Source organism: Callionymus lyra, chromosome 5, assembly GCF_982586985.1.
Source record: "Callionymus lyra chromosome 5, fCalLyr1.hap1.1, whole genome shotgun sequence".
NCBI lineage: Eukaryota > Metazoa > Chordata > Actinopteri > Syngnathiformes > Callionymidae > Callionymus > Callionymus lyra.
In genome coordinates this window covers 24,450,631-24,736,215 of record NC_141822.1, presented here as the reverse complement: position 1 = coordinate 24,736,215, position 285,585 = coordinate 24,450,631, and the positions used below count along the sequence as shown (strand labels likewise).

The 285,585-nt window shown below is 39.1% G+C and overlaps 17 protein-coding genes and 1 non-coding gene across 37 annotated transcripts in view; 8 read left to right on the top strand and 10 right to left on the bottom strand.

The window, feature by feature from the left end:
- The window catches only part of nufip1 (nuclear FMR1 interacting protein 1), a 2,462-nt gene extending 1,611 nt beyond the window's left edge, over window positions 1-851 (bottom strand). The window contains exons 1-5 of the mRNA XM_087792576.1: window positions 582-851; window positions 402-487; window positions 228-332; window positions 97-159; window positions 1-25 (exon numbers count right to left, since the gene is read on the bottom strand). The exon at window positions 1-25 is cut by the window's left edge and continues 52 nt beyond it. Coding sequence (XP_087648702.1) covers window positions 1-25; window positions 97-159; window positions 228-332; window positions 402-487; window positions 582-771 — 469 coding nt within the window. The 5' untranslated portion in view covers window positions 772-851. The remainder of the gene's footprint in view (window positions 26-96; window positions 160-227; window positions 333-401; window positions 488-581) is intronic.
- Window positions 852-1,418: 567 nt separating this feature from the next.
- On the top strand, window positions 1,419-5,247 carry nop58 (NOP58 ribonucleoprotein homolog (yeast)). Of its 2 annotated transcripts, none has more exons than XM_087791568.1 (15): window positions 1,419-1,558; window positions 1,915-1,991; window positions 2,082-2,134; window positions 2,298-2,422; window positions 2,510-2,646; window positions 2,846-2,910; window positions 2,988-3,122; window positions 3,198-3,343; window positions 3,537-3,663; window positions 3,853-4,016; window positions 4,093-4,227; window positions 4,404-4,465; window positions 4,541-4,683; window positions 4,756-4,901; window positions 4,984-5,247. In XM_087791568.1, the coding sequence occupies exons 1-15, from the start codon at window positions 1,514-1,516 to the stop codon at window positions 5,035-5,037; spliced, it is 1,614 nt and encodes a 537-aa protein (XP_087647694.1). In that variant the 5' UTR covers window positions 1,419-1,513; the 3' UTR covers window positions 5,038-5,247. The 2 variants fall into 2 exon arrangements, with proteins under 2 accessions (XP_087647694.1, XP_087647693.1); XM_087791567.1 differs by having other exon boundaries at window positions 4,750-4,901.
- Window positions 3,378-3,463, top strand: LOC148079876 (small nucleolar RNA SNORD11B). Its single transcript, XR_015711400.1, has one exon. It is a non-coding gene; the product is annotated as a small nucleolar RNA SNORD11B (small nucleolar RNA).
- A 1,783-nt stretch (window positions 5,248-7,030) lies between the features above and the next one.
- Window positions 7,031-9,407, bottom strand: LOC148079874 (tubulin alpha chain-like). Its single transcript, XM_087791569.1, has 4 exons — window positions 9,310-9,407; window positions 8,340-8,562; window positions 8,119-8,267; window positions 7,031-8,051 (listed from the first exon to the last, which is right to left on the bottom strand). The coding sequence occupies exons 1-4, from the start codon at window positions 9,310-9,312 to the stop codon at window positions 7,071-7,073; spliced, it is 1,356 nt and encodes a 451-aa protein (XP_087647695.1). The 5' UTR covers window positions 9,313-9,407; the 3' UTR covers window positions 7,031-7,070.
- Window positions 9,408-11,108: 1,701 nt separating this feature from the next.
- Window positions 11,109-12,614, bottom strand: LOC148079873 (tubulin alpha-1A chain-like). The gene is made up of 3 exons (XM_087791566.1): window positions 12,397-12,614; window positions 12,163-12,311; window positions 11,109-12,096 (listed from the first exon to the last, which is right to left on the bottom strand). Exons 1-3 carry the CDS (start codon window positions 12,515-12,517, stop codon window positions 11,116-11,118), a joined length of 1,251 nt encoding a protein of 416 aa, XP_087647692.1. The 5' UTR covers window positions 12,518-12,614; the 3' UTR covers window positions 11,109-11,115.
- Window positions 12,615-16,497: 3,883 nt separating this feature from the next.
- Window positions 16,498-30,535, bottom strand: bin1b (bridging integrator 1b). 9 transcript variants are annotated; one of them, XM_087791585.1, is made up of 19 exons: window positions 30,133-30,535; window positions 25,364-25,444; window positions 25,222-25,276; window positions 24,967-25,061; window positions 24,728-24,763; window positions 24,443-24,538; window positions 22,987-23,094; window positions 22,618-22,710; window positions 21,381-21,466; window positions 21,232-21,307; window positions 21,075-21,130; window positions 20,881-20,925; window positions 20,321-20,363; window positions 19,937-20,071; window positions 18,997-19,017; window positions 18,586-18,780; window positions 18,414-18,458; window positions 18,244-18,351; window positions 16,498-17,445 (listed from the first exon to the last, which is right to left on the bottom strand). In XM_087791585.1, exons 1-19 carry the CDS (start codon window positions 30,211-30,213, stop codon window positions 17,347-17,349), a joined length of 1,554 nt encoding a protein of 517 aa, XP_087647711.1. In that variant the 5' UTR covers window positions 30,214-30,535; the 3' UTR covers window positions 16,498-17,346. The 9 variants fall into 9 exon arrangements, with proteins under 9 accessions (XP_087647711.1, XP_087647703.1, XP_087647705.1 ...); XM_087791577.1 differs by lacking the exon at window positions 18,586-18,780 and having other exon boundaries at window positions 30,133-30,533; XM_087791579.1 differs by lacking the exon at window positions 18,586-18,780 and having other exon boundaries at window positions 16,498-17,448; window positions 18,250-18,351; window positions 30,133-30,533.
- A 1,054-nt stretch (window positions 30,536-31,589) lies between these two features.
- wdr12 (WD repeat domain 12) lies at window positions 31,590-36,271 on the top strand. The gene is made up of 13 exons (XM_087792575.1): window positions 31,590-31,736; window positions 31,965-32,059; window positions 32,157-32,251; window positions 32,539-32,645; window positions 32,743-32,858; window positions 33,087-33,241; window positions 33,319-33,364; window positions 33,439-33,524; window positions 33,873-34,013; window positions 34,215-34,320; window positions 34,390-34,522; window positions 35,932-36,004; window positions 36,071-36,271. Exons 1-13 carry the CDS (start codon window positions 31,696-31,698, stop codon window positions 36,146-36,148), a joined length of 1,272 nt encoding a protein of 423 aa, XP_087648701.1. The 5' UTR covers window positions 31,590-31,695; the 3' UTR covers window positions 36,149-36,271.
- Window positions 36,272-36,926: 655 nt separating this feature from the next.
- ical1 (islet cell autoantigen 1-like) lies at window positions 36,927-45,627 on the top strand. 3 transcript variants are annotated; one of them, XM_087791560.1, is made up of 14 exons: window positions 36,927-37,180; window positions 38,446-38,475; window positions 38,555-38,708; window positions 40,343-40,415; window positions 40,510-40,633; window positions 40,701-40,899; window positions 40,963-41,088; window positions 42,189-42,287; window positions 42,350-42,456; window positions 42,602-42,651; window positions 43,636-43,812; window positions 44,025-44,294; window positions 44,361-44,441; window positions 44,510-45,627. In XM_087791560.1, exons 2-14 carry the CDS (start codon window positions 38,468-38,470, stop codon window positions 44,623-44,625), a joined length of 1,584 nt encoding a protein of 527 aa, XP_087647686.1. In that variant the 5' UTR covers window positions 36,927-37,180; window positions 38,446-38,467; the 3' UTR covers window positions 44,626-45,627. The 3 variants fall into 3 exon arrangements, with proteins under 3 accessions (XP_087647686.1, XP_087647688.1, XP_087647689.1); XM_087791562.1 differs by having other exon boundaries at window positions 36,929-37,180; window positions 42,368-42,456; XM_087791563.1 differs by lacking the exon at window positions 43,636-43,812 and having other exon boundaries at window positions 36,930-37,180.
- fam117ba (family with sequence similarity 117 member Ba) lies at window positions 45,530-53,047 on the bottom strand. 2 transcript variants are annotated; one of them, XM_087791564.1, is made up of 8 exons: window positions 52,778-53,047; window positions 50,976-51,210; window positions 49,960-50,043; window positions 49,707-49,844; window positions 49,078-49,221; window positions 48,800-49,010; window positions 48,591-48,711; window positions 45,530-47,585 (listed from the first exon to the last, which is right to left on the bottom strand). In XM_087791564.1, exons 2-8 carry the CDS (start codon window positions 50,994-50,996, stop codon window positions 47,360-47,362), a joined length of 945 nt encoding a protein of 314 aa, XP_087647690.1. In that variant the 5' UTR covers window positions 50,997-51,210; window positions 52,778-53,047; the 3' UTR covers window positions 45,530-47,359. The 2 variants fall into 2 exon arrangements, with proteins under 2 accessions (XP_087647690.1, XP_087647691.1); XM_087791565.1 differs by having other exon boundaries at window positions 49,707-49,817.
- A 675-nt stretch (window positions 53,048-53,722) lies between these two features.
- LOC148079868 (bone morphogenetic protein receptor type-2-like) lies at window positions 53,723-81,058 on the bottom strand. The gene is made up of 13 exons (XM_087791576.1): window positions 80,196-81,058; window positions 69,077-69,262; window positions 67,927-68,106; window positions 65,391-65,498; window positions 65,146-65,237; window positions 63,642-63,872; window positions 61,836-61,950; window positions 59,138-59,298; window positions 58,216-58,363; window positions 57,984-58,120; window positions 57,677-57,849; window positions 55,695-56,980; window positions 53,723-55,346 (listed from the first exon to the last, which is right to left on the bottom strand). Exons 1-13 carry the CDS (start codon window positions 80,272-80,274, stop codon window positions 55,093-55,095), a joined length of 3,150 nt encoding a protein of 1,049 aa, XP_087647702.1. The 5' UTR covers window positions 80,275-81,058; the 3' UTR covers window positions 53,723-55,092.
- A 2,328-nt stretch (window positions 81,059-83,386) lies between these two features.
- Window positions 83,387-138,525, top strand: dock9b (dedicator of cytokinesis 9b). Of its 3 annotated transcripts, none has more exons than XM_087791558.1 (52): window positions 83,387-83,600; window positions 101,087-101,203; window positions 105,471-105,560; window positions 107,656-107,738; window positions 109,223-109,292; window positions 109,680-109,775; window positions 111,059-111,193; window positions 111,360-111,534; window positions 111,659-111,714; window positions 111,865-111,939; window positions 112,019-112,159; window positions 113,693-114,034; window positions 114,096-114,178; window positions 116,032-116,154; window positions 116,236-116,315; window positions 116,387-116,574; window positions 117,271-117,336; window positions 117,409-117,501; window positions 117,578-117,689; window positions 117,759-117,877; window positions 119,550-119,636; window positions 119,925-120,014; window positions 120,120-120,235; window positions 120,505-120,574; window positions 120,664-120,789; window positions 121,668-121,739; window positions 121,807-121,953; window positions 122,032-122,115; window positions 122,181-122,292; window positions 122,373-122,551; window positions 122,690-122,797; window positions 122,862-122,973; window positions 123,675-123,805; window positions 124,562-124,676; window positions 124,740-124,806; window positions 124,887-124,934; window positions 125,220-125,347; window positions 126,568-126,683; window positions 126,756-126,893; window positions 127,893-128,075; window positions 128,140-128,253; window positions 128,329-128,544; window positions 128,619-128,676; window positions 130,493-130,599; window positions 131,602-131,724; window positions 131,917-132,030; window positions 132,709-132,855; window positions 133,465-133,675; window positions 134,922-135,112; window positions 135,181-135,281; window positions 135,371-135,509; window positions 136,442-138,525. In XM_087791558.1, the coding sequence occupies exons 1-52, from the start codon at window positions 83,487-83,489 to the stop codon at window positions 136,550-136,552; spliced, it is 6,219 nt and encodes a 2,072-aa protein (XP_087647684.1). In that variant the 5' UTR covers window positions 83,387-83,486; the 3' UTR covers window positions 136,553-138,525. The 3 variants fall into 3 exon arrangements, with proteins under 3 accessions (XP_087647684.1, XP_087647683.1, XP_087647685.1); XM_087791557.1 differs by lacking the exon at window positions 83,387-83,600 and adding an exon at window positions 91,007-91,420; XM_087791559.1 differs by lacking the exon at window positions 83,387-83,600 and adding an exon at window positions 97,330-97,522.
- Window positions 138,526-140,029: 1,504 nt separating this feature from the next.
- On the top strand, window positions 140,030-148,257 carry slc15a1b (solute carrier family 15 member 1b). The gene is made up of 23 exons (XM_087792379.1): window positions 140,030-140,036; window positions 140,109-140,140; window positions 140,229-140,313; window positions 140,837-140,978; window positions 141,079-141,198; window positions 141,263-141,362; window positions 142,203-142,312; window positions 142,394-142,446; window positions 143,444-143,526; window positions 143,600-143,686; window positions 143,750-143,839; window positions 143,909-143,953; window positions 144,101-144,133; window positions 144,208-144,296; window positions 144,410-144,491; window positions 144,571-144,687; window positions 144,854-144,994; window positions 145,060-145,106; window positions 145,639-145,746; window positions 145,807-145,921; window positions 145,989-146,126; window positions 146,809-146,916; window positions 147,694-148,257. Exons 1-23 carry the CDS (start codon window positions 140,030-140,032, stop codon window positions 147,931-147,933), a joined length of 2,172 nt encoding a protein of 723 aa, XP_087648505.1. The 3' UTR covers window positions 147,934-148,257.
- Window positions 148,258-150,749: 2,492 nt separating this feature from the next.
- stk24b (serine/threonine kinase 24b (STE20 homolog, yeast)) lies at window positions 150,750-160,550 on the bottom strand. Its single transcript, XM_087791587.1, has 11 exons — window positions 159,855-160,550; window positions 158,140-158,370; window positions 157,212-157,268; window positions 155,567-155,675; window positions 155,205-155,362; window positions 154,340-154,525; window positions 154,109-154,257; window positions 153,897-154,020; window positions 153,762-153,830; window positions 152,572-152,708; window positions 150,750-152,500 (listed from the first exon to the last, which is right to left on the bottom strand). The coding sequence occupies exons 1-11, from the start codon at window positions 159,894-159,896 to the stop codon at window positions 152,464-152,466; spliced, it is 1,299 nt and encodes a 432-aa protein (XP_087647713.1). The 5' UTR covers window positions 159,897-160,550; the 3' UTR covers window positions 150,750-152,463.
- A 1,278-nt stretch (window positions 160,551-161,828) lies between these two features.
- Window positions 161,829-192,731, top strand: LOC148079864 (sodium-driven chloride bicarbonate exchanger-like). Its single transcript, XM_087791575.1, has 27 exons — window positions 161,829-161,910; window positions 162,329-162,470; window positions 163,393-163,422; window positions 173,635-173,716; window positions 176,253-176,396; window positions 176,626-176,767; window positions 176,846-177,006; window positions 177,080-177,268; window positions 179,329-179,417; window positions 179,668-179,825; window positions 179,954-180,041; window positions 181,007-181,153; window positions 181,538-181,638; window positions 182,501-182,675; window positions 183,387-183,520; window positions 183,610-183,855; window positions 185,006-185,111; window positions 185,581-185,742; window positions 186,127-186,240; window positions 186,386-186,547; window positions 187,591-187,842; window positions 187,907-187,975; window positions 188,055-188,228; window positions 189,375-189,497; window positions 189,579-189,643; window positions 189,724-189,837; window positions 191,365-192,731. The coding sequence occupies exons 2-27, from the start codon at window positions 162,423-162,425 to the stop codon at window positions 191,438-191,440; spliced, it is 3,351 nt and encodes a 1,116-aa protein (XP_087647701.1). The 5' UTR covers window positions 161,829-161,910; window positions 162,329-162,422; the 3' UTR covers window positions 191,441-192,731.
- Window positions 192,732-194,567: 1,836 nt separating this feature from the next.
- On the bottom strand, window positions 194,568-196,123 carry LOC148079863 (glucagon-1-like). 2 transcript variants are annotated; one of them, XM_087791588.1, is made up of 4 exons: window positions 196,048-196,123; window positions 195,862-195,968; window positions 195,628-195,780; window positions 194,568-194,744 (listed from the first exon to the last, which is right to left on the bottom strand). In XM_087791588.1, the coding sequence occupies exons 2-4, from the start codon at window positions 195,957-195,959 to the stop codon at window positions 194,627-194,629; spliced, it is 369 nt and encodes a 122-aa protein (XP_087647714.1). In that variant the 5' UTR covers window positions 195,960-195,968; window positions 196,048-196,123; the 3' UTR covers window positions 194,568-194,626. The 2 variants fall into 2 exon arrangements, with proteins under 2 accessions (XP_087647714.1, XP_087647715.1); XM_087791589.1 differs by having other exon boundaries at window positions 195,628-195,777.
- A 2,327-nt stretch (window positions 196,124-198,450) lies between these two features.
- Window positions 198,451-210,853, bottom strand: LOC148079862 (dipeptidyl peptidase 4-like). The gene is made up of 26 exons (XM_087791556.1): window positions 210,655-210,853; window positions 210,490-210,577; window positions 210,145-210,240; window positions 208,005-208,096; window positions 207,865-207,939; window positions 207,753-207,805; window positions 207,602-207,674; window positions 207,328-207,448; window positions 204,814-204,968; window positions 204,657-204,754; window positions 204,453-204,582; window positions 204,248-204,286; window positions 202,673-202,771; window positions 202,538-202,608; window positions 202,411-202,464; window positions 202,235-202,347; window positions 202,110-202,157; window positions 201,946-202,044; window positions 200,620-200,689; window positions 200,360-200,554; window positions 200,136-200,190; window positions 199,977-200,076; window positions 199,856-199,914; window positions 199,715-199,787; window positions 198,916-198,989; window positions 198,451-198,800 (listed from the first exon to the last, which is right to left on the bottom strand). Exons 1-26 carry the CDS (start codon window positions 210,655-210,657, stop codon window positions 198,708-198,710), a joined length of 2,226 nt encoding a protein of 741 aa, XP_087647682.1. The 5' UTR covers window positions 210,658-210,853; the 3' UTR covers window positions 198,451-198,707.
- A 2,523-nt stretch (window positions 210,854-213,376) lies between these two features.
- Window positions 213,377-219,101, top strand: gca (grancalcin). 2 transcript variants are annotated; one of them, XM_087791555.1, is made up of 8 exons: window positions 213,377-213,525; window positions 216,135-216,338; window positions 216,561-216,630; window positions 217,338-217,381; window positions 217,516-217,663; window positions 218,007-218,120; window positions 218,194-218,252; window positions 218,524-219,101. In XM_087791555.1, the coding sequence occupies exons 1-8, from the start codon at window positions 213,502-213,504 to the stop codon at window positions 218,548-218,550; spliced, it is 690 nt and encodes a 229-aa protein (XP_087647681.1). In that variant the 5' UTR covers window positions 213,377-213,501; the 3' UTR covers window positions 218,551-219,101. The 2 variants fall into 2 exon arrangements, with proteins under 2 accessions (XP_087647681.1, XP_087647680.1); XM_087791554.1 differs by having other exon boundaries at window positions 216,561-216,642.
- A 1,588-nt stretch (window positions 219,102-220,689) lies between these two features.
- LOC148079860 (voltage-gated inwardly rectifying potassium channel KCNH7-like) lies at window positions 220,690-284,754 on the bottom strand. Of its 4 annotated transcripts, none has more exons than XM_087791545.1 (18): window positions 284,280-284,754; window positions 283,572-283,802; window positions 264,759-264,914; window positions 257,345-257,824; window positions 255,622-255,642; window positions 254,246-254,269; window positions 253,307-253,521; window positions 247,372-247,797; window positions 240,938-241,169; window positions 240,699-240,866; window positions 239,626-239,825; window positions 236,653-236,905; window positions 233,894-234,099; window positions 232,295-232,373; window positions 230,424-230,696; window positions 226,686-226,848; window positions 223,999-224,188; window positions 220,690-222,723 (listed from the first exon to the last, which is right to left on the bottom strand). In XM_087791545.1, the coding sequence occupies exons 1-18, from the start codon at window positions 284,353-284,355 to the stop codon at window positions 222,463-222,465; spliced, it is 3,654 nt and encodes a 1,217-aa protein (XP_087647671.1). In that variant the 5' UTR covers window positions 284,356-284,754; the 3' UTR covers window positions 220,690-222,462. The 4 variants fall into 4 exon arrangements, with proteins under 4 accessions (XP_087647671.1, XP_087647672.1, XP_087647673.1 ...); XM_087791546.1 differs by having other exon boundaries at window positions 226,686-226,845; XM_087791547.1 differs by having other exon boundaries at window positions 236,653-236,896.
- Between the last annotated feature and the right edge of the window lie 831 nt (window positions 284,755-285,585).

The following is a 285,585-nucleotide window of genomic DNA, read 5'->3' as shown; positions in this document are numbered from 1 at the left end:
TTCTCTTCTTCCCAGGCGCGTGGTTCTACGGTGTGGACATTAAACAACAGAATAAGAAGGGAAAATAAACAGTTATATGTGCAAAAATATACTTACATTTTTCCAATGGATGCTCACTATTTTTTCGTGAGCTGTGAAACTGCAGTCAGGAACAGAACACTGAGGAAAAAAATATGTAAAAATGTCAAGGATTGCATTTTTAAAAGAATGCCGTGTTGAATGTTTACCTTGACGTGTTGAGCCATGTGTTCGTCATACTTGTCATGGGTTTTAAAACCACGGTCACAGGTGTCACAGAAGAAAGGACATTCAGATTCTTTCTTGTTCTGTGACTGAAATAAAAGTAGGATCTCAGAATTTAAAAAAATATATTATTTGTCATATGCGAGGTCATTACTTACACTTTTCCAATAGTTTCCTTGGGGGCTGGAGTTGTGCCACCCTCCTCTGGGTCCAGTCTGATGCCATCCACGACCAGAGTTCTGAGCTAAAGGAGGAAAAGATTCGATGTTAACATAAACAAATCACTTGTCATAACAAATAATGTCGTTTGTGCGACTGCTGTGCGTGATTCCCTTCACCTGCTTGAGATGCAACGGTACCCTGGTACCAGTTAGCGGAGGTTCTATTCGAACCCCAGCTGGTCTCGGTCGGTGAGTCGGTCCAACTCCACATGCTGGCGTGGAAGGTGCTTCGAGGAGGCAAACTGAACGAGTTCGCGGCGGGACAGTCGAAGTCCGGCGACGGATAATGCACCGGTTCACTCATCATGAACTTCTTTAGAGCAGTTGGAAAAAGAAAAGCAATATAAATCCAGGTAGAGCAGAAACATGGGATCCCACATGTGCTGGCTGCCTTGTTTTTCCTGTGCTGTGACGTCACTTCCGATACGTTTTAATAAGAGAAAGTAATTAACTAAATAAGTAATATTATGCAACAGGGATGTGACAACATTACCATTCCTGGTTTAAATATTTTAGAGAAATGCATACATAAAAAAAAGAAGAAAAGAAAAGAAAGAAAAAAGAAACGCATGGTGTGGGTTGCCAGATCGAGAAAATCAAACTCAGTTGAAAATGAAATTTTACTTTATAAAAAGAGATTTAAATTACTTAGATGCTGAATTTAAAATAACTATAGTGGCCTATATTCATTCAGTACGCATTTAAGCTACAGTATACCAAATTATGTATAGATACGATCGATTATAATTTAAAGTTTATGTATAAATGTTGAATTTATAAATGTTTTACATCAATCAAATTTTGTTTATTAGTATTAAATAAATTATTGGGGAGTAATAAAAGGGAATAACGGGCGAAAGAACAGTGCCGATTGAGTTCGTTTACGTTTTTCAGGATAGTATAACAGACCTGGCAACCAGGAAGCTCAGTCCTCCAGCAGAAGCCACATGGTCTTCATTTTAGTCAGACATCGTGGTGCAGCAGAGGAGCTGGTCTGCTGATGGTGGAGTTTTAGTCTCGAACTAAACCATCTTACAACAGCTGCCAAAATGCTAGTCCTGTTTGAAACCGCGGCCGGTTATGCAATATTCAAAGTAAGTCGTAATGTTTTTTTCTTGTGGTGGATTGTTTTAAAAGTGTGCTATTGCAGGTTAGCCACCGAGTTAGGTATTGCTATTACCTTTTTATGTGCATTCAAACTGAAGAAACGTCTTAAAGTAGTATCTGATCGTCCAAACAAAGAGTCGTTGATTTAATGTGATTCTTCTCCTGACCGTAAAACCTGATGCTAAGTTAGCATTGCCGCCTTTGGGCCTAGAAACCACGTGTGAGCACCATCCTCGTGTTTTGCTCTCACGTTTTCTGCCAGATTCTAAATAACTTTATCTTAGTCATAATAAATTGATTCACGTCTTACTTGCTATCATATTGAACATATCATTTTCTTTAGGTTCTAGATGAATCCAAACTGGAACAAGTGGATAGCCTTTTTAAGGAGTTTCAAACTCCCGAGAAGGCGAACAAAGTGTAAGTTTTTTAAAAGTTTTTTTTTTATTTGTGACTTCTTTTGGGCAACTGGCTCTAACGTTTAATCATTTCTTTCATTGTATTTGACAGTTTGAAGCTTAAGCACTTTGAAAAGTTTCAAGACACTACAGAGGCCTTGGCAGGTAAGATTTTAAATAATATATTCTTAATGTTTTCATCGGTCTGTGTCTGATCTGATGTCAAATGTGTGATTTGTTGGTGTCTATAATGCAAGAATCCCTGATCAAGTTACAACAAAATAAAACGCATTTCATACTAACAATGGTTATTATCTTCTGCCAACAGCTGCCACTGCTCTTGTTGAGGGCAAAGTTGGAAAGCGTTTAAGTTCTGTGCTGAAGAAGATTTTTGCAAAGGAAGCACACGAGCAGTTGGCTGTCAGCGATGCCAAACTTGGAGGCGCAATTAAAGTATGGACCCACAATAAATAAAACCTGTAAACCGTGTGGGTTTTATTTCATCTAACTAATGTTTTCCTTGTCATTATTGTTGTACAGGATAAGCTGGAGTTGACCTGTGTATACAGTCCAGCGGTTGCCGAGTTGATGCGATGCATCAGAGGTCAGATGGATAGTCTGATCACTGGACTTCCTCCTCGAGAGATGAGTGCCATGTCTCTGGGTCTGGCTCACAGGTCGGTCGCTTAAATGCATATTGAATTTATATTCCTGGAGGTGCTAATGATTAGACTTGCTGACTGAAATCATCTTGTAGATAAAACAACAAGCATTCGTCACTACCACTGAGGCTCATGTTCCCTTTTGTGCAATACTGCCTTATCCCCAGTAGGTGGTGTGAGACGCTAACATGGTTGCCTTTTATCTGTCCTTTAGTCTTTCAAGATACAAGCTGAAGTTCAGCCCTGACAAAGTGGACACGATGATTGTTCAGGCCATATGTAAGATATTAATTGATCATTACAATAAAAACCTTCTGTATACATTTTTAATAATAACATTTCTATGAACTCTACAGCTCTCTTGGATGACCTGGATAAAGAGCTGAACAATTACATCATGCGCTGCAGGGAGTGGTATGGCTGGCACTTTCCAGAACTGGGAAAAATTGTCACCGACAACCTGGCTTACTGCAAAACTGTAATGAAAATAGGTAAAGTGTGGGGTGGAGGGGAAGGTATCCCTCTTGACACGGTCGCCACAACTAATTTGACCTTGTACCCTGCAGGTGATCGGACAAATGTGGCTGGATCCGATCTGTCGGAGACTATTCCTGAGGAAATCGAAGCTGAGGTCAAACTTGCTGCGGAGATATCCATGGGCACCGAAGTGTCGGAGCAGGACATTTCCAACATCAAACACCTCTGCGATCAGGTTTGTCTTCCTCACCTGTACTTTACCTCCAGTTGCACTGTGTTGATGATACTGACTGGTTGTCATTAGCCTGAAGTTCTAAATGTGGGTTTTTCAGTCACTACCTCTTCTGAGCAGTTTACTATAAGCTGTACAATGACCAACTTTTCAAGGGTTTTTTCAGCAACTAAATTAAGATTTTCTTCTTTTTTAGGTGATTGAAATTTCCGAGTATCGCACTCAGCTGTACGACTACCTGAAAAACCGAATGATGGCCATTGCCCCCAATCTGACCGTGATGGTGGGCGAGCTGGTTGGCGCCCGTCTCATCTCCCATGCTGGTAAGTAAAGGGGGAGGGGTTGGGCTGATGAGTAAACAGGGAAGCGTTGATGATAACGGCAGTCTTGTCATTTAACTGAAAACATCTGATGAGTTCTAGTCACTACCTCTTCTGAGCTTTAGTAACTTGCATAAGTAATACTTGCCCAAGAGAAAATTGCTAACCTTCAGGTTTCTTTTTACACCCAAGGGTCCTTGTTGAATCTGGCTAAGCATCCAGCCTCAACCGTGCAGATCCTTGGAGCAGAAAAGGCTCTGTTCAGAGCCCTGAAGACCCGTAAAGACACGCCCAAGTACGGTCTGATCTACCATGCCTCTTTGGTCGGCCAGACCTCAGCCAAGAACAAGGGCAAGGTAAGTTTTGTGCTAGTGAGGCAGGTTGCCAGCACGTCCACGATGAACTTTCATGACCTGTTATTTACTTGTCTAGATCTCCAGAATGTTGGCAGCCAAAGCTGCATTGGCTATTCGCTATGATGCGCTGGGTGAGGACACAAACGCCGAAATGGGAGCAGAAAACCGTGCCAAGCTAGAAGCCAGACTTCGCCAGCTGGAAGAGAAAGGAGTAAGTGTTGATGTGAATGTTTGGGTGATTCACTTTGAAAAGTATCTTGAGGGAATCTTGCATCATTTATTTTCCCCACCCAACCTTATGATTTAGCAACTTTGTCTTACGCTAGCTTTTTTAAAAAAAAAAAACACTTTCATGCTCTAGGTCTAATTGCTGTCTTCCCTTTTCAGATTAGAAGAATCAGTGGTACAGGCAAATCGATGGCTAAAGCTGATGTTTACCAACACAAGAGGTCAGTGTGTCTGTCCAAACTTGGGTTCTCTGCTGCTGATGCTGCTGCATGCTAACATAAATGCACATCCAATAGTGAGGTGAAGGTCTATGATCCGTCTGGAGATTCAACCATTCCCTCCACGTCAAAAAAGAGGAAGTTTGAGGAGGTGGAGGAAGAGGATGTGCCTGTCACACCCAAGGTCAAGTCAAAGAAGGCCAAAAAAGCAGCAGTGGAAGGTAAGGGAAAGTTTCACAGATTTAATGTGCAGAACCCAAGGGACTTAACCTAGTTTTGTCATGCAGAACCAGCAGCAGAAGAGGAGGAAGAAGAAGCAGCGGCTGAAGTCGTAGAAGAGACTCCCAAGAAAAAGAAAAAGAAGAAGAAGGTTAAGGCAGTGGAGGAAGAGGAGCCGGAGGTTGAGATGAAGGAAGAAGAGGAGGAAGTTGTGACAAAGGTGAGTTTCTTGGTGCCTCTTGTGAGTTTACGTATAATGCAGATTAACAGTTAATCAATGTTTGTTTTTGTTTTTTTTCCAGTCTGCAAAAAAGAAAAAGAAGAAAAAGGTGAAAGAAGAGGCAGAAGATGACTGAAGTGTGGCGTCCAAATTTTTATTTTTGTCATTTTAGTTTGTATTGTATCAAAAAAGCGATTTATAACTGGGACTGAACGCATTATATAGTTCTGGAATGTTTTTCCATCTTAGTTTGTCATCTATGTTATAACAATCAGGAAACTGTCTGATTTACATGAGCTGGTCTGAGAAGTTCTGGGGAAAATAAACATTTTCTTTCTTTTTTTAACTTGTGGTTTTCTTCTTTGGTAAAACTTTTGTCTGTCATGTTTGAGAGGTTATTTTCTGTACTGCCAACAAAAAAATACTATTATGTTCAGGGACTGGAGGTTAGGGGAGGCATTCAATCTCCCTCGTATAAAAAAAAAAAGGAAAACGCTATTTAAAAACTACATTTTGGCTTTAAATAAAAAGTTCTTTGCATGTTTCCCATGCTTATTTTGACCCCTTTAATATTTATCTTTTCATGATGAACCCTTTTTGCGTAAACGACGAATCACAAGCCACCATGCAATATTAACCAATGAGAAGCAACAAAAGGTGGGTCTATCTTTCATTACAGGATCACTATTGTCAACATGCGATCCAGACACAAACTTCAACTGGAGAGTTCTTGCTAAACTTTCAGTAGGAGGAAATAACCATTCGGCTTTCAAATTAAGAGCGTTAAATCGGATGTGTCTTCCTTGTAATCCTCTATTATCACGGTCATACTCTATACTGTTTAAAATCCAAGTTTGCATATTCCATTTTACCAATTATTTACTAGTTGGCAGACCCACCAACTAGAGGGTGTTGTGGTTAAGGGTCAAAACGCCCAGTGAAGGTTGGGGACCACCTGATGACCTCTCTCCCAGGCCAAGGCTTCACCCATTAGAAATGGGTGTACTGTATACTAGCAACCCAGGTGTATTATGCAACTAGTTCATTTTTTCTTTTTCATGTTTAAAACGAATTTTCAGCCAATTGAAAGGTCTTAAATCATTAAATTTGGTACGTCTAAGATTTTGAATATAGAGTTTAAAATGAATTAAAACCTAATATTTCAGCTACTCATGTCAATGTCAACGGTTTAAGGCCAATATTATCAACAATCAATGACTGACATAGATTGAGAGGATGTAGACTAACACCCCACAAAATATCAGTTATTCAATATAGACTTTGTTAAATTATATATATATATTTTTAACGATCTTCATAAAACATTGTCAAAGATGACAGATCATTAACAAATTTCACCTAAGACCCTGCGTGTGTGTGAAGCATGCTGATGATATGAAATAACCGGTAGTCCGTTTAATAAGTTACCATTCTGGGTTTATATACTTGTATCTGACACTTAAGGAGTCAGTGCCTCACCAACCATGAACCTCACTGATTTTGTTTACACTGGCATGAGTTTTTGATTGACATCAGTATCATGCCTATTAAACTTGAAACCATGTTGTAGTTTAAAATAAGGTATATTGTAATGCATGAGTATACTAACTTTTTACAAGGGAGGCCATTATTTTATCTTAAGCACCAGTGTTTAAGTGGTTGGTCACATAACTAATGTTTTAATGGGTCATGTAAACAATGAAGCTTTTGGGGACACTTAGATTAAGGTCACAATGTCTACAAAAAGCTGTCTCGTAGACAAGTTTAATCCTCTACATATGTGGGGCTTTTTTGCAGGATCCCGAATACATTTTAAAAGGTGAAGTTCCCTGAAGCATGCGTTGCTGCAAGAACACTTCCAACTTTGGGTACAATCGTTTTGAATAGGCATGCATTTATCTGCAGCCAAATCTATGGTTTGTTACCAAAGTAGCCTTTGTGCCAATTAAAAATAAATCTAGTCATCTATTAAAGAACATGAACTAGAATTTATTATATATAAAGTATTTTTAATAGTGTAAAAAAAAAAAATCCCTGAAGGTCACAGTGTGCCCTTGGAGAAGCTAGCAGTTGAATAAAAGGTTGGTGAAGTCTGCAATGGATGAACAAATTCAAAGTGAAACAGGCAGTTCAATGCATTCTCTTTATTAACGGTTGGACATCCTTCATCTAATACTCCTCATTATCTTCCTCATCGTCGTCGCCAACGCTGTCAGTGCCGACCTCTTCATAATCCTTCTCCAGGGCGGCCATGTCCTCTCTGGCCTCGGAGAACTCTCCCTCCTCCATTCCCTCACCGACGTACCAGTGGACGAAGGCCCTCTTGGCGTACATGAGGTCGAACTTGTGGTCCAGTCGGGCCCAGGCCTCAGCGATGGCGGTGGTGTTGCTCAGCATGCACACTGCCCTCTGCACCTTGGCCAGGTCTCCTCCTGGGACCACAGTGGGGGGCTGGTAGTTGATGCCCACCTTGAACCCAGTAGGGCACCAGTCCACGAACTGGATGGAGCGCTTGGTTTTGATGGTTGCAATGGCAGAGTTGACATCTTTGGGCACCACGTCACCGCGGTACAGAAGGCAACAGGCCATGTACTTGCCGTGACGGGGGTCGCACTTCACCATCTGGTTGGCTGGCTCGAAGCAGGCATTGGTAATATCGGCAACCGACAGCTGCTCGTGATAGGCCTTCTCTGCTGAGATCACGGGGGCGTATGTGGCCAGAGGGAAGTGGATTCGTGGGTAGGGAACCAAGTTAGTCTGGAACTCTGTCAGGTCCACGTTTAAGGCACCGTCAAACCTTAGAGAGGCGGTGATGGATGACACGATCTGACCAATCAACCTGTTGAGGTTGGTGTATGACGGGCGTTCAATGTCCAGGTTTCTGCGGCAGATATCGTAGATGGCCTCGTTGTCGACCATGAAAGCACAGTCGGAGTGCTCCAGGGTGGTGTGGGTGGTCAGGATGGAGTTGTACGGCTCGACCACAGCTGTGGACACCTGAGGTGCGGGGTAAACCGCAAACTCAAGCTTGGACTTCTTGCCATAGTCGACGGAGAGACGCTCCATCAGCAGGGAAGTGAAACCGGAGCCGGTTCCACCTCCAAAGGAGTGGAAGATAAGGAATCCTTGAAGTCCAGTACATTGGTCCGCCTGAGGGTCACCAGTGTTAATGATCAAACTAAAAATCAGACATGATATTACAAGAAAATGAACGCACCAATTTACGAGTCCTGTCAAGAACCAGGTCAATGATCTCCTTTCCTACTGTGTAGTGACCACGGGCGTAGTTGTTGGCAGCATCCTCCTTACCGGTGATCAGTTGTTCAGGGTGGAAGAGCTGACGGTAGGTTCCTGTACGCACTTCATCTGTTGGAAGAGGAAAAAATGTTAGACACTCATAATTAAGACTTTAAAGTACCAAAAAAAGAGTGTATTTACCGATCACTGTTGGCTCCAGGTCGACAAACACAGCCCTGGGCACGTGCTTCCCTGCACCAGTCTCACTGAAGAAGGTGTTGAAGGAGTCATCTCCTCCGCCGATGGTCTTGTCACTGGGCATCTGACCGTCCGGCTGGATGCCATGTTCCAGACAGTAAAGCTCCCAGCAGGCATTTCCCATCTGGGCCCCGGCTTGGCCGACATGCATTGAAATACACTCACGCTGTAAAGAAATTGAAAAAAAAAAGATTAAAAATTATAAGTTACTTTAATACAATTCGTAATTAAATTAATCTGTACTTTATTAACAGTCTGTTCAAACCACAACGTGTAGTTTCCGTGTAAGTATTTAAAAAAAATGTAAATTTGTAAATACATTTTCATAAATTAAATTCTTATATAAAATGATAAATGTTAATCCGGGTCTTTCAACCGCAGTAACGGTTGGTTTAGCGCGGGAAGAATCCCGCTAAAGCCTAGAGCGCGTCATGGCCCCCACCCTCCTGTGCTACATTCACGGACAGGGCGTAGTCCGAGATCCCTCCCACTCGAAGACAAAGAACGGAAACGGTAAAATTAAAATTAAATGAAAAAAATCCGTTTAGGAGGTACAGACGCACTAGTATTTGATGAAGAGTTTGATACGATAACGATTCGACATTTTGTTCATTTTTTTCGACGACATATTTCCGCTGCGTTTTAACTGCGACATTCTTGTTGCGCATGTCGTATTGTCTCGGCCGTAAAACGCACCACGCGGTACTTTTCCACTGAAATCGAATAAAAAAAAACGTACAAAAACGTTTCACGATAATATTGAACGAGTAAAGATGAGGTCGATGGGTATAAAAAACGGCTCAGTTAAAAAAAAAAAGATTCAGTTACAGATTAATACAAAGACTAGATGTAGACATTTCGGTGTAGCTCGTTTTTTTTAAATATATATAACGGAAAAAATTGAATGACTCACCATTTTGAAAAGTCTTTTTCCTGCCTACCGATGCTCAAGAGTCGGATGAGGAGTGAAGAACAGAAGCTGCGGCTGTTCGTGGGTGTATTTATATCCGAGGAGGCGGAGCCAGTAGACGTTTCAAATCCGCACTTCTTCTGCGAATGTGTGGCGATGGGTGCTCACTACCGCCCCCATTCTTTTTAATGGTGTCACGGCACATATGACAAGGCATTTTCTTTTTAAAAAATGTGCATTTGGTTAAAAAATACATTCATTCTGATCTCAAACCATGCCTTTTTTTTGTTTGTTGCATACAGTCGTACTGAAAGTTGAGAGTGAAATCCATGTTTTGGTGCATATAGTATTACTTTGAGCGTATTCTAGGAATAGATAAATGCATGTAGAAGCAATGACTTTTCATTTTGTGGAGTTCAATCCTATTTTTATTATTTAAGTGTAAAGTAACAGTGCAAGTCGTGTTGAAAACATCATGTCAACTGTTGAATTGTGCGTTTGTAGTATTGTGAAATGGAATACACGTTTAATTTAGTTTCCATGTTAAATTCATGGAAGTAAATGTGTGCCATCTGACTTTGAATATAAAATTCTTACCCTGAATTTTTCACAGCATCAAAATCGGACTTTAAAATGTGAAAAACCATAAAATTTCAAGCACTGTTGGTGTTATTTTTTCTATCTATTTTTTCTTAACCCGTGTGTTATCCCAGGGTCAAGGAGACCCAGAAACAACATAAAGGATACCACAAACCCATTTGTTTTCAGGCCTCTTTGTCACCTTCACCCTCAGATACCACAAAGGTTAATGCATTAATACATTTAGTGTACAATGTAATGTGTACAATAGTTCAATGTAAAAAAAAAAAAATCTATGTTAAAATAAATTCGATGCAAAAAAAAATCTGTGTAATTAAAATGAAATGTGAATAAATTCAATGTAAGAAGTTTGATGTAAAAAAAAGTACAGTGTTAACATCTGGGCAACCAAGGAGAAGCAATCCATCCCAGCTGTTAGGCTGCGTCACACGAAGGTCACAGGAAGTAGGAGTGAGCCATTTATTTGTGTTCATAACATTGCATAATAGATATTACTCGACACATTGCACATCACGTAAAATCTTTAATGACATCTCATTCATCTTCACTGAATATATTTATAGATTCATCTTGACACTAAATTTATTCAAGCATTAAAAAAAGGAGACCACAAAAAACAACAACTATGCTTAAAATTAAAAAATCTGTATTAGAAATCCATAAAAAAATACCTTTAAAAAGATATTTTACATTACTCAAATGAAGATATTGAACGTGGAAAAAAGAAAAATATAAGCATATATTTCCTAAATAATTACATGATCGTTTTTGTGACATTTTTGTATTGAATTGTAAACATCTATGACACATATATTTGTCACACAGGATGCTGGGATTTATATTTAATTATGTATGTGAAAAATAAATATCAAGAAGAAGATAATGAGAAGAAAATAGGAAGAACAGAAACACACTTTTATTTCGGGGGAAATGGTTGACAAGAAATCATCCAAAAGTTCTTTCTTAGCCCTTAAAATGGCTTGATGTAGCCCACTGTGTTGATCTATTGAACACATAAAATGGTAGACCAAACATTCTTTTGATCTATTTAGCTTCTTGTAAGTTGATTAAGTGAGTTTAATATCATTTAGCTACTTGAATCAGCTAAAGGGTAAATACATAGCATGTAAGATTGTAGATATTTCAAACGAATAAAAGCAGTAACTGAACTAAAAGTACTAATAATCTCTACCATAATTCAATCAAATTCTAATACTCTTCTCCTTCTTCCTCTCCGTCATCGCCAACGCTGTCAGTGCCGACCTCTTCATAATCCTTCTCCAGGGCGGCCATGTCCTCTCTGGCCTCGGAGAACTCTCCCTCCTCCATTCCCTCACCGACGTACCAGTGGACGAAGGCCCTCTTGGCGTACATGAGGTCGAACTTGTGGTCCAGTCGGGCCCAGGCCTCAGCGATGGCGGTGGTGTTGCTCAGCATGCACACTGCCCTCTGCACCTTGGCCAGGTCTCCTCCTGGGACCACAGTGGGGGGCTGGTAGTTGATGCCCACCTTGAACCCAGTAGGGCACCAGTCCACGAACTGGATGGTGCGCTTGGTTTTGATGGTTGCAATGGCAGAGTTGACATCTTTGGGCACCACGTCACCGCGGTACAGAAGGCAACAGGCCATGTACTTGCCGTGACGGGGGTCACACTTCACCATCTGGTTGGCTGGCTCGAAGCAGGCATTGGTTATTTCAGCTACGGACAGCTGCTCGTGGTAGGCCTTCTCTGCTGAGATCACAGGGGCGTATGTGGCCAGAGGGAAGTGGATTCGTGGGTAGGGAACCAAGTTAGTCTGGAACTCTGTCAGGTCCACGTTTAAGGCACCGTCAAACCTTAGAGAGGCGGTGATGGACGACACGATCTGACCAATCAACCTGTTGAGGTTGGTGTATGTGGGACGTTCAATGTCCAGGTTTCTGCGGCAGATATCGTAGATGGCCTCGTTGTCCACCATGAAGGCACAGTCGGAGTGCTCCAGGGTGGTGTGGGTGGTCAGGATGGAGTTGTACGGCTCCACCACAGCTGTGGACACCTGAGGAGCCGGATAGATGGCAAACTCAAGTTTGGACTTCTTGCCATAGTCGACGGAGAGACGCTCCATCAGCAGGGAAGTGAAACCAGAGCCGGTACCACCTCCAAAGGAGTGGAAGATAAGGAATCCTTGAAGTCCAGTACATTGGTCCGCCTGGAATCAAGATCAATTGGTACCTTTTTTTTAAATGTACAAGTTTAATTCTCTGTCAAAGCTTACCAGTTTACGAATCCTGTCAAGAACCAGGTCGATTATCTCTTTGCCTATGGTGTAGTGACCACGGGCGTAGTTGTTGGCAGCATCCTCCTTACCGGTGATCAGTTGTTCAGGGTGGAAGAGCTGACGATAGGTTCCAGTTCGTACTTCATCTGTGGTGGCAAACAACAAGCAAATTGAACTGAAAATTCCAATTATTATAAATATAATTAAGGAGGAATGAAATAATTTTCTCACCGATCACTGTTGGCTCCAGGTCAACCATGACGGCTCTTGGGACATGTTTGCCAGCACCAGTCTCACTGAAGAAGGTGTTGAAGGAGTCATCTCCTCCACCAATGGTCTTGTCACTGGGCATCTGACCGTCCGGCTGGATGCCATGTTCCAGGCAGTAAAGCTCCCAGCATGCATTGCCGATCTGAGCACCAGCTTGGCCGACATGGATGGAGATACATTCACGCTGCAGGATCAAATGATCAGATTACTGAATGTCCTTTTTTTACCTGGAACTTAAAAACCTTTGTGATCAGTCGAACCTTTTTCTTCAGTTAAATTTGATTACTAGACACGTAAAACAATTAATTTGTACTAACAAAAGAAACACTGCTATAATTGCTAATATTCCGTCCAAGGCAACCAGAGGAAACTGTACTTTGACGATAAAAAGTGTCCCTTACCATGTTTCCGTCCTTTTTCAAAAGTCCTTTGTTCACCTGAGATGAGATGGTCTGGACTGTTTTGCCAGGCACAAGGGCAGGAAGCTGTTATATACTTCAATGTTGCCGGGCAACCGTCTGGCATGTTGTGGTAACTGGAGAAGCAAGAGAAGAAAACACAAGCTCCTCTTTGAAAGATGAGAGGGAAGATAAAGAGCAGTATATCCAACAGAACCTCTCCTGCATTGGCTCGCACGGGTGTTGTGAGATCTGAGCAGTAACCACTGACAAGCCGAGAAACATGATGCTCACCTGTGCTCATTGTTCTTCTGTTTCGGGTCGAACAAAGACATTTGCCTTCTGTTCAAGTTCTCACAAGCACTGTAATCGTTTTGTTGTCGTGACTCAGTGAGATAAGGTTTGAATAAAACGAACAACACAAGTTTACCTGTTTAGATTCATGGACATTTTAAGATGGCAATGAAAGAAAACCATTGTTTTATTTCAAATAGTCTCATACATTGTTTTCACTCGCCTGTCCTCAGACTGACAAAACCAACGACCTGATTTTCAACCCACTTCTCTTTTCCAGTGGTCAACGTCGTCTTTCAAAGCAAGTGTTTACACAGCGGTCAAACAAAATCCCAGAAGTCTTTGTTCTCTTCCTCTCGTGTCATAGTTTCACTGCACTAGGTTGGGTGAACACATCAAATGTCACATCAAAAGGCAATTCCTTTGTCCATGTATTCCCAATATCAACTCGGCTCAGGACATGGATTCTAACAACTCAGAAAAATGGTGTCTGAAGTGATACGGTCACCGCAAGAGTGTTTGAAGGTTTGTTTGATGTAAATGAAGAGGAATGAGGAATTGAAGTCTTCAGAACTATCCAGGAAGGGTTCTTCACTCTCCTAGAACTCATGGATGCAACTCGAAAACACACTGGTGCGTTCAAGAAGGCTTGTTAGAAAGAACAAAGTTGGCTATTTTGTGTCAAGGTCAGAGTCAGAGGTCAGGCTAGAGGTGTTCTCCATTAGCCTTGTGTTCGGGGTAACATGAAGCCAACCATCCCAGCGACCCCATATGCTGATCGGGCCCCAGTGCAGGAGAGAGATATCATATTGGATTCCATTTCAGCCGCCTCTATGAAGTGGAGATATGCTTACAGGTCTTTATAAAAGAAATGTAAACAGATATTTCCTACACTCACGTTGACAATCCTGAAGGACCTTGGGTATGGATGGGTATCATACGCTGGTGTCTGAAGAGGCACAACCGAAATTCCTTGGTGGTATCGAAACATGCTTCGTCTTCTGTTGCCAAATTTGAGTACCGACGTGTGACTTGAAATACTTAAGGATTTCCTCATAAAGTGAAGATCAGATTGATTTGTCACTTGTTAGCATGTCTTCTTCAACACTGGAAATTCTTATTTATTGTTTTCTGTAAGAAAACAGCTTGCAATGTGAATTTACCAAAACATTAAACCCAAGATTATGTATTATGTAATTTTATTTCTTATAGAAATGGTAATAAAATTGGGACTGAAAAAAGTATAATTTAGGAGCCAATATCAAAGCAAAATTGTACACTTCAGTATTATTATAGGTACATTTTTGGTCAATATTCAGCCCTAACCATTGGTAATCAAAATATACATTTCACCAACAGAGAGAGGACCATAGCACCGATAGCGTAGGTTGGTATTGTGTCCAAGCTAAAGTTGGCTGAAATGTAGTGTGGAAGTAAGTGAAGAAATCGTGAAACCTTGATGGTGTTACTTTTTTCACAGATTAACCATCAAAACGACTGCAGCTAGTAATGTTAACAACTGGCTAAACTAGCCAGTATATCCGGTTGAACCTTCCTACACTTTACATTATCGTTTTAAAAAAAAGAGCGCAATGCTTTACCAGGTGGTTTGATCAAGCTCAACCCTATATTCACACCCAAAAGAGAAAATAAATCAAGTCAAATAATGGGGTGGGACTGCTGTGACGTCATCTGCTGTCTGCTGAGTCATTTAAAGAAACAGTGTTGATGTTACTCCATGATAAGTAAAACTGCATGATCATTATTATTGCTTTCTAAAGCATAAATAAATAAGTATCCTTTCAATTGTTTGATCATGAAATAAACATTAATTTTGAATATTATAGGTATAAATGACTGAAATGTGAAATTGTATAATATTTAATCTGCAATGACATTGAAACATTATCTTTTGTCATTCATATCTCTTATAATCCCCAGTTTATTTCATTAAGAAAAGGTTTATGAGTTCTAGGTGTTTGTAGACCCTTGAGAGTGATTGACAGACGACCTTGAGTAGATGCAAAATAATGACTTAAGCTCAAGACAATGGTGCTTGTGTTTGTGTGGAGCTGGCTGCTCGTCACGCTAAAGCCAGAGCATTACAGAAGATTAGAGTCATATGAGCAACACCACCAGGAATTCACCGCTCCAGACTGGGTCGTTGAAATGCTCCAAAAGTTGCAACAGCCGAAAAACATTTAGACAAGCTATTTAAATGTTGAAAGAGAGAGGGGGATGGGAGGGGAGTATCAGCACATGAAACCCAAATACCTCTGTTTGGTTGCCTTGGAGATGCTCCACAAAGGTTGTTGTTTGGTCAGATGTCAGCTGCGAGTGAAGGGTTTGCTTAAAGATGCGTGAGACAACATTTAAGTAACTAATATAGAAGGGAGGTGCGTTTACAGTTACACCAGGATCCGTCTTTTAGCACCATCTGGATTTTAAAATAATTAAACAATTTTCACTTTCTTAAGTGAAGACAGAGCTGCAACTCGGGCTTTTTCAACTGTGTGTTGTTCAAGTGAGTTTGGGAAAAGTATAGCTAATTGATATCAATAATAAATATTCAATAATATTTAATTATATGTATACAATAAATGCAGGGGAACATTATTAGGTGAAAATTAAATAAATACAACTTGCTAAGCAAGAACTATTTTCCCAAATGTACTTTAAAAATAATCATTGTATGATTGATCAAAACATTAGGTGAGTTGTAGTCAACTAAATAGTGCATCTTTTCAAAATATATATTTTCAAATATATATATGTACATATATATTTTTAAATTGAAGTTAGCTTCAGTTTCTGTAAATACTAAAAGTACTTTTTTAATTATTTGCAGCTGTACATAGAAACTAGTCCAGCTTCAACTACAAACAAGTAATAACTGGTCAAATATTAACTCAAGTTATGGTAAATCAACAGTATGAAGTCATCATTGAAATCCGGTTATTTTCCAGAGCTGGCCGACTACAAATGCTTTCTATTATTAAAGCATTTATAAGGTTGTACATCGGTTACAGTTACAGCTGTGTTTTAGGTGATTGTCCTCCTAATTCTGGTTTCTATCTCCATGGTAACCATCTTGAAAGTTGCTGGGTCAGAACTTTCTGGAGACGTGCTCTCCTACACATTAATAAACTTCAGTCCTGCACTGAGATAATGTTCAACTGGTAAGTACGGTCATTTTGTCGGATGTGATCCATTGTTGAGCTGACTTTAGACACCATGTATTTGGTTACTAAAGTATTTTAAATTAATGATTTAAAAGGTATCAATAAAAACCGGCAATTCTTTTTTCAAACCACAAATAACCAAAGAAAATGTTCATGTATTTCATTCATCTTTAATGACACGGATGAGATCAAACAGACACAAAAACGTACAGTATTCAAAATTTAAATTCTAAATTTGAAATGTTTTTCCATTTTTTTTTCTCCAAAAAAACTGCTGCAGATACAAAAGTTTCCTCCAATGGTCTGATCGTATTTTATGGAGGAACAAAAATTCAATTTATAGAATAAAAATAAGTAGGTAAATTTCAATTGAACAAATCCAGTAAATGGTTCTTATATATATTCATGTGTCGTGACTCACTCAAATATCATTTTCACAACAGAGGCTTGAACTTAACCCTGATGTGACAGTCAATAACAAGTCCTAAAACATCATGCAGGAAACTCACAAACATCCGTTTAAAAACCAGAAGAACAACGTTTTGACATTCAGCCAGTTGTCTGCTCGATTGAGAAACATAAATAACAAAAGAAAGAAACATGTTTATGTGAATGAAATGTGTGAATTAACTCAAAGTTTATCACAAAAAAATCTGCAAAAAGAATGAATGAAAACCAACAATATTGATTGTGAAGAAGAAATTGTTATTTTCTGTTGAGCATTTAAAGAGAAAATACCTGATAAATATAAACGTTTCACTGCTCGCTTTTTTGAAAAAATACAGTTTCTGATCAGTAAAATCCATTCTTGCAGTCTTTAGTGAAATGAATGATCACGCTGAAGGCAAACGTTACTTCCACACATCTTATGTTTCTTGGGATCATACGTACTGGCACTGCTGTCACCTGCACAAAATACCAGCCCGGTGCCATCGACGGATGGATCTGACGGATCGTGTTATGGTCGAGACACGGACAGGAAGATTCCGGTGTGCAGGAGGGGAAGGAAGGAAGGGAACCTGTGTGGGCGTTTGACCTCAAATCTTCTGGGTAAAGTTTTCAGGGAAAACACCTTTGGCTGAATCTTTGTTCTGCATCCAGTTGGACTCCTTCACTCCCATCAGCCAGCCGTCGTCCTGCTGGCAAAGACAGCGTCCGCGAACATGAGATCATTTGGAATCTCTTCAATACACGACTTTCACTTTGCCATCCACCTTGTCACTCACATGATCACTAAATGCTCTGTGGCAGTGAGTTTGGAGGTGGCATTTGCATTCATTTTCATAACTTAGTGCTGAGAGGAATCTTAGAAGTTTCCATTTAGTTAATACCGGATACCTAACAATACCATTTTGTTGTCTGTTTTCACAAGATTTGAATAACAATAATAGTTCTAATCATGGGGGAGCCAGAAACTAAAATATGTTAAACTTTCGCTTTAAATGCTCAATACATAGACATTTAAAAAAATGTTTCTGTCTCCCTCTAGTGTCAGCATGGTGTACCTGCAATGATTTAAACTGTTTCAATGTTGCCAATTTCCCGCACGTACATTTGTTAACGAAACAAGATGAACATGTTTAAACATTAATTCTCTGAGTTCTTCATATGAAAACACTGTCTATGACCCACTGCTGTAAAGCAGTTTAGTGGTCACATGACAGTCAGAGACTCCCTGGTTCATCCAGAGCATTAGTTAAAATGATTAATCACTTCTGATGAAATTCAAAACAAACAAAATTACAGAAAATCTGAAAAAATAATCACAATGTTACATTTAAAACTATAATGTTTTTTTGGGTTGATCTGTAAATGAGTTCCATAATAACTAGATGCTTTTTACATGAATATATTTAATTACGTGACACAAGATACGAGTTGGAGATAAAACACTAAATGAATGAATGAAAAAGATATTTAAATAGAATAGAGACCCTCACTTGTTCATCCGGGTTGTCGAAAGCCACCACCAGAACCATGTCGCCGATCTTCAGCTCCAGTTCGTCTCCGTCAGTGGCAGTGTAGTCGTGTATCGCTTTTACCTGCAGAAAGCACGAGTCTAAGTCGAACAAGAAATTGTTTTTTCCGCGATAAATGACTTTACCTTGTACAGGAAACCTGGTGGCATGTCAGAGCTGGAGCCGTTGGTCTGTCAGAAAAAGAGATGTTCTGTAAAAAACTCCAACATAGATGTTGGTGCTGCTCAAAGAGGAATGTTCCCACTATTACTACGTCCCTTTCTTTTTCTCAATCTACTTCCTGTTCTACCATCCCACCTGCCCATCATCCCAAGAGGGTTGGCTGTATGACTCTGCAGTGTAACCTCCGTGGTCATCCCAGCTCTCCTGACCCTCAACCGCCCCAGAATCTTCCCAGCCAAGATCAGCATTTTCCTGGGAGTCCTGCTCATTATTCCACTCCGCTTCCTCGCCGTACGGTTGGCCGGGGTCTCGCTCTGTCGCTGGGTTTCGCTACATATACGAGGACGGGTGTTTGCAGAAATGTAGGAGGTGTCGGAGGAGAGGAGGGGCGAGTGTTTCATAAATCACGTTTATTTTGAATGTCAGGAAGGAGTTTAGGATGGAATAAGGTTGGGATTTTATCAAAAAAAGAAAGAAGATTCAGACTTAAATTCCATATCTCAGAGCTAATATCATGTCTTTTGACTACACGTGAAACATTCTTACCCAAGAATCCCACGTTGGGGTCTTCAAGCCGCATTAACAGACGAATAGAACAGTGAGCTCAATTATTTACGTTGACTAAAACCAGACAAAACATTATTTTATTTTGTGTTCTTTGGATCAGATTGACGAGGACGAGGTGCGTTCAATAAAGTCAGACAAACATACTCCACAGGACAGCAAAAAGTTTAAGAAATGAAAATCAACAGGAGAAAAACAGAGAGATTCTTCAGCTGGAATGGAAGTCAAATATTCTGTCATCTTTAAAATATAATAGAAACATTAGATCTTAAACATTAAAGTTTAAACACTTTATAAAATTACAAATAGATCCTTGATTTACAATTGAGATGTTTTTTTTAATTATAAACATGTAAGTTATGACAAACATAAGAAGAATATAAATACTGTATATTAATTCATTTTTAAAGTATACATGGAATGTGTGTGTGAAAACTAAGAACAAATTATTGTATAATATTAATATTAAGAATTAATATTTGTCAGTATCGTTTGTGATTAGAAACAAACCAACCCATGCACGAAGGAAAAGAAAAAGATATTTGTAAAAACACACAGCGAGCTTGAGTTGTGTTGACACACAGTTCTATTTTCTGCGGCTGCATCCCAGCAGTATTGATGAGCTCAGTGATACAAAAGCATCTTTTCGTTGAAAATCTCGGTCAAGTTGTTTTCATGACTCGTCACTGTGTGTGTGAACACAAATGCAACTCTTCAAGCCTCACTCAATGTTACAAAGCGTACCTGATGTTCTGTACATGTGACTGGCTGTAAAACCTCCAAGTCCCAGTCCAGCAGACTCACCCCTGAACTAAGCTCTCGCTACATCCAGCCATGTTAACACACACACACACACACACGGTCTCTAAATGTCTTTGCTCGGGGGGGAATAACAGTTGTTTATCGTGCCCTTCTATCTGACCTGTGACGTGGTGACCTCTACGTCACCTCCCGGCGTCGAGGCGTCGTCTTCCGTAGGGACGTCCTCGTCCTGCTCGAAGTCCGGAGACGGTGAGAGGATTGTGGGGGGTCTGCTGGGAGGAGGAGGTCCTGGCCTCTACCCGTCCAGATACACACACATGCAGGCGTGCACAAGCAACACACTCAGTTATTTAGTGAAGGGTTAGTTGTTGTTTTTTACTGGAGCAATATTTAAAGATACTATAGGATATTATTGATCACTTTAGCTAAGACCTCTTCATATCATCCTCTCCATGATTACACAAAAATACCCATACGATACTTTTCCAAAGATTCACAAAGGAGCATTTTAATGAGATAAAATTAAGTTTTTAAATAGTCGTACCTTTGGTGCACAGCTGGCAGACTCGCTATGGTTCACTTCCTCACTGCAATCAAGGAATAAATACGACTTAATAAAAGTTCCATTTCATTTCACATATTACGTAGAACATGCAGGATTTAAATAAGTACAACAATCAGGCAACAATGAGAGAGTTAATAGATGTAGTCATTCTTCAATGTTAACTTAAATATACAGTTTTTAGTTAAACATGCCATTAATATTAAAACAATAATAGACAGCAAACCTTCTTTTGTTTAAATAATAATAATTCATACTATATACATTTAAAATGTTAATTAAATCGGAGTCAAGCTCCATTTTTTAATGGATTCATTGACAAATACAATTTATCATGCAAAAAAAAAAACATACAAAGAGAAAACAAAGGAAAACATTTGTGAGTCCAACAAAACCCAACAATGCGTTTTGGCCGTAAAACACAACAGTTATAGTCGAGCAACAACAATTCATCTGTGGTTTTATTCAGGTATGATGTTAGACTAAAGGTATTAATGTCTGACCTCAAAAACTGTTATTTGCAATCATGCAACTCATGTTACCTCTTGGCACCTTCTCCTGCCTGTGCTGATCCAGTTGCACCTTTTCTGCAGTAGAGGGCAGTGTTACGCTCCTGACACCCGTTTAAAATGTTTTCTAACTCGGTCGAGTGACTTTGAACGTTTATATATTATATTATAAGTGGACTTTAAATCTCTTTGACGTGAACAATGTCTGTCTGTTGAACTTCACTTACTTGAGTTGTCTTTGCTCCTCCAGTTTGGTCATGATGTCATTGAGGTTCTGACTCAGCTGTGGGTGAAATGAACATGTCAGCCACACACACACACACACACACACACACACACACACACACACACACACACACACATCTGTGACGTGGTGTCACTCACCTTGCTCATTTCCCGGTGAAACTTTTCCTGATGATTGGCGAGACCCTGGAATGTGTTAACATAGACGCCAACACGACTAGGGAGAGAATTCAAAATCAGAACCCGGGATTTAAACATGACAGGAAGTGACTTTGACCAACTATCTGTACCTGTCAAACAATCCTGGAAGTTCATCCTGCAACTCCACGTTCAATTCCTCGAAGATCCTCTGAGCACGGCCGAGCTCCTCCTCCGCCTGACACGTACACAAACAGGCTTTAAATGCATGTGTGCGTTTATGTCTTGGTATTATGATTCAGTTTTATTCATGCAGTCAAGCAGTCATCAGGGTTTAATAACTAGTCAGTGATGGTTTAAGTTCACCCTTGTAGGGCCGGTTTTGTATGGAAGTATATGCATCACAATATTTAGTGGTTGAAATTAACACTTTAAATGTTGAATTTTGTTATTAAAATGTTTTTGTTTCAGCATTAAATACATATTTTTAATAATTTAATTCAATAACTTCTTTAAAATCGTTTAAACATTTTTTTTTTACATCAAATAATTTGCATATATTCATAATTATTTTCTGAGATCGATGTTCTTACAAAACTTATAACAATAATTAAAAAAAAGCGTCTTGAATTCAATATAAAAAGATATAATTGTGAAACCAGACATTACCAAAAGAGCACCGAGCTACATGATCGAACTTTCAGCCAATGCAAAGATGATCATACATTATTGTCATTCAAGTATCTACAAGTGCATACAGAACAACATTTCGTTGCATTTTGCTTAAGCTGAAGTGAGGTAAATATTGTCCAAATTTAAGGATATATGTGCATATATGTACATATTTGCATTGGAATAAATAAGGTACCAAAAGGTTTCAAAGGCAACGTATTAAATATATATATATATATATATATATATACATATATTTTTGAATTATTTCAATAAGAATATCATACTCAAGGTGTAAAAAAACAAACATCCACTTTAATTGAGACAAAAATAAATTATTAAAAAAATAATTTCTGAAATAAAAAAACCTACAGTGTTAAATTCCAACATTAAATATTCAGATGGCACTGATGCACTTCCACAGTTCCGTCGATAAGCAGATTAATTTGACATTAGAGAGCAAAAGACATTATTCGTGATTGGAGATCAAATTGATGTTGAGCTCTGAACACACAATCAACACATGTCAAATTGTAAAAGTAAGTATCATTTAAACTAAAAAAAGATTTTTAAAAAAGTATGTAGCGTCTATGAAAAAAAAAAGATTTTAGGATTAATTTAAAGACAATAGAAGTGCTGAGTCAGCATGGTTTGCATCTGAGCTCTGATTGGCTGTTGATGGTGCGTCACGAGAACAACAAGCGACAGACTCGTCACCTGGTTGAAGGAGAGGTTAGTCTGAGCGACCTGGTGGGCTGATATCAAACCCTGAGCCCAGCTGGGAGCCGCCTTCTCCAACAGAGCTGCTGGCTGACACGCACGCGCATGCAGCAGGAGAGAGGGAGAGAGAGAGAGAGAGAGATAGAGAGAGAGAGAGAGAGAGAGGGAGAGAGAGAGAGAGAGAGGGAGGAATCAAACAATTCAAAACAAATGCAAACATGTTAATAGTTAAAAATGGTTTCCATATTCATTGTTAATACAAACTCTTAAGGTGGAATGATCCTCACGTCAATCAAACCCGCCTTAGTTTGAGTGCACACACACACAGTGACGCACGCAGTGACGCGCACACGCATGCGCGGTTACCTTGGCGATCTTGGCCTCGTCTTTCTTCTTTCCCTTCTGCAGGGAGGAGAAGTGATGCCGCGCGCTGTCGAAGTCCACCATCTTCCTGTCGCGCTTCGCAATGCGAGCCTGAAGGGGGCGCCAGAGACGCGTGTTTATAGCAAAGCGTCGACGACGAAGATAACCAGAAATATTATGATATATATTATATCATCAGTGGCTTCTCCGCTGGCCTGAACATAATCAGAAAATAAATGTAATGTTTTAATTAAATAAAGAAAAACATTTTTTTAATTATTATTATCGTTTATTTTCATAAATATGTATTAAATGATTCCTCATAGTCTTCTATCTTTATTTCATTTTCTTTCCTCTTGCCTGTGCAATGCTTCCAGGATTGTAGTTCATGTGAGAGCTTTCATCCAATCATATTTCAGCTGTCACGTGTTGCCAGAAGAAATCTACCCGATGCAGAGTGTGTGTGTTGTGGCCATGGAAACCACACAGACTGTAGTGGGAGTGATATTTTGATATAATGCACTGATGCTGTGTTCGTCTGATGATGATCTTAACGTGTTATTGACCTATAACAGTTCACGCTCAGATCCCGGTGGTGTATAAAGAACCTTAAAGTAGTTATTGAGAGGTGGATTCACTCAAATGTGCGCTACAAGGGCTACGTGTGAAATGCGCGGCCCGCCACTGCATATCGTACATAGTATTATGAAAAGAAAAAGGCTACAAAATGTCTACTTTATTTTTCTAATAATTTAGGTTGAATTGTTTTCTCAAGCATGTGCGACCCACACGTTTTTATCACCGCAGACTTAAATTCTCAACAATATTATCTTTTTCATTAATAACATATTATTATTTTTACCACCCAGAATTAAACAAGATACAGTCAGTTATTGCTGTCATAAAATGAACTAGATTTTATGTTAGACATTATAGATTTGTTGTTTTATTGGAGATTAAAAGAATTAAGATTATATACAAATAGCCTAAAAAGGTAATCGTCAGATAGCGAGCATACCAGTATGATAAAAAATACATTTCGCTTACACGTTACACAGTGATAATGTTGACTTTAACAGACCTAACTTTACTATATAAAAGAGTTGTTTGTTTGGAACCTCGGCTCCTGCAAGTGTTTAAGTGATGTTCTTTACTGCAGTACTGGTTATTTAATTAATTAATATATGTGATATGATGTGGACTTCGATGTAGATTTTGGACATAGGAAAATTGTCTATGTCTATCATTTACAAAAGAATGAATTGTAGGATTTGTATTTTAGAAATATTGTGTAATACACTTTAATTACAGTCCTTTAAAGGACATTACAATTACAATTGGCAACAAAAACCTCAGTATTGCCTTGAAAATAGTAACAGAAAAAGCAACAAAAAAAAATGTTTTTGCTAAATTAATTGGATGAGGTACATTTTTATTTTCTTAAAAATGGGTTACTTACCTTAATGTCAGGGAATTGGGTCAGATACGTATCCATGGAAACCAGAGATTTATCATTAAGGTTTTGGTGGTAATCTAACCAGAGTGTGTCGGTGTCCTGCAACAAACAAATGAATGCATATAAAACTCTGTTGACGACCGGTTTACAACAACATTTTTGAAATCAAGATTTAGAAGTAAAACTGTCTCGACATTACAATTAAAATGTTAGAAACATATCATTTTTGTTACATCAATATAGAATATAGAACTTTGAATAATTTTGTTTTTCCTTTCATGGTTTTACCTCCAGATTATTATCCATCTCCTTCTCAATCATCTCCTTCAGAGCATGCAGTTACAGCACAAGAGTTATAGAAAAGAAGAATCAGAAACACACACCGAGGGTTAGTAAAATAAAGAAACATTTAAAGCGGGATGTTATTGGATAGAAAGTGAAAAATGGGAAAGAAAAAACTCTTAGGGTTTTGTTCAGGGAAGTGTTAATAGAAGCCTTTTTTGCTTGTCATGCAGTTTGTTGCTGACCTCTGCGAGTGCGTCCATCTCCTCTTTTCCAAACCACTCAGGTTCGTACATTTCAGCTAGACAGTCCTGCAGCCGCCGCGTTGATTCATGCATCGCTGCAAGATTTGCAGATTTAATAGGTAAAAAAAAAGTTTTAAAAAACCCAATACATGTTCCTTCGTTAAGCTAGTTTTCTCCTGACATAATATTTCTGCATAAACATTTGTCAACCACATTTAAACCATATTATTACAAATGTAACATGAAGCTACTCACTCTTGACGGACGTCAGATAGACCTTCAAGTCTTTCTGTAGTTTGGTTCCTTCAGTCTGAAAAACACAGCGATATTCCATTTTAGGATTCACTCATATAACGTCATTTATGTTAGAAATTAGATTAATTTAACATTCCCTGACCAATTGTTTGTTAAATCTCGCCACCATCTCTTCGAAGGCTTCATCTCGGGTCTCGTCGGCTTTTCCGAGTTTTTGCAAAACCTGAAATCAGAAAACAGATTAAATCATTCAACAAAATTGAATTTCAAAACCAGTTCATTTATGTGGAGTGTCCTATGTGTGTACTAATTATTTATCATTTTGGTTAAATAAATATTTACACATTGTTTTTTATGTTCTTAATTTGAACTCCTAAGTTTAAATTCTTTTGAAAAGCATTCTTCTTTATGTTGTATCGAGCCATTTAAGATATAATTTACAACAAAAATGCGCCAAGATTTTGGCCATCAGTCGGTCGTTTGTTCCACTTTGAACCCGCTTCATGACTTACATTCTTCTGCAGGGATAAATGTCGGGTTATTTGTATGATACACCTGCTGCAACAGGTCATAGTAACAGAAAATACATGTTTTGCCAAGAAGAAGGACTACATTGAAATATGAGAAAATATAATGTCGGTAACAGGTTTGTCGGTAAAGGTCAGTAGATAATCTGATCGGATGACGGGTGAGGAGCAGCTGCTGCCATAATCCCCTAACACATATATTCACGCACACACAGGAACCAGATCGACACTCTGGGACTCCCCCCTCTAAGACACACACTAACCTTATCAACATGTCGGGACTTCCCCTCATGATCACAAACAAACACGTACTCGAGTCCAAAATGTGTTTTAGTTACGACTCAGTAAGCAGATATATATTTTCCGTTTTGTCAGAGAGAGAAATACGATCGATGACCAGGTGTCTTTTCTAAATACTCTAGGAACAAACAACAGTTTTGAAGTCATTTAGGGACTGTTTACGAGTCACATTTTCAGGATCAATCATATGTTGACCTGTGAGGACAATACTTTGAAGAAAAGTCGGGAATTCTGTTTTAAAATCTCTTATTTTTATAGTATGAAAAATAGATTAATGCCTTACATAATGGTTCATAGAAAACTTAATTGAATTAATTTAGCCATGCCGAAGTTCTGAACCAGCGACCTGCTGACCTCCACACCTGTTGTTCACACATATCCCAGCATGCCTCACACCTGTGGGTGGGGCCAGCATGGGTGTATTTATAGGACGCCCTGAGCTTTTCCTCATCACCCTTAATACCCCCACAAAGTGTGTGTGTGTGCTGTAGGCTGCGACGGGTGTTCAGTTTCAACCCCTCAAAATACTCTTCAACTTGCACCTTTCCTTTATTCAGACATTTTTAACAAACTATATTTACATCTTCATTTACTCGAAGACACGTTACAAGATCTTCCTGGAAATAAAGGAATATTTGAGGAAACTCACTCTCCTCTTATGTCACACACTGTTCCCACTACAATCATCCACTTATTGATGTATAAAAGTGTATTAAACTAATAAATAAATCAATCTGCAGTGCTGCACTCGTGTCTTTCCTACAACCACACCACACAATAAAATGGAATTCTCCACCCATTTCCCCGATTTCCTCCGGCCCCGGTTCATTCTTTTATTTCCACATGACCTCCAAAACATAACCCTCTACTCAACTTCTTCATCTGCTCAAGACCACTGCCTGTTTTGAGCTTTTATTTTGGCGACCTACATCATGGCTCTGACTGAAGCCCCTGTTCTAAACAAAATAAGTATCCACTTATCTTTGACAAAAAATCACTGATATTCAACTGTGAAGAAAGCAGTAGAATATCAGCCAAAGAGAAGGTGGAGTCGAGGGGCATCATGCCAGCTCTTTAACAGCTGAGGCCGACAAGCCCCCCCCATTCCTACCAGACCGGTCATCAGAGGAAGATGATACTCTGACCTTCCTCTTTTCTTGGAGCATCGCAGCTGAAGTGCCTGTCATTTTCCACAGCGAGTTAAAGTTTATTGAGTTGAAAACTATAAATAAACTACAATGACTTGCGGTCTGGTTGCCACAATGCTCCAAAAATGTTAAATACTGGAATATTTTGTGAAAACCACCTTGGAAGATGTATTTTTTGACCAAATATCTCAAAATCAGTGATGCCCTAAATCTATAGAAAAAACCTGTGTAAATGATGCAGACAACTATGTGCTAGAGGGCTGAAGCATCAAATTTATCTTAATAGAATAAAGTTGTGTTGATTTAAATAAAGTATTCCCGAAAACCTACTTAAAAAAATACACTTTGGAGTTGTCTGATGTGGAATATGTTGTTTTTTCATTTTATTTTTTACATTTTATTTACTTAGTTCATTATTGCTAATGTTTGTCTATTGTCAATGTATTTGCAAAGTATGTTAAAAATCTCATAAAATACTCAAGAAAAAATTACTCAAAATGCAGCTGTTAGTTATTAACTCAACACTATTTTAAATGCATGTATGCTTTCATCGTGGCAATAAGTTTAAATAAATATTTTCACCTACTCGGCCCTGCGGTTGCTGTGTTACTGTATTAGTACTGTTGCTAAAAAAAAAGGCTTCACCAGTAGCAGAGATATTCGAGACATGGATCTTTGCCAGACCTCATTTGTACGAGGGAGTGACATACCACTCCAGCCAACCTCTAGTGGAAGATACTATCCAAACATAGTAGAGATAAATGATCCTGTGGCTTCACTGCAGCTACCAGATTTAAAGGTAGTTTTCTGGTCATGGTCCCTTGGTCTGACTTGAGCTCAACAGTCTCCAGTCTGGGTGGTGTCTTGTTCTCGGCTGAGGCGGTCTTGACTTCAGATCTAATGGCAAGGGTTTAAGTAAATAGCGCGCGAGTTAACAATATCCCCATTCCAATCTGATATAGCACCAAGAAGCCCAAAATTATCTAAGACCCCAGACCCCTAAACCACAAGCCCTTTTCCTCACAACTCCATTAAAACCACCTTTTCTCACCGGTGATGACAGTGGCATACCTTCTTAAAATGACCATTTGATCCCTCTCTTCAACCCCAGTGTGGTGTAGTTAGTTATTGGAGTAAAGCAAAGACCAGGAAGAAATATTCCATATTAGAACCAATCTCATGCTCAAGGGGGGTACAATCGAAACACGCCACTGTTATCAGAGCAGCTATCAAACCTGAGTTTCACTTTAAGGGGCCTATTGCGATTCAAGTCTCACTCCACTTATCCATGTGTTAAGGACCTCACGAGGGCCATTTCCTTTGTATAACAAGGTGGAAGAGTCAGCGATTCCTAACTGTTTTATCATTTGGTGATATATTGAGGAGATGCTTTCATGCAAATTCAAGTCATTTTCAATGGATCCTTTTAGATCCTCCTACTAGCTTTGCAACAACCATAGTGGATTGTTTAACTAGCTCTGGATTAACCCCGGTAAATTGCACCGAAAACGTTGTTTTCCCTGGACTTTCATGTCTTCCAGACTATCCTCTAACCAGCCGGATGTGACAACAACCTAGATAAGCAAATACCACACTTGAAACTCCGTGATTTGGAGTGAAAGCACCCACCAGATTCAAGTTGTAGCAACACAAGCTCAAACACTGCCTCCTGACCCCCCTCTGTGAGTTGACTTTCTACAAACCTCTTGCTAGCCTAACCATGAAAGATGTCATTCAGACTTCTGACAAAGTATAAAAGTATATATAACATCATATATACATAATAGAGATTGTATGGGGAAGTGATAGATAAAGCAGGGTATCATCTACAAAACACTCCGCTACAATGTCAGCAGCAACTACAGCTAAAGTGTTGAAAAGTAAATAGTGTAAATATCAAGAAAGTGTCCATTGTTAAGCACTGCTCGCCTGCACTATTGTCGTTTGGTTTTCCTATCATTTTTCCCACTGGCATCTGCCAAATGATAGGACACCTGTGGCAGGTTGCAACTACCAACCCGATGTTCAACGGAGGTAGAATAGTAAAACCAGCAAAATAAAAGTGCAGCACATTCATTGAGCAGGTTGTGTTTGTGAAAGTCGTGGCTAGTCAGGTGATTACCGAAGTGATTCTGTCAGATTAAGGAGTAACTGATTAGAAAGACGGTAATAACTTTGACAGAGATGGTTGATTCATGTCCAGTCTTACTCTTTTAATGCAACATTTGCAACAGTGGTTCACTTTGCTTCAGGGTAAGTTTTCAATTTTGAGCGAACTGTGAGGATAATTGAAAGGGTCTCTTAACAGTGACTTTTCGTGTGAAAGTGATTTTTTTGAAGCATCATCTATCTTTTTATACTTCTATATTACTCACGCTACTTCACTCATTGCCCTTTATGCCTCCTGGAATGTAGGGCAGCAAAAACTTCTAGATTTTACTTCCAAAAATTCTTTGTGAGTTTCGTTATATCCAAATTATATTACTTGAAAAAATGGTTAAACTGTATTAAGGAATATGAATCATAATCCTGTATTGAGACCAATAGTACCATTTTTACTTTGTCAACTTTTCTGTAGGCTTCATACTAGAAAGAAATGTGGTCGTTTCCTAGTTCTTTGCTAAAAGCAATGTGATATCATTATTTTGTTTACGACGTCGTGGTTTACTTTAAAACAGCGACGAAGGTGTCATTCATTAATTTACAATAGTTTTCCACTAACTTCAAGTAAATTGCTTTCTACCATTACACCTGAGAATTTGTCCCGCACGTGTTGTATTACAGACTGTCACTATAGGGCCAATAATAAAGAATTTCTCGTGTCATTTCTCTGGTTAAAAACTCGTAATAAATTGTATAATCGCAGGTGGTTGATGGGTATTTCAGTCTGGACGGAGCAGGTCTCTTTTTAGCCTCGACCAGGGGGGGTCTCCTACCTTCTCTTGGGCTCTGGTGAGTCTCTTCTGGACGTTTATAGCCAGTTTCCCAGCAGTGACTCCTTTCCCTATTTCGGCCATGATATCCGGACCTCAGAGACGATGTACAGGGACTCAGATCCGGATCCTCCAGAACAGACGCAAAAAAAAGGGCCAGACCAGGATCTACTTGCGCTTCTAATCCCACTGAGCGACTCTTAAAGCTGCACCGCGTAATTCAACCCCGGGTTGTGCTCGCTGGAAGAAGCAGGAATAAAAGTTGTGAGGAAGAGGAGGAGGGAGGGAGATGAAGATGAGCCGGGTCTTGATGAGACTCGATCTGGACCAGGTTCTGTTTCAGTGTGGCTCTTAAAGGCGCAGCGGTGGGAGCTGCAGGTAAATTTAGACGACAACTGTTGAAGTGAATGCAACTGCTGCTGGTTTATTTCTGCTCACTGAGTCACATGTGAAGGCCGAACCTTCCCAGCCAACCCGGAACATGTATTTTTATATTTCTGACACATGAAGCCACTGTCTGCACCCAGATCATTCATGATTCAGTGAGCGGGCAATATGCTCTTGGCCGACAGGGGGCGGCAAAGACATAGTAATTTACAGAACACAGGTAAGTAAGTAAGTAGGTAAGTATTTTTTATTTGTATAGCGCTTTTCCAGACAAGGGTCACAAAGCGCTTAAACAATCAAAACAATATTCAATAAAGTAAATACTTTAAAGGTCAAGATAAAACTGAGAACACAACAGGAGTTCCAGAAAATCAAGGAAAAGCCTGAACAAATAAAAACGTCTTAAGATGTTTCTTGAAGGAGTCAGTATGCATTAAATAGTATTATTTTACCTGTGGTTTAAGAATAGCACATTGTTGCTGGGTTAATAATATTTAAGTTATTGGGGTGGACTATTTTTTTTACATGCACATTTTCCCCTTAAATTTTTTTAATCCAAACAACTTCTTATTTATCCCGATCATTAACGTATCTAAGGTCTTTATTCTGTGTAAATTACCAAATAATGGTATCTTTGCTCAATGTTTTAATTCATTAATACATCAATAGAAACAATTCAATAATATTTATCGTGCTGTATTGTTTTTAGATGAAGTGTAATCGATAATTTGAGTAAGTGATGTATTTTAATTTATATATAATATAATTTATATATCTTTAATACATATATAATATTTTAAAAAAAATCCTAGTTTTTATATTAATTTCCTTTCGTACGGCTTTAATAAGTAATACGTTTTTTTTACGATTTTAAATCTCGTAATAACTGTATTCTAAACGACTTTCATCTCGTAATAATATCGATAAAAAACTATTTAAGAGGCCCTAATAGTGCGTCGTAATTTTAAAAGAAATATGATAAAGTTTCACCGCTCAGACATTACTAGTCGAGCGGTGATCGACGCGTCCTCTCACTCTGGTTCGAACCGTGATGCCTTGTCCTGTACCACATGGCGGAGCTGCTCACTAGTCGCAATTGCCAACTGCTGAAACTATACAACCATAACACAACAGACGTACAATAAATCTGTACCGTTTGGTTCAGAAAAGGTTTGAAATATGTCACAACTGCAAGCTAGATTCTTCACTGAGGACAAAAGGTACGTTTCCGAGGATTTAAAAGCTAGCTTTAGCATGCTAATAACATTCATTTAAAGTATACAGTTGAAAGCATTTTAAACATTGTACATTATCTTTCGTATCATTGTGCACTTTTTTAAGTATCGTACACGTCAGCGTGAGCTAAGATTGCTTTTATTTTATCTTGTATTTCATGCTAGACCGACCTGGTTTACCATTAAATCGCCTATAAATCCATGTCTTTCTAGATACGTCGTGGATGATGTTCCTTTCTCCATCCCAGCTTCATCTGAAGTGCTGGACCTCAGCAATGTCATCAACAAACTTTTGGAGGCTAAAAATGGTGAAATATTCGTGAATGCATGTTTGAATCCTGTCTTCTAAAATAACTTGTGTATTGCTTCAATACATTTACTTCATATATATATATTTTTTTACAGCATTGCACAGCAAAGTGGATTTTGATTTCCTGGTCAAGGGCCAGTTTCTGCGATTGCCACTGTCCACCCACATGGAAACAGAAGGCATCTCTACAGTAAGACAAACGCAGCGGTGACACTTTTTCCCCTTAAATAATATGAATTCAAGGTACTTTGGGCACACAATTTTGTATTAGCAACGTTTTTTTCTGCTTAATATTATTCATATTAACACCCTAAGACATCTAAAATACTAGATGGATATACACGTTTATCTCATCAATAAGTGGCTGATGAGCAATCATGATAGATAAACCAACACTATAATACATTTTCACTCAATCCTATATGATTCATGTATGTAACAACTGTTTTCTTATGAAGTCTTGTGTATGAATTGTAGGAAGAAGTCGTAGAGATCGAGTATTTAGAGCGGATAACGGCCCCAGAGCCAGAAGAATGCATGATGCACGATGACTGGATTAGCGCTATAGATGCTGATTCAGAATGGTAAGATACACATCGTTTGTCTCCATGGATTGACCTGTTTTTTTTAGGAAACAATCTGAAATTTCAAAATAAACCTGTGCATGTTGCCCTCTTACAGGATTTTGACTGGGTCCTATGATAAAACTGCAAAGATTTGGTCAGTGGAAGGAAAGCCAGTCATGACTGTTGCTGGACACACAGATGTGGTCAAAGACGCCACTTGGGTCAAGAGAGGTAAGAAAAAGCGTGATTTAGTCTCTGTATAATTGTAAAATGGTCAGTTCTACTATCATGGACACAGTGAGCTGTTACGATACACACCGTCGTCTTCTGATTGATCACTATATAAGTTTAATTGTATTTGACATTCCACAAGTGCCCTTCATTTCTAGTAAAATGTCAAATTTTGACTTTTAAATTGCCTTTGCTCTGTGAAAGAATGTGCATCGACTCTTTTTGCAGATGGTCTGAACTCCCTTCTTCTGACCGCATCACTGGACCAAACCGTGCTGCTGTGGGAGTGGAATTCAGAGAGAAACAAAGTAAAGGCCAGACATTGCTGCAGAGGACACACAGCGAGTGTCGACACCATCGCTGCAGACCCTACTGGCTCAAAGGTGGGTGGGAAACCTACAAGCTGTAAAATGAAAAATGGGAAGTTAAGAGTCTGACACCAGCCTTTGCTTTCCTTCAGTTCTGCAGTGGCTCCTGGGATAAAATGTTGAAAATCTGGTCAGCAGGTATTTGCTCGGAGTAAAATCAACCTCTGGTGTTCATAAAAGGAAAATAAATGTTTAATTTTTTAATCTTTCAGTTCCTACAGACGAGGCAGACCAGGTTGAGGAGGAATCAGACCGACCAAGAAAGAAACAGAAAACCCAACAACTGGGTTTGACTAGAGTAAGTGCAAAGACTCATTATTACCTTGTTCACATTTTGAGATCAACGCCATCATTTTCACCTTGGTGTTATGCAATTGTCACAAGTTTATTATGTCCAGAAATACAGATTATTACCTCCCTTGCCCCCTTTTCTGGAAATACTTCCTCCCAGACATCTTATGTTTGAAAATAACAATCGAAAATAATCTAAAATGGCTATTAAAGGACTTATTCAGACTCATGTTAGTGAGAAATTACACATGACTAGATATCCATTTACATTCTAAACTTTCCACTGTGCGTCCAAGATCGTTGTGTATAGTCTGTCTAGTAATCCACATAATAAAGCATTCCCTGGCTGTTGCAGACTCCTTTGATGACGTTATCTGGACACAATGAGGCGGTGTCATCTGTACTGTGGTGCGACAGCGAGGAGGTTTGCAGTGCATCTTGGGACCACACTATACGCGTATGGGATGCTGAGACCGGCATGATGAAGACTACGTTGGTGAGCTAGCATGTTGATATTTTAAAAAAGTACTTGTTTAGAACATATGTTTGTATCCTTCACATGTTTAAACTACCATTTATGTAATGAATGTTGAAACAATGAGCTTTAGCATTTCATTTACAGCCGGTAGTTAATAATGTTGATTTACTTTGGAGGTATTGAGTTTGTTAAAGCATTCACAGTCTTCTCTGTTTTCAGACGGGCAGTAAGGTTTTCAACTGTATATCATATTCACCGTTGTGTCGGCGGCTAGCATCGGGCAGCTCCGACAGACACGTCCGACTCTGGGACCCTCGCACCAAAGGTACTCATTAGAGTTTCTTCTTCCAAATGACGGGTGTCACCACGTTTGTTTGTCTTCTCTTTGTTCCAGACGGCTCACTTGTACTGTTGGCTCTGACCTCTCACACCGGCTGGGTCACTGCAGTGAAGTGGTCACCTACAAACGAACATCAGCTCATCTCCGGCTCCCTTGACAATCTTGTCAAACTGTGGGACACCAGAAGGTTTGTTCATTTCCCCTTTCACGTACAAAACAGACCTGAGAAAATGTTAAAATGTTATACTGTCTATAAAATATAAACCATATTTTCTACTGGGGCTGAACGATGATGGAAAAAATATAATTGCGATTATTTTCCGAAATATTGCGATTGTGATTTTTTTTCAATGTCCTTTTTATGCAATTTCTCAATCTAATACAATAAATGATTAACTTTACATTCAAATGTATTTCTAAAAGTAATTTTTACTATAAAGGCAAATTAAGCATACCTTAAAATAAAGGGAGACTCTTTATTTATTTACTCTAATTACACTTGTAAACAAACATAACATATTCCCTGCAAATGCTAAAAACTAGTGTAAAAACATGCTAAAAGTGTGATGTAAACATTTATATTTAAGAATCAATAAATCATACAAACTTCAGTGCAATGTAAAGAAAAGTGAAAACACTTGTCAGTCATTCTTTTTCTTACTGTGTTTAAGTGCATTTCCTCTCATACAGAATAATATATTATCATTACACAATTTGAATTGTGTAAGCATGTGATTAATCGTTCAGCCCTATTTTCTACACTATATACCGCACAGGATTATAAAAGGCTCTCTAAACGAAACAAAAAAGTCTATGTCAGTCAGTCAAACTTTATTTAGCGCATTCACAATTACGTTCAGTTATAACACAGACAAATAAACTCTGGTAGTAAGTAAGTAAGTCGGCAAGTCATTTTTATTTGTAAAGTACCTTTCACAGACCAGTGTCACAAAGCACTTAAACAACAAAACAATACACAGTTAAAAACACATAGAAATTAAAAAACTTTATAAGGTCAAAACAACACTGTGACAAACATGGCATTAAAATTTAAAAAAAAGCCTGCACCAATAAGAATGTCTTAAGATCTTTCTTGAAGGAGTCAGTAGATCCAACAAACACGCAGAGAGAGAGGAAGATCGTTCCAAAGATTAGGATAAACAGCCTGGAACCTTAGCGTAATCAAAATAACTTTTTTTAAAAAATTGTTTATTTATAACATGTAAAATACAACACAATACACTAAACTTTTTCAGTATATTCCTTGTCCACAAATCCCTTATCTTTAAAAGTTGCAAAGATTGTGCAGATTTTCTCTTACTCTTAATTATTTTCTGGCCATCATGAAAGTGCTATTAGGAAAATATCATAATATTAATGTGTCATTCTTTTGAGTAAAAGTTAGATCATTTGCCTGAAATTTAAAAAAGACTATATATTCCTCCCAGACACTTTAAGTCATTGTGAAGCCAGTAACAATATGTCTAACCAACTACAATACAGGACATCCTGTTCATTCCAAGCTTCTGGCTCAGGGTGAAGTTTCCTGAGATCGTTGATTTCACAAACTCATCGGCTCCTTCACTTTCATTGCAGCTGTAAAGCACCTCTGTATGATCTGGCAGCTCATGAGGACAAAGTGTTTTGTGTGGACTGGACGGAAAGTGGGGTAAGATTTTTGAGCTAAAGTTTGGCTCGTTATGCCGGTCTGATCAATTTCTCTTTCTACTTTCAGTTGATGTTGAGCGGAGGCGCAGATAACAAGCTGTACACTTACAAGTACTCCGCCTCTCACACGGACGTGGGCGCGTAACCTTCAGGAATCCTCCTTCGTCTTCAGCCAAGTGATGGAATATCAATGATCCTGCTTTTTACACCACAAAATATTGTTTCACGTCCATGAATGTCAAAATCACATATTAAAGTTTTAACAGAATTTTTGAATCTAGTTTTTTATATAAAGATCCCATCAATATAAACAATAAGACTTGTTTTTGTAAATGAGGAATACAATAAGATTTTTCTTTTAACTACTACTGAGAAGATGAGTGAAAAGGAGACCAGTCCCTTGATTTTTTTGGACCCATTTCTGCCTTTCTTGAAATACAAAAGCGGTAATTAATTTAATGACTCTGATTTATTATAGCCAGGATTTTGTGGTCCAGATGTCTCGAGACATGCGTAGTCCTTGAACACTAAAGACTATTAAAACATTAACTAGATTTTTTTTTAACAAAACCTTGACCGTACCCTAACCTATTTGTTCAGACTCCATCTGCCTTTTTCAGGGTCAGTCGTGGGGTCACCAGGGAGGCCCAGAATCCTCTCCCTAGCTACCCTATCCATTGCTCCAGGCCAAGAAACTTGGTGTCTCCAGTGTGTCCCGTCTTCCACCCAATCTTCTACTGCGTGAAATAAATATTTTAATCCAAGACCAAAAGAAATTGCATCTAAACACCATTAAAATATATTTTAGTAAGAAGTTAGACGTCATTATATATTTTAAACAACTAAAAAGAGAAGCAGGTGGAGCATCCTTACAACAGACGATCTTTGCCCAGCCTGAACCTGAGCGCCCCCTTTGTCCAAACAACGTCACAGCTACTTTGCATATCCTGTTACCGTGACCCGGACGGTGATGGATCTCTGCTGAGGAGACTCTTCGCTCTGCCTCGAATAAACGCTTCAAAAACCTCTCGATATACGAGGCGCGACATCGAAGGGAGGCTCGACGCTACTGACGCCGCGACGCTCGCCATGAGAAGCGTCTCCGTCGTGCGGATGTTCTGCTCCAGGCTGTAGAGACGCGACACCTGCTCGCAGCTCCACCATCTTCTCTCAGCAGGCGAGTCTTTGTGTGACACCTTTCGATATTTAATGGAGTTTTGACCTGGAGAAACACTCTTGAGGAGAACAGCTGTTATCAGAGCTCTCGCCTCATCTTCTTTCTTTTCTTTTCTTCCTTTCACTCTGTGTTTTTTCTTTATTTGTGTTGTGACTTGTAGCTCGACAGGTTGATCACTAACTAGTCTCGTGTTTGTTTTGGATCTAGTTAACTGTTCAATCAACCAACACCTGGCTCTTTTGACGAGGAACAAACCATTTATCTTACACACGCGTATGCTATTAAAATGATCATATTCTTAAGTGTTTTTTAAGTCATCGTCTGATATATTGAATAAGAGAATCATGGCAGTGCTGTGTTTTAATGTCAAAAGTAAATACTGATAAAAGAATGACACGCTGTACACATCCCTCCCCCCCCACGATGGGATCAAATGGTATCGTCGATGATGTCGCCACTACGCAAATGAAACTTTAAAATATATTTATTGACATGAAATTACTCTTTTTCAACCGGGTGATTATATCTCTATATTATTATTATTATTATTATTATATTATACTTTTTATATTCCATATATCAATTTTCATGATGGAGAAGCTAGTTTGCAAAAAACAAACTTTAATAATTATAATAATAATACATGTTATTAAAGGCGCTTCTCTGGACAGTACAGGTTACATTGAAAACATAAAAATACATAAATACATGATATCACATTTAAACACATTGAAACATAAGTCAATGCAGCAATGAAAAGTGAATAAAATGCAATAAAAGGTGGAAACAATTAAATTGAAGGAAGTTTTGAACATAGGAATTTTAAGCGTGATTCTGAAATATAGTTAAATACATCTCACTGACTTTATATTGATGTGCTAAATGAAAAAAAGGAGATAAAACAAGATATAAGGTTGCACTGTAACACTAGCTTAAATAATGTGTACCACGATGAAACGCTTACTTGGTTACAAATGATCTGCCTGTCGCCCTAACTAGCTGAGACAGGGTTGCCTCTGTCCCTTTTTATCCAGGGACCATATGGAGGAAAATGTATTCACAAGTGGGCTGGACTGGTAAAATCTTTAGCCTTAAAAACAAAAACTTTTGTCTCCGTTTATTGGAAAATTGCAGCTCATTTTTTAATAAATGTATCTGGCAGACCGGATTAAACCTGTTGGTACGTTTGACACGCTCGCTCTTACACTTATTTGAGCAGATTTATTCAATGAAGATTGACATGGTTGTCTCACTTTAATTTTCAGAACCACAATCTTGACTTCAAGTATGGAAGGGTGAGTCAAGTACCTCTTGTTTTCATGACGTTTTTGTCACGTATAGATGAAGACGTAAAACTGATGTAAAATCCAACAGGTTTGTAGGAGACATGCTCGGGGACGACAGCTCTGTCATGGCTCGCATGCAGAAGAAGTTCTGGAAGACCAAGCAGGTCCTGATCAAAGCCACAGGCAAGAAGGAGGACGAGTACGTGGTGGCCTCGGATGCAGACTTGGACGCCAAATTGGAGGTTTTTAATCTATATTTTCTTTGTCTTTAGAACTGCTTGGGCAGTACTATAAAGGAGAACAACTGACTCTTTTGTTTACTCACAAACAAGTCGGGAAACTCTAGAGAAAAGTAGACATTTGTTGCTGTTGCTGTTCAACCACCTCAGAGTAGCTTCAGGGGAGCTTAGTGGAAATTGAATTAGCTTTTTTATTGCCTTGTTATCTCCCTGCTGCCTGACTGTTCCATTCGTGACCAGTGTGACTTCTCCGTTTTCGATGTGGGAACGTGAATCAGTGTAACTAGAAGCCAAGGCAAACATCGAAGCCCTCAAGAAGGGCTGTTGCCTTGTGACTATCAGATTTAATACAGAAGTAGAATCGTTGTTGTTTATTCTGCTGTAAATCAGTAACCCATGGTCTCCTTCTGTCCACCTACACTTGGAACTCTACCTTTCTCATATATATTTCTCTGAAACACCAAATGTCCTTGTTGCTCCTGTAGGACGCCTAACTCAAGAATGAAGGACTCTGATATTTAAAAAATATCGTGATTTCGATAACATTGTTACCAGTAAAACAGTAAATATTCTAACTTTTTTACAATGTTTTTCCAAGTACCACAACAAAAACACCTTACCATGTTCTATATCTCGTATAGAAGACATTAAGAAGGAAATTGATCTCACTCGGAAGTGAGACCCGTAAAGGAAACATGTCTTAAACCTGTTTCATTTATGCAGAACCTTTCAGAATGTTTATCCCTAAAGTGCTTTTACAGGTAGAACAGAAACAACAGCACTTTAAATAAAGTGCATGAGCAGCCCTGGACAGGCTTAATAAAACAAAATTAAAGTATTAAAATATGTCAGATGTAAGGTTAGGACTAGATGCCTGGATATGGTTGGCTACAAAAATCCCAAGAACACATCTTTTATTTTGGATTAATAGACATTTAGAAGCTTTTTTCTTCCTGAAGTGGTTTTGCCGCATATTCAATTTCCTCAGTAGCTTCCATGGCACGTCCTGCCAGGAGGAGAGTCTATAAGATGAATTCACTTTCATTCGTCCCACAGTGGGAAAATTTGTGTAGTCACGACAAAAATATAATATAGATATTACAATATGATGATCTACAGTAGTAGTGCACAGATTGAACAATATACAACATACTCCAAACGAAGAAATATATGTTCACATACATTATAACATTGTTATTAGAGATTTCGAATGTTTTGTTGTGCAGTCATACAACAGTCGGAAGATGGAAGAATGTGATGTTAGTCTTTTCTTTCAACAATGTTGGTGACAGTGTGGAGATTTATGTGGAAATTAAATAGTTTATTTTCTTTTGTACTACAAAAAATCTTCACGTCTGTCGAGAGATCTTTAGTACTTGTTGCCCAAACACCAGCAGAGTAATTACATGTGAGTTAACCTTCACAATATTTATTTTTAAAGGAATGATTTTGGCCTTTTAAACAAGTTAAATGTAGGATATTTGTAAATGTTTTTGTTTGTTTAAACGTTGAATCAGTCTTTAAAAATACAAAGATTTAGTTAAGATTGTATTCACTTTTCCCACACTTTTCTTTCTATGAAGGCGTTTCTGTTGTTAGTAACAAGCCAAACATCGGTTTGGTTGTTTTCTTTGCAGTTCTTCCGTTCCATTCAGTCCACCTGCACTGAGCTGCTGAAGGTGATCGAGATGTACCAGCTGAGGATTACGCGTGAGTGACTCTTGAGCATTTATTTAAGAAAGCAAATATCCTCGGAGCCTGGAGACACAAGTTCCTGAGAAACGGTGTTTGTTTTTGCGACCAGGTCTGTCTCAGGAGGAGAACGAGCTGGGTCTGTTTCTGCGCTTCCAAGCGGAGCACGATCGCACCAAAGCAGGCAACATGATGGAGGCCACCAGCAAGGCCTTGTGCACCTCGGCCAAGCAAAGGTAAAGGTCTGTTCTAAAGTGTGACGCCTTCATTTTTCCGCTCACCGGCGTCGACCGTTGACCACAGGATGGCGCTCTGCACACCACTACACCGTCTGCACCAGGAGGTGGAGACGTTCCGGCGGCGCGCCATCGCCGACACATTCCTGACCGTCACTCGTATGGAGAAGTCTCGCACGGAGTACAGAGGAGCTCTTCTGTGGATGAAGGACGTTTCTCAAGAGCTGGACCCGGACACGTACAAGCAGCTGGAGAAGTTCAGAAAGGTAACGGGAAGTGTGACGACACGTTTCATATTTCAGTCTTTAAGCTTCGTCGTGCACCTGCAGGTCCAAGCTCAGGTCAGAGGGACAAAGGGTCAGTTCGAGAAGCTGAAGATGGACGTCTGTCAGAAGGTTGACATGCTGGGGGCGAGTCGGTGCAACATGTTGTCGCACTCTCTCTGCACCTACCAGGTAAACTCACGGCATGTGAACACTGACCAAAAATATGAATCAGATGCATGGAGGAAAAAAGATTATAGGCCTGAAGGGGACATTTTCAAGTCCTAGAAACCAGTGGTTCAAACCCTTGTAATGGTCCTTGAGGCATTGACAAGTCTTATTTCATATCTTTTGTTTAATGTTCTATGGATTTTTGTGTGATTTCACTGTATATTTGGGCCATATTAATATTATTTTCTTTAAAAATCTGCTCCATCTTAACCATATAATTAAAGCTATATAAAAGATGTAGTGAACTTGTGGGTTAATCATCTGAGTTTGAACAAAAATGGAGTCCCTTGCCAGTGAGTCCTGAACTCAAAAAAGTAAAAACATAGACAACAAATGGGGGGCCGTGGAATATCATGTCACGGGTCACACGTTTGAAACCCCTGGTCTGAGAGATGTTTTTAATTAAAAAAAGTTTTTTTTTCTCTGAAGTAGTCTGTGGTGTTGTTTTAGTCAAGTTTTCTCAAAAAATAAACCTGTAAACTACTGAAACTCAATAAAACAAACTAAATGATTAATATATGAGTTAAAACGGGAGAAAAAAAGGCTTTTCACATTCTGTTCTTAACCAATAGTAAAAAAGGCTAAAACAAAATGTTCTTAAGAAGTTTAGTCAAGCGTTAAATATCAGCATTAAAATATAAAAAGCATTTAGACTTATATTGTTAAATATCACTGCGCTTATTAGCTGATGCTAGTGGGTGCTAGCCTGTATCACTCTACGTTGATTTCCCCTTTTTAAACTAATTTAGTTTTCTAATGTTCAATTATAGTCAAAGCAAAGAGCAATGAGTCAACGAACCAACACCCTAAAGTTATTGTTAGAAACAAGTTGGATACCAGACAAGGTTCGGCAACAAACCGTCGCTAGCTAGCATGAGCGTGTAAACAAACACAGAGCTAGCTCTCGCACGTGCCCCATTTTACCTGCAAGTTGGAGTGAAATATCAAAAAACAAGTTGGCATGAGTTATATTATCTATTACAAGTTAAATTAAAGAACATTTTGTTGACATTGTGATTAAAAAAACAATATTCTTAACAACGTTTGTCCATCACTTGAAGACCACCCTGCTCCAGTTCTGGGAGAAGACGGCCCACGCCATGTCGAGGATCCACGAGGCCTTCAAAGGACACGTGCCCTACGAGTTCACCACGCTGAAGGTGAGTTGTATTTTGAAGAGACGCACAACCTGTTTGGCTCGTTTTTGATTTCTCTCTGAAAGTCGTCTCTGTCACTGCAGGACCTGAGAGACCCACTGGAGGAGCTCGGCGACGATGGACACCAGCAGGAGAGGAAGAAGAAAAAGCCTGCGGAGAAAAACATGGACAGGTACGACAACACACCTGAAGCTTCTCTCTTGGATACTGTGTTTGTGAGTGTGTGAGGCTGTGATGGTTGTGTATATCAGTGTTGCTAATAATAGCGACCAATCGGAGAAGATACAACTCTCATTCTTTCTCTTCCATCTCTTCAGTTTGCTCTGTTTGGATGATGACAAGCCACCAGGAAGCAGCTCAGATACAGGTATGTACTGCCCCCTGTCGACTGACCCATGCCATAGTAGCATGTTGTAAAGACAACATGCGATTATATTTTTTGTGGTGTCAGTACAGAATAAGATAATACACAAAATAAGAAATAGAAGATGTTATTGATAAATATATGTCAACATTGAGTTATTTACTAATCGACTGTTTTCATAAATCAAATTAGTCAAAGTTAATTCATTGAGCACACAAACCTATTAAATACAACAGTAAACATAAAAGAGTTAAACTGAACGACTTTGAAATGGAAGTGGATGAAAAACAATACAAAATTCGCTGTAAATAATAAATTACTTGAAGACTAAATTAAGTGCAGACAATGAACATATGAAAACCTGATTGTTTTTTTGGTTTTGCCAGACAATGCATGCAATTGTAGTGTTTTCGCCATGTTAATTTATTCTTGAAGAAATCGTTTATAAAATATCCTACGGTCCTGAATGCACCATAGCAATCCCGAGGTCATTTAATGCATGATTCACCTGCTTTTGTGTGTCTTCTCATCCACTCCTTTTTGTTGAGGGAATAATAACTAGAAAATGTAACTTTCTATTATTGTGTATCAATGTTAATGGCATCTTTAATTTTTTTGTAAACCACGTATATTTGTAATTTTAATAAATTCGAACAGGATTACGAGTTCCTAGGAATGTTGAGGTGAGAAGGTGGAGAGTGGTTATGAAGATGAAGTCTTTAAGCCCCTTTTAAACAGCAGCTATACTTGGGGGGAAAAGTAGGTCAAGCAGGTAATTTTGAGCGGTATAAAAGGTAAGCAGCGTTCAGGGAGGGGGTCGAAGCTTAAAAGCCCCCAAGAGAGTTGTACCGTAATAGAAGAGAGGTTTTAACTTGAGCCAGTGGAGTGATGATGTATGGTGTTGCAGATCTGCAAAGTTTGACATGTTCCAGTCATTTGTGTAAGAATCCTCCACTGGGGTCACTCACTGTGGACTTATGATCTCAGTGTCCCGAAACGCCACTGCGTCCTCCAACAACCTTAGCAGGAAGTCGGAGCACGCCGACGACCTCCTGCTCATGAGCTGCGGCACGACGCCGGACAGCCTTCCTCTGCAGCCGCAGGGCCCTGATGATGGAGGCCTGCTCCCCTTCTGGGCTGACTTCACTCAGATGCCCGTCATTGGTAAACCCGGGTTTCTCTACGCCTCTTGTCTTGGAGATGTGGTGAACGGCAGCGGAGATTCATGCCTTCTTGAATGGACTTCCTGGTGGAGGACTTCTCTCTTTTCTTCTTCGCTTAGGAAAGCTTCACCTTCATGTTCTTCTTTAACTCAGGGGTCTCATGGTACGATGGCATGCGCTTTGGTCGGATCACAACCTTCTCTTCTCCTCCAGGTGATGGGCTGAGGACTGAAGAGGACGATGCTGATCGTGGAGACATAGCGTTCCTCAAAGACCTCCTGAGTCCTGGGCCTGGAGCCACAGATGAATTCAGCAAGGAGTGGCAGGATGCGTTCGGGCTTTTTGAGCCACCTGTGGCGCCTCCTACTGGCATAGAGACGTTACCCAGTGGTCAAGACCCCACCGCCCTCCCGGCCTCGGGCCCCTCCAGCCCGACTGGTTTCCTTCCCTCCCAGTTACTGGACCACACGATGAGCGCTACAGGTTACCACACCGCTCTCTGCTGGAGAGAGTTGTTCCTACAATCAACTTTTTTTTTTCTTCTTCAAGGCTGGTCCACGCCGCCCATGTTCCAGGCTCCGCCCCTGCAGCCGCCAGCCAACCAGAGCCAATCAGCTCCTCCAGCTCCAGGTTCAGCATCTATTTAGGTTAATTATTATAATATATTTTAAATAACTAACACGTGTGTGTGTGTGTAGCTCCTGCAGGAGGATCCAAAGACATGTCGGCCTGGTTCGACCTTTTCGCTGACCTGGATCCTCTTTCCAACCCGGACGCCATCGGTCGCTCCGAGGACGAGCTGCTGAATGCCTGAGCGAGAACCTCTGCAGTCCGTCCAAAAGTGATGTCACTTCCTGAGACTTTCTGGGTTCGATGTGGCTTTTGGATTGTCAACGCTTTATGCTAAGTGTGTGTGTGTGTGTTTAGAGTGTAGTCACGGGACTTTGGGGATGTTAAAGAGAAACTTTTCTGTGAGGTTTTTGTTTGTGTGTCGAAGCCAGACTGGATACACATGACAAACATGGGAGTTTCCGAAAAATGGCTAAACAGAGAAAAATCAGGAACAGGAATAAATCTGCACTGGTCGTCATGGCAATCGACCTCATCTGCACAAATAATTGTGTGTTTTTAATGGGTGATAAACAGATCCCCTTCATGTTTATTTTATGCTTTCATCTCCGTCCAACCTTCAGCAGATTTGACAAATGAGTCAAGAAATGTCTCTAAATCAGTAGCCAGATCAATCTGAACTATAAAGAAGTCTGCATGAATTCCTGTTTCCACTGAAGTTGATTTAAGAATATATTGATGCGTGTTGAGGCAAAAACCAAATCCTACTCGATGTGTCTGAAGTGTTTCTGTTGTTGACACATGAAAGTTGTCGTGTATGACGGAGTGAATCGAAGCGTATTATTGGTCGATGCAGCTTCTATTTAATCTACTTTGTGCGGTGAGAGTTTGAATGTCAAACTTCCCATCAAAACGAGCTTCAGGAAGTCAGTTTTCAAGTTCATGTCGAACATGTGTGTCCGTCACTTTGCGTTGAAACTGTTTATGCTATCATGGTATATTTAACGCACCTCGTATATCTCCGTCTCTTGCAAAAGGGCCAGACGCTGGTGTGTCGAAGCGAGGACTCTGTGAAGCAGCGTCGTTTTCAAAACCGTGGCCTCTTGAAACCTGAGAAGAATGTATTGTTCCTGAATCATAACAGATGCTTTATCAATTCAATAATGCCTTTTTTATTTCACTCGAGGGAATTGAACGGAGACATTCTTGGCAGTTGTGTTTTCAATAAACCGGACGAGCCAACTAAGAGTCGTCGTCCTTCCTAACCTTCACTTCTGTTACAGGATATTTGTAAACAAATGTCTAAAACGGACAAAGAGGAAAACCTTTAAGTGTGTGTGTGAGAGACTGTGGTTGGAATCCCAGCAGGAGGCTACATACATGAGTCTGGATGTTCTCCACACCCCTGAGATGGACTATGTCGATTAGAGCTCTCTGTAGATCCATGACCCTCTTCCGTAACACGTCTGATAAATAAATACATTATTATTCACAAGAATGAGACATGAAAATTCACAGTACTCAGCGGAGGAGGAGGACTGGGAGGGTGTCGTGGTACAATAGTCGACTCAGTCGGATACATATCTTCATCAGCCGACACAAACACATTGTCTCTGTTATTTACAAACCCGGTACATTCTTGACCAGTGGAGGCAGGCACAGTTGAGTAGTGACCATGTTGTGAGGAGGACGAGCGGGAGCACGGAGGGTCCGAGGAAACCAGATAGTATTTAGTGGTGATGGTCTGATTGAGCTTCATGAAGCAGTGTCAGTATTTTCAGAGTCCACTAGATGGCGGCCTCTGCACTATTTTCCTTTGTTTTGAACGAGTGTTTTAATGAAACGTCACATCATTTTTAAACTGATGGCGCCACCTACTGATCTCTGAACAACATGACACTGCTTCATGAAGCTTCATCAGGGAGTCTTAAATACTGTCAGAATTAATAAGGAGGACGAAAACTTTAGTACAATGGAGAAAAAATAGTTTGATGGTCCTCTTTAACTCCCCGTTTGTTATTAAAATAGCTATATATATTATATATATATATATAATCCAGTTTGTTTACTATTTCGGGTTTGGACCCCCCGTGCTCAGAATACTGCAGGTCAGAGTGGTTGGTGGGTCCTGGGTGGACCTGCACCCCCTTTCTCTGGAGTTGAGATTTTTCACAAAAACACTAGACAGCGGGGGTTATAATAAGTGGGGGTAGGGGGGGTGGGAGAGAGGGAGGTGTCAGTTCGGGAGAGGAGCAGGCGGACACAGGAGTGGACCGGACACCAGAGCTATGGTCTGCATGTCCACAGATGCACAGCAGGGGGCGACAGAGCTTAAAACAAAAAGGCGTTGATTTCGTCGGTTGGTGATTTGATTTCACACTGTTGCACTCCACCTATCTTGCATCTGTGGTCACCATGGTGACGATCGTGTGTGTCCTCGAGGGAAGCTGAGTGGTCGAAAAAATATCAGGCACGTTTTTTTTTTTCACGACCTTTCAAGTTTTTGCTACGATATTTCTTGCAGCACCAGAAATGAACCTTAACCCCTTTTCGGTCGCCATGTTAACCAGTAACCTCTTTTTTTTTTTTTCATCATGGAAGGCATTTTTTTTATATCAAGAGAAATTACTACGAATAGAAAAAGAGATATGTCCGTGGAAAGGCGCCATGGTATAGTACGATGAAAAAAAAGTCTGTTCTTTCGTCCTATTCCTCCCGTATGAGCAACAAAACCAGCACTAAAGGGGATGATCAGCGATGAGATGCTAACACCGCCGCGGGTCGCCACCTGTGGGTCCAGTGGTCTCAGGAGGACAGGCAGTGGGAAGAGCTTTTCAACGAGAGAAGGACATCAGAGAGCGTAGCTGGCATGCTGAAGGCATTTTTCTGGAGCGTTGGAATATTTGAAATGTCTTCCGATCGGCAGGGGGGAGATGTTTGTCGGGGGGCTGGGGTTCATTGGAGTCGCCCAGTGTTGGTCAGAAGCTCTCGGGCTCCTCCAGGAGGCAGGGCTGGGTGGACAGAGGCACCAGGGCCGGGGACAGGCTCCGCAGGCCCACGCCGGGCCGGAAGGTGAGGTCCGGAGCAGGCAGTAAGGGCTTGAGGATGCTGACCAGGCAGAAGGCGGAGCCGCTGTTGGGGATGAAGTTGACCTTGTTGCGGTCCGGACACAGGAATGGTGGAACCTGCTGGAGAGGTTTGGGACTGCAAACACAAGAGAGAATTGAAACTGTTACTGGGATATCAAATCATAGCTGTTAAGAAAAATCAACAACTAGTTTACACGTCTTTTTTTTTCCATCTCGGTGTTTATTTTTCACCGATATATACATGCCTGTTGACCAATGAGGTGTGTGTGTATCAGTTATGTGATGTGGGAGACAGGAGCTGATCGTGTCAATAAAGGTTTTTGTCATGTTGGTTAAAAGGTAAAACAAGTAAAACAATTGTACAATATATTTATATAACGACTTTTAAATTAAAATGTATTTTTATTATTATATTATATATACTGTCAGTATTCTACTTGTACAGGGTTAAACTGTAAGTCAATTCCAAAATAAATATAGTGAGGCTTCGTAGTACTACTCCCCGAGAACCCCGGACTACTCGGAGTAATACTACGAAGCTTCGCGGTGTGGCTCTGTAGCTGTAAATCGTTTACAATAAGTACAACCAGAATTATTATTATACAAGGCGCACTGTTGATTTTTCATAAAAACCAAGGTTTTTAGGTAAGTAAGTAAGTAATTTGTATTTATATAGTGCTTTTCCAGACCAGGGTCACAAAGCGCTTAAACAATCAAAACAATACTCAATAAAATATATACTTTAAAGGTCAAGACACAACCGAGACCAACACAGTAGTCTTAGAAAATTAAGGAAAAGCCTGGAAAAATAAAAAAGTCTCAAGATGTTTCTTGAAAGAGTCAGTAGACTCCATCAAACACAGAGGGAGAGGAAGATCGTCTTATAATATATATATTAATAATCGTTATGTTGGCAATAATACCTATTTAATGTGGATCTACAAAAAATGGTTTGTCTGATAGCAACTGGAAGGGCTTTGCTGTAATGGGATAAGGAGGTGAATGAATGGAGACTGAACCCTCCAGTGGTCTTATAGTGCAACTGCAATGTAAAGACGTGAATAGCTTCAATAAGACGTGTAGAATAGAAGGTAAACGTTGACTCCTGATGATCACTTACAGCAACTCTTCGAAGACTTTGACCTTCTCGCAGCCTTCTGGTGGTTCCCTCTTGAACATGTAGCTGTTGTTGGGTCGGGGCGAAGCAGCATATTTGGGCAGGGGGGAGCAGGGTCCCAGCTCTGGAGGGACACAAACACAGGTCAGAGGTCAGCAGGAAGAGCGTCTGCTCCCTAATGTGTCGGGGTTGGGGGGGGGGGGGTCACTCACCTTTGTCCTCGTAGGGGCTTCCCCCGCTCGTGTCGTTGAGGACGGTGAGGTAGGAGGGAGAGATGGAGTCGGGCCGGCTACTGCAGTTGCTATGGCTACCACTCAGGCCGCCTCCGGATGGAGTCTGCGTGTCGATGCTGCGTGTGCTGCTGCTACGCCGCGGGGCGGCGATGGGCGGAGGAGCTCGGTGTCCGTCTGGGACATCCTGCGGCTGGGGAACAGGTCCTGGTGTTAAAAAAAACCGCCTCGCTGGTGTGACGGTGATGTGGGACTCTTACCACGATGGTTTCCTCCTTCTCAGGCGTGTCTCTGATGATGATGCGTTCGATCTCCTGGTTCAGACCCTCCACGCTGTTGCGGAAACGAGGCGCAGACGACTTGTTTATAGGGATGGGGATCAGGATGGTTTTGGGCATCGGCGACTGGAGGACAGAAATTAAAAAGTTAGTCAGAAACACGGAAGTGAGCGGAAGTTGGTTTCAAACCGGACGCATCGATAAATCAACACTAAAATAAATAATGCTGCTTCTAGCAGCCTCCATCTTTCTTTTCTTTAATGCATTTTATTTTGAAAAAACTTTTTTCTACAGAATCTGATTAGTTTAAAAAAGAAGCAAGAAAGCTTTTTAAATTGCAAAAAATAAAATCCAATTTAATTTTATTTAAGGTTTGCTTAATTCTTTTTGATTCAAATGTGATTCCATAGTTTCCCGTCTGCACGCGGGATGAAGCTGCATGACAAGTTTTCTTTGTCTTCTGGACCAGGACAGCTGCACCGGGGCGGGAGCGTGTGAGCAGCTGAGCTACACGACTAAAGCATGTGTGTGTGTAAAAGCGACTTCAATCCGGCGAAAAGTCGACAAAACAGAAAGGTCTCGAACACACACACAAGGACTCCATTGATCACCTGCGACTGAATGATGGTGTGGCTGCCATTGAACGGCGACTTGCGGTCTTTCTCCCGACGGTGGCGGCTGCTGCGTTTGCTGCGCTGAAGCTGCTGCCGCAACTTGGCAATCTGGAGAGTTTCACAGACAGACACACACTGTAATGCAGACACGAAGACGACAACTTCAATGTTCAGGCTCCTCAAACAGACAAACATGCTGATTTCCGGCTACAAGTTTTTTTGTTGTCGCCGAGGTGGAGAAGAAACTGACCTCCTTGAGCTGGTCGGTGCTGCCGCAGGAGGCCGAGCGCTTGTGAGAGCCCCTCCTCCTCTCATCTGCCCAGGCTCTGGGGGTCTGAACACACAGACAGACGGTGATTGATCCAATATTGTTGATGGACGATTGACCTACTTGTCGTGATTTATTACTGTGGATGTGACTCTGTGAAGAGCTGAAATTTGGACGGTGACGACCAAACTAATCGATGTGTGACAGTTCAATGTGGAAACATTTTTAAGACTGACTTTCAAATCTTCTCTTGTGAAGTAAACATTCAAAAATAATTAATATTTAACTTAAATTTCTATTTTTTACAAAACCGTCTCACTGTACATATGTGGATCTTCTTTTCAATTCCTTTTGAACTTTTAAAGACTGACTTACTGTATATGTGATGAATTTTAACTAATATCTGCATTTAATAATGTGCTTTTTACCGTGTTTTATAAATATGCTATTTTATTAACTAAATGGCGTATGTACGGTTTTTATTTTCTTTATTTTATTGTGACATTAGAGGTCTGAAAGAAATAGTTATTATTTTATTATTAATCCTCTGGACATGTTGCTGTTAAGTTTATGCTTTGGAAGCACGTATTTGTCTATAGTTTTTTCTTTTTCTTTTTTTTACCAGGAACTATATAACACACTGAGAGAGAAAAATGAAATTATAAACTAATCTGTCAAACCTCAATAAAACAAAATCTTGATTTAAAAAGAAGAAAAGATATATAATGAAACAACAATTAACTCATTTTAAAAATGTCTCAACCGTTGTTTTATCACTGGGTAAAGGTGACCCGAAGGCCTGAAAAAATATGTTTGTGGTATCCCTTGTGTTGTCTCAGGGTCAATACGGACGACGAATGTTGGGTCACCTTGACCCCGAGACAACACAAGAGTTAAATAGACTTTCTAATGTCTCTTACTATACATTTTTTTTCTACTTTGACATATATATAATTATACATGTCTCAATCACACAACACAACAACATGTGGGCTCACCTGTGTCGCCTTGTCCCTCATGAAGGGAACGTGTTGGTGCTGGCTGTCGTCCTGAGGCCCGGGACCGGTCAGGTGAGAGCCAGCGAGCGCGCCCTGCGAGGGCCACAGCTGGACGGATTGGCCGAGGAGCAGGAAGTAGAATCAGGAGCGGCGTTGGACGGGCGAGGGAGGGCGGCCACCACCGGGTGCGAGCCACCAAGAGAGAGGCTCCGGTTTAAGGCCCCACAGGTGCACTCTGAGGAGGACACGAGGAGTCAGATCTCGCTGAACACGTAAACAAGTTGAAGACAACAAATCACCAGGCACAGCTGGTCGCCAGGATAAGCCCCTGTGGGTGCTTTTATGCCCATCTGAGTGTGTGTTCGGCGAGGCCAGACTAATGTAAATCCGACCGGGGCTGGCAGAGAGGATGTGTCCCCCCTTGTAATAAGCAGCTTACAGCAGGGGGGGTAGGAGCGCTGCAGGATGGAGCCCCACTGACCCTGATTCAGGTCTGCAGCATTGTGTGGGTGCAGGGGTCCATACAAGGGATACACGTGTTCAAAACATTATTTCCTGGGGTAAGATCAGGCCGGGAAGTTGACGAGATGCAACACCCCAAAATATTCTGACTTAGAGTTGAATAAACTGACACTAGTTCAACTCAGTGTAGATAAAAAATGGATCTTCATTTGGTTGCTACAAAAACAAATGTCTTGGATTTTCCCAAGAGACCCGTGGAAGTAGACTCACAAGTGACCTTGACCCCTTGTCTGAGGTCAGCAGGGACAAACTCATGATAACAGAGACTTCGGTTGAATAAACAAGTGATTTTAACAAGTCAATAAATTGAATAGATACATGAGAAAAACTGTGAATTGTGAAGTTAGTAAAATCTACTAATAAAAAGTAAGTAAAGTAAGTAAATAAGTAATTTTTATTTGTTTTGCGCTTTTCCAGACCAGGGTTACAAAGCGCTTAAACAATCAAAACAATATTCAATAAAGTATATACTTTAAAGGTCAAGATAAAAATGATAATACAACAGGGGTTCCAGAAAAATCAAGGAAAGGCCTGAACAAATAGAAACGTCTTAAGATGTTTCTTAAAGGAGTCAGTATAAAACTGTTTGTTATGTTAACTTTTATATTAACTAAATGTTTCCGTTGATTCGTGATACATATGTCATAATACTAAGGGCATGAAATAACCACAAAACATTACAACATAAATGATTGCAGGTTGTTGTTTTTTGCAGTTTTGTGATGCATACTTCAACTTCTTGGACGTTAATTAATTAATTTAAAAACGTATATGTTGAGTCAACATTGTCAACATTTTAACATGTTCTGTCAAAAATATTGACTCCCGTTTTAAAACACGATGTAACGCTACTAACATTCCATTCATTTGTTTACCACTCTTCCAAGGATGGCTGCATGTTGTTTACGTATTTCAAACACGATGCTGGATTTTTTTTGTTGCGCGTGATGCGTTCACGGCTCAGAGGAAAGCGGCTCTTCTCAGTTATTACAAATCAAATGGAAATTTCATGCAAATACTATTTAGCTGCACGTTTACACAATACTATTTTAATTTTGAAGCCAAATAATCCACACATAAATATAACGTCCACGGTGGGTTTTGCGCGTGCATGTTGGCGTCTTCACCTGTCGTGTGTTGCTAACAGGCTCCTGGAGGCCCTCAGGACATCTGCAGGCGCGCGCAGGTGACTGAGCGCCGCGTAATAACACGACGGTGAGAACCCGTAAAAATGTGGCTCTTATCTAAATAAAAACAACAACATTTGCGTGTATATTTACGTTGAATTCCTTGGAGATGGGCGTCTCTGTGCTCCAGCCTCCTCCTCCTCCTCCTCCTCCCGAAAGATGTTTTTCTCTCCCGGCTGATGCGGCACGACGACCCGAAGCGGCGCTTGAAACCGCGAACCTGCTCTGCACGAGAACGCGAAACGGAAAAGGCGAAATGCGTTGAAAGCACCCCGCGGTACCCCCGGAGGGAAGAAGAAGTGCGAGATAAAAGAAGAAAAAGCCAGAAAACAAGGAGCTAGAAAGAGAGGAGGGCGGGTGATGCTGGGCTAGCCTTGCCTGACACGACGGGAGAGGGACCAGAGTCAAGCTGGCGGGGGCGGGGACGTCAACATCCGCCCGGGGTTTTTCAAAACAATAGTCGACGGTGCAACGTGGTAACGTTTGGAATTTTAAATTATTATCAAATATAACCTCACCTACTATTTAACAATTATTATCAAACACAAACGATAATAAAGGGGAATTAAAGTAGCTAAAAATAGCCGCAACTGAGAACTACGGCCTAGAATTAAAGGTTGCTTATCCTCTAACATACATCTGGATTTTTTTTTTTTTATATCATACTCGTATATTTTTAACGACACGGGGATGTGTCACTTCCGGGAGGGCTGCTGGTGATTTTCGCCGACTTTACGCAGCCAAGAGACGAGCTGTGACGTAGAGCACGAGCGCTCGCCCCTCGCGCTGATGCTGCAGTTGCTAGGGCGCGCGAGCAGACGGCGGAGAGAGTGGAGGTAAACAAGTGTCGCCCGGAAACATCGCCCCCTCGTGGCCAAACAAGGGAAACGCTACCTAATGTTTGATATAATAAAAGGTTTATTTTATTATCTCAGGTTCCGACACCTGAAGCTTGAATTGACCGATTTAATAACACTTTATAAACACTTTAATCTTATTATATTAATACTTCCTCCACGAAAAAAAATTCCAGCAATAAATATTTAATACATTTATTAAGATTTTTTTTAACTTCCATATTGACTCGAAAATGTTTACAGAAACTGTACCAAGCAGACGCACAGCAATGGAATCTTCAGCCACATCAACTGAATGCAAAAAAAACAACATAATTCCATAAACAAAAATGATAGATATCGATGCATTACACATAATTCTTTTTTCTTTTCATACAAATTACAGGTTACAAAATAAAAAGATAAATGAGATGTTTTCATACAGCAATGACGTAACAAATATCGGGATGAAAAAGCTCAAGCTGGAGCTGGTTTGTATGTGGGATTGTTAATGTAGTTCCTTATTTGCACGGTAGGTGACGCGGTGAGCAGGGAAAACTTGCATACACGAGTGAAATCTTAATGAATGTGTGAAGTTTCGGGAGCAGCAGCTTCTCTGTGGCATGTTTATAAGGTTTTGTCCAGTACAGTCTGGTCTCGACGGGATCATCACAGGAACCAACACGACCCCCCAATGATGAACTTGAACGTCCTTTAGTGTTTTCAAGAGGGTCGTGCGTCCATCTGGACACGTGTAGACGAGCGTGAGGGTCACGCCATTCAAACATATACGCTCATGATTCGTGTGATTGTTGGCGTTCGCGGCCCTCGTCGGATGATCCGCGGCAGGAGGAAGGATTGTCGTGGGGGTTCTCCTCGCGGCGTGATAGTGTCGCGATACAAAACGATTGTGACTACTAAGTGCAACAGAGAAATAACATGTTAAAATAACGATTAAAAAAATGGAAAAAAGGTTTACGAAAGCAATAAAAAAAAAAAAAACACATCAAAAGCATCTAAAAGCTAAATCCTATTGCACAATTAAAAATGATGATACAAAAAAAAGTATATGGACAGAAATAAAAAATTGCATACAAACGAGGAAATTAAAAGAAAAAGTGTCTTTTAAGACGGTTTTTTTAACGGAGCCTTCCTCTCCAGCACAGTGTGATGCAGCGGAGATCACTCAAAAAGTTGATTGTTTTCCATAGCTTCTTCTTCTTCTTCTTCTTCTAAAGTTTAGAGACCTTTCACAGCGCGGTCACAAGAGCCGGGACTTGCTTTTCTCTCTCTTTTTTTTTTTTTAAAACACTGATTTGAGTGGGTTCAAAGTGCACATCGAAAGGAAAAAGGCATTGGAAAGAGAGCGAAGGGGGGATTAAAAAGGCGACAAGCGGATGAAAACGCTGCATAGCTGAGGTCCATTGAAAGCGATGCCATCGTCAGAAGGACACACCGGAGCGGGACAGACTCGTCGACTGTACAAGTATCACACAGTTCAGCTTCTGCAGGCGGCGGCGGGGGGGGAAAAAGTCTGCTCAGATTTTCGCATTCTGGTCAGAGGTTTGGCGTTCACACGCGAGTGTCGTTGGGCTCGCTGGAAAAGTTCCCTCCTTGCAGGTAGATGGCAGAACTGGACTTGGGCCGGCTCTGGCCGCGCCCGGAGCCGCTGTTGTTGTTGTTGTTGTTGACCTCCGGCCCCCTGGTGTCCGTGGAGATGACCCATGTGGTCGGTCGCCATTTCTTCAGGGAGTACGGCGTCTTGACGCGCTTTTTGATCTTCTCCCCCGTGGCCAGAGCTCCATCTGTCTGTGCTAACCCCTCACCTGGAAAAACAGGGCGTAAATCAATGACTACCATTTTAAAAAGGCTTAAGGACTCTAAATAAAGCCCTGATTTTTAAACAGTCTGAGGGGATTTTCAGCCTCCAAATAGACAAGATTGAGCATTCAAGCTTCCATTAGTCATGCCACTGCTTTAGGTGAGAAAACTATTCCAACACTTTAAAAAAAAAAATGTAAAGGAATCACATAAATTGTCACATTCAGAAAAAAAAAAAATGAAACAATAATAATGTTAAATATTCAAAACAAAAACAAAAAAGCAAAAAAAAAAAAAAAGAATGAGTCTTTGTGGTGAAGATGAGAAGCTCCAAAATGATGATGGTTAGTCACCTAGTGAGGTGAGGTCCTGCGTGGTGAAGGACAGGTCCAGAGAGTTGGGTCTCTCGGGCCGGCGTGCTCTGGGCTGCCGCAGCAACGCTTCCCCTCTCATGATGACCGACGTGTTCGCCTGCAGGTCCACGCCCGCGGTTCCGGACCCGGAGCTTTCCGCGGCGTTCTCCTTGGTTCCTCCTTCCACCTCCTCCTCGCCCGGGTCGCTCTCCCCCCCGCTCTCCCCCTGCCCGGTGTTGCTGTTGTTGTTGTTGGTGTTGGGTCGAGCCGAGCGCAGCGCCGCCACGCCCAGGGTCCGGTCGGGCACCTCCCGGCTCAGCAGCGGCTCGTGCTCGTCGGGGCTGGCCGTGATGACGCCGAGGCTGAGGCGGCTGTCGTCGGAGCGAATGTTGGTGGAGCCGCTCTGAGGTGCGTTGGACCCGTCCGTGTTCAGGGACAACATGGCGGCGCCGGCGTGACCGTTGGCGGCGCCGTTAGCGCTGCCGTTGACCACCGCGTCTCGTAGGGCGGGGATGTTGTTGGTTCCGGGGTTCCGGTGGGCCTCGACCGCCGTGTTGGTGGCCGCCGCCGCAGCGCCAATGTTCGTCTTGGAGTTCTCCACCTGCCGCAGGTTGGACTTCCCGGAGCGTCCGAACTTGAACCTGAGCGAGGAGGACGACGACTCCTTCTTGGGGGGCTTGTTGCGCAAGGGCAGACTGGACGGCCTTTTGGGCAGGTTCTGTTGTTTGGGGAGGGGGAATATGGAGGTGGGAATGGCGGCGTTCGCCTCCGACGCCCCTGACGCTTCACTGGCCATCTTGATGAGGGGGTACAGGAGGCTGGAGCTTCCCGGGCTCAGGGGGTCCGGAGAGCAGAACTGTTTTTGCGAGTGCTCCATCAGATTCTCGTCCGAGCTCTCCTTCAGGTTCTTGTCCACCTCTTTAGGATCCAGCTTGGTGGTTTCCAGGTCCTCCTGGGTCAGGTGGAGACAGACGGGAACTGTGGGGACCCCCACGGGCCCCTCAGACTCGGAGATGATGGTAGTGGTGGTGGTGGAGGTGGAGGGGCTTCCTCTGAGTCCGGCCCCGCTGGTGCTGCTGCCATCTGGACTCGGCAGACGGGCGTTCGCCTGCTGCTGGCGGTCCTGATTGATGGAGTTCCGGTTTCTCTCGCCGGTGCCGAGACCGATCCTGCCGGTCCCAGAACCGGTGGTGTCGCCCTGAGCGTTCTTGGCTACGCCCTCGTTTTCTTCGATGTAGGAGGAGGGATGGTCGGAATAGGGACCAGATTTGGGCGTCATGCGATTTCTGGGAAAATAATAAGAAAAGTTTATTTGTTAATTTTATATTTTTTGGATAAAATACCAACAGATTCTATCTTCAAGTTTGAAGTTTGCAGGAAGAGACGACCAACAGATGAAAGAACCTCTTTTTGTTAAGTAATCAAATGCACATGTGGATGGTTGTGGTTTTAACGACAGTGCAATTACACTGTTCTAACAGTGGGGGGAGCCATAAACAAATACGTTCCAATACTGAGGCTTTTAAGGCAGAGGCGGGAAATTACATTTTCGCCACAAACCACATGACAAAGCATGTCAAGCCAAAAGAAAGATAGAATAATAATAGTAATCTGAAAAAAGGTGTATTTTGCCATGCCATTTTTAAACAAAGCCGAACAAGCTACATTTCAGTCGAATTTAAAATAAAACCGAAAATATTATAAGACGCATTTAACGATAAAAATGTGTTTAATTTACTTCCTAATAACTCACAACAAGGACAAATTAAAAACCGAACATCTTATGGTGTTATTTATTTTTACATGAAAATAAAATAAAATGGTAATAAATAAAAATGTGATCTATAAGAGTAATGTCTACATCACAAAAATGTTCCCAGGTCTGCTTTGAGGCATATTTTTAATATAAATAAACATACTTTTTCTCCACTATAATATATTCAATATGTAATTGAATTAAGAAGAAATAAAGCTAACTTTACCTCTCATTGTGCAGTGTAGTGGACATTGGGTTGAGAGTTGGGCTGACAGACTTGGAACGATCCCAAATGAGGAGCAGCTCGGCCAGTCTTTCCTCAGCACACTGGGCTGTGAGGCGGGCCTCTGCATCCTGGTCCCAGCAGTCCTCCATGGTCTCCTTCAGCGAGCGAACAGCCTGCGCACACAGAAAAGGAAACTCAATAAGGTGAAGACGATCATTGACTCTTGCAAGACAAAGAGGGGGGGGTTATTAAAAGGTTTCCTTAGACAAATCCGAACAGATTCAACTTTACGATATGACCAACGTACCAAACTGTTCTCTTTCCAGGCTTCTGGGAACTTAGGCCGTTGCTTCTCCCTCGACACCAGGACCTGCATGTCCTCGAATGTTGGGTGGTTTCCTGCTTCCGCCTGGAAGGCCACCTGGTAGTCTGGCACAGACTCTCCTGCAGCAAAGACAACAAGAGGGATTCAGTTTTCTAACGCAGAGACTCACTAATACGTGATGTGTGTTGACACTTCCTGAAGACTTTTGTCTTACCTGGGAACAGGTCTGTGCATCTCATGAATGTCTCCCAGTAGACCAGGCCCAGAGCGTACATGTCCACCTGCTTCAGTGCGGACTCGCAGTCCCGCAGGTTCACCGCCCCCTCCAGCACCTCAGGAGCCATGTAACGGATCGTCCCCACCTGAAAACACAACGATAAACAACATGTTAAATATTTATTTAATCTCATATCTCATGTCAAGTCAATCTAAATTTTAAGAGGACTATAATTTAAAACCCATTCATGGACACGGACAGGTTTTCTCAACCGACAAATGTAAATGAACATTACTCACTGCCTCAACAGCATAGATATTACCTTTTTATTCTTCTTTTCCCCAGTGACATTACTCTTGTAAAAAAAAGAATGAATTGCTTTCCTCAGGGTTTTATATTCTCATAAAGGACAATAAGAAAAATGAAAATCAAATGAATTAATTATTAATTCATCAAAAATGACCAAACGTGTTACTTCGAGTGCAAAACTCAACTGGCCAGGGGGTCACCAGATCTACATTATTGTGTGCATGAGCAAGTTGGTCTTTGATCCAAATTTGATTTGTATCCGTGTTTGGTTTCACTGTAAAAGATCGGCCATTTCTGCCTAAATTTACGTGATCATTAAAAAAAAGTGTTCCATCAACTCTATATTGAAAGCTATATAAAAAAAAATAGAAATAATGTATTTTCTTTAACAATCAGATGTGAGTTTGTTGCTCTATCCACACTCGACAAGGCATCAAATGTAGGGCCACAGAATATCATCTCATAGTCTGAGGCCAGAAGTCTGAGTCCCCTTAGTGACTTGCAATGGGTAAAAAGGATGTATTGCCAAGAACAAGCTCTAAGGGCAAACACAGCTTTCATAGGATTTAACCAGACACACTAGGTAGTCGCGTCATCAGCCAGCTCTTACCTCACTGATCGCCGCGTTCTCCTCCTCGCCGTGGCGTGCCGGCCTGTTCCCGGTGAGCTTCATGGAAAGTCCAAAATCGATGATGACACATGTGCCCTCGGCCTTGACCAGAATGTTGCGGCTGTTCAGGTCTCTGTGAGAAACTGCCGGCTTGTACAAATCTGACACACAGCCAAAAAAAAAAACGGGTCAGGATGTGACTCACTAAATCACAGATCATTTTCAGTTCCATTTCCTGATTACAATCTCAAATCCACACACATTACATGCACTAATCACCAATTGTTCAGCAGAAATGTAAACAGACAAATAGACAGACCTCTAATCTGATAACAACGGTATTAAAAGGACATCAGCAGCCTGTGCATGAAGTTGGGTCACTGTCCAGCAGGGGGAGCACTGAGTTTGTGACCGTCGCTGCCTCTTCTTTTATGTGGGGGAGGTTCAGGACTGGACCAAAAACCCCAAGAGATTACGAGCTGCCCTCACTAACAACACAAGTCTAGCTCATCACGAACACAACGAGCGTTCAAGCCCTTTAAAAAAAATCCACACGCAGCTCACTGCTTCTACACTCCTGACACGTTTGATGTGCGATGATGAGGGAGAAGGTTGAGGCTGGGTGGCGTGTGTGTCAGCGCTGCAAATTTAAATGATGTCTCAGAGGCTGGCAGATCTGGACGTCGCTCGAGTTCCTATCAAGCTTCCTTAACGCTGCCCTTTTTCCTCTGCGAGGCTCGCTGGAGGCCGGTTCTATAAATAAACGGCGTATTTGTCAAAATGCGGGGATACAGAGCGGCCTGAGCCGAGCAGATCCACGTGGAACTGCAGTGTGTGTTGGACTAATGACACAGGATGGGAAAACACACAAGAGGAAATAAACAGTCGCAAGTATGGGAGGTTATTGTAATTACAGAAGAGAATGAAGATAAAGGATGCTTGCTAAGATAAACCAATTTTATTTTGGGAAGCATCATGACACTGACAATGTAGAACTAATCTATATAACAGATACATGTTTAACTTATATATTCTACTGAACATGTATATGGACGAACTATCGCAGCAACTCTTAGGTAAGACAAAAGTACGCGGATGACTTGGTTGTTTTTTTTGGGTGACATAGCCCAGACTGTTGGCTTGTGGCCTAAGATGCTGTGGATTCAATCCCAGATAAGATTTTGTGTCCCTAAGCAAGACACTTAACCCTGATTGCTTCTGATGCCGAGCTGGCGCACTGCGTCACAGCCTACTCCCATCAATTTGTGATTGGTTGTGTAAAAATGGTTGCAAGTTGCCTCAGAAAAAAAAAGCATCTCCATAGATTTAAATGTTAATTAATGTAAATGTGATGCTTCTTCTCTTGAGCAGCTCTGGTCTGCAACAGTCTGCTGCTCTGTATATGGTAATGAACAGGATATAAAATGTATAATGTCAGCAAGAGTTATGTTCTGATCTGACGCTAGAGAAGACCACGGGAAAAAAAGGCTCTTCTTGCATTTAATCTCTCGAACAATAATGCTGCTTCCTCTGAAAAGGTCAAATGCCTCCATTTCCTTACAGAGAACATTAAGAATGATGATATTAGAAATGTATGTGAAAGCTCACATTCGTGTACAGATGACATTAGAATATCTCTGTTATGTACAGTGAAAGCATGCATGAAAGAAAGGTTGCATATAAGAAAGCTATAAGAATCTTACTTAAAAGAGCTCAATGGCTATGTGCAATGTTTGTCCACACACGTGTCAACACATTTAACGCCGTATTCAGAAATCGGATGTGTCGGCTTGATGCCTCAAACAATATAATCAACAGTTTGAACCACATCGACTGAGACACTGCTACAGCTTTTTAACCTTATGGTGATCTCAGTTTTTTTGTTAAATTATGTAAATCCATCGTTTTACGTTAAAGTTCTATTCTTTTTATTGTATGCGTTGTGGGTCTGTTGTTGTGTTTGTCTTATTATGGACTTATTATTTGTACTTCAGACTCAAGAGTGGTTCATCCAAAAATCAACAGTAAATATTCTTTGTTCCATTAACATCAACCACAACATAGAGGATATCTACAATTATAACACTAACATTTATAATGACATCATAACTACTCCGTAGCTACAAAATAAATACAGAAAGAAACCAAAAAACAATTGTTCATAAACAGCCTCAACGACTGCATTACCAAAAACAAAACATAAACTATAATAATAGGCTAAAATAATATAAACTGTTCTTCTCCCTACTCCTATAAACTCTGGAATGAAAATAGCATTAACATTTATGTTACCATAGATTTGTCTCAATTCAAGTGACTTCAGTAGATTAAACTATACAAAATAAATAAAATACGAGTTGGCAAGACATGTCCTGCGCTACGATATAAAGTAATAACAAAAAGAAAAGGCTATCTTGCTCTTTTAACTTAAAAAATGTAAAAAAAAGATAATATAATGGAAGGTTTAAGCTTATACAGCACAGTACTACCGTTTCTTTTTGCCCCTTACATGACATGTATTAGATGTCATTTTTTAATATTCCGTTGTAGTGAGGTTTAAAAAATAAATAATTTGCTTATAAATCATGTTATTTACGCCCAATAACTTGGCAAAACAGTTTGTTTTGATCAGTGCCGATCAAATGTCAGATCACATCAAATGTTACTCAGTCTCATTTGCAAGTCTGCTTCTGCTCACCTCCTTTGAACAGCTCAGTGTGCAGGTATGCCAGGCCGCGGGTGACGGAGTGAGCGAGTCGGCAACTACTGACCCAGTCGTTGGTCTGAATACCCAAGTAGCGGTTGAGAGAACCCTGTAGGAGAACAAGGAGAATAAAGGGATGAAAAATGTATCCACTAGCATCGTCATCGTCACCGTCAGGTTGTCAAGAAGAAAAAAAAAATGTGACTGTAAATCAAACTGAAGGTTATCTTTTGTTAAAAGACTGACAAACATCGCGTCGCCCGAGTTCCTCCTTCCCTTTGCCTTGCTCTTTAAAATTCCCAAACTCTGGCAGCAGCAATAAAGGGAAGAGAAGGTCAAGAATGACGGAAAAAAAGCGTACACATGAGGAGACTGCGTTTGATAGGACAATAAAGAAAGTTAAATACAACTGGTTTTATTTAAAGCTGTAAATAAACTATACCTTCAGACGTAATAGTGTCTCAGGGTACAAAATAAAATTGGAATCACAAGCTTATTATCGCATCTGCTGCTGAAGAGATTCACACCAGTTTACCTGAGGTCCTGCTGTATTACCAGGACTACATTTTTCGATGGTTGAAGTTGACTGAAGGTCATTTTAGCAGTAGTCACGACTTGTAACAAATATTCACCTAAAAATTGATTTTGAATGAATAATAAAGTGCTTTCAGGGTCAGTTATGTCATCGTCTGCTCGCACCGTGTTTAGTTACCTACAGGTCAATTATGTAGTCTTTTGAATTGATTTAACAATTCTTAACCTTCAGAAAATATGAAAAGTTGGATCATATTGGCAAGTCTGCGATGAAGAGGGTTTTAAGTTAGAGACTTGGCAGTGTTAGAGCTGCTTGCTTCTTAGCAATGTTTTTTTAATTCCCTGCTCTTGCGGAGCCTGCAGGTGCATCACTAATACGTTTGTTTTTAAATAAAGATTTTATATATTGTTTCATCGCAGCGTAATTATGCGCAATATTGTTTTGGACATGATTATGAGGGTTGATGAGAAGTGTATTCTAAGGTGCAACAAAATGGGTTTAATTACCCGACTGTTATCACAAATGTTTCTATCCCGAGAAAAGAATTCCTTAAAAATGGGACATGTTGGCATATTTAGAAATAAATGATCATATCACAAACAAATTATCCCTTTTATCTTAAACATTTTGACATAATTATCATTTCTTCACACAAGTAATGGGGTTCCATTGCAGTTGCACTGTTCTGACACCGGGAGAGCAAGAAATATATATTATTTCAATCTTCTTTATTGCTGCTTTAATGAAGTGATACATTTGATATATTAACTGTGGTACTCGTGTATGCACACTTGCTCAGGGAGTTTAAATGATCGAATTGCAAGACTGTTTGTATTCGTAACATTAATTTATCAATTTTAATGATGAAAAGGGAATCTTTAGTTGTGAATTATTAATCAAGAGGCTTGTGACCCAAATGTCTGAACAAATGATACAAAAGGCATTTGAATTATTTAAAATAAATGAATTAATAGATCTTTGGCAAAAGTGGGATGAGAAAAAATGTAACAAGGTTTGAAATGTATAACATTGATAAACGGCAGTCAAGCTGAGATGAAACCTTTAAAAATGAAAGAGATCCTGAAAAATGACATGTTAAATGTCTTCACTAATGTAGTAAAGCTGTAATCTGCTTTTCTTTAATGCCAAATAGACCTCCTCCTTGTTTTGATATTAAAGCAGAAGAAAAACAAACAGTCGCCACAAAAACAGGAAGCAACAAACCATTAAACACACTCGAGGTCAGCCTGGTCAACATTACTCACATGGGGATAGTAATCCATGACGAGCAGGTACTCTGTGCGTCCCTCTGGGCCCGTCCGCTCATCGGCGGCCACGAAGCGAACAATGTTGTCATGCTCCAGCAGAGGAAGGCGGTAGATGGAGCACTCGTTTAGGAAGTTCTGCCTGTTGGCTGCGGTGAACAACTTCACCGCTACAGGCCGCTCATCCAGGGAGCCACAGTACACAGTGCCGTATCGTCCACGCCCGATCAGCTGCAGGCAGGGGAGGAGATTGGTTGATGAGATCTAAATAAATCCCTTTTATACAAGACAGACCACTTGACAATCAGGGGATAGCGCCCCTTAGAATAAACCAGGAGGGTGGAAACTAGATTACTGTCCCTTGAAATGGGCAAAACAGCAAAGTTGGCCTCATTGAATCAGTTTATTTGATGGATTTTAGTGCTGCAGGTCATTAGAAACCGCTATAAAAGTCAACCCACTAAGACCGAGATGTACAAGATAAGACAAGATTCAATGAGAATAGTACAGAGGAACCTACAATGTTTAGTCTAAGAGTTGGGCAATCAGGTTCACCCTCATATCTGTGTGGAACAAGTAGATAAGGCCAAGGTCAGGCTTCTCAGACATCAGGAGAACAGGACAATAAAAAAAAACATGTGACTTTCTTCATTTTCCCCATTTCTGACAACTTGTGTTTTTAACAGATTTGCAGCACAAGCGTTCAGGTTTTGACCGTAAATATAAAGAAATTAAGAGAAAACATCTTTCACAAAAGAAAGTGTCCATTTTTGGCCTATTTTTTATTTGATAAATGTGGTTTATTCAGAGAACAACATATCCTGAAAAGGACTGATTCAGCTTATGCAGGTTATTCATATAAACCTATGTTTTATATGTAAACATGGTTCTTGTCCTTCAGGCTTTGCTAACAACAATGAGTTCAGTAAATCACAATTTCTTAGCCCAGATCTCATTTCCACTTCACCATCCCATCATTTAAAATGAATATCTTAAGATTTATTCTCACTTGTCAAGACCAGTAAAACTGTTAACTATGCTGTATCAGGTCGGCAGGATCTGGTTTCAGCAAATGTTAGTGTTTGAATGTGAACAAGGAACTTAATGCTGTCAGATGGTGTGTTAGGATTTTTGTAACCATTACTTATAGGTTAGGTTTGATTATAAACACGACGGAGGCCATTCAACTTGCATAAAAAGCAGAGAAATACCTGTATTTAATCATATTAATTATCATTAGTTAAGCCAGCATCTGATTTAATTGTTTTCCCAAGTATTTCTCCTGACTTCTAAATCAATTTTGCCCATCAACCAGTAGAATGTTGTGTTTGTGTCCCTGATTTCCATCAGAGAATGTCGTCACTGCTTTATCTGCACTTCCCATGAGGGTTGTGCGAAACAGGAGAAATGGCTGAAGGTGAAAGATTACACTGCAGCAGGGAAAGCTTTGAGAATTGACTGTCGAGGACAAATCTAAAAATACAGAGTTGATGCGAGCGCTGACCTCCAGCAGTTTCAGATTGTCCAAGTCCAGCGAGCTCTCGGAGCAGGCGGCCTCCATCATGTTCAGGTTGTGCAGACCCTGCTTCCCGTCTCCTGTGAAACACAAGCACAGACACGCACGCGGATCACAAGGTGAGGCCGGGAAAAACAAAAGATGTAATCAGAAGCAACGGGCTCAGTCTATTACTTTGATGATGATTCTACTGAGAAGAGTTTACAGCCCTGAGCGGTGCCATGACAACTTACCGCGCATTGTGCGGTAACCGAAGAAGGTGACTACAGCAACAACAGCCAACACAGACAGGGTTGCGAGGGCGATTATGATCGTCTTCTCGTAGCTCAGTCGGCGAGAGTCTTGAATGAAGACAGAAAACAAAAATCACAAATAAAAATGTGTTCTTTATGAAGGTCAGAAATAAAGCAAAACATTACTTGTATAACATAAGCATGGGCGAGAAATCTTTTTCTCCCCAACCCCTTTCGGTTAAGAAGACGAAAACGAAGACGACTATTTGTGATCCAATAGCTCCAATAGCTTATAATTAGTTAATAGAAAGAAATAAAGAAAGGCTATATTGTAACATTTTATTAAAAAGGTAACACTCAGGAAACAGGAATGTACATCTATTCATCCAAAATATTTTCTTTTATTATTGAATCAAAGAGCCAGATTCTTATTAATTAAAAAAAAAAACCCACATCTAATACGGTCTATAAACTTTGTAAAAGACAATCTTCTCTTTACTTTGTGAAATGTATTAAATAAATAATACCAGATGATTTATAGAGAGCAAGTAGGGTTCAAATGGGGGCATTCACAAGAATGGAGCGTTTTAATTTGTGAACATTACAAACGGTTGCATATAAAATTGTGAGATTAAATCTCTTTCTGCCACCAGCTACGTTAAAGTGTGAAAAATTGTCTGCGTTTCAATATAAACGCAATAGATTTATTTTACAGATTGGAACTTAAATTTCGCTGAAGGGAGAAAACCTTGTAGACATATTCTTAATAATTTAGGGGGGGAATAGTTAACCATATTCTACTGTTTACCTTTTTATAATAACTTTGGAAGGAGGATTTAAAAAAGAAAAACACCTTTTCAGGGATGGAATGTCGATTTAATTAAAAAGTTAATATCAAGGACGCACTTCACAGTTTTACTGCAAAGACAACATTCGTTCAAATGTTTCAAACACTTGAATTAAATAATGAATCTACCTTTCAATTCTCAGACACTGCAGATGAGTCATTGATGACAAACAACCACATTTGGAAAAGTTACGCATGTGTTTAAAAAAGATCAGGTGATCCGGCAGGTGCATCGTGGAGGGCCATAAAAAACAGTCAACAAACTGGAAACAAGTAGAAGAAACAGCACTGGCTCACAGAGGAGCAAACATGACGAAGGGGTCATGAAAAGCACAGACTTAAATTTGTCTTCGCCTTCAGGTGGGAGGGGGAGTCGAGGTTCTGACTATTTCTGTTGTCATGCACTCATGAGTAATGACACCCTGGCTGCGTGCTCGCTCTGATAATAGTGTCGCTGTATTCCATTAAGGAATGTAATGCATATGTACACACAGAAGACAGCCAGAGAGCGTCAATGGTTCATAGACTAGTGTACACAGACTGTGAAAAATATACGATTGGTGTTGTCATTTCAAAAATATTGGCTGATAAGGAAGAATAATGACCTTTGTAGAGGTGTGAAAGAATATTGTTGAGGCAATAAATATCGATAAACAATGAAAAACACCCACATAATTTAAAGCAGATGCTTGGAAGCATTTCGACTTCCAAGTTAAAAGATAGAGCCTAAAAAGTGTCCTTGCTGCCATTAAATATAGCCGGAACATCACAACCTTACAGTCTCACATAAGAAGACACCACTCTGATATTAACTATCAAAATATCCCAACATTCAATGAGATATGGTGAGAATATTGTATCGTTACTCGGGTATTGTGATGAATCATCGTGATGTTTTTGCCAACGCTTACCCAAGTCCTTTACTTTAACCTTCAAAAATAATCAAAGTTTCATTCCTGCAACTTGTTCTAAAACGAGAAAGATTTTTCACCAGAATAAAACACAAATAAGTGAAAACGCTTTCAATGTCACATTACCTTTTGTGTTAGTTCTGAATACCAGTTCTGTAGTAAGTGTCTGTTGTCTAGACTAATGATTTTTGGCACGAGAACAAAACAAACATTCCCTTCAAAAAACAGACTGAAAATTGCCCAGACATGTTCATGAGGAAATCAATTCAGGAAACTACACGACAAACACGTTTCACATGTGGCGCAGCGCTACTTTCAACTTCATACATCCGTCAGTCAGCGGCAAGAACAGACGTGCAGACGCCTTGTAATCCGTGGAATGCAGAGAGACGACATGGATGGTGGAGTCACCATGTGTGTGTTTATGTGCGTGTGCAAAGCACTGTGGGCTGCTGCCCACAACACGCTTTGTTCCATTCAGAGTAAACCTTGAGCGGCAGGAACATTTAACAAAGCACCTGTGTGATGCTTGAGACGTTTATAAGAAGGAGCGGCTAACTTCAAAGTATAGAATGTTCCACGGATAAATTGACGTAAACTGAGGCTTTTATATCCTCACAGTAATTTTTCTCTTATGGCAGACTGAATGAAAGAAGAAAATGTGAACACTCAACAACATTGTGGTGCTCTGCAGCATCAATAATAATAATATTAATAATAATAAATCAAGGAAATATGAGGTTGAATAAATAAAAATATTGGGGGCATTTTTGCTTACACATGGGGTGTGCGGTGGTGGGAGTAGGCGGTGGGAAGTCCTCGGTGAAGTTCACGTTGCACATGTCACTGCCACAGCAGCAGAAGCGGTACGTCGCATTCTGGACTTGTTGGGAGGAGTAGTTCACCACACAGCTGTCTTCTTTACAAACCTGGTTGTCACCTATGTAGGTCCAACACCCTGCACCACAAAAAAAAGCAATGGGATACACACACGACAATAAGAGCGTTAGAAAATATCATTATGACGATATTGTTTTCCACCATACTGTATCGATTTTATTCTTTACCAAATTTCTTTTATGGTTTGTATGTAGAAAATAAAGTAATTCTATTCTTTTTTAACAATTTAATTCAAATATTCACAGCCTTTGTTCATTTTTGTGTTGCAATTAAAATGTTGGCCACTAGGTAGGCAGTCATTAAGTCCTACTCAGTTAAAGGAACAATGACAACCAGTGAGATCCTGGTGATGAATGAGGACAAGAGGATACCATTTAAACATCAGCTTTAAAAACAGATTTTAGTCTGCATCAGTCAGCTTTTAAAGCTGATGTTTAGACATATTAAGGTATTAAAACAAATGAAAGCAGTTACGACTTTGTCAAGAGTCATGCGGTCTGTATACTGTACTCTGCAAAGCCAGAGTTAATTAAATAAGTAAGTAATGAGTATTTATAGAGCGCTTTTCTAGACCAGGGTCACAAAGCGCTTAAACAATGAAAAAAATACCCAATAAAATAAATACTTTAAAGGTCAAGACACCAGTACTTGGACAACACTACAAAAATATCCTATAACTGTTGCAATATAACTGTCAGAATGTATTGTTGTACACACCCCTACAATACCATCAATTTAGAGTTGAATCAATAATGATAATAACAGTGCCATAATTGGATAAACTCCTCTGGGTCATAGTTTTACTAACCAACATTTTTAAACATTTACTCACAATTTATGTCAGTTCATTTCTGTGAATTAGCTTCAGCTCTTTTCAAAACACTAGCTATAAAGCCAACTGAAAGTTGTGTGGATGTAATGTCAATTGTATATTTAGAATCTACCGACTTAAATCTGAAATGAGTCATGAAACCACAAGTCTTTTAAAAACTGTTGATGTACAAAGCCACTTTTTGGTTCCCTCCTACCTTGTTTGACTAGTCGCACTTCCCCAGGCAGACTCTTCTCCCACAGGCCAAAGCAGTGCTTGGCCGTGGCACATTTGATGGTGGTGTTTTCAGGCGAGACCCGCCCTTCACCCCCAGGGAGTCGCTCCATCTCCCATTTCTGCTCCTGGTCCGTGAAAGCGCACTCCCTCTCCTCTCCCTGCGCAGCTGTGGCGAGAGACAGGAAGTTGTGTTAAATCAATGCATCTTAAGACAGGAAAAGTGAGGTCGGACTTCAAGCATGTCCGGTTGCTGCTGGAGCTGTAAGATAGATGACATTTATCATTTCTATTATTAATTATAGTGACACTATAAGTCCAATGCCAGAACCTATAAAATAATACGTGACACATATCTCACAAACAAAAATGTTTGTAATTCAATCATCCATTTTGTATTGTTGGTGATGCTCGAATGTTAAAAAGAAGACTTTAAATCCATCCATGTCTGAGAGCCTCATGTAAGCCAGGAGATGCAGTGAGACAGACTGAAAGCAGCATTCTCATCTGCCACGAAATGAACATTGAGAATCTTACAGCAGTCATTTTCATTCGTAAACAAAAGTAATGCTCAACAACTGTACAGACTTGGAAATGGTGAATGGTCGGTGCATACAGCTGCAGATATTATAAACAATAAGGTCATAGGGCAAACTCATGGTCTTGAAGATAGATCTACAGCCTATACACAGATACAGGCAAGAACGAATGTTAGCGGTTCAAACGTCTCTATGGGTTACTATGGGTAATCCACGATAAGAGAAAAGACAGTGTGACAATTTGTTTCTCTAACTCCCAGCGCTCCCAAACCTCCAAGCGAGGGAGGGAGGGGAGGTCTGTTTTGGAGGAAAGTGTGGGGGTGGGGGTTTGCTTTGCCCTGCACAAGGTCAAGTCGGCCTGTGGGTGACGCGATAGAGTGGTAGCTCTGCTGGGAATGACGCCAACTTCCCTCGGCTGCCCCCGTCCACAGATAAAGCTGTGCGGCCTCAACTAGAGGACCTTTACTTTCTGCTGTTTGGCGGCTCTTGCTGGATGGGGCGACAGGAAAGTGTACACAGAGGAAAGTTCAAACTAAAAGGTTAAAAGTGTGAAGGAATTTCATTCGGGCAAGTCAGTTGGAATATAAGGGGGGGAAAGAAGAGGGTTTTTTGCTTAATTCTGAAACGCTAAATACAATGATATGACCTGGAGAGATGCCCATCAGGGCTATCTGTCAAACTGCCTATGAACTGCAGTAGAGCATAATTAAATAAATACTAAATACTGCATGTGAAAATAAACGGCTAAGTTGATCACAATATAGAAAAAATGTCTGTCTATGACACTTTTAAAAGATACAAAGAAAGATAAATACTAAGGAAAAGTTATCTGTAAACAGCCCTGATACAAATTAATATCCTTGAACAGAAGGTTTTGTTATTATGTTTTTTATTTCAAGTATCATAAGTAGATGATCTACCCTCATCTTTACTAATAATCTATAGTTCACTGCTGTGCTGTAATGTTGTGAATGCAGGCCTGATGGCTCTAACACAACTAGAGAAGACTAAATAAAAAAGGTCTAAAGGATCAAATGCTAAACAAGAAAACTGATGACTTGCTAGTTTAGCCACTCCAGACATGTCAAACATTGTCAAGATAACATAAAAATCTAGGTCTGCAGCAAGACTCGCATTGTTTATCCACGCCGACCTTGTGCTTGCAGATTCTAAATTCTGCCCTCGAGCACACAGCAAAAAGAATGACATTTCTGTTATTTAAGATTGCAAATACAAGAGAAACAACACAATAAGAATACTGAATCAGAAGCCAAGGGCAGCTGTGCCTACGTCTAAACTAGAGAAGACATTCAGCTTAATAAAATATAGAAAGTAATGTTTCAAAAGGAAAGCTAAACACCACCATCTCACCAACAATAGTCATTCATAGCTCAAATATGCAATATTTGTAATTCCTCCAACCATGCAATTGAGGGGAATGGGCGTTGGGAAGTGAGGACATTAGAAACAATAGATGGAAGTGCTTGGCTACGGACAACACCCAGCTCACAGACATAAGAAGTGACCTTTTCAAATTTAGTTTGAAGAACTAAAAACCATAAAGGGGAGAGTCTACCAGCTTTGTTTCACAATGCTAAGACGTAATACAAAGATATTAATTATTCATACAGAATACAATCCATGTGCTATGAAATAAAACACCACGTAATGATCTTTTGGGTCAATATACGGATTAGTTCCTGAGTGAAGCCTTGAAATAGATTTGAAATTGTATAAAGGTGCATTAGCTTCAGTTAATTTCAGTCTACAAATAATGATCATGTGCATTACAATTCCTTTACTCTCTGCTCCTAAGCTTTGGAACAATCTTCCTCTCTCTTTGCGCTTGATGGAGTCTACTGACTCCTTTAAGAAACATCTTAAGACGTTTCTATTTGTGCAGGCTTTTCCTTGAATTTCTCGAACTCCTGTGTTGTTCTCGGTGTTGTCTTGATCCTTGAAGTATGTACTGTTTTGAGTATTGTTTTGATTGTTAAAGCGCTTTGTGACCCTGGTCTCGAAAAGCGCTATATAAATATATATTACTTACTTACTTACTTACTTACTCTCCTGTCAAATTAAAAGTGGTGAAAACAAGATTCTTTAAACTTGAACAAAACAAATGAGTCCAAAGGAAACTATTTACGATCATAGTTCTGAGCCTATAATTCTTGAAAAGCAAAAACTTTTTTCAGGATAAGAAAATGACTATTTACTCTGCATCATTGACCAAATGTAATGTTTAAAACAAGGAATGAAATGCATTATATTTAGGGACTAAAATAAAAATACTGCCATGAGCCATATCAATGACAAAACAGCTCCTCTGCTTACATCATTTTTTATTCATCCTTCAAAAATCTTGAGGCAGTCGAATTGTGTCTTGAGATACACAAAAGAAAAAAACAGCAAGATATAACCACTGCTGATAATTTGGGATCAAATTTATGACTTTATAATCTGCCATCATAGTCAATTTCCAGTGTTCATTAACTGGCTGTTCAAAGGCTTATCTTTTTGATTTAAATCTATAATTTTCCCCTCTGGATTAGGCATTTACTTTTAAAAACAAAAATCTCTTTTTGGAATAAAAGCATTTTCCTTTTTTGAAAGCCCCTTGACTGAAAGACACTGTGTCTTCTTTTCTGCCCACTTCAAGGGCACGAGTAGCTTGAAGAGCTGGATGTAATTGCGTTCATTATCTGAAGAGTTCAATATTCAGTTGCAAACAAGCAATCAATTATTTAAAATAGATCATCTGGATGAATTGAGACCTAGTCGTCGAGGTCAAAATTCAGATAAATTGTTCCGTGTCAAATTGTGAGGACGTTCAAAGAAGATTCCAAACAGAGAGACTACACACAACTTTAGGACACTTAAAACTTTCATGCAAGAGAAAGACAACATGCGTGAACAGACAGGGACTGGTCTCACTTGACTTGAGCTAAGCAAACTAAATAAATACCGGGAAACTTTGCGAAGGCTGATAGCCATCAAAGTTGGACAGCAGAGCATGTGACGGAGCTCAGGCACGCAGTGTCACAAGCAGTTTTTTGCTCATTTGCAGTCTGATCCACAGGAGCACTCCCCAAGTCAGACTTCATTGGCGTTTCTGCAGCCCTGCCTGGCACTGGTGGGTTCTTTAACTAAATTCTGGCATTCTTTGAAGGATTTCTGTTTGGATACAAATCTCTTGTGTTTGTTGCTGATTTGCTATGGCAGGCACTGTTGCCAGTTCAGCTCAGTGCAGCACGCTGTGCAAGGTTGCAAGGGATTGTGGGTCAGAGAATGCAGCCAAGGTCAGTCAAGCGGGGCAGATGAGGGAGAGATAAAATAATGATAGAGCGCGAGAGACAGAATGTGTAAGGCTGGTCCTTATGAAAAGGCCTAGAAGTAGCCATCGACTCCAAGCTTACCCATTGGATGGTTTTGAGCAGTGAATGTTTGCTGCTGTGCACCCATGGCCTAGATATTTACCAGCCCCCCCTCACCTCCAAACCTTCCTCCCCTCTTTGGTCTTTGCTACCCCCTTGAACTGCCCCCTTTTCCCTTCAGCTTCGCTACTAAAAAACAACAGCGATCATATCTGACGCTTCGCTTCCTACTACCAAAGCCCAACAGATACACAGTGACTCCAGTCCTTTAGCTAGCTAGTGCAGTGACATTGATTTCCTCTGGAAAGTAGTGTGAATTTGAGGGTGAATAGACCGTAGGAACTTTATTTATCATTTAATAAATTGCGCAACAATAATAGGCTAATATTGAGATCTTATATTATGAGAGCTATTAGTTACATTACAAGTGTGTAGTATGTTATTGAACCGTTATATTACATGTAATAAACAAATTCCCTAAATGTTGGTAGAGTTTCTCTAATATTACAACTGTCATTACAAATGTATAATGACCGTTAGGAAGAAGAGGTGATTATTTACGTTGCAAAAGCGTTACTTTTTACATGTTTGCTAGGACAGCTTGAAGACGTCAGTGGCCAGACTGGTGAACAAATAACTCAGAGCACGCAAGCAAACAGGCTTTGAAGATTCAAGGAATTCAACTGGCAACCAAGACATCAAGGAAGATTTATACACTGAACAATTTCAAAACAGTAGATTGATTGTCTTTAGGGTAAAAGTACCTAAAATATATTGAAAAATCTACCACCACATAACTATTTAAGCAAGACATTGCAGTTTATCTGAACAGCTTGACTTGGCAGCTGGTCTTTCCTGCCTGCATTTAAAATACAGTTCTGTAAATGCTACTCCAAGAGAAATCTTTTGAATAAAGATTTTTTAACACAAATTAAATCGTTTTTTTACAAGGGCAGGAGGGCATCATACTCCTGTGAAGATGACCAACCCCGGATCAAGCCCTGTGAATGGGTATACTGCTGGTTCATCAGCAGTTTCGGAATGTTGACAGAAATGTTTAGTAGATATCTTATCATTTATGTTTGCTTTAGAAAGCAGGCAGAAAGATCGATAAAACAGATTTAGCTAAAGGTGTCACACTATATGTTATTTTGTGTCTGTTCTTATCTGATTAAACATCTAACAACACATCTTTTGCCGCGGTTTATAGTTTCACTTCTGTCAGATGAATGCAGGACACTTGGTTTGAAAAACAAACGAGGACCCTATGACGCCCCGAATACTTCCATTCAAAACATGAGCAATCCTAATCTGACCTGCTGCTACAGTTTGGGTGCCTGCGTGTTGCTGAGGCAGGATGGATGGGATTCAGGAGTATTTGCTGACACCCCCATATACAAGCCCCATGGATGGCTGAGTTTAAAGATGCAATAGAGAGGGTGGGGGTGAATGGGTATTTAATCTGGTCCATCTGTTGCCATAGGACGGCCACCCCCTTCGAAAAAAAACCCAACCAGCCCTCGTCTGAGTCTGTCTGGGTCTGGCAGAGTTATGCTAATCCTGGAGCTTACACCACACTCAAAGCCAACAGGCCACCATTACTGACTGTGATGCATCCACAGCAAATCCCGGTCGCCCCCCCCCCTCAGTACCTTAACTTTCCCAAATATGTGATGAAAACACAGATGACAGAGTGGACGAGGTGATGTTTGCTACTGCACCACAGGGGGGGATAATCTCATACAGATTATATTTAAACAAGCAACCCCTGGGTTTCAGGCCGCATATGAATTTGGATGCAGTGTACACAGCACTGTACGATTGTATTGATAGGTAAAATAACTACAGAGTTTGTCTGGTCACATCGTATGTTTCACTGTTCAATTCCAGCTATCTTGAGAAAAACCTTGAGTAGTTTGGCATGGCTCACCAGGGGCTTTCAGGTGTAAGGAGGTGTTGTAAGATCCAAGAAATTGCAACTTAAGAGCAAATAAGAAACAGTTGTCCTCAGCTCTCCTCGCTTCAGATCTGATTTTTCTAAATGCTTCTAAGAGGATTACTTAAGAGCGTACAATTGGTCTGAACCCTGTTCGCTTTTGCCCCTATTTGGTTGAGCTCTGTCTAAGGAATTACACACGATTCTGCCGTTCATTGATGCGTTTTATATTATCAATGTCAGTTTTATCAAATTACCATGGTTCCAACAATGCCTGGACAATGGATATGCCTGTATTGCATACCTCGTGTCTGGCTATATAACAGGCTTTTGCTTGTAAATAGAGAAAACAAAACAGGTTGTATCAGTTAGTATACTAGCCTTATGTTGTTGTGGTCAACTAATACTTCTATTGATCAGGCTGTCACTCTGTGTAACAAACTGTTCTCCGTTTTGGAAAACCAAATAAGCACTCTTACGATGAATAACAATTTGCATCTATCTTTAGAACTTAAAGTAAGGTAGCAGGAGAGACACTGATTTGTTTGAATCTAATTTAGTTCGAGAAAGGCTACAGCAGAGACAAAATGGGTTCCTCCCCCTCCATTTCAGCAATCATTGCCATTTCTATCTGTAGTCACTGCCATCGTTTCATCCAAAATAAAGATGTGGACTGAGTGCAAACTATTATGGAATCAAAGCACTCAGCGTGCTTTCATATCAGCCAGACGATAAATTGATTTGCTACTACTGCATGAATATTTCTGTCTGGGGGAAAAAAAGAAAAAGATCAATCTTAACAGCAGTTTTCCCCATTCAGGAAAACTGAAGGAAATACTGCAACTTTTCTTGTTTAACAGTTTAATTTCGATTGTTGAGCAACCTAGAACCTATACTTTCTTAATTATATCTGTATTTGATGGTTATTCTTTCATGATCTTATCAATCATGTGCAACTTGTATTAATATAGAAGTAACAGTTTGAAAAGTGACCATAACCTTGACGAGGTTCAATGTTACCAAGTTTGTTATCAACCACCACATACTCCCTTTAACATCCAAATGGAGGCGAACCCAACTTTCATACATTATTTATCTCACAACAGTGTTTTCGGCTCAGGTGGTGAAACAAATTGCTTTTGTTGCCACAGCTAGCCGCCATTTTCATGCAGACAGCATTTGTACAAAAAGAGAGGTTGTTTCATGTCCAAGCGTTTGAACCCAACTAACCTCCAAAGCACAGACATGGCTTTTATTTTTTTGGTATAATTTCCTCATCAACACATGCTTTGGGTTGAGAGTTTTTGTATGCTCTTCTGCCATTCTCTACTAAGAACTTCCTTGGGTATGTTGGGTATGAAGCATTTTACTGCATATACCTAATAGAACCCTTTTAAAAACTGGATTGAGTCATGTTTAAGGATAATAATGGGTACTTAGTTTTCAAAGAAATAAGGGATATTCATAACTCATTAAATTATTTTCTTTACACCAAGATATGAGCATCAGCCCTTTAGCAAGAAGCATCTTAAAGGGACAGGAAAGTGAATTTTTTGGCTTCACTAGTGTAATGAGCCCATTTTTATTTCACTATTGAAAAACTCCAACAGGTTTTGATTGACAGTGTCGTTGTTATGTTTAACCATTGAAGATGGATCAAGAAAAATGGCAATAGATTCTTCATACCAATTCACAGCCTATGATTTGTTTCCTCATGGCTAAGATAGGCAACTGTTATCTCTGAAACTTTAGTCAAACTATGGTTTAACAAGTCAGAAGGTACTCAGCAGGAAACTGATTAAACACGGGACAAAAATAAATCACTAAGATGATCAAAAAAGGTTGGGTAATTGGTTTTTATTAATAATAATTATTTTTTGCAAACATCTATTCTAATATGCTTGTCTTTAAGAAGATTATTCACCATTGGAAGAGGAAATGTGCTCAAACAGCTATCTGTCTTCAGCACAAAAAAATAAATAAACCATAGTTTAACGGTTTTCTCATCTCTTGCCCTTCAAGTGCAGGCACAACTGTGTAGCAGAGCCTCTTAAGCATGCTTCACTGCACTGCTTGTCTTGCTGTGTCTTCGTATTAAATACCTTAAGGCAAATTGGTTTGCTTATAAAATGCCAATTCATCCATTGGCCTAGATGATACGGCCATTATACACATTTTGTTTTGTCATAGTTCACTCTTCTTTGAAATTATCTTTCAATAGACCTCAGGTAGGCGACGAGTCCTGCAGCAAGAACCTCACTTCCATTTATTACTGTTGCTAACACACTGACTTCCTTTTATACCGTCTGCCCATAATGTTGAACCACTGGGCTTCACTTTCTGTTAATCTGTTGATATGACCATGAAGCAGACCGCTTCAACAGGCCCCGTGTTTCTGAAGGCCTCTATAAAGCCTTTTTGGTCAGAGAACAGTGAGCCTGTCAACACCTCCCTTTGAGGCCCACGAGACACAGCTTCTGGGTTTTTGACAAAAGAAGCAAATGCCTTTTCGGTTTTTAACCGCACACTTTTTGCTCTAATCCTATATAAAAAAAGAAGAAAAAAAAAGCAGCAGCCAAGAAATGTCTGCATCAAGTCAAAAGACCTGAAGAAATCCAGCATGTAGTGTCAGTATGCTTAGAACAGGCTCTGGAGCAGATTTACACAGCAGCAGGCTGACACCCACATAAAAATTAGTCACACTGGACCAGGGACAAAAGCTCAGCTATGGACAGGTTAAACAATCAGGAGATCGCTCTACGTCGTGTTAAAATATATTTTTCAATAAAGTAAAGCTTGAATATTTATAAGAAGTTGTTGGTTTTTTTTATTGCATTTTACCGTTTGCTTTAAATGAATAACTAAATGATATGCACATGTATATGTATAAACAAGTGTGGGTGAGATAAAAAATATTGCTATAACAAAACATTGTGAATTTTTTTTTAATGAAGTATAAAATACATTTTTTTTATTTTAGTTTCTTAATGGTTTAGTTTCAAGTATGTTTCCATCCATCCCTCAATTTCTACTGCTTATTCCTTTATGGGGGTTTGTTGCAAGGTACTTAAACAAACAACCAAAAAATATATATAATAATTGTTTTGTTTTTTTAATTTACAATCAACATGCAAATATTCACATGATTTGATAAGTTTTGTGTTCATTTAAACTTCAGTTTATTTATGTCATCAGCAGCTAAATGGACAATGAAATCCTGTGGTATCCAGGGGGATGACTGAGGACAAGAGGATACACCTTACTAAAACGGCTATTAAAGCTGATGTTTTTGCCTTATTTGGTTGAAAAAAAAGGAAAACAGTTAAGACTACATCAAGAGTCATGTGGTCTGTAAACGCCAGAGTCAAGTACTCAGACAAAACTGCAAATATATCCTGCAACGTTGACCTTGTATCTTGATACAAGCACGTAATGTTATTAAAAGGTAACAAGTACCCCAATCACCGCTCAGCACCTTTTTAATCGTTACAAAGATTACAGGAAAAAGCCAGATGTGGACAACAAGCATCCACTTACATCGTTGCCCTTTCAGATAATTTCTTCCCATCCGGGTTGATTTAGACGAATCATGATGATGACCTCGAGTTCTGTGCAGCTGATCCTTCACTATGACAGTTACCGTTTAAAAAAACTGTAATTAATTTCTTGCCTTGATGACAGTGCATCCATGCTGCTGAGTAATAGCTCATCTTCCCATCATTATCCACGACGTTTCACCTTCATGAGTCAACGTTGAAATTAGTATTCCCAGAGGACAGATTGATGCTGAAAATGTTTGGCACAGAATTGACTGTTCCGATCAACAAGCAAAACAAGGACAAACAACGGACGCTTGTATGCATGTAAGCTGACTATAAATTCAAATTGTTGTAAATTCACGAGGGTCACATTCAGATGTGACAGAGAATAATAATAAATCAGGGAAAATTACCTTTAAAAAAAAAAATCCACACAAATTAAAGTGATGCTAAGATACTACAGAGAAAGACTTAATAAAATGGATTAAGCATGCGAAGTAAGTAAGTAAGTAAGTAAGGGTTATTTCTAGACCATGGTCCCAAAGATGATCCTTAAAAGATAAAGACACATAAGACAGACACAGGAGTCCCAGAAAGTCAGGGAAAAAGCCTGTACAAATAAGAATGTCTTAAGATGTTTCTTGGGCTTCTAACTGTTTCAGTATAAGGGCTGTTACAGCCAATCACAAATCTAGTCACAGACATCAAACCGATCAAAGGTGGCCTAGGAATGTCTCAACGTAACAACAAGTGGAATTTAGGAATGACATAAGTTTAACTCTATTAAATGTCCCTTAAAATACTCTCGGTGCAAATAAGTATCAATTACACACACAAAAAAACCCTTTCAGACATTTTGATTGAACTGAAAATGTTGCCAAGTGCAATTAAAAGCTATTAGGATGGCTAAGATTGTTGGTCATGTGATAACAATCTACAAATCAAGGCAACCATATGCAAATGCTTGAGGTATTCCCACCCATGCTTGCTTCAAACGAAGAAAATTTGGGTCGTGTCTCTACGCTTGAAAACCTCAGTGATTAAATATGAATCTAAATTACCCTTCAATGTATTTTCTTCAAATCTGTACATCATTCTTCTGTCTGGACAGTCCAAAATGTTATTTTACCTATCAAGCTCCTGGGATGAACATTTAAAGCAATGTTGGGATTTTCTACTTTCCACAAAAAAACTCACAGGTTTTGTTTTTTTTTCTCCTCCATCTCTTTGCGAGCCATCTTATCATGGCCAAGGTCTCACAGAAGCCTGGCTTAAGTCCAAAGTCTTGAACAGGGGGGGCATGGCTTGGCAGACAAGGACTGCAGCAGTATATTTGGCAGTGTTTTTCCAGGCCTTTTGTACACAGAATGATTAAAAAACGGAGCCAGTGGTATGTTTGCTACTGTGCTTGGAAAGATATCCTTGAAGTCTCTTTGATTTAATAATACTAGATCGATCCCATGAAGTGATACCCCCACAGATTACAAACTCCTGATAAAACTGTTTGAAAATGTCAAAGTTATGATTAATTGATGTTTTTTTTTAACGATCAATAATTTAAAACACAGCGGATGACCCAGTCTAGTGCAGTCTAGACTTGACTCTAGAAGTCGAAACAATCGGGTAAACAAATCGTCAGGAATTACACACACATTCCAAGAGAGAGGGAAAAAAACAAAACACAACCAAACGACCTTAAAACGAAGACACTTACCGGCCACAGAGGTAGAGAGAATCGCCAGGCAGAAGCCGAATTTAGCAAGAGATTTCATGGTGATCGGGCCCACAGCCATGACAGTTCGTAGTTAAATCTCCAAATTTTTTTTTTACTTCTTTTTTTTTTCTCCTCACGTCACCTCGATAACTTGAAACGCTCTCCCGTGCAAAGCACAGCACATAGATGGACGAAAGAGTAGAATGTGTGCTGCTAACTTTCTGATGGTTATAAAAAAAAGGCGACACTAGTGGCACGTATATGATAAAATAGAGCTAACTTGTGTGGCTGCTCTGCCGTCTGTAACCAGCCAGCGTACAACGTCCATCTCTGCTAGCTGGCATGCTAGCTGCCCGGGGCGACTGTCTGACACTGAAGGAAAAAAAAACTTGTTCGAGGAGGTTAAATGCGGCTAATATATCCAACCGCTCGCACAGTCGTTGATCCACATACCGTCACCGCTAACGTTTCTCCATTAAAAAAAAACTAAAAAATGCACGGCTAATATCTTATCATATTCGGCTCCGCTGCTGGTTTCCGAGGCTAGCCGACGTTAGCAAAATAGCTAGCTTGTTTGAGTTGTCCGCCTTCGGTCTCGTTGCCGGAAAAAATAAATAAAAAAGAAGCGGCGAGTTTTCAGGATAGGAAAAAAAAAGGACGGGAAGAATAATTTAAGAAGGCGTCAGGCGGCGGAATGTGGATATCTGTTGGTCTGATCTCCCCCCCTCTCTGGGCGGTCGACTACACTGGTAATGACGCTCTGGAGCTCCACTCGGCAGGCAGGCAGACAGACAGACGGGGAGGCTGGGAACGCCTCGTTTGCAAGGCTTGTCTGGACCGCTCGTCTCCGGTATCAGGTTGCTGTTGGCTGCGATTTGTTGGGGGGGTGTTAGGGGTGGTGGAGGACAGACAGACCCTCAGGAAGGGCGTTACAGCAGCGCCATCGTGCCGCAGACAATATGCATGACCATAAATCTGTGCGCGTGTGTGTGCGCGCGTGTGGAGGTGTTTACCACTTCTAGTTAAAGAACAATTGTTTTCTTTTTTTCATTATTTCTAAAATTGTTTTTCTATTCAAATTTGAAGTTCAACTTTTTATGTCCAGATTGCAAAAATATATCTTATCCCGTCAATTATTAGATAGATAAGATATAACTTTATGGATCCCTAAATTACTTTGGGAGGTTAGGAATACTAGCTTGGTTTGTCAAGTGTTCCCCACTGGCCCCCCACTAAAGTAGGTACTTCAAAGTATTTTTCACATATACTTTCAGAAACATCTTAAAACGTTTTTATTTGTTCAGGCTTTTCCTTGATTTTCTGGAACTCCTGTTGTGTTATCAGTTTTATCTTGATCTTTAAAGTATATACTTCATTGAATATTGTTTTGATTGTTTAAGCGCTTTGTGACCCTGGTCTGGAAAAGCGCTATCCAAATAAAAATTACTTACTAACTTACATACTGTAAAAACAAAAAAAAAGGGTTTCCAAAATCCAACTAGATGTGAATTTTACTGTCAACTCATCATTCATTACATTTGTATGAGTTTTAATCTCATCAGGAAGTTGTTGCCTTTGGCCGTGTAAGGCTACTTAATGAGTTAGGATCCCTCAGCGACCATTAAACCTATCCCTAAACTTAGATGTCTGGAGAAGATAAGAATAGTCAACCTTATATGCACCATTCATGGGTGTAAAATGCAACACAAGTAGTTAAAAAAAGACAAAAATCAGGAAAAGGAGTGCATTAAACTAGGTAGAAAAAGGGACACACACACACACACAGACACACACACACTTAAGCTGTTATGGAATGGTCTGCACTTAGTGTGGGCGGACCCATGTGTGGAAACACCAGAGGAATAATAAAATATTTAAAAGTATCCGTAATAGTAGGATTTTAGCAACAGGACATGACATTATGAAATTTAAGAACAAATAAATGGATCGAAAATAAATGAGTAAGTAAGTAAGTAATTTGTATTTTTTACGCTTTTCCAGACCAGGGTCACTAAGCGCTTAAACAATCAAAACAATACTCAATAAAATGTATACCAAGATAATATTTATTCTCTCTCTAGGCCACAATAGAAAAAGTAAGAAAGATCTATACTTTAATACCTTAAAAGCAAATATTCTCAAGCAGGCCCGGGTCATTGTGGACATCTAAAGCTGGATGTTGTCCCTGTAAACTGTGGAAGTTTACTCTGTCTACTGAGCAAAAATATTTTAAAAGTGATTGATCCCAAATCAATTTCATGTTTAAGAGTACATCTTATGGTATTGTAATCCTAATCCCCTTTTATCCACTTCCTATTCACCTTTACCCAATCTATGGACCCCATTGCTTTTTTTCCTCATCTTGTTTTTACCTGGTTCCTCGATTTCTCACACTTTACTACCCAATGATTCTAATGTGTACGCAGTGAACAAGTAATGATGGATTAATTGCCAATACCAGGGTGATTTTATAAAACTTTCTTTTTTTTCCTGGTATGAGCGGGTTAGATCCTGGACAAACTACATCTCTCAGCTGGTCTGAAAATTGCCTTGGGGTCCCCCAGGATGTAGGTTGGGGTGAGAAAAAAGTCTGGGACTCCCTCCTGAAGCTGCTGCCCCCGCGACCCGAACCTTGGATAGGAGGAAGAATATGAGATGAGATGTTTTTTTTATTAGTTTCTGGTACATTTCATGAGCATTGGGAAAATATGTTAAAATTTGTCAAAAATGCTCAACAATCACAATAGAGAATTCAATGTCATTGTGAACAATAAATATCATTCTACCATGTCTGGATAGTCGCACACCTAAAATGTGAAGCTTCACAATATATAAATAATATAAAATTACCATACATTTTTTCCATCATGATCTATGGAAACTAGAAAAGAATAACATCGTTGCTTTGTAAACAAATTCCAGCAGGCGGCAATATAAGCCTTCACTTTGAAAGAGCACGTCCCGTTACGTAACCAAAACACATCCTCTGAAATAATGCATGCCACTCTATTACAACAGTTAAGGCACAAGTCTCGTGTGCATTTTCGCGTCCCCCCCCCCAAAAAAAAAAAAAAATGGGAAAGCGTTTAAACAAGATATCCAGATGCGTGAACGGGTTCCAGCCAAAATGAAAGGGGCGTGATTCTTCTTCTGTGAACTGGATATTCTCAGCGGCGAGGTTCGGTCCAGAAGGAGACGAGTCACATTCGATGAGACGCACGGGCAGGATAAAGGGGCAAGGAAGTACATCCACGGCGGGGCAAAAACGGATCGGTGTCTGGTGGGTCCACTATGGCTTCTGCTCCACCTGAGGCGAGGAAGTTCACCCGCGGGCTCAACAAACCGGGCACCGCGGCAGAGCTGAGGCAGAGCGTGTCTGAGGCGGTCCGGACCTCAGTGCTGGTGGTAAGAGCAGCGACACTTTTGTCTGTTCAGTACACGTGACATCAACAACACTTCTTTTTTTTTAAATGTCACCATTAGTTTTTTTGTGTGTGTGTTGTGTTTTAATATAGGTTTCTAGAAGAGGTTGCCCAGGTAACTGAAATACACACCTGCACCTCACAAGGATGCGACACCACAGGCTCCTGCACACTTCTATAGTTTGCCCTGACACATGACTCCACCAGTGCACGTTGTAACCAGAGAGGATAGAAACAACTGAGCAACGACAAAGAATATAAAATAAATCCAATGACATGTGTGTCTTTCGCCTAGTCAGCAAATCCAAACTCAAGAGGATGTTGAGCATCAGCAAAAATGTTGCTGTTATTGGTCCTGAACCAGAGCGTGTTCTATAAAACTGTTCTTGTCAAGTGTCAGTGACTTTTAATGCCAATGGCTGCTTATAACGTTTCTGCTATAACTAGTAGAGGTGTGGTTAGGCAAGAATCTGGTGATATGATACAATATATTGCGATTATACATTGCGATTATGTAGGAACTAGTACATATATTTGTAGTATTGCACGGGTACTTGAGTATGGCGTTGTAGTATTTACAGACCGCATGACTCTTAACGACGTCGTAACTACTTTCATTTGAAACCAGAAAAAGACCAAACATTAGCCTCAAAAAGCTGCTGGAGTCTGAATGTATCCTCTTGTCCTCAGTCATTGCTGGGATCTCACATGATTTCGTTATTCCTTTAGCTGCGGACAACTTAATGAATACTGCTGTCTCTCGAGAAGTTAAATTGTTAAAACGTTAGTGTAAACTAAAATAAAATGTTTATTTTATACTTACTTTAATCACATATAAACCATAAAAGAAAAAATAATATATATATAAAAATGAAACATTATTTTAACCCTCCCTAAAAAAGGAAAAAAGGGACCAAAACTTAAATATATCGATACAATGATTTTGGCTATCAATACAGTACCGTGAATTAAAAAAAAAACTGTAATATGAGTATCAATATTTTCCGAGACACCCAGTGGGTTATAATAAGGTTGAAGATACTAAGATTTTTCTGGGTTATGTTGGACAAACAAGATTAAGGACATGAGTATGTGTTGAATGTAGCCAGAATCTCAGGTATGGTAATATGACCACAATATAGCTGACTAGTATTTATGTAAAAAACAAGATATAATGAACATATTGAGTTGCATATCCTATATTAAAGCAGCACTCAAAACAACTAAAATTGGCTCTCATGATGAATTGCACAACGATTGCTAGAATTCAAACATATGAAACATTTTAAAGTATGTATTTTTACTGTATATTGTTTTTATTGTTTAATGCGCTTTACAAAAAAGAATCACTTACTTACTAACATGCTGGTGGTTAAATATGTATGTTTGACTTAATACCAGTACCTCATACTTCAGTTTACATGCATGTCTACATCGGGGAAAGTAATTTGGTTGCTGCATGGGTTCTGAAGAGCATCTGGGTCCTATTATGGTTCTGGATATGTTGAGTCCGTGCAATAGTTGCCTTTGAGTATTTCCTCTATTTTAGTCTCTGGGCTACGGTGCAGCTGTTCCCTGCATATAAGCACAGGATTGTAAAGACCAATATAGACGCATACGGTTGAGCAGCAGGAAAACAAAACGTATCACAACAAGTACTTCAGCATGGTCTGAAGGATCCAACTTGATGGGGGGGATAAATCTATTATTTACCTTCATCTTCAGATCACCTCTTCATTTTGACAGTCATCTTTGTGAGGTAATCGACGTGAGGGGAGATCTGTGTGGCGAGTTCAATAATGCATGAGATCGTGATGGGAGGTTTGGTTATTTTTAAACATGCCCCTTCCACCGCAATGTCACAGTAAGCTGCTGAGGGGATCATCAATAATAGATGGTCGAGTACCTTCTGTGATATATCGTCTACATTCAGGATGGCTTCCAACTTCATGGCCACACACTCGGGATGTTTATCGCCATAGTTGCTGTAACACCTCTGTAAACATTTGGGAGGCTGAGCAGGCAGAGCAGTTAAGCTGGACCCTGTGGATTTCATGATTGCGTTTCAAGTGTGGGAAATGTTCGCTCCTCCAATACATGTCACCGTAAGAATCGTTATTCGAAGGCATTATTTGAATCAGGCGCAGAAGATACAGTTATAACAGGTAATTTCATTAATTTCCATCGTGACTGAAGTACGTTTTGTAGCTTTCAGGGAGAGAAAACGGGAATACACGACTAGACATTAGTCTGGACCAGAGCCATATCCTAAGATGGTGAACAAATGCAGACTGTCACGAAAGTTTGCAATGACACTCTTCAGTGTACATGGTACATCATACTGCAAATATAAATGAATTGTAGCAGGATGTACTCAAAAATGGCAATACTCCATTGCTGTGTCTCAAATCGCATACTTGCTTACTCAAAGTTAGTATTTTTAGTGCGTTAGTGCGTCTCAATTCTTAGTATGCGAAATTTAGTGCGCCTTGCACACTAAATTGGCGTACTAACACGCCCACAAAACTGAGCATGGTTCGATGGACACTAACCACCCTAAACGGCCGCCATCTTAATGACGTTTTAAACGGAAGTTACGTCATATATATATATGCATATATATGCATATAGTTACAGGTGCATTTTCAGCAACAGTAGAAGGATGACACGTCTACGCTGCTGATACCAACTTAAATATCTCGCGAACACTTCGATTCTCATATTTTTTCTTTATTTCTTCTTCCAAACTTGCAAAACGTGCTGCCAGCAGGTGTCTGCTATAGCGTTCAAACAGCTGCTTGAAACATCGTTAAATAGTAGTAGAAGAAGAAGCTGTCACGGATTTCCGGTTAGTGTGTAGCAGCAGTGTTTGATTTGAGACATACTATCTGTGGAGAATTTGCGTACTAGTTAGTACGTACACTAAACTGATGCATTCTAACTTCTAGTATACTAAGTAGTATGCGATTTGAGACACAGCACATGTCATTGTTTACACCATCACAAACAGGTGAATTATTGGAGAAGCAGATAACGTTTAACACAATCACAGAACTTAGTGGGAGGCACTTATTACCTCAACCACCCTCAATGGGGTCACATCGGGGACAAGTGGTTAAGGAGGCCCTGGACAGGTCTTAAGAGATGGGCAGAATTCTGATTTAGTAATTAACCTCTTTGTGCTTTTGGACTCTTGAGTACACAAAAGAAACTAGCAGGAAAACGTTAAATGAATTGTCGGGGAGTTCTGCTATAGTAATGACTGTTAAAAATGTAATCCATAATTACAGAAAATAAAAAAATAAAAAAATGTCGAAATGTTACAGTGTTGCTATGTAAAATGGCATTTTTTCACTATATAAGAACATAACCTTTTATCCGTTGTCCTCCATTCTCCATCAAACAAAGCATCAATAGTTGTGGTCACCAGGTTCCATTTTTGTCATCATAACTAGAGCTCTATTGAAAAAATCTGTTCCAGAGAAAACTTGACACCTCAGATGTGTTGATATAATGCTTCAGTTTAGACAGTGAAACTCCACTTAAGAGTCAAGGGGATTTGGTCTGATTAGAATGAATAAACCTGGCAGATTATCTGCTGCGCTGCAGATGCTTTAGCACTGCTGACCTATATCTGGCTCGGGATATAGTGCTGTGTCGTCTGTTTGTGGTTCAGTCCCAAGTGGTTGTTTCTGATAGCTAAAGAAAGATTTTCCCGTGACCACGAACATTCCCTCTCTAGTTTTCTCTCATTCATATTCTGGTGAGTGGATGGGAGTGTCTCCTGAATGAATCTCTTACAGCATCACTACGACAAGTACATTCTTGCTCTGTGCTTCTGTCTTTCTCCATCAAATTCATAAAGGGTGCTGTCACCGTTTTTTCGTTTCCATCAGAATTAAACGGACTGTTCTTGTCGATGCATTCTTGAACGCCGCATCATCTTCATTCAATAAAGAAGTCTTGTTAGTAAAATGCGTCTCGGCTTGTTAGATGGTTTTTACTTGTAGTTCTGCCCTTAATACCACACAATAACAATCCAACATTTGTGTACAGTTTGTTAAGACTGACATAGCACAACATATTCTATTCATTATTATATTATTATTGTTTTTGTTTTTATTTTTTGTTTTAAACTGAGCACCGTGGGCATGGTCGTAGTGGTTACTGATTAAACCTGACAGCATAATATGATTTCAGCTTGAAGCTTGAGTGTTTTCCTCGTATCCGTTTCCTACCCCTGTCCAAAAACATATAGAGGCTGTAGTAAATGTACTGAGAAAATGTCAACAATAAAACAAGGCAAGTAAATTTTCAACCCTTAAATGATTTTAAATACACTAAAAATCTTTGACCATAGACAGCTATTGTTATTAATTCTAGTATTGACGGGATCTGAAGATTATTTCGTTTTTTTAGGTTGAATTTAATTTTCAAATAGAACAGCTGTTAAGAACATTAAAAAGGCATCTCACCATAACTCTGATTTACTGTGTTTCTGCAACAAGATATGCATCACATATATAGTTTATCTTTTACTCATTATTGCCTGTTTACAAGCTTATTTGATAAGTAAACGTGACTGAAACAAGCGTGTCAAGTATCACTGTTCCTTACAGAAAATATGGTCTTTATTTTCTTAAATAAAACAACTTTCAGACAGTAATGATCAATACAGCAGAAATTAAATAAAGCATGTTTATCTTCCTACATTGACTGGTAGCAAGCCTAGAGGAGCTTAGCCCGGTTGTTGTAGACCATTGAAATTGAAGGATTTAAAGCAGCCATTTCAGTGAGACCAGAAATCAATGTTACATGATTATACACTGAGTTGAGTTGGAATTATTAAAGTTTAGTGTAAATATAATAATAATAAGTATGTGTGTGAATCAGCGTAGTTTCCCTTCAAATCTCTTTTTTCCTGTTGTGCTCCGAATGTTTTCATCCACTAAAATATGACTTCACCCTGGCATGTCATGGTTTCCACTGAGCTGCCGAAGACTGTTCCATGAATTGTGTAATTGGTGTAAATGGAGAAGGTGATACTTGAACGACCATTTGCAGTAGTTGTGTCCATGATTTACAACGTATTCCATTCAGGAAGCAATGAGTGTTTTTGTTTTTTGGGGAGGGAAAAATGGGCAGTGACCATAAGGAATTCAATTCCGCTGACCCAGTTGACATAATTGCACTTCCAGTTCTATTCAGCACGTGTAAAAATAGCAAACGTCCCAGAGGCTGATCCAGAATCAGCCAGTCTTGTGTGTGAAGACGGAAGTGAACAATGATGGATGGGTTGTATTGTGGGTGCCTCTGTGTTTTTTTTTTTTTTTAAAGAAGATTGAGACGCTCAAAAGTCAATGAAAATCCCAGTGTTTTAAAGCAGATGAATCCTCTATATTTATGGTTTTATCAATAATTGTATGATTGATGCAAAGACCCTCCTTTTGACCTTAAATATATCTATCTTTAATAGATCTCCTGGTTGATGGGGAAGGATTCATCAAGTTTTCTGCCTCTTCCACACAGATTTTCTGTTTTTTTTCTTCCGGATTACATCATAGAATATTCATGGAAAAAGTTTCAAACACAGGATTCGGTTGGATCACAAGTTTAAATCTGTGTGGTTTTACGCTTAGTCTGGCTTTTTTTTCTCTCTCCCACTGAGTCGTCAGTTGATGCACTGGAAGAAACCGCCTGTGGGGGGCAGCAAAGATGCGTATCTCTGCTTTAGGTTTTTTATTATAATCTATCATAAATATATCTTTGTTAATATGTAAAGTTTCTATGGATTAATGACAGTCTTGCTTTGTATAAATATAAAGTATTTCTAATGGATTGTATTGCCATTGCCCAATACAACAACACATTAAACAACAAAAACATAAACACTAAAACAACGCTTGCTTTTCCTTCCAAAGGTAGTTTCTTCATCTATGGAGCAAGACTGCCATTATGAGTTAGTGCTAATACAGATCTGTTTTAGATGTATATAAAGAAAACTTGTCTTGAGGGGCGAATGTTAGTTTGCTTTAAAAGTGTGCTTTTTCTTTCGGTCATATCATTTTTTATGTTCTTTTTCCATTTCTGACAGTTTCTTTGCTCCTTTAAAAGTAATGTATGTATAATTTTTGTCACAAATGCCATTTGCAAAATAAAAAATTGAGTCAATGAGCATATCGTATAGTTGTTATATTATTGTTTGTTGGATTTTGTCCTGCTGGCTTCACCTCTCACTCGACTCACCAACTCTTTATTTAAAGCCATGGTTCTCAACAGCAAACATTTTAAATGTCCTCTTAAAATTGATTTTCTGATTGTCTTACTGATAAATACTTACTGATAATTACTGATAAATGATGGTCTGTCGTAATTATTTTATAATTACACCATAGTGATAAAAAGGGAGCAGGATGATGCGTTTGTTATCCATATCCTTATTTCTCTTATATCCTGTTATTTACTATGGGCTGTCAACAAAGACTTTCGTCCTAAAGGCTCAGAGCCAAAATTCCCCTCCAAGTCATTTTATGAGGCCGGTTAAATGGTTGGTTTAAAATCGAAGTATATTGATGTTTATGCGGCTGACCTTTAAAAATGCCAGTGTTTAAGATAAGATAAGTGACACAGCTTATGGATGTCAATGGATGCAGAAATGTCTAATAAGAGTAAAACTGAAAAGGAATTTGAAGTGTTCGATGAAGGACAACAAAAGAAAATGAGGATGGATTGAGCCTCCAGGAGTGAAAAGACAATATCACAATCATGTTTGGTAAATATTTACTGTCTGTTCAGCCCCTTGTGTCATTTAGTTTGACACCTCTGAGTCAACACAGGTTTTATATATCCCACAATTACATCAATATAAGTACACTAGCTTGAAATATGCATTTACTTAATCCACTGTAAGTGTTTCTCCTGCACCAACATGAAGCTGAAGAATAAATTTAAGTGGCTAGGATGTTAAAAAGATGATTATTTATGGAGGGTTGTCAGGTTTGTCCTGTGACGCATCAGGCTTAACTAGTCCCCGGAGAGGTTGTCAGCTGAGGCACATAGGTGACGAAATGTTTCATCTTTGGGTTTTGTGTCGTCGGGATGACATCACCAGGATGACTGCATTTGATGTAATATCGTGTCAGAAAGTGAAAGATTTCCGTGGCGGCTTTGGTCGTGTGTTATTGTGGACAAAGCTTGCAGAGTCAGTGAGATGACTAAGCCGAGAGAGTGAGGGAGGAGGGAGGAGGGAGGAGGGTAGCCTGCTGAGTGAAAGGGAGAGACCAAAAAGAAATGAAAGTGAAGAGTTGAGGCAAGAGATGCTGAAAAGGAAAGAGAGAGAGGATGCAGAGTCGAGCAGGAGTGTCTCAGCATCCTCATCCGTCTGAGAGTCGACGCCCTGCTCCCACTGACTAAGCAGCAGTTCGTCTCCTCTGTGTGTTCGTCCTTCCATCCCTGCTGGCACAGGAGTGCCACGACTCAGCAGCTCGGCGGCTCTGGCACATAAATTGGGCGGTCAGCGCAGCAGACAAGTGCCTCGCAAACACTTCCTCCAGGATGAGGAGTGTTTGCCCTCTGAAGCCCCTACTAAAGACTGATAACAGGCTGAAGAATTCCTAATTAAGACTGTGTCACTGCTGCATCATGGGATGCACCACCAGCGTGGTACTTCTGGAGGGGTTGCGGGCGATTCTTGAGAGGAACTGCAGCTATATCAAGGCGGCGGCGGACCTGACTGTTCTGGAGGATGATGGGGAATCACTGAGCCCAAGGGGATCTGAACTTTGGATGCCAACAACTGCTTTGGTAATCTCACCTCTGCAACATGCTGTCTGTTTTTACCTCGAGTGACTTTAGTGCCTCATGCAGTGGCTCCTGTATATACCGTGAAATGTTTACCTACCTATTTATTGCGCTTATCTATCTTAAATTTGAGATTTGTGGGTTTGAATGGGTTTCTTACGATGCAGTCTTGGTAGTGTTTTTAAAGGACTTGCTTTGGTATATCTCTATTTATTAATAAGGAGGTGTGTGTCTCCACGTGTGCGCCAGCCTGATCTTAATGTATTATTGACTTGCTTGAAAAAAGGTGTTGAAAATGACCATGTAGACGAACTGACTTCTCAATTAAGTTTTCAACTCAATCAGGTCAGAGGCAAAGGGGACGCATAGGGGGCACCAATGAAAAAACGAAATATGTCCAATTTTAATGAACTGTCGACCATATCTATTACATTATCTAAAGTTACATTTAATATTTATGTATGAGTAACCTTTACAAAAACCGTAAAGCAACTTGTCTGTTACTATTTTGACACTAAATGATGCAATATATGGATGGATTCTATTTATATTCTAAAAGAGAACAAAATCACTCAAATAAAGTTTTCACAATTAATCTAATGCACCACATTCAAAACCCTTCCATATTAATTGAACTTCTTCTATTGTACTACATAATTATTTAAGTTAAATAAAGATGATAAAATACATTCAATTGTTAAAATAATACATAAATAATATACTTATATTGGTTGTAAGTCCTTCCCTTACCCCTGATTTTATTTCTAAGCAGTGCAACATAGATCAATAATATGACTTACTAATAGGTTTCTTGACATTCTCAAACACCTTATCCAGTTAATATATATTATTCATGATAAGCTTCAACTAAAAACAATTGCATTTCTTGGTAAATAAATGCCACATTCATGTCCATGCTGATCCATCTGATTAGATTTAAACTCACCTAATACCTTTTCCACCTCCTGTCCAAGAGTTCTATTAGACGGTCGTTGACATAATAAATGTATTTAGTCTGTTGCACAAAAGCCAGTTAGGGTCGTCCACTATAAGCCATTACCGGTGTTTCCTTTACAGCCATTCATTAGAGGTTGCTTTCTCTTCCACTTCCCATCGCATCCCATTGTTGCATCAACGCAACATATTCATCCATTAATAGGCTATTTTTAGACCCTTGAGTCGTCCGAGCAGTTCTATACGTAGAGTGTAGAAATTCACAGACTTCTGGCTTGAATTCAAACTCCGTACTCTTAATTTTTTTTTTACAATATTTGATCAAATTATGTACGGATTGTTTTTATGTATGAAATGTGTATTATTTATTGGTGTTAAACAATTAAAATGTCAAATTGTGCAGAAATAACACTTAAATACACTATGATTTATGTGTTATTTATTACAACTGATATTGTAAAAAAAAAAGTACAATGAACCAGTTAATGTATCAAAGTATTAATACAACAACCTTTTGAAGGACAGTTATTTCTCGCCACTGCCTCACGGTGATTCACACGTTGATTCGCTGGAACTTGTTTTTCTGTGAGATTGAAAACATTGTTTTTGGCTCCCCCCAGTGCCAGAACAGTGTAGCTGCAATGTCAGTACATGCTGCATGTCCCTTTATTTACAAAAGGAAAGAAAGGGTCTCGTTGGGTTGGTTCCACCTTCCAGATGACAAAAAGTCTTCGTTGACTTATTGCTGTAAAGCATGTCACACTCAGAGACTCTCCAGCTCTGGTCACCCAGGTTCATGGGCGTCACAGCAAGGCACTTTTTACTGGATTGCTCCTGGTGGCAGAGTTGCGTCGCAGTCTACTCCCATCAGTGTGTGATTATGTGTGTGAATAGGGGAATGCGTGACTGTTAAAGCACTTTGTGACTCTGGTCTAGAAAGGCGCCTTACAAATAAACATTCTTCTTCTTCTAAAGAGTTCTACTCTGTGAATCATTACGGTAAAATCAAACCAATCATAAAAAAATAATAATAATGTAAAAATTAAAAATTAAATACAGAGTTTTAAAACTAAAGAAAAAAGGTTTTTACTATAAACCAATTGCATCATTACTTAATTTATTTACGTCATAACATTCAATAGGTGAGTCAAACTTGGTTCTCTCTTTAGTGACCTGAAGCAAGAGTTAATATGAAGCTATTTTCCTGCCAATTTTCCTGCCCAACCTAGTGGAAATCATTCATGTCAGCAATTAACAAAGCCAGTATTAATACCTGTAGTTTTTCCATTTGGGTTCCAAGGGTATATAAAAAAGTCCTGTAGGTAATAAAACTATGCCCTTAACAAAAAAAATGAAAAGCTTTTTTGCAACCATATAAAACAATCCCTGGATACATTTTTCCTGACCCATGAATTGTTGGTTATTCACTATTGTTGGTTATTCACTACTGCCAGTTAAACTATAATCTGTTGTAAAAATTAATGTATTTCCTATTATTAATTAATATATCCCAGTTTGCTGTTAAACACACGATAACTGCTGGTATATTTATTACATATAACTAAAATAAGACCAGGTTGACCCTTTAGTAACACTGGTCTGTCTTGGGAAACATCAAATGTGCTCTTAAATCTTTATTTTGCACCTTTTAGAGCTCTGACATCACGACGGCTGAGGGAACTCCCCTCTCCTTCTCTCAAATTTAAGCAATGCCAGATGTGTTTCCCTCCACAACCTGCGTGTTGTTGTCCACATAACCCTGCTATTGAAGCTTAAATCACACTTATTCTGCTCTATTGTTCAGATGACTCATGAATTAACTTCAGATATTCGTTTGTTCGGATGCATTTTGTTGCCGATCTATTGTTTGGGAAGTTTTACTCCTTGCTTGGCCAACACCCTCACACTTTCTCCCACCAGGATTCCTTCAGCAATCGTCGGCTCCAAATCATTACGTCAAGCAAGGCCTTATGCAATTCTCCACACACGTGCCCGACTCTCAACGTCTACATGTGCGTCTCTTGAGAAGGGTGTGGACGGCTAATGACTTAAAGCTGTGTGAAAACGCTGTGGGGACATCATCGTTCTCCTTCCTCTGCTTCTCCCTCCGATAACTTGGACGTCAAGCTCTCGCACAGATGGCCTCGCAATTCAATTTGCACTCCCCTTTTTTCTCGTCATGCACGGTGCCCAACATTGGCGTGAGCCGGGATGGCTCCAGGAAGTGTGATGGTGTAAGGGAGATGCGGGGGAATCAAGTGACGTGACCTCAGTGAAGCCAGGACTCGACAAGGGCTTGATTATAATGATGAGCTGGTGTCGCCGTCACTGCAGCCTCCACAGAACCAGGGAGGCGCCGTCCAGTCAGCAGAAGGGACTCGAATCTGAGACCGTGACGGTCAGATTTGTTATCACAGGATGGAAAAGAATGTTATTTAACAGAAGACATAAATTGTTAACATTAGCAGGAATGATAACTTTATGCTACATAAGGTAGCATAACATTTAAAGTGGTAATGAAATTCATATTAATGATGGTCTGATGAAGCTTCACGAAGCAGTGTCATTATTTTCAGAGTCCACCAGATGGCGGTCTCTGCACTATTTTCCTTTGAATAAGTCTGACTCAGATATTGTATTTTCATTCTTGGAGGTTCGATCTATCTGAACTATATTCCTGTTTGTCCTACTTTACCAAACACAGTTTTATCGGAAGTCTCTTTTTAGAAATGTTGACTTTTAAAACCTCTCTTCCTTATCTTATCATAATAACTTAATAGATCACTAAATCAACATGAAGAATGATCTGCAGTTTGTCAGTCAGTCATTTGGAGGACCACCTTAAATGACTTGGCAGACTAGATCTGGTTTACTGGAACATGTTTTTCTTTTCTCATCTAAGTCTTACGACCAAGTTGAAACAGGCCATAACAGTCATTTTAAAATACACAGCAGATGTATTATTTTGGAGTTGAACTTTAAAATCATGTCATCTAAGCCCCTTAAAATGTAATAAAAAATGTTCAATTAGAATGATTCATTCACTCAACATAAAAGGGATTATAAACCATGAAGACATAAGGACGTTTTCTCTTTAATTCGGGGAAACTCGAGCTCTATCTAAACTCTCTTAATCAAACAAAGACAACATTTGGTTCCTCTACACTGCTTACTCGGTTTTTAAAGGAATGCGTTTCCCCTTTGAAGCGTTGGAACCAGTTATGCTAATGCTAATGACGCCTCACACATCAGAGAACCCTCGGCTGTAAATGATGTTCCATTATATTAGCACGAGATGACAATGAAAACTTGCGTCACACAATAGACGGCCTTTGAAGTGGGCCCGATGCTCGGAATGTTATCCCCTCAGTACCGCTCATGGGAGAGCCCGAACTTCTCCTCGCCACAGTCGCAACCGTGTCGGGTGTTTATCAAACTGCTTTAGTCCGTAATATTCAGCGGCTTGTAAACTCCATCTTGCTGTGGCAGCTAGTGTATGAAGGAATTAGAATTTGAAACTTGAAATGTCATCATTCTGTAACACACTTTCCAATGAAAACCAGCTGAAGCAAGGCGCCTCTGATGCAGGGCCTCTGGATTGAAGCTTTTTTTTTTTGCTGACTCCATGATAAGAGACTTTTAACTTGAGTAGAGTGAGTGAGCAGGATAAAAGGCGTGTTTGGACGGTGCCTGCTGCGGCATCAGCTGGAGCGGATACAGGGAAAGCAGCTCAAAGCTCACCAAAGGGCATATATTTGCTTAATAATAGCTGTGAGATGGGACTGCTGTAATTTCTCTGACTGGTGATACAATATATTGCGATATTGTATACTGTGCACGGATATATTTGTAGTATTGTCGAATACTTGACTCTGGTGTTGCAGAATTTACAGACCACATTCCTTGTTACTTCTTTCATATGTTTTGAAAACAAAATATGTCCAAACAACATCTTAAAAAGCGATGGACGACAACACTGCATTGTAATTGTAGGAAAATCAATTATTTAACTTTTTACTACTAAATATTGCAATATTCATGAGTGTTTATACTTTCTTAGACCCTTCAAAAGACCTTTATAGCCCATTTATTAAGATTTATATAATTTGGGGAGACTGGATCATTTTATACAGTTTAACTTAAGCAACAAAGAATCATGTTTTTTGGCATAGAAATGCATGCACAAAAAAACTACTTTTATTAGTACAACAAGTATTAGTACAATAACTTTAGACTTTCTTTTATTGTCATTGCACAGAAAACACAGCAGTGAAACTGGCAACAAAATGTCATTGCTTGGCAACCTTTAAACAACACAGCAAAGAGATGTATATATAAAAAGTATAAATATAAATATAAATAAGTTAAAATAGTGCCATATAGCATAAACAGAATAAATAAATAACATTATAAATATTATATATAATAAATAATTTATATAAAGTATAAATACAAATAAGATAAAAATAGTGCTAATATGTTATAAATAGAATAAATACATAATATTTCAATTAATTACAGAACATAACCTTATATTACGTAGTAGTCAACAAATCTCATGATCATAACTAACGGAGAAATAATAACACTCTAGAGTTTTTCTGTCTTTAACTGTTTATGATAAGAAAAATAAGAAACTACTTAAAACTTTTTTTTTTTATGTATAAATATTGTGAATATTGTTCATTTTCACCCGTCATCCTTAGGTCAAGCCTTGGAAAGGGCAAGATTTTTCAGCCCTATTGGTTGTTCATTATAACACAGGCGTAGAAGACACATTATTTTATCCGGGGACTGTTTCTCTACACTGTCACTGAAGGCTTAAACTTGCAGATGTAATGCATGCAGCTGCACAGCTGTGAGGGTGGGCAGGGGTGGGAGGGACCCCTCAGATGAGCGAGAGAAAAGAGGGAGGCTGGGATCTGGTGATTGAGCTCAGGCAGAATCTTACAGGACGTTGTATACTGCAGGCAACTTTCTGCTATGGCAGCTAGACTGCTCTGAGAAGTCACACGGAGGCAGGGCTGGGGATCGATCGGTATGCAAGGCAGAGCTGGCAAAACCACCCGGAGGGAGATGGTGATAGAGTCACCACAGCAGTACAAGTGTCTGGCTGAGATTGAGGCAGAGGAAGAGTCACAGGTGCCCCTGGTAAGTCTGATCCTCCATAAACAATCTGTCGTCTCTTTAAACACCTTCTTATCTCTTCAAAAAGAGCTTTGAAGATGTGTCCTGATGATCGGGAAATGGAAAACGGTAGCTTCGGGCTGCAGCTCCCCGTGGGGTTTGGTCTTTTTTAGGAAATGGAGCACTTGTGGCTTCCTTTGTTTATTAACTATTTCTCTGCCTAAAACGATGGTGTAGTCGTAGGGCATCCTATAGGTGTGGAAAATATTGTTTTCTATACGATACTGTCACACACACGCTGTCATTAACATTAAATCAACAATATGGAACACTCTGAAATATTTTTGCCACTAAATACATTAGTTTTGCTACATTCTGGAATCTCTTTAACAACACTTTTCTCATTATAATCACATGTAGTTAGGTCAATTTTTTTTAATTTTAATTTAATGCTGTGTTTTGTTATGACATGCCACACAAGTGAATTAACTTTTTTATTTTATTTACTTTTTTAAATCTAGGTTAAACTATAGTACACTACCAAAAAGTAATTATCCAATTGTCCCCATATTATTTTCAGAACATTTCAGGTTAATTTGCTTACGGACTGACTGATGGACAAACAAAAAATCCAAAATTCTATGTTTTAATTGCCAAGAAAAGCGTCAAATTATTCCGCAGTACACAACCATGTCTATAGTTTTCATTATTTCATTTCAGAGTACTTCAGAGTCAGTACATATATATAATGGTTCGCCCCAATCTCGTTCACATCAGAAGAACAGTGACAGTAAAGCTTCACAGAAGATTTTTTGGAATGGCAAATAATCATGTTGAAAAGCAAGAGCAATGATTTCCCACTTATCTGTTAATCTCTACATACAAGAAGCTGTATGATATGATCAATATTTGTATTATATTTCTTCCTGCTTCTCCATCTGGATAATGGTTGGTCTGAATAAACATATGAATCTCTGGTATAATTGATTGGTCACCGTCGTTTGATTGAAATTTAGCCAATCCAAATCATTGTGTTTGTAACAAGTAAACAAGTGCAAGATAGATTTCTTAACTGAAGCAGATGAGACAAATGAGGTATATTTGGTATTATTATACCATCTCTACTATTCAGATCCTAACAGATATGGCTTTAATCTATCTAAGAAAGTACTTTCTACTTGTATTGTTCAGTTTTATGAAAAAAACTGATCTTACCATTTATAAGCTGGCGGAGGAGCCAATGGAGATGATGATGATTGACATGCTGACACCGATTGACGCCTTGAATAAGACAGAAATACCTTTAGTTCACGAAGTGTCTCCTTGGAAACTGTTCCAAAGGTACGGAAGATAAAGACGCGACAGCAATAGAACAGGACTTTATTGTCAAGAGGAAAGATCATTTTAATAAACTGGAGCCCACAGGGATGAACCTCTTAAGGATCATTAATCATCTTAATAGGGGCTGAATCATTTCTAACACCTTTTCCATGTCTGTGCCAAAATGGCAGTGAGCTGTCCTGGTGGTACCATCTTCAGTAATAGCTGTCTGCTTTAGAGGAAGTAGTGACAAATGTCACATACTGAGATCTAAGAAAAGATTCAATTTCTTGGAATCTTCAACCTTATAACTATAACCGAGTGCCTTGAAAATGTTGGATTTGAATAGTGTCACTGTGGATGTTGAGTGCACAGCCAACATGATATAGATAGATGGTTTGCCTGAGATAAAAATGATACTAGTCGTTGCATCTGTGTTTGTATTCCCAACTGAAGACTCCGAGATCAGGTCAGAACAGTTACTGTATGTGTGACAAATGGTATCAGAAGTAGGATGATGGCATAAGGCCAATGAAAACATAGCTGGGGTGTTTGATATGTTCAACAAAGTATGGATGAGGTAATGAATGACTGATCAAGTCTCAGCGTGTCCTGGAGGTGTGAAGAATTATGAAGTATCATTGTTACAGGGTGGAGGCAAGAATTAATGCTCAGCCGGGAGAGTTGTTCTCCAATGACGGACCTTCACCATCTTTAACGTGACAAGTCCTTAACTCAATTTAAGAAGATCTTATGTTAAGAAAATGTTTTTTTCATGAAAAAAGTTCATCCATCACAAGTTATAATCCAAACAATCTCAAATTAACTGAATTGGGAAAGTATAGTTGGAATAAAGAAAAAACTACAGTAACAAAGTTTTTGTTTTATTGACACAGTCGTCAACCAATAGGTAAAATATTTATTTCAATTTATAGTTTAGTTTGATGACTCATTGGAGGAGCAGGAGCAAATCAATCAAAACTTTAAAGAGGTTTAGATAAATCTGACAGATTTAACTTTTGTTTTGCTTTTTTTTAAATACTCAGTGAGGTTTGAGATAACAACTAGTTTGTAGAATAATTTATTTCCCTTCTTCTGCTTATGAATCTACTTATAAATACTTTTTAAAGGCTTGAAAGAATAAAGAATGAGTTCCTGTACAACTTCTGTAACTCCTGAAAGAATCAATCAAAACATTGTTTTTGTAAATTGTATAATTGTCGTGGATGACATTTAAATAAATAATCCATAAATGTGGATCAGGCCGCTTGATTGTGTCCATGGAGGAGTGAAATGTTATTTCTGCTGCTCCCTGAAGATTATATATTTAGCACGTTTGCTCAATAATAAGCAAACCAATCAACAGTGTGCTGATTTAAAAATAAGTATCACACAATTATGTTTTACAGTAGACCTGATGGGAGCCACGAGAGTTTGTTAGCCTGAAGAGAAAGCTATTTATGAAGTGATAACTGAACTTTTTTTGAGGATATAAAAAGCTCCCCACAGTTTGGGATTCAGTCTGACACGTGTTGGAAAGGTGACGTCAGGTCAGCTCATGTATAGTCAAACCTCTCTTGAGTCAAAAGTTACTTCACAGTATTCTCTTGCAAGAGTATGGTAGGAAAATGTCCACTTTGTCATCGAAGTGTCTCATAATAAGTTAGCCATGTACTTCAAATTGTTCCCAACAGCGGCTGATTCTTGTTGATGTGGGTGTTTGCTTGATATGTTCTGCTCTCCTGCATGTGAGTCCGAGCAACAGTGACTGGCACAATGTCACACGTAGGCTCTTGTGTTGACAGTGAAACGGTGAAAAAAAACAACAACAATAGGAACTTGTCTGGATTGTTGTTTGAGCAGACTCTCACCAGACCACTGTAGCTGACCCACTGCCCATTGATAAAAAAAATAGGTTTGCTCATATAGCCTGGCATTTAATGTCACTACTGTCAGGAGGATAGAAAAAAACATGAATACACACTGGTCTAGTGATCGTTATTTGATTTTAAGTAGTGCAAACATGATCAGCTAACACTTTTATAGATCATTTTTATTTCAAATAAAATTCCTACATAATGGAACGGCTTTGATACAAAACAGAAACTTTAGTAAAGCATTTGACATTGGTAAATAAAAAGTGTTGATTAAATATGAACTGAAATGTATATACATATAATTAAGAATATGTGTTCACATAAGAACAAAATTAGTTTTAGGTGTCCATTGTCTATGTCTCCATTGACTCTTATTTTTCTGCTTCTTCAGGTGAAACCAAAGATCATTGAACCCCTGGACTATGAGAATGTGCTCATCCAAAGGAAAACTCAGATCATCAGTGATGTTCTGCGGGATATGCTGCAGTTTCCACTGGATGACTTCCAGGTAAAGTGCATGCAGAGAGATATTCTGCTCCTGTGTTTACCTTAAAAGAACTGAAGCCTGACCCTGAATTTACTTCTCCATTGCGTTGTCTTTATTAGTTTGAGATCATGGCTAGTAAAAGCTTAATGTTTGGAAAGAGTGAGGTGTGTTTAACATTAAGGCAGTTAGTTTATGATCAAATAATGTAAAATAACTAAAATATTATCATTTAATAATTGTATTTACGTAGTAAGAGACAATGTATAGGTTTTATTTGTGTTGCTCGCAAAGAAATTGAAATAAATAAGAGTAACAAGTAAGAAACTGAGGACAACAATATGTTTAGCAATATAAATATGACAATAATAAGAATAAACATAGTATTTATTAATTTTGTGCTTTTAATCTTTAAGAAAAATGAGAAAAACGCAGTCGTTACATGTGTTGGGAAATTCCGGATCAATGTAAGAGCTTACCGTCACGAGGGACGAGTGGGTTTCGTTACCAGACTGTCTCCTGTGTGGGTCCATTAGCAACCCAGTGTTTTTGTATCTGCCCTGAAGTCTGCTCACCTGTAACCTGACATGTGTTTTCAATCGCCTTCTAGGAAAGGAAAGCAGGCCGTTTGACATATGGCCTTGCCATGTGCACATGCTTTACAGGCGCAACATGCTTGTGAAAACATCGTGCGAGTCGGATCAGGCCTACAGCGAAACGTACATTAATGTACGATGTCACACAGAAGCACATATGCTCTTGGTTGGATGGACCTATTGGTGTTCACATTCTTAAACACACCCAAGTGTGCTCGGTCAAACAAAGCTGCCCCATTTATGTTTCAGAAGCCATGTCCCCTGGCAGTGTTCGTCATTCTACTTATAATGAAATAAAAATAGCCTATTTGAGCCCCATTCATAATGAAGTATAGTTGTTGGTGAAACATTGAAACACGTCTTGAAAACCCAGAAACATTAGTATATGTAACACACTCAATTGATTATTTGAGAAGACAATTTATTATTTATTTATTTTGAAAGAAAAATACACATACACATTTGGAAAATATACGCAACCAAATGCTACACATCGGATAAACTTTACTTTCAAATGGAGGAAAATTGTGTTATGATTTCTCTGTGTAAAACTGTAGCTATATTTTATTTTATATTGTAGCTCAAAGTTTTTGTGGTTGTTTGTGTTGCAACAATCAAGGGACCAACATTTAAAATTAAAATAGCATAATGTTCTGGTCTCTATTTGAAGTAATTACTTCCTACACCTGTCCAGACCCTAAAATATTGTCCTCTGAGGGTTAAAGTTATTATGGTTCCTGAAATGAAAATACATCGAAGGTAATATCATTTCATGTTCGGCTTCAAACTAGGATAAGGCCTAAGTTTGACACATTGGTTGTACAAAAACCAAGTACCTTAAAAATCAAACAAAGGGCAAGTTTAGAACCCCAGTTCTATGGGTTGACATATTTAATGGAGGTACTACAAGAGCTTTGATTCCAGAGTAACAGTTCTCTTCCTCAAGTCACTCTGATCCGTTCAACTTCCAAGAAAATCTCTGGCCTTAGCAGACCAGACTGAACTTCAGCCATTGCCTCATCCTTCACGGCTATTTGAAGAGTGAACTGTGCAAGAGAGGGAAGGCAGAAAGTAGGAGAGCATAGTAGAATTATGACAAAACTGGGTCACTTTGTTTCCATCTTATATGGCTGAGTGAAAACGCAGAGCGGGAACTGGGAGCAATGGCTGCTAAATCATTTGCCAGTTCAACAGTCTTGATGCCCCGAGGCGACTTTCTCTGCTCTGGTATAGATCTCTGCGCTTCTCTGTCTGGCTTGATATGTCTAATAAGGCCAGCAGGGATGACGGAGGACCCAGATGAAAGAGGGAATCATTGCCGACCATTACACGAGAAATTGCAATACATCAGTAATATTCTAATCCAGAAACAAGGAAATCCAGTTGCCGACCAATTTTAAACGGTTTTATAAATGATTTGGCATAACAATGACAAAACTAATTTACCATGACTTGCACAGGATAATAAAAAGGAAAACACAGAATAACAGTGGCTCTGTTTCTGATTGTATTTCTGCAAAATAAATTGAAAGCATGTCATTGAGTATTTTGTTGTAGTCTACAACAAAAATTGAGTTTCTTTGAACATACTGTGGTCTTACAAATACGTTTAAGTATTATCTGATACAGGTCCCGAACCGGTACTTTTAAAATATTGCCCCGCCAACATAGTGTCCAAATGGTGCTTGAAGAGTGAATACAAAATAATTAAAATGATATATTTTTTACATTTCATATGATATTTTAAAACATAGATGGAAGCATGTGTGTCTGACGGTTTGCATGAGGATGCCTTGTCAGCCTCGTACCATTTCAGTGAGAGCTTGTCATGTATATTTTTAAATACACGTTAAATGTTTGTAAAATACCACCAAAACCGTAATGAGGAATCATTACAGTACCAGTGTCAGAACCGGTGCCAGTATGGTACCCATCCCTGAAACTACTGCTACTATATTGCAGACATGAAAATAGTTGCTAGACTAACAGTGAAGGATGTAGTCTTTTAGGTTATTTTAATATTAGTTATTATGTTTAAACAATTGTTTTCTGTTATAATAGGATACAAGATACTGTTAAAATATGAATCTCATAAAAATATTGTCATTGTTCCCATTCTTTGTTGTTTATAGAGCAGACTTCAAAGCAGGTGACCTTTGCAGAGCTTTTCTTATCTGTGTAAATCGGCACTGGTGAGGATTTTCAAGATCGCCAAGCAGTTGGTTACTTGTATTTTGTTAAGGACGACTCTGTTTTTAAGTAATCCCCCTATCGTGTTTAGCCTCATCTTCCCATCTGGCTTTCATTGATTAAGAACCGACTGCTGCCGTACATTCTTCACTAGATTATCTGGTTGCCATACTCTAAGTTTTCAAATATTCTATCCCGTCTGCATCTGTAACCTTTCGCCCGTCCTGTTTATCTTGAAACGGATTTTGAAAATTTTGCCGTCTCTTTCTTGGACGGACTTGCTGTTTCAAGCAGATGTCTCAACCTCCAAAGTCTTGTCTTTCACTTGAAGATCCCACAAAATAAGCTCAAACTTGCTTTCAGTGGAGGAAGTTCAAGAGTCTATTAGCGTTTGTCTGTTTTCCCTGGCACACCAGGGTAGGAAGAGACTCAAGGGCAGACCCTGGTCTAGGGCTGAAGCGATATATCTCACAATACGATTCGATACCATATATTCAGCCTATGATACCATTTATTTCGATACGCATGTCAATTTTTGATCCTTAGTCACATCGTTTTATTGTTTCACTCTTTTTAGGTGTTATTATTAGAAAGCCAAACGTGGTCAATCGTCAGCTTTATAAGCAGCTGGAGCCACTGTATCCTCTTGTCCTCAGTCATTGCCAGAATCTTGCGGGAATGTATTGCTGCAGAGGATGTAATGACTGCTACCATCTAGCGGCTGGTTTAAGTTTAATAGCAACAACAACATCAACAAATGTTGTGAATATTTGCATGTTAATTGTACATTTAAAAATCTAATTTTATTTTTTACACAATTTATTAAAATATGGACCATAATAGAACTATGATTATTTTTTTTTAAATATATTTTATACATTTTTTAAATAAAAATGGATACAGTAAAAAAAAACAACTATATGTTGGTGCATCAGGTCTAAGTCACATGTGTCGTATCCAAAGGCTCCGGAGCTAAATCTGCTGGTTCAAAATCATGTTTATATGGTGACTTATAATGATGTCAGAGTTTAGGGTCAGCTAAGGAAAATAGATGATGGATATCAATAATTATACAGAGACTTTCAGATAGTGTAAACTGATTGAAGTGAAGGAATTTAATGTGGGTGTTTGGTTAAGGAGGAGGGACTTTTGTGAAGGATTTAGTCAGATTTCATGACAACAAAAACAATCTATATTTTTTATGGAATTATGTGGTTAAAGATTCTTAACAGTCATTATTCCAAATCCTCTGGATGGCTAAATATTGACCACCGGTGTGTCTATCTACAGTACATGGAAGGACTGCGGAGTAGGTCTGGGTCGGCAGTCTTTGATACACCAGGGTGTTTTCATCAAAGCGAGAGGAAGGAACAACACACACAGCAGGGATCGGGGTCCACCGTTCGCCCTGATATCGCAATGATATTCAAAAACAGCAGTCGGATGTTGTGCCAATCTCTTAGATCAGCCTGTTTTTCATTTCATCTCTCCTTCTGTTCCCTCAGATCTCAACTCAGCGGCGCCAGGGCCGAACGCTCTTCTCTACGGTGCCAGAGAACGCGGAGAAAGAAGCGAACTCGCTGTTTGTCCAAGAGGTAAAACTCACACATACCTGCTCTGACTCCTCACGCCCGACATCTTGACCTACAGTAGGTCGTGAAGCAGGGGTTATACTTCTATACCGGTGGTAAATGTGTTTACAGATGGATAACAGCTGATGGGTCACGCTGGCGTAGCATAAACATCTTTAGGTTTACATCTATGTAGCCTTTGGGTGAACTTCCCCTCGTGGTCCCCGCCCGCTCGCTTCCTGAGTGTGGATTGGCCACAGATGCGGATTGCAGTTCACCGACGGCTCACGTCATGTTGTTCCAGAAGAACACTGGACTCTAGTTAGTTGGGGTGCGGCCTGATACGGCCTGATAGGGGGATAGTCCCCCGTGACTCCTGCCAGAAATGACGTCAAAGAAACATCTGTAGCAGCTGCGCACCTTTATGTGATTAGAACGTTCTCTACTCAGTTTTTTCCATTCTTAGAGGCATTTCTTTGCTCATTTTATTAATTCATAATCAAAGTTTTACGACATTATTTGAAATGCGACACAGAAGTAGTGTATCAAAAGTGCTAAGATACATTCAAAGTCAAGAAATTAATCAGATATAATGGAAACATTTATTTAAAAATGTAAAGCAGAGAGAGAAGAAGTCATCTTTATAAACTCTTAAAGCGACATATTCCAAAGACGTTATGCATGTTATTATTGAATCAAAAGTTAAGTTTAGTTTGAGAATGAAGGGAAGAAAAGAAATGTTATGTTAATTGAAAAAATAATAAAATAAGGTTACAAATAAAACTTATTTCTTACTTATTATTCAATTTTAACCCTTTGGTTATCTCTCGGGCCAAGGAGGTCGTTCACCTTGACTCAGAGGCAACACAAGGGATACCACAAACACATTCGTTTCTTTAGGCCTTTGGGTCAACTTGACCCAGAGATAACACAAGGGTTGAGTATTATGTAAAGAAAATAAGGTTAGGTTAATTAAATAAATAATTGACTTTATGTTTATTTTTGATACTGAGTTAACAATATTAAGTTTATTTTTTGTTTGACGAAAAGGAAATTATGTGCATGTTATTTAAAGAAATGCATCAAATAATGTTTACTTTCATTTACTAGTAAATAACATTAAGTGAATGTTTACTAAAAAGTAAAGACAGTTAAGTTTATTTGACGTAACAAGTAAAGTTTATTATTTAAAAAATACATTAAACTTGAAAAAAAAGGCAAATTAAAAGGAAACATTTATAATCTTAATTTAGGTCATTGATAACTCGGCCCACAGGATCGATGCAACCGCTGCAGAGGGCAGTACCACTCGGTGTCAGCTGACTGACCCACATTACTCTGGTGCATCAAATTAGACTCTACTTAGAGAGCATTAGAGAGAGTCACTTTTACTGATGGTACTAAACACTAAAAAACATTATATCTCCAAAACAATGAATTACTATGTTGCAATTTTTCCTAAATGAATGACTTGAGTTGGGTTTATTAATTGACCCAAAGAAACCTAGTAGAAAATATATACGTTAAAAGTGTAACATTGGCTGTCAATGATTTTGTGACAAGAAATCAATACATTTAATTCAAAACTAAAGGTTATGGTTGCACTTGTTTTTAATCATGTTCAATCAGATTACAGGAACCAAATGTAGTTTAAAAATTGTTTTTTATGTATTTCTATAATATCCTTGAAAGACTCCTTTCACAGTGTTGGTAAGCTAGTTCAAAAAAAGTAAGTAAATTATATTTGTAGAGCGTTTTTCCAGACCAGGGTAACAAAGCGCTAAAACAATCAAAACAAAACTCAATAAAATATATACTTAAAAGATCAAGACAACATAGAGACAAAAACAGGAGTCTCAGAAAATCAAGGAAAAGCCTGCACGAATAAAAATGTCTTGAGATGTTTCTTGAAGGACTCCAGAGGAATTCTGTTATTACTTTATGTTTTGCGGCCACGTTATCAAGTGATACAAATCTTGTTCAGGACCAGACTGGTTCTATCCTGCTGGTCAAAGCCACGTCTGTTTTCCTCGACTGAGCCGGACAAGACGCTTAAGTTGTTGTGTTTTAATTAGCTTCTGTTGAAATAACCTTTCACCTCCATCCGTTCTGTCTGCAGTGCATCAAAACCTACAAGTCAGACTGGCATGTGGTTAGCTACAAATACGAGGACTATTCCGGAGACTTCCGCCAGCTTCCAAAGTAAGTGTGTCTCGACTTCGGTCCAAAACGTTCCATTGGCTCCATTAGTCTGAGAGTCTAACACTAATTGGGAGGCAGAACTTATTTTATGTTTCCTATTTTCCACCCTCACATTGAGAAGGTCCAATACAGGCAGTTTTTAAAGTAGGTTATATTTTTTTTTTTTACTACAAACTACTTTACTACTACTGTATGTTGCAAAATATAACATAAACTTTGCGTTATCTCAGGGTCTAGGTGACTCAAAGGCCCTAAAACAAATGTTTTGGTGGTATCCCTTGTGTTGTCCCTGGGCCATGGTGACACAAGCGATACCTCAAACCATTTCGGGCCTCTGGGTCACCTTGACCCAGATATAACATAAGGGATAAATACAATAATTTTAAAAAACTGAATTATATTCAAAGTGCATTTTTCTCTAGACACTTTACAGTTTAAATAACACTATATAGGAGGAGAGAAAATCTCCTAGTCAATCACATTAGGGCAGAAACCTCAAGCAGAACCAGACTCGCTTCTGTTACTAATAAAAGTCGCTTTAGCTCTCATTTATGTCATTTTTCAGGTCTTGTTTATGAATCCAAGTTGTGTCCAGCTAGCTTATCTTTTTGTGGTCAGGGACACAAGTCTTTATTTATAGCTAAGTTGATGTTTAAAACAGAACCCTCGAAACAGGGAAACATCTAATATTACAACAATAGCACACTTCCTATGTTTCTCTTCAAAAGATAAACAAAGCTATTCTCATACCAACTTCTCTGCTATAAATAAAGCTCAAGGGAAATCTCTCCGTGTGTTGTTTGTCTCCTGCTTCTCGAGGACAGAGGTTCCCTCGACAGATGTTTGCCGTCAAGTCTAAAACATTGTTGAATGAGCAGCAGACAAACGCCCTGCGCGGCCTTCGCTCTGTTTATTCAAGGAGTTCCCCAGAGCAGGACGGGGTTTAGAAAGTCAAAGAGCAAACTGTGGTCTTTAAACCATTCCTAAGACGAGCAAGATGGGATTACGTTCCCGACACAGACTTGAATTTTAATGTGTATGTCTTCACTTTTAAAACTTTTAAAACGGCAGAAACCTAAATCTCCATTACATAACTGTTTGGGAAAACTGTATAAAATATATATGTACTGTATGTGTACTGTATATTTATAAATCTATACAATTTTTAATAGATTGGAGGTCATGACATCATTTGTTTTCTTGTTATATTTGTTATTTTCATCAACTTATTAGATACAATAAAATAATGGAAAGCAAAGAGACAAAACAACAACACAACATATTTTATGTTATCTGGTTAAACATTTCGTTGAACGGATTAAAACATTATTTTAACGCAAACATTTTTGCAAATTAATTGGTTTTATAGTCATGATACACAATTGGTCATAATGAAAAAGTTGCCTGTCCCTCTACAGTATATTACAATTTTTTTTTTGAAATGAATGAATCTAAATCTGTATTATGTTGTTTTATTTCTACAGTAAGGTGATCAGGCCTGAGAAACTGGCTGCTCACCTGTTTGAGGTGGACGAGGATGTGGAGAAAGACGAGGTAAGATGTCAACAGTATTTTTTTTTTATAGTGCAAAGTTGCTCTTTAACATCATCATGTTGTGTTCAACACAACAGATTAGATCTCAAACACATTTACAATACAGTTATGAGACACTAACAGCACAACCGACAGCCTCGCCCAATAAATTCCTCACTTTAAGCATCCATTACACCGCAGGATAGTGAGCTCTAATGCACATCATCACGGCTGGAACCATCCGTCATTTCAGGATCTTAATGAAGAACATTCTTCTCCGACAGCCTCTCCTCTTCACTGAGCATGTTTTAGTGTTTTAATGCTCAATGACCGGCTGTTGGTCTCTTGGTGGGTGCCTGTGTTTTGAGGTTGAATTGTGTTGATCATTGTTTCCAACTCCTCCCACAGGACACGGCCTCTCTTGGATCTCAGAAGGGAGGAGTGTCAAAACATGGCTGGCTGTACAAAGGCAACATGAACAGTGCTATCAGTGTTACTATGCGGGTGAAGTACATGTTTTACTATTGCACACTTCTGCTGGTCATTGTGACACGATCGTGAGGCCGTTTGGATGAACCAAAGATTGCCTCCTAGGATGTGTGTGTGAAGGTGCTGCATGTGGGTGTGTGTGTGTGTGTGTGTGCATCAGATCACATGTGTTACTGTTGTGAGGGGCCGTCAAGCCAGAAATAAGTAAGAAAATGGCTGTCTATGATAGTTATGATAGTTAACAAGTACACGATCAAAGAAAATAGCCTAAAAATACTTTTTCATAATACATTTTATTTAGATATTTTTCTTTTGGCAACCAAATGTGGCAAAACGAAATAAATAAATACTTAATTTAATACATGCATCATCAAATTATTATGCATTATTATACATACATTTTATATTTAGTAATTGTTATGCATAAACATATTTATTTCATGATCTCATAGTTGATCTCATCATTTATTTATCGATTTGATTTTAAATATTTATAAAGCAAATGAATTCTATAAAGAAACATTTCTATTTTATGATCCTAGGAATAAATTCAACAAATTGTAAAAAGTTAATATGTTTGTCATTAAATAGTCAAATACATAAATATGGTGTGAAATGATTGAAACACAAAAAAGTTCATAAAGACGCATAAATTGAATTGACAAAAATAAACAAATCATGAAACAATGAAATGTATGTGTCATTAAATGGTTTAATATATAAATAGTGTCTATTAAATGTACCTCATTTATTTTTTTTATTAAAGATGTGTTTGTCAATAAAGTAAGTAAGTAAGTAATTTTTATTTGTATAGCGCTTCTCCAGACCAGGGTCACAAAGCGCTCAAACAATCAAAACAATATTCAATAAAGTATATACTTTAAAGATCAAGATAAAACTGATAACACAACAGGAGTTCCAGAATATCAAGGAAAAGCCTGAACGAAAGGAATTACCGACAAAGAAAAAAGAAATTCAGCATCTTTCAATTGAATTTAAGTGTAAAAACTATTGAAGGAAAACAGGAAAAAATAATGGTACAGTTAAAGAAAAATACAAACTAAATGAAAAGATTAATTGCATGGATGTATATTTATTTTTACTAAATATTTCGTCATTATCAGTTAGTTGTAACCTGACCTTTGAAGGACAATGCAAATAAAAGCAAAGGGCCAAATTATTTGCCCTAAATTCATGCAAGTTCCGTTATGCTAACTGGGTTGATTCCTTTCCATTATTTAGAGCAACATAACGATTACTTGACATTTAAGTAATTTTCATTATTTTCTGTTTTAAAGTCCTTCAAGAGGCGGTATTTTCACCTGGCTCAGCTGGGCGATGGATCTTACAACCTCAACTTTTACAAGGACGAAAACACCTCCAAGGAGCCTAAAGGAACCATCTTCCTGGACTCGTGCATGGGTGTTGTTCAGGTAGCAGAATCATGTATACGGCATCTCTTGTCTGAAATCAAATATTGGATCTGTGAGTCCCATGAGTGTACTATACTGTATGATACTTCTTTAGACGTGAACGTCAAGTTAAAGAGAGTTTTAAGAAACTGCCTGACTTTGCTCTATTGTCTGTGTCTCCTTTTAGAACAGCAAACTTCGACGCTTTGCATTCGAGCTGAAGATGCAGGACAAAAGCACATTTCTGCTGGCGTCCGACAGCGAGGCAGAGATGGAAGAGTGGATCGGGATCCTCAACAAAATCCTCCACAGCAGCTTTGAACAAGCCATGCAAGAGAAAAGGAACGGGGAGCTGCATGACGGTGCAGATATAATTGTTCTTTGTAATGGTTGATTTAATTTCCAATAAATGAGAATGAGTTTTGTTTTGTTTGTACTTTATGAAACCAGTAAAATGGCTAACAGGTGTGTGTGTTTGTCTTAAAGAAGAGGAGCCCGGGAAAACAGACTTGTCCAATGGGAGTTTTCAAGACAGCTTTCAGGTAGCGTGTTGTGTCCCAAAATCAATGGAACTGTGTAACAAGCCAGATTTCACACCATTCCACACATTGTGGCCAGATGAAGCACAAAAACATTCGAACAGAAGTTTGGCCGGACGCTCTTATTGAGTTTTATTTTTATGTTTTCAACAGACCGCCAGAGACATCGAGTCCAAAATGAAGAGTGAAGCCCGACTGAAGCTGTTTACGTTGGATCCTGACACGCAGGTGAAGCCAGAAATGCTGAGAAAATACTATTATTGAAATATGTCCTGCTCCTCTGACTGATCCCTTTTTTTATCTCTAGAAGTTGGATTTCTCTGGGATTGAACCTGACGTGCGGCAGTTTGAAGAAAAGTTTGGAAAGAGGTTCTTGGTTAGCTGCCATGACCTGTCATTCAACCTGCAGGGCTGTGTTGCAGACAATGAAGAAGGTCCGACAACAAATGTAAGTTTAGCTTTTGATTATTTGTATTGCAGAGGAAAGATGTACGCTTAAGTATGTTGTGGTACGTGAAGATAACATACAAGGATGAGATTATAAGAATGCTGTCAGACAGTTTAAAACTACAAAACTACAAAACAGCTGAAGATAATGTCAGACAGTTTAAAACTACAAAACTAAGCCCATGACATAATAATTTAACTATCTTAGAGATTAATTTGATTTTCATCCAAGCATCCGGCTTGCCAAGTAAAATGACCAAACTTGGCAAGCCGACACCACAGCTGAAGATACTGGGTCTTACGATGGAAATTTTGGAAATACTCCTTTTTTTAATATATATAAAATATGGTAATAGATTTCACAAAAAAATGATCTCTCTAAACTTTCCTAGGGGTCTCCCCCCGCCCCCGCCCTCTTAGAATTATCTGAAATCCAGGAAATATTTCTTATTTGTTGTTATTGCCTTTCTGCCTCTTACAATGAACACAGAAGCTGATATTCTGGAAAATGTACTTTTGTATAATGTTTTACGTATACCATATATACCATATTGGACGTATTTTCACAGGGGTCTTCTGACTCTTTTTCGCCCCTTAAAATTTACAAAAGGATCTGGAATTTGGAAATTCTCCCTTATTTACTAAGTACTTAAAAGGTTTTAGATATGTTCAAAATGGTCATATTTGAATATAATGTAATTAAGTATGTAATTTATATTTTTAGGGTGCTTTTTTAGACCAGGGTCACAAAGCGCTTAAACAATCTAAACAATACCCAATAAAATATAACCTTAAAAGGTCAGGATAACACAGAAAACAACACAGGAGTCTCAGAAAACAGGGAAAAGCCTGCAGGAATAAAAATGTCTTGAGATGTTTCTTGAAGGAGTCAGTAGTCTCCATGTCTAAATGTATTTAGACATGGAATTATTGTATTATTTTGCATTATTTTGTATTATGTATTATTTTGTAATATGTAATAAATATCTGTCATCGAAATATGACATATTTGAATTTTCATACGGGTTTTCTACCACCCTTTCCCTTAAACCTAAGGTGTAAACCTCAACCAGAAGAGTGGCCAAAAGATTTTACTGAATTGTCTTGAACAGAGAGTATCAAATTCCCATCAATCTCAGTTATAGTGTTGTTGGACGTTTCTGTATCATTCTTGACATCCATAATCTGTTCCTTATCTTAGCTGCCCACTGGCGTCTTCATAGGTCACCGTTTCTAAATGAACATTAATATGCTTTGATTTTGATCCAAGCATCCGGCAGGCCACGTAAAATGACTTCGCCAACTTGGCAAGCCGACCCGACAGCTGAACATACTGGCTCAGTCAGTAGTCACCACCATGACAACCAGACGTCTGATGGTTTCCTGCTGTCAAGTTATAAGGCTACTCTTTTTCTAAGCGATACAACGAATAACAAAACTGTCTTGGAAAAATGTAAAATAAGTAGAGTCTTCTCATGACAAAAGCCTTTTTTTCTCTTAGTAACCAACTGACCTTTGCTTTCTTCTCCGCCAGGTGGAACCGTTCTACGTGGTTCTGTCCCTCTTCGATGTGCAGAACAGCAGAAAGATCTCGGCTGACTTCCATGTGGATCTCAACCATCCTTTGGTGCGACAACTGACGTCGCCATCGAGCTCCGGCCCCGACATCAACAGTGGCGACAACGACGTCCCCTTCAGTGCCCACCGGCCGGACCACAGGCTGCCAGAGGGGGCGCTGCTGCATCCCAGACAGGGCCTTTTTTCGGTGACCTGTCCTCATCCGGAAATCTTCTTGGTGGCCCGAATCGAAAAGGTCCTGCAGGGTGGGATCACACATTGCACCGAGCCTTACATGAAGAGTTCAGATTCAACAAAGGTAGGAGTTGTTTATTGGCGACAGATCATCTTGTTGTTACTGTTATTATCTCTTGGCCCAGATCGCTCAGAAGGTTCTGAAGAACGCGAAGGCGGCCTGCAGCAGACTGGGACGCTACAGAATGCCCTTCGCTTGGGCTGCTAGGTGAGACAATAGTGGACGCACAAAATATCATTCTGTAGATATCACGAAAAGAGCTATTGCTTTTATATCCTGCATAAGAATATCTTTTTTTTAAATATATTCTTATGTGTGGGAGCATATTGCATTTACCTCATTTTTTTCCACATTAAGTTTTTGGGGTAGCAGACAGGATTCACAATACACTGATAGTAGTCGTCTGCAGAATGGAGAAAATATATCACTACGGAAAACTGGGTAAAAAGGTGGTCAACTTCCCCCCCTTTTCCCGCAGTGAAAAACACCAAAACACATATAAATATTCCCCAGAAAACTAAAAATACTCTCAAAAAGAGAAATATTTACTGTAAACTACAGAAAAAGACACGAAAAACAGAAAAAGTACTTTGAAAACGGGTTAATACACTCAAAAAAACAACAGTTACCAAAGAAAAACAGTAAATATACTCTGAAAACACGGAAAATACTGTCAAAAAGGACAATTACCAAAGGAAATAATATATGTACTTGAAAACAGGAAAATTAGTCTGAAATACAGAAATAATTACCTAAAACACAGAAAAAATACCCTGGAAACAAGAAAATTACTCTCAAATGCAGAAATAATTTGCAAAAAATACTCTTGGAAAAAGAAACAATTGCCACAAAAAAACTAAATAAATACTCTGTACTTATCAAAATAAAACCAACAGTTAAAAAGAACTGGTCCTCTGTACATACTTTATATTGGAGAATCAATATGCAGTTTTATAATCCAGCAGACCGACAGAAACATTAACCTACTTGGCTGAGATATTTAATGAGCTTTAAAGGTGATGGTAAGAGGATTCTATTACCTTTGGCTGGAGCAGTGGTTGATATTCCCTCAAGTTAATCCTTTGTGTGCTCCACAGAGCTGAACCCTCGCATGCTCTAAACAGAATAAGAGACTCAGCAACCGCGTCCATCTGCTTATTCTCATCAAGTAAACAGATAAACAAGCGCCTCTATTGCAGAATAAAGCAGTTTATTTTTCCACTTAATACCAGGGATGGTTTTATGGGACACCGGTGCCAAACCAGTGTTTTTTAGGCGGTGCATGTAACAGAGCTTGAAGAATAAATTAAAAATATATTTTTCTTAAATTGGAAAATAATAACTTTGAATGTAATATACTTTCTATGAGTCTGTCAGTATTATTTTGAAGGAAAACTTTGTCAATTGTAACAGACTGTTAGTTACTGTTCTCTCAGTATTATTTTGGGGCTAAATTGTGTGTGTCATTTTTATATATGCATTTTAGACAAAAAAGACAATTACACCAAAACTGAAATGTGACCCGAAAATAGTTTTTGTCTGTTTATGTCAGGCTATTACGGTACATTATTATTCTTTTTTGGTATTATTAATATTATTTATTCAACATTAATACAATTATGTTTTTCGATATAAGTAGGAAATGAATTAACCCTTATATGCATATTTTTTAGTAGGAAATAATAACATTTCACTTGGGCTGCTGACAACCTGCAAAAAAGGTATCACATTTGTTCAATGTATTATCAGAAGGTCCTTAATATTAATTTATAGAGCAAAAGTCCTGGGAGGATGGTAAGCAACAGCTTTCTCTGAGATAAATTTCTATCCACTGGTTAATTTTGTTTTTACAAAATCAGGTCAAGCCAGCCTTATACGGCTGCTTTGCTCCCAAAACTAGGCTTTTTATACATTCATGAAGTCAGTTTAATTAGCCTTTTTATTGACTTGGGACACTTAGAACATGAATTATACACGTGAATAGGAGCTCATCTTGTTAGGCGGTTCGAGAACACTGGCAGGCTCACACCCCCCCATTAATTCAGTCACTCTCTCTGCAGGCCGGTCTTCAAAGATGCTTCAGGAACTTTGGACAAAGTTGCTCGCTTCTCCGCTCTCTACAGGCAAGACAGCAGCAAGCTGTCAGACGAGGACATGTTCAAACTTCTAACTGATTTTAGAAAGTAACTTATTTTCCTTCTTCTTCGCTTTTAAAAATCAATTCCCTTTTCACTGCAGCTGTTCTCCTTCTGCTCTCTCCACAGACCGGAGAAAATGGCAAAACTTCCCTTACTTTTAGGCAACCTGGATGTTACTGTTGACAGCGTTGCTCCAGATATATCAAGTACAAATCATAAACACATGTATTTATCAGTTATGAAAACTCATATTTGGATGTTTTTTTTCCATCTGTAGATAGTGTCACCTCCTCTTACATCCCAGTGAAGAACTTCGAAGTGAACAGTGAAGGCAGCGCTCTTCTGGAAGTGGAAGAGTTTGTGCCGTGTATCGCTAAATGTTCTCAACCTTTTACCATCTACAAAAACCACCTGTATGTTTACCCTAAACACCTCAAGTATGACGGACAGAAGTCCTTCGCCAAGGTATGTCCAGAGAACCCTTTGCTACTAATTGTCAGGTTAGAAATCTGACTTAATTATTTTACTTAAACAAAGAATAAAAATCAGATCTGTTTTAAGGTCATATATTTTACTTGTATACACGTGAGAAAGTAGATCAGAGTTTACATGTCTAAGAGTTTAACATTTCTCTTCATTACTGAACGTGGTACTAGGCACCTTGTGCAGGAGTTTTCCAGAGCTTTTCTGTTCAGTATAATAAAGTATTTTAAATTCTTGACTTTCGCTTGCCTTGAGCTTCAGGAACCTTGTATAAGCACTAGAACACGAATGAATAATCTACATATTTTACCCCCTTTTTGGTATAAAATATATGTTGCATGGTTGATAACGTTGAAAAATAAGTTTATCCATACCTTACAATTTATTATTGTATTATTATATAATTGTGGCAGTATCGTGGTAAAACTACAACCAATAAGCTTAAATAAATAAATAAAGCACTAAAATATATCCCATCAATCCACGATTATTATTTCTAAATATAACGTATAAAAAGCTTTTTTGGCCTATTTTGAACATCCTGACTACTGAGCCCAGCCAGGGTTTATCCTTCACTCGGCTTATGAATAATACATTTTTTTTAGGTAATCATTCTCTCTGCCCTCTTTTGTCCTGGAAAATATCTTAAAATTAAATCACATTCTCTCTCCTGCGCAGGCAAGGAATATAGCCGTCTGTGTTGAATTCAAAGACTGTGATGAGGAGGAAGCTAAGCCCTTGAAGGTACAGTCGAATCATTAATTTCTGCAGCAGCGCCGTAATTAAGATGAACTGTCTTCTTCTGTCTGACCTCAGTGCATCTACGCTCATCCAGGAGGTCCTCTGTTCACCAAGCAGGCGTTTGCAGCTGTCCTGCATCACCAGCAAAACCCAGAGTTTTACGATGAGGTGAGCTTTGTTGGTCCAATGAAGAAGGTTTACTCTGCATCTGGCAACAGCGTGAGACGTGATTTGTCACCTTTAGATCAAAATAGAACTGCCGACTCAGCTGCACGAGAAGCATCACCTTCTCTTCACCTTCTACCACGTCAGCTGCGACAGCAACAGCAAGAAGAAGGATGTGGTGGAGGCTCCAGGTAGACACATGGCTCCTGAAACATCATGATAAAGCAGCAAAGCTAAGTTCTTATGTTGATGTCCACCAGTGGGTTCGGCGTGGCTGCCTCTGCTCAGAGACGGACGAGTCATCATGAACGAGCAGCTGCTGCCTGTCGCTGCAAACCTGCCCTCTGGTTATCTGGGCTGCCATGATGTTGCCAACAAGGTATGGTTCATGATGTTGATGTTGATTAAAGAAAGTCCAACATATTTATAATGTCTTCTATTCTCTGAACATACACTCCTGAGGACTGACTACGATTTAAATCATCAAGAGTGATTTTAGAAACTTAATGTTTTAAATCATTTTTTATAGAGAAACTGATTTCAATAACATCTTCGTTGCCTCCAACACACACCAAACCATCCCTCTATTTAACCATCCATTTATTTATTCATTCATCCATCCACACATTCATCCATCCAACCATTCATCCATTTATACATCCACCCATCCAACCATCCATTTATACATCCATCCATTCATATATTCATCCATCCTACCATTCATCCATTTATACATCCATCCATCTATATATTCATCTATCCTACCATTCATACATTTATACATCCACTGATATATTCATCCATCCTACCATTTATGCATTAATACATCCATCCATCTATATATTCATCTATCTTACCATTTGGCTATTTATTCATTAATCTATCCATCCACACATTCGTCTACCCAACCATCCATTTATACATTCATCCATCCATATATTCCTCCATCCTACCGTTCATACATTTATACAGTCATCCATCCATCCATCCATCCATATATTCATCCATCCTACCATTCATTCATTTATAAATCCATCCATATATATTATATCCATCTATCCTACCATTTGTCCATTTATTCATCCATCCATCCATCCATCCACATATTCGTCTACCTAACCATCCATTTATACATCCATCCTACTATTCATCCATCCTACGACTACCATCCATCCTCCATCTATTAATCCATCAAGTCATCCACCAACCCCTTGAGCCTTACATTCATCCACCCAGCTATCCATTTTGTCATCCATCCATCAATCAAATAATTCCGTCCATCCATCCAATTTATGCATTAGTTTATCCATACATGTATCCATGTATTCATTTCTCTATTCACACAAGCATTTATCAATTCATATATCCATCCATTCATTCACATTTCTATTCATCCTTTTAAAAAAACAATCTTGTCCTATTGAATGAAATAATACATTTAAAAAATCCATTACAACCTTCTAAGTTAATCCTCTTCAACTTTCTTAAATTTTGACCTTTTGTATCTGCCAAGGAATTTAATTTTCTGTTGCCATTGAACTGTGTCTTTACTGTCCGTTCAAATTAACTGAATAAGCTTTCAACACATTTACACAAAAGCGAGTAAGGATTTGTCAGTGATCAAGGATCAGTAGGTTGGGTAGTGTTCTTGAAAACCATCTGGACTTTTTTGTGAGGGTTTTTCACCAAACGTCTTATACGAACATACCCAAAGTTCAACTAAAAATGACCCTTACACTGTAACTGAATTGAAAATCTCACAAGGTCTTTTGAACACGATCTCATCACTGAAAGTTGAGCTTTACTGTTTAAAACAATGCTTATCTATTTGAAATTAAATTGAATTTATACATGTGACAAATAGTTCCCCAACAGACATTTTCCTCCTTTAATTCTTACCCTCTTTGACAATGTTTTGACACAAACGGTCTAGTGGAGTTCACTGCTTTTTCTAAATGTGATTTTACAATTGCGAAAGAAGCTCATCGAAATGGGTTGTCTAAGTGCTTTTCAAGCATTAATTGGATAAAATATGACATTTACTTTTGCAGCATTCAGGCCCTGAACTCAAGTGGGTGGATGGAGGGAAAACGTTATTCAAAGTGTCGACACATCTCGTTTCCACGGTCTACACTCAGGTATGTGAAAAATATTCACTTCACACGTACACAAATTGATCACATTACCGATGCCACTTTTGTTGAGTGATACATTTTATTATACATTACAAACATATGAATTCCTTATTCATGTTACTCATCAGTATTTCAACGTTTTATGTCTATGTTATTATTCACTTAATACTATTAACTTAACTGTATTAATGTATATTAATTTGAGTGTCCAGCTATTGCCCTCTATTGATGGAGAACTGTAGTGCAACTTAAGAACAAAAATAAAAACAAATGTATCATCTGTTCCCTCAGGATCAGCACTTGCATAACTTCTTCCACCACTGTCAGAACATGGAGATGTCAGAACAGGCTCTGGAGGGCGGACTGGTGAAATTTCTGAAGGTATTTATTCGTCTATAATCGAGCCCTGAAAAGAAAACGCCCAACATTCCTGCCCGGACAGCACGTCTGCTTCAACTCAACCCTATTGGTTATTCCTGATTCCAGAGTCTTCATGCGATGGAAGGTCATGTGATGGTCAACTTCCTGCCCACCATCCTGAATCAGCTCTTCTGTGTTCTCACAAGAGCCACGAACGAGGACGTGGCTGTCAATGTGACGAGGCAAGGCACAACCAAGCAACTTTCAACATGTTTCTATTTCTCGCCAGTTTCTTTAATAGAAAAGAAAAATACATTATCTTCCGATCCCCACCTCCGCTGAATCTTCTCCTCATTATCTCCGACTCTCCTTCAACAACTGTGTCTGTCATGTCTCACTGTGTGTGCACCCACTCTTTGAAACTGTGTAGAAATAGCGCTTCTGAAGGCAAACATGTACCTTATTCTCTTTTATTTTTCTCTCTGCTATTCTATTTCATTTTCCTTCACAGGGTGATGGTACATGTAGTCGCACAGTGCCACGAAGAGGGGCTTGAACATTATCTAAGGTCTTACGTCAAGGTGCTGATATTCTCTTTCATCATGTCCATATATTTCATCTTTATTCATCTGCACACTTGAGGTGTTAATGATTACTCTTATGTGTTCAGTTTGTCTTGAAGCCAGAGCCTTACTCCTCCACTGATGTCAAAACAGTTCATGAGGAGTTGGCAAAAGCCATGACAGCGATTCTGAAGCCGTCCACTGACTTCCTAACCAGTAACAAGCTGCTGAAGGTAGGTTGTTAGATCCATGTCTTTAATTTAATTTTTTTTCAAGGATTTAAATTAAAATAACGACTTTATTTCACTGTTATTGAGAAACATAACTGTACTGTAAGATGTCATACAAAACAAGATTGCAGTTGATCATATATTAGCATGTTTTTTTAACTCAACATTAATCAATTAAAAAGGACATAAAGTTTGTAAAAAAAAAAAAAAGGCAAGTAACACAGTCAGTGAGCACAGACCGATCTGCTAATTTCCAACCAAATTAAGTACTTTCGGAGATTTGTTTATTTATTTTTATTTTTAAAAGTTGGTTCCATCAAAAGAAATATTTTCAATAAAAATAACTATAATTCTAAATTTTAAATAAGGTTGCTTCAATCAAAAACATATTTTAGATTTTTCGATTAATAGTAAAGAAATACTTTTACCTTCATAACTAGTTTGCGATTGAAATGTTATTAAAATCATCTAGATCAAATGCGCTCATTTAGACAGCAGGTGGCAGCAGTGTTCCGTACATCACTTAATCAACACGTTGAACGAAGAAGAAAATAAATCCTAAACTTGTGTTGCTTGTTTCAACAATATTATTTTTTAACATTGGTACATAGACGAAATCAAATACTAAAACTAGCTTTATATATTACTTTAATTTTATTAATATACAATAAAAACGTCTTTTTGATTTAATAAACATTTCGTTTAAATCCTTACAGTATCTTGATACTTATTTTAACTTCTCTGTAAAAAGAATAACGTCCGTAAGTATTTAAGTATTACCTGTGAGGCTGAGTATTTGCTTTTGACTCAATATCTTTCTATAAGTATATATTTTCAAAAGATATACATTTTGTTTTCCTAACATTTGATTTCTGTTTTAGCACTCGTGGTACTTCTTTGAAGCTTTGGTCAAATCGATGGCTCATTTTCTCATGGAAAGCGGGAAAGTGAAGGTAGACTCCTTAAGTAAATGAAGTATTTTATGAAAGTACGTCCTCATATTGTGTTCTCATCCACCAGTTCTCCAGGAGCCAACGTTTCTGTGCCTCCTTCTACCACGCCGTGGAAACTCTGGTCAACATGCTGATGCCTCACATCACCCAGAAGTACAAGGACAATCTGGATGCGGCTCGCAACGCCAACCACAGCCTGGCATTTTTCATTAAGGTTGGATCGCTGGACCGCAGCTCCTCATTTAATGAGGATTGATTGTTTTTAAATCACTTATCAATTTTTGACATGCAGCGCTGCTTCACCTTCATGGACAGAGGGTTCGTTTTTAAGCAGATCAACAACTACATGAACTGCTTCATGCCTGGAGACTCAAAGGTTTACCCAATTTTATACGATTTTTCAGTTTTCTTGCTGTCTTGACATTAATTTTCTCCTGTTAGACCTTGTACGAGTTTAAGTTTGAATTCCTGCGGGTGGTCTGCCATCATGAGCACTACATCCCTCTCAATCTTCCCATGCCCTTTGGCAAAGGCAGAATACAGAGATACCAAGGTGAGCAAAAGTACATTTTACTCCACGCATTTATCTTAAATCTTTAGTCTCACGGTAATGTCTGACAATGACCGCTGCAGATCTTCAACTGGACTATTCTCTGACTGATGACTTCTGCCGAAACCACTTCCTGGTTGGTCTTTTGCTGAGAGAAGTTGGGGGGGCCCTTCAGGAGTTCCAAGACGTCCGTCAAATTGCCGTCTACGTTCTGAAAGGGCTGATGATAAAACACACCTTTGATGACCGCTATGCTGCCAAGGCTAGTACTGTTCAAGCGAACTGAAACATGGAACTAAAAAACACTGATTTTGGTTAAATCTGATAATTACTATGATCTGGCAATAAATACTGTATCATCGAGACTAAGTATTTGTTCTTAACTTGCATGTAACTCCAGAGCCAACAAGCTCGACTGGCCACGCTCTACCTCCCTCTGTTCGGCCTGCTTCAAGAAAATGTCTACAGAGTGGACATCAAGGACTCCGTGCCTCTCATCAACAACAATGTAAATCAAAGTGCACCTAAAAATGCTTAATTTTGTTCCTGAACTTTGCTGATGATTTCCCCAGAATATGCGGGAGGAGATGCTCTTGCCCAACTCCATGATGACTCCTCAGAAGCCAGGAAGTTGCATTGAAAGTGCTCTGCACAAGGATGTGTTCGGAGTTATATCAGGAACAGGTAAATCTTACGTTCAACTTTGAAGACCACTTCATATGACTGAACTACACACGGGTCTTAGAAAATATAGATATGGTGATATATATCACATTATTCTTTCCCACAATACTGTATCGATATTAGATGCTATGGTTTATAGTTCAATATTGTGTGGGTAAAATTAAGATCATCACATTTTTTTTACAATTAACATGCCGTTATTCACCCTGATCATTTTTTTGTTGCAATTACACATCCTGCTGCTGGATGGCAGTTAATTGAACATTAAAATCCCACGAGATGACTGAGGACGAGAGGATACAGTTGACTCCAGCAGATTTTAAAGCTTTTTTTTCGACATAATTTGGATTCAAAACACATTAAAGAGTTGTGAGATCTATAAATTCTGCAACAACAACCAAGTACTTGGAGCACAGTATCACAATATATCGTATCATTGCCCCTGTATTGGGATGCGTATCGTGCCAGATTCTTGCTAATACAAAGCTCTTGAAATAAGAAAAGATTTGTCATTCTTTTACTGTTAAATATTTTCACATTGTGAAAATGTCTTACTCAAATAAGAGTTTGTTTTGCCCCAAATAAGTGAAAGATATTAGCTTGAGTTTTAAAGGTTTCTGGTTTCAACATCTGATAAGTTGCAGCTGACACATTAATAATAAAAGCAGAACATTTCAACAATTTTATTTTTGTTATCACAGCCTCCCCTCACAGCTCTACTCCCAATGTCAACGCCGTCCAGCATGCCGACTCCAGAGGTTCTCTGGTCTCTACTGACTCTGGAAACAGCCTTCTTGATAAGACCTGTGACAAGAGAAACTCTTTTGAGAAGGTAAAACAGAAAGTATATTGGATATGTGAAGTTTATCTTTGGAAGAAAATACTCCCTGTTAGAATATTAGAGTGATTTGTGGTATATGGTTTAGACTTATTTTTAAAACAGACACATGTAAGTCTTGATCTGATCTGTTTGCTTTTAAACGCACCCCCCCCTTAGAGGCCCCACACCTCCTCCACTCCCTCAATAAGCAGCCAAATTAAGGAGAGATTTACCAGGAGACACTCCGTCAATGTGCCTCCTCTGCCTCTCAACCCTGTGGAGCGAGCCACACCCCAGAACCGTGCAGCCAAACGGGTCACCATGGACTTCTCCCTCCTCTCTAAACCCTTGCCGAGCGTTCAGGACAGTGACCCCGACAAGGCCGATGAGGCCGGTCCACAGCGTCTCACTGAGGAGAACATACAAGTATTCTTGTTCTTCGTGTTCCCCTCTTTAAAAAAAAAAAAAAAAGATTGTACAGAATCCAGCAAACGGCTGCGTGACCTACTTTAAGCGTCAGTGTGCAGGTGTCTGTACAATACAACAGAAGAACTCTCCAGAGTGCTTCCACTGGTGTGATTTATTCAGCTGAGCGGGAGTTTCCTCTGAACTTTCCCTAAAACGTTTCCTTAAACATCAAAGTCTCACTATCTCAAAGCTGCCAGTATTCTCAACCTTTTCTATTTTCAAGTTTGGGGTTTCAGAGTGATTTTTTTTAAACCTCCTTAAAGCTTTTTTTTTTTTTACAAGCGTGTCTTTCTTGTTCAGAGCCAGTGTGCTTCAGCTCTGGGCAGCACTCTGCTGCGGTGTGACAAGCTGGATCGAGACGAGGTCAGGAATCTGCTCATGTGCTTCCTGCATATCCTTAAAAGCATGTCAGAGGGTAAGAGATACGCTTTACTGTGTAAATACTCAATCATATCCTAAAAAAAATGTTGTATTTCAGAGGCTTTATTTGCATACTGGAACAAAGCAGCTCCCTCTGAACTAATGGACTTCTTCACTTTAATAGAGTAAGACCACAGAAAACATTATTTACAAGCAGTTACAAAGTACAGAGACAAAGAACTGAGATTTTTCTTTCCTCCTGCAGAGTTTGCCTTCATCAGTTCAGATACATGGGGAAGAGATTTATCGCCAGGTATTTTTATTCTTTTCAATTATATTTTTAAAGCAAATAAAGTCTGGCTGAAAACAAAACGCAAAAAAAAACTCCTTTAACCCTTTGCTTTCACGTTGATCTCTCATTAATAACGCTGCTGACGTTTTATTGGCTAATTCTTCCTCTCCTGCATGGGTAAGTTTCCCACTACAGTGCATGATGCTTACAGAATTAACTTATATTTTCAATCTTAAACTGTCAGTTCTGGTAAGGATAGTTTCTCTGTTTCTCTAATAATGTGTTTTTTTTCTCCTCACCTTACAGGAGTCATGAGGGGCCCGTGGCTCCAGACAGGAAGTCTCTGACTCTGCCTGTGTCTCGTAACAGGGCTGGGATTCTTCATGCACGTTTACAGCTTGGAACTGTAGAGAACGCACATACATTCAACAATGGTAGGTCTGCGTGAAAGGCGTCACTATCTTTTCTTTTTTTTTCCTTAGAAGAAACGATTTATATTTTGGTTGTTTTTGCCGACATCTAGCGGTTATTGTTTGTCATTGCAATTAAATGTAAATCTCATGACTACAAGATGCGCTAAAGATAGTACAGCGTGAAAAGAACAAGCTTTTGATAAACATTTTTTACATCCCATTTTCGGATGGATGGATGGATACGGGTTTATATAAAGAAAACGTTGTTAACAGAGACAATCAGTGGCTTGTTTGAAACATCTTAAAGTGAAGTTTAACGAGAATAAAACTGTAAATCAGTAACTCTAGTGATGATGATCATCATCATCTCTGAGCTTCATCAGAGTTTGTTGCTCACCTGCAAACACACAAGCACATTATTATAACATTTATAAAATAGAAGGGTTTCCTGTTTACAAATAGTCATCGTGTGATGTTTTATTTAAACAAGTGTGATTTTAATGGAGATATCTCTGATCACGTGATCACACGAGGGAAACTGACTTATTCATGCAAGTCAGCCTTTTTTATGAAGGTGATTAAATCCACACATCCTTCCATCATGACTGATGATCCGTCCATTCAGTGCCACTCATCTGAGTTAAGTGCTTACTTATATTGAGCTTATTTGATGAAGGTACGTACTTTGGACTTTATCATTATAAAAGTAGCTTGTGCACTACAGTATCAGTATTTTAACGTTTCTAGGCAGTAATGTGCTGCATGATTTTTTTCAATGGAGAAAATTGGCTGCACACTGTAAACACTGCATTAGAAAGTTGAAGCCTCTAGTTTTTTTTTTTTATCTCAGGCCAGTGTGTTTTTTTTATTGGAATTGATTGTGAAAGTGAAATAATTTCCATCATAAATGTCTGCTTTGTATACAGATTATAAAAATGTAACTTAATTTATTTTTAACAATGTTCCAATGAGTACTTATCTCAAGTGAATATTGTCATAATGTTATCATGTGTAAATCATTTCACCAGCAATAAATACATTTCTAGATCGCTGTGTAATTATTAGTCATAAATCATGGCCCTGAGCTTCATTCTACCTGCCAGAGTGAGCAAACAAGGTGAACGTGGGCAGTAACTAGCATGTGTGTGCTTGATCGTTATCTCCCAAAGCTTAAATAAACCTGCAAAACATGTGCAGCCTTGCCTTACATCTCTAGATGACTGTTTTCCCTCCTGTTCCAGTGTACTCGCACACAGATGCAGATGTGAGCAGCCAGTGTCTGCTGGAGGCAAACGTGTCCACGGAAGTCTGCCTGACGGTGCTGGACACGCTCAGCATCTTCATCATGGGGTTCAAGGTACCAGCAGTCGTTTGAGGTCAAGGCCTGAAACCTCATTCAGCTGCATAAGTCCTCTTATCTGTCCTCCAGACTCAGTTGAACTCAGACCTTGGACACAACCCACTGATGAAGAAAGTCTTCCAGGTGCACCTGTGCTTCCTACAGATCCCTCAGTCTGAGGCCGCTCTCAAACAGGTCTTCACCTCGCTCAGGACCTTCATCTACAAGGTGCATTAGCTTCCCTTGGACATTCCACAAGTGCTTTTTATCCAAGAAAGATGAAAATAACGTTATAACAAAGGATAAATTATAAATGCCCCTAATAAGTTGGAGAAACATCTACACAATAGGGTAAAACAAGATGAATAATTATGTAATGATGTTATAAGGACATGAATAAAAATATTTCAAATGATTATTTAACTATATACTGGCTAAATTTACCAAAATTGTGAGATATGGAGGAGAAAGTAAGTGGTGGATTATGAGTCTTACAATTGTAGAAAGGAGCTAAAATAATTGAAATGATATTTTTAAAATATTTATTAAATGAAGTTAAAAATCTATTGTAATGTGACCTTTTTTAAATTACAGGGGGGTCTTCTACCTCCCTTTGCCCCCCTTACATTTGTCAAAAAGGAACAAAGGAATAAATCTCATGTATGCATTAGTATGTATGCAAAAAGTGGACGAAATTTGAATTGAAGCATATAATGTAAAATATATCTCCAATTTATTTGGTCGGATCAGAAATATTCACATACCGGTAAATTCAATATTCAAGACAAATAAAAAGAAAGAAAAGAAAATGACGCCCAAAATAAAGTACAATCTAGAATATAAATAGCACTTAATAAGAACTAAATAACATTTATAGTTTTCTACATTCTCAACTCAAAAAGAAAAGAAGCAAAGTAGTTAGAAGGTTAGAAGAGTCGAAGATGTTCATGTTATTAATGTGAGTGATAAAGAAGGACAAGATCAGAAAGGGGTAGAGAGAGACAGTTCATATGGAGAAGTTTGTAAACAAAGATGAAGAACGGATGAGATGATAAACACCAGGTATAAGTAGAAGAGGAAGACAGCCAATGAGGATTATGGATGTGTTGACACATGTGTTGTGATGGAGAATATAGAGGGAAAATGAAAATCATTAAACTAAGTCTCTTTATACACTGTTTTCCTTCACCCATATTTAAAATAATCCACTATTTGACTCTCCTCCAGTTTCCCTGCACCTTCTTTGACGGCCGTGCGGACATGTGTGCGTCTCTGTGCTACGAAATCCTCAAATGTTGCAACTCCAAGCTGAGCTCCATCCGCGGTGATGCCGCCCACCTTCTCTACTTCCTCATGAAGAGCAACTTTGACTACACTGGTCGGAAATCTTTTGTCAGAACACACCTTCAGGTACCATTTGATTGTCCTTCTCCTGATGCAAGTTGTAAAGTGTTGCCTCCGCATTCTTGCTCAGGTGGTCATCGCTGTGAGTCAGCTCATCGCCGATGTCATCGGCATCGGAGGAACCCGCTTCCAGCAGTCTCTGTCCATCATCAACAACTGTGCCAACAGTGACAAGAACATCAAGGTGATTTTTATGATCACATCACCAATAGTCATGTCCTTTTCAAAAATGTCTTATAGGACTATTTCTCCTTCTCAGCACACAGTGTTTTCTTCAGATGTGAAGGACTTGACCAAGCGCATCAGGACGGTGCTGATGGCCACGGAGCAGATGAAGGAGCACGAGAACGACCCGGAGATGTTGGTGGACCTCCAGTATAGTTTGGCAAAGTCCTACACCAGCACGCCGGAGCTTCGTAAGACCTGGCTGGACAGCATGGCCCGCATCCACAACAAGAACGGGGATCTGTCCGAGGTATTCCGTCAGACCAACACACTTTTATTTTCCTTTTTATATCCTTAAACTTTGCTTTTATGCTTCTCCTGCAGGCAGCCATGTGCTACGTTCATGTTGCAGCTCTGGTGTCTGAGTACCTGTGGAGGAAAGGTGAGTCTAAAACAGCAGTCTTAAAGCAGCCTTGAATTCGAAGCAGTAATTCCTGGATTCCTCTAATCTAAATAACTCAAAATCAAAGTAGATTATAGTTCATAATTTTGACCTTTAGAGATGTCAGATTTAAAAGATTAAATAAGGGATAGAGATTACAGTTGTCAACGAGCCAAGAAAAAATGGAGTTTGTTTGGTGAAGAAGAACAAACTTAGAGATGATTAAGATAAATGGAGCCTCAAAGAAGAACACAGTAGTGTTGGCTCCTCGTGTGATCCAGGGCCTAAAAATGTTATCTGTCTAAGTCACATGCTGAACAAAATGCATATTTACCAAACTGTCTCGAACAGGAAGTACTGGTCTGATTGGGATATTATTTTTATTTATTTTTTATTATTCATGGAGGCTCAATTAATATGAATTAACTCTGTTAGGGGAAGTCTCCGTATTATTGACCATAATTACAAATAAATCCTTTTCTCTGAATGATCTCTTCACAAGGTAAATTGGATTTATCGTGTCTGTCTGAGACTTGGCAGAGAGTGGAAGAGTTTATTCATCTAAACAAACTCTGCCCGCCAGGTGGCGCTGTGCTAGGGAAGCCTCGCCTCTCTGGTTGTGGGTGTGGTCTTGCTACAGTTTATAGCGAGAGTTGTTCTTGCAAAGGGATTCAGACACAGGAATTCAATTCTTTTGAGTCTCAGATGATCTTGGTTGGTTCTACAAGGACTTTCTATTGTGTTTCAGTCTATTGCCAGCTGGTCCTGCGCTGTTGATCTTGACAGACTTTAGTGACTTCTTAGCTTCCATTATTCAAATGGAATCTGTTCTTATTCTTGGAGACTTTAATCTTCATGTTGCTCACCATAAATAGCTCTGAAAGTAAGAACCAGAATTTAAAAAATTGATCCTGAAAGAATCTGGCAGCCAGGAAAGATTTTAAGGTTTAAAGATGTGAGTTATTCTACTAGAGCAGGTTAGAGTTTTGTATTAACTGCAGGCAAGACAGCTCCTACTTGTTTAGACAAGAAAATAAACTGTTACAATAGTCCAAATGCAAAAACGCATGGATTATAAGCATGTGACACCAGTTTAGAGCAAAACTGTCATATTCATTCATATGTCATTCACATGCATCTACTCTGATCTTAAACCTTTCAATCAGCCACATAATTTGACTTGGCTTAATACTTCTTATTTGACACCTTTTAAAAACAATCTGTCTCTTAAGGTCACGCTTGGTGAGGTCGTTCAGTCATAGATCTTCTGGAGAAGATGTTGTGATGCTCACTGAGCAGCTCTTTAATGGACGCACGTAGCCGGAGTGCACGTCTTTTGCTGTGATAAAACTGCAGTCAAAAGGTTTAGTGGATATTAATGTAGCGTCATCCCATGTTAAAGGACACCATAAAACAGCCAACCACAGAGGATTATATTCCATCTCCAGGAAATGTCCAAGGGTCGCTTGTTCCTTCCTGTAAAACGCCCTCCACCACTAAATTAGCCAGATAAGATCTCTCTTAAAAGGCACCATGGACCGGATATTCAGCTCACAGTCTGACAAAGATCTCTTATGTAACAAACCGGTCAAGAGTTTACTTGTTCAGTTCTTTTTTTCATGATGACCTTTCACACACATCACAAGAGCTTCATGTTCACCTAAATATAACCATTTCCGTTTATAAATGTTTAAAACTGTTGCTTATATACGTTGATTAACCCAGTTAAGGGTTAAAAATGCGACATCACATAAAAGCCAGTCTGTGTTCTTTTTTAAATCATTGGAATTCAGTTTGATCACATTTACACTTTTAGGAATGTTCAGACAAGGCTGCTCGGCTTTCCGTGTCATCACTCCAAACATCGACGAAGAAGCAGCCATGATGGAAGATGTAGGGATGCAGGACGTTCACTTCAATGAGGTAACATTGACAACTTGATCTTCGCTCTGATGAATATAACTTATTGTAAGTAAGTAAGTAAGTAAAGGTAATTTATAAAGCGCAAAAACAATACATAGTTAAAATACATACTTTTAAAGGCACGCATAAGAAAAACACAGGATTCCCAGAACATTTGGAAAAAGCCTGCACAAATAAAGATGTCTTAAGATGTTTCTTTAAGAAGTCAGTAGACTCCATTAAAAGCAGAGAGAGAGGAAGATCGTTCCAAAGCTTAGGAGCAACAGCCTGAAAGACTTTCTCTCCTCTGGTCCGGAATGCAGTTTGTGTGCTGTCACCTTTAATCTTGGCCTCCATCGTGTGATTAGCAGACAAGGAAGAAAAACGGTAAAAGGTTACTTGAATAAAGGTAAAAGTAAAGATATTAAATATCCCCTATAGTGGTTGGGTCATGGTTAATAAAACAACATCTAAAATGTAACAAAAGTAGTTTCTGTATTGCACATTTACAATAGTTAAATAAATATACATATAGTTTTTAAATAAACATTTTTTACATTATTCCTTAATATTATCGGGAGGGAAAACAATAGTAAATACTATGTGTAATCCAACTAACTCTCTGATGTGACATGACCTGTTTGACTAAAATAAAATGAATTTTAAAAACAAGATTTATCAATAGATATAACAATGAAGAAATAACGTAACGTTCAATGTTGTTCATTGAAAAAAATTGATTAATTAAATCATTTCTGTAACGTACAGATACAGTTGAAATGACATTGAGAAATTAAATATTTCTGTACAAAGTAATAGAAGTAAAAATGTAATATAACCAAAATTAAATACCAAACCTAAGAAAAAAAGTTGTTGCTGGGTCTTCACAAGATATTTTGGATTCAAAATATTCCAAATGATACAGAAACATCATCAGAACTATATTATTTACTTTTTTTCGGACTTGTTTTGCATCTTTAAACCACAATATTTCATCAAGAATGGAATGGTCTCTGTGTGCAGGAGGTGCTGATGGAGCTGCTGGAGGAGTGTGCTGATGGCCTGTGGAAGGCAGAGCGTTACGAGCTCATCGCCGACGTCTACAGACTCATCATTCCCATCTATGAGCAGCGGAGGGATTTCGAGGTAGTTACACATGTAGCTGGAGGCAGATCTGGCATGAACTTCATATGATCTGTGCTCATGCAGACTCACTCTGACACTCTGCTTTCCTCCCACTGTACAAAAATACCTAGAGTTTAATTGATGACCATTAATTGTTGGGTCGATTAACAAAACTGCTGCAGTGAGATTTAAATTCTTTCTGATCTTCTGTAGAAACTAACGCACCTGTACGACACGCTCCATCGTGCCTACACGAAAGTGATGGAGGTGATGCATTCTGGGAAAAGGCTGCTGGGCACTTTCTTCCGAGTGGCATTTTTTGGGCAGGTGAGTTAACCAGATGTAGCAGGAGACGCAGTAGCACATATGAATTGAATAATCAACGCATTAACATGATTAGACACCAGCATCTCAACATCTACGTTCTTTTAAAAATGTTTCTCTCTTTTTTTCTTGACATTGGAGGCTGCGGTGAGTGTTTTCAGGTTCTTGTTTGTTGATCTCTTTGTGCTTTTTTATCATCATGTGTAAATATTCTTGTTTTTTTAATTGTCGATATAAAATAATGTTATGCAACATACAAAACGAAATGACCTCCTATATTATAGGTAATTTTAAATTTACATTTTTACCTGCATTGAACACCTTTTGCATGATAATAATTCGATCTACATTTATTTTGAAAAACCGAGCCAGAGAATGTTTAAAACAAACTGCTTGACATGTTCTATGATGAGCCTTTTTCATAAAGTTAAAAAATAGTTACATTTATGTACAGTATGTATACAGTATTTCATGATTTAAAATGCTGTATAAAATGTAATTAATAAAACTTGACTCATTGTTGATTTAGATATTTTCACTATGCTATTCTGTAATCTATAAGTAACAGTATGTGGGTGAAAAGTCTGCACAATTCAATGCAGTGTTCCACGAGAATCTTTTCCTCTTGTCGATGAACCTGCCGCCGCCTTGAGTCAACTCTGACACCTGCTCAACTTACAGGGCTTCTTTGAAGACGAGGATGGGAAGGAATACATCTATAAGGAACCCAAGTTCACCCCACTGTCTGAGATCTCCCAGCGACTCCTCAAGCTTTATTCTGACAAGTTTGGCCAAGAAAATGTCAAGATCATTCAAGACTCTGGCAGGGTGAGCCAACAGTTGAATCATTCATGGGTGAAATCAAAGCTTTCTCACCCAAAACCATGGTTGTGTTGATCAAGGAGCTTCTTTACCAACTTAAATGGAGCTCAAAGTGAAAGACAGTGCTTTACATTTTTACAGATTTATTTATATATAACCAAAGTGTTACCAAAGTTACAGGTCAGAAATATGTATCAAAAACAACTACACATGAGGACTGAATTACGAAACAGTAGCTATAATGTATCATAAAAATGGCATATAGATGATAAACTACAGATTAAATATCACTTAACAATGTGATTTGTATTGTATGGTCCATGAAAAGGTTATAAAATACTGCTCTACTTGGACCCCGGTAGTTCTCAAAGGTGCAATCATTGGCTCGTAAACTGTCAATAATGGACTCATCAGATCAAACACTGTTTGCACTTTGACCTACACGTGTTAAGAATAAAGTACCTTGTCATGCATCATCTATTTATCACCAGTTTAATAACAGCACTTTAATCAGAATAATTAAAGCGAATAATTCATTGGAAGTGCTATTATACAGTAAATGTATATATCTCCTCATAATGGTGTTCTTTTACTTCTGGTGTCTCGTCTGCACAGGTGAACCCCAAGGATCTGGACTCCAAGTACGCCTACATCCAGGTGACCCATGTGACGCCGTACCTGGATGAAAAAGAGCTGGACGACAGGAAGACCGACTTCGAGAAGAGCCACAACATCCGGCGCTTTGTCTTCGAGACGCCGTTCACCGTGTCGGGCAAGAAACAAGGCGGAGTGGAAGAGCAGTGCAAGAGGCGAACCATTCTGACAAGTGGGTTGAGATGTGGATTTGAATCAGAACTAACAGAGTCGTAAACATGGTGCAGTACAAGATCATAAATTGTCTTATCAATTGGGTCTTATCGTAGCTGAGGTGTCAACAGAAAAACTATTTTGTCTGTTATTATTGAGTTGAGTTGCTGGCTTTTATCACCAGTCGAGGTTTATTATTCTTCATCCAAAGTTCGTTGTTATTTTGACTCATGCTGACACCATTGACTGTAGAATAATCTAATAGTGTTAATGATTGTTACCATGATATGGATATAAACTCAGGGTTGTTGCTACGGATGTGTGTTCCTCCAACAGAGCTGTCAGCTGACGACACTCGGAAAAAAGTTTCCAATCAGAAAGTTGAGAATATTAGCAGATTTTAACATTTCTCAAAACACACGACTTCATATTACATTTGTATAATGTTATAATAAGTGAAGTTGTACTTTAAACCTGTACTTGTAGCTTTTACACCTTGATAATTTAATTTTTTTAAGGTTTCAACAGATAGATAGATAGATAGATAGATGGATGGATGGATGGATGGATGGATGGATGGATGGATAGATAGATAGATATAAGCAACTTTCAAACTAAGCTAAATGTGTCATTTATATCTCTAAGAACTATGAACAAAACACATTCTTTTTTTTCTCTCTCAATGTATTTTGTGGTGTATGAATACTTTAATATAAAGTCCAACATTATTTAGTTTGTTAGCTTTCAGTGTCATATCTAAAATTGAATTTATATATTCGCTCTTACCTTCAGAAGATTGTTAACATACAGACTGAGGGCCTCTGATACTGATACTGATGAAACTAATTCAGTTTTATCCTTTTGTAGTTAAAAACCCAATCCGTAAAGTCTAACAGTGTTTCTGGCTCCTTATAGTGTCAAACTAGTGTAACTGCAAGGCCATGAATTATCTTTTTCACCATTGCCAGTTTTTTGTGTGTACATTTGTTTACGAAACGAGAGGCTGTTGTTGTGTCTCTATTTATCTTCCTGGAAAGTTGAAAAAGTCAATACTTGATATGATATGAAAACTCCGTCTCTAGCCCACTGTTGTACATCAGTTTGGGGGTCACATGACACTATCAGACTTTCCGAAACCAGCCCCCCATACAGAGTTACATAGTGAATAACATTGTTGAAATGTCTGTAATTACAACAATGATAATAATGATCTCAAAGGTCTACATGTTTAATTTTGGCCTTCTCTCTTCACGTATTCTCAACAGCCACCCACTGTTTTCCATACGTGAAGAAGCGCATCGCGGTCATGTACCAGCACCAGACGGACATGAGCCCCATCGAGGTGGCCATAGACGAGATGAGCGCCAAAGTGGCGGAGCTGCGGTTGCTGTGCTCTGCCTCTGAGGTGGACATGATCCGCCTCCAGCTGAAGCTCCAAGGCAGCATCAGTGTTCAGGTACGGACGTTGTTGCTTCGCTGAAGTTCTCATCCAGCCGGGCTCATGTCGTTGACTGACACCTGCAGGTGAACGCTGGTCCTCTTGCTTACGCCAGAGCGTTCCTGGACGACAGCAGTGCCAAGAAATATCCTGACAACAAGGTCAAACAGCTGAAAGAAGTCTTCAGGTAAAGTGGGATAAAGTCTTGATAAAAACTCATCAAGAAGTGGAAATTATGATGTAGCTCAATAACATACAATATCGTGTGTCTTGCAGGCAATTTGTGGACGCCTGTGGTCAGGGTCTGGGTGTCAATGAGCGGCTGATCAAAGAGGACCAGCAGGAGTATCACGATGAGATGAAGGCCAACTACAGGGATCTGACAAGAGAACTGTCCAGCATCATGCACGAGCAGGTAAGAAACACAAAGTCCACGTCACAGTTGCTAAGAACAAGAACAGACACAGGTTTTTGATCTATCGGAAAAAAAGACGGATCTTCCTGGTCAAAGTTTGTCTGTTATCTGGTCGTTAGAGTAAACTGTCTCATTTAGATTTGCACTGAACTAACACTGTCTCATGATCTGATAATCTTGTCTTTTATCTCCTCTTGTCTTCGTGCTCACCCGTCAGATCGGATGGTAAAGTCTTTTACATTTTTTTATGATATAGAAAAGTGTGCAATAAATGGACTTGATAAGCACTGAGGTAGTGCATACATCTGCCTAGGGCCAAAATCCTTTTAGAAAGAGCGCATATAATCTAATTTATAAAACAATCTTATGTATTGTTCACAGCAAAAATAAAGGGTCCTCAGTAGGATGTAAGCTTTTAAAACAATATTGATGAAAAATAAAATATGCCATTTTAAAAAGAAGAAATTCAGTTTCTGACCAACAGGGCTGCCGTAGTTCTCACTAGAAGCAGGAGCTGGATATATACAAGTCAATGGATCTTTAAAAAAGTCCAGATAAAAATAACCAAAATGTAAAAAATCTGTTGATTTTTTCATTATCAACATTTGCTGCAAATTACAATTGAATATGTTTATAACTTTTTGAGATATGGCTGATACACATTGACAAAAACTGAATGTATAAAAGTTAGGAAAATGTGAATGTGAAAAAAAGAATACAATTATTTTCATACAATAATAATAACGTATGAAACACTGAACTTAATACTTTCTAAATGTTAACAATTTTAGATATCAATAATGGTTTTAGATAGACATCACAGTACATGATAATAGTGAACCTGTCATATCAAGTCTCCTATGATCCCTGCATGTCAAAGAGAAACATTAATCCATCATGATGTTGGACCTAACCTGGTGATGTTCCTGTAGATAAACCCAGTGGAGGACGGCAACCGGAGCACGCTGTCGGACTCGTTGGGCATCTTCAACGCCATCAGTGGAACGAGCGCCAGTCCTCGCAGCTCCACCAGTCTCCTCTGATGGTCCAGGGATCGTCGCAAATCACCGGCTGAGTGGAACTGCTGGAGTGAAGCCAGTGATCCTGCAACAACTGTGAATAATCCAGACGCAAACTGCTGGGAATGCTGCTTGAATCACAACGGAAAAAATGGACTGGACGCCCCACTGGACTCTTTAGTACTGACCTGCATCCAAAATATGAAACATCAGGTAGAACTAGTGCCTGGATGGATTTTTCCCCAAATATGTCTTTATAGAAACTTTTATATTTATATATTTCTCTGAAAAAAGATGCTCATCAAGTGTTTTGATCACCTATGAAAACACTTCAAAAGACATTCAAGGTCCATAAAAGATCCTTCTTAAATATGGTTGAGCGGAAGTTTAAAGGTCGATAATAGATACTATAATTCATTTAATGAACCTCTACCACTTTTATTTGACTCTTTTAATATTTACTGTCATTTGAGCTTCAACTGTTTTTTTACTGGCACCCTTTTAGCATCAGATGGACCTGTAACGGTAAACATTCTCGACCACTCGCCTCTGTTGCCTTTTGTTCCCAGCTGTACCAGAGGGACCAAACTTTGACCCCGATATCCTCACAAGGCAGTCGAACTGCTGCTGCTGCTGAGGACGAGTGTCCTGGTTTACTTTAGGAATATGTGTTGCTCAATATGACTAACAAAAATAATGTTTCAACTAAAAACAGTCATGGCTCAAGTAGTAGAACTCTTTAACTAATGATGATCTTTAGTATAAAAATACTTTCCTTTGAGTTCAGACACAGTGTTTTCATATGAAAGGTTGAGAGATTTTTGAAGGTACCTGAAAGATAAAATCAGAAACGGACACAACAAGAAAATGTATTACCAAATATACATTATACAATAATGGATTTATACTTTGCAGTTACACTTTTCTGATCCCAGCTGGCGCCAGAAACAATATTTTCAATTGTTGTCTATTGTGGTGTAAGTAAGTTAGTAGGTAAGTAAAGGTTATTTGTAAAGCTCTTTCTCAGACCAGGGTCACAAAGCGCTTTAACAATCAGAAACAATACACAGTTAAAATACGTGTTTGCTTTTAACACTAGATTAAACCAAACCAAAATTTTGTGTATCGTTACAAGCCCAGCCATTTAAAAACAATGCGTTAATATGTCAGTTTGACAGATATTTATACAAGTGATTCCATAAAAAGAAAATGAATTCAAGAAAAACTCTGTAAATTAAAAGGAAGTAATCTTGAGAAAAATAATGCTATATTGGCAATAATAAGTAAGTAAGTCATTCTTATTTATATAGCGCTTTTCTAGACCAGGGTCACAAAGCGCTTAAACAATCAAAACAATATTCAATAAAGTACATACTTTAAAGATCAAAATAAAACTGATTACACAACAGGAGTTCCAGAAAATCAAGGAAAAGCCTGAACAAATAGAAACGTCTCAAGATGTTTCTTAAAGGAGTCAGTAGACTAAGGTGTTGATTTAATTCCAATGATTACCAGGAAAACTGACTATATTTCATGTTCAACTCTCCTCAGAGTGTCATCTTCAACGTCTTCGTCTGTTCTATTTCCGTCGCTCTTCCTCAAACGAGACGTTTCTGAGTGCATTCAAGTGCCACTTCCATTGAGGTTCTTCAATTGTGGTTCTCACTGTTTTTACACGACGCTGCACCCGCTCTCCAGCGACGATCTCTGTCGAAAATGCCATATTTTACTGGTCCATGTGTTTTAACGTGTTGCTTCTTGAAATATGTTTTGACTCCTTCTACTCTTCCGGTGCAATATAAACATATATATATTGACATGGTAATCCAATCACTCTTAGATCTATTTTTCGTGTGCAATATTTTGGATGATTTCAAAGTTCGGAGTGTAATCAGTTTTCTTACTCATCTTGTACAGCTTTTTTATCTGGAGACATTTTTACTTACTCTGTGCTAATGTACATATTTTGAAGACTTAATAAAGGCTGTCAGACTTTCTATCAGCAGATTTCTTTATTTAATTAATTTGTTATTTTATGTCATATGCCACCTTTTTCCATTATTTATTATTTTATTTGTCTGATTCATTTATATTTATTTAACTCCTTTTATAAGATAAGATTGAATTGATTGTCAGTGTCTATAATCTTCACCACCTGTTAACAGTAGTGATGGTGAAGCTTCATGAAGCAGTGTCATGTTAATTAGAGGTCAGTAGGTGGCGCCATCAGTTTAAAAATGATGTGATGTTTCATTAGAACAGTTGTTCAAAACAAAGGAAAATAGTGCAGAGACCGCCATCTAGTGGACTCTGGAATATCGACACTGTTTCATGAAGCTTCATCAGACCTTCAGGAGTTACCAGAGCCTCCAAAAATACACGTTAGTTTGTCATTCAGGCTTCCATCCTTGTGCAGGAGCTTGTTTTGTTCTGTGCTGAGTCTCTTTACAATATGTTCTGGAGGCTGGGACGAGTTAAATGTTGTCATACTGGTCAAAATACTTGACTTAATCTGTAGTATATTTATATATTACAGATTAATATTAATATTAACAGATTAATGTATATTGCAGTACTATCTTTAATTTGTCTTGTGAAATTAACTTAAAAATTGAAATTTTCAACACATTTTACACTTACTTTTATAGAAAATGTGTTAAATCTAGTAGAGAACTTGAATTTTGAATTAACATTTTTGCAATTACGGGTCTGAAGGATTGAAAACATCTATATTTACAGACAGGAATTAGAAAACATTTACTATGATGGGAAAATGTGCTTAACATACACAAAAGTATAAACACATATATTATATTATGACTCATAAAATAAGGACACAAATAGAGAAAAAGAAGTGGAGAGAAATTGACTGGCAACCACATTTTTTTGTGTGTTTCTGTGTGTATTCTGTACTTTGAAAGATGCTCACAAAATTAACAATCAATAATTTATTTTATTTGTATCTATTCAACTTGATTTCATTCATTAGTCTTGGTGGAAAACTTCAATGACACTTAAGTAAAAGACAAATTATACATGTAGATATTTATATATACAGTATATTATATTTTTAATTTATATTAATGTATATCTAAAGAGTTAGGAACAAAATGTGTGAAGTAAGTCAAGGAAGTAAGAGTGTTATTAAAAACAAGGAAACAAACTTGTCAACAACATTCCTTCATGATCAGAGCGGGAGTCATTAGCGCCTCATAAATACACTCAATAACGCAGGTGAACGTGATCTGAGCACGAGTCGAGCACATTATCAGTGCATCTGTATCAGTGCTTCCACTGCCAGGTAGTTACTGACTGACAGACGCACACGCACGCACACACCTGGATGATGGTCGACCTTCAGTCCAGCATCGGTGGGTGTTGACGGCCAAGAGTTGGGATGGGAAGTGATTTAAGAGACGGACCGAGCTTTGTTCTTCAGCATATGTTTGTGTCCGAGTCTCACTCTGTTGTTGCTGGATTCTGTCTGAGGAAGATTCAAACATGGGGGGTGAGTAAGAACTTCTCACTTCTGGCTCTTTTATACATGTTTCTCACTTCTTCTCTTCATGTATTTTGGCAGAACACGACGAGAAAAAGAAAAAGTCGAAGAGCGTGAGTCAAAATTGTCTTTAAATAAATAATGTACTTGGAGTTAAATCAATCATATTGAAAAAAAACTTTTGTTCTTCGTCTCCACCAGGCGACAGTTTTTGGTTTCCCGATAAGCATCTTCTTCATCGTGGTCAACGAGTTCTGTGAACGATTCTCCTACTATGGCATGCGAGGTGAGAGAATCCTTGTGACACATTTTGATTTAATGACACCATTAACTGGACATTAGTCTCCATTGATCATCAGTTTATTTGTTACGTGTCACATGAAGGATTATATTGACCTTGGACTGATCGAAAAATGTCTTATGCAATGAAAATAATATTTAATTACAACTATATTAATCATCTTGCATTTTATATTTGGACAAATTAAATGTTCATATACAAAAATACACCTTCAGTTTGTAGTTAATACATTTTGTTAGACACTTTCTTATCCCTGTTTGAACAACTCTACCGCTTGCATCTCTGTTCATAAGGTTAAAACAAAGCTTGTTTTATTTTATTTTTTACTAATTTGCTCCATTAAATGTGTCCACATTATTATAGCAACAGCTAGCTAAGAAGTGTTAGCTGCTCTTTAGAAAAAAAGGAGTACTTAGAGTGGCAAAATTATGGCTTTTAATGTCTTAAAAATATCTATAAATATATAAATAGTTTTTCTAAATCGTCAACTCATCTTTTACCCTTGCAGCCGTACTCGTCCTGTACTTCAAGTACTTCCTGCAATGGGACGATGATTTCTCCACCTCCATCTACCACGCGTTCGTGGCCCTCTGCTACCTGACCCCCATCCTGGGAGCCATCATCGCCGACTCATGGCTCGGCAAGTTCAAGTACGTCACCGTCCTCACCCCTCAACTTTTTTTTTTCTTTTTTTATAAATCTCTATCAACAAAAATAAGAAAAATAAAATGGTCCTCTCGATGTGTGTAGAACCATCGTGTACCTGTCCATCGTCTACACCGTGGGCCAGGTCATCATGGCGGTCAGCGCCATCCACGACATCACAGATTACAACAAGGACGGCGAACCGGACGACCTGAAGCTTCACGTGTAAGTTCAGCAGAGTTTAGAGATTTTTTTCCAGAAGTGGAACTTGACAAGTTGACTCCTGCAGGGCTCTGTCCATGATCGGCCTGCTGCTGATCGCTCTGGGGACCGGAGGAATCAAACCCTGCGTGGCTGCGTTTGGTGGAGACCAGTTTGAAGATCATCAGGTGAGTCCGGACGTGGAAACTCTGCTACAGCGACAAACAATGAGTTTACTTCAGTGAATCCTCTGCTCGAGTTAAATCATAAAACTAATCATGTAGAAGTTCTTCTGAAAGCTGATTTTATTTTACACTTTTTCTTTGCTGCATAATTTTATTTTTTCATATTTTTTAATAATAACAAGTAAATTTAACTAAATTTTAAGTCCAGAAGTGGGTTTTTTATAACCTTTATTGTACATTGAATTTAAAATAAATTATAAATCATATTTTTGAAATCAGAACATATTTATTGCCAGTGTTTTCTTTGTGTGTAAAAAAATATTTCAGATAAATAAAATCCAATAAAATTATTGAAAAACTGGGATATGGAATGGACTAAATAATAAATGAGTAAAATAAAATAAAATAAAATAAAATAAAATAAAATGCATTTATAGATAGATAAAATATTTGAACAATTGGGATATGGAATGTACTAAATGAATAAAATAAAATAAAATAAAATAAAATAAAATAAAATGAAATGAAATGAAATGAAATAAAATGCATTTATAAATGCATAGATAGATTGATGGATAGAGTGATGGGAGAATGAATAGAAGATTATATGAGTTGACGTTCACTGACCTCGCTCGCCCTGTCACATGTGTGACCGACATTATTATCGCAGTACTTTGAACAATTGCAAAGATATCAGGGTTTCCTTGTCAGCACTTTCTCGGCCCGGTTGTTGATTAACAACGGTGTGCGAGTGTTTTATCGTGGTTGTCAAGGACAGAGATAAGCCTGCGGGACTAATAACTCTGTAATTACCGTTAAAGGCTGTTATGTGTTCTCCAGGAGAAACAGAGAGGCACCTTCTTCTCCATCTTCTACCTGTCCATCAACGCCGGCAGCCTGCTGTCCACCATCATCACCCCCCTGCTCAGAGGTACAGTGTCTTCTGTCGAGGGGTGCTAAGAACCAGGACATGTGTTAACGGTACATGTGTTCACGTGTTCAGCTCAGGAATGTGGCATCCACGTCAAGCAGAGCTGCTACCCGCTGGCCTTCGGAGTCCCTGCCGCCCTGATGGTCGTGGCCCTGAGTGAGTTCTCCTGTTGTGTTAGGTCCACATTATTATGTTCTCCTGCAGATCTAGTGACGCCCAGTGGTGCATTTGGGTACTAAACTATGTTTTATTCTCAATTCGACCTGGGATTATTTTGAAAATTAGTTTAAGCCCCGCCCACTAAAAAACAAAGTAACCACACCCACTCTGCTGGGATTGGTCAAGCTTTGAGGTTTGTCACTTCATGTCATACATCCCAGAAGTCTCGACCTCGAGGAGACTCGTTGTATAAACAAAGCGGGTTGTGATTATAGCTGGCTGAAGGAGGAGTTCAGCCATTATTTCATCTTTGTGACTCTGGTCTAGAAAGGATTATTATTATTATTATTATTATTATTATAATGAACTCCACTCTCGTAACCTATCGTTCGCCGAGATTTCAGACGGGGGAGAAATTTATAGTTATAACTTCAAAACATTTACCTTACCTTACCTTACCTTACATGGGCTTGATGAGGGTATTACTGCGTCTTGGAGACTTCAACCAGTTATATGTCTTTGTTGTAGGACTTGCCTTTTTTTCCTCACCAAAAATTTTAAATGAACTTTATCTAAGTAAAGGTTTTTGTCCTATTACTGTGTCTTTTAGGTTTCATGTTTAAATAAAATGTATATAAAGTTAAATTATATACAACGTGTGTCACTTCTTCTTTTGGCTAGTTATAAGATACAAATAATACTGGTGATGGTCTGATGAAGCTTCATGAAGCAGTGTCATTATTTTCAGAATCCACTAGATGGCGGTCCCTGCACTATTTTCCTTTGTTTTGAACAACTGTTCTAATGAAACATAATATAACTTTTAGAATGATGGCGCCACCTACTGACCTCTAAACAACATGACAATGCTTTATGAAGCTTCATCAGTCAATAATACCATTTCTAAACTAATACAATTTTATTTGGTCACACAAATATTTGTCAACACTATAGTGGTTGTGATCCGCCCTTCACGTGTGTTTGTCGTTGGCAGTCGTGTTCATCGTGGGCAGTGGCATGTACACCAAGGTCGCGCCACAAGGAAACATCATGGTGAAAGTGTCCTCGTGCATCAAGGTGCGTGTCTTTAAACGCAATCGACAGCTGTGTTTGTTTGATTTGTTTTTAATTAATTTCCTCTTTGCTTCAGTTCGCCATCCAGAACCGCTTCAGACATCGGGACTCTCACTACCCCAAGAGGGAGCACTGGATGGACTGGGCCGATGAGAAATACGACGTGAGTCCAGAAAACTGATCCCGAAGCCGAATCTTTTGTCTGATGACTCATCTTTTCTTGTAGAAACTTTTGATCGCCCAGGTGAAGATGGTGCTGAAGGTTCTCTTCCTCTACATCCCTCTGCCCATGTTCTGGGCTCTCTTTGACCAGCAGGTCGGTCAAGATGTTCCCTCCGAGGAATGATTCACACTTAAACTGGAAATAATTGTATTTTTCAAACAGGGATCAAGATGGACGCTGCAGGCGACCACCATGAATGGAGACTTTGTAAGTGATATACATTATTTATTCAGTTTATTGAATCATATATTATGTTTTCTACCTTTTTTTTCCCATAAGATTTCTTTCACATATTGATTATAAGTAGTTTTTACTCACACTTTTCCCACTTAAAAACGTGTTTTTCTTCTGCAGGGAGCTCTCATCATCCAGCCAGACCAGATGCAGGTAAAGCAAGTTTCAAATTGTGCCACGTTTCGTTTCCTCTGTATTTTTTAAAGCGTTACATTCTCTCCAAACAGACCGTCAACCCCATTCTGATTCTGGCTCTGGTGCCAATCATGGACAGTTTGATCTACCCGCTGATCGGCAAATGCAAGTTCAACTTCAGGTGAGATACTGTGGTTCCAACAGATCTTCTGACTTTCACTGTAAAAGTAAATAAAAAAAATGTCTTTAACATCACGTTTTGCACTGTCAGCATTTTGTTTGTGTTTCCCGCAGTCCATTGAAGAGGATGACGGTCGGCATGTTCCTGGCCGCCCTGGCTTTCATCGCGGCAGGTCTGGTCCAGATTGAAATTGATGTGAGTCACTTTAAACTTCACATAAATGCGCTCCAATATTAACCACAATTACACCTTTTAACTTTCAATTTTCTTGCAGAAAACATTGCCCACATTCCCATCGAGCGACGTGGTTCAGGCGAAGTTTATCAACATGGTTGATCGGACGGTACAGATTCGGGCTGGAGATCAAAATATCAGCCTGGATGCTTTCAAGGTGAATAAAATGCTATTAATATAAAAGTTGCTGTGGTCTTTAAAACACTGATTGCTTAAATAAAAAGCAATATCGTGTAATATTTGACCTCTTGATCCTCTAGTTTAAGTCAGTGAACAGGTGAAGTTGTAACTATGGTCCTAAAAATTTAATTTTTTTGTTTCAGTTCAACCAACAATATGTGACATTACCTCAAAAATTTTCCCTGGATCTGGGCGGGGGTGCTGTCTATCCGGTCAGTTTGGAAGGTGGGACTCGGAATTCTCTGGTCTTGGTCGAGGATGAAATGACGCTCCGGCATATAGAGGTGAACAACCAACCTGTTCCATGGTCTTCAAAACTTGACTCTAATTTGCTTTTTTCCCCTTTCAGTTCAATGACTTGAATAAAAAACCAGATAAAGGTGAAAATTCCATCAGGTAATTTTTTTATTTTTTTATTATTATAAACGTGGGACAAACGTCACCTATACAGGCATTTGTTTGGCATTAGAGTATTTATTTAACCTAATCGACAATCAGGACGGAAAAAAGATTAAATTAAATTCTAACTGAAATACTTGTGAGTCGATATATAGGTTTGCTTTGATACAGGTGTGAAGAAATTAAATAAAATAGAAATAACTTGAATAGAAATGATTAAAAAAAACATATAATATATATATAAAATAACATTTAAACCCAAATAAATCTAAAGAGATGAGAGGAGAGATGAGAGCAATCGTGGGTCTTACGTTTGCCCGATTACGGAAATAATCCTTATTTAATTAAAAATATATGTAATTTAAATTGGAAATATTCATATGTTCAATGGTCTTGTGTGATTAGAACTTTTGGATTGACCTCCACCCTTAAACCACTAAGTGGTAATTTTCAACCTATTTTGTGGAGAGGTTTGCGAGTCTATAGATGCTTAATAATGTTAATAATCATAAAACATGTGCTTCCTCAGAATTTTGAACGGCCTGGACTACGACTTGAACGTGACCACCACTGATAAGTTCTACTTCGACATCACGACCAACAACATGTCCGCTTACGCCCTGTTGCCCAACGGACAGTAAGAATCCTCTTCCTCGCCGCCGAGTGAGACGTGAGCGACTAACGTTTATATTTCTAGGCAGGACTTTGTCTTCTATGGTGAAGCCGGCCAAAAGTGTTCCTACCCTCTGACTCTGGCCTTTGGCAGCGCGTATACGCTCGTCGTCCCGTCCACCTTCAAGTTCGGTCCAGCTGTAGGTCTTGATTCATATTTAGCTTTTAGAATAAAAACAACCAGTTGACGTGAGTCGTCTCCCTCAGTGTGCTGAAAGTATCATCGAGGTGATGGAGATGACTCCGAACAGCTTCCACATGGCCTGGCAGATCCCTCAGTACTTCCTCATGACGGCTGGAGAGGTGGTCTTCTCCGTCACCGGGCTGGAGTTTGCTTACTCACAGGTGCGAAACATATTCCTGACATACCTTCAAATGATATCGACTTCATCTGAACACACATAAATCTCCCCGAGTTCATCATTTCACGAAGGATTAGTTTGGAATTTAGCAGGGAAAAGGGAAAAAAAAGGGAATTGCTAATGTTTCTTTTAGCCCCCCCTTCTGTCAGAACAGTGTAACTGCAGAGCGGAAGTTACTGTATAACGTCCTGCATGATAATTTGCGTGAAAAAAAGCTCTTCCTGGAAGTTACAGATTGTTCTCTTGGTTCTTCAGCCATGATGGAAATGAGTGTAACTGCCGTCTCAGACCCACACTAGGAACGCAACTGCATAACTTTTGTAAATTAACTTGGTCATGGTACATATGACATATGAAATAGTTTTAAGTAAAATATCTGGTTTATTTATAAAAATTAGTAAATAATAAAATAAAATAATCCTCTCATTAGACTCCATCATGGCTTCCAAACAAATCATTAATAATTATAAATGTATTCCCGTTCACTTCATACTATACACTATAACAGCCCATAACCATGAGTATTCGTATAAGCAGAAGGGAACATTACGGGCAATATTTAGCAAAACATCACATTTGCTGTCGCACTCTACTCATAAACGTGCCTTAAATGAGGCGTTTAAAGTGTATGAAAGTGAGATGAACTCTGAACGTTGGCTCTGCAGGCGCCCAGCAACATGAAGGCGGTGCTGCAGGCTGGTTGGCTGCTGACGGTTGCCGTCGGCAACATAATTGTCTTGATTGTCGCGGAGGCAGGATCGCTTTCGGAGCAGGTGGGTGAAATAAAAAAGAACACACTTTAAATTAGGCAGAGTGACTCACCTTGTTTCTTTTACCTGCCTTTATCTCTTACCCTACTTTTTTACCCTCAATTTTTCTTATACCTGTTGTTTTTTACACAAATTTTTTTACCCTCAGTTTTTCTTATACCTGTCGTTTTTCACACACATTGTTTTACCCTCAATTTTTCTTATAGCTGTCATTTTTACACACATTTTTCTACCCTAAATGTTTCTTATACCTGTCATTTTTTAAACACATTGTTTTACATTGCTTTACCTGCCATTTTTCTTATATCTACGTCTTTTTCTTTTACCCAACATTTTTTTTCCCCAAAATTTTTCTTACACCTTCGATTTATTTTTCAATTAAACTTTCTTTAGCTACCATTTTTCTTACACCTGCTGTTTGTTTACCCAACAATTTGTTTTCACCTGCAATTTTTCTTATACCTTTTTTTCAACCTGATATTGTTTTATTACCAAACTTTTTAAACTGTTTAACCTTATTTTTTTTAAAACCTTCTGTTATTTTATTTTTTATTATCTCCTGTTATTTCTTCAAGTTTTTCAATCAAGTAATTACATTTTACATTTTGTAATGAAAAGTTATGGCTCACAAATGATCTGCTATGGTAGGATTAATTGACAGTTTGGATTCTTTCCATTCTTATCCAGCTTTGTTTTCCCATTTGAAAATGTATAAATACGTCAAAAACCTCCTTCTGTCCTGCAATGATTAAAACATTGACTGTGACGTTTCATCATCAGTGGGCCGAGTACATCCTGTTCGCCTCCCTGTTGATCATGGTCTGCTTCATCTTCGCCATCATGTCCTACTTCTACACCTACATCGACCCGGCCAAGATTGAAGCCCAGTTCGCCCACCTGGAGCCGGAGGACAAGAAGAAGCCTTTTGAAATGATCCGAAATGGCTCGGAGCGTCGCCGCGGGAGCAGGAGGGGTTCGGCTCCTGATTACGAGGAGGTGGTGATACACACCAAGATGTAGAAGGACTCACTTCTGGCGACCACTTCTGGTTCAGCTGGACTAACTCAGGGTCGAGGACTTTGTGGAGGACATGAAGAAAGGATCCTGTGACTCACGTGATAAATACTGGATCTGTATTGATTATTCTTTTGTATTATTGAAGAGTCATTTTGCACTGTGTAGCAACTTTTATTTGTTTCATCAGATACACACGACTGCTTGTGTTGAGCTTCTCTGTAATGACTGAAGGTTTTCTTATTCTTTCTCAAAACTGTTTTGACTTATATTAGCCTTTAATGATGACAATCTGTTTCCTCACATAGATTTTATTGACTCGAACGAATGTTTGTAACATATTTTTACATTGTATCTGCTGTGGTTTGGGGCGTCAGAGCGACACAATCAGGCTGTGTAACAGTAGCTGGTTTTATTCTGTATTTAGTTGTTTTATTTTGAAATAAAGTCATTTGTGATACTTGGGATTCCTTCTTTTATTTACACTCTTCATCTCTAGACCAGCATTTGTTTCTGTGATGGAAAGGTGTGTGTTTGTTTCTGCCACTGTGTTGTGGTGGTGTTTTTTTGTGTTCATTTCTGGCGGTGTGTTGGGGGTGTGTGCTTTGTTTCTTTGTTACAGAGAAATGTGTGTTTTTGACTTTGTGTTGGAGTGTTGTGTATTTCTGCGCTGTGTTGGATTGTGTATTGTTTCTGTGTATGTATTTCGGCCTCAGTGTTGGGGAGGTATTTGTTTTTATTTCTGGCTGTGTGTTGGGTTGGTGTGTATATCTCTAGCTTTGTGTTGTGGTGTGTGTGCATCTCTGACTTTGTGTTGGGGTGGTGCGGGTATATCTGCCTTTTTGTTGAGGTACTCCATGTGATGAGTTACTCCATATACTTTATGTATATTTTGTGCCTCTGATTTCAGGTAGTGTGTGTGTATCTCTGCCTTTTTTTGGGGCTGGTGTGTTTAAATCTCTACCTTTGTGTTGGGGTGGTGTGTGTACATCTCTGCCTTTGTGTTGGGGTGGTGTTTGTACATTTCTGCGGTTGTGTTGGGGTAGTGAGTGTGTACATCTCTACCTGTGTTGGGGTGGTGTGTGTACATCTCTGCCTTTGTGTTGGGGTAGTGAGCGTGTACATCTCTGCCTTTGTGTTGGGGTGGTGTGTGTACATCTCTGCTTTTGTGTAGGGTGGTGTGTACATCTCTGCCTTTGTGTTGGGGTGGTGTGTGTACATCTCTACCTTTATGTTGGGGTAGTGAGTGTGTACATCTCTACCTTTGTGTTTGGGTAGTGAGTGTGTACATCTCTTCCTTTGTGTTGGGGTGTTGAGTGTGTACATCTCAACCTTTGTGTTTTGGTGGTGAGTGTGTACATTTCTACCTTTGTGTTGGGGTGATGTGTGTACAGCTCTACCTTTGTGTTGGGGTGGTGAGTCTGTACATCTCTACTTTTGTGTTGGGGTGGTGTGTGTACATTTCTGCTGTTGTGTTGGGGTAGTGAGTGTGTACATTTCTGCTGTTGTGTTGGGGGTAGTGAGTGTGTACATCTCTACCTTTTTGACGGGGTAGTGAGTGTGTACAGCTCTACCTTTGTGTTGGGGTAGTGAGTGTGTACATCTCTGCCTTTATGTTGGGGTGGTGTGTGTACATCTCTGCTTTTGTGTAGGGTGGTGTGTGTACATCTCTGCCTTTGTGTTGGGGTGGTGTGTGTACATCTCTACCTTTGTGTTGGGGTAGTGAGTGTGTACATCTCAACCTTTGTGTTTTGGTGGTGAGTGTGTACATTTCTACCTTTGTGTTGGGGTGATGTGTGTACAGCTCTACCTTTGTGTTGGGGTGGTGAGTCTGTACATCTCTCCTTTTGTGTTGGGGTGGTGTGTGTACAGCTCTACCTTTGTGTTGGGGTGGTGAGTGTGTACATCTCTACCTTTGTTTTGGGGTAGTGTGTACATCTCTACCTTTGTGTTGGGGTGGTGAGTGTACATCTCTACCTTTGTGTTGGGGTGGTGAGTGTGTACATCTCTACCTTTTTGATGGGGTAGTGAGCGTGTACATCTCTACCTTTGTGTTGGGGTGGTGAGTGTGTACATCTCTACCTTTTTGATGGGGTGGTGAGTGTACATCTCTACCTTTGTGTTGGAGTGGTGAGTGTGTACATCTCTACCTTTTTGATGGGGTAGTGAGTGTGTACATCTCTACCTTTGTGTTGGGGTGGTGAGTCTGTACATCTCTACGTTTGTGTTGGGGTGGTGTGTGTACAGCTCTACCTTTGTGTTGGGGTGGTGAGTGTGTACATCTCTACCTTTGTTTTGGGGTAGTGTGTACATCTCTACCTTTGTGTTGGGGTGGTGAGTGTACATCTCTACCTTTGTGTTGGGGTGGTGAGTGTGTACATCTCTACCTTTTTGATGGGGTAGTGAGTGTGTACATCTCTACCTTTGTGTTGGGGTGGTGAGTGTGTACATCTCTACCTTTTTGATGGGGTGGTGAGTGTACATCTCTACCTTTGTGTTGGGGTGGTGAGTGTGTACATCTCTACCTTTTTGATGGGGTAGTGAGTGTGTACATCTCTACCTTTGTGTTGGGGTGGTGAGTGTGTACATCTCTACCTCTGTGTTGGGGTGGTGAGTGTGTACATCTCTACCTCCGTGTTGGGGTGGTGAGTGTGTACATCTCTACCTTTGTGTTGGGGTAGTGAGTGTGTACATCTCTACCTCTGTGTTGGGGTGGTGAGTGTGTACATCTCTACCTTTGTGTTGGGGTGGTGTGCGTATGTATATTTCTGGTGTAGATTTGCTCAGAAGACAACAAGACAATGTTACAGACACACAAACACCAGTTAGCATTAGATCTTTATTTCTCATGTCACTTTGAAAGCTTACAAGGAGCTTACATTTAACTCGGGAATTCTCAAATGACACAAGCAAAGATTATATACAGTACTATAAACTGTCAGCTATGATAAAGGAGACCCAATGTACACATTTGTAAGTTATTTCCGTAGCATATGTTTTTCTTCTTTAAGGTATATTTTTTTGCCGGAGGCAGAAGTCCATATCCATAAAGCATTCCGATAATTCCAACTCTGCAGTTATAAAAATATCATTTCTTTCCATCCCTGTGTTGACAAGAGCGTCTTGATGCAACTTCTCAACATTATTGCTGCTTTAGCACAGTAGTAAATTCTGGAACTTAGAAGTAAACATATTGTAAAACATGGCTATAAGCAACGTTTCTTTTATTTATTCACCCCCCCCCTCCCCCTCCATCATCCTCTTAAATACTCGACACACTTTCAAAGTGCAACTGATCTGGAGTTAGAAAAACAAACAAAAAAAAGGTGCAAATCCGACTAAAAATGATCTGGTGAAAGCGCGGAAGGACGACATGGCACTTCTAGCGATGGCTTGGAAGTGAGAAATAAAAAGTTGAAGGTTTCTGCAGTTTGGCCGTGAAGTGTCCTGATTTAATCTCCACACATGGGAACAGAAGTCCACTCTTTCATCTCGGCGTTCACTCGCTCCTCCTCGCGTCTGAGGCGAGTAAACGTGTTCTTTTGAATGACGGAAATACAGGTCACTTCTGTTGTGTATATATATATATATATGATTATATATATATATATATATGACGGTTTGGCGACTGATTACTCTTCCCCGGGCGACAACACTGACGTATTTTTCAGGAGAGAAGATGAGATGAAATGCCGGAACGTCGTATCTCAAAGAAGGCAAGGCATTTTTCGTTTCTCTCCGTCGGAGCTTTTTAAATATGTACTTTTCTAACATGAGCTGTATCTACAAAAAAAAAACAAAAAAAAACAAACAACCATTTTGGACACAGTGATTCATTCCCGCAACAGGTTGTCATGTCCCCCCCGCACTCCCCCAATTCCACTGTGACGAACACACACACACTACACACACTACACACACACACACACACACACACACACACACACACACACACTTCCCGTCCCACTTCCGCTGCCCAGAAGTCCACTTAAAGCACTTTACCTGAGGTTTTTCATTAAGAATGCTGCAAATATGCCTAAAACAGGGAGTCTTGAGACGACGGGACACACACACACACACAGACACACACACAGACACACACACATCAGCAGGTGCGCACACACTTAACACATTCAAGCACGCACGCGCGAGCTAGCATCCTTGCGAGTTCATCCAAGCATGCGTTCCGAGGGTTCCGGGGAGTTATGATGCCTACATTAGCGAGGGTTGAAGTCTTGAGAGGGGGGGGGTGGGTTTGGGGGTCCGGAGCTCTTGCCTGGCAAAGTGCTGACATCAGCAGCAGCCTCTCGGGAGAAGCTCCAAAAGTTTTTTTTTCCTCCGCCCGAGTCTCGTTTTAATTTTTTTTTTTTTTAATTCCAGCCTCTCGCAATCCAGACACGCATGCCCCGCGACGTCTCACGCGGTCAGCTGGGTTTTTTTTTTTTTAAAGTTGACTCCTGACCTTTGACCCTTAGTGCGGGCAGCGTGATGGAAGGGTAGGTTGGGAGAGCAGAGCGAGGTCCAGCTGCCGATCGTCTACGGTGCAGATGAGGAGGTCCTGGCTGTGGAGAAGCTGCGATAACAGAGAGGAGGGGTCAGGAGAGGAAGTCCGTGAGGCGGAGCAGGAGGTCGTGGGGGGGTTACCTCTGCAGCCGGTGGACCATGTGAGCCACCAGAGAGTCTGCGATACCGGGGAACGACTCCTCCGCCAACAGGATGGCTTCTCGCAGCTGGTCAAGGACCAGAGGGTTCCCGTTCACCTGCTCCTGCCGGGCCTTCAGCTGAAAAACACAACTTTCTCTTTAACACTCTTTTATTTATTATTATTCATTTTGATAAATAGAATTTAGCTAACTAGCATTTAGCTTATTAGCATTTACTTAGCGAAAACATTAGGTCAGCAGAAGACTTCCACAGCAGCTACCAAATGAAAAGTTGAAACATTTAAGATATTAATTATTTAAAAAATTAAGGCAAAAAGACTAATTTGAAAATGACAAGAATAGTGATATTTTATTTATATTTTCTTGAGGAAATAAGGATGAAAGAAGGGTGACCCGAATATGTCCCATTGTTCTGAGCTGTCCAGGGTATTGAGTTTGTGTTGGTGACCAGAAATCAAACTGAACAGCTCTCATGATGCTTTGCCGCCCAGCCATGCTTTGACAACAGGTGATCACTACAGGAATTACTATACACATTCAATGGTTAATTTGGAAACTCAAGAGAGTTCCACACTGAACCTTTAAAGCACAAAACATAAAAAAAACACTGTTTTTAGGAATGGACTAACTAAACATTGAAAAATAACCTATATCTCAATTTGGTTTCTTTTTGTTCTGGCCTTATTTATATTCTTACATAATTGACACGAGAGAAGCCATTTCAAAGAATGTACTACCTCAAGATTTGCAAGAGTAGAAAAAAGGAATCTGTTAAAAATCTGTTTATTGTAATCAATTTCTACAGAAATATTACAGACCATTATTTTGGTAGGAGATCTAGATTTTTTTATTTGTAGATAAATGAATATCTATGTATATATTAAGCTACATTAATACATTAGGATATATTAATTTACTGTATACAAACACAACTTTGTTCTAAAAGAGGTACCAGGTTAAGTTTTTTTTTAGTAGTGTCCTCTTTTTGGACATTCAAGAATATGGTCATACTAATGATAGTGGTTCAGTACAATAGAGCCATCTCAGATTGTCTCCGGCTTCCGAGCGTGGAAGTTCAGAGCTCTGAATTTACGAGTATATCTGAAAGTTATGGTGCAAAGGTGCATGTTTCAAGAGGCAGAGACTGACTGTTGTAAAAATGGTGTTTACCTCGGCCAGTGCAGGGGAGATGACCGTGTTCAGGCTCTGGGAATAAGGCCTCTTTGGAATGTCTTTCGTCTGCAGGAGAGCAGAGAGATGTTTGAGCAGCTAAAAATGACAATCTTTGAGTGACGGCTCTCGTACCTGTTCCGTTGCTCCGGACTGACCCTCCCCATTCTGCAGCTTTTTGGGGTCTTTCTCTCGGATGGTGAAGATCCAGTCGTCACTGCCAAAGTCGTTTCCGCCGGAAGCTTGACCGTCCTGCTCGCTGATGAGACGAGAGGAAAAACATTCTTGACACTTTTTGTTGATATTAACCATCAGAAACAACGTTTTAACAAATCATTGGTTCTTACGAGTCGGACTCATCTGAACTGGACTCGGCAGTTCTCGTCTGCTCTGCCTTCCACCTCTTGTACTTGTCCACCAGCTCAGTCAGGTACGAAGTCTTTTTCGCATGGCGAACAATCAGCTTATGCTTCAGTAGCTCTTTGGCAGTTGGCCTCTGCGGAGACAACGTCAGTGCCGTTAGCATACGACGCTCTGAGGGCCACGACAAACCGTGTGGCTCCTTCAAAAGCACTCACAAAACTGGGCTCTTTGTTGAGGCACGCCTCGACAAACTCCTTCAGCGGTTTGCTGTAAGTCCCCTCCAGGGTGGGCGGGTTGTTCTTTGGGATGAGAAATAAAACCTTCATGGGATGAAGCTCCGAGTGAGGCGGCTCGCCTTTAGCTAGCTCTATCGCCGTGATGCCCAGAGACCAGATGTCAGCCTGGAACACATGACATCATTATGAGTGGAAATGCAACAGAAGATGATTGAATTTAACATTTGAAATGTCGACGTTTTTTTATTTAAACTTTTTTTAAGCAATCAAATTCGTTTTTTGAATAATTCAATCATTTGTATATAAAAAGGTAAAATTAGTTTTTATTGAATAATTTATTGAGTCATTTGTTTATTTCCAGGTTGATGAAGTTTTATGAATTTTAAAAAAAATTGAATTTTGAAAATTTATTTTGGAATTGTCGAAATTAAAATAAGTTTGAAAAAAAAAATTCAACATTCTGGAACTCATATAATTCCATAACAGTGCAGGGGCCACAAGAGGATCTTTAACTGTGTTCATGTGGCCATCATAAGAGTAAACCTTTATAACTGATCATGTAGAAAATGTTTGACAATTATTTATTATTCAAAAGGTTAAAGGACTTGATTTTCAATCTTATATTTGTCCTTTTTTTGATCTCCTTAATATTAAAAGTGTTTTATATTTAAATACAATATATTACATAAAAAACATATACAGTATCTAAATACATTTACTAATTATCTTTTAATTCGATTCTGAGGTTCAAGATGTAAAAGCTAATATAAAGTATTTACATCAAATTCCAAGAATAACTTGAATGACTTGTAAAACAAATTCGTCCTAAAGCCTATAAACCAACCTTCGAGTCATACGCCGACTGCTTGATGACTTCGGGGGCCATCCAGAAGGGGGTGCCTACAAATGTGTTGCGTTTGATCTGAGTGTCTGTGAGTTGACCTGCCACGCCAAAATCAGCCAGCTTGACCTCGCCTTGTTCCGAGAGCAGCACGTTGGCAGCTGTGGAGAGAGCAGCTCTGATCACACACACAGGTATCTTTCGACTCCCGCTAAACATGTTTATCACTCGTTCTAATCAAGACGGATCGGCTGTCAGGAGCCTTTTAGGCAATTCCCAGTTGAAACACAAAGCCGGTGATGAATGAAAACTGGACACGAGTCAATACCATTATCATGCTACATCCCTACTGTCCATCCGCCCACCTTTGATATCCCTGTGGATCTTCTTCTCGGAGTGCAAATACTCCAGTCCTTTCAGGATCTCTCTTAAAATGGTGGCTATTTGAATCTCGTCCAGCGCTCCTGGCTCCATCTTGAGTGAGAAGAAACAGAAGAAAGGTTCATGTACATTTATGAACCGGCCATATGTGTCAAATAAAAGTACATCGACCGATATCTTGCAGTAGGTGCGTAACTCTATCCTCTATATCACTTGTCAGACTCATACTCCACTCATCTGATCAAGCTTGACAGTTTTGATTTATATGTTATGGATATTTCATTTTACATCCATCAGCATAAACTCCATCACACTAAAAGCTAAAACATCTGGATAAGCCAATCACAAGCAAAATAACCAATGTTTTTCTATAATTCATAAAATAGGAGACAATAGAGGAAACATTTTTAAATGAAACAACTAAAATCAAAAATTTTGGATATTTGTTAACAAAATCCTCGACACTGTGACATGTCGACATATTGGAATAGTGTGTATGTTTGCAGTACGTTTTCATTTTTGATTTAGTGTTTAGATTACGTATTGGTTTCAGCCTTTTCAACTCCAATCATTATTATTATGAACTCAAGAACACAGAAAACCATCTTGAGAGAAACATTCAAGTCTCAATTATTTCATGGAATGTCTGAAGTGTAATGTGAGACGAAAAATATTACCACACTGTGTTCAGTTAGTGATTTGCTTGTTTAGTTAAAGGACAACTAGTGTAGATTTAAGTGTCTCTTTTGATCTTTGATCTCCAGTGTACTCATCAGTATGTGTCCGTTTGTACAAAACTTGAAGAAAATGTGCTTAAGCCCCACCCACTGAAAAAATTTTTTCTGGAGATTAGACCATAACCACACCCACTCTGCTGTGATTGGTCAAGAATTGGGGTTTATCGCAGCATGTCTCCACCTTCAAGGGACTCGTTGTGTAAACAAAGCGGGGTGTGATTACAGCTGGCTGGAGAACGAGTGAAGCCATTATTAAGTCAAAATGGACCACACTCTCGTAACCACTTGTTCCCCGAGATTTTAAACGGGGGAGAACTTTGTAAAGTTATAACTTAGTTATAGTTAAAACATGGTTATGATAAGATACTTAATGCATCTTAGAGAAAAAGACTTTTGAAACATGCAAGTAAGTCAGGAGAGTTGGGTTTTTACATTAGGTGCCCTTTAAGTTAATACTTGCTTTTCTAAGTAAGTCAGGAGAGTTGGGTTTTTACATTAGGTGCCCTTTAAGTTAATACTTGCTTTTCTACTTTATTTAATGTGTGACACAAAACAGTAAAAATGTATCTGGAGTTGAATAATGTCAGCTGTCAGTTCAGGTCAATTTCACTCAAAAGGCATTATATGTTTTGAATTATAGTTCCTTTTTTTTGTTTTTGCAATTGATAATTGTGATTATAATTTGTGCCACACGAGAGAGGCTCGCTGACGACATTATTTCATTGAAGCTTTTATTGATGAAAGAAACACACTAACAAGTAACAAGTGTATGAAAGAAAAACATTGTTCCTTCGTTGAACACAATTTGTCAGGAGTTCCATTTATACAGATAAGTCTAACATTTTTCACCATATATTCTCTTGTTGGTCTATAAGAAAAAGACTAAACTTACCAAATCTAAGGCAGAGCCGCCGCCTAAATACTCCATGATGATCCACAACTTGGTGTCCTGCAGCAAAGGAGAACTTTTAAGTTACTTATTCAAGGAATCATGTAAGGTCAATAGTTAAATCTTTTTTTGGAAACAATCCGGGATTCTTGCTTCTCCAGGATTACAGATTAAGTTTTTTTTACTAGAACCCTGAACCATGTATTTTTTAATACTGAATGGAAACAAAACCTTGGGCAATTAGACAATAAGCCACGAAAACACTTTTTGGGTTCCAACTGACTATAATAATAATAATGATACATTATATTTCGAGACACTCAAGGTGGCCTTACATAAAACCCAAACAGTAAGCATAAAAACACAATTAAAACATTAGGACTAGAGACGCTGCTCATACTCAGAGCTTTAGTTCACCATCTATACATTATTTATATCTGTTTTCTTACTCAGCAGCTTCTTCCTCACTCTGAAGACTGTTCAGTCATACAGAACGGACGTGTGCGAGTGTGTTTAAAACGTACTCCATTTAATCTCCAAATGTGGTTGCAATATAAGAGCATTTGGTCACAGTCTGGAGCCTTCTTACCCCCTAAATTGTGTTTTTTTTTTATTAAATGACAAAGATTTAAAGTGCTGAACGTTTATTTTAAAATTCTTCAAAGGGATTAAAACCCGAGACCTCAGTTCCCCGCCCTATTTAGAAGTTGTCTTGACCGCAGTATCCCAATTTATGAAGAGTAATAATACTTAGTGGCTGTTGAATTTGTTTTAGGCTAATCTCTTTTTCATTTAGGATTATTAATGGGAAGTGGGTAGCGGATAATAAATCCCTGCATTTATTTTATCCCCGTAGCACCCTTGTGGTTTCCCCACTTCTAAAAGCAGACACCGTGGGCGTGCTTGCGTTGGTTTTGAACTAAAGCCTCACCTTAAGGTACGAGCCGTAATACTTTGTGACGAAGGGGCTGTCGCACTGGCTCAGCACCGTGATCTCCTGCTGAATGTCTTCAATCTCGTCCTCTGCCTCCTCCAGGTCGATGATCTTGATGGCCACCACTTTTTGCGTGCGATTGTCGATGCCTTTGAACACCTCGCCGAAGGAACCCTTGCCAATGCGCTCCAGCTTCGTGAACAACTCCTCAGGGTCCGCTTTAGAGTTCTGACAGCGACACGTTCAGAGAAAATGGAGGTTAATATAAATAATAATAATAAGTAGCTTCAGAGAAACCAACAATTAGAGAAAAAGCCCTTTATAGTAGTTTTTAGTGAAGACACTAAACTTGGTTCTGGGTAAACAGCGAGATAAAGTGCAAATACAAGTAAAATAATGTATATAATTTCTGTCCTACTATTTTTTCTGTGTTTTATTTGGAAAATTGACAAGAATTTCTCTGAACTAACGTTACCCTTTCACTCCGACAATTTAAGATGTTTGGTTCAGTCAAGTTTACTCCAAAAATTTGCCAGAAAACATTGAAATCTTGTTGCAGAAAAACCAGTCCAGAGCTCCTGCTGAGTCAGCATCATGGTGAGATGCATTTTTCAAGCACTTAAGGTTTATTTCCCCCCCGTCATGTTCTTTTATTTTACAGGTTTACTCTGAAGGTCGATCCGTGAATAGAATGCCGACATTTAAAAATAAAATAAAAAACACACTCTTTATTCACTTAGTGTGCTATTGCAAGAGTAAGTACACAACTAAAAGACCAAAAAAGTAAATTAATCCACTTATAAAAAAAACAAGTCAATAGTTCACAAGAGGGATTATTTTTTGCCATGAACTATGGGTTAAAATATGTAATATATTAATCGTATGGATCCAAAAACATTTAGAGTAATAATATGCAATACTATTTGAAGCCAGGGCAAAGTACTAATAATTACACAAGGATAGACAACGACCAGTACTTGCTAGGGCTGGGTATTGAACTTCAGTTCATCAGTGGCACCGACCGAAATGCCATGTAGTGTCGAGTATCGAAACAAGCTTCGTCTTTTTCCATACTCGTGGTCAAATATCCTTTTACACTGGATATTATTTGTAATTTATTTTTCTGCAAAAAAACAGCTTGGAGTAGATTTTTACCGATGCTCAAAATCAACATGATTTTCTAAAATGAATATAGAAAAAAGTGTTGTTCAGGACCAGGTATTGAAGTGAAGGTATTGGTTTTAGTACCGGTATCAAAGCCCTAGTACTTGCCTTCAAACCAGTGGTAACGCAATCATTAACTACTAACCAAAATATGTAACTTTGTGTAACATTAGATTTTAAGGAAACTCAAACACTTTTTGCTTTAAACGATTATAATTATGTTGAAGGATTCTTACATTTTTTAACTTTCAAGACCATATCATTTGCAGCTTTATTGCTTAATAAGTTAGTGTTTGATAACAGTAAAAACAAAGAATCAAGTTATACTGCGACAGAAACTAGAGAACCAAAACAATAATAATAAGAAACTCCAATATGTATTCAGAAAGAAACTCCAACAGTGCAGTGTAGAGATTTATTTACTTAAAAGTTATTTAACTTTCCAGGCTAAACAAACAACTTCCCAGATTCCCTCTGGTGAGTGAAGCTCTCACGACAGAACACACAGTCATCCACACAACATAACGGACCAGCGGCTCCATGTTTACCTGCATCCCCGGCAGGTGACCCTGGACAGGGGAGTGGGCCATGATGGTGATGCTGGCCGGAGCGGCGCCTCGGCTGGGGGCTCAGGTCTGCCCAGCTGGGCGATGCTTACAGTGGTAATGATAGCGACTCACGGGGAAGGAAAAATCCTCGCAGTTCCCGGTAGATGATCCTCCTTTTCGCCTTTTATTTTTTTGTTTCCCCTTCTTCTTGCAACACCCCGAACAGCTGAGCCAGAGCTAGCCGACCACTGCTAACGTTAGCTGCGCCCAAGAAACCCGCAACGTTGTCTCGCAAACCCGCTAGCGTTGAAGCGAGTGTCACGCCGAGGCGAGCCGCACTTCTGCTACCAAAAGTACCGCCGGAAAAAGGGCGACGTTGCAAGCCCAGAAATGGCGCTGTCCGAATCTTTTTATTCTCTGGCTAACGGTTCTGTCAGCTAGCTAGCATGGTTAGCTTTGGTAGCGCACTGGTGTGCTAGCGGTCCCGGGGAGCGCTATGTGTGTAGCATTGCCGCATCTGCCCCCCCCCTCAGACCGGGGGTCTTAAATCCACCGAACACCTCGCTTTTTGTCTGTTGACCAACGTGTCCCCCCTCGGGTCCGTTTGGGTGGTTCGACAAGAATCTGCCTGTCAATGTTTTGATTTCCTCCCTCAATTGCGTCCCGTACACTCGGCCATCTTGTCGGTGCTGTGACGCCGGTCTGGGCGGATCTGGATCCGGATCAACACAAACATCTTGGGCTTCACATTTCTAACCGTGGGTTAGATATTTGGGATCATATCAAGCTGGTCACACACACACACACACTGACAACACGATCAACGACCATGAGTGAGCGAATGACATGAAAACAGATCCTAGATCTGTGGAAAAAGTGTGAGGTAGTAAAGTAACACCTGCGCTCTCATGGAAAACATGCTGCTTAAAAGTAACACTTTTTCTACTCTGAAATATCATTTCTATTTCTAAATAAAATAAAAAGAGACATTATTATATATATATATTTGACATTTCTTTATTATTGTTCATTATATTATTATTATTATTATAATGTTATTATAATAGTTATTATTAATGTTATTATAATGTTATTGTTCTTTCTTTCTCTTTATTTCTCTTTGTTCTTGTTCTTCTTTTTATTTTGTGAAAAATTGCTGTATTTTCTGTGGCTATTGGAAAAAAACAATTTCCCCGAAGGAGACCTCCTCAGGGATCAATAAAGTTCTACCTTACCTTAATGTATAAATGGTGCGTCTTAGTTCATCTTTTCGCAGGGATAACAACTAAATTGACATGTATCTTATTTATTTAACATTACGATTGAATTATTCGTTTGCAATTAAGGTGAAGGCAAATTCTGTGGTAGTTTTACAGGTTTATAACTGTCATATTAGGATGAAAATTGGGGAATAATGTTGAATACTGTACCTAATTATAAAATAATTACTCCTTAATCAAATTAAGAACCAAATTAGTAAGTAAATGTTATACATTTTATTTAAATTCACACGTGATAACGCCTCTAAACCTGTATACACCGGGAGGACACATCTACCTATAATTACTTTTCTTTCATTATGAATCCTGCAACGTTTATCCTTGAGTCAACAAAGCTGTCTCTCCGCTGGAAGCAGAGCAAATATTGGAAAAGGTCAAAGATATTACTCACTATAATAAGTCATGTTGGTTTATGCAGCCTTCAAAGTTTGTCCACAACATGAATGAATATCATGATCTGGAGTCTAGTACTTGAAGATGGTAATACAGAGGAGAAATACATGCATCTTTTCCAGATTGTAAACACTGTCTTTTTCCTTTTTTTCTCTTTCTCCTCACGAGTCATTAAACTGTACTGTGTACTGCCTCGTTTATAAGAGTGGGTCACCGTGTCATTACCAACATTGACCACTGGAGTGCGCTACAGTCTAAGGTTAACGGTCGCTGCAGCATTGCGTGCTGCGGCGGCGTGTAGCTGCTGTGTATTCCCCCATTATTATTTACCCAGCGTGGACATGCGAGGAGCTTTGAGCGATTGTGTTATCGTTTAACAGCAGGTACCTACGCTTTACGTTATCATTCAAGTCGTATACGTGCATATACAAGTGGGGGAGCCCCTCGAGGTGTGTTAGGGGAGGGGGTGCATGTTGACCTCTGCAGGTAGTCAAGTGTTTCTAACGGGATGAATTAGCGAAACCAGGCGTGTTATTAAAATATAAAAGTACATCCTTTAGACTATGTTTTGATGTTTTCCACCGAAGAGAGAGCATCTCCAGGTCTATGTGCGCGCGAGCATCGGTGAGGGGTTTGAGACGCGCACGCGAAGACCTGCCTCCCTCCTCCGTGCGTAAATTATGTAGGACAGGACGAGGAGGATTTTCACCTCCATCTGACGCTGAAGCTCCGGCAGGCGGATGTGAATGTTGCCAAAGGACATCAACCAACCTGGCAGTGTAACCACCTTTGTCTTTGTAGGCAGCGATCTAGGGAGAGAGAGAGAAGGAGAGAGAGAGAGAAAGAGAAAGAGTGGGAGACCACCGGCATTTTGTGAAGCCAAGGAGAAGAAAAGATGGACATCACCGATCAAGGAGCTCAAATGGAGCCTCTCTTGCCAACGGTAGGTTGGATCAGATTCTCGTTCACCACAGGAGATGAACCTCATCCACCTCGATCGTTAGACATTGACATACAGTGACTCCCTTTTGCGTGTCGTATCATCCATATCGTGACTGTTTTGGTTGGTGTGTTGCGTCGCATCTTCCATATTTTCTACCACACATTTGAATGTGATCGATGCTGCCTTTGCTTCTGAAGAGATGAAGCTACATAACCTAATGTACATCATCATATATGAATTATCTGTGAAAGATTATTGATCATGGTTATATGACAACACTCATAACGGAAGTACACGCTCATTTTTTTCAGCATATTGACGGGGAAACATTTCCAGTGAACATGGTGACCTGGATAGATGACAAAACCAGATTATTTTCAAAAGCAGAAAACATAATTCGAGCCAGTTGTGCTTTTTTTCCCTCCAAACTGTTTATTTACTCCCATCTTGTTTCAGGGATTTCAGGACCAACAGATTGACATACAAACAAACATTAAGACTAATGTTCTTGAATATTATTGTATACAACAAACAACTGAATACTCTGTGAAATTTGAAGTATATCTGTGGAGCCTGCATCCCATCTCAAGTGCTGTGGCGTGGGATGACTATCCCCTGCAGTACAAGTGTGGTTCACTCCATCAGTGGAACACATTGCCGCTTTTCTCCACCTACGCAGCAAGCAAACACGTTGTCATGGTTTCTTCATGAGGTGTATTAAGTGTGTGAGATGTCGTACACTTAGAATCCGAGGGGAATCCTTAAGTTTTGTAACGGGAGGCCGTGTTACTAGGATCCCAAGGTCAGTCACAAGAGCATTTGAAAATGACAGAGCAACGGGTTTATATCTACAAGCATCGCTGCATTGACGTGACTCATCCATTAGTTTGTTCGTTCATGTACTTTTTTTTTGTATCCACAGGAGCAAAGTTCTCAGGACAGCAAAGATGTGGTAAGTTTTTTTTTTCTTTTGCTAGCACGATCCTATAGATGCTATGGTACATCTAAGTACACTGGTTGATGCAGTAGTCGATAAGTACGTTGGGGGGAAAAAAAACAGGTGGCACTTCTGAGTTCCATTCTGTGTTCTTATTAAAAAAAAAAGAAGATAACTGGAATAGTGCTAATATGGTAAGAATGATGTTTTAGTGTCTAGAAATTAATTCCAATTTGGATGTTGATACAGTAAGAAAACTGACTTTTAAGTGTGGTTTGTCATGGCCTTCATGTTTTCATGCGTTTTTTCTGTAACGTGTTCACTCTTCTGGACCAGTAGTTTGCGTTGTAAGAGAATCTATAATGTATTTATGCATTATTTAAGCCACTTTAATGGGCATGGCGTATAGCAAGGACATTCTAATAAAACATTTACACTCAATTGTTTAGCTTGTATGAAAATATAACTCAGTTTCAGTTTCCTTGGGCATATTTCAGGTGTCTTGACACCTCTTTGTCCTCATGTCATCGATTAAATTCATAATTATATTATGATCAATGCTATAAATGGCTTGAGATGTTCTTAATTGCAGACACGTTCATAACAGTGATCTAATTATCTTATTATTGGTAATCCAGCAGTTTTTGCTCTCTATCATTAGCCATTATAACATTGTCATTAGTTAAACAGATGTTTGTTGTTTTGGAATCACAGAGGCTAAACGTCACTCTCTGCATCTGTCGGCGGGTCGTTGTTGGAGGTCTCGAGCGGGTAATAAATAAGACCAGGAATAGGATAAATGTGGATTAAAGGCTTTTAACATATGAAACAGCAATGAAAAGAGCTTGTCGTGTACAAAGACAATCGAGGCTGCCACGAGGAAGGGTTTGATGCATGCATGTCATTTGCCCTGACGAATTATTGCTTATGCAACAGTCGGCCCTTGGCCAGACTCGGGACAATAATGAGCGTGAAGTGGCCAAAGCTTCAGTCCTTCTTTTTATTTGATCCTCTGAGCACACCATGGATTATTGTTAAGTCTGTTGTTTCAACGACAACAAGCTACTTGTTTCTCTTTCCATTTTCCAACAACAGAGATATGCTTCCTAGAATATTGTGAAAAGCTATTATTTATACCTTATACCTTATTTAAGTTCTATAGCATGTTTGCAAGAAGTGTTTCTTCAACCTTTGTGTTATCTCTGGGTCAAGGTGACCCGATGGCCCAAAACCAAAGGGTTTGAGGTATCCCTTGTACTGTCTCACCTTGACCCTGATATAACACAAGGGTTAGTGTGAAAAAAACCCACAATGTGATGCACAAAAAAGCGCTTTTAGGTATAAGTAAGTGTTTCAATGGTTTCTAATTTGTTTGATTGTCAGAGAAGCCCCATCACTGTCCATTTGTAAAACTCGTCTTAAAACCCACTTTTATTCCCTGCCTTCAACTCAGCATGACTCTGTAGCTGTTTATAGTGCCTTTTACATGTTTTATTTGCTTTTATTGTATTGCCTTTGTGTTTTAATTGTGTGTGATATTTTTATGTTCTTGTACAGCACTTTGCGTCAACTGCTGTTGTTTTAAAGTGCTCTATAAATAAACTTGAGATGAGTGGATTTCACCAATTCATTAAATTATGAATGGTAATATATACTGAACCAATTGAATTTGTCGGGTAATAAGTGTCTGGTGCAGCTGTTAACATTCTGCGTGTTAACTTAGTAAGTAAGTAATTAGTATTTATAGAGCGCTTTTCCAGACCAGGGACACAAAGCGCTTAAACAATTAAACAATCAGAAAAAAAACACCAATAAATTTAATTCCTAAAAATGTCAAGCCAACACAGAGACAAACACAAGACTCTCAGAAAATCAAGGAAAAGCCTGATGAATAAAAATGTCTTCAGATGTTTCTTGAAGGAGTCAATAGATCCATCAAACGCAGAGAGGAAGATGGTTCCAAAGCTGTAAGGCTGGATCAGATCAGTGATGTAAGAAGGAGCCTGACCATGAATAGATCTGAAAGTAAGAACCAGAATTTTAAAGTTGATCCTGAAAGAAATTGACAGCCAGTGAAGAGATCTACGGATCGGAGAAATGTGAGTTCTTCTACTAGAGCAGGTCAGAATTCTCACTGCAGAGTTCTGTATCAACTGCAGGCGAGACACCTCCTTCTTGTTTGGACACAAAAATAAAATGTTGCAAAAAGTTGTGCTGGTAGGCATATACCACTCTATTTTTCATGTCTTTAGCCAACACAACTCTTAAATTGTGGAAGTTGTTTAATTTATGTGATTGTATGCTCTGCTGTAGGAGTTTAAGTTCGTGTTAATGAATGTAGTTCATGCAGACCGTTATTTGTGGTTTGCCTTGGATTTGTCTTTAGCTCAGCAGAGGTGATTGTTGTGTCCATGAAATAATTGCAAATATTGTTTTCGTTAGATGAGTTTGTAGCTTCCATTGTTTGGTGAGAATCATGCATAAAATGGTTCCCTGTTGTCGGATAAGCTCTTTTGCGAGTTGTGTCCTTGGATCACTGTGGTTTCTATGTTGGATTTCATCGAAATAGTGCAACAACAGATTATCATCCATCTTCCTACATTTGTTCCATCTCAACAGTAGTCTCTGGCAGATATCTGAGCTCCTGACCTCTTTCCAAGGTCAAACCTGCCACCTGCCACAACCACCATGTCTCCCTGTATCCCGGGATCTTAATCTCTTGTTCAAGTTCATAGTCGGAGGAGAGGAGGATGGGAAATATTTCTGACTCAGCTCTTTTTTATGTAGATTTAACACATCTAGACATAGAATATGAAGATGGTTCTTATTCTCCATCTTATGCTGTTTCTTCCGCTGAGAATGCACTGTTGTGAATGGATGAACGAGGAGAGACATGTGCTCGAGGACGAGATGCGTCCGGTCGTAATGCACGTACGGCGTGTAGGTGGCTTGTATCATCTACTGTTATGGGGGTGAACGTGTGTTTTGACACCCTGTGACCTAAGACTTCTCTTAGGTAACAGAGCTACGAGGCTCCGAGGCTCAGTTGTGCAAAGCGCAGCATCAGTGATGTCACAGCACTAATCTCTCTGGGGGGATTGGCGGATGGACGCTTGTCAGATACATTCGATGCAACCGTGGATGAAAGCTGTCAGCGGCACACAGAGAGAGAGAGAGAGAGAGAGAGAGAGAGAGAGAGAGAGAAAGAGAGAGAGGGAGAGGAAGAGAGCGAGTGAGAAAGAGAGAGAGGGAGACTGGAGCTGAGCTCCCTGGTTTTGTTTTTATGTTGTCTACAAGAGGATTTTCGGAGCGAGGTCACTGCCATTATTCCAGCATGGGAGGAGAAGCAGAGGAGGGAGCCTGAGACTCTTTTATTTTCCATCACCGCCGTCGATAGGAAACCGTTCGATAGTCCGGAGTCCAGCTGTGGACTCGGGTCTTTTGACCACTGCCGCAAGCTCAAGGGGACTCGCTGGGCATTGTGTCCCATCCTCATCTCAGGCACAACATGCTCACTGTGGACTACAATCAAGGATTCATTCGTCAGGTATGTTCAGAGTCCGAGTGGAAAACAAAAGTGTGGCGTTGTGTGTGACGGAGCGCACGTTTTTTTCTCATTGATTGCTCAAACAATGACAGTGGGGGGATGTTGCTATTTAAAGAAATATTCCTGTGCGTCCGATCACTGAGGAACGCTGCGGATGTAAAGGTATCTGGCTGTGCAGCGGGGAGAGCGGGACTGATGTGCATGAGAAGAGGTCCTGAGGAGGTTGGCTGACAGATGGGACTGTCATTGTAGTGCAAGAGAGGAGCTTATACCCTCTGTTCTGACCTTGATTATCTGCGAGGCAGGAACAGAATCAGTGCAGCATTTCTTTTAGTATCTCGTTCAGTTTCCAATTTCAAATAACCTTTGTAACATGAATCTCATGTTGTCTATTAGGGTTTCTTGTTACACATTTTTTACATGCTGAGTGAGAGGAAGCAAGTTTTCGAATAAAGCAAAGTTCACGGCGCACTTTACATTCTTTACGGACAGCTGCTGATGTTGGCCGATGGTGGCGGATTACCTCAGCAACCACAGCTATCTGTCGGGATGAAAACCATGACAACCGAAGCCGTCGGCCAATCATAACGCATGTACCTTTTTTCGGATAATCCAACCCCGGTCCATGTACATACTACCTAAGCACATACATAAGTAGATTGACAGAATCACATCGCGGAACACTCCAGGAGTGTTTGACTGATTTTCCTGGCGTCCTCTTTGAGAAACGGCTCCTGACCCAGATTGTCATGTAGATTAATGCACATATTAATTGTTGTGCGTGAGTCTCTGGAGATCAGCAGAAAAAAAACGAGGTCACCTACAGTGTCTGCTTCCCTGGAAAAGAAAGCAGACTATATTGACAACCGAAAAAAAAATCCTTACAGTCATTTGTCAGCTCCAAATATCCGTATAAGAGCAACAAGATGCATTTCAAGAGTGACTGCAGTTGTCAGTTGACTGGCAGACACCTCTATCTGCTGTGTCAGCGGTGTACATACGAAGTAGAGCTTGTGCAGAATCTTCGCCGTATACATGGACATATCCTGTAACCAACATTCATGCTGTTAAAACCTGTATTCCTAGCTTATTTTAAACGGTTTATTGTCACTGTATCCCCTTATATTTCTTTTCTAGTTATTGTAATAAAGGAGTAGGTGCGAACGGAAATCTGGGACAGCAGCTTTTAGGTCACCGTACATGATAATCAATCAGCCTTTTGCAGGCACGATTGAACAATGTCTGTCATGGTACTCATTAATAAGAGTGGCCATGCTTGTTTCCACAACCTGGGCTCAGTTATTTCCACTTGTTTCAGGTTCGCCTTGGGTTGACCTGCCACTTTTGAAAAAGTTGTAGCTTTCTAGGTCACACTTCCATGTGGGTGACCCAATAGATATGTATCGACCAGCGGGGAGCGGAGAGGATGTTTGAGATTAAACGTCTACAAGGGAAAGAGAAAATAGCAGCTATAGAAACCAAGTCCCAACAATATATTACTTGATCCTTGGTTCCGATTTGCTAACAAATTAACGGTAACCGATACAGTAATGATGGAAATTAAGGGACATTGTTTCATTGGGATTTCACAGAACAGCAAAGTCAAAGTTAAACTGCAGGTCTTTAGCCAGGATCTACTGTTTACTTCCAAGTCAGAGAGCATTTGTGAGATTCACATTCATTTATTTAAAATAAAGAGAAAGGTCTATTTGGTAAACAGTATATCTTAAGAAAAAATGCAGAATGAGATGAAGGTCAGTTGAAGGTCATTGCTAGCTACGCGTCCACATGCGTTCACGCAACACTTCTAGTTAATATCGCGTGACAGAACATCCTCTAGTTTTTTCAGTTTGTGCTCGAGCCCCAAGCCCTATTCCTCTTCCAGTGTGTTGCTCCCCCATCATGCCACCATCCACAGGAGATCTGAATATATTATGGAGCCTCCATTCAATTCCATGTCTTTGATGCACCTTTGTGTGCATCATGAGGTCTTTTGTAACACGAAAGCTGTCAGGTGTAGCATTAAGGTGAACCAATATGGACGCGCTGAAATATATATCTATTCTCTGCACAAGTGGCTCTCCATGCTTGGTCACATGACTTCCCCTCCTCCCTCTCTTCCACACCAACCCCCCCTGGAGGTTTGATCATGTGATCTCTGACCCCAAAGCCTTGTTCACAGAGCAGAGGGAAAGAGAATACGATATTCGTTCACTATGGCCCCTCTTCCACTTTTAACCCCTTTTTTTTGACGCAACATTATTTGTATTTTCTTTTTATCGCTTATGCTGGCATTAATATTCACAGCTGGTATTGGGCCAACACCATCAGGTACAAGCTTCTGGGCTATAAATAGAAAACCTGTAAGCAGCCACTTCTATTAAATACAGAGTTTCAATGGAAATGTATTATAGGATCTATCAGATTAATAATTACTGGGAAAATAAGGAAGAAACAAAGATGGACAAGTTGTTTTCATGTTTTAGTTTTAAAATAAAAACAAATATTTCACTTTATTTAATCTATAATAAATAGATTTTTAGTTAAGGATTACATTTTTATCTAATATATCTTATAATGGATGCATGTACTGAATCCACAGTAGAATTCGTCATCTCGCTTTGTTCGATGTTAAATGTTAGAGCCACTCTCAGGCCACTTTCCCTCCAGCTCCAAAACACTTCAATCCAATTGTTTTATTTTCTCATTCTTCACATACTTTAGTCCACTGGATGACACAAAATGGTTTAAATTGGCTGAGCTCCTACTTCCCTGCAGGATTTTGGACTATCAGAGCGAAAGGCGGCATGTCAAGTGAATTTGTCGTCACAAATGGGAGTTTCATCTTCTATTTGTTTTGTTAAGATTTCCCACTACTCAATAACAAATTGCTTTTCTTCAGTTTAATTAGCTTAATTTGTCGTGAGAGCAACATTATTTATAACGCAAAGTATAGATCTTTCAGTATCAAGCTAGCAGGACATTTTTACACACAATAACATTTTGCTGAATAAGCCATTCCATCTGTAACGACTCTGAATTATTTTACTGTATAGTATGTCCCAGTATTCCTGTGAGGAATATAGTGTGAATCCATCCGTCCATTGCAAAGTATGAAATGCTGTACATGCCCTCTTTATATTCTTCATATCTCATAATAACTTTATCTCAAGGCAATTTCCAAGCGCAATAAGTTATCAACAGTATAGCTTCACTATAACAAGGAAACAACAATTCACTTCAATTACTTCCAACCTTGTTGCCAACAGCTCATTAAGGACAGTAAAGAAAAAATAAAAGGGTCCCTGGAGATGTGAGTGAGTCACCCCTTGAGTCTCACTAGAGGCTGTCACAAACATTCATATCATTAATGCCTGCGTGAGTGTGAAACATGCACTGAGGTTGTCTTAGTTTAACACATTCAAAATTCCAATTAATTTATCATTGACTGTAAGATTTGATCCTTAATGTTACTGACAAGCACATAATTAAACCTACATTTCATCTTATTGTTTGATGTATTGTGTGTACATAGTGGTATATGTACGATATCTACAACGATTAATTTATGATTTTATAGATCATATCCAATTTCCTTTCAACAGAGATTAATTCAATTCATAAAGTGGAGTCATGACAGTTCTTACACGTGGAGCACATGCTAGGAAACCATATCAGATTGAATGTAAACAGCCACGCGAGGAAAGATAAAACAGAATGAAACATTGATAAAATATTAAAGTCAGATTACCACGACCCATCTGCCGAGCAAATCTGGGTCTGAAGTCTGTCACAAGGACTTTAATGAGTCCCTCCGTCTATGTGTTTGCACATGTGTTTGTTCGTGTATGATTGCAGGCTTGCATGTCTACATTGGCAAGATTACTTGCTCTGACCGTGTTCCTTTATACTGTAAGTCCAGCATGTCAGCCTTGAGCATCTGTCCGGGATACTGATGCTTTGCCTTGTCACTCACATGGTCGTCCATGTGTGTGTGTGCGAGACAGAACACAGTGGTGGTTGGCCACTAGTGCACGTGAGTTTAATCTTGCAGAATCCGAGATGACGGCAGCAGTCAGGTGCAATTCAAATAATATGATGTAGTCCTTGCATTTTAATCATGAATCTTTGCATCATTTTTTTTGCCTCTTTAACATTTTCCCATAATATACCCATAAACTACATCTATACATTAAGCAGGAATGCAATTGATAAATAACCAGAAGTTTTCTGTTGCTTATTTTGCTCATTTAAATGCTGGAAAACGTGTCTAGTAGTGACAGCCAATCTCAGATTTATTTATTTATCTTTATTTATACAGGTACAATTCTCAGACCCAGGGTCCCATTTTTTGCAAAACACAAACATTAAGGTGGAATTGTGCACAGTACTAAGTGCATGTGCAGACCCCCACAGACTACCTCATCTACTTTCCTACAAGTCATTCCTTTCCTGCAAGTAATTTCAAAGGAATAGAGCTGGACAGCTTTAGCCTCAGCTGATGCATGTTCCAGGTTGCAGGCGCAGCGTAGGAGAACGCCTTCTTGCCAAGTTCAGTACGGACTGACGGGATGGCAAACGAGATGAAGTCCAGGGACCTGAGGCTGCGAACGGACTGATTCTGTGTCAAACATGTAGACAAGTAAAAACCTAAAAACTAAACCTTATTTAAGTACATATAATTCACAAGGAAATATGTCTTATTTTAGGTGTCTTGGTTTCTTCATCTTATTTCAATAGTTAATCAGTTTAACCTATTATTTCAGAAAATAATGGGTTGCCTATTTTAAGACATTATTATTTTTGTATGAAATTATTTTATTTTTTTTGTATTTTGAAAACACTTACACTGAACGTTTCTCGTTTAATCACACATGGAAAGTTTTAAGTTGATTAGAGAATCTCAAATTTGTGTTGTATTCCTCACAAAACTAGACTCTTACCTAGTTTCTAGTGAGAGTCGAAGCAACTTATTTTGAGACAACATATCAAGTACAGTTTCTCAATGCATGGACACAAAATTACAGTAATATACAGAACTATTTTGCTAGATAAAAGGGTTTATGACTTACATCAAAGTGTAAATACCTTATATTTGCCATTGTGTGACACTAATAAATGTTTTTTTATATATATATATATATATATATAATTATGCTAGATCTACTTGTTCCTATGTACATCATGTTCATATTTCTTTGTTAAAATGTATTTATCCTCAACAAACAAAGCATTTGCCAGCGACCTGTGTTAAATATTTTGTCCCCATGTGTGATTTAGATTAACGTCTCTTTCCTAAGGGGGTGAAAAATACAGATCTTAACTAAATATAAACAGCATTTGGCATGACACAGGGATATCCTGTTTTCAGTAAAATGATTGTAGTTTTGTCTCAGTGTTAACACAACTGTTAACATCTAATGCTGCATATCATTAAATATTGATTGAGTTACATTTCTTGGGTGTCTGTCTCCATCCTCGTAAGCCTGTGCTGAAAATAGCAAGCATTACCAAAAAGTGCTTTCTCCTCTCACCTCTCTCCTCTGACACGCTGCCTCAAACATCTGCTGTTGCTGCGCTGTCATAGAAATTGCCTTGTCATAGTCACTGAACCATTTGCATAATTCAAAGCTGAACTAAATAGAACCATTTTTGCAGACGGGTTTAACCTAGTGGTGTCTGTTTGACAGTCTTCTCTTTTGTTGCACAATCCTGTTTAGAAATACAGTGAATTTTATCGTGATTATGTTTGGATTTGTGGACATGAACTGCCAACAGGCAGTTCTTATAATAGTGAGTATTATATAATTCGTAACTTTCATTTGAGTTGTCTTTTCGTTGCAGTGCTGATAAAGGAGGAAATGTGAAACTTGAAAACTTGCTGTTGCTCTTCATACCCTTGTTGGTGTTAACATCATTGTTCCTGGACAATCAAACTCTTTCTCTTGAATCATCTACCAGCTGATAGACCGATCGTTCACCTTCAGATGTCCACGCTATGTTGCACAAATATGTTCTGCATGATGTCAGGTTAGGGACCTGTTGTAACTTAAACAAAGAAATTAGATCAGATATGGTTCGAAGTCACTCAAGTTTCACTCGCATTAGGGTAGAGACACACACACACACTGATCTGGTCGCCCGACTTTGTTAATGCTATAGCTGCTGAAAGCCTGAAAAGCAATACAATTAGTAAGACAATATTGACATGTATGTAAACATGATGAACATACTTTAGCTCATCACTTTCCCATCGCATGACAACTGCCAAAGCCTTGAAAATAATCCCAACAACTAGGTCCTTCCACTCTATCGTTGGAGGTCCAGTATCTAAGTGAAGCCGACCACTAGTCCTTTGACCAGAATGGCGCTTTTGCAGTGAATTTCCTGATCCTGGTGGTAGACCCAATAGAGATGTTAAATGTCCACATTTGCAAACTCAAAACAGTAGATTAACACTCTTAATCTGAGATCCATTTACTGATATTAAACATGAATGTTCTTGTAATGGCTTAAATGTATGTTTGCATAACAACATGTTTAATATCAGTTGTTAAGGTCAAGTCCAGCTTATGATTGTCAGTAAATGATTCCATATTCAGGCCAACAAAGTTATAAATGATGTCAGTAGGTCGTTGATAAAGTTGATCAATGTTCTTCTCTGTGTGTGTTGTTTCTAGAGGACGGATGAAGAGGCAGTGGTGGACCGTGGTGGGACACGCTCAATGCTCAACACCAACTTTGAGAAGGAAGAACTAGAAGGTTAAATTATTCCTTATTTTTTGTTTTACATGCTGATTTTTTAAATACAGTGAAAAAAACCCACATTCAATTCACTTTTTACACATTTAATCCACTTAAAATAAATAGACTATGATCATAAAACTGAGTGTTTTTTAATCCGCAGAAAGATATCTTAATATTTATGACTTTGTCTAACACTTTCACCTCTGAACATATTTCATTTTCATAATAAAAAATCTAATTTCACAAACTGAACTGTCATTTATTTAAAATGGCTAAATCATCTCTGGGAGTCTCTGAAGATGACTCAGTACAGCTGTCCGCCAGGGACGAGCTCATTTAATCCGATGGACTCCCTCACATTGTGGTGATGTTCTCTGTTAACACTGTGTCACTTACGCATCTGGAAAATCCTCTTCAAGTAAAAAGACTCAGCAACCTTGTAAGTTACGGAAGAGGGAAGCATGCACAGAATAGCTTTGTGTCTTTGGTCGAGCATGTTGAAACTGCGTTGTAGAATATTAAAAACACCTAAACAATTGGTTGAAAACTAATTTGAGTCCACACCTTATGTTCATTGTCGTATAATCTCATCTAAACTTGCTTAAAATTACAGAAATTCTCGTGTTTTGTTGTATTATCTTCATAATAAACACAAACATACTGTGCATCATCAGTTTCTTGAGGCTCTGCTGAAATATACTTTGTATCCAATGTCTTTAAAGGACGAAAAGTTTTAACATTTTGACCCAAACCCGGTAAAAGCTAAGGCATTGAATAAAAGAATGAAATAAAATGGGGGTTTCTTTTCATGAATCAATATTAATATTATATTTGGCGTCCAGATCCTAGCATCACAGCTCAGTGATTTTTTTTTTTTTCTCAGAGCTGAGTCACTCATGTAAAATTGTAAATTTCAGCCAGTAAGCCACTAGCCATGTTAGGCTTTAGACGCATGAATACACACACAGAAAGGCTAAAGAGAAATTGAGAACAACATGTCACACAGTGTTGCATGAATGCTAGTCATGCATGACTGCTAATAGATGCATTGATCGCAGGAAAATTAACGTTGCAACCTCGTTGACATTAGCAGTAGATTAAGCCTGGAGGACTTGAGCTATTTTTGCAATTCCACTTCATGACATACAACTTCTTGTTCCAGTGTTAGCTTTGGGGGTTTAGTTTGCCTTTTCATTGTGACGCGCTGCATGTGCAAAGTCACCTTCCGTTTCCCGCTTATGTATTATTGAAATTCATTTTATTCTGGATGAATACCTGCACAGAACAACATTCTTAGAGCGTGAGCAAGAGGGAAAGCAAATATCCACTCATCCCTTAAATATGATTTCCACATTTAGGTGGTTGACTATTCGCCAGAGCCGAGAGCAAACCCGTTCTTGTATGCTCACACCGTGAAGTCACTTCTCCCCCTTTGTGACTCATGTCATGTCTGTGTATAACCTAAATCGTATTAGAGTCATATAACAGTATTAGTCATGTCTTCAAGCCAGTCTAACAATTATAGCATTCACACGCATCTATCTCATTAGAAAATATATCTCCAGCGTGTCAGCCTGTTTCTTGAGCTAAATCCTTATCTTCAGATGACACTTACCTTTAGTGTGGATTTAACCTTTTTATATGCAGGCAGACAGATATTTAGATGGGCAGATGAATGGACGGATAGAAAGATGATTATTTTTGTTAGATTATGACTTGTTCTTTTCATTACAAAGTCTGAGAAGAAATGGAATGTGTTTTTCCTCCGAGTACAGAAAGATATATTTGGATACCCCATCCCTTCATTTGCATCATGTCTTCAGTACATTCAAGAATTTTTTCCTCTTATTATAGTTTTCCTTTTCAGGCTTGCCACAGCAAGTTATCTTACCCTGTCATACCGGTCCACTGAATTTCCTCTATTACTGCATCCATGGACCACCCATGGCCTCCTTCTTTTTCTTTTGCTGCTATTTCCTAAATGTCAACAGTTTCACTTTTAAATATGTCAGACTTGACTGAGATGTTTAAGTTATTTTCAGTTCAGTAAAATAGAAAAATATGGGATGGAATGAATTTAAAAAATGTTCTTCTCTCTGCTTTCTTTCAATCTCAAAAACCTCTTATCATTTGAAAATGCTTTGATTACAGTTTAGAGTAATGTTTTATCTCCTTTTCCTTTATAACCCTGTGGGCAGTCCCTGATTTGTGTAGAAAGTTGTGTTTGATTCAATATAACTCATAAATACTGTATATCGATGCATAACAAAAGTATTGTAAAGGTCATTACCAAACCATAATGAGAAGCCATGTTTCGTTTATTTATTATTTCCTCTTAAACATTTTTAAATCTTGTTAAGACCTATTTAAAAAGAAAAAAAAACATAAATGTCACATTCTAAAGAGTAGTATTGAAATATCTGTACACTTTGTTTCCAATCATTGCAAGAGTTGTTTCCTGTGTTATTGAAAAAACACAATGTTTGTTTGTTTACTTGTGGTGGTATTGAAAATGCCCTGATGTTTTTCCCCCTCTCTATTTTAACTACAGGTCACCGCACTCTCTACATTGGAGTTCACGTTCCCCTCGGCAGGAGGTCCCACCGACGTCACCGTCACCACGGACACAGGCACAGGAAGAGGTCCAAGGAGAGGGATTCGACAGCTGAAGATGGACACGAATCTCCGTCACACAGTACGACCGGGGGATTTGTTTGATGCTTTATTCATTTGACTTTTGTCAGTTTTTTTAAATTTAAATATTATTTAAAATAAGTCAAGGTTGGTTCAAGGTTAAGATCTGGAAAAAGGATGCTTCAATGATGTCTTAGAAATCATTTTTCAGAGATATTTTATTCTAAATTCTAGCCTTAAGCCGAGTTGCTCATCGTGTCCTGGTTCCTCTCGTGTTGTATTTTCTACAGCAGACACGCCAGCTCAAAGGGTGCAGTTTCTGTTGGGGACCGAGGATGGCGACGAAGAGCACATCCCTCACGCCCTTTTTACAGAGCTGGATGAAATCTGTGTCAGGGAGGGCGAGGACGCTGAATGGAAGGAGACGGCAAGGTAGGCCCCTCAAGACTGAAACACAATCATGAATGATTGTGGTCATTTACGTTGAGTCACATGTTTGTGTGTCTGCAGGTGGCTGAAGTTCGAGGAGGACGTCGAGGATGGGGGCGAGCGGTGGAGTAAGCCGTATGTTGCCACCTTGTCCCTACACAGTCTCTTTGAGCTTCGCAGTTGCATAATGAATGGGACTGTGATGCTGGACATGAGAGCCAACTCACTGGAGGAGATTGCTGGTAAACACATCTCCAGCCAGTCGTGTCGACAGATCAGACATGAAGCCATGGTTATTGTGCGTTTGCCTTTCAGATATGGTTTTGGATCAGCACGAGGTGTCAGGGCCCGTGGGTCAGGATGCCAGGAGGAGGATCCGCGAGGCCCTGCTAAAGCAGCACCACCATCAGAACCACAAAAAACTAGCCAATCGCATTCCAATTGTTCGCTCTTTTGCTGATATTGGCAAAAAGCAGTCCGAGCCTCATTCCATGGACAAAAATGGTAAGATTATGACACGCTAAAAGCAATACAACTTATACTTTGATAATTGCAATATAAAATGTTCATGATCACATGTGTATCATTACTGTTGTGTATTACATTGTCTCCTCTTGTTTCTCCATGTTTCTGTGTTTGTGTGTCCTTCTTACAAACATGCATGTTTGGATATGTGTCGCCAGTAAATGACATGTCTTATCAAACCACCAAACCATTCAACGGTTCTCCTCCGGCCACAAATGCTGCACCACAAAAGACCTTGTCCTGTGCTGTGTGGCCGCGGTGTGTGAGCTGCTTGTCATGCGTGTCCACCCCTGCATCGCACGTGACCTCAGACAAGTCACATGTCGATAGCGAGAGCAAACGATTAAGTGTTCTTGAGGCTATTGCTCAAGGGTACTGCCCCATGTCGCAGGAAGATCCAGACCGAGAGATCGGCACAGGCAACAAGACCGCTATGCTATCTCCAAAGTAGAGTTAGCGCTAGAAAAGATAAATCATGAAAAGTGGAGAGCATATTAGTGGAGTCATTTGTTGACTAAATTTGTCGTGGTGGGAAAATATTTACCTTTTGTTACTTCAATCAAAGTAACCTGTGTTGTTTGAGGAACTAAAGGGCCTATAGAATGATTGACCTTTCTGTAGGAAATATCATACAGCTAAGAGTGTTCTGTTTACCCTGGACTCACATCAAAAGCGTCCTTACTTCGCATGTGTGTCATGTCATTGTCATTCAATCACAATATTCTTGTAAAATATATCATTTTTAGAAAATGAACAAATGTCTCGCTTTCACTGTCATAAGCTCCGCCCAGTTTGCTGAGCGGTAATATATTTTATCAGACTGGCCAATTGAATTAAAACAGCAGTTTTGACATTTCAAAGACTCTGGATTAAACCAATGTAATGTTTCGAAGAATTGAAGCGAGAATGTCATTACAGAGGGACTTGTTGGTGCACGATTATGAAGTAACGTTCTAAAAACATCATAAGTTTGTTTTATTTTGTAAATTCACCAGAGCCTTTTTAATTATATCACTTATTTCCTGCCTGAATGATCCTATAAACATTGGGGCCATGATATCCCACGGATAAAATGGAAATCCAGTTTTAGCAGTGCAGATCTTGCAGTGGACCTGATTCTTCGTATGAATCCTCTGGTGGATTTGCATTCTTTCTTTCCATGCATCAAAAAGTATCACAGTGTCTTGATCACTTTTGGTCCGAGTCCAGGGTATGTGATGGTCTGATGAGGTTTCATGATATAGATTCCTCTTTGTCAAAGCACCTTGGGTGTAAACTACTAAGACATGAAACCCCATCAGTTGTTGCTATCAGTTTTCAAATGTACAGTTATTCTATGGCCCATTCAATCTAAAACTATCAATATATATTTTCCCTTTAAGAACCAGTGATGCTCTTCACTTTCCTCATGCCAGAAACTCGGGAACCTATAGGTCCTTTTATAGATCCGAACATATAACTTGATCTAACATAGTTGTTTTGCTTGTCAAGCTTGCAGATTTGACAAATAAAGAAATAGTTTAGGTATTTGAGAAATGTTCTTTTGAGGAAGGGTACTTTGAATCTGCTATCAAAATTGTAAACAAATATTAATTATAAACTGCACCATAAAGAAATGTATTAATTAAATAATCTAAATTTTTTTCAACCCTTCTTCCATGAATACATTTCCCGAGACGTAACCTATTTCTTTATATTGTTGTCATCTAGTTCACAGGCCACGAAGCTCTTTTGACTTGTCAAATATTGCACTGTGTCACTTATTCATATCCACCTGTATATACCATTCTGTAACGTGGACTTCACGCTAGCTTTAACCCTTTAAAACACACAATATAGTTTTGTCTTGGGTCAACACTGAGTAAGGTTTGCCACCCAAGACAAAAGAGTGCCCTGAACCCTTTATTTTCCTTCCAAAGAATGTAACTTTACCCTTCTGACACTCGCTGCAGACCTTTGTCTCTGTGTGGGAACGCAGTGTTGTGATCAGTCCAGGCAGATGGAAATTGACATCATTATTTGATGCTGTGTCAAAACAGGCCAAACCGTCTCACCCCAGTCCCAGCCGGCCAACAACGAAGGCAAACAGGACGTCAGCAGAGAAAATAGCGCCGTGGACTTCAGCAAGGTGAGCCTTCAGACCCACCGCTGATCCGGCTGTTTATCCACTGGTAACGATAGCCGGCCTCAAGACTAATACTGAATATTTAACTTAAGATTGAGTTACATGTGGGCGGGGCACGGTTGGTCCTGGGAAAGTGGCTGGAATTCAACACATTGTGCTGTTAAATGGGAGGATAATGATAATTAGCGTGTTCTCTCACGACTCTTACTCTATATCGATGTTAACCAAAAGTCATTTTCTTGTTTGGATAAAGATTGATCTTCACTTCATGAAGAAGATCCCACCTGGAGCAGAGGCTTCTAATGTTCTGGTTGGAGAACTGGATTTCTTAGAACGTCCCGTCGTGGCCTTTGTCCGCCTGTCGCCCGCTGTGCTGCTCAATGGCCTGGCAGAGGTTCCCATCACCACCAGGTTTTTACTAACACCCAAGCTCTTGCTTTTTGTCTGTGTGGGTTTTTTTGAAAAAAGACCAGCGTGTCCTCCCTGGACCGCCTCATTATAACGCAATTTAAGATATTTTCTTTCCCTGTCCGACACAGGTTTCTCTTCATCCTGCTTGGCCCCCTGGGAAAAGGCCCACAGTATCATGAAATTGGACGGTCCATTGCCACGCTGATGACTGATGAGGTGAATTAGCCTCTTTGTTTTCACGCTAGGAGACACAGATGGTTCACAATGGAATGTAGCTTCTCCCCTTACATTGTTGGGTTCCCCTATTCTTCCTGTTCTCGTGTTCCTTTCTTCCAAGTTCCTGATTCATTTTTGATTATTAGTTTTAGTTTCCCATTGTGAGCCGGATTTGGTGACCATGCTTTGTTCAACGTAATATAATGGATTATGAATTGATGAAGTAAATAATATCATTAAAAAGTCAGATTCAGGCTCATTTACACACTCAGGTTATACACTTTATTCCCAAATGTTTTCCACTATAAATATTTGTTGATTTCCATTTATCTATTATGGGTCCATGTTAGCTTTTGTTAAGGAAAACTTAAATAATTTATCAAGAATTTAAGTTAAGGCTGATATCGAACACCTCTCTCCAGCCGTCTCTGACCTTTGACCGCGTCTTTGTCCATCAACAGGGACTGACATGTAAACCGTGGCTGAGTTTCCCCACAGCGGTGCTGTGAGCTAATGTTGCCGTCCATCATTCAAGCCAGATGTGATTTGTATCCTGGCAGCTGTCCTCTTGGGATGAGTGAAAAATAGATGCGGTTTGGACGGCAACCTACTTCATCATTAATGGGAATGAATTGGTCCTGAACCATAGTGGGCTTCTGAGACCAGCCACTCATTTAGTTATCTAAACAATTTTTTTGATAATAGCTTTGCGAAACATGTCATGAAAAAAATCCAGGATTAAATGTGGAAAAAAACCTTATTAATGCCACCAAACCGAACAGTTTCAAAATGGCAGTGATTTAAATATTAGATTTTTGTTTTGAATAAGTGATTTTAACTTAAAAACTCTTTGTTCTTGTGTTTGCTGATGATAATCCTCTGCGTTAAGATGTCAACACCAGTTTAAATGATATGGTGAACAGCATATTTTCCTGATTTGCATAACTCTCATGTCTTTTCTGCAGATCTTTCACGATGTGGCGTACAAAGCCAAAGACAGAAACGACTTGGTGGCGGGCATCGATGAGTTCCTAGACCAGGTGACTGTGTTGCCTCCTGGAGAGTGGGATCCTTCCATAAGGATAGAGCCTCCCAAAAACGTTCCTTCTCAGGTAAACTGATATTTATTTGTTCATGGTTGATGGTAGCATCGGTATTCTGTCAACTAGAATAATTTAAGTGTTTCATTCATGATGGGTTTAAGAGACACTGTCGCTCTGGCTGCTGCTGAGGGAGGCCCGGGCATCTGTGTGAGGCTTTAATCTTACAACTATTTTGTAATTTGATGCAGCTCTACACAGTTCTGTGCCCAATCCTGTCCGTGATGTTCTTTATCCTTCATCAGAACTTGAAAATCCTTCTACCATCTTTACTCAAATGCAACTGCTCTGTTGAAAACACCCATGAATGTTCCAATAAAAGCAGAGTTGCGAATGTTCGTGCCACTAGTTGTGTTGCTGTGCTGTGAGATCACGATGTGATAATCATCACCACAGGAAAAGCGGAAAATACCCCCTGTTCCCAATGGAGTGACAGATCTTGGTGAGTCTGAGGAACACGGAGGACACGGTGGACCCGAGCTGCAGCGTACGGGAAGGTACTTGTCAGAGGAAAGCAGCATGTTGCCTGTTGTCAGCGTAACATCTATTTAAAACACATGCACACACTCTTTTCCATCCTCTGGGAATTCAAATAAAACTAGACCATGATGATCATTTTTCGATGCTACACTGTGACTTTATTGTCGTTAGATTAACCTTAATTAATTAATTTATTTTAATTACTAGTAGCAAGAGTTTGAGACACTCTTCTCTATTTATGAACATTTTTTTCAGGTTTGCATATTTTCATGGTGAATGTTGGAATCCACATTTTTTTCAGATAAGGATAACATTGTTTTAATCTTCTTTTATATTGAACAAACCTCAGAAATTCTTTCATGAGCAATATTGATCTATGGGATTCCATTCATTCCAGTCAACCACAGGGATGACGTGATAGAGGGAAAAAATATTGACATATCTGTATCTCTTAAAAAATGTTTAATAATATTTGAGTTAAAATCAACCAGTGTGCGACAAAAAGAGAGGCTTATCTTACCCAGTTGAGATAAAATATAAACACATATATGGCACATGTCTGTAAAAAAGGCCATTTTGGAGCTGCGTGGCAGGACTTTTTCCTGGATCAGATCTGATAAATGCTGAGCCACAGTTAACAAGCCGACTTCCTGCCACACAACACAGCATCCCTGCCTACTCGTGACTCAGACTGAAATATCATCCCTGCGGTTGCCATCACAACCACTTGCAGCCAGGCTTTATGCTCACTGCTGCAGGAGTTTTCTCACAGTTGAGAGCTATACTTTAAAACAAATTAATGTATCAGTTGTTATCTAGTCTGCATGATTGAGTCTTTCATATTGCTGTGAATCACATGTTTTCTGGGGCTGTCCACAGGTTATTTGGGGGGCTTGTCTTGGACATCAAGAGAAAAGCTCCTCACTATCTTTCCGACTACACGGATGCCATCAGTCTGCAGTGTTTGGCCTCTTTTCTGTTCCTGTACTGCGCCTGCATGTCACCTGTCATTACCTTTGGTGGACTCTTGGGTGAGGCCACAGAAGGACGTGTGGTAAGAATTATATTTGCTGTTGTATTGTGTTCAATGTGGCTCATTGGTACATAGATTTATACAGTTTATTTTATAGAGGGATGAGTTGTGTGTCTTCATGAGCAGAATCTGAAATCAAAACGCACACGCCGGTCAAAACACTCGCGCAAAAACAATGTAATACAAAAATGCCTCAACACAAAACTCACAGTTATCATTACACGCTCATGGAGCAACAATGTGATACAAAAGTGCATGAACACACACACATTGTGATCAATATACACTTTAGGAAAAATGATAAAATACAAAAGTGCAAAAACACAATGCAGACACAGTTATCATACACACTAATGGAGCAACAGTGTTATTCAGAAATGCCTGAACACAACACACACACATTTTGATCAATATACACTTGCGGAAAAACGATATAATACAAAAGTGCAAGTGGTCAATACATATGCACTGAACAACAATTAAAAACAAAATGCTGTAACTTAAAACATAGCATTACACACTCACATAAAAATGATAAAATACATAAATCTAAAATTAAAAAAACACACGTTGATGGAATTACAATAAACATCATCACAACACTCAAGTCAAAACACAGACGTAGAAGATAAAGTATTCATCTAATATCTGTATCTACTCTGCTGTAAACTTCGGTTTATATATGAAAGGTTTAGCTTGTGTTTTTACAAGTCTCATCTACTGTGTCTACAGAGTGCCATTGAGTCCCTGTTTGGGGCGTCAATGACAGGAATCGCCTACTCGCTTTTTGCTGGTCAACCGCTCACCATCCTGGGCAGTACAGGTCCTGTACTTGTCTTTGAGAAGATCCTCTTCAAGTTCTGCAAGTATGTTGAAGACACACATCTTTTGCTATGACATACAACCGAGCATAAGTAAGACTGTGTCTGTGTCCGGCATGTGTGTCTCTTATCAGGGAATATGGCCTCTCCTACCTCTCCCTGAGGGCCTGCATTGGCCTGTGGACAGCCTTCTTCTGTCTGCTGCTGGTGGCCACAGATGCCAGCTCCCTTGTCTGCTACATCACACGCTTCACTGAAGAAGCTTTTGCTGCACTGATCTGTATCATCTTCATCTATGAGGCCCTGGAGAAACTAGTCCACCTGGGTGTGCACTACCCCATCAACAAGAACAACGACCTGCAGAAGCTCACACATTATGCGTGAGTTAAAAACCGCTTCCTAAACAAATTTGGACGGGACCTTATAGCCGGAACTGTTGTTGTACATTACACTACTTTTACTTTTGCATTACTTTCAAAACTGCTGTTTCAATACCGCGATGTGCTGTTGCATATAAATTCTGTAACTTTTGGCATCCAACAGCTACATAAGAGAATTGAGAAAAAAATGACCTCATAAGATACACAACTTTTTTCCCATTTTTTTCTCTTTACATTATATTCCCAGCAAAATTACAGTTAGTGCTTCGTCATAAATGAAGGATAAGGCCTGACACAGATTTGCTGTATTTGCAGACTTCAAAGGAATATACTGTATTGACGAATGTAGCACGCAGCTAACAAGGTTGCTAAACACAAACACACTTCCTTCTCCTTCAGACTAAATACACGGAAACTCCTTGAAACAATTAACAATGTTGCCTCCTTTATCTGTAACACATGCTGCAACTTTGTCGTGAATGTATTCAAAGAGAAAGTCTTCAATCACAGTGGCAGTTTTATGGAACGTATGACGACCCTCGAACCGTTTACAGGCTCTAGAGGAAGGAAACGTTTGAGCAGCTTTTGTCCTCCTTAGCAAGTCTTTAATGACAAATTTGGATACATTTCTTTTAGATGTAATGAAGGACATTTTCTTACCCAGTATTATACTATATATTGATGTTTTTGTACTGCCTTACACTACTGCGTTACAGCAAAAATCTATGTATTACACTTGTGCTTTGTACTTTATTTTAAGTTGCTTTAAAACTTAATCAGGACTCGAGCATAGCATGTTAACTCAACTAAGAAACAGATATGATCAAAATAACTCAATAATGTTGGCTTAATACTAGAAAGTTATATTGAGAACATGGAGTTCTGGATGAAGTTACTGAGCAGATTTACATCTGCAAAGTACTTAAAATGAAGCTACATCAACAAATAGCAACAGGAAGAATGTATGATGTAGAGATTCATGAGGCTTCAAGTCCAATTTAGAATGAGAAGAGAAGAAAAGTTTAAACACATTTTATAGCTGGGATTTGACTCAGTTTGAATCAGTCAATGATTTTGTAACTTATAAATCATAATCACACAGAGCTCAAAGATAAAAAACAGCTGAATCTTTGCTCTCTATTCTCTTCAGATGTGAGTGTGTAGAACCGAGGGATCCCAGCAATGCCACAAAAAGGTTCTGGGAGGACAGAAACGTCACAGTCACCCAAGTCAACTGGACCATGCTGGACGTTAAGGTAAGGAATCCTTGAGATTTTAAACCACTAGACCTGGGATACACTTCTGGATATTTGCGGTAAACAACATGTCAATCATCAGTTGGTCGTGTGCAGCGTTAGAACTGGCCCCGAAAAGTGGGTTTTTATTGAGTCCACGCTGCTTCTGACACTTTGCTCTGTCATGAAGCGTAGTAAGTAGGTGGAGATTAAGAACATGTGGGGAGGATTTCATGGGATAATCCTGTATGGGCACAGAAAGGCAGCCTGAAAACTTTCACTGTCAGACATGGATCAGTCAACAGGAGCATGTCGCGCAGCTCTAGAGATGTGGTGTGCAGGCAGAAGACCTGAAGACGTATCAGCTCTTACACTCTCAGCATGGCAGGCAAACACTTTGAACTGTTTCGCGCTCTGTGTTTCCTCATGTAATTATAATGAATACAATTACTGTCATGGCCATCATCACCTTGTCCTCTGGTGCCAGTAGGAGTGCGAGATGCTGCACGGCGAGTTTGAAGGCGCCGCCTGTGGACCCCACGGCCCCTACATCCCTGACGTGCTGTTCTGGTGTGTGCTGCTCTTCTTCTCCACTGTCTTCATGTCGGCTTTCCTCAAGGAGTTCAAGACCAGTCGCTACTTCCCCACCAAGGTATGGCGCTCTCAATCTGTCACTTTCTTCACACGAACAACTGTGTTTCTGGTTTGAAAAATTTAAACAGAAAGGATTTTCTTGAATTTAGATGAATTGAAAAAGTTGCAGAAGATTATGGTCATATTTCATATTTTACTTCCTGTAAAAAAAAGAATTGAAAAACAGTAACTACCGGTAATAAACATAAACTGTATTCAAAACAGCTCACCGCACTGCCATCTACTGACTATAAACTGAAATTACTCTCCGCTTTGCCTTTCTATGTGTGATATTTCTATGATTCACCATCTATGACATCCATTGGCGTAATATGTGGGGTGATGCTGACTCACCATCTGTTGTGCTTGAGCGCCACCTCATGGTCATGTTTCTCATCTGCAGGTTCGGGCCATCATCAGCGACTTCGCTGTCTTCATCACCATCCTCACGATGGTACTCGTGGACTACGCTCTGGGAATCCCTTCACCCAAGTTACAGGTTCCCAGCAAGTTTAAAGTGAGAACAAAAATCTACTTTGATTTCTTGATACTTTAAAAAATAACTATTATAACGATTATACATTTGATGTGATGCCTTAAAAATATTTGATACTGAAAATAAATCTGGGGAACAAACAGGAATTGCTTTTTATTTTCTCCAGCCGACCAGAGATGACCGTGGCTGGCTTATAAACCCAGTTGGTCCTAACCCCTGGTGGACCACCATCATCACCTTCATCCCTGCTCTGCTGTGCACCATCCTCATCTTCATGGACCAGCAGATCACAGCGGTCATCATCAACAGGAAGGAACACAAACTGAAGGTATTTGTTTGTTTCTTTACAACAGTAGAGGGCGCTCGTTGTCTTCCAACCGGTGTCGACAGCAAGCTCCTGTCTGTCCTATAGAGGAGCTGTCCCCAACTTTTTATAAGTGCAAACAGGTTTATTGTCAGTAATATCTGCATGATCTCGATTTAAGATAAAAACACCAACAATCAAAAGAAAATGTTAAGTGCTTTATAAATAAATATAACACTGACACTAACACTGAATCAGCAGGAGCCCTGGTACGGTTCCTTTGCAACAAGATGGTCTCATTTATAGTTTGTGTTTCACACTTTTACGCTACTTTGCAGGTTTATTTTGGAGGTAACACAACCAAAACAATAATCTTGACATGTCAATAGTCCCTGGCTTTTCTTTTTTGAAAAAAAATGTGTTCATTTTTAAAAACAAAACCTTAACCATGAATACATTGTTACACAATTAAATAAATATATTTTTCTATATGGCAGGTAGCAAATGCTTCACTCACTGCCTGTTGGTCATTTGGTTAAGATGCAGAAAAGGCACTTAGAATATTGTAATCAATTTTAAAGTACTACTCAGGAAAAAGTATGGAAATATATTTAAAATGTACTTCTGTTAAAAGTCTTAGCTACTTCTTAACAGTGTTTTTTGGGGCAAAAATTAAAATATCATTGTGATTTGCTTATTTAAACATAATATATTGAAATATTCTAACAAAATAAAACTTTTACATTTTAGGCTGAAATATTTGTCTTTCCTTTCATTCTTTGGAAATTACTTCAGGGTATAGATTTATTGATTTTGATAAAAGTTAATTTCACTTATAAATTGGTTTGGTTCAAAATATAATGATCTAAAAAACTCCCAATGAAGCTAAAGTTAATGCAAAATTTCTCTTTTTAATTATTACTTCTAAAGTACACACCAGGATTACACATTGAAGAAACCTTCAATAATTACACATCTAAAATGTTTTAAACAAAATTGTCAGACCGTTGATAAAACAGGACATATTGAAGTGACCTGTTAAATCGTGTGTGTTTCCGCCTCCACAGAAAGGTTGTGGGTACCATCTGGACCTGTTCGTGGTGGGTGTGATGTTGGGCGTGTGCTCGGTCATGGGGCTGCCTTGGTTCGTGGCGGCCACCGTGCTGTCCATCTCCCACGTGAACAGCCTGAAACTGGAGTCCGAGTGTTCCGCTCCCGGAGAGCAGCCAAAATTCCTGGGGATCAGAGAGCAGCGTTTCACCGGCCTCATGATCTTCACTCTGATGGGCTGCTCTGTCTTCATGACATCTGTGCTGAAGGTCGGTTGAGAAATTCCTCTAAATGTTTTCGTCTCCAATCCAAACTATTTCTTTATTCCTACAGTTCATTCCGATGCCTGTGCTTTACGGAGTCTTCCTGTACATGGGGGCGTCTTCACTCCGAGGCATCCAGGTACACTTTCTTTTTTTTTTTACATTTAAATGATCAGAAATGTTCAACAATTAAACAAACAATTGTCCAATGTGTGCAGTTTTTCGACCGCATAAGGCTGTTTAGCATGCCGGCCAAGCATCAACCGGACTTCATCTATCTTCGCCACGTTCCGCTGAGGAAGGTCCACCTCTTCACCCTCGTCCAGCTCAGCTGCTTGGTGTTACTCTGGACCATCAAGACCTCCAGAGCTGCCATTGTATTCCCGATGATGGTAAATACATTTGTATCACATAGAATTAGACCTAAGAATCATCAGTATGCATCGGTCGCTGAACATGTTGTGTTGTTGCTCTTTCGTACAACTTTAAAGCAGAACTATGTAACATTATTTTCTTTAATTATTGGTTTAATACTGACATTAATGATCGACGTATTAGAAGTCTTTGATTCTTTGCGATGCACTGCACAGCTGTGCATTTTAAGTGTCTCATGTCCACCAAAACTGCTTTATAGGATGGTTTCATTTATGAAGTACTGAGAGATAAAAAAGAATAATTGACACAACAAGACTCTCGATCCCCTTTTAACAGTGAAGCCGCAGCAGTACACTATTCTATCACTAGGGGGAGCCAGAAACAAACATTTATCTATATATTTCTTAGCTAATTTATGAAATTCTTTAAGCGTTTTTCTCCATCAAATGGAATCTTGAGGTAGAACTTAAGGTATAAATAAAAAAACAACATCTTACCTCTGGCATAATTACTTAAAATAGTATGACATAATAACACGATTGCTAACAAGGACCTGAAAAAGAGACGATGCTAAACTGATTTTAAAGTCTCTGCATCAGCTTCCTTTATCTGATTTGCTTTAGCCTTGGCGGTCCAAGAAATAATAAAATAAACACATTTGGAAAAATCAATTTAGCTGTCATGACCCATATCTACAGAATGAATGCTTCTGGAATGTTTCTTGATTATACATTTAATTATGTATATTTTAAAGTATATTTTTGCTTAGGTTTGACATGTTCTTTTGGGCTTTTGTGTCTGCATGTGTGTAGTTAAATAGTGTATAGAAATATAGTTATGTTCTTGAACATGATTATGATCATTTAATTCTCTGCTGTGAAGCCTCTGTTTTATGATATATAGAATAGAATAGAATAGAATACGTTTATTCATCCCCAGAGGGGAAACACACTTTTACAACAGCACAATGAGAATACAGTGCAAGGAAAAAAAGAAATAATAAAAGAGATAATAAAATATATATAATTTTAATATATATAAAATCAAGCATGTTTTCAATGAAAAGTACCATTGAATTTAAAGCAGTTCGTAGCTGGACAACATGATTTGTAACAGACTAATGCCATTGAGTAATTGTTGCTCATCATCTGATCCTCTCTCAGGTCTTGGCTTTGGTCTTCATCCGAAAGCTTCTGGACTTCATGTTCACCAAAAGGGAGCTGAGCTGGCTGGACGATCTGATGCCGGAGTGGAAGAAGAAGAAGCTGGAGGACGCAGAAGGAGAGGTGCAGACCATCAACATATCTCAACCCTTCATCCCAGAATACGTGTCCTTGCCGTGACATTTGTGAACCTTCTCTCCTCAGGAGGAGCACAGCATCATCGTGGAGGAGGAAGGCATTGTTCAAGTGCCGATGGAATGTCACCTCAAGTAGGAGCTATTTTTTGTTTTTCTCATAATACATAACAAATGTATGGCAAGTAACAAATCCTCTGCACGTGTTCTTGAAGGGGAGATCCTGCCACGGTCAACATCACCGACGAGATGTCCAAAGGATCTTTTGGGAATGTGTGGAAGAGCGTGAACCCCCCTGAGAGCACTAATAAGGAGCCGAGTGCGAAGAGGTGAGAGTCCACCTCACAGAGTGGAGCACAAAAGGCGTTTTGTATTTGATCAATTCCAAGGATTTCGCTCCGTTTGAAAATCAGGTGCTCATGGAATTTTAGCATTTTTCCAGGAAGCTGAGAAGCTAGCGTGTTTAGATGAAAGGGTTCATCTGCTGTTTTTGCAGATTTCCCACAGAGTAGACTAACACAGTCCCTGCTTTTCTCCATCCATTCCACTCCCAAGCTCCCCCACCTAACCTCTCAGCAGCTGATATCCCAAAGGTAAGTCGCTCCTGGTCCCGGTCAGTGGTCCGTGCATGCTCCGATCATTACAGTGTTGCCGTCACAGCATGTTCTATGTTTAAATGCAGCATGTGAAGGATTAACAAGAAACACATTTGCATGCTGCATTTCTTGATTCATCGACAAAATGGAAGTTGCTCCGTGTTTTCTTTTTCCTGTGTCGTCTTCGAAAAGTCAAAGAGTTATTTTGGTATTTTGACCCAAAACCGCACTATCAGACCTTTTTACTACGAATGAAACAACCGTTTTCTTTTCTTTACAAAGATGCCTTTTCTAGTTTAAAATGAATTGTTCTGTTTATTTTCTTTGTCCTGCTCTTTTATCCATTGTCCCTCCCCTCTACACGTCCAAACCATCTGAGTCTGATTTAATCATTTTTCATTTTCTCACTCCTAGTCTGTGCGTCCTCCACTCTAACTCCTCTAACTCTGGTCTTTTGACTTGTTCCTCCAGGCCTGCACTCTACTCTTCACCTCTTCTCCCTTATCTTAACTGTAGAGATTGGTACCGATATTCAGTACCATATTGACAAACAGTAGTAGATTGACCCAAAAAAAAAAAAATTTAACATATATTTTAAACTGTAGTCATGATGATTATAGTCAAATTCCCTTTTTGTGTTTACAACACTGGAGCTTCTGTTATAATTAACGAAAATGTTCCACAAAATAATACTGACAGAACGCTATTCAGAAATAGTGGATTTATTACTTCAGAGTTATTTTAAAATTGAAAATATTAGAAAAATCATTAAAGTTTCTGGACACATTTGCATCATTCTTTATGCACTCTGATGGTTCATCACTCCTACTTTACTTACTTGACTTGTCCTCTGTTTTAGCCACAATTTCTTTCTGTCCCCTACTGGCGTTTCATTCTTTATCCTCACTTTAAATGACTATATCATTAACAAACATCATTGTTCATGGACACTCATACCTCACTTAATTCACTTCACTTTTATTATAACAATTTTCTACCTTTTATTTCTTGTTATATTTCATTCTTGTTCATTCATTTCTAACTTCTTCATAACTTTCCTGTCATTATTGTTTTTTTTTTTACTTCCCATGTTCTGAAGCAACCAGTAACTTAAGGTATTGATCTTAGTTGAAGGCAAATTTATTTTCTTTGTTTTGAAGAAAAAATACCAAAATAACTCTCACATTCATTCTGATTTATTATTGTTTTCTTTTCTAAAAATATAGTTTGTAACGTTTGCGTTTTTATCATTTGGCGTAGTTGTCCCACTGGCGGTGAAAAACGCCACAAGCGACGGAGACATAACAAGAGCCTGGACAGAGAGACGAGTTTGTGACGACACACACTGAGGCGGTGGCACCTGCTGTCAATCATGAAAAAACACAACAAAAAAACATAAAAAAAAACAACTATACCGTGCCACACTCAACCACCTTCGTACTGTGTTACACTGTGTTTTTTTGTCATGTATGTCTGTGTGCAAGTTGTGTACAACCGAGAGTTTTGTTAGAAGCAGTATTAACACAAAGAACAAACGCACATCTTGTGTTCTTTTTTTATGTATATCAATGTTTGGTGATACCAGCAACAGAATTATTAGACACCTATAGGTCAGTGGGCCAATTATACCATCGTTTTAAACAATTTTTAAACCTACATTAATTGTATTTTGTATCTTTTTTACATATTTCCAAATGAAAAACAAAAGCAATGGGCTAGTTTAAAAAAAAAAAAAAAATCCTGCCTCTGCGACGTGAATAAGTCGTCTAGTGGACCTCAAACACTGAATAAGGAGATACTTGCCAAAACTCTTTCAACTGCTAAGTAAGTGAAAACATTTTATAGACACATCTCGATGTTCATTTGTGAGGTTTTGTTAATGGCGGCCCTTCCCCGGCTTCAATATCGCGCGCCTGACAAGCTAGTCAAGTCGCTACTAGCTTCATGCTAACAGCACAGAGAGCTCTTGAGAAAACCCCGCCTTGGATGACGTTCCGCGGGGCAGCTTTTGTCACTTTACAGGTAGCATGGCGGCACAGTTTGCATCTGTTGCTTCAGCTTTTTTTTTCATTTCATTTTAGCGGCTGTACAGACGAGCTGTGTGTTACCACCTCCATCCTTTCTGTCTCTTTCCATCCGCAGACATGACTTTGATGTGTTAGCATCTGAAGCTAACCATGATAACTTCTAGAGATGCAATAAATACTCTTTTTTTTTTTTTTTTTCCGGGAAGGACGACATATAATAAACAGTTAAGAGTCTTAACGATGTATAAAACATAGTATATTTTATTCATGTAAAATGTTACTAATATATTACTAACATGATGGGGTTTTTTTTCTTTCTCGTAGTTGTATGTTCTTTTTCCCTTTTGTCTATGAAATGGTTCTTAGTTGAGTAGAGAAGTGAATCATGGGTCAGAATTATATCAATAACACATGTTTTGGCCGAGTCTGTGTGGAAATTTTGCCTTAAATTTGGTAGAGCTAGCCGTACACTTTCTGTTGGGTTCTTTCGAGTCACATGTACAGAACGCTGTCCGTTCTGATCTGTTGTTCAATTTGTGGTTTTGTTTCACGAGCGTGTGCGACAGAGTGAATGAGAGCGTAAATAAATATATGAAACCAGTTGTGGAGAGTTTGTGTCGTGATGCCGGAAAGAATAAGAGTAATTTGAAAAAAATAATGAATGTGAGAGAGAGTAAAATATCATATTATCAAGAATATCAGGACTTAATCATTTTAAAAACTACTGCAGCATAAACCAAGAAATGTATTTTCACTCCAACAAAAAATAATAGGAGAAAGAAAATGGAAATAATGAGAGCGTTTTAAAATGTATATGAAAGAAGAGAATACAAACAAACCCAAAAATAACAAACTTTTGGGGGTATTTTTCCAATATGCTCATGTGTTCTTATACGATTATTGATGAGAAAAACTGTATTTATTATGAAATTTTAATATAATCACAGGTCGAGGGTTTGAATCCAATTATGCATATACAACTGGCTGTAAGGTTTGCTCCATACTCTATATATATCTCTTTTTTATTTCTTTTTACGTGTCCCTTTGACTATAATTGAGCAGCCCGCATGAGGTCCCAGTAAAACTATCAGACCATTTTTGACAACTTTTTGATCTATTTTACCCAATAATTTTTAGATCAACTTTAATGTAATTTGTTATGAGTCCTATGTTTAATAAGGCAAACATTTTTTGCAAATCGAGAAACTTCTTTGTTGAATAAGTTTGTAAATTCCAAGCCTTTATACGTTTTAATGTAAAAAAAACAAAACATGTAAACTTTTATATCATATATGCATTTTTGTACATAGGTCATTTTAGAATTTGTATAAAAAAGTATGATGTATTTATGGCTTATCCGTGTTGGGGTCGCGGGGGCAGCAGCTTCAGCAGAGAGGTCCAGACTTTCCTCTCTCCATCTTCATCATCCACCTCTTTATGAGGACCCCAAGGTGTTCCCAAGCCAGATGAGAGATGTAGAGAGACGTATCTCAATCAGATTCCCCGACTGAAGCCACCTTCCTGAGAAAAAAACTTTTTGATCTCACGATCCAAGTCTTCTCTTCGAGATACTTGAACTCAACAATGTGTTTTTTTGGTGGATTTATAAAAATAATGAATTGGTTTCAGTTGTTTTGTCGACACTCATTCTGAGCTGTTCAACTCTGGTTTTTTTTAAAGATGTATATATTTAAATCAATAAGCCAAACATACAATGAAATCCTTTATTTTGCAGAGCAGTACAATCAACACTGCCTTTGTTTCCTTCAGTCCATCCTCAGATTCATCCTATTGTCCTAAAATAAATAATTGATAGAAAAATATGTTTTTTGTGTCTTTGCATTAGTATAAAAAAAGTTAAATATAATGGTGACATAACAACACGTAATATGGCTTCCTGTCGCCGACGGCCTTCCTGTCCGTTTGTCCGGGAGTGATCGGCTTATCTTCTCTTGCTGCGGAGAGAGACAGGAAATAACAGCTGGCGAGGAAAAGAGTTTTCCCCTTGAAAAGAGTGAGACAGACATGGTCGCTTGATTTACCGTTCTTCAGAGGGTTTGGAGGTCATGACCCAGAGAAGGTACTCCTTAGCAGCCAAGGAGTCCAGGACTTTGTTCACGTCGCTGGTGAAGCTTCCGTCCACGTGCCTCCTGCTCAGCATGAAGCCATGTCTGACGGTTTGCGATCTACGTAAACATGTAAAAAACCTACAATTTAAACGCTAAGGTGAGTGAAATTAAAGATTTTTTTTTTGGTTCCTGATTTTCCTGTTGATTGTGTGTTTCATTGATCATCACCCATCAATCATCCGGCTGCGAAGAACATATCGATCAACACGGTGTAAAAGTTCAGCTGATTTATTTTCTCACAAGCGCAGTGAACATGGAAAAAAAAGCAAAGGAAGGTGGAGAGATGGAAAGCAGGTGATTGGCTGGTTCTGTATCTGTCGTCAAGGTGAAATCAGACACAGCGTTGCGAGGGGAAAAGGTAACAGCCTACTTTCTTCTGACTTGGCCAGACTTGAGTCTGGCTACAAAGTCTTTCATGGCCTGGTCCTTCAGGAAGGAGCTCACGTCGCTCGTGAACGTGCCGTCGGCGTGACGCTTCGTTCCTCTGGAGACGACAGAACCACACGACTGGTCAAGTTTTTCAGTACAAAAGTTTTTTGTTTTTTTTTAGCAATAAAATCTTATTCTGAAACCAAACTCACATCCTGCCAACATTTACATTTACCCACCACCCTTGCTGTCCCATGATGCACTGCTCTGGTAATGTTTCATTTATCAACTATAAATAAAATGTAAATCTTTTTTTTTTTTTTTAAATAAGCGATTTTCTCTTTGAATAACAATAATTGTAAAAAGTTATTTGACATTTGTAAACGTTCTACAAGTTAAGAAAAATAAAAAAAAGCAGAGGAAAAAATGGGAGAATTTGAAATGTAATGATTCTGGTACAACCCTTAATAGACCCCTGCAAAGTTTGGTCCGAAATTATGTGGCCCTTATATAGAAAATGCTTTATTTTGTATTTAATTGTATTATTCATTACTAATACAATATATGATTTTTGTTTGAGGACTTTTGTCAGTATTTACTGCCCCTCTTAAAAATGTATTATAAGTTTTATTATAATACATTTATTTAAGTTAATACAAAAAGAATAACAAGAAGAAAAAAAAAGAAAAGAGCTTTTATATAGGGAATTTGTTTTAAAATTAAAATTATATACAATATTAATTCAATCATCTTTAGACTGATTTTATTATATATATATATTTTATTTTTGATTCCCCATTATATTTAGGCTTTTAGCTGATTTTTATGGTGGCCCCTAAATGTAACTGTATAAAATGTGGCCCCTGAGGTAATTTACTGGCAAACCATTACTTTAAAGTCTTTAAAATGTTTTTGTTGAAACTCAAACCATCAAGTTTTTAAACATCTCAGCTCAATAAAAAAAGACATTCATAAAATGAAAAACAATAAACACTGACCCGCTTCGCTTGCTGTTCACCAGCCACTGAACAAAGTCCTGCGCCTTCCGGTCCTCCAGGTACTTGCTGTAGTCGTTGGAGAAGGTTCCCTCCGAGTGCCTCTTCATGTTGGACGACTGCTCGTCCTCTAACCTGTCTTGTCCTTCAAAGCTCCTGCCAGACGACAACCCAAAAAAAAAAAAAATCTGAAAAAGTGAGTCTAAAAAGTGAGCACACAACTGTAGGAAGACTCACCTGGCGCCGTCTTCAGCCTCGGCCAGAGGAACCTGCAAGCTCCTCTGGATGAGGCTGAGGAGCAGCAGGACGGCAGCCAGCGAGAAGATGCTTTTCATTGCGATGACCTGCCTCGTAAAAGATTGAACATTAGCACGGCGGCGGAGAGCGGCGTGACAGATAAGAGCGTCCACTCTCACAGCTCACCTGTTGATCCTCTCCGGAGGTATAGCTCCTGTTGCTTGTTCCCCGAGCGCCTGGATCTCACCTCCTGCTCCGGATCAGGCTCTTATACCCCGGGGTATGGAGGAGGAGGAGATGAAGTCCGCTCAGGTGGGACAGTTTCATCACTCATTCACCTGTTACTCTCAAGCCATTAGACAAAAGGTCCCTGTCTCATCGATGAGATCAACAAGGTGAGCGCCCGTCCAGAGAGGAAAGAAGTCAGTGGAGCGCGAGGCCAGCCGGTACTTAGGTGTCAAGATCAAACAAATGCAGCTCGTCCTGACAAACACCGTACTTTAATGTGCTACTGTGCCATCAGGAGGAAAGTGTGTGTGTGTGTGTGTGTGTGTGTGTGAGTGTGTGTGTGAACAAGGTGACTCAGTATTTATGGACCCACACGGGTTTAAGACAATAAGCCTCTTTCTCTTATTTAGTGCTCATTATTTGACAGACATATGATGAGTCACGAAGGTAAACATCTTGTTAATGTTTAAAAGAAGGAATCGTATTAAAGCAGGTGAAGCAACAAGTCCTTTTTTACAGATTGATGTTTGGCTTGTTGCTTTCTCAACATCTTCTGCCTGCACAAAACTTGAAATGTATAGTGCACACTGAACATGCACATTTTAAAAATAAAATCCTTTTATTTCTTCCATATTAAAGCCCAGAATGTAATGTTGCCACCAAGTTAATTCATTTGTCCTCCCATGACTTGATGACCCAACATCGGGAAATCATCTGAACGACTTCCTTATCACTATTTCACGACTGTTTACATTTTGTAATTTCCGATATTTACGACGTGCAAGTCGGCATCGCAGTAAATCCAAACGTGTGATATGTTACACAACAATCTGGGAAAGTATTTTAGCAGTAATGTTGCATTTTCAACATAGTTTTTAAAGCATGTTTTTCCCTCAAAGAAATGTGTATAGTTTAAAGAAAATGTATGGTTTATGATGTTCATGGTTTATTCAGGATATGTTAGATTTTGGGATATTTTCTTCGCCTCACATACGTGTTGAAGTCCCCCAGAAGACGAGGGAATCACTCTGAAGGACACCATCTAGCAACCCTTGTAAAGGTGTCTGGTCACTCTGAGCTGCTGTTACAGTCACTTTTCTTCTTCATCATTAGGGGTTTCTAAGAATCCCTAGACAACTTACACACAAACCATCCATTTTTTCCTTCGAAAGCTGTTTTGTCTTTTGTTCAAAACCTTTTGTTTAACTTTTGTTCATTGTTTATGAAATAGAATCCACAGGTTGTGGTGTTTTCATGTGTTGCCCAATCTTGCTAATAAAAAGGCTGTCAAATACTAATTTGTAAAAAACATAATGTATTTGACATTATCACCATCTTGAATGCGAACCATAGACAAGAATGAACTTGTTGAGTCTGGTGGTTTAGCTCAGAGCTTGTGCCCTTTTCTACCCATTTTTGGTGGGGCTGGATCATCGAGAGGAGCAGAGGAGATTTTCCCTGGTTCTTTTCTTAACTTTGTGTGATTGATATGCAATTATTATCGATGTTTAAGTGTCTCTCTACTTAGTATAAGCTTAACACAATATAGTATATGCAATGTTTTGTTTGTACTTACTGTGATTTTACCTGCGGCTGTATGATTTACCAGTTCCATAAATACATATTGCAGTTGTGTTTCAGATGTTACAAACAACATGTTTGCATTATTGGAACGATTGAAGAGAGAGAAAGAGTTGGAAGTGACTTGGAGACTCGAAATATATGTGGAGTCACACAAGAATTGTTTGTGCTGAACTGTCTTTGTCAAGTGGTCATAATTACAAATGTAACAGGGAGGATAGATACAATAATATATATAAAAAATGTATACATATATGCAACTATGCTAACAATGACAACAACGTTTTTGTTTTAAGATTCTAATTTTGCATTTTTCTTGAATTTTAAAGCTTTTTTACTTTACTTTTCATGAAAATATGTTGCCCTTAAAAATAATAAAGTGCCTTTCTGTTATATTTTCATGATTCATGTATAATCTACTTTTGTATTTAAACAAATACCAAATGTATAATGTGGCCACTGTTGAAATTATTTGGTCCTCATCTTACTTGATGATTAAACATCTAGAAATATATCTGCGTGTTTGAATATGTACATTAAAATATCTTTAGTTGAATAGCAGTTGATAGCTGTTTGACACTCGTTTTTAATTCTTATTTGTGTAATTTAATACGTTCAAACAGCCATATTTTTGTAATCTAAATGTGTTATTTCACTTGTCCAGGGTGTCCTCGACCGTTTGCCCCAAGTAGCTGGGATAAGATACTTGATCACCTTTGAACCTACATTCTTGTGGTTCTGTCAGTAAAACACGACAAACAATGAGATTCATTCTCAACACAAAGTTCATGTTGTTTAATACAAACATTTCACTTCCCTGCAAAATAAAAAACAACACAACCTTCACAACGTTGATTGAAATGAACAAAAAAAAGAAAGTGGAGAAAACGCAGATCACAGCTCAGTTCAACAACGAGGATCTTGTTCAAAGAGGCCGCAGGTTTCGGACCATAAACCAAAAGTTATACGTTTCAGATTCTATTTACAATCACGAGTCATATCAGGCGGTGAAACGGTTTCTTGTAATGGAGTGGACTTCAGGCGAAACATCTCTGCAGGAAGTGACTCATGTGGGTGTAGACGTGCTGATTGGCGCGGCCGCCGAGTCCATGGTCCTTGTCCGTGTACCACTGCAGGAAATTAGCGGATATATTTGTGCGCATCGACTCTTTGATGATCCTCTTAACCGTGTGACAAACCAAACCATAAAATCCTGTGAATATAAAGATGCTCCGGATCACTCACCATCGCCTCAAAGTCCACCTGCTCTTCCACCAGAGCCTCCGAGATCTCAGCCGCCTGCTGGAAGTGCACGTTATCTGGAGGAGAGACACGTGGTTTAATCCTCTTATCCATCATATATCTGCTGTTTAATGAAATAAATGTTGTGAGCGACCATCCACGCTAATCATAAATTACACACGTTATCTTTGTTTCAATAATAATAAAGCACTTAAAGTGTTGTTTCCTTTTTAAATCTTCTCTTATCTCTGGGTCAAGGTGACCCGGAGTCCCGAAAACAAATGTGTCCACCACCGCATATTCATTTCCTCAAAGTCAGGGAGGTCGTTCACCTTGACCCGGAAGCAACACAAGGGATACCATAAATGGTATGTTTTCGTTTTATATTAACAGCTACTGTAAGTAACAACTGGTTTTATGAGGTAATACCAAATATTCTTTGAGTACCCTCTAAATTAGTTATCTTATAGTTAGGGCCACACTTATTAAGATTCAATAAAAATTATAAAAGATATAAATATATTTTTTAAATGTCCATATTTGGTAATCGATAAATTGGGATTAAAAAAGGTGTGATGTTTCTGAGGATGAAAAGGGAAATACGTGGAACAAATAAATAAGATAAAATAATGAATGTGTATTAATGGATAAAATTCATCATTCATTTCAACATTATTCAGAAAATCTGAAGGATTCTCAAGATACTTAAGTCATAAATGTTTGATCGACTAAAAACATGAGCGTAACTGTGTGATATTGTGTATTAAAACCAAGTGTCGTGCTCCTCAGGTGTTGGTCTCACCGTCAGCTGTTCCATGAACCAGCAGGTACTGGACGGCGTGAAAGTTCTTGGCTCTGGCCGTGACTGTCGTGTTCTGTAAACAATCAATAATTAAAACGATTGACACGACAAGTGATGTCACTGACTAGCTGAAGCCCCTACAGCGTAAAATTCAGGGTTGTCTTTGGGCTCCGTCATGTATCTCTCTGTGTAGATGGAATCTGGGAAGAAAGAAAAACCACTCAATGAATGACTCTTTCTCTCAATCTTGACTGTGACATACCATAATATTCCCATTTGGAGACCGGAGCAACCGCCATTCCACAATTAAAGACTCCGCTTCCGGAGCCGAGCGCCATCGACGTGACGTAGCCGCCGTAGGACTGAGAGATAAGAGGCGAGATTATCATCAAGACAAGACAACACGTGGCGAGCGACTCACCCAACCCCAGATCGCCACCCGGTCCTTGTCGATGAATCCCATCTTGATAAACTCCCTGAAAAACATAAAAAATAGATGCTCACAGATAAGGCCCCGGGATATGACGTGTCGCAGCCGTCAATCATTGACGCTGGAAGTGTTTCCAGTCCGTCCTCTAACGACCAGCCGGACGAGTCGGATCCAGTTTCAAGGATATAAAGCCGAGTCTCGACCGCGATCCTTACTTGGCGGCCGTTATCTGATCTTCCACCTCATAAGTTCCCAGACGTTTGTAGATTTCGTGCATTATCTTGTCGCCCTGGTAACCGCTTCCTCTCCCGTCGAAGCTGGCCACGATGACTTTCTCGGTGCTGGCCAGGTACGTGGACCAGCTGGCCCGGTACAGGAAGTCGGCCTTCTGGCTGCAGGGGCCGGCATACCTGAGCACAGGTGACGACTCATCAGGCCTCTCTGAACCCACTTTTTCCTGGGATCGTGGTCTTACACGTCTATCAGCAGGGGGTACTTCTTCGACTCTGAGAATCCAGGAGGCAGAAACATCTGGTACCAAAGATCTGTTGGAAATAAAACATTGATGGTTCATTAGGTTGGTTTAGCTTCCTGTGTGTATATCAATGATACGAATAATATTAAATAATTGTTTTTATCTTCCTTTAAAAATGATCAAAAACCAGTTAGAGTCACACAACAGAAACGTTTATACTTGCTTAAAATTGGGTTCGGGTCTTGGAACAATTTTACTTTTATTTCAGATGTTAAAATGTTAAATTGCACAGTAAATAAAGGTTGAATCTTATTTTATTCACTTTTTTAATGTTTGAATTTCACAAATGTTGTTGTTTTTGTGAATGGTTGAATTCTACAATTTAATTATTTAAAGGTAGAATTTTATTTTCTCTTAAAAGAAGCTTAAAAACTGTTGAAATTGTTGTTTTTTTAAATCATGAAATTTACAATTGAAATCTTACAAATAGGTTTCGTTTATTCTTTTTTTTTTATTTGTGACATTTAATTTCTAATAATCTAATGCAATATGCAAAATATATTTTTTATTTTTTGTAATTTTTTAGAATAGGTTTTTGCAATAAACACATTTGCGGAACTTACAACATTTCCCAGTCGGTAACAGGAAGTATGTAGAGTACAAGAGTCTAATGATATAATTTTTTACCAAATACTCACATCCAATTTCTTTAAAAATCACTTACACTCTTATTGGAAGTCTCCGCCCATACTTTCTCTTCCTTGATTTATCTAAAACACTGATATATTTATAGGTCACCATGTCATTCTATTTCTAAGTGGGTCTGTTGTAACATATTTGTGTTACATACGTTGATTTTTGTTGATTCCTGACATTGTTTATTCATAATATTGATAGTATTGAGCTAATGTATTGTTATTGTAGTTAAAAAACGAGTTAATAGAATGAAACTGATAATTTGTGAGGTACAGCATGTCGATTATGTTTTATGTTAGAACCGTATGTCGTTGTACTGACAAAGACCAGAAGTCGTTTTTCTTGAAAATAACCCAAACCCTAACCCTAACCCTAACCCTAACCCTAACCCTAACCCTAACCCTAACCCTAACCCTAACCCTAACCCTAACCCTAACCCTAACCCTAACCCCAAGCCTAACCAGGTTGAAGTTTGAATTTTGCACCAGAGCCTTGAGAAACATACCCGGACCTAGAGTTAGCACGGTTCGGCTTAATCAGTCTTTTTCGTGTTGATAAAAAATATAATTTTCTGCTTTTCTTTGAAGAGTCAACATCCAACTTTATGTTTTGTGGTTTTCATCCACTCACTGTATCCTGCAACTTTGATGGTGCCTCGACGCATGCTGGGCATCTGGACATCAGCGATCACCAGCTTGAAGTCGGCGTTATCCTCCACGCGTCGCATCTCTGAAGCAGCAGAGAGAGTCACGACAACTCAGAGTCAACTTCTAGTTTCACCGACATCTACTCACCATTTCCATTCTTGTTATCCACCAGCGAGTGGAAAGGAACGCCAGGACCTGAGAGTCAACCGAAGAGTGATTTAATTTTACCGATCGCAAGACCGAGCGAGCGTGAGTACGGAGACGGAACTGACCGCTGCAGCTCATGCGGTAGAAGGAGGCGTTGTGGCTGAAATAAGCCGAATTATACTGACAGTCGTCTCCGGCTATTCCACAGGTCAGACACGCGACGCCCTGTTGGGTCCACCTGAGGAGGTGTCGGAACACGTCCGTCAGAACGGAAGGTAGCTTGAAGCAGAATGAAGCTCACTTGTAAACGTTGCGTCCTCCTGGTTTTCCGCCTTCTTGGTTACTTGAAAAATACCTGCAACAATAACAGCGAGAGTGAACGCTCGATGTCACTCCTTCGCACACGGTCAGCGTCAAGATGAACTCACACGCTGTCCTCGGTGACCAGCTGGATGGAGATCACTTCCCATTCGCCGGATGTGATCGCCGTGGCAACACCCTACAGTGGCGTCGATCAAGGGGTGAAAATCTAGCAAAAAATGAATCAAATCTCCGTCACTTACTTTGACCACATGATGGATGTGTTTGAAGCCTTTGCTGTCGCTCATCAACAAGTAGTAACTGTTCTTGTCCGCGGCAAATACTGGCTCTGCTGGTGAGAACTAGGAAAGAAAAGAGTTAAAAACAGTTTAAAAAAAAATAAAACTGATCATTAGTAATCATTAATATTGATATCTGATGGATTTTACCCGAAAACAAATGTGTTTGTGGTATACCTTGTGTTGTCTCTTGGGTCAAGGTGACCCGGAGACCCGAAAACAAACAAGTTTGAGGTATCCCTTGCATTGTCTCTGGGTCAAGGTGACCCGGAGAACCGAAAATAAACGAGTTTGTGGTTTCCCTTGTGTTGTCTCTGGGTCAAGGTGACCCGGAGAACCGAAAATAAACGAGTTTGTGGTTTCCCTTGTGTTGTCTCAGGGTCAAGGTGACCCGGAGACCCGTAAAAAAATATGTTTGAGGTATCCCTACCTTACCCTTGCGTTGTCTCTGGGTCAAGGTGACCGAAAATAAACGAGTTTGTGGTTTCCCTTGTGTTGTCTCTGGGTCAAGATGACCCGGAGAACCGAAAATAAACGAGTTTGTGGTTTCCCTTGTGTTGTCTCAGGGTCAAGGTGACCCGGAGACCCGTAAAAAAATATGTTTGAGGTATCCCTACCTTACCCTTGCGTTGTCTCTGGGTCAAGGTGACCCGGAGAACCGAAAATAAACGAGTTTGTGGTTTCCCTTGTGTTGTGTCAGGGTCAAGGTGACCCGGAGACCCGAAAACAAATGTGTTTGAGGTATCCATGTTGTTATTGTCCCGTAAGAATTGAATAAATGATTTTATAAGTACATTTATTAATTTATTTATCTATTATAAGACAAGTGCGGAGCTCCTGTGTTATTTTTAGTCACTGTTTATCAAAAACAAAACATTTCTAAAATGTATATTATTATTTTTTCTTCATTGTATCTGATCGTTTTTATTTTTGAGAAAGATATAATGGACATATTTTCCTTTTCCCCCCAAAAAAACAACCTTTTCTTCAATTGAAATTTGAGCAATACTATAACTTTCATTATTGCAAATAAGTATTGCAAATAATTATTGCAAATAATTATTGCGTCCCTTTTCAGCAAAGGCCTTTTATTTACGGTGAGATGAGGAGCTGAAGTTTAGAAAATACTTTCAATGCAAAAGTGCTAAATTATTTAAATCAATGTCTTCTATTAGAACAATCAACGGGAAATAGTAGTAGAGTGGTTTGACTCGCCCACATCCTTCCTCACATCTGACCCTCCTAACACACACACACACAACATCTGTTTTCTGTATCAAATAATTATAATTTTTGGCTCAAAATCATCACCAAAATGTTAACTATTTAAAAATAAAATTGCATTGTAAAAGTATTGTCCCCTTCTAATCCTTTTTTTGTCAGGGATTGAATCTTTTTTTCGAAGGTGCAAATCCCTTATTGCCTTTAACAAACAGCAGCATATTTACGTATTTCTGACACGATTACTACAGATTCGTGTATAAATATCAGTGATCAGAATCTGCTAGGTGATAATATATTTATATTAAAAATACTTACCCGTCCGATCCAACCATTAGCACTTTTAAGCTCCAGTTTCTGGGAAAATAATAAGAAAATTAAGCTGTTGCAAAACACTTCCTGAAATATGATCTATATTCAGCACTGTTTCTGAGAAGAATCTATTGATAAGTAGTTGACACATATGTAAAAAGACATTTAAGACTCTTCAAAGAGTCCACTGTTCCGCCGTGTTCGTTGGTACCTCCTCAGGGATCCAAAGAGAATCATTCCGGGAGTAGATCTGCAGGATGAGATGGTTCTGAAGCCTCTTCAGCCACTGAACAGCCAGACGGTCATCACTGGCCCAAGTCACAGTCGCTAAATAGTGATCCCTAGAAAGACACAAGGACACATCAACCCGCTGGAACCTGATATGAACCATTTATAATCAAGAGAGATCTGGTACATGTTTCTGAACATTTCCGGGACGACGATCTCTGCCACTTGACTGGTGTTGTCAGCGTTCAAAACAAAGAGTTTTGCGACTGGGTTCGGGGCTCCTGCCTGCAGGGAGTTAAGATAAGACATTTCTTAAAGATTAAGTTTGTCGGATTCAAACTCACCTTAGGATAAGGGATGGAGACGGTGCTGGGGTACTGGTCGGCACCATACCACGTGTACTCGATGTTGGGGACCTCGGTGTCGTTGAATTGAGCGTACGCCACATGCTTGCCTCCAGGTGACCACCAGAAGCCCTGACTGGTGGAGAACATCTCCTCTGGACGGGAGAAAGCCGACGATCATTCATTTGTCAAAAACGTATCTTAGATCTAACTGCTGAATGTCTAAGTAGCTGCAGTGACAAATGACGGATGGTTGTTTTTTTGACATTCTAACAACACTAGAATGCTCGACTGTGGATTGTGATTCACAAAGATTCCAGTACAGTTGAAAACAGATGCAAAGCGTTGGAGAAATGTTGAGTCAATAACGGAGATAACTTGTTTCCTTGTTTGCAAGAGATTCAGGAACACATAGCCAAAGACTCTTTAACCCTTGCGTTATCTTAGGGTTAAGGTGACCCAGAGAACCGAAAACAAATGAGTTTGTGGTATCATTTGTGTTGTCTCAGGGTCAAGGTGACCCGGAGACCCGAAAACAAATGAGTTTGTGCTATCCCTTGTGTTGTCTCAGGGTCAAGGTGACCCGGAGACCCGAAAACAAATGAGTTTGTGGTATCCCTTGTATTGTCTCAGGGTCAAGGTGACCCAGAGACATGAAAACAAATGAGTTTGAGGTATCCTTTGTGTCGTCTTTGGGTCAAGGTGACACAGAGACACGAAAACAAACGAGTTTGTGGTATCCCTTGTGTTGTCTCAGGGTCAAGGTGACCCGGAGACAAGAAAACAAATGAGTTTGTGGTATCCCTTGTGTCGTCTCTGGGTCAAGGTGACACAGAGACACAAAAACAAACGAGTTTGAGGTATCCCTTGTGTTGTCTCTGGGTCAAGATGAACGACCTCCCTAGCTTCTATAAATACATATGCAGTAGTGGAGGTCGTTCATCTTGACCCTGAGACAACACAAGGGATACCTCAAACTCGTTTGTTTTTGTGTCTCTGTGTCAGACAGAGATAACACATTTGTTATAGGGTCTCCGGGTCACCTTGACCCAGAGTCGACACAAGGGTTAAGCTGTCAAGGTCATCGACCTAAGAACACCTTTATTAACCAGGCTGTCTGTAACAGAAGTGCGAGTCTTATTGTGATATTGTTTATTTATTGTAGCAGCTAAATCTATCCTATGGAACTGTATGGTTCTTAACATCCATTATCTCGGTTTCTTATCTTATCTTAAAAACGATAAAGCCTGGGCACTGAGTTTGACACGTATCCTGTACAGTAAGATCAAAAAAACATTTGGACAAAACTCCAGTACTCGGCTGGTGCCGAGTGAGGATTAGTACAGAGAGAACCATAATAGTTTTCAACAACTACCGGTAGATCAATGTAGATTTCACCGACAAAAAACATTGAACACGCATGACGCTTTCATTTCTTGAAAAGAAGGTTTGGACAATTCGATTCTTCATGTGTTGGACTAACATTACCAGCAGTACCAGTTTTGACTACATGTGAAGAAGTACTTATACGCTCTCTGTCTTATTCCATTCATTTGATTCTGGATACACTTTGTTTGCAGCTAGATTTAATAAACCGAAAACTGAAACTCAACTGGCCAGGGACCAACCGATGTAGGTTAATTTTGAGACTTCGCTGCAGGCTCTGGGTCTATCAATAGTTGTTTTTTTCTACATGACTTTGATCCCATTTTTTTCCTGGATTTTGTTGTTTCATACAGTATGGATTTGTTTCCACTGTGAATTTAATCAAAGTTATATCAATGATAAAATTTGATCGTTATTCCTTAAACAATCTGACTTTGTCGATCGACCCGCTTTGATATTAGATGGAGGGCCACGGGATGTTGTCTGAAATGGCAACCAGGCTGCAAGTTTGAGGCCCCTTTACTAAAGATAGAGGCTTTTTTTTTTCTTCAAAAGTACTCCCAGGTTTGATAAATCAACAAATTATGTGTAGTGAACTAATGTCATCACCTTCACGCAGTCGCATGTCAGTTCTGGGGTACTGTGTGATACTATTTTGCAGCTTTAAAAGCCTAAAATCATTGCAATTTTATTTGATAATGTTTTTTTTTTTCGTGACAAAAGTGTTGTAACATGTTGCTCAGCAGGGCTACGGTGGTTGTTTGACAATGCATGGATGAACGGTTGGATGGAGAATCATGTGGTAAGTTGTGCTGAGCATTCATGGATGGTTGGTTAAAACAAACGAGTGAAGCGGATGCAAGTTACCGGGCTGAGGGATATTTGATGAGGGTTGTTTCAATATTAGTTACTTTTTTAAGACTGGATCGTCCTGTGAAACAAATGAATGAACGGACGTATGTATGAACGGATGAAAAGTTGCTGGATTTCAAAAGCGAGTGTATTATGCAGGAGTGTGCTATTGATCGATCACACTCAAAAATGAAGGTTGGAATGCGGACAGATGTTTCTTTGTCCCGGTCCCCGGGGGTCAAGCATGAACACACATTTTTCATCTCCAACACTCACCCTCGTAGACCCAGTCCGGGATTCCATTGAAGATCTGGTTCTCCTGGCCGTCGAAGGTGACCTGCTGGGCTCGCGACTCCGGACTGCTCTTCACATAAACGTTGTTCTTCCAAACAAAAGCCTGCGCACAAAATCCAACACACACGTCAGTCTGAACATATGACCTCTGCGTGGCTTTCTTGACTCTCTGTGTTCCCCGTGTTTGAGTAAGGTAAAGCGGAATGATCCATCGCCGGCTTCAAAGCCTGTCACTGTCACTGCAAGTACGGCTCACCAGTTTGTTGCCTGTTGGCGCCCACGAGAAGTACTGGACCGCATGAGGGTTGTCGGAGAGGGGGAGAAATTTCCTGGAAAAGAGGGACACGAATCAGTTTTTCCAACTTTACGATGAACCAAAGATACTTTTTTTTCTAGGTTATGCTTACTTCAGTTTCCGGTCATAGAGGACGTACGTCGCTGTGAAAGAATGTCTCCAGAGCTGCACAAACACAAAGAACTTTCACTACTTTTCTATTCCTCACAAACTGGTCAACTCACCTTTGTGTAGTTGCTGATCAGTGCGATGTAGTTCTGGTCTGCAGACAGCTTGTAGTCGTACACTTCCCTGTCGGTCTGTTTGGAAGAAAAGTCCATTTATTTATGAAAATCCTCATGAATTAAAAAAGGTTTTTACTCACAATTATTTGTTTGCTCAGGATTTCTGTGGAAGCTCCTGAGACGACGTCTTCCATGTAGACGGAACCGTTAATCTTCTTCATGTACTGATCGTCTGTGTGACATACAAGGATGCTCATGACGTATGAATTCTTATATAACACCATCTGCATCAGTTGTGTGTGGTTTTAATCACAGACAATACTCTGAAAACAGGCTTTAACAGACATTTTTTCCCTGCTCTGTTGATTTTGGGCCGAACACCAGCAGTCTTCCGCTCAAAACTCTGGGATCAGTATTCCGATGATGTAGCAAATGTGCCGTTTGGGAATTACACAACATTGGAACACAATTCATAACAAGACGGTGAATATGTTTCAAAACATAGTTTGCGCAATTTGTCAAAAGTCTGTGTTGGATTCTGAAAGATATTCACTGAAGATTCACTGAAGCGTGAGGACAAAGTAAAACATGACACATTAAAAACATTTGGATTATATCAATACTGGCTGAAGTACCCAGTGATGCCTGGGTAAGTCATGTAAGAAGGTTTGCTTTAAGGGTCTGAAGTGAAAAAAATAGAAATTATTTGAAAACAAGTTGGAAGAGAGAAGGGGAGGAGAGAGAGCAGGCTCAATTGCTGAAAGATAAAACTGCTTGGACTGGAAATAATCTTTATTGTATGTTTTAATGTGGTGTGAATTGTTTTGATTTTCATGGTAGTCTTTAACACCCAAATTGCCTCCTTTCCCTTGACCTGATGGAGTCGCCCTCAACTCTAAAACCTTCACTGAGAGGTCAGTAGTCTACAGGCTAGTTAATTTTTTTCACCTTTTTCAAAGTGTGTTTTACCTGGAATTCAGTTTGGATTCATCATTTTTTTTGTCTTGTTGGAATTTAAGACATCTGTCATCGGCATTCATATTTTAAGAAAATAAATATATAAAAACTGATCTTTAACAACATTAAAGGGTTGAATTAAAAAGGCATTGTTGAAACAACAATTTTTCAACAGTGATCTCTTATCAGGGTTGGAGACACACAATCACACACACAAAAAAAAGTGTAGTACTAGTAGTTATTATCTTGTCACAAACATTTATTGTTGTTGACAGATTTAGAGTTATTTATACTGTCTTAGTTATTTGCTTATGTAATTATTTTTGTTTTACTAACTATTATCATTAATATTCCATTGCTTTTTATTATTGTCTTTATTATTGTTCTTTTTATGTTTAGTGTATGTCTTAATATTTTTTATGTACTACTAAAACAACTAAAAGTTCTCCAATGTGGGAAGAATACAGGAATATCAATGAATCAATCAAAATATTTATTTGATACATTCAATTGTTTAAATCATGTTTGTTTTCAGACTGAAACTGGAGTAAGTTTATATTACAGAGCATAACTTTATACAATAAAAATAACCATAAAATGTTAAAAGAGTACTTGGGCATGAGAAGAATAAGCAAAATTAAAAAATGGTTCTGGAAAGAAAGGTGTTGTAAAATGAAAAGTATTAAGATGACAAACTTATGAGATTAACGTATGCTTACAAACTCGATTTGTGAAAAACTTTGCTTGTCAACATGTATTTATTTAAATGTACGAGAAACTTCTGCTACGTTTATTTCCATCAATCCCGAGCATTAAACCAAAACTAATATTATCATAGAACCTGATCGAACTACTGCTCCCAGTTGATGGCTTATTTAAAAAATACATTATCGACGACCAGATGATTGTAAAACGATGTTTGTCAAAGCTGTTCCTCACATGTGAGAGGCAGTGACAATATTACATGACAATAAAATGTAATGACATACGACAACAAAACTGCAAGCGTCGCAGATTTGAAGTTAATCAGTAACAACTGTCCTGAGCAACAGCATCACGCCGCCCAAATATAGCAGCCATGATGTCACTGATGCCACACATCCAACAAAAGTTGTTTTTTCAAATCTACCTAGCGCCGCATTAAATGGCTCTTTTGGAAATAAATAAAGTTGGGTCAGAGTCAGTGCATACCTCCTCCAAGGAGTGGAGCAAAAATATATATTTTTTCAAGCAGAAACAGTTAGAAGCCATACAAGTGACCGATTAGATTCTTCAAAACCTTCCTAAACCCAGATGGAAAAAAGTTCATCAAACCAGTCCCACCTGAGATCCACGTCATGCCGAAGCTCTGGGGTTTCATGGTGCTGTTGAAAACATCCTCCAGCGTGAAGGTTCTTCTGGCGCTGGTGTCATCCTTATCTTCAGGAGGACGAGGAAGCACGGCGAGGTCAAAGGATGAAGACATTGGATGACGGACACATACAGTCAAATATAAAATCACAGTAATAGTTCAACTATTTACTTAAGGATCACTTTTATCCTATCATATTTTAATGTTATTTTTTCTTTAAAAAAGGAGATTGTTCTACACAGTCAGCCGAGCTTCGATGATTGACATGTTGATAAATAACTTGTGGGTGTTGATCAGAGTCTGAAGAAGAGACTCACCGTTCAAGAAGACAGCGGTGGGAACTGCTATGAGAACACACACGATAGTCACTCCGAGTAACCCCACCAGCACCTTACAGATTGAAACCTGCGGATTAAAAAAAAAAGGGAAATGAGAGATAAAAACAAAAAAATCAACAAACAAGCCAGTGGAATGTAACTCACCATGGTGTGTGTTTGTGTGTGTGTGTGTTGAGCGTGCGTGCATCGATCCCGGTCTGCGCGGAGTTAACGTGTGACGCTGTCAAATATTATCTCAAGTTTCAAAGGTGGGAAGATAAACAAAGACGCGGAGTAAAGTTCGTCCGGAGAGAAGGTTCTTTGAGCAGGGATTTAGAGGAAGTTCGCGGGTCCCACTGGCTGCTGGAGTTCGACGGGGGTTTGCCTGCTGCAGCCTATTAAACCTGCTGGAGACTGACTGATGCTCGAGGAGAACATATGAGCCTCGATATTTCACTTTATCTCTCTTTAGAATCTTACATATTGTGATGTACATTTAGACATTCAATACTTTTTATTAGATGTGACACAGATTTAACTTTTCACTTTTTTAAAATAAGATAAGGGCCAGTTAATGTAGCTTGTTTTATTTAAATGTATTATGGATTTAAAGTGTATTCTCGTATATATTACGAGAATAAAGACGTTAAAAGATTTAAAACGTAAGAAAATAGTTTATTAAGTTATATTTTGGAGCCCAGACAGTTGGAGATGTTTTGTGGACGATTTTCTCACTATTCAAACTCTCAAAATAGATTCTCTTTGTCAGTGGATTAAATCTTTTTGTTGTATGTTCTGACTCATCCAGGTCATTTCCGAATAATATTTTTTTAATGTACAAAAAAAACCCCAAGACAACTGACAGTTTTTTCTAAATAAAGGTTGGAAGGCAGACGTCACCATAAATCAATGTTCCTGGCTAAAAATGCTTTTTCAGAGATGTCCTTAACAGCATCTTCTAAGCGGTTCATGTATCTGACCACCTGACAACCTCATCCTCTTTCTTATTGTAAGACTTAGTTTATTTTTCTTCATCCTGAGAACTTGATAAAAAAATATATCCTTTTTTTAATTCATTCATAATTTGAATAATTTTAAATCCAGTTTTCATAAATGAATAGTAATTGTTCAATTTAATTAATTAAAATAACAATTTGGGATTTTTTTTTAACTCAATATGTTTATTCTGAAAACAAAATCAAAACAAAAAAAACAGCATATATATTCATTATATTTTCGAATAGATAAGAATATTGAAAAGGTCACAGTCTTTATTTTTCAGAGCGTCAAACTGTCTCAGTGAATGCTAAAAGCCTGGTAAAAGCTTAACAAATAAAAAAAGCCCAGTGTTTACGAGGAATAGACACCATATTGCCCCCCGTTCCCCTCAAACCGGACATCCTCAGCAAACAAATAGACAGTGGATCTTCTTCCCTAATGCAGTATGTCTTGTTTGAAGAGCGTCACTTCATAAATGCCTCCATTTACCGACACTAAACACGTCTCAGTCCATTTATAGTTGACACTTTGTTGAGCATTTAGTCTTATTGGAGGGATAATTGTCAGAGAAGCAGGACAGTGAAGCTAAAAAATGATTTTTATCTGTGCTATGTTCACATTTTCCACTTCATAATAAGATCATTAAAAGCTATGTTTGACATATAACACTTTTACAGTGTGAATCAATATGATAGATATTCAAATACTAAATATAGTTTATCTTACATTCAATAATGGTTTGCAACAGCAGTGTCTCTTTGCTGCTCTGTAAGTGATGTTTAGAGAATTCCAACATTGCGAATGCAAGATAACACAGATTTAAAAGGAAGTTTACACATTCTGCATCTGTTCAGCAGTCAAGGACACTGAAGTGAGCTTGCTGCAACTGATTGTGGAATTTCCCATCGTGACATACTTCCACCTTCTGTATTCAAAATAAAACAGGCAAACACAACTAGAAAGTTTTAAACACATTGCCCCAATACTGAATGCTACTTTTTTAAATTAATTTAAAAAAAATGGAGTACATTTTCTGATTAAGCAAAACACTTATAGTTGCTAGTTTTATATGCACTTGCTAGTTTTAAAGTTAAATAAGGATTCATACAATCCCTCTAATAACAGTATAGAGAATGGCTGCTTATTAAGTACATACTAGGTTATCCTTCCTCGCCGTGTATATCTGATCTTTTTTAGAATGGCCTCCATCACCCTTCAACCCTGGAGTGCCAGGAATCAACAGCAGATAATGCAGGTTTGTCTTCTCGGTGCTTGTAATATAAAAAAAAAACCTTATCAAAGTGAAATGTTACTCGATTGCACCCTCTATAGGTAAATAAAGAGGAAAACCAACTTTAATTTCGAAATAAATGCATTTTATACGACTTTAATCTCGCAATAAAGTTTTTTCGTATAACATTAATCTCGTAATAGATGCATTTTATTCGACTTCAATATCGTAATAAAAAAAATAAAACTTCTTGACTCCGTCGTAGAATATAGTTATTTAGTTTTTTAAATAAACCCTTTAATAACTGTAAAAAATATACATATATTTAATAAAAAATATATATTATATTTAATACGTTTTTTTTCTCAATTTAATAATGATGATAATGATACAATATCCTCTGATATATTTAAGTACGTGTTGGGAAATAATATCAACACCAGTTAATGTGATTATTTACGGACAGTAATAAAATCTTTTATTAAGTTAAAAGGCTGATTCATATAAAGAATACGGTATTAGATAAGTTTTCCTTTTCAACAGAACTCAGAGGTTTTTTTTAATGAAGTCCGCGAATGCATCACAAAACATGGCTGCGTCATTCTCTTCACCTATTGGTCACCTGCGCTGTCACTCACTCACTTACGGTCGCGCCCTCCCTCCCAACCCGGACGTCACGACGGAAGTGAGAACATTTTGACATTTTTTCGCAACAGATTTGCTTCTTTCCGGAGACGTTGAAGACGTTATTCATCGGTAAACACATTCAAAAGTGTCCAGACATGGCGTATCCAGGATATGGGGGGGTGAGTACGTGACTCCGTGTGCGTTAGCATTAGCACCGAAAAAAGCTAACAGCTAAGTTTTCGCCAAAGATGCACCGATTCTCTTGGAGGATTAAGTTCATGGTTTTAACTGAACTCGTCTTTCAAACATTATTTACACGACATGTCGGTTCGTAACATGAAATATCAATTGACAAACAATAAAGTTAGCTTATTTATTAGGTGTGGTTGTATTACTGCAAAACAGTTTCGGTATATTTAAGTCACTAAACTTGTCTCATCTATTTATATAACTACTATATAATGGCTCACTTATGGCACCACATTCCTGCACGTCCTGATCTGTACACACGGACACACGCCCATCTTCCTTTTCACTATGGTACCTGGAAGAGCGAGAAGACGGAAGTACTCCACACTGAGTATTAAGCACTTCCTGTGGGACCCCAAGCCATTCCCAGACCAACTGGAAGACATGGTGTCTCCAGCATGTCCTGGGTCTGACCTGTGGTCTCCTATCGGTGGAACATGCCCTGAACATCTGACCAGAGAGGCGTCGTGGAGGCACCTTATCAGATACCCAAACCACCTCAAATGACTCCTCAATGTGGACCCAAGGCAGACACAAAACCCAAATATTGACATTCAAAGATTAAATACTTTGTGACTATTTACTTAAAATAATTTACATTTAATTTCACATTGCAAATGAAGTACTTAATATATTCACATTTACCGTGAATGAATGACATAATATATTAGGATTAAATAGAGGAACTAAATACGTATTACTTGATGTATCCAACCTCAACACTACGGTAGACTTTATGCTATACTAAGAATGATCATTGATCATTGATTATCTATGATTGATTGTGGTTAATGTCCTGTTTTATGCTGTGGCGGGTTGGGAATGTGTCCAAGAGGAGTGTCAACAGGTTGGACAGGTTGATCAGGAGGGGTGGCTCTGTGGTTGGAATGAAGCTGGACTCACAGCTATGTCCATCATGGATGATGAGAGTCATCCTCTGAACACTGTCATCAGTGAGCAGAAGGCAGATGGAGTGCACGAATGCTCCTTCCCAGATGCAACGCTTATAGACTCAGGGACTAGGGATAGACCGATTATTGACGCCGATATTCTGCATTTTGAGGCATATCGGCATCAGCCTTTTTGATAATCCGACGGCCGATAAGGGATCAATTTAAAACAGCAGTGAAGTTGAGCGCGTGTATGACAGCTATAGCGCGCTTTGACATGTTGAACACGCGTGTATGACTGGTTGAGCGCGCAGGCAAAAAATGTTTTTGAGTGTAAAACAACCAAGATACACTCGCTCAAACCGGTGGCAGTAATCTCACTCCATACAAAAGTTGCTAGATGATGCCACACACACATTTTTATATGATGACATAATTACGTATAATGCCTACTGGAGGTGTCCGTTGCAGTGAGGGGGAGCTCATTTTAAATCATGTATACAAAAAGGTTGATAGAAAAATCTTTACCAAATAATCACAAACTCACTGAAGGGAACTGCGTTTTAAAAAATAAAATGGCATGCAATTATTCTCCTTAAACCAAAACCTATAAATAGTCCTGAAAGCCTCAGCCCCCAAAATCCAACAGGTTGAAGGGAATCAAGTTAGAGAATTTCTCTTTTTCCTACAAATGAAACGTGAAACGGGGACATACTCTAACTTTCGGAAAACTATGCTTTGTAAATAAACACATGAAGGAGCTGTAACCAGACACATGGAATATAATAGTCTGTGGCCAAGCTGCCTACGCCATGCAGGAATGACGATGACCTCTTTTGATCTCATTACATCATGGAGAAAGAAAAGTCAACTGTCAATGGTTATAATATTGATTTGATCGGGATGCACCGATCCAACTTTTATGGGGCCGATACCGATGTTGGGAACCAAGACCAGTTAAATGGAGGTCCAAGATCCCTTATTTCATCACATTAGTTGCCCCGGCAAATGCTCTGAACACTACACCACCATATGTCACTGTAGAGACGGGTTAAACATTAAACATGTTTTTGTCACAATAGATGCACCACCCATCAAAGGCAACACAAGCACACAGTCATGTTTCCAAAGCGTTTGTGTTGATTTGCAACTCTGATTCCATTTCTGTCTAACAATAAGGGCAAAAGTCACCCACTCCCATAATCCTTAGCAGTTTACTTTTGGATCACCACAATAATACAGTGATAAGTTCAGCTTCCATATACTTCCTTTTTGTATAGTGAGAAATATGGCGATCAAAGTGAACCATAATCATGCTGATATATGATGCGAAATCAGGATCTTGAGAAAACAATAGTGTTGTGGTTAATCAGTTAAATAAGTGATCAGAGAGCTCATCTTACTCTGTTAAATGATTTGCTCGTGGACTCTTGGACCAACTTTATGAATTTATGAAAGTTGTTTTCGACAACTCGGATTGGTCTTGTGTGTTGGTCACCCGCCGTGATGATAAGAAACACACTGTCGTTCCAGGAAACAAAAAAGGGTCAATGTCAACTCTTCCCTCAATGACGTAAATTTCACATTGTGCATCACTGCATCATGCAACAATACTTTTAATTACATACAATTGGTTTCTTTCTCTGCAGTACGGTGGTCAGATGCCAGGGATGCCTCAACATGGAATGCCCGGACAAATGCCCGGACAGATGCCAGGACAGATGCCAGGACAGATGCCTATGGGAGGACCACCACAAGCAGGAGGATATCCAGCTCATGGCCATCCTGGTGCTTATGGACAACCTGCTGCCAACGATCCCATGTGGGGTTACTTCACCGCTGTTGCAGGCCAGGTGAATCATTGTTCTTTCAAATATGACATTTTGCAAGTTTTCACACGGTTTTCCAATGGGATGGGATTCCTTTTTCTCTTGTATACTGTAGTTTTATTTCACTTATATATGTGTTATGATTTGAGACCTACGATACAATTGAATAGAAAAATGTGCTGTGTTTGTAATCTTAATTTAAAATGTATTGACAAGATAAAGATGTCCTTTTAATCCTCGTCCCAGGATGGTGAGGTGGATGCAGAGGAGCTCCAGAGGTGTTTGACCCAGTCCGGCTTCACCGGCAGCTACTCGCGTACGTACTCGCGTACGTCTCTTCCTTCACTACACTCAAGAAAATCAAATGTCTGTCGTTTCTGTCGTTATCACCCTTGAAATGAACGTAGCTTTTTTAAAATTAGCTGCATCCCAATCGTGTCTTGACATTCCAAGTAGTTCATGTTTGAACAAGTATATCTTTGCTTGTATAAATACGAGAGGGGGGAGGGGAATAGGTTGGACTGGAGTTCATGGATCAAGATTGAGTGGGCCATGTTCATTGAATAAATGACAATTTACCAATAATTTGTACTTTCTAAAGTACATTTTTTCAAATAGACCCTCCTCATAAATGCAAACTATTTTATTAGTTTGAATCTTGAAATTCCTATTAATTTTGTATTAAAAAAAATAAACGGGTTATGAGGAACAATGACAATCACGGTTCAATTGTGAGCAGTTCCTCATTTCAACAGAGGTTCTTTTTTGTTACCTGTTAATGTCACACATTTATAAAGTCCTTAAACGCTGGAGGATTACTTTCTCTTTTACCTTGGGAAAATATGTTTTCAAGGACAATTTTAATGTGAAAGTCAAACTAAATACTGGACTAGATTCACAACTGCTGATTCGTTAAACCCTATTAAGAGCCATTTGTAAATCAATAAAAGGATCTTAAGATTGATTCTACAATCGAGTTAAAATTGTGTTCACCTGTCGACTGAACATTTGGTGTCGTTGCAGCGTTCAGTCTTGAAACCTGCAGGATCATGATCGCGATGCTAGACGTATCCTTTTGCTCACAAGTGCATCATGACAATGATGGACACTGATGAAGAAGATGCGGACTGACAGCCCCGGCGGCCACATTCTTTTTTTTTTTTTCCCATTCCTGTTCGATTCCTTCACTGCCGTGTCACAGAAAGATTACAGCGGCAAAATGGGCTTCAACGAGTTCAAGGAGCTCTTCGCCGCACTCAACGGGTGGAAGCAGAACTTCATGATGTACGACCGCGACAGGAGTGGCACCGTGGAGCCTCATGAGATGAACCAGGCCATCGTCGCCATGGGTGAGTCACGCGCTCGGAAAGAAAAAAAAATGGCGTCTCTTTAATGGCCCGTGTCGGGAGCGTCTAATAGAGATAGTCGCGCTTAATTAAGTCCTGCTAATTATCTGCGAAAGCATAATTGTTACACTTGAGTTCGTCATAATGGCTTTTATCAGTCTTTATGTCAGACTGGAATCACTGCTGACATGTTCCGTTCATCTTCCTGTTTGAGAAAGTCTATCAGGTATAAATATAGGCATGTTTGTCGTGGGAGTGGAGAGAACAAAGAAACCTGAACCACAAACCTATGATTATCTTCTTCTGATTTCCTGACCAGGTTTCTCTCTCTCTCTCTCTCTGACAGGATATCGCCTCAGTCCTCACGCTCTGAACGCCATCGTCAAGCGCTACAGCAAATCTGGAAGGATCTTCTTCGACGATTACGTCGCGTGTTGCGTCAAGCTGAGATCTCTCACAGGTGCTGAGAAACAACAGCATTGCCACGAGAGGGCGCCGTTGTCTCTGACGCATCCTCTTTCATGCCATTTCAGAGACCTTCCGCAAGAGGGACACGATGCAGCAGGGCGCCGTCAGCTTCCAGTACGATGACGTGAGTCCACCTCGTCATTAATAAGATCATTTTTGCTACTGTAAATTTGGTTTTATTCATTTTAAATTAATTTGTTAAGGATTTGAGAGCATTTTGAAAAGGTTCTAGTCTACTTGAATAATAGGCTAAAATTAGATTTTATTTGGGGCTTTAAATTTGCGTTGCACATTTACATTTGATCAAGTTTTGGGCTTTCATACAAGACAAATTCAGACAGTAATTCAAAATGTATCAAACTATTTTGTCTCATCTGGTTTTCTCTCCTTTTCAGTTCATCCAAAGTACAATGTCCATCTAAGTCCAGCCTCACCTGCAGCTCAGGTCTGAGACGAGCCAGTCGACCGGGGACCACTGACGTTTAGAAGATGGAGAGAGAGGCCAGTAGACTCGCCGCCGAGGCCAGAATGAGACGTTATTATTGCCTGTATCGCTTAGCCGTTAGTTAAAGATGTCAGTTTATATACTGTATATCCGTATATAGACGATGAGAGTATCTAACCACGGAGAACTTCAACTCCTGAATGAGTTTCTTTTTTTGTTTCTGAGGGACTATTTCCACTCCAAAGAATTCATGAGCTGCCTCTAGTCAGTTTCTTTACTTCACTGTGTCAAATTTTTCATTGTTTGTGTCTTACACACTATGAACACAAACGTTGATCTCAAACTGGTCCAATCATCACGTTTGCCTGTGTAGTCAACGTGCCACATTGTGTGTAACTTTTTATCTTCACTTGTTGCATTTATGTGATTCCTACAGATTTATACTTTTAACAACTGAAGAATTAACCTCTGTGTTCATTGTAGTTGAGCCAAAGTGACACCACTCTATAATAAACACTTTGTAACACGGTTGTGCTTCTATACATGTGTCCATTATTGAAGCAGTTGTATGAGATTAGAGAGCAAACTTTTAATTGTATTTTAAGTCTCAATTCTTTTATCCATTATTCCAACAATTATCCATGTTTAACAAAGGTTGTGTTAACATTCGAAACCAGGGTAGAGTTGATACCAGGAAGTTAAAGGTATATTTAGGCCAGTTTAGGGCAAGATTATGAAGTATTTACCAAGTCTTAACCATATTTGAGTCGGACCCAAATAGAATCTGAACTTTCGGAAACCCTTTTTATATCATTTAACTCCAATAAAAATCAGAAATTGATGCATCACATTAAACATGAATTGTGTTAATGACGTTAACTATGTTTGAAAACATAACTCTATCATTGATGTATAAAAAGGTTGTGTAATTAACTAAATAAAATGTGATGGTAAACTTTTAACCAGCGGGTTTGGCTACGGTGGCTTCCGAAGCGTAGGACAAATGATACACAATATAAGACATCAAATACATTATTTGCACTATAATTTGTATTAATTTTTTATATTGCTTCAACCTTTTTGTAATTGTGAAATGTGTTTGGTATAAAACAAATGTTTTTCGTCAACACTACTTGGTACCTAAATGGAAAAGCATTTCTCAACTGTGACAATTTACTAGAATGAAACTTAAATGTCAATTGTTTTTTGCTGACAAACTGTATAATAATAATAATAATTATATTATAATCACAAAAAGTAAGACGTATGTTCAGACTTTTAAAAGCCCATGCACACAAAGTCCAGAGGTTTCTGCCTCAGAGGCAGTTTTTCCTTGCCACTGTTTTTTTTTGTGATTTCATAGTTCACACAACATGAGTCTCGCGCTCGACACAATGGCATGTAAGAAAGTCTAAATAGTCCAAGTTCATTGGTTGTTGATTCGAAACTGATTGCAGTTTGTTGAGAAGATTCTATATCAGCTGTTCTCTCAATAGGTTCTGTTGAGAAAAATATGTAGCATGTTCACACCCCCATCCCCAAGAACTTTTACAGTGAAAATAAAAATCACACAAAACACCTCAAGTCACGGTATATGAGTCAATCAACTAGTTTTAATAAAGTTATTTTAGTAAAAAAATTATTAAGGTACCCAGAGCTGCTTTAATGGAATTAGTTGATCGATTGACCATCACAAACTCCAGCAATAAGTCATTTTATAGCAGAAGTGTCAAACTCCGTCAAGCAAGGCACTATTATTTAAACTCAAAACCAGTCAGAGGACGAGAAGCTTTTAACAGATCACTGTCTTCATCTGCGACTGAAAATAAGAAGTGCTTGAATGTGGCACAATCATTTGTTATCTCTACAGACATTATTGATTCCTCACTTCACTTGAATCACTTAGAGAAGTGACCAGACTGGTAAGTAATGACTGGTTTGTACTCAAGAAAATGTGCTAGAATAACAAATCCATGCTCCTTGTGTGTATGCCAGAGGTTTATGATTCTACGTTTTCATTGTTCTGTTTCTGTTGTTGACGCTGCAAGTGTGGCAGTAGATTCTTGACCAGTGTTCTCATCACCAGCGGGTCCAGATGAAAACAAATTCACCGACATTTGTAAGCATTCTTGTTTATTAATTAATACAATTGCGCATATTGTCCAGTCTATGTACACAATATAATTAATTTCTTTAAATATAGTCAAGAACAGAAACATTCAAATTAGCTGTTAAGTGTTGCATTGTATAAAATACAGTGGCAAACATTTAAAAAATGCATAAAAACAATTGTGAACAGCACTAATTTTTAAAAAGTGACATTTTTATATCCATTACAGCGAGTTTTTCTAATCTCTGTGCAAAAGTTTGCGGCTCCAATGAAAGTTCAGTAGACAAACTGCTCCGACATTTCTTCGTTAGCAACTTTTGTTCTACATCTGTGCTTCAGAGAGACGGACGGCAGAAGGAAACACCAACTTAAAAGCGAGTCCTTCCGTTTTTTTGAATGCTCCTTGCGTCGTGATCCGGCCTCGCCACGTGTCAGGAGGGAGAGTGATGGCGAGCCTTTCATCTTCACACCCGGGAACGTTTCATCATCCCGTCCCAGATCTTACCCACTCTTTCATGCCTAATGGATCTCAGCCGGGGATGAGGACAGAGGGAGACAAAGTGACAACGGTTCCAGTGTTGGCTTCCCACCCGAAAAGTAATAAAAAAAAAAAGAAATCCATGTGCAATTTTTTAGAGACAGCATCCGTCCTCGTGCTACATCTCATCAGCAGGTTCAGAGCTCTCCCGACGCCAGGGTTGGGTTTTTTTTAAAAAACTAAAATAAATATACGTACAAAAATAATGGCAAAATGAAAGATTTTCAAGTTAGAAAAATATCAAGACTTTCTCTGATTCTCGGGGTGATTTATGTGCTGTACCTTTTGCGCTTCAAATCACGTCACACACAGTTGATCGAGACCTCGTATTGTCGAGTGCAGTCTCCATGCAGTACATGAGCTCCTGTCGGAATCAGCGTCGTCAGAGGAAATCTAAAAATGACTAAATCTCATCATGCAGGTTTTTCGAACCCTAGGAGGCTTTTTTGTACATTTTACAACTGTTGATTGTTGTCGGTTAAACGCCGGAGCTTCGTGTAAAGGCTAGAGCAGGCTAGTAAAGCTAAGGCTATTGACGACTGAACAGTCGAATCCAGAAGACAAGAATCATTTTTTCTTTTTTTTTTCTTCTCTGGCATGAAAATTGAATGGAAGACCTAAAGCATGCGAAGAGAGGGGATGAGGTGCAGAGCATGGAGGGGGGGGGGGGATGAAGGCATGATGAGCATTCTTTTGGTCACTTAAGTCCCACCTCTGATTGTTTTGGATTTGCCAGCCGGGTGTTTCGACGTCACTGGTGTTTGAAGTGGTGTGTGTGGCGATGTGCAGTAGGCAGGCATCCTCGGTTTTTTTTTTTTAGGAGTCGCTGGAAAGTTAGGAAGAGACACTCAGAAGTGATCGCTACATGTCAAAGGTCACGCCCGTCACCTGAAGAGTCGCCGTGTGTGTGTGTGGATGTGTGAGCAAACATGCAACAGAAGACGAGGAAAGAAAAAAGGAATGAACATGCATAACTGGTCTAGGAAAAAAGCTGCTGCTGGCAGTGTTCTATCCAAGTATGTACACAGCAGGTGATGACGTTACACTGGTCAGTGATATAGTGTGTAAATAACTGGTACGAATGGACGTCGGACTTCTAAATCAGAGAGTGGAAGGGTTTTGTTTCTAGGAAGGAGGGATGGAAGAGTGTCTACAGTTTGTTTCGTTTGCATATTCAGTCTCGTTCTTAGACCCTGAGTCAAGCGAGTGAGGAGCTTCAGTCGGCATCGACGTGGCGAGGACTACTTCGCCGGCAGTCCCGGGTCAGACACCGGCCTGTGGAGGGCCGAGGTTCCGGTGCTGCCGGGAACCTCGGGCAGCGAGGCCTGGCGGCCGGACGGGAGCCTCGGCAGCTCCGCCTCGCAGCCAAAGTTCTGTTTGTGTCTCAGCTCCACGTCCGATTCACTGTCCAGCAGTCCGGCAAAGGTCCCGTTGGGAAGAGACTCTGTGTGGAGGAGGACCGGGAGGGGCTCTTTGGATTTGCTCTGGATCTTTTCTGGACTCTGCAGAATGAGATGATACATTTAGCTTAAATCATTCTGTCTTATAAAAGTTTTTTAATTTAAAAACAAAGCTGGTGTAACACATTCTTTGTTTTTATATGTGGTGTTGATAAACAAAAATGCACCAAAACACGTATGTTTTTAAAATAAATAACATTATTCTTGAAATATCATCAATTTCTAGTGCAATCATAACTATCACAATTATTATTATTACAAGTTTACGTATATATATATATATTTTTAATGAGTACATTTTTATCAAACAAGCAGTGGTAAGTCTTAATACCACTATTGTTTAATACTACCATTAAGTAGCCTTCAGTCCCGAAAAGTTTTGGTTCTCTTATCATAGCGAAAATGCATCCATTTACTTAAAAGCATGATTTTTCTAACAGAATTTAGGTCTAAACTTTCAAAATAGACAAAGATACATAGTGATTCTGGGGTAAATTCTCTGTCAGAATGATGTTATTGAGTAGCTAAGCCAGCAAGTATAAAGTACCAATCCATTTATAGTTAGCAGCCGCCGAATGTGTGTTCAGATCAATCATAGCCTGTTGGAGTCCTCGGCTCCAGCAAGGGTTTGATTAATGTCGTCTGTTGTCCATAATTTCACTTAAGGAAACTTAATACCTTCTTAAAAGCAAAATGATAATTTCTATTTAAAGTTAATTTTAAAATATATTTTATTGATGATGCACGTGTTATGACATACACAGAGTTACAGATATGTTGGATATTTACATGAATCAACCTATTTAATTAAATTTAAAAAACTGACAAAGATGTAATAAGATCAAAATTGAAGATCAAAAACTATCAAAAACTAAGGCATGTATGGAAAACATCTCTACATGTGATGCGTTTGTATATATATTTTTTATATTTGAAATTTTTCCAAACCCCTGTCTGTTCTTGCTTTAATTCATCTTATTTCTTTCTGCTAAAAGACAAATATTAAGAGCATACATTTCATAATGACAATGAAAATGTGGTTTAAATTTTTTCAAAATACCTTTGGTTTCAACATTGAAAATCGGCCATATTCTTGAAAAATGATTTATAAATAATATATAGCATATTCGTAATGACATTAAAACAATAATTATATAAAATATTTCCTACATTGTTCTAATCTTTTAAATACTTTGAGACACAAATATATCAAATACTGTGTCATCTAAATACATATATATACTGTGTATATATATATATATATATATTCGCAGACGTATGTAATGCATAGATGTTCCAGTTTGGTTGGAGGTGTACCTGAGGCCTCGGTGGTGCCGGGTCCAGGCTCAGCTCAGGCTGGAGGACAGAAACCGGCTGCTCCATGATGGCAGGTCTCTGGTACTCCGGACTGGAGCTGACGGTGCTGTAAGCTGGTGGGCCGGCAGTTGTCTGCCTTTGGAGAAGATGCAGGATGGCCTGGATATCTGCCGTCATCTGGGACTCCAGTCTGTAATGAAATAAGTTTACATTCAATATTTGTGCTTGAACTTCCACACTACATTTCCTCTGCGTACGCTTACGACATTTAGCTGCATTTTACAAATCAAACACTAGAGGGAGCTCCACCCCAAAGAGTTGATGGTCGAAGCTCACGTTGATCTCCATATACACTTTCAAGCTTCCAGACATGTGATGAAGACAATGTGCAGTCACGGAATCTCACACAAGAAGTCGACAGTGGGAACTTGGTGATGACGCACCCGAGACTGAGAATATTAAACTGGAGGTTAAAAAAAAAAACTCCAGCGCCGTGTGTGTGTCATCACCTGCTGCTGCAGGTTACATCACGAGAGACGCCCACAACACAAATATCAAAACTTGAAACATCTTGCTTTAGAATTTCAAGACCTAAAAACTCACTTCGTGAACAAATCAACTACTCTTCCAAAGTCTCCAACAAATTTTTTCCTCCCAAGTTTTCATCCATCTTTCACTCGGAGAATGATGTCAAGAGCTTTGGATGTTTCTGCATCTTGACTGCGTGCTAAAAATAGCCAGCTGCTGACTGTCTGCCTCCCCCTCTGCTGTATCAGTGCAGCAGCCGAGAATCACACACTCTCCACATTAACGCGGCAGCGGCGAGCGTCTGGACGCCGATGTCTACGCTCACGTTATCGGGCCGGGGGCCCGGATCACGGGCTCTGTAACTCGAGCCCTGAGAGACGACTCTGACGCAGAGATACAGACCATAAGTCCACTCCAGCCTTCAAGAGTCTCGTGGTCCGTAATCAGCTTTCTATCGTCTATTAGGGAGGCGGTTCTATCTGAGGAATGTATATATGGAGACGACGGCCTCCCGAGCTTCCACTGAGCAAGAGTCTGCATCTGTGTTTTGGAAATTGATCCGTGGCAGAAAGTCAGTTCAATCTTCAACATATATCATGATAAAAATGTTTACCATCAGATAATGAGTGTATACAGATACCGACAAAACAACCCAGAAATCAGTCGATGAAAAATGGCTTTTTTGGTGAGCTTGGCTTTGTGTAAGTCTAGGCTTAAAATAAACTGTCGACAATTAACGAGAGCAGTTCCTGATCCGGGTTTGACACAGACGCACCGCTGTCTGCGATCAAAAACCTCAGCGAAGCCCCTTTTAAACGCCAGACTTTCTGCAGACCAGCGTTAGCTTGTTTCCATTCCTACCTACTAATTTCTGACACCTTGGAATTTTTTTTTTTTGCTGTAAATTATTTTGTCAGTGTTTTAAGTTACTCTGTTTTTTGGTTTGACGTTTTTTTTCAAAGTGGATTATGCGTCTTGCTGCCACTCTTTCTGGAGTTTCCCTTATTGTCTTTATTGGACTCTGTGTTGAGAGTAAGGACTCTGGACTCTGTTTACTTGTAAAGAAAGACTCTTGTGACTTTGGCGCCATCTTTTGGACATTTTGCTGCACTTATTGTGAATTTAAAGAAATTATACATTTCCCCTCCCTGAATGTTTTTTTCTTCCCCTCCCTCCTTCTTCTAGCTCGAAAGTTTTTAATTTAATCTTCTTGCCAAATGTAGATAACTGTGTCATCTGCAAACCTCATAATCCACGAATTAGCTGCGTCCAGTCGGGATAAGTTACAATTCAGACATAGCATTTGTCATCTGAATATAAATTCCACTGCCTACAACAAGATCAGTCAACAAATCTGCAGTACCTTTCATGTAAGCCATCTTGACACATACAACTCTACACATCATTAGAAAACAGCAAGTTCCAGAAACAAACAAAACAAATGTGAACCTTGTCTGAATCTATCTCTCACACACAACAACTAATTATATTATTTCCCTTCACAGCCCACTTTTATACTGAATACATGATTGCTACTCCACCGTCTTATCTTCACACCAGTGGCCACATTATATAGTGGTGTATAGGGTGTTATCACGGGCCATAGAGCCAAGATAAAGTATAGAATCAAGCTAAATATACTAAAATTATTATATTACTGTATACTGTATGCATAAATGTATTTTTAATCTGATACAAAAATGCTTTATTCCCAAAATATTTGTTTGATTTTAACTTAAATCTTTACTTAATTTGATTTTTTGATGGGCAATAAATGATAACACAGATGACAAAAGTTATACAATAACAACCTTATTACTAGACGATTAATGAATAATAGATATAAATACAAAATAAATCGTAGTTTCAAGATCAACTTTGACCTCAGCAGGGCCAGGCAAGGGTCAACGTGGCCCCCGAGCACAAACAAGTTCACTGACATGCATAATTCAAACTGTAATAATAAGAATTCCAATAATTTATCCCCATTCGATCAATCACGAGCCAGACGGGGATTCAGAAAACCAGGCCAAACAGCTTCTACAACCTCCCAGTTGGCGCCTGTAAAAAACCCAGAGTCAGCTCTTATAACGTGAGTCTGGGAATCATTAATAATGAGTTCCGTCTATTTATGGAAAGGCAGGTGATTTGGCACAGACCTGTTGAGGTGCTGCTGCAGCAGATCCAGGCGCTGCTCCACCTCTCCATAGGTCAGGTCCGTGTCGCTGTCGTCCTCCACGGCCGGGGTCTCTCGGCACCGGGCGGGCTCCTCGGTCGCCTCCCGCGGATGCTGACGCACCCACTCGTCGGCACGGAGCTCTGCTTTTTTAGAGAGCGAAAACACAGTTGCATGTTGGCAGCTTTTACTTTCGCACATACAGTCCGAAAAAACATTTCTGCGCGATGGAGTCGAGGAGGACACACACGTGTGACACTGATGGAGAAACTACACACTTCCTCATCTTTTGTGTCGGTGTGGAAAAAACAAGCAGTGTTGACAAGAGATTAAAAAAATAAAAAAAAACTTCCCGTTCTCACGGCGCCGCTTATAAGAATCAATATCACTGTTCACTCTGGCAGAAATCCTCTGAGGGCCGACACCGCTGAATTAAGGGATATTAGAATCAAATCAACACTGACACACTTTCTTCATCTCGGCGCACAGTCACGCTGGGTTTTCGCTCGGCGCTCTGGGAACACGAGAGTCCTGCAGCAGTGCTGCTCTGTGCGTCTTCAATGACTTTGCATTTTTTAAGAGTTTTAAATTGCACGTTGGGGGAGCTGAGTCGCGCAAGGACTCCTCGTTTCACACAGCAAATCTTTTCGCTGCTGCTCGGTATGAAAGTATCTCCCTGGTGTTGGATGTTGATCACCTCTGCCAAGGAGATTGTGAGTTTGTGTGTTAGCAAGATAATACAAAAACATGTCAATTAAATGTATGTGGTTCCTTCCAGACTTAATGGGATTATACTTGTATGGCTTCTCACCGCTGCAACACATTTGTCCTGAACTACACTCAAATAAATAAACCAAACTATGGAGTTTAATTGAATTTATCATGTCAAGTTTTTGTATCAAAAGTTAGTTTAGCTTAAAAAAAAAATCATGGTTAAACTAAACTAACCTAGTACAATTAGATGCATTACATGATAAATTAAACTTGTAGCTTAAAAGTGAAAACTTAACTTAATGACATAAGACATTTCCATGTGCCTGGAGTCAAAATATGTGTCTTTAAATTGCAGGACCATTGCTAACTTCTTCAACCAGCATGTCTTCAACCTCAGTCTACGGCTGGGGAAAGTACCAACTCTGTGGAAGACTTCCTGTATCGTTCCAGTCCCTAAAAAGATCCGACCGAGCGAGCTGAACGATTACAGACCGGTGGCACTGACTTCGCAGCTGATGAAGACACTGGAGCGGCTGGTCCTCAAATATCTCAGGCCACAAGTCCAGCACGCGCAAGACCCCCTGCAGTTTGCCTACCAGCCAGCAGTTGGTGTGGAAGATGCCATCCTTCACCTCCTGCATCGGACCTACTCCCACTTGGATAAAGGAAGCGATTCAGTGAGAATCCTGTTCCTAGACTTTTCTAGTGCCTTCAACACTATCCAACCCATTCTCCTCCAGGACAAACTGACTGAAGATGCATGTGGACCCTGGTCTGGTCTCCTGGATTACGGACTATCTTACTGATCGACCACAGTATGTCAGGCTGAAGGATATCAGGTCTGACACTGTGGTGTGCAGTACAGGAGCACCTCAGGGGACAGTACTTGCCCCTCCCCTCTTCACCATCTACACTTCAGACTTCTGCTACAACTCAGAGCTGAGTCTCGTCCAGAAGTATGCTGACGACACTGCCATTGTTGGATGCATCAGGGACAACAGCGAAGACGAGTATAGGAGTCTGATACGTGACTTTGTGGACTGGAGTGAGAGGAACCACTTGCAGCTGAACACCTCAAAGACCAAGGAGCTGGTCTTGGACTTCGGGAGGTCCAGGACAAAGCCACGCCCAGTGTCCATCAGAGGCGACGAGGTGGAGATAGTGGACAACTATAAGTACCTCGGTGTGTGGATGGACAGTAAACTGGACTGGTCCTGCAACACAGACCATGTATATAAGAAGGTTCAGAGTAGACTGTACTTTCTGAGGAGGCTTCGATCATTTAACATCTGCAAGAAGCTCCTCTGCATGTTCTACCAGTCTGTGGTGGCCAGTGTCCTGTTCTATGCTGTGGTGTGTTGGGGTGGAAATGTGTCCAAGAGGAGTGTCAACAGGTTGGACAGGTTGATCAGAAGGGCTGGTTCTGTTGTTGGCATGGAGCTGGACTCACTGGTGACAGTTGCTGAGAGGAGATCACTGAACAAACTACTGTCCATCATGGATGATGACAGTCATCCTCTGAACACTGTCATCAGTGAGCAGAGAAGCAGAATGAGTGCACGAATGCTCCTACCCAGGTGCAACACTAATAGACTCAGGGACTCATTCATTCCTCGGGCTATTAAATTGTACAATTCTGAGTTCGGGGGCAGGAGTGGAGTGAGAGTATCTGGATGTTCTGTTCTATGTTTCTCTTTGTATCCTTTGTCTTTGTTGTTTTTCTTTGACCTATGTTCTTTGTCTTTATCTTTAGACTTAGATTGTGTCATCTTGTTCTTTCTCTTTATGTTCTTCTTCTTATTTTATTTTTATTTATTATTTTGTATTGTTTATGGAAAATTGCTGGCTGTTGGAAAAAACAATTTCCCGAAGTAGACCTCCTGAGGGATCAATAACGTTTTACCTTACCTTACCTTAACTGTTCAATGCTAACAAGCTAATGTCACTTTTTATGAAGTTGTTTGAAGTTTCTGATGTAGAATTAGCTTATTTGCAAAGATATGCACAGGTGCAGTACTTTGCTAGTTTTCTTTCGTTAGTACTTGTGCCAAAGATACATTTCTAGACTTAAAGTATCTCTGTCTAAATGATGTTGTGATGATCCCATCAAGTTTGATTTATAAATATCATGTTATTATTATCTTCTTATTATTATTGGTTATATTTTGCTCGTCTGAAAGGACCTCAGTGAAAATTTTCGCTTCGTTCCTAGTGAATTAAATGAAAATAAAAATACTTATTAATTAATCCTGAGTTGAGTTCTAGTCTTTTATTTATTTATTTTTTTGTTTGAGTTCTAGTCTTAACTAAACACACCAACAAATCGCCCTCCGTTTGTCCAGAGCTCATGAAGTCAACATTTATTATGGGATGAGTTAAAGTAGTTGAGCTAAATATAGAAATGTACACAATGGAAGACACAACCACCAAAACAAAACCATGTTTGCGATTATTATGTGTGTTTGTGTTGAAGTCAAACTGAAGGTTACCTGTGCTCAATAAATGATTTATTACTCTTCAGTCGATTTGAGTAATGCAAGAGTCAAATCATTTTTGGGGGATTTTGTCCTGAAACGTGTCATAATTTGACCTAGTGAACTATACCTGACCCTAAGATTAACACAAGTTCTGTTAACAACAGTCTTTAAATAAAGGTTACTAGCCTTAGGGACAGATTAAAGTGAAGTAGAAATTAATGTCAACCATGTGACTCCTTCTTCTACCCATGACCTCTGATCAAATAGTACGACCCTTGAATTTAATCCTCTTATATTTTTTTATTTTTTTTATGTCTACTAAATGGGTTTTGTGTTTCACAGTGATGACACATAATCCTATGTTTTGCGTTTTAATAGGTGTGACATCGTCTCTTCGGGTGCTGCTGAGGGATTTGTTTTTTTACAAATTAACTTTGGAGCCAATTACAGTTTTGAAAGCCTTATTTTTTAGAGCAAGGGCTCATTGGGAATTTGCGAGGAGATTCAAAGTAACCCGAGGAGATACTCACCTTTATACGTGTGGTTCTGCGCGGCGTCTTCCACGTGAGCGTCCGGGGTGGCGCCGAGCCCGAGCCCCAGAGCGTGGTCCCTCACCACCGGGTATCCCGGGACGCCCGAGCACAGCGGCTTCTGCTCCTCCTCCTCCTCGCGGCCCTCCTCGTCCTGATCCTCGTCCTCGTCCTCGTCTCCCTCGTCGGCCGACTCCCGCCTCTCCTCGGCTGCTGAGGCGGCGAATATCCTCCTCCCCTTCTTGGTGGCCGCTGACTCCTTGCAGTGGGATCCTGGAGAGAGACTAATCAGATACTCTACAGGGAGAACAGCGACTTCTCTGCTTCCTCTGAGGCTGTGTGGCATCATTGTCTGGGGCTCATTTGAGGACAAACAATGCTGATGATGTTTCCTACCATGTCACCCATTAACAAGTCAGAAACCACGACTTAAGATCAGTTCGTTCGATGGAGGCTGGAGTGAAATCCACTTCTACAGGCGCTGCTAGAATATTTTGGGGGGGCTCTGGGAGACGGCCATATTTAGACGGCTTGTAACCATGGCGATGATTTGATTTATCCCTGCTTCTCAGCTCTAATGCCTGCCGTGAGGGCCACAACTCCTGATCCGAACTCTCTCGGCACTTTGATGTGAAATTAGAACGCCCGGCGATGGAAGCGATTCTCGGTTCTGAGGGGAGAGGGAGGTGGTGGTGGGGGGGGGGGGCGCCGCTCAAGCTGCAACGTGAACACAATCTCAAGTGTTTCGTGAAACACAAACTCGGGAGAGTCGGTCGTACAGTGGAAAAGGAAAGTGAGCCAGGATTACAAACCGGATGAGATTTTTCTTTTTTATGGTGGCAGGAGCTCGCAAAACTACCTCAGTGGTCATCAGGGATTTGACTCTGTGAGTCTCCAGTGGAGTCAAAGTGAAGATTTGAGAACTGTTTTTTTTATATATAGAACTGATGGTGGCCTATTGTAAATATTCTGCACAAAATCTTGCTGCTTTTGTATTAAATATTTAGTTTTTTTAAAGTTGACTGAGACGCTGTTAAGGATAAGGATTATTAAAGTCTCTCCAACACACATAGAAGGCCAGAGTGAGATGACGCTTTAAGGTAAATCATGGGATGTCTAATCGAGCCAATGAAAAAATGACCAGGAGTGTTTGCAAAGCCAGACAGAATAACTGATTTGACTGTTAAACTTGATGTTTGTCTTGACTTACAGATGTAAATATATGAGAACACAAGTAAACTAAGTTATTATAGCATCATGAATAAAAAACATTGTAGATTTGTCTTTAAAATCACTTTTTTCAAAATAGTTTCTGCTGTGAACTTGCTGGTGTAACAACTCTAATGTTCAGACTGTGGGATGAATAAATCATCTTAACTCATCTTATTCATATCTTATGAATCACTGATGTCCCAGTGTTTGTAGAACATTTTTTAAATCTCAAAACAACACGACCTTGCTCATTAACTGTGTGCAAGGGATCTAGATTCTTAAAGGGCAAATATGTAGGTGTTAAAACAGTGTTTGTGGCGCTCCCTTGTGTCAGAATAGTGTAACTCCAATGTCATAAAGTCTCAATTGCCAATTTTCCATTTGTTTACAAATTTCCTAAAAAACATCCATCCATCCATAGATAGTTATTTTGTGTTATGTTTTTGTTATTTTGCTTCCCCGGTAGGTAATCTCTCAGTACTTATGTCTCAGTACCACTAGACTAGAGTTCCACTAGATGAGTTGGGACTGCTCAAATTAAACCTTAACGGAAATATGATAAATAATATTATTGACAAAATGTTACATATCGTTTCTTTAATCAAAATCCCAAACTTTAAAATCCCAAACTTGATATATTAACCCAAAAGCACACAGACCTGTGGAAGACTTCCTCCTGTAGGACAATCTCTTGCGACAACTGATGCCTTCAGTTTCAGTAGTTTGCATGTACGGCGTCTGTTGGTGAAAACAGAAACTTCAATGTTAATCCAAACTAAAATCATTTGATGGTATTTCATTCAAATACATATGTTTTTTGGGGGGTGATCATTTTTTTAAAACGCAAACAAAAAGTAAATGTATACTACATTAAGAGTTCAAAAAGACTACCTAGTGATGGTCTGATGAAGCTTCATGAAGCAGTGATATGTTGTTAAGGGTCAGTAGGTGGCGCCATAAGTTTAAAAATGATGTGATGTTTCATTAGAACCGTTCTTGTTTGTTCTTAAATTTGAGAGCGTCAGCTCCACAACGTTTCTTTTCCACGAAGGTCGTTACACAGTTTTATTATTGTCGCGCTTAAATAATCAGTAGTTTAATCAAAAATCTATACATTTTCAATTCATGGTTTTCATTAAAAGTCCCTCTTGACAAAAATATCTTTCAATATCTCAAATGTTGAAACTCAACTGTTGCAGGAATGATCGACTACTCTTGGTCCATGGGTTTCAACTATAGTAGTGATTGTGTGATGAAGCTTCATGAAGCAGTGTCATGTTGTTTAGAGGTCAGTAGGTGGCGCCATCAGTTCAGAAATACAGTGATTTTCAATGGAACATTTTCAAAGGAAAAGGACTCTGAAAATAATGACATTGTACCATGAAGCTTCATCGGACGATCACTAGTTTCTAGCTAGTCATAAAACTAGAATTTAATAGTTGTGACCTGATAATGTGACTTGACAGGCCCAATACGGTTCCTGAGCCTGAGTTTGACACCTATCATCCAAGGTTTGAAGGTGTGTTAAAGATTATTATCAGGTTATTCATTATGATAAATCATATAAAGATGACAATTCAGACTATAACTTCTGTCCTGGTCATGCCTTAATTATTCATTTTAATACAAAGTCATTGCTCTAAATACAGTAGGTATTCATTCATTATTGAATAAGGTACATTTTAATAATTTGAAATAGAATCAATGGTCGAATTCAAATGTTCTCAATGGGACAGTAGGTGGCAGTAGTGTTCCAGAACTTATCCACACGACCCAGTAGAAACAGAGCAAGGAGGTTGGGCCCAGTCAACAGAAGATTTAAAATGTAATTCTGTGGTTAACATCTCTTGAAGTTTCCATTTAAATTGGTCCGTGACTCTTAGAGTTATTTTGCTAACAGATGGAAACAGCAGACTCGCAAAGACAACATCTTGGCAGAGGTAATAAATGAGGGGGTGCTGCACTTGTCTCTCGAGAGTAAAAATGAGACCAACCATTAATACAAACCCTGCGAATAAGTCACTGGCTTTACACAACACTCAATATATCAGGATAATGGCCCACAGCTTGTCAATACTGTCTTACCCACACACACTGCATCTAAACACACGCCAGGCTGCGGAGAAAAATGAAGCCTGAAATTGAATTCAAGCAATTAAGAGGATTATGAAAACGCTAATGTATCTCATGTGGTTCTGCACAAAGTTGCATCAATAGAAACAGCTAAGTTGTTTAGTTCAGAGACTGATGGAGCTAACCTTGGCTTTTTCATCTCGTAGGTCGAACGTCAGCTCCAGGTTGGTGAGGAAATGATCGGCGAACTCCGGGTACATGTCCAGAACCTCCAGGATCTCTTCCCGTTGAATGGTGTGCAGGTCACAGTAGCTCAGCGCTCTCACGTCCGCGCACGACTTCCCGGGTTTGGCGAAAAGATGAATCATCTCACCAAAGATGTCGTTCTTGCCTTTAAAGAAAACAAGAAGAACATTTTCTAATCAGGCAAAAAATGCTAATAAATAGTATGATAGTCAAGAAGAAAATTATTCAACATTTCTATTTAAAAAAGCTACTTCTTGGTCAAATTAACCTCATCGTGTCAGTGGACATACCTTAATCCCATCGGCTAGCCTAACATATAATTATGTAGATTCACTTCTATATAAAAGACAAAAGGAGTTGACGAGTTTCTGTCAATTCAACCGGCTACAATCCTTTCTTTTGTCTTCATCTGCCCACATGTTCAACGTGCTTTTGTTAACATCAATCTCTATTTAAGAGCAGTGTCTTTTTTTCCCCTGCTGCACTTCCTCTCATCCCACCTATAGCGTCCTCCCCCACACGTCTCTGGTCGGCCTTTGTTCCGAGCTGGGTTGAAGCCGCAATCACAATTTTCTGTGTAGTAACTTTTCAGAACGCTCCCCGTGGAGATCTGCCGTTTATTTGTGACTGTTTTTCACTTAAGGACAAGGTGAGTTCCCACAGCCTCCGTCTAATGGCTTCTTATTTTTTGCTTTGTGGGCAGAAGTGAAGAGCAGATGTCACAACATGCTCATGCTTGGTTGAACCGCTACTTTAATCACAGATGACTTCATAGAATGAAGCATTAGGCTGTTCTTCAATGTTTCATGGATGAGATTCTGCAGTTTCTAGGGTTTTCCACCTAGAAACCAGGCACCATAATTGATCACATGATTCCGTCTAATCAATCATTCAAGGGTGTTTTTTTTTTTTTGCTCGATTCTCGCTCATCTTTGATACGTTTCAGCAAGAAATATTTCATCTAAAGTCGGTATCTAACATGTTTTTTTCGTCATAGACTTTAGATTTGTTTTTTAGTTGATAAATGTAATAACTTGGACACAATTGTAAAGACAAAAGTCAAGTAAAAAAAATACAAATAAAAGGTGCGTAGATAAAAGGAACAGATCTTCTTTCGAGGGGAAAAAAATACTTTAAATCAAGTAGTTCTTAAGCACCGCTCTGTACATGTTCCTGAATCTTTTGTAAATAAAAAAAGATTATCACTGTCTAATCGAGGTTTTATATCGTATTGGCATTTGACTCTTGACACCTCAATACAATTTTTTGGCCACATTTAAAGAAAACACAAACTCAATAAGAGACCATTTTGTTGCAAAGACCCCAGTCCAGAGCATATGCTGATTCAGTGTTACGGTGAGATGTAATTTCTTTTTTTTTGCTATTTTAGTTTTGCTAATTTTATATAACATTGTATCCATTAATATAAAGGCTTACATTAAACTGATCCGCAGTGCGAAAAAGGTTCAATGTAACAAATAATTAAATGGAAAAACACTGTGTCTAGGCATAACTCTGCCAAGGAGCTAATTATTATTTCTAAACTGGAATGATAATAAATATCCATAAACCTCAAGAGATGGCAACTGACAGTTGATGCATTTTAGTGATTGTATTGTATATTTAAGAAGGTAAAGTTGTCTGTTCTTTGCTAGTTCTGTACAAAGTTTTAAAGCTTATACAACATATGAGTGATCCTGGAAGTCTTAAATCCAGATATAAAAAATGCACTCATCAGCTTCCAAGGATACTTTTCAGTGAAAAATGTTCATTCATCAGTGTTATCGAGGCGGTCGTACGTAGATTCAACTAAACATATGTCATCGATTATCTTCAGCTTCTCCCAAATTGATGACTGACTGTTGATCTGACTGTCAACATCACGCTCTTTATTCAAAGTGCTTATACTCCATCTTAACCTGCCTGGCCTGACCACATGAGTCATCTCTATCAGAGCCAGCAACCATGGAATAAAAATCAATCAACGAGTTAACCTTCAACACCGATCTCTCAAAACCCTGTATCAACAGCACACAGCTGTCTGGAGGAATGACTCAGTAACACACACCAAACACATTTGCTTCATTTCAAGTGGAAAAGCTTTTTTTTCTAACAGGTACGTCAATTGTCTCCTACAATAAAATCATCTATACTCTGCTTTCCATGCGTGTCTTTCACTATAGTCTGGGAAAAAAGTGAAGCTTAATCATATAAAGTCTCCATCAACTTTTTTTGAGCAACAAATAACTGTAGGGCAGTTAGTCAGAGACGGAAGTTACATTCATTTCTATAACGGATAGAGACATTTTTTAAACTTCCAAGAAGAGAAACAAACATGGAATCTGTGTAGGCGGGACTAGAGACACTTCAGTTTTCATGACAATGTAATCACACGGATTTACTGGTTTATTCATCCGTGGTACGTGTGGCACAAAACACAAAAAAAACACTTACCTTCATCACTTTTGTAATCCTAACATTTTACGACTCTCCTTTCATCAATAATAAATACAAAATAAAACAATAAATAACTCACTGTAAGTCAACTGTCATGGTTTTTCAAAGAAAAAAGGTAATCATGTGGTTTTAGTAAAAAGCCTAAATTAAACTTTTTGGCAGTTGATTGCACCTTCTATAGGGTTATAAATACATGTTATATACCCTTAAAAAAGACATTTTCGATAACAATATGACCTACCAAGAATCGCCACGACCACATCATCCTTGAGGATCTCGATGGAGCCGCGAGAGACGAAGTAGAGCGCGGTGAGGACGTCGCCACCGTGGACCAGAGTGTCTCCCGGGGGTGCGTGGGTGGTCTTAAACCTCATGGCGAGGGCACGGAGACAACCTTTCGTGGCGCCTTGAAACGCCTTACAGCCCTCCAGCAGGTTCTTGTTGAGGTGGAGGCAGATATCGGCCTGCAGGCACTCTGGGAAACCCTTCAGGACCTGAGTGCAGAACATACACCGACGTCAGTCTTACTTAAGTGAGAGCAGGCGTTCAGACGTCGGCTCAGGTGTGTGGGGAATTTTGATTTGAGGTGCCGGTCCAATTGGTTAGAATTGTTTTTCCCAGAGAAACTATAACTAATGCCATTTGTGTTCTTTCCTTCTTCTCAAAACCTAATACGTTAGAAGCACATCTTAAAAAAATACGCTCTGGACGAAAAGTAACAAAACATTGAAGCTTTAAAAAGCTGCAAAGACACACAATTAAAGGGAATATTTTCAGCGATCCATAGATTAACACTGGAAACACTAGCGATATCAACCATAGACCGAGTAACATCCATATTAAACTGTTCTGTTGTTTTTAACTTATCACAACTGGTTACAGATGCAGGTTGAAATATTACAACAAATTTAACGTCAAATTTAAAGTCAAACTGATTATAATAAAAAACACTTAAGAACGAGGAACACATTAACTATTAATAAGATACTTATGTATACGCGTAATAACAGCAAATTAGCCATTATAAAGTACTTAGATTAGTTTACATAGACGTTATGTACTTACTTACACCTCCTTCATTGAGACTATATTCTACCTTTAATAACATGATAATAAGGAGTTTAAGCTGAACAACATGTTAATTATTGACTATTAACAGAAAATAAAGAATTAAAGATTAACTTTGAACACTAGATTTTCTATATTTACTTCTTATTAGTTCCATAAGTATTTATAGCATCCTAAATAAGTCTTTGCAATTTTCAATACGTATTGTAATTAGTAGATGGTCTGATGAAGCTTCATGAACCAGTGTCATTATTTTCAGAGTCCACTAGATGGCGGTCTCCGCACTATTTTTCTTTGTTTTGAAGAACTGTTCTAATGAAACATCACATCATTTCTAAACTAATGGCGCCACCTACTGACCTCTGCACAACATGACACTGTTTCATGAAGCTTCATTAGACCATCTTAAGTAATTAGGATTCTGTTAATATTTGTCTAAATCATTTTTGACGTTATAACTGTCAAATACTGAGGTATGAATATGCTTCCACTTTTGAATATTTTCACAATTCAAAATTATTTTGAGTAAATCTCTTGTATATTTGTATAGTTGTGTTTTTTTTACTTTGAAATAGACAGTATTATAAATACTAAATTACTTCTCTTGTGGTACTTACACCTAAAAAGAGGTAAACATGAGTGATGGTCTGATAAAGCTTCATGAAGCAGTGTCATGTGGTTCGGAGGTCAGTAGGTGGTGCCATCAATTTATAATTATGTGACGTTTCATTAGAAAAATTGTTCAAAACAAAGGAAAATAATGCAGAGACCGCCATCTAGTGGACTCTGAAAATAATGACACTGCTTCATGAAGCTTCATCAGACCATTTCCACTAGTAAACATAGAGATGTTAGTTGTCAGAAGTTATTCTCTAATTACTTCTTTATTTCCTGTTAATAATCAGTAAAAAAAACATGCTGTTAAGGGTAGAATTTTTTTGTCACAATGAACAAGGTGAGAGTTAGTACTTTATTATGGATTACAAGTGACAAATCTGCTGTTAAAACACGTGAATAATTAGCTTATTAATGGTTACTGGTTCCCTAGTGGGTCGATGAGGCATCATGATACAGCATCAGGCAGCTGATGCTGTATCATGATGCCTAGTCAACCCATCACCTGTGTTCCCCATTCTAGAGTGTTACCAAAAATCTCTTATCCCAAGTGCACATTAATAAATGTATAATGGACTTACCATTGCAGACAAAGATAGTCAGCACTGACAAAAACAACTAACGCTCTGTGGACAACAACTGAAAGAACCAAAATCTTTTCAGACTTTAACACCAAAGTGACAACAACATAAGGCGTGACAAAATGGGGGGGGGGGGGCTTCAGTCATTTTAACACAAAAACAACGTTGGGACACAAAGACGAGCAAAGGAAATATCAGCTGGCTCCGGGCGGGCTCTCTCTGTTGCTCAGAAGACACTAATGAGTACATTTGAAACGGAAAGACTGAACAACATTTGGCAAGCGCAGGTGCCGTCGCCGATCATGCAGCCAAACCTCCCACGGTGAGAGGGAAGCCTGGCAGTGGCCGGCGAGGCTGTGCCCACTCTCACAGGCGTGATTCACTCTGTCTCTGGTACCAGATGAATATCATGGCTTTGTGTTGGGATACACAGATTTCATGCACAAAAAGGGGACCCGGGATGGGGGGGGGGCACGTCTGGCAGTGAGGCCCCCGCCGCCGCTACTAGCATGCATGAGTACCGACTATGAATCTACACCGGTGATTATGTTACGTAGATGACCACTCGTCACGTGCAAACCCACTCCCACAGTGTGATATGGAGGAATGTTTGACGGGTTTAATTCAACACAGCTAGCAGGGTTTGAAACACTCAACAGTCGCTCTGTTAGCACATGTACCTCCTTCTCTTACCAGAGTGGTGTGATCATTCCATTTGGCATGAGGCAGACATGGAAAAGACAAACTTATATAAGTACCATGAACAGTTGGGACGGAAACAGCCGGAGTTACTGAGCAGTAACTGAGGCAGAGGCTCTGATAAGACGAGCCAGCGGATGAGAAATTGCTCTTCTTAGAAATCCTTAAGAGCATTTTGTTAAAACAACACAAAGGGAAGTTTGTTTTCGGAACAAACGGCCGATGGTCGTAGACAAAACATGAGTCCGTACCATGTTCATGTCGATGCCGTTGGTGTAGGACCAGGCGTGTTGGAAGTATTCCTCCAGCCGTTGCCGCAGCGGATTTGGGATTTGGTGGAAGCGGATGAACTCTTTGACTCTCAGCATCTGCAGATGGTATCTGGCAGTACCTGAATACAACCTTTGGATAATGGCAGAGACGTTCCCAAAGATGCTGGCGTACATCAGCGCTGAAAGAGACGGCAGGGGGTCCGGTGAGTGGTGTTCGAGGGGGAGCAAGAACTTTTGACTGACATGAGTCAGCTTTTTTACCATGTCACTCAAATACATGCGGCTAATGCTAACGTGCAATACTCGTCACTACCTCTCTCAATCACCATTATTTACTATTATTTTACTAAATATTTCCCCCACCTTTGCCATAAACCTTTTTTATTTTACTAAGGTTTTATTGTTCATAGAGCAAATGAAACCTTGCGTTATCTGAAAACAAATGTGTTTGAGGTATCCCTTTGTTTTCGTCTCACTGTGAGGCACCGTAAGGGATAACAGGGTAATAACACAAGGGTTATTCATCTTTTCAACATTGTAGGACATCAATTTATTTCAACATTTAAAATTTAAAATTTGAAAAATTTTGATTCTAATTTTGAAATTGTACAAAGGTCATATTACATGTGTTATATTATAGTGTTTATGTGTCAAGTTTAAGCTCATTGGCCAATATGTAAAAAATAATGTAATATATGTTTAAGGGCATTTTTTTTACAAAAGAATATACTTCTTATTATTAAATTAATATTGTTTGGCTTTGCTCATCTGAAATTAAATTGACAAAAAATTGACATTTTCAGTTGAGGTTTTAGGTGTTAATTTTGTGTTTGAATTTTGGTATATTTATTATTTCAACATTTTTGTGTACTCGTAATAAACTGGACAACGAATTGCACCGTTTTCATAGAATGATGCCTACATATAAACTGCATTTATCTCTAAGACACTATGACCTAATATACCTTCATTGACAAGAACCCATTCAAAACACGATTAAAAAAATGATTCGAGCTCCACAGATAACCCGAGGATCAGTGTTTGTTACTCACATCCTATGAGCATGACGCAGATGGAGAAGATCTTCTCAGAGTTGGTATTCGGGGAAACGTTGCCAAAGCCGACGCTGGTCAGACTGCTGAAGGTAAAGTACAGCGCCGTGACATACTTGTCTTTGATGGACGGCCCAGAGCTCGGGTCGCTGTAGTTGTACTTTTTCCCTGAAACAAAAAGAAGAAGTTATGAGTTTTTAAAGTAGATAAAAAATAACTTGCCGGCGGATGATAGCTACCTATCGACACGCCCAGGTTGTCCAGCCAGCCGATCTTGTGCTCCAGGTAAGGCTTCTCCACGTTGCCGATGGCGTACCAGATGCAGGCCAGCCAATGGGCGATGAGGGCAAAGATGCACATGAGCAGCATCAGCACCGCGGCGCCGTACTCTGAGTAGCGGTCCAGCTTACGTGCGACGCGGACCAGGCGAAGAAGGCGGGCTGTTTTTAGCAGACCAATCAAGGTAGTTGTCTAAATAGAAAGCAGAAAAAAAAACAGTTTTATTTGGTGCTAAATATGGTCGTCATGTGGTCAACATGGATGCCTTCACACTCAAACATAAGACTTAATCGACATCATAGAGATCTTTGAGCTTCCATTCTTAACAGTGTGTGCGAGTGTGCTGCTGTTTTTGTCGCCTCATTATCAGCCAGAGATTCAAGGTAGAACCCCAGACTAAACATAGAAGAGCAACTAAACAAATGGGACATTCCCAAAAGATCCTTCTAGTTTTAAAAAAAAAACATACAATCCAAACATCTCCTCTTTAGAAGCTGAATCTGGAGCAAAATAAAATGTTAAAGTTATGCAGCAGCAACACAGCGTCGCTACACAAACAAGGTGCGGTGTGGAGGAGGTGAGATAAGAGGGCAAATCCATTAATAAGTTTAACCTTGTAATCTTTTAAGAATACACTTTCAATTTATGATAAAAAATATTCTTAATCCTTCTTTTCCTAATCCTTCCCTACAGGGCATTACCAGAATTAATAAAACCAAACACACACACAGATTCAAAGCACCATTTAAAATATATGTTTTTCTTACATTGCTGCCAAATATTCCATTTATCTACATCCACTATTAATGTATTCAAGTATTTTTATTACAATCTCTAACAGATTGTGACTTTAATAAACATGTTAGCAGCAGCTTTGATTATAAAAAATGTTATTTGTGGTCCGTCTTTTAGCCCTTGTGTTATTTCAGGGTCAAGATGACCCAAATGCCCGAAACCAAATGTGTTTGTGGTATCCCTTGTGTTGTCGCTGGGTAGAGATTAACAACCTCAACCACTGCATTTGTATTTATGGAAGCCAGGGAGGCCGTTAGCCTTGACCCAGAGACAACACAAGGTGTACCACAAATACATTTGTTTTCTGGGCCTCCGGGTCACCTTGACCCTGAGATTACATGGGTTAACTTGGCGATTTTCAAGAGAAATAAAAATATGTTTTATGGTTTCTTTCTATTTCAATTTCCCTTGAATAATAGTTTTACTTTCTGTTTATCCATAGAAACTGGGTTTTTTTTCTCAGAAAACAGATAAAAAATTGATAAGCTGAAGAGAATTGCAAGTAAACAAATGCATTTATTATTAGTACTAATTATTGGTGCGTTCTATAAAAAGAAAAATTCATATTTGGAGTTTCTGGGATAACATTTTAGGGAGTTGAGGGAACGCTAAAAAAGATACAAATATTTGTTCTTTTGTTGTTTTCTAAAAGCTAAACTATTCATAAAGGACAAGACTGCTCAGTCATGGCGAGGAAGAGTTCTTTACCCGTTTCCGACGGCTCCATAAAAGCATCCTCATCCTCCCAATTCTCCCACTAAATCACCACCATCATTCAGCCGTGAGCATCCGGCCGGTTTCCCATCTCACCGACAACTGAGTGAACCGTCAATGAATCATACACGGAAACAGATGAGTTCCATTTTACCCAGTGAACACCCCTGTGAGCAAGCACCGCCTCAGGTTCTCCACCGCTGATTCTGTTTGAACAGCCACAGATGATAATGCATAATCTGGCCGGCACGGCAACACGCTGATGGAAATCTGGACTCACAGCAAGTGAGAGAATGAAGAGGAAATTAACAATTTGGGATAGCAACCAGCCGTGTTAAAAAAAAAAAAAAATCGATTCGAGAAACTCTCAGAAATGGGCTTCCGACTGTCGGAAGGGGGAAGAAGAACAGGCTGTGGGAGTAGACCCCATAGCAGGGGGCGCCATCTGCAAGTAGCTGTTTCCAAAATCTCTAATACAGACATTTGTAAGGCGGTTGAGCACATGAGCACTGCTGTCCGTGCAGCTACACAGAACTGAGACCAACTTGCCAAATTGATTTTTCAGTTGCTGATCCCACTGGGAGCCTTTATTCAACACAGCTGCTCACCTTTAATTACATATTCATAGCCGATATATAAAAAAAACACCTACAGCTCCGTCTGTTTAATAATACCGTGACGGTACAGAAGGAAGGCGTGAAGGAAAAAGGGATCTACTGAGGATCTCTTTCCAAGCTGTTTGTGCCTCAGATATTGAAGGTGACTCATCTTTAATTAGAGTAATTTTAGCCGCCTTTTCAAAATGCAGCCGTTTGTTGTCAAGGACAACATTCCGTGGAATATTTGTAGAGACGTTGATCACTTTGACAAGGAAGTTTTAGTTCATTCTCCCTTCAACATTTGTATAGTGTGTTTATAGTGCTTTAATTAAGAGAAGGGGATGAAACTCAATATTAAATATGAGTAATATCAATATTACTTAATGTCTCTGTGTTTGTTCTACCACCAAACATTTGTATCTAATTCCATATGATTAACGTACTCATGTTGCCAAACAACCATCTGCTGGTGGTTGATTTGGACAGGGGGTGTCCCCCGGCTCTCACCTAAAGAAGCTGGGATAGGTTCCAGCCCCACTAACAACGCCCACAATGAAAATAAGCGGTAGAAAATGAGTAAATATGTAAGATTGACAATGACGTGTCTCTCCCCTTAGTGTATATGTAGCGCTAATGACATTCATTTCCCTTCTCCCAATTTTACATGTCTCGTTTTTATATTATACAATAAAGGTTTGTTGTGTCAGTTAATGATGATGAAAAAAATCAATCAGTACTTCATGAAAACTTTGACCCACTGCTGTAGTTTGGTGGTCAGGAGCCAATCACAGGCTCCCAGGCAGAGAGGATCGATAAAATATTACACTGTTCAAATTAAACCATTACAGAAACTGTGAAAAATTAATTAATAATAAAATATAAATAAAGTTAACATATTATACACATTATAAATCCAACAATCATCATGTCAAACTACTGTCAATCATGTATGATGACAGTCATCCTCTGAACACTGTCATCAGTGAAGAGAAGCAGATGGAGCAAAAATGTTCCTTTCCAGATGCAACGCTAATAGACTCAAGGACTCATTCATTCCTCATGCTATTAGATTGTACAATTCTGAGTTTGGGGGCAGGAGTGGAGTAAAAGTTTCTGGATGTTCTGTTCTATGTTAGTCTTTGTATCCTTTGTCTTTGTTATTTTTCTGTGATCTATGTTCTTTATCTTTATCTTTAGACTTAGATTGTATCATCTTGTTCTTTCTCTTTATTTCTCTTTGTTCTTGTTCTTATTTGATTATTTTTTATGAAAAATTGCTGTATTTGCTGTGGCTATTGGAAAAAAAACAATTTCCCGAAGGAGACCTCCTGAGGGATCAATAAAGTTCTACCTTTCCTTACCTTATAACAGTTGTGATGTACATTCCTCTTTTTACTTCTTTATTAAGATGTTAAACAATGCTTTGAATCAAGAATTGAACCTGTATAGTTTGTTGATCAATTGGAAATGTCTTCAAAAGTGGTGAGGACTTTAGACTTAGATTGTATCATCTTGTTCTTTCTCTTTATTTCTCTTTGTTCTTGTTTTTTATTTTTATGAATAATTGCTGTATTGCTGTGTCTAATGGAAAAAAACAATTTCCCGAAGGAGACCTTCTGATGGATCAATAAAGTTCTACCTTACCTTACCTTATGTTTGATAATAACAATCCAGATTGCAACAGTAAAACTTCACTTAAAGCTCCTCTAAGTGTTTTTGTAATGCATTACACACAAACTCATTACAAAATGTGTCACCCAGAAGTGCGGATTACTATCAAAGTGTTGGAATTTGTCTCTTTTAGTTGTTCCTGACATATTTATACACAGCCAAGACTCTTAAGAAACTAAGACATGTGGTAGTCCGGTTGGTCTGGATGATCCAAACAAAGATCCCTTTCAATATTCAGACTCAAAATAAAATGAATAGAAAAAGAAAATGAATAAATGAACAATCCCAGTGGATTTGTAGAAATCAATTTCTTCATCTTTTAATCCCATTCGGTCCAACAGGCGCTTAAACCCTAATGACGGCGACTAAAGTGAGGCTAAAGTGCAGAGGGAGGCTTCTTTGGTTGGAATAGAGACGCGACCCTGAGGTCAAACCGACGCTCATTAATGCTGTGATCATTTCTTCTGCTGTGACTTGTGATGTTAATCTTCATGATACTTTCTTGTCACCATGGGAACTGAAGCTTGTAATTACTCTCTTGAAGGATGAGTCATGATAATTGTTTCTTTACATGACCACGGTTTCTCAACAACTAGTGGTATATATGGTTGACGAGCAACACGCCTTCGTGAAGCATCACTTCATAATCATGGGAAATGAGAATAAATACAGTAAAACAACACCTGGCATGCTATACCTTCATCAAAACAAATTAGCAAAATGATCTTCCTGTATTGTCAGTATCCAGGCAACAATCTAAAAATAATCATCTGCATAAAAAGCTAAATTTACACACCTTGAAGTTCCAAGAGTGTGGATGGTGTATCGATGCTAAAAATACTCTTGAAACTTTTCATCTGAACCATTGCAAAGTTCAGACAGCGACTGCGGGGGGGCACGCTTCGTCACCGTTGGTTGTTTTTCACGAGAAAGACATTCGAGGTGCCGTGGCATCACTCAAGTGTCAGCTGTTTTATCTCCGCCTGACATTCAGTGCCAGCCTGCAGCCACGGACACCCGGCACACCTCGTGGTAAATAATGCATCAGCAGATATAAAGAGCTCCTTGAATTCGAGTGCGAAATGAACTGTTTCTTGCCGGCCGAGTGTGAAGATCAGGAGAGTCAAACTCAATCACATACGGGGCAAAATCTTTTAGCAGTCAAGGTCGATGGCCAAAAAACTTGTATATTTCCCATTTACAGAAAGTAGGAAGTACATTTCTCTCTTCTTGAAAATCTTGTCCTCAGTGAAGCCTAAACACTGATATCTTTATAGGTTATGATTATGGGTGTCAAATGTCAATACTATTTTTTTCTATGTGTAATCAAAGCTTAAAACCGTTGTGTAACCAATTACACGATGGCTATTTATGCTCTTTCAGTCGCAGCTACACTGAACAACCAGTACAGGGTTCTGACTATATTAAAACCCATTACAGCAAATCCCTTCTTGTAGTTATCAAACAGAAACAAATTCTTGTAGACCCACTTCAAATAGGTATGAAATTACAGCCACCACAGCTACATCAGAGAACTTAATTTTTGCACATTTGTGTATTAGGCACACGTAAAATCCTTCTGTTTTCTCAAACATCGGAAGTGCGCTTTATAAATCTCATGTATTTATTCTGGTTTTACTTACTGACCGTGAACTGATTTTAAGTGGTACACGTCACTTCTAAATCTCTTTAAAAAAAATGAGAAAGACTTTGGTTAGCTATGAAACCTGACCGTGAGTCTACTTAGTATTACTAGTGAAGTAATACAATTGAGTTAAACTGTATTTATTGTGTAATTTATGAACATTTCATAATCTGTTTAAGTAAAATATACACTTATGTATGACTGAAATGGTAGTACTTATCTATGGATGTATCTATCGTCCATAAAAGCTTGTGAGTTGTCGCCGACAATTAAGTCTCAAAACCTTATTGACAGCATTAACTCCCATCTCACACCACATGACCAAAACACAGACGCCTAATTGGTCAAGAGCAGCGTCACTCCACAGACATGTATATATTGTAAGTGTAAGGTTTTTCTCCAGGCAGTTATGATTTGTCATCCGTGTCGGCTTTGACACCCCGATTGTCAATATCAACATTAACATTCATTTATTTTTTTCAGCCAACCTTTCAGTGGACCATATGGAATCCCTTGTTGAGCCGTATTTGGCCCCCGTGCCTTGAGTTTGACGTGGTTTAGGGAAAGAGATCTTTTAACTGAGTTACACGGCCTGCGGCGTCGCAGTTTTTGCTCTGACGAAAGAGGAGCCGAGGGAAGAAGATGTGACAGCCAACTGTCTAATTCGGTTAGTTTTTCACTGAAACGGCTTCACAACACTGACTCTGAGAGCTGTGGGTCCAGAACCAGGAAGAGGTGGAACCGAACAGATCTGTAGTTTGGACAAGCTGTCTCATCCCGTTAGCCGTGTGTAAATCCTGCTAATGTTGTAGCAAAACGTTGACAACAAAACCAGAGACAGAGTTCACGATGATGATGCTTCCCGCGGTTATCAAATCAACGACTACACTTATCCTCAAGGATCTGTGGAAAAGAACAAGGGTTCTCTCTGGATTAAATCCGGAGCACTCAGCCGGCGACGTGGCCTCACCTCATCAGAGCCCGAGCCGAAGATGAGCAGGTCGAACGGGATGGCGGCCACCATGTCGATGAGGAACCATCCTTTGAAGTAGTGGATGGCGATCTTAGCCGGGTGACTGACCACCTCCTCGTTGATGTTGACGTAGGTGGTGCGGAAGTTGATGAGGATGTCCACGATGAACATGATGTCCACGATGAGGTCCACCACGTTGAGCGGCGAGCAGGAGTAGCCGCACTCTCGCCTCCGCTGCTCTTCGATGTCGTTGAGGAGGAAGGCGGCGGAGTAAGGCGTGAAGATGGCGGTGTAGATGACCAGCAGCAGGATCAGCCAGTCCCACACGGCTTTGAAGGGGCTGTAGTGAAGGATGGTGCATTTGTCGATCCGTGGGGTTTGGAGTTTGTACTCCGGGAGAACGTCGGCGCCCAGAGAGAGAACCTGCAGAACAACACACACCAGCACATCAACTACATCATCTATCTTACAATGAAAACTACATTTATGTTTTCATGAAATTTATGAAATCGATTGTTTGATTACAGTTAAAAAATCTTTGATTATTGTTGAAAATTCTTTGAAAAAAGTTGAAAATTGTTTGATTTTTGTTGAAAATGGGTTGATTACAGTTGAAAATTGTTTGATTATTGTTGAAAATTGTTTGATTATTGTTGAAAATTGTTTGATTACAGTTGAAAAATGTTTGATTATTGGTGAAAATTGTTTGATTACAGTTGAAAATTGTTTGATTACAGTTGAAAATTGTTTGATTATTGTTGAAAATTGTTTGATTACAGTTGAAAATTGTTTGATTATTGTTGAAAATTGTTTGATTACAGTTGAAAAATGTTTGATTATTGGTGAAAATTGTTTGATTACAGTTGAAAATTGTTTGATTACAGTTGAAAATTGTTTGATTATTGGTGAAAATTGTTTGATTACAGTTGAAAAATGTTTGATTACAGTTGAAAATTGTTTGATTTTAGTTGAAAATTGTTTGATTACAGTTTAAAATTGTTTGATTACAGTTAAAAATTGTTTGATTTTAGTTGAAAAGTGTTTGATTACAGTTGAACATTGTTTGATTACAGTTGAAAATTGTTTGATTACAGTTAAAAATTGTTTGATTTTTGCTGAAAATGGTTTGATTACAGTTTAAAATTGTCTGAAAAAAATTGAAAATTGTTGGAATATTCTTGAGAATTGTTTGATTGCAGCTGAAAATTGTTTGATTATAGTTGAAAATTGTTTGATTATAGTAAATATTGTTGAAAATTCTAGGATTGTACATGTAAGATGTATATAAAACTGTATATGATACGAGGTATACGGCTATATAGATACACTGTAAACTGGTGAAAAGGATAAGATTGAAATAAACAAAAAACAACAACATTAATCCTTATTGTTCATGAGGTCATTAACTATCCAGAATTATAGTTTTAAGAGACACTAAATGCACCATCTGTGTAGTGATATAAAAATACACCCATTTCAGTGAAATGCAATTGCAGGAATGTCAAAAAACACTTCTACAGCAGCAAATATGGAAACAGTCACATTTTCTACAAACTACTCTCTGTCATCGTGTAGAAATTGTGTCAAAACGTGAAGTTATGATACTATTTGGTCTTTCTCAACCTACTGGGTTTTTTATCTACTGTTAACAAGCAGGCAACGCACACCTATTATCCATCTTGAAATGAGATTTTTTTTCTAAACTTGTAAGGATGACTCATACTGTATTATATCGAATCAGTTTTTACTTCATCATGATTTTCCCATGCTGTCGTGCGAAGTCTCAGGTCTGAAGAGGGAAACCTCGTCGTGGTCCTTGTCAAATCTCTGCATCTGCATCTCCTAAAGTGCACCTTCACTGCTGACAGATCTGGGTGTTCTATTCCAGTGGAAGCTAATGTAGCCCGCAGCTGCTAGCTCGCAGCAGAGATGAGCATCTGCTAAGTGACGTCTCTCGTTTCTATCACAGAAGCCAGAAGAAGGCAGTCGATACTCCGTGATGCTGTTTTGCTTCCTGCATATGGGATCTGCTGAGTATCTACACATAGGTTTTCACTGGCATGTAACATGTACCCAACATTAAATGAACTATTTTATTAATGTATAGCAGGTGTTTACCTTCAATCTAACAGATGAACAACAACAGATGGTTTATTTATGTCCCTCAAGTTAAAGAATTTGTTAATGTAAGTCAGAAAGAACATCTCTACCTGCAGCTTCCGAGTGACCTTTAATTAGGATATTCATGGTTTGACAAAGGTCTGGAAAAGTTCACGTGTATGAATAATGACGGTGACTTTGCTGCAGGACCAAAATGTATCAATTAAACACAGCTATTAATATTCCAACAGACCCATGTGATATTCTACTTGAACAGAGTCTGAGCTCTATTAACCGCAGTTGAAACACAACACAGTTTCTACTTTATAGCAAATAAAATCTCTATTTAATATCGATTTCATTTTAGTTTCATTCAAATTAGACCTATTTGAATTTTGGTCTTCTGCCATGGTTTCAATGACTTAACAAAGAAACCTAGAAGGTCATGGATCTCCCTTACCTTGTATGTGATATAAAAGATTTTAATTTCACCAAAATTATACGTATTTTGATTTTCATGTGGGTCTTCTGACCCTCTTTCTGCCCCCTTACAATTAGAAAAAAGAAAGTATGAAATTCTGCCTTACTTAGAATTTGATATTTATTAAATAATCCATATTTGTACACATAAATATGGTTTAAATTTAACTGAAATTGGACCTATTTGAATTTACAAGCAGCCGTCTTGGAATTAAGGAAAGGAGGAAAATCTGGATTTCTCCTATTTTTTGAATTTCAAAATATGGATTAAATTTAATCAAAATTGGACGTGTTTTCGTGTCTCCCTCCTTGAACTTCTTTTGCCTTGACAATATCAATCCCTCTTTGCATGTGTGGCACTCTTGACAATAAATATACGGGAAAAATACTCCTATTTTAGATATATATACAGTATATATATGTTTTTTGCTCTGACAACCAAAATTTCCCCAACGTGGGGAAAATAAAGGTATTTCATATCATATCATAACATTTGTAATGTAATTACACATTTAAGATTGTTATTTTAATTATATTATTATTATTAATAATTGTATATCCTGTCACAAATTAAATGAGGAGATGACACGAGACACTGAATGTATGTTGTGACTATCAACGAGCCAGTACTGAGACGAAAATCACACCTTCAGGGACGATATATTTCTCAGCGCAGTCTTAATGATGCTTCCATTACTTTTGTTATTCCAGCTTCCATAAGAGCCTAATAGCTCTGAACTTTACAGCCACGTCACGGACCATTTCAGCCGAAGACTGGCTGGTGATTATAGGTCCCTGCGCGGGATGTATTTATTCAGTCAAGTGTCCGACGTTTCAATAGACCCTTCGGCCTCCTTCACTGCTGATAATCGTAACTGGGGGGTTCAATGGAAAGTAAGAGCTTCAGCTCGAGGACTATCAAGGACAGATCCTCAATTACCACCAAGAATATCAGTTTCCAGGTGTTTCACTGATGCATTTAAGGAGACGGGCCAATGGATGGGTTTCTGATCGCCTTGAAAATAACCAGAAGGTTGAGAAGCTTGTCACAAGAAACCTAAGAGGGTGAGAGGCTTTTACCCTCCGATATGGGAAAACCTTTTGAAATCGATCAGCGACCAAAGAGCAGAAAGAGAGAATGCGCTCCATTATTTATCAGCGTAGCACTCCAACAAGTGCTTCAACGAGGGTCAAAATCTCCTGTGACGCACGTCCATCCTTTTTAAAACGTTTCCTCCCGTTATGCACGTCCGTCACACTCCACTTTCGTGACGATTGTCACAAAATTAAAGTGGAGGTGTGAATAAAACATCTCGTCTTAATTATTAAACCTACCTCGCGTAGCTATGTACACTTGGCACGAACAAACACACTCTTGAGGGATAATGGAAAGCCGGTGTTTGGACGCACTTCAAACAGCATGCAAATGAGTGGCGAGCTTTCTCCGCTTGTTTTTTTTTTTCTTCGGTCCGTCATGAACCTACGTGTTGTTTACGACAGGACGTCTTCAGTTACGCCAGTCAATCAGTTGAAACCGTGTGATTTCAAGCTAACGACGAACGGCGCCCGTTGTCGGTTTTCCTTCGTACATTTTCAGAAAAAAACAAAACACAAATCTTTCTGAGGCGCGACGGTGCAGACAGAAGGAGTGTGTGATTTTCCAGGCTGTTTTATTGTGCTTGCTATTAACTCAGAGGAGTTCACAGTTGGATTTAAGAGATCTGCTGTTCGGCTTTGTTTTTCTCGCAGCAGACCGTCTGGAGCTGATGCACTGAAAAACTTGGAAACTCAGAGCCACAGACTTGATCATGTGTTGCTGATCATTTACTGAACTATAACAGCAAAAAAAAAAAAAAATTGTCAAATCTTTTACACGTGATTCTTCTCCAGGAGTTCACTGGCTTGTTATTGCTTGTTATTCTGAGGCCTGGGCACCCCTTTTCTATTGTACTTCTTCTTAAAAAACGAGTGTCCAGGAGTCGCCCACGGATTCGATCCTGTTAACTGAGAATGGTTCAATGTGCTCTGCGGTGACTCTCGGGGGTGACAGGAGAAGGTGAGAATCACCTCTAACCCGCGGTGTAACTGTAGAGCTCGCGCTCGCAACACTGTCTGGCAGCCGTAAGATTATCCCTGATTAGACGCCGCAAGTTATAGACACCTCAACTGTTTTACGTATCAAACCCCCTTGGGTTTCAATTAATTATCATTGGAGGAGAGGTTGGATGAACGGACACTCGCGGCCATCGACCTGTGTTTGTGTGTCTCACCACTCGGAACACCCATTAATCATAAATTCAATCAAATGATAATAGTGTTAACATTTTTGACAAAATGCTCATAAAGTTGTGACGCTTTGACAGGTTAAGATAAGTAAATTTTTAATTTTAATACATAAGACATATTTTGTTTTAAAGTGCATTAATTTGAGATCATTAAAACATGTAAATCCTCTTAGTTATGACGTGGGTAAAAAAATACTATGAACCGATGAAGTCGAACAGTTTCAGAAATAATACTTTTTATTATGTACCTGTTTGTTTATCAATCATTACTAGATCTATTGTTACATTGAATGTGTTCTAGTACTTCATTTAAGTGGTTTATATTCATTCTTCATGTGAGTATTTTTAAAGAAAATAGAATAAAGAAATGGGAAATTAAGTAATTCTATATTACTTTCACATGTTTTGAGAAGAATATTGATTGTCCTTTGAGATTTTTCTTTAAATACATTTAGAGAAAATTATTTTTATAATTTCATGACAAAACTACACATATTTCACTTTTTTTTTGCAACTTATGACCTGTTTTTTCTCTATCGACTGGAACTTTCTTCAGTCAACGTGGTAACAGTTGAATAGACCAGCAGTGGGCAAGTCAAGCCTGTGTTTAGGCGGACCTTGCTAGATCAGAGTGAAATGAAAATGTATTTGTACTTTCTTTTTATAATTATCGTCATTAATATCTAAATACAACTTCATAAAGTTTTGGTCTTTAAAAAAAAAAAATCTAATTAGTATTTCTTAACGCACAAAATATATATATATTTTTAATGGGTGCTTAATATATATATATATACGAATATATATTTAGTCCTTTGTCGTAGTTTTTAGTCCAAATTTCAAAAAATATTTAAACAATGAAACACAACATACAGTGAAATAACGTACAATGTTTTTTTTCTCTTTTTTGTACTTGAATTTCTTTCTGTTCATTTTTTGGTTAATTTCTCTGGTTAGTTGGCCCCTCACAACAGTCCCATTTCTAATGTGCCCCCCCCCCCCCGGTGTAGACAGTGTTATTACAATGTATTACTAATACAAAAGTGTGTTACTATTTTGCACCTCACCTGCGTGACCTTGTCCGTTACATTATGACTGCGGTCTTTAACTTTGGGGGCGATGATGGTTTTCTCAGACGATGGGGAAGAAGGACATTTTTTCTCGTTGTTGGTCTCGGAGAAGTTGAGGGTGATGAGGGGGATCTTGTTGATGGTGCTGTACTTGTTGAGGTTGGAGTCCGAGGTGGAGCCCAGAAGGCTGGACTTGATCTGACTGAGCGGCCCTGGAGAACAGACAGAACGCACACACACACACACACACAAAAGGGCGTTACATGAAATCAACTGATGAGCTCCTTCTCCTCAGACCGGTGATCAGTGTATGTCGTGGCATGGCAGTTGAATATGATTTTTTTTGGTCTGACTTCTCGAGTGAGTTCAAGCACGACACGACACACGGAGAAACGACACATCACACGGGCTGATACTGAAATGTAAACTCGACATCCTCCGATAGCCTCGTCTACGATGAACAGACCTTTCAAAGTTTCTCATTAAAAGATAATGAAGAACACTGTAGGTGAAAGGAAAGAATGATTCAATGCACTATTAAAGATACACAACTTCACGCACTGTTGGAAAAGTCATCATATTGAACCACAACTGTTGCTTAATGAGGTTATCACGTCAACTTCTCTGCAGCAATCATCCCTATGGAAACTGAATAAAGGTTTACAGTGGATAACACGCACACACACAACACACACACACTGGTCGAAAATGTGGAAAATAAAAAGAGAAATGCTGATCCAACTGTGTGGCCAGACACTGAGGGTTGTGCAGTTTTACCCAGTTTCACAAAGGTACGATGCAGTGATTGAGAGTCAAGGACAAGGAAACAGACAGCTGAGGATGAAAGATTGCATGCGCAGCTGCAGTATGTGCCACATTCAGGAAACGTCATGGCGGTCATCAAAAAAGAACTTAAAGGAAAAGCTGAAGCCATACCCCCTGCCATCCAGGAGCGAGACACTGGCAAACCAGGAGAGAGAAGAAATTGTAAAGGGAAGCATGGATTTATGGGAAGGCTGGATTGCATGGAGGCTCCACAGTACACAACATATTTGTAAGAGATTGTCACATTTCTATTTTTCTACTATTTGAAAATAAATCTAAATCAATGCAGACATGTCCTCAAACAATATTGTGTTTGTTTTATTTATTCAGCAAATATCAGAATGGACCGGTGTTGTCCCTGACTATCAAAAGTTGCAAATATTAAAAATTTAGATAGTTAAGTCTTAGTAGTTAAGGAATCATTTCCATTTCATTTACAGGTACATTTATTTTAAAACATACAAACTAAATAAACAACTCAAAAACTCTGAGGTATGTATTAGGGATTATAAAGAGAAACATTGCTTTCAACCTAAGTATAGTTTACTTTTGTGTCGTAGCTTTACTATAATTGGTTTGCAGGGGACTTATACGCATAATAGTTAAAAGGTTTTCCATGTATTAATAAATAACTAGTATACTTTTAATGAGCCAACTGTAATTAAAAATTAAATAAACGATTAGGGTTTAATGCGCTCAACTCTTTTGTTGTTGCTCTTTCAAAGTTAGAGAGGGATGACAAGATAAGACATGTAAAACAAATTCAAATAAGTTTCAGGTTTCTATTCATCCACCTCAATGCGAACAAAGTCAGATTACATCTATAAAAGCAGTTTCACAACAAAAGCATTTAAACATGATCGTATACAGAGAAGATGATTTAGTACTTGAATGGAAAGGAAGAGACAGATTTGTTCTTTGTTTAAATTCAGAGCTGCTTTATGGAGGCTACACTTTATATTTATATTTATATACCATAATATAGAGCCAAAGGCTGAAGCGAAAGGAATATAGATTTTTAGAACTTTATGAACCTTTACCTATTAAATTAATAAAGTTTAAAATTAAATATAGCTAAATCTATTAGGTATTTAGAACACAATATATCGTGAAGTCATTATCGTGTGGTGAAACACATGCAGTAAATAAATGTATCAATATTCCCATTGATTAAAAAACTTGGACAGAAGCAAATGTTACAGACAGAAGAAAGTATCATGTCCTGAAAAAAAAGCCTTTTAAATTGTATTTCCTTCAATGATTTTGCTCCATGCAGGCTCATGCAAGAGTCACCTTTACCAAGACTTCCTTTGGGAAACTGGTTAAAATGCCGTCTCTGAGATAACGTCACGCGTGTTGACGTGTGTTTGTGTCGCGTCGGTCGACCACCTAAACGAAAGCTGTGGTCACATGTTCATGCAACAGGCATGCTGCAGTGTAGCATCCAAAAGGCGCAGTAACTCAGGATCGCAACAGATGGCTGTTACCTTTGATGTTGCGGCCATTGTCTGCGTTGACAGCCGTACAACAATAGGGGGAGAGAAAGACAACGGACAGTGAGAGAAGAGCTTCTAAACATGACAAAAAAACGGTGGCAATCCTGCACGGCCGTCCCTGAACCAACAATTCATTAGTGTGAAGCGGACATATTGCTGCATCCGCCTGGTGGGAGCAATTGAACGAGAACATCCTGGATGGAGATGCTGAAGTGATTGGCCCCGGTGCAGCGGGGCACTTCTACCATCATCCAAATGAGGGCCAAAAGGCTAATGACGGAATTGGACATTGAATAACCGCGTGGTGACTCAGTGTCGTATCGCTTGCACCACTTGCATGTCAAATTTCATTTGGGACCAATGGAGGGTTTCGTAATTAATATGGCAATTTATTCAGTGTTTGGAAGTGAGCAACAGAGTCTCTCCCTGGATCCTAATGACACTGTCTGGGAATTGAAGACATTTTTTTTTTTTTGTCAGGTACTTTGTGAACACGCTCCTGAAAAAGTCTACAACTCAAAAATATTTACCCTGAACTTACATGAAAAAGCGGTTGCAGTTTTCTTTTAAAAAGCAAATTGGTATTTTATTCTTTTAAACAAATACATTTACAACTTCTATTGACAAGACATGGCCAGCCCTCGAAAAGTTAGGGAAAAAAAACAAAACCAATGGGTTACTTTCTTTGTCCTATGCCCAATCAGCACAAACTCTAAAAATCCCATTGCATCAGAGTCAAAGGTCATTAAAGGGATAGTTCACCCAAAATTATTTTTCTAATCACCCTCATGTCGACCATGAAGTGGGAGTATTTCCGGATGTATTAGAGTTGGCATGACCCGTTCTATTCTAGAGGCTAGCACTTTGCTAAATATTTTAATGTCTGTGTTGATCAGTGAAAGGGGTCTGTAGTTAGCTGGGTTGGAGGGGTCTTTATCTGGTTTTAATAGTAGTGTGATCATAGCTGTATTCATTGATGAGGGAATTGTAGTTGTTGATGTGGGAGTATTTCCAAGTAATCTGCGTCTTTTTTGGAGTATCATCAAAAAAGTTTGTACGACAGACGCAAACAAACTGACTTAATTCGTCCAAAATGACACACTTCTAAACGGGTGGAGGGGCCTGAGAGAGCGGGTAGCTGTCTGCAAAGTAGGGGCTTGAGAGAGTGGGTGGAGGGGCCTCAGATTGCAGCTGTGCAACCACACTCTTTTGGGAAAAACATTCAAATAGCTGCATACTGTTATGTCCCACTTCTATTGAAGCCCCGATGTGAGAAATTGCATCTAAAAAATTAAACAAGTCTATCTTTTAAGCTAGATTGTACCGTAGCTTCCAGTCTCTCAGGGTTACATTTGAGCAAGTGTGCAGGATTAACGCTGATATTTTGGGATCTTCTGGTAAACACAAAGTTTTTTCTTAACTTTTTTCAGGAAGTAAATACAAGAGAGACAGTATGGAGGTATTTAGATGTTTTTAAGTTTGTCTTTTTTTGGAGGACGAAGATAAGTTAGCCCCAGTAGTGACCGTCATATGGACGTACATTTCTGCCTGGAGGAAAATGAGTGACATTTTTGGTGAACTATCCCTTTCATGTCTGTAAATGAATAAACTTTCCGCTTTTCCTGTGAGTTCTCGGATATTTTGTTCTATTTTTCATGCGATAAAAAAGTCTGGGGTAATAACACAGTGATGTTTTCATAACACACAAGCTTACCTTCACTTGCATGTCGATCACGAAAGGGCATCTTGGAGTTGGACCCTAATCCTGCCATGTCGTGTATGGACGAGGCCCGGCGAATGCTGCACACACTCTCCCTGGAGGGAGTCGGGGTGAGGCCTGGGATTGACGGAGCTGTAACGAGCGTGTCTTCCCGACTCTGGGTCTGGTTCTGGACGGCATTGTGATCCGGGTACATTCTGTCCCAGGTTCCTTTGGGGGACGAGTGATCCAAAGGCCCGGACACTGGGGTGGAACAGTGGCTCGGCCCGATGAGAGCGCGGGTGTCGTTGGCGTACGAGGGGCTGCAGCTCTCCCGGGTGGTGGGGAGTTGATAGTCGTGAGTAGCCACAGAGCCATCGCTATGGCGCGGGGAGTCCACCATGACAGCATCGGGATCCTCCTGGGGCAGGGACTGCTTGCTGATGCCCAGGAGAGGCAAGGCCGGGAAGCGAAAACGAAAGAATCTTCCTTTCCCTGATAAACACAAGCATCCAAAAATGAGCAGTGCATTCATTTTGACTTTATAACTCACAAAGAAAAAGTATGAATAAGGTGCAGAATAGAACTGTTAATAAATGGTTTGATAACAGTTGTAAATGGTTTAATTATATTTAAAAATGGTTTAATTATAGTTGAAAATAGTTTAATTATAGTTGAACAGTGTTCGATTACAGTTAAATAATGTTTGATTAGAATTGAAAATAGTTAAATTATACTTGAAAATTGTTTGATTAAAGTTTGAAATTGTTGGATTACAATTGAAAATTGTTGGATTACAGTTAAAAATTGTTTGATTAAAGTTGAAAATTGTTGGATTACAATTGAAAATTGTTGGATTACAGTTAAAAATTGTTTGATTACGGTTGAAAAATTGTTAATGAATGTTTGATTACTAATAATATATATTTTAATTGCAGTTGATAAACTGTACATGTTAGATGCATACAAAGTATAACTCAAAGGATAAGATTAAAATAAGTAAAAATAAGTTATTTAAGAACAAATGATTTTGGTTCAAGCGCTTGTTTTGGCTTCAACAAAATATTTTCTGTGGCGGCTACAAGATTCTTTTTCTTAAGTGAAACTCCTGAATGTTAAAGAACAAATCTAAAGTACATAAAACTCAGCAGAAAAAGACCTCAAGCAAGTAGCGAACACATTGCTACCACATTATTTCATTATTTTACCACATTTTTGCATTAAACGGCGCAAGTTCAACCAATTACCGAAGAAAGTTCTTGTTATGTGTGGCACAGTGGTTTTTAATAAGGCCCAGAGTTCAGCACCGCCCACACACACACACACACACACACACCCTGCTGTGCGTCTTTACAGGGACGAGCGTGAGCTGCTTTGCCAGAGGAAAAACGATGCCAACGGAGCTTCTTTGAAAAGACCCGGGGAGATCAAAACAAATGCCCCTTCTGCCTCAGGCAGGCGTTCTATCTACATTTCCCCACCATTAGTCATCCAGAGGACATTCCCGGAAATGTTGTAATCATGGAGGAGACTCAGGCTTCCGGGCCACAAAGGGTGACGTTCAAAGTTTTAATGAGCGATTATTGGCAAGATGGAAGAACGCAACCATACGTTTTTGTGCCTCCAGTTCATACATCCGTGGTTAAAATGAGTATAGAAATAACTTAATAAGCAACTCTTTAAAAGACTCCTCACTTTCTAAAACGCTGACACGGCAGATACTCAATCACCATCACAACCGAATGGACCAAAGAAAAAACAGGTGAAAAACAAAACACTTAGTCAAACCTTTGGGGTTTCGACGACACTTTCACGTAAAGTGCTCGCGAGTGTGTTTAAATGCTTTCCCCCTTGACTATGTTTTATAGTCAGGGTCCCGCTGGGACCTCCCATTGAAACCTGCAAGTTCATTGATCTCACTAATGGTGTTTTGAAGATAATTCCTGCCACTCCAAGCCCCTCCAACAGTGACAAACACACAGAGATAAAAAGATATTTACTGTATGTACTTATATGAAGAGGCGGGAGTTATGGTATAGAGAGAGACAGATGGGCAGAGAAACAGACCGACAGATATATAGATTAACAGACAGAATACAGAGAGACAGATGGATGCTGTACGTGCAGGTCCTCCAAACTGCTTTGCATTAAATTAATGGTCGGACCGGACACGTGATACTGCAGGTGGTAAAATGCAAAATAAAATTTGTATAGTTTCGGGGCTCAGCGGGGAAACTTTCCGGTCTTTATACAAACGGATGAACGCGTGTTTGACATACAGGGCCAACCCACTGCAAAGACAAGTTCAACTATATGCAGGTTGTTTGTCGAACTTGATCATAAAAATGCGGCAAAGGTTGTCAGGGTTCCAGGCATTTACAAAACAGCGTTTAACATTCAACACTACAATGTTTGTTTACCTTGTTTTGTCCTTGAAGAACACACATATTTGTGACATTATTAGAGCGCCAATAGTTTTAATAAACTCTGTTGGGGTTGTTGTTGTTTGAAGTGTTTACTTAGTTTGATGATGTTTGTTTTTTTATAATTTTTTTACCTCGGAAGCATTAAACTATAAACTTGATGACTACCATGCTTCTATGGCTTCTGTGACTTGGCGTCACATTAAACCCTGATCACCAGTCATCAATGTTTCCTTTAAGGGGAAAATGACCTACTACGAATCATTTCTAACAGTTCGTTGCATCATAAAAAGACATTTACTGCGAAGGAAATATCTATACATAAATATATTTTGGTAATTTGATGCTTACTTTGCTATTATGGCTACTGATATGGAAAAGTTTTAAAAACCAGTCGATAAGCCTTGAAGCATGTCTGTTGAATCATAAATGTTCAATGATCTCAAGGTGTTGGCTATGCTATGGTATAAACTGTTAACAAAAAGTTTTTGCATAAGATTTAAAAAGCAAGTTTGCTGAAGTAAGAAAGATAAATTTGTGCAACTTGTTTTATCTATAATAGCTTTTGATTCATGTGCAGCCTCCTGGGTCAAAGTGACCCGGTGGCCAAAAACATATGTGTTTGACCCAGAGACAACACAAGGTATACCCCAAACACATTTGTTTTCAGCTACGAGGTCACCTTGACCCACAGGTCGCACAAGGGTTACGTTTCCGAACCGAAATTATTTGGGTTTAATTCACCTAATTCACAGAATAACAAGTTAGTAAGCTGTGTTTCAATTTTACATTAAATATTTTTGTGATGCTCAACACTTTGACCTATGTTCTTTGATTTTATCTTTAGACTTAGATTGTGTCATCTTGTTCTTTGTCTTTATGTTCTTCTTCTTATTTTATTTTTATTTATTACTTTGTATTGTTTATGAAAAATTGCTGGCTATTGGTAAAAAAAACAATTTCCCGAAGGAGACCTCCTGAGGGATCAATAAAGTTTTACCTTTTACCTTTACCTTTACCTTTACCTTTACTTAACTGTGTGTTATATTTAACTCACACATAACAATATATCTGCTGTTGAAATATGTGGAAAAATAATGTGTATTATGAGCATTATTGTTGGCCAAATATCATCACAGTGTGGGACCATCAAGTACAGATACAAAGAAAACAGAAAGACTTCAATCCCTAACAAATGAGACGAGACAGTATTGTATCGATATAATCGTCCTTTAATACGCATCCTATTTTTCTAGAACAAATGTGGTTTTGTGCTCTGTTGGTTTTGACAGATCTCTCTCTCGTACAACCCTCTCCAACCCTCTCGTTTGTCCACGGCAAAAACTCAGCATTGGCTCCCTAAAGCCAATGGATGCACAGCACTCCCTGTTGCTATGATACCAGATTGTAGTATTCCCAGTGAATATTAAATGAACCACTGGATCTCTGGTATTAAAAACAAATTTGGTGATGCAACTAAAGATCACGTGTTAAAAGAAAGAGAGAGAACTGATTCACATTTGTTATAAATTGAGTTATGAGTGAACTTGTTTGGTAGAAAATAACAAATCTTTTCAAAACAATATTGTTCAACGTGCTGCCAGGAAAATACACATTTAATTCAATTGCATTTTAGATCGCTCCAGAAAAGGTTGTTGTGCCCTAAGAGAGAAGGCTCTGTCGCCGTTGCAGTTAGAGGATTTTACCGAAAACATTTTTAACTTAACCCTTGTGCTATGGGTCAAGATGACGCGGAGGCCCGAAAATAAATGTGTTTGTGGTATCACTTGTGTTGTCTCTGGGTCAAGGTGAACGACCTCCACCACTGCCTATGCGTTTGGGCCCTCTGGGTCACCTTGACCCAGAGACAACACAATGGATACCACAAACACATTAGCGTTTAGGCCTCTGGGTCACCTTGACCCAGAGATAATTCAAGGGGTTATCACAATTTTCACTCCCTTCAGACCCCACTAGTAGACAACTTGTAAATCAGTGCTATGCAAATATGAACTATTTAGTCACCAGTGGAGAAACAGTACTGTAAAAAAAAAAACATCCTGAATTATTGGATGGCGACATGTGAAGGAAACTCAACTGAAACTTAAACTGCCTTGAGAAAAAAGAGCTATGAGGAAACAAAAGTTTTAGTCGGAAAAAAGTAGCTTGCTCAAAACACTTTAAAGCCTCTTCTTTGGAGCAGGACCCACCATTGTTTCTAAGATTTGGGAGCAAGATATCCAGGATAATACAAAGTTAATCCGAGGTGGAACACTCAGTTTCCGCTCAGGAACACCACAGTTAAGTTCTTTAAATGCCACCAAGCCTTTTCTTTTGTTGTAATTTATGGAGATGTGCCTCCAGCCATATCAAGGCAGAATTGGACTCTAAGATGTTTGCAGGAGGGATGGATCGTTGCTGAGTGGCAGCAGAAGATCGATACGCTGCACATAATGCATGGTGCTCATTCCCCAGACGACGTCCCGATAATACAACTCATGGATCACCACCCCCACCATCTAAGAGCAGCAGCGGCACGATACGCCCCGCTATACACTCGCTAAACAGCAACATCCTGGCGTGACTTACAAACTGCATAATGCTGACTGTTGTGTTGTTATCCAGAAGCTGCTGTTTGATGCGAATCATAAGAATAAAGTACAACGACCCTGACTGGAGAGATGAAGAGTCCGTAAAGTGATGGAAGCTCATGATTATCTCTAAACTATGTTTGTGTGAATCACCTTGAAAAAATTTGTGTCAAACTTCTTCTATACATATTTAAACAAAGAGATAATTAGAGGAAAATAAAAAGTTTCATGATTGGCAGGCTCAGTGGAATATTTTCACTGAGAGACCGTTTTTTTGAACGACTTCTATTCCATTTTCCCCTGAATGCATCGTTGCACCGCACTGATAACTTTAGAGGACGACAACAGCCTTTATGAACTTGACACGCTGCTGTGTGAGAGTTGCCGCATCATTTCCACTCCAACGATTGTTGCCTAATTACATTTTCATGGACTTTATGAAGTTGCTGAAGCTGTCACGTGCTGCTGTCACCTTCAACCAGAACATTCTAGTCGATTTAGTATTAACAATAACTAGTCTGAAAATACTCCCTAAGTTAGGTTTGCTTGATTAAGGGTCTGAAGAAAAGGGGGTTGGGGGGGACTTTAATAAAAAAGACAATTATAAGAATGAAAATGGATGATATAAAAATATATTTGAAAATGAAATAACGCAAACAACTTAGGGGTAGGGGAGGAAAGTGCAGGCGCATGATGCATGATGGTAGAATTGCTAAAAACGTGCTGAAATTATTAAAATCATTCTTTAATATTTGTTAAATATGGTCAAAATATCATTGAACTTAGAGGTGTTCAAACTTTCAGGGGAAATTTCACTTTACGCCCCCTTACAAATGGTAAACAAGCTATTATTCAGGATAATATTCCTTATGTATTAGCGTTTATTATATATGGTTTAATTTCATTTAAATTTGACAAATTTATTTTCCATGGGGTCTTTTGTCGCCCTTTGTGATGCCTTGCAATTTGCAAAAAAGAGCTAAAATTCCAGAAATCTATCTTACTTAGTATATTATTATGGTTTCAATTTCAGTAAATGTGTTTTCTTGTTAAATATGACATTTTATGGCTAGTTTGTAAGTCACCCTGCACCCCAAATAAATCTTCACCGTCATTAGTCTAAATGCTAAGATTTTTTTTTTTAACTATTTGTAAGTCTACTCTCTCACACACACGTACGCACACTTTAACTCAGGAAAAATGTCTCAATGGAATCCTATTAAAACAGGCAGGATTGTGTAGAAAATGTCATTCAAGCTTTCTTTCCTAAAGACCTAAGAGTCGACAAACATAAATGCATCATCACTTCTCAACATCAACCCCACGAGACGCGAACCTGCTACGAGACCTCTTCCAATTACAGACAAATGAAGGCGAGGCCTCGCTCTCCTCGCTGCCACACACCGTAGAGAAAGGAGGGATCAGGAGCGCCGAGGACCGCTGGGGAACGGCATTTACACTATTTCACAGACAGCTCTGGGATGCAGAGCGCTCTCAACTCCTGCAGACCACCGTGCTTAGCTGAGAAATAATGGATCCAAACCTCCGACATGACGGCGGAGCAAGTCTAAACGCTGGTGTTATTATGCCAAAAGAGCCATCTAGCAAGGGATTCCTGCAGCTGCACTTTTGCTCTGGTGCTTAGGGCGAGAAGTCAGGCTTCAATGTGCAGCTGGAGAACACTTGAAGCTACTTCTGAACATATTGAATATGCCTTAACCAGGGTTGAATACAGCAGATGGCGGAGCATGCATCATTAATATCATGCTAATGTCAGACTCTGATCACACAGCAGGGGAGACTCCACGCATTTGGGTTGGTTACACCTTCACAGCCCAGAGGTGCATTTTAACTCACTTCAACCCTTGTGTTACCTCAGGGTCAAGGTGACCCAAAAGCCCGAAAACAAATGTTTTTGTGGTCTATGGGTCAACTTGACCCTGAGATAACAAGTTTTGCAAGTATGAATTACATGTCAAAATACATCCGAAATATTTAGACACCTTCAAACTACCAGTAAAAAAAAGGTATTTCCAAAGACAAAATCAAGCAAGAGTTTTCCACTTCACCACATCGAATTTATATTTGAGATTTCTCTATTACGATTAATAAAGTTTTGAAGCTGACCAACAATTTTACTGTAGTTTAAGGAGCTATTCTTTGTCGTTTTTTTTTCTTCTATGTTTTGTTTACAAACTTTTAAAACATAAATAAATAAATTGTATGTATTTATAAACATATTCCCCAAAATTCTCCTGTTTTTGAAAAACAAAAAGTAAAAAAAAATCACATAAAAATGCCAATTAACACGTTATAATTTAGACTAGTGTAAGGCTTGTGTTGCTATGACAATCTAAGGTTGCAAGTCACATATTCCAAACAGCATGTTTTCAAATGACGCACAAATTCACTTACGTTGCTCAGCCTTGGAGGGGGAGGTGTGGTTGAGTTTCTCCAGGGAGTCACTGCTGCCTTCCTCTATGATATAATCGAAATTTAGGATGAACATCATGACCACGCCCTCCTCGTTCTTCACCGGGATGATGTGGGTGGCGCACAGGAAGTTTGAACCTGAAGGGAAAAAAAACATATTAAATACGTGTTTGTCGTCTCAAACGCTCATTAAAAAATGTGCGTTGCATCGTCAATCTTAAAGTCTTAGTTAACGTTTCATTACACAGACGTAAAGTTAGCCCGGAGACTCATTTGTGATCGAGATCAAAGCTCCACGTTTTCATTTACACACTCTGACGTACGAGCAGCTCATTATATTTGACTGAGAAGTTATTCGAGGACAGTGAGAAAACAAAACACAGCATGTATGCAAATATAATAACACTGCGTGTAATGACTGCTATTTTTACGATGCTACAAATCTGATGAGTGGATTCTTCAAAGAAATGTGTTACATCGCTACCTCTGTATAAATAGAATCCTTAACCGTTGAGCAATTATTGACTCCAGTGTAGAAATAAGCTCAGATCTTCGACAATATTACCGTGATGATATTCTAAACATGTATAGACAGGTCTTCACTGACAAATCCCTGCTTGTAATGCAAGATGAATTAAAACTGAATTATTTACCGCTCAACATATTAATCAAAGGCTCTAAACCACTGTCACGGTAATAAATGTTCTTTTAATTACTAAATATGGACAGCGGTAGAGAAGACATCTTTCACGCTGGGCTCCGTGTCCTGCTGTCACTAGAGGAGTATTTTTAGCTCCACGTTCAAGCTTCTGGCCCAGGCTGATGGATCCGTGGACAAAAAGACGCTCAGGTAGGTGCCTTTAATGATCCACTTTTGTCATCCCCATGCATTTTTTAGGTGCAAGTATTTTGTCATTTTTAGACGAGAAAGTCGTTCATCTTTCAATCATTTCCATAGCTTGTGTGACTCGGCGTCTTCGATGAGGTAAACAAACATCATTCATTAACCCACTCAGGGTTGATACATGTTAAGACACTCCCGTGTTCTGCTGGGATAAGCAGTATGCTGCCCCAAATAGTACATCAGTGTCAGCCGGGAGCCGTTGAGCCATTCATTTCAGTCAAAGCCAGCGGGGGCTGGGGGGGTGTGCATACTCTACGATGCCCGCCCTCTTGTTTCAGCCGTACCCTGCTAAGAAACGAGACCTTCTACTTCCCCTCGCAGCCGAGGCATCCATTCTGAGGCTGCCTCTGGAAAACAATATTTGCATAAAAAAATAATATTTACAAACGGCAGCTGCGAGAATGGATAGTGTCTCATTTGAATATAGTAAAAGTTTTTTTTTTCTTCCAGAGTCCGACCCTATTTCAACATGACTCCCTCTCCATGGCAACAGCAGGTATCTCTATAGTCATGGTACAATGATCCCACCTCTATGGTTTTATTCAAGCAATTATACAATCAAGTCACTCCTGTGCGGATCATGTGACTAACAGATGTAAAATGGAATTTAAAAGCAGTGTTTTTTGTCACTACAGCGCTGTAGCTATTGATGACTTGTTTATTACCAAGAAAACCATTGTCTATATCTCGAGCTCTTAGATGATACTTTTATATTTAAAAAAAAAAACTTTTATTGCATCAGGCATTTAAAGTGGAAGTAATGTGTGTATTAAAGTGTGCATTAAAAAATACATATATGGTACTATTTAGTATGTGTCTGTTTGCACAAAACTCTCTGTTAATTTAAATATTTACATTAAAAAAAAATCTGCCCACTGAAAATTGTTTTTATGGAGATTAAATCTTGTTTACCATAACCACAACCACTGTGCTGTGATTGGTGAAACAATGTTTGTCATCAAACCCATACGTTTCCACCTCCAAGGGACTCGTTGTTTAAACAAAGCTGGGGGCGTTACAGCTGGCTTGAGGAGGAGTAAAGACCAGTATTTCATTTCAGACTGAGGAAAGCAACTGTCGTGAAGCAACTGTAAGAATGGAGAAAATGAGAATATATCGAAACAAAGCTTAAAGAACTAAAAAGTAAGAAAATATTGTTACACTTAAATATCTGTTTTTTCCCATGTGCAATTTTAATATTCAACAGCACTTTTCTCTAATTAACAATGAACATGCAAATATTTTATTTATTTTGCTTGTATTTCTCTTATCTTGTGAAATACAAATAAAGATCCCTCTGTTTTAACTCAAGATTCAATTTTATTCGACAGTACATATTGGTATACATACATGGAATTTTTCGGGGTTGTGGACGACTCTGAAATTTGTAACAAAAATTTGAATAGGTATAAACAATATGTACAACATATACAAGAGAAATAATATTAATAATACTAATAGTAAGCTGATGTAAAGCATATATTGCATTTTCGGTTTGCTATGTTCACAATATTACAGTTTTACTGCAATTAAAGAAACCCAATATATTGTTGTTATCGCAATGTATCGTTGCCCCTGTATGTTGACATGTATAGTATGTATTGCCAGAACATGTTTCCCTTTAATTTGGTACATGACATGTAAACTATCTCTGTACACAACATCTGAGTTACTCTTCTCTCCAGCTTAAACCTCCACCTCTCTGACGTCTAACAAATCACTATATCACGAGCAAACATCATGGTCCATGCGTTGAAGAATCTGTTGCTCCTGATAAGAAAGTACAAACACAAAAATAGACATGTGCCTCACTTGACTGCTCGACCTTAAAGAATGTGAAGGCAGCACCTCGTCCACGTCTGCTGCGCACACACTACACACTACACACTACACACTACACACTACACACTACACACTACACACTGCACACTACACACACACTCAACACAACTAATAACCTCTTAAGTCCTCAACTAAGTTTGTTAACCCAACTTTTTAAAGCAACCGGCAATCTGTGTGTGTGTGTGTGTGTGTGTGTGTGTGTGTGTGTGTGTGTGTGTGTGTGTGTGTGTGTGTGTGTGTGTGTGTGTGTGTGTGTGTGTGTGTGTGTGTGTGTGTGTGTGTGTGTCAAGTGGAAGATGTGTGTGTACGTGTGGGCTCTAAAAATACGCCTGGAATCCATCGGCATTTATAATTCATAGGACCCCAGTATTATGTTCTAGAAAACGTAATGGCCGAGCTTGTCTAGGTGAAGCAAGAACAAGGAGAGTCGCTGCACGTCAGGTGTGCATTCAAACTCCACAAGACGACATGAAACACAAACATCGACCGTGATTAAAAACCTCAGTCGTTTACAAATGACAATCTTTATGTGTAAACAGCGGCTTATGTGTCACGTGTATTCGGTTTCAGTCTGTGTCCACTTAGATTATGTTGAGAGAGTCAAACAGGCGTGTTCATCCACAGACCCAGCTTTCATCAATGTGAGATAAGGTAAAACACGCTTCCATTCTAATGTAAATCAATATCTTAATACAATTTATTTTCCATTTCCCTTTGTTGACTCTCCCTTTAATCTTATCTCGTTCATTCTACTCACTCGCTACATCCTTGTCTGTTTCACTTTTTCCCCAGGGTTGGTTATTTCATCCACCCATCTTTCCCGGTCGCTCGGCCAGAGCGTCTCTCTCTCTCTTTCCCTCTTTCTACATTTGAACAGAGAAGGCAGATAGCTGCCTGGTTCTCGGCAGGAAGGCCACCTGATGTGTTTTAAGTGGACAGATCAAACAGATCCCTGGTGCTGCTGCCAATGCAAATTTTTGCCTTCATCCCAGGCGAATCTTGCCTCAGTGCAGGGTCGGAGACAAACACATTTATTCACACGCCCAATTCCAAAAAATAGAAAATAAAAATACTTGGATGAAATATAGACACAAACTAAACATTCTGTTATCAAACTTTATCATACTTTGGAAAATGTGACCAGGTTCCCTGCATCCATCCAGCCTGGATATTTCCTCCTGCATGCTCCTTCATTTCCACATCCATATAATGATCTTTATCGTCCAGATCGTACACAAGCATGAAGAAGTGCAGAGGATCTGAAGACCTTTTTGCTCACAAGATAGTTGAGCGCTACGATCAAAGGAAGAACATTGTATCACGTTGTTACAGATTGCAGGAGCTGATCTTTTTAGTGAGACACTCAAATGAGACAAAAAGAAAGACAGTTTTCTGTATCAAAACCCGATGTTGTTGGGTAAATGTTGGGGGAGCTCTTGATCTGCTCCGTATGCAGCCTTGTCTTTTGTTTACGTCATCTTGTTTCAACCAAAGATCATTTTGGCTGAAAACCAGAATGGCTTTATTGATTCATTTACATTTGTAGAATGAAAAGGTTGTGCCCTAAACGAATTATAATAAACTGTATACAGTATGATAAATGCAGAAATAGATGGTCACATAAACATATTGATAACAACTGAATTAAGAGAAGAATGCCAAAAACTGTAGCCAGAGAATTAGAAACTCTACAAGTAAAATTGCTAAATGTAATTGCTATGTAATGTATATGGATGTTGGTGTGTAGTCATGAATTATCATGATGTAGTAATTACCATCGACCTACAGGTGTAAAGTAAAGACAACAAGAAGTTAATAGTGAAGGGATGATTTTTTTCTGTTTGTATTCTTTTAGGTATTTGTGTTATTTCCATTAATGCTATGCTCTTTATATTTGCACTTTGTTATCTCTATGCACTTTGCTCTTTTTTATTTGCAATTTGTTCTTGTTCTTGCATTAATTAACCTTGCTGTACCTTCTATTGTCTGCTGTGAACTGGGCATCTAAGTTCCCGATCTGAGGGATTTATAAAGTCAATCTAATCTAATCTAATATAACTGACTCCCACTTTAAAGAGGAAGTATTGGTCACTTGCAGAAGATAAAGTTGATCATTTTAAAAATGATTCCAAATGCTTCGTAAACTGGACGCACCGAGTAGTCGTGGACCTTTGTTACCAAATCAGTTACTTTGGTTGAAGATGGGAGGATTTAAAGAAGGTTTGAGGACTTTCTTGTTTTCCTTGTGAATGTCTCAGAATGACCAGTCAAAGGAGAAGCTGCTGCATGTGGAAATCCCAAGACCCAAAGCTAAGAGACACTTTTTTAAAAACATTATTTCCCGACACATCCGTCTTCTCACCACTGTCCTTCCTAACTAGACTGAGCTTTCTCCGATTTACAAACTTCTGTTCTGGTCTTTTATATTTTAACACATGTACCAATGAGCATTTTAAGCTCTGAATCTTTGTGTCAGATAATGTTTTTAATCCACGGAATATGCATGTCTCACTACTATCCTGTAAATCTTCTCTTTCACTCGAGCTGCTACTCTCCTAACACTGTTAACACTGATAACCCCTTCCTGCTCTAAACCCACTCCTCTTCGCATCTTCAATTTATTTCCATTACTTTGCATGATTGATCCCGAAAGCTCCTGTTGAGAGCGACCAAACTCTCCGCACCTGCGACACAAAGCTAGGAACATTCTGTGATCCAGATTTTCCTTTTAGATTTTGAGGTCTGATCATTGTCTTTGTTACCTTTAAAGCATCATCCTGTCTCTTAACCACACAATCCTTTTACATTCTGTTTTTTTTGACACCTCCGCTTTGACTTAAGCAAGTGAATTCACAACTTCATTGTCGGGACTTTGAACGTGTAGATCCAGCTTCAATTGAATGAACCTTCTACCTGTTTGAAAATGAACCAATGAGGTGATTTCTTTTTTATGAGTTCTGTCCAATGACATGATCAGTAAAACACCTGCTATAATATTTCAGGTACCGCTGCTGTAAATTAACTGGGTTGTTCAGTGTGAAATGCAACTTTACATCTTGTTATATTTAGTAAATTGCATGTATGCACTTTATTATATCGACGGATTGACTGGAACTGCAGCGTACTCTAGTGTAAAGGGTCTGATTGGTTTGACTTTTTTTTTTTTTTGGCATGATAAAAAGCAAGGGCACGGAAGTTATAAATGATGATGCGTGTGAAAGATTTCTCCTCGTTTTGACTAATGCTTTCATGAGCATCAGTGACCTTGGGTTGACTCAGCATCTTCCTTCATCTTCATGGACAGAAAGAAATAGATGATCTGAGCTCTTCTGGTCTTTAATCCTTTTATTACAAAACGGCCTGAGAAGTGCTGACTATTAGTTGCAAAATGTGGAACTTCGGCAAGCCATCAGAAACTAATAAAGCAGCCTTTCACACTAAAACCTATAGAACCATCTGATTATGGAGCTGAATCTCATCCTCATTGTTGCAGAAACCTGAGGTGGATATCGGGTCTTTATTGATTGAAACATTCATCACTCCACTACATTTCCTCGCTGGTGTCCCGCAGCCTCGCTGGATTAATAGTGCTACCTGGTAATCTGACATTACACAGATGGCAGGGAAGGATGACGCCACAATGTGGTCTCACGAGCGCAGGCAGAATATGCCAAATCTCAGCATGCAGCTCATAAAACAACCAGACAGATCCTCGAGTCTATTGTTCCATTGTTTCTTAGGTTTTTTTTTTTTTTTTTTTAGTTTGAAGCTTAAATAAAAGAGTGATTCAGGGTGTTTGGGGACTTTATTGGGAGATTGTTTAAAAAATCATGATATTCCAAAATATATTCTTTTTTTAACAGTTCTAAAAAAGGTAGATATTGGACATTGAAGAGTTGTTACTTCTCTCCGAAACTTTCTGTATTCCTACAAAATGGAACGTAGCCTTTTGACCCCTACTGTCACATGGCCTTCCTTTCCAAAATGGGAAATGTGTTCAGTTTCCTGACCAGGCCTCTCTCTGGAAGCCGTTGTATTTAAGTATTTTTATAATTCAGGAACTTTATAATACATATTGTTACATCTTGTCCATGACAATGGAAGTAAGAGCACAATTGTGTTGATGAGAAATAAACACAAAGACTATTTTGAAAGTCCTCTGAATGAATGCAAGGGAGATTGGTTGTATTTTTTGAAGGCACATCTGTAGAACTCCGCCCACGCTGAGCGAGCCATTGCACCGGTTTAATGACCGACAGAGTTTCTATTCTACAAACAAGGTGAGTTTTTATATATATTACTGATCAGATTCATAAAATTTGTTTAGCTAGTTTTATGACAAAATAAAATAACTCTCATAATAGATTAAAATAGAGAAGACATTTTTTCAATCAGTCCTGAATATTCTCTTTTTTTTCTTCATTTACAGATATAGATAAACTTTATTGATCCAGCATACAGCAACAGAGACGATAGATTCATAAAACAAGAAGAAAGTGCAATAAGAAGAAAGTGCAAGATGACACAATCTAAGTCTAAATATAAAGAACATAGATCAAAGAAAAAGTATACAAAGATTAACATGGAATAGAATCATCTTTTCACTCCAATCCTGACCCCAAATTCAGAATTTACAATCTAATAGCACGAGGAATGAATGAGTCCCTGAGTCTATTAGTGTTGCATCTTGGGAGAAGCATTCATGCACTCCATCTGCTTCTCTGCTCACTGATGACAGTGTTCAGAGGATTTATTCATGTATACTTAACACTACTTTAACTCTATTCTGATATTCCTTTCTATATTTCTTAAAAATAAACATCCCTCTTTTTTCTGTTTCCTGTTATGTTTATGAACAGGTATGGTTGCTCTTAAACAAGTCTTTTCTTGATTTCTTAAGTTTAATTTGTCATGTAAACTAAAAGTTATTTATGTAGACATTATTTCTTAGTCTCTAATGATTTTCTATAAGTAGCTTGTAACTATTGAATCGTCATTTAAGATTTTAAAAAACAGGAAACTCTGGCTTTGATCGAAGAGAAACAGGGACCCATATTAAGTTTGGGGACCCGAGTCCTTGAGGGTTAAATTGATCCACTACTTTGCCAACTATAATGATCATATTTGAAACCAGCTTAACTATCATCTAAAAGTAAAAACCAGAGAGAAAAGGGAGATTCTGGCAACAATATTTGCAGGGGTGTCAGGCTCTGACATAAGTAGTTCTCGTTTCAAGATGCTGGAAATTTTCATTCGATTCCATTTCCACTATCAATAATTAAAACAATGCTGCATGTCTTTGGTTCATCGGAGCCGGGCGGCTTAAGTGCGCACACATTGATCCACGTGGTCAATTAATTTACATTCAGAGACGACTCGATCCAGGAAGCTATTTTTATTTTTGACGTTTCTACCTCCGTTCATAGACATTTCTGCGGAAGCAATATCTGACGTGACTCCAGTCGAAATCAGTTCAAATAGTGTGTGATTGACATTTGTATGAACAGCTTTTTAAGCAGTCTGAAGTTGTTTTCCTGCTCGGAGGGGTTTCATGACATATCTCTCGTTGTTTCCTACACTTTACTCTCTCTTTCCTTCTCTCTCTCTCTCTCCATCTCAGTAGGGAGCATCTCCAGCTCATTACATCAGCTCATCTGGGTCACAGTCCGACCCTCTATGTGTGTTGTATCATGTGAAGTGTCTAAAGCCACCTCTGAATCCATTTATAATGTCAACTCATTTTTAACAACATAAACTGTCAAAGGAACTTTATGTTGTGTGTCTTATAGTTGTCTTGCTCACATGAAATGAAATGACGACTAAAATAACTGACAGTGACTGTCCTCGAAGGCTGAATGTAAATATCATATTTACACCTTTCAATGACTGATTGAATATAGGACTGTTATCTAGCTGTGTTACTGCCGCGTTACAAGAACTGTGCAGAAATTACCTTGATTAAATTCATATGTTGGAAAGGTTTCTTTCATACTACACTGACGTTGACGCAGACACCTGAGGATGTATTTGCTTTATGCTTTATCTTCCAGAAATTATAGTAAATATTGCAACTAAGAACCTTTTAGTAGCTGTAATATATATAAATACTCTTTGGATACGACTGAATCAGGAAGAGTTGTGTTCTAAGAAAGTATTTTTTTGAGAAGGTTAATATAAGATTCAGGAGCTCTCTCTTCTGTTTGAGTTCTTAATTTTGGGCGATTTTCACCATCATAACAGAAACAGAAAACATCAACCAGGACAAAACCGAAAGACTTGTGATTACAGTCGGCTCATTATAATAGATTACAGGAGCTTTTCCTACTTGCAGAGGGATTTAAACAGGATATGATTGAACAACGACTCTCTCAGAGAATAACAACGACTTATTTTTAGTCAGATTTCTCTTTTACGTCTCTCTTTTTTACCCTCTAGGAACGTTCACTCGTACTTTTAGCTGTTAAAACGAAGCGCATGCTCTTCCATTGTGGCAAGTGTTTCAATATTTTCCCTGAGGGCCCCGGAAATATCAGGATCGACAACAGCCAGGTAACTTGAGAATTGCTTATCACAGCAAAAAGTCTTCACAATGAATATCAACACAGTCATCGATATCTCTTTGACGAAAATATGGAAAGGCTTCGCAAGATACTAAACAACAAGAAAACCATAAAAACAAAAGAAAGAAAAGTTTACTAGTTGTCTCGTGGGACGACCATGCAATTGTGCAAATAGCATGTATATCTGTACATTACATGCATGACTGGAACAAGGCGCTCAAAAGCCCCTTGAGTGTTGAAGCCCAGGAATGCGCTGCGAAGAACTTTATAGGCATCGCATGTGACGCGGTTAACATGACAGCTCACGACATCTCTCACTTGACTTGAAACCAAGATTATGATCGAAAAAAGGAATCGTCAAAATATTCATGTCCCTGTACTGAAGTTGCTCTACTGTCTCCGCCCTGGAGGAATCAGATACAGTTGCATGTGGGCTGAGCAGCTGAAGGAATACTAAGTGGTTGAACAGCTACAATGATCATCTGTTGCATGTTATATTTTGACATGCATTTTATTATTAGAAGTCAATGTTTTCATTGGAATTTTTTATAACTTGAAAAATCATCAATAGAAGCTCAATTGCACAGAATGCGGCACTAGCAACTCGCTTGCACAACACACATTAAGGTACACCAGATTGAGTGATATTGAAATCCACAACACTACAAAAACATTTTCATTTCTCCCTTTTTCAACAAAATACTTTCATCACAAAATGTTCTATTTCAGTGAATCAAACAATATTTCACATCAGAGGTCAGAGAGTAAATGAGGATTTTGTGTGATAACAAATGCTCATGAATATTTTAAAGCTTCAATTAACTCTGGGAATGTAGGCACAACACCTTATTTCAGTGGTTTCAAAATAGATTGAAATGTCTTCCGGTCCAATACATGTATTAACCTGAAAGAGTATTTTTATTTTTATTTTTTAAATTTAAAGTTTCTTTTTCTGTTTTACAGACACAGAGTAAAGTATGATTTTAATGTTGTTAAGTAAAGAGAAGCAACCGTGTTGTGGTCAAAAGTCACTTCGCTTATTGGCAATAAATCCCAGTTAATCACGCTTTGTTAGCATGTCAAACAGGGACAAGTATATTTCAAAAGACATGTTTGCTGGCTGTGTTAACTGTAGCCAATTATTTTCTGACTGCTTTGGAAAACATGACGCTACAAATGGACAGTAAGAGTTGAAGTAAACACAAAGAGAAACGGTGAAATATATGGTGATACATTCAGTAATCTACAAGTCCAGCCTATGATTGTGTTAAACATGGATCATGATCTGTTCTTTCATATCCATTGAGCCTGAATGTCTTCCAACATAACCAGTACAGAAAGGAACAGGGGGAGGGGGAGTGACAACAAGTGAGGTGAATGAGCCTGGGCAGGGGGATGGGCTGCCAGACACTTTACACCCTCTACGAAAAGGCAGCGAGTGTGTGGTTCCCATGCATTAGCTGTCTACAGCGTACATGCTTGACTGTTGTAAGAGGTGAACCTGCCAATCTCCACTGCTCCTACATGGTTTACACCATTCACACCATTATCATTGAAGAACCTCCACATTTTAGATTAAGGTTTAGGTGAGTTAATAACGACCTGTCCAGGTCGTCGTATTACCAACTTAACAAGTCAATGACCAATGATTGACAGTTGAGAAACAGAATCAAACAATCTGATTAATATTGGAATTATGAAGCAATTACTGAAAACAGTATTTTTGGTTATTAGCACCTTATGAAAAAGTACTTTTTTATTTATTTTTTCCATTGGATACTAATTTTTATTTTAGTTGAAGAGAATGAACCTAAAAAAAAGTTGACCACTTGTTAAAAGATTCTTTTAAAATACAATAAGATAGTATCTTTACTCTTTTTTTTTCATTTTCAAGGCTCATGGATGTCTTGATGTCCGTCAGAGAAGTGATATGCTTATCCTAAATATAATATGCTGCAACTGATCACGTTTATCAATCCTTAATGTGACATCAATTGGTGTATTAGGCTAAACATACCACCATTTATCTTGGGAAAAATGTATATAAATCAAACCAGATCTCTTTTCTAAGCCAAACATGTTCTAATTGAATTTCATACTAAAATCGTATTTATTACTTGTATTTTGGGAGGACTCTGGCAACATGTGACAATGTAGGTGTTTAAAACCATTTTTTTGAAAAGTTTAGGTTTTAATATCGCTTAAAAGATATTCTCTCATACCTCGTCTTAAAAATGACATCAACCCTGCAGCAGCATGTGTTTGAGTGTCAACCTTTGAGGACTTAAGAAACGTCCCAACAGGAAGGCAATGACCTCAGAAAATGGGTTATTGTTCCTTAGATAAAGAAAAAAACACCTGACATCCCTACTTAGTGAACATCAGACTATAGATGATTGTTCACATGTGTAAAGTACAACATGGTTTCTGGGATTTGCTGAAAAAGCATTTTAATGCCCTTATCTTGTAGGACAGAGGAAGTATGATAGCAGGCCAATAAAACATTTGCTCGATGAAAAATCAACCCATAAAAATCTATTCTAGAGACATAATGACGGAGATTTGCTATGAGGCATGAATATAGAAAAAAGTGCAGCGTTGGCAGAAATGTGATTTCCCTGTCACAGTAGATGGAGAGCCGAGGGCTTCGCTCATTACCCCTCGGACGAGTGCGGCATGTGAATGAATCCAGTAACAGTTTAGCATGAAGAGGAATCTCATAAATATGACACTTAAATGAAGAAATAATAAATAGAAGAGGAAGAGAGAGGATGTTAAATTTCATGCTCATTCAAGTGGTCATGAAGTTACTCAGCCGTGCTCGTGATAGAAGAGTGACTAGAGTAAGTATGACCTTAAATGTTGGCGATACGTTTTGACTTTCTCCTGCTAAGAAAAAGTTGAACCTAAAAAAAAGTACTGTTTTACTTACTGTATATATTTAAAGTTATCCACCGTGATAATGCAGCATAGCTTAAATTAATATATCATTTTAGAAAAACATTTGAAAAATCAAGCCATCAAAGATATTAAGTCAAAACAAGATGAAGTAATTAAAGCTGCGGACAGCTTTAGATCAGCTCCTCGTATGTGTCTGTTATAACGTGAGGGGATGATGTTCCTTTAATTGAAGCTCTAAACCATCTTCTGGGCAAAAAAGTAAAAACGGACCATGGACTGAAAAGATGAAAAATACACTTTGTCTGCACGTTATAGTCACTGACTATCATCTGGATAAATATCATAGTTTGGACTCAGGAATAACAGAGGGCATAGGATTAGAGATCTAGGCTGGAATGATGCAGAGAACCAAAGTGCAGGAATAAAGGACTATTTGTTTTGATGAACTGTTGTGTTTTCAGCCTGCAGAGAAAATACTGTTATCTTTTTGAGCAGGTCAGTTACAGGCCTGTACTTTGTTTTCCATTTTGGTTAAGTTTCGAAAGCGAAACCTTTAGTTTTGAATTTCATTTTGGTTTGTATTCTGCAATTTCAAAAGTAATAATCATAACAATAGCCATAAACCCAATCATACTGAACTCTTTGTATAATATTCTTCGCACACAAAGATCTGGAATCATCCGGTGAAGAGCTCCTGTCTTGCATACAAACTGAAGCTATCCCTCTTACGTACTTCTTTATTCCTGTCCTTCATGGTCACTCTCCTTTGAAAACCTTCGTCTCTTCAACTCTTGAGTCTTGAGTGCATTCTGTCTCTAAACTATCACGTCTCACTACTGTTTTATGAAGCTTCCCTCTCAACGTCTATCAATCCATCCCGCCTGCACTCTTATAGTATAGTATTTGAGTGCCATCTTTTCTAATGAGGTAATGTTTAATTCGTTTTTTAGTATGAATTCACTCATTTGAAAGTATTTTTAAATATTGAATTTAAAACGCTAGAAATTTAAAAAAAAATTGAATCTAGAATTTTTTTTTAGAATATCAAACTATGTTTGAAAAAGAAAATGTCATTTATGTTGAAACTATTGAAATTCTTTGAATTCAATTATTGAAAAAAACTCATTCAACCTTTCATTCTTAGAACATAGTCAATTCAAATATTTAAAAACTGATTCACGTTCAATTCAACCCTTCAATATTCTGATGGCATTGATCTGATTACATACACTTTCCTCTTCTCCTTGGACCATCTGTCCATTTCCCTAGACGACTAATCCCAAAAACTTTTCCCTGCATTCCCTGCATCTTCCTCTCCAGGTTCTTCTCCACCTCCTTCTCGGCCTGACAACAGATCATCATCAGCAGAGATGGGGACAAAGTCAGGGAAGACATTTCTGCCATCAAGCCTCCATTACTTTCCAGGAAACAACCCGTAGCCGTCAAATCGAACGATCACATTTCTGGCCATCATGTCCAAGTTAAAGATATTTTCTTTGATTAACAACTCTCAACATAAAATCCTCATTACCTGCAGAGACATTCCAAAGTCAAGAGAAAGAACAATTGGTCGCTAAGGCACCACTAATTTAAAACTATTTTAAGCCTGACATTTACAGCTCGGCCTATATTGAGCTCATATACTTCTTGACATCCTCAAGACCGCGCAATAACACAGCGAGACGCTACTATCATCCTAATAAACAGATGTCTGGTTGAGTGACAGATGCTGTGTAAATAAAGTTGCAGTGTAATTTCAGAGATGGTGAAGGACGTGAGGGGATTTGCATGCATAATGAACAGATTAATTTAAGATTAAAGTTCAATCTATTAGCCGTTCTCGCCGTTTTTTCTGCACCGACAAGCATTTTTAGATGATAAAAAAATGCATCGGCACATCACAATACAATGAGACGTATATACAACTTGTTCCTGTCATCATCCATATTCTCTCACAGACACTGTTTGTCAGAAACTGATGGTGTAGAAAAAAAAACATGGAAAGCCTTTTGTATTTTGTCCGAAAGGAAAACTGGAACGTTATAGAAGAATCAATCAAAACTGTAGAACTCAGAACCTTATCCAGAAACAGGCTTCGTTAGATATCGTCCATATTTGCATTTGGACCCACATTCCTAAAATCATCCTGGATTTTAACCCTTGTATTGCCTTTGGATCAAGGTGACCCAGTGAGGGAAGTTGTTCACCTTGACCAAGAGTTAACACAAGGGTTAAATAACATGAACCAAGTGGGTGAATACTTCGGGAAGAGTTGCTTCTTAATTGAAAATAATCTGTGAATAGAAAAGCAAACATTTATTTATTTTACTAGGGTCCAAGTTAAAGAAGAAAAACGAGTCTTAGACGGTGGTTTGATTTTGAATTATAGATGACGTCTTGATAATGCTCTTAGCCATTAACTGACTGGGAATTTAATAGCAGAGGTCCTCATATTCACAAAAGAAAAGAAGAAAGAAAAAAATCCTATTAAAAAAAAAAAAGATTAGGAAGTGACTAGATTGTGCTGACCAGCAGACTCCACGTTAAAGACTCTAAAGGACACTTCACTAGGAACCAGTTTCACTGGCTTAAGCGGGAGATCCCCAGGAGAAAAATCTTTAGGACTAAACAGGAAAGAAATCGTCAGTTGATTTAATTTACCCAACAGATGAAACTCTGTCAAAACTACAGTTAAAACTGAGAAGTTTCCTTGAGAAGAAGACGATAATTAGAGGCTAAATACACAAAATAGCAATGAGGTCTCGCCGGCTGTCCGGCAGAAGCCTGTATTTCGTCTTCCAAGTCTCCTGTGGGACAGCTGGTGAAGGGAGGGCGTTTTGCCATCATTGATTTCCTCTCTTGAAAGCACCGGTTTTGAAGATCAATGAAACATGAAGGTATTTGTGTCCTCATTAATGCTGTTTGCTCCAGTTGGATCGATCCAGACCGAACCCTCAGCTTGACTCACAACACACCGGCAGACTTTGCTGCTTCAGCCACAAGTTCTTTTAATCGGTTTAATCTCGCGGTAATAAGTGTTCATCACGGTGGAACGTCGTCTAGAACCAGGTGTTTAAATCCAGTGAATCTGCTCATCATTAGCCAAAGGGGCCACAATCTTTCACCTCCTGTTCACTTCTACTGTTAAAAGTTAAATAATGAATGCATGGGTCGACCACATACACTCTGGAGGTAACAAAAGTATTTTATTTTGAAATGTTGTGGACCCACATGTAGGAAACCTGTGTATTAAAATAAAGAATAAATGAAGCTGGTTTTGATGCTCATGAACTACATAAAATGTCATTGTTGGACATTTAATTTAACTACTTTTACTTTAGACAATGCTACGTAAGAACTTGGGATTCTAAAAACATACAAAGACAATAAATTAACCTGCTCAATTTATTTTATGATAGTACTTTTGTCAACTTCTTTACCAATTTAACTCAGCCTAAGATTGGACTTGAAAATGGACTAACAGAAACATTTCCAAACTGTTTTCAAACATGGCAACATTTGTAGAAGTGAAAACAAGGAGGAGCCAAAAGATATTGCATTTACAAATTCAAAATAAAATAATTTTAATTTAGTTCAACATGATTGAAACACAGACAGAGAAAGAAAACATTTTTTAAGTTCTTTACATCTGACTCATTTTAATAAAGGCTTGTGTGACATTTAAAAGGTTTTGTTGTTTTTTTTCACAATTTTAAAACACACGTTTTTGCATTCTGAGGTGAAGTAATACAGTTTATAACTGGGCCACATGCCATCCATTTAAGGCAGGACATTAACGCACAGAACTAACTTGTAAATGATTCAATTTGTGTTGGGTTTTTTATGATCATCTGAAAATAGTTAAGTTTCAAACTGTCTAACTCTCTTCATAAACACTGGAGAAAATCAAATCCCAGCGGCAAAACATTCTTTTTTGCACCAGTAATATTCACAGAAAATGAATGTATTAATGTCAGAACAGTGATTCTTGCAAAAAGTCGTAATTTAGTTGAAACGAAGACTAATCTAATGATACGATCAATCCGTCCACATATTGTCTTCATTCATTCATCCACTGATTTAAAAACATAACTGTCACCAACTTGTTGACATGATAGTAAAATGATGGACAAAAATGCTCTTTCTTTATTGGATATGATTGCGTGAAAAGCTGTTTTTCAAAAGCTTTTTTGTTCTTTTAAATCCATTCAGTCTTCACAGCACTAAATGTCTTTCCTTCGGATTCAATTCATTACGGTGGATCGAGCAACGAAAGCGCTGACACATGAATTATTCATCTGTTTAATGGAATCATGTGGCTTTCATATTTGTTGATGGAAAACACTATACATTTTTATTTATACATATTTTAAACAAACATTCTTTGCACATAATTGATGTGCATCCTTGGCATACTGGCATTAAACTCCCTCTTTAGTTCACTTGGGAGAGCTGTTTTTTTAAATGAGCCGAAAATGGACATTTCACAATTGAACTCTGGTGTTATTAGAGTAGAACAACAAAAACAATTATCAAAACCGTTCCAATTCTGTATCCAGTTGTTTCTGTAGCTAAAGAACACATGTGAAAAACAAAGATTTGCAGCAGGTATGCCTGAACGTTTGAGTCTCTATCGTTCATCTGAATCAAGTCTTTAAAAGAACCAGTAGATTGCAAGTCAGTGTGTCAGTTCCCACCATGCTGTGTCCATGTGACGTAGGAGAGAGCTGCTAATCAGACATCTATTGAGGACAGCAGTTGAACAGAATCTACAGATGCTCACATCTACCCGTGGAAATTCGTTTACTTTACAGTCTCGCCATTAAAAGTCCCTTATTAATAAGATTTCAGGGTCTTTGAAAATGATATCAGATCCCATTGTAGAACGACAGTATCTTTCTTTTATTCAAATATTCTATAACTTTTCAAGTTAAGTTCAGGAAAAGTTGAACATTTTTCTCTTTGGATCACGCTGTTTTGAAAGTGCTCTTCTCCTGACCGCCCCCTTTGCAGTGATCGGTCAAAGGCGGAGTCTATTTCAGTCAGTGGGGGTTTGAATGGAGCTGGAAACCGTAATGAAATCGTAAGAAAAATCCCTGACAATTTGTCAGAAGTGATGTAAGACAGAGGAATGTGTAGTGCAGCACAGTAGAAGGGGCTCAAAGAAAGCTGCTCTGCTTTAAGAAATCTAACTCAAAGATACATAGATGGTTCTGTGTCTTGATAATTTGACCTTAAAGCATCAGCTTCAGGCTCCTACTGTTTATGCCAGTTGTTCTACTGCATCTTTCAACCCATGCTGTGGGATTCGTGCACTGAAAAATGTCTGAACGCCACCGAAGTCTCGTCAAAGAAAGATTTCCAGCATGTCTACTCCGAACCTTTTTAATATCTGAATCTTGTCGTTGCAAGAATCCAAGTGGAAGCTGAGCAGTCAAATGTTTCCTCGGTCATCTAAGACATTATCTCCAAATTGTCGCACAGTCAACAAAGATACACACAACCTGCTTGAGCTTTCAGAAATAAGTACCTGTTCTGAGACCCACGGCTGATGGGAGCTGACGTTGACGGAGTCGCTTTTGTTAGTCGTAACAGCACCATTTGTCACGCTTGGTCATGAATTCAAAGCAGATTATATAAAGAGCATTTGTCCGCCAGACTTACTGAGTCTGGAAAGGACCCATTTGACTTTCAGCTCCATGTATATAAGTTAAGAGTGTCTATAATCCCATTTAAACAATAAAAAGATGTCTAACTTGTAAAAAAAACTACAATTCTAATGTATTTTTAAGGAGAATGGCTGGTTCTACTTGTTGTTTTTCTCACTTGTGCCAATAAAGTGCTTATTTTTCTCTTAGAAATACTGCCCAAGAGAAACCGTGTAAAATGTGACACTGTACGATTCAGATTTATCCTTCGGGTGTTCTCATTATTCTTAAGCTGTACTCAAATGTGTCGCAATAGAAGTAATGTGCACTTGACAATAGCATTGAATATGTAAGCTATTTTTATCTGTCAGACGGTTGTAAGAGCCACATAATGCACGACGGTAGACGCCGGGCCGAGGGACACGGAAGCTCAGCGTTTAAGATTACAGGTTGGCAAGCTTGAGATGGGTTTTGTTGAGGCAGCAGAATTAGGTTCATTGTCTACTCAAGCGACAGACTGGAATTTGCATCTGCAAATGAATCGCTGTTGTCTGCCCTACTTCTAATCCACGAGCAAGAAATCCAACCGTCAACTCCATTTTTTTTTCATGTTTTAACTTTGAATGTTGCTGAAGCTCAACACTTAATATGGAACTGCTTCTTCTTTATGTGTCTTGAAAGAAAATTCTCACGAAAAATCCTCGACAGCAACATTTAAAGAGGATGTATGACTCTTTCTCTTTGAAAGGTTTGGATGTGTGAACACCACATGTGCAGACCTTAAAAGCCCATTTCCACACGTCCATCTCAGGCCCAAGTCAAACACCACTTAATGGCCGGAGCACCCAAACATCTGTCACACCAGACACCCGGGGGAGGGGGGGGGGGGCGAACATCGGATGTGTGAAGGTTTGGGGGGGAAAGTTTGGGGTGAACTCACCATCCTTGCGGTGGTAGGTGATCTCCACCTTACGCTCCTCCGAGCCCAGCAGCGCCTGGGCCACCTGGGCCACGGCGTGCCGGCTGGTGAACTCGCCGTGCAGGAAGTCGCAAGTGCACGGCTTCTGCATGACGTCCGGCCTGGAGAACCCCGTCATCTCGCAGAAGGAGTCGTTACAGTAAATGATCGCGCAATTCTGCACCCTGGCATTGGCTATGACAAATTTCTTATCTGTGGAAAGGGGGTACAGAAGATCATGGGTTATAGTGTCCAAACAGAATCTGGTCAGTGTATTGTATTTAAATTCAAAAGTATGGATGCCATCTTAATAAGATAATAGGTTTAATTATTAATAATAGTAACAATTGACTATGTTTTTATGGCAATAAATACATTTTAAAATGCCTGTACTAGTTTAGACTGTATGTCTTTATTATACTGATAATTAGATAATCCTAAAATCCAAATAAAAGTCCTAATGACTTACTATGTTTTAGTGGCAATAAATACATTTTAAAATGCCTGTACTAGTTTAGAATTGATGTCTTTATTGTACTGATAATAAGATAATCCTTAAAATCAGCCTTCAGCACTAGTAATATACACTTTACAAATTCAGATTCCATTTCAATCCCTGGTTGTATTTTAAAGAAATGTATTTATTGTTTTCAAAAAAACAAAAACTACGACACAAAGAGAAGCACTCACTCTGTCCTTCGAATTTCCGGATTATTACTCCTAAAAAGGTGTTTTGTGGCGCAACATGACCCCTCCGGACAGGCATGGTTCCACTCCAAATAATAAAAGATGATGGAAAAAAATCTTCTGCGGGTGAAAGCAAGCCAGTCCCCCCACCTTTCAAAAAAAAAAAAAAAATCCCTTCCGTAGATACGAAGCCAGAGGGGGCTCCCCGTCTCTTCTTTGTCACCAGCCAGTCATCCTCGCAGGAAAAATCTCCCCTCCGTCTTTCCCTTTATTTCAACTCTGTCGGTTCTCCGCTCGAGCGCATCGCAGAAGCTCCGCCGCGCTCCGGACGCAGGAAAGAAAGCAGTCGTTCAGCCGCAGTTTCGCCAACATCTCACCCGCCGCTCCTCGAAAGCTGCGAGCGCGTCTGGTGTCGATGGAAGGAGCGTCAGCGGAGAGAAGAGAGTCTGTGCTCCTGGTCTTTTGTTGTGGAGGGGAGACGGTGGGTGTCGGAAGCCAACGGCGGCGGGTGTGGATGGAGAGTGAGGCGCGTGGACGCGCAGACAAAAGCAGCAGACAGTAGTGGAGTAGTTGTAACGCGTTACCTGGCGACGAGTTGAAAAAAAAACACAACAACAATAACTTACACTGTGAATCACGAATGGAGTTAAATAGGTTACATCAGGAGAGATAAGTACATGATTGACATTTATTTATTTTACTTTCAACATTTTCCTCAGAAAGTAAGTAAGTAGTATTTCTTGAGCGCTTTTCTAGACCAGGGTCACAGAAAGATATGGCACTGGCTGTGAATTTATACTATTTATTTAAATAAAATGTAGAAATTTCACTGAAGAGAAATACAGAAATTATAAAAAACTCATGAACTCTAAATTAAAGGGTTTTTTTAAAGGAAAAAAACAAACTCCTGTACTGTTTATTAATAATAATAAAGCAATTATTGTTTCTTTATCGAAAGTGCCTTCCAAAGTCTATTTCAATATTACCATAAAAAAAACATCTTATTTGTTCAGGCTTTTCCTTGATTTTCTGGAACTCCTGTTGTGTTATCAGTTTTATCTTGATCTTTAAAGTATATACTTTATTGAATATTGTTTTGATTGTTTAAGCGCTTTGTGACCCTGGTCTGGAAAAGCGCTATACAAATAAAAATTACTTACTTACTTACCTTTTTAATCTCTCAAAGGCAATTAATGTGTGGATTTGTGTACGTGTGCGTGTGTGAGTGTGTGTGTAAGCTTGTAATTTTAAATGTCCAGCCTATTCTTTTTTATGCTTGTAGTGTTCAATTATTTTTGCACTTTAAGGG

What these genes read in the sequence shown, in the direction of transcription:
- dock9b (XM_087791557.1), top strand. Translation starts at nt 91,259, where the DNA reads ATGGGATGCACCACCAGCGTGGTACTTCTGGAGGGGTTGCGGGCGATT. An exon ending in GGATGCCAACAACTGCTTTG is followed by an intron (nt 91,421 to 101,086) that starts GTAATCTCACCT and finishes CTGCTTCTTCAG; the next exon opens with GTGAAACCAAAGATCATTGA. An exon ending in CCAGCATCATGCACGAGCAG is followed by an intron (nt 135,510 to 136,441) that starts GTAAGAAACACA and finishes ATGTTCCTGTAG; the next exon opens with ATAAACCCAGTGGAGGACGG.
- ical1 (XM_087791560.1), top strand. An exon ending in AGGAAGCAGCTCAGATACAG is followed by an intron (nt 42,652 to 43,635) that starts GTATGTACTGCC and finishes TTATGATCTCAG; the next exon opens with TGTCCCGAAACGCCACTGCG. An exon ending in CACTCAGATGCCCGTCATTG is followed by an intron (nt 43,813 to 44,024) that starts GTAAACCCGGGT and finishes CTTCTCCTCCAG; the next exon opens with GTGATGGGCTGAGGACTGAA.
- LOC148079874 (XM_087791569.1), bottom strand. An exon ending in CCTGGAGCCAACAGTGATCG is followed by an intron (nt 8,268 to 8,339) that starts GTAAATACACTC and finishes CTCTTCCAACAG; the next exon opens with ATGAAGTGCGTACAGGAACC. An exon ending in TTGACAGGACTCGTAAATTG is followed by an intron (nt 8,052 to 8,118) that starts GTGCGTTCATTT and finishes GGTGACCCTCAG; the next exon opens with GCGGACCAATGTACTGGACT.
- LOC148079860 (XM_087791545.1), bottom strand. Translation starts at nt 284,355, where the DNA reads ATGCCTGTCCGGAGGGGTCATGTTGCGCCACAAAACACCTTTTTAGGA. An exon ending in TGATCGACATGCAAGTGAAG is followed by an intron (nt 255,643 to 257,344) that starts GTAAGCTTGTGT and finishes CTGTCAACGCAG; the next exon opens with ACAATGGCCGCAACATCAAA. An exon ending in CAGGAGGAAGTCTTCCACAG is followed by an intron (nt 230,697 to 232,294) that starts GTCTGTGTGCTT and finishes GTCTCTCTCCAG; the next exon opens with GATCCCACTGCAAGGAGTCA.
- LOC148079868 (XM_087791576.1), bottom strand. Translation starts at nt 80,274, where the DNA reads ATGGCTGTGGGCCCGATCACCATGAAATCTCTTGCTAAATTCGGCTTC. An exon ending in TCTCTCTACCTCTGTGGCCG is followed by an intron (nt 69,263 to 80,195) that starts GTAAGTGTCTTC and finishes CTCTCGCCACAG; the next exon opens with CTGCGCAGGGAGAGGAGAGG. An exon ending in CCTGGAAAGAGAACAGTTTG is followed by an intron (nt 57,850 to 57,983) that starts GTACGTTGGTCA and finishes CTGTGTGCGCAG; the next exon opens with GCTGTTCGCTCGCTGAAGGA.
- slc15a1b (XM_087792379.1), top strand. An exon ending in AAAAGAAAAAGTCGAAGAGC is followed by an intron (nt 140,141 to 140,228) that starts GTGAGTCAAAAT and finishes CGTCTCCACCAG; the next exon opens with GCGACAGTTTTTGGTTTCCC. An exon ending in ACCAGTTTGAAGATCATCAG is followed by an intron (nt 141,363 to 142,202) that starts GTGAGTCCGGAC and finishes GTTCTCCAGGAG; the next exon opens with AAACAGAGAGGCACCTTCTT.
- bin1b (XM_087791585.1), bottom strand. Translation starts at nt 30,213, where the DNA reads ATGGCCGAAATAGGGAAAGGAGTCACTGCTGGGAAACTGGCTATAAAC. An exon ending in AGATGGACGCACTCGCAGAG is followed by an intron (nt 24,764 to 24,966) that starts GTCAGCAACAAA and finishes CATGCTCTGAAG; the next exon opens with GAGATGATTGAGAAGGAGAT. An exon ending in ACCCGGATGAACAAGTGAGG is followed by an intron (nt 17,446 to 18,243) that starts GTCTCTATTCTA and finishes CTTTGCCAGCAG; the next exon opens with GACGACGGCTGGCTGATGGG.
- fam117ba (XM_087791564.1), bottom strand. Translation starts at nt 50,996, where the DNA reads ATGAGGGACAAGGCGACACAG. An exon ending in ACACCATCATTCAGTCGCAG is followed by an intron (nt 49,222 to 49,706) that starts GTGATCAATGGA and finishes TCTGTCCTCCAG; the next exon opens with TCGCCGATGCCCAAAACCAT. An exon ending in AAAGTCTTCGAAGAGTTGCT is followed by an intron (nt 47,586 to 48,590) that starts GTAAGTGATCAT and finishes TTGTGTTTGCAG; the next exon opens with TCCCAAACCTCTCCAGCAGG.
- gca (XM_087791554.1), top strand. Translation starts at nt 213,502, where the DNA reads ATGGCGTATCCAGGATATGGGGGG. An exon ending in TCATGATCGCGATGCTAGAC is followed by an intron (nt 217,382 to 217,515) that starts GTATCCTTTTGC and finishes GCCGTGTCACAG; the next exon opens with AAAGATTACAGCGGCAAAAT. An exon ending in CCAGGCCATCGTCGCCATGG is followed by an intron (nt 217,664 to 218,006) that starts GTGAGTCACGCG and finishes TCTCTCTGACAG; the next exon opens with GATATCGCCTCAGTCCTCAC.
- nop58 (XM_087791567.1), top strand. Translation starts at nt 1,514, where the DNA reads ATGCTAGTCCTGTTTGAAACCGCGGCCGGTTATGCAATATTCAAA. An exon ending in CCCGAGAAGGCGAACAAAGT is followed by an intron (nt 1,992 to 2,081) that starts GTAAGTTTTTTA and finishes TGTATTTGACAG; the next exon opens with TTTGAAGCTTAAGCACTTTG. An exon ending in AACTTGGAGGCGCAATTAAA is followed by an intron (nt 2,423 to 2,509) that starts GTATGGACCCAC and finishes ATTGTTGTACAG; the next exon opens with GATAAGCTGGAGTTGACCTG.
- wdr12 (XM_087792575.1), top strand. Translation starts at nt 31,696, where the DNA reads ATGTCACAACTGCAAGCTAGATTCTTCACTGAGGACAAAAG. An exon ending in AAACAGAAGGCATCTCTACA is followed by an intron (nt 32,252 to 32,538) that starts GTAAGACAAACG and finishes TATGAATTGTAG; the next exon opens with GAAGAAGTCGTAGAGATCGA. An exon ending in ATAGATGCTGATTCAGAATG is followed by an intron (nt 32,646 to 32,742) that starts GTAAGATACACA and finishes GCCCTCTTACAG; the next exon opens with GATTTTGACTGGGTCCTATG.
- stk24b (XM_087791587.1), bottom strand. Translation starts at nt 159,896, where the DNA reads ATGGCCCACTCCCCTGTCCAGGGTCACCTGCCGGGGATGCAG. An exon ending in GATCCACAGGGATATCAAAG is followed by an intron (nt 155,363 to 155,566) that starts GTGGGCGGATGG and finishes CTCTCTCCACAG; the next exon opens with CTGCCAACGTGCTGCTCTCG. An exon ending in AGTCCGGAGCAACGGAACAG is followed by an intron (nt 153,831 to 153,896) that starts GTACGAGAGCCG and finishes GCTCTCCTGCAG; the next exon opens with ACGAAAGACATTCCAAAGAG.
- LOC148079863 (XM_087791588.1), bottom strand. Translation starts at nt 195,959, where the DNA reads ATGAAAAGCATCTTCTCGCTGGCTGCCGTCCTGCTGCTCCTCAGCCTC. An exon ending in GAGGCTGAAGACGGCGCCAG is followed by an intron (nt 195,781 to 195,861) that starts GTGAGTCTTCCT and finishes GTCGTCTGGCAG; the next exon opens with GAGCTTTGAAGGACAAGACA. An exon ending in GTGAACAGCAAGCGAAGCGG is followed by an intron (nt 194,745 to 195,627) that starts GTCAGTGTTTAT and finishes TGTCGTCTCCAG; the next exon opens with AGGAACGAAGCGTCACGCCG.
- LOC148079862 (XM_087791556.1), bottom strand. An exon ending in CTCTTTGGATCCCTGAGGAG is followed by an intron (nt 204,287 to 204,452) that starts GTACCAACGAAC and finishes TTATTTTCCCAG; the next exon opens with AAACTGGAGCTTAAAAGTGC. An exon ending in GATCAGATAACGGCCGCCAA is followed by an intron (nt 200,191 to 200,359) that starts GTAAGGATCGCG and finishes TATGTTTTTCAG; the next exon opens with GGAGTTTATCAAGATGGGAT.
- LOC148079864 (XM_087791575.1), top strand. Translation starts at nt 162,423, where the DNA reads ATGGACATCACCGATCAAGGAGCTCAAATGGAGCCTCTCTTGCCAACG. An exon ending in CTCAGGACAGCAAAGATGTG is followed by an intron (nt 163,423 to 173,634) that starts GTAAGTTTTTTT and finishes TGTTGTTTCTAG; the next exon opens with AGGACGGATGAAGAGGCAGT. An exon ending in CCATTGTATTCCCGATGATG is followed by an intron (nt 188,229 to 189,374) that starts GTAAATACATTT and finishes ATCCTCTCTCAG; the next exon opens with GTCTTGGCTTTGGTCTTCAT.
- LOC148079873 (XM_087791566.1), bottom strand. Translation starts at nt 12,517, where the DNA reads ATGCCCAGTGACAAGACCATTGGTGGAGGAGATGACTCCTTCAACACC. An exon ending in CCTGGAGCCAACAGTGATCG is followed by an intron (nt 12,312 to 12,396) that starts GTGAGAAAATTA and finishes TTGCCACCACAG; the next exon opens with ATGAAGTACGAACTGGAACC. An exon ending in TTGACAGGATTCGTAAACTG is followed by an intron (nt 12,097 to 12,162) that starts GTAAGCTTTGAC and finishes TCTTGATTCCAG; the next exon opens with GCGGACCAATGTACTGGACT.